Source organism: Ornithodoros turicata, chromosome 2 (genome assembly GCF_037126465.1).
Source record: "Ornithodoros turicata isolate Travis chromosome 2, ASM3712646v1, whole genome shotgun sequence".
NCBI classification, from domain to species: Eukaryota; Metazoa; Arthropoda; class Arachnida; order Ixodida; family Argasidae; genus Ornithodoros; species Ornithodoros turicata.
Window position 1 is genome coordinate 78131478 of NC_088202.1, and position 239827 is coordinate 78371304.

General features: G+C 46.2%; 7 protein-coding genes, 2 long non-coding RNA genes and 1 other non-coding gene across 18 annotated transcripts; 7 read left to right on the plus strand and 3 right to left on the minus strand.

Moving 5' to 3' along the window:
• The first annotated feature begins 12893 nt into the window (after positions 1-12893).
• LOC135384804 (keratin-associated protein 21-1-like) lies at positions 12894-13420 on the plus strand. Its single transcript, XM_064613990.1, has 2 exons — positions 12894-12905; positions 13103-13420. The coding sequence occupies exons 1-2, from the start codon at positions 12894-12896 to the stop codon at positions 13418-13420; spliced, it is 330 nt and encodes a 109-aa protein (XP_064470060.1).
• Positions 13421-17205: 3785 nt separating this feature from the next.
• Positions 17206-21636, minus strand: LOC135384805 (uncharacterized). Its single transcript, XM_064613991.1, has one exon. The coding sequence runs from the start codon at positions 21634-21636 to the stop codon at positions 17206-17208; it is 4431 nt and encodes a 1476-aa protein (XP_064470061.1).
• A 301-nt stretch (positions 21637-21937) lies between these two features.
• LOC135384806 (uncharacterized) lies at positions 21938-30018 on the plus strand. Its single transcript, XM_064613992.1, has 2 exons — positions 21938-22304; positions 25145-30018. Exons 1-2 carry the CDS (start codon positions 21938-21940, stop codon positions 30016-30018), a joined length of 5241 nt encoding a protein of 1746 aa, XP_064470062.1.
• Positions 30019-30405: 387 nt separating this feature from the next.
• On the plus strand, positions 30406-34836 carry LOC135384808 (uncharacterized). The gene has a single exon (XM_064613993.1). The coding sequence runs from the start codon at positions 30406-30408 to the stop codon at positions 34834-34836; it is 4431 nt and encodes a 1476-aa protein (XP_064470063.1).
• A 21289-nt stretch (positions 34837-56125) lies between these two features.
• On the plus strand, positions 56126-56198 carry Trnaa-ggc (transfer RNA alanine (anticodon GGC)). Its single transcript has one exon. It is a non-coding gene; the product is annotated as a tRNA-Ala (tRNA).
• A 3223-nt stretch (positions 56199-59421) lies between these two features.
• On the minus strand, positions 59422-62155 carry LOC135383742 (uncharacterized). Its single transcript, XR_010420041.1, has 3 exons — positions 61754-62155; positions 60579-60652; positions 59422-60498 (listed from the first exon to the last, which is right to left on the minus strand). It is a non-coding gene; the product is annotated as an uncharacterized LOC135383742 (long non-coding RNA).
• A 22728-nt stretch (positions 62156-84883) lies between these two features.
• LOC135384809 (uncharacterized) lies at positions 84884-85984 on the plus strand. The gene is made up of 2 exons (XM_064613994.1): positions 84884-85219; positions 85313-85984. Exons 1-2 carry the CDS (start codon positions 84884-84886, stop codon positions 85982-85984), a joined length of 1008 nt encoding a protein of 335 aa, XP_064470064.1.
• Positions 85985-89935: 3951 nt separating this feature from the next.
• LOC135383743 (uncharacterized) lies at positions 89936-90656 on the plus strand. The gene is made up of 3 exons (XR_010420042.1): positions 89936-90259; positions 90398-90492; positions 90616-90656. It is a non-coding gene; the product is annotated as an uncharacterized LOC135383743 (long non-coding RNA).
• Positions 90657-97655: 6999 nt separating this feature from the next.
• LOC135385591 (uncharacterized) lies at positions 97656-237301 on the plus strand. Of its 9 annotated transcripts, none has more exons than XM_064615002.1 (22): positions 97656-98221; positions 183519-183614; positions 189956-190075; positions 191132-191230; positions 191287-191460; positions 193394-193475; positions 197235-197343; positions 198724-198788; positions 199040-199167; positions 206522-206684; positions 213735-214208; positions 218189-218289; positions 219896-219919; positions 220759-220800; positions 221660-221771; positions 222403-222567; positions 226479-226505; positions 227517-227646; positions 227834-227941; positions 229895-229965; positions 231864-231945; positions 235341-237301. In XM_064615002.1, exons 1-22 carry the CDS (start codon positions 97736-97738, stop codon positions 235384-235386), a joined length of 2904 nt encoding a protein of 967 aa, XP_064471072.1. In that variant the 5' UTR covers positions 97656-97735; the 3' UTR covers positions 235387-237301. The 9 variants fall into 9 exon arrangements, with proteins under 9 accessions (XP_064471072.1, XP_064471073.1, XP_064471074.1 ...); XM_064615003.1 differs by having other exon boundaries at positions 221660-221759; XM_064615004.1 differs by lacking the exon at positions 226479-226505.
• On the minus strand, positions 169925-173419 carry LOC135385592 (uncharacterized). The gene is made up of 4 exons (XM_064615011.1): positions 173271-173419; positions 173057-173133; positions 170155-170308; positions 169925-170032 (listed from the first exon to the last, which is right to left on the minus strand). The coding sequence occupies exons 1-4, from the start codon at positions 173382-173384 to the stop codon at positions 170018-170020; spliced, it is 360 nt and encodes a 119-aa protein (XP_064471081.1). The 5' UTR covers positions 173385-173419; the 3' UTR covers positions 169925-170017.
• Positions 237302-239827: the final 2526 nt, after the last annotated feature.

Consider the following 239827-nt stretch of genomic DNA (forward strand, 5'->3'; position numbering starts at 1 on the left):
CGTTGCACTGCTTCTCAGTGTCTTTCTATCTGACTGTGAATTAATGTTATTGAGGATGAGCTGTGGGAGTCAATACTAGCCTGTGCTAATGACACCCATAATTTCATCCCTAAGCTTTGTATTTAGTCATTTTAATTCCATACTTCAATAAACAAACTTCAAACTACTCAAAAAAAAAAATGCGATGTGGTCTTACTCTGGCAGTACGCAGAATGGGCGAAAGGGCAACGAAAGAAAAACACTTCGTGTTAACAACCTCTAGTCGGTCGATCACTCCCTTCAAGTGAGCCATCTTGCTGTCCCAAATTTTTTTCTTCTTTCCTTTCTTACTTTTTATACTTGACTCCAAATATTCAGCAGTGTAGTGAACATTCTTCGAGAGAAAAAAACGTATGCTGTTCATTTGCGGGGACTTTGCTTTCCACGTACTAGCAGATGTCTCAGCTATTCGAGATCTGTCGCATGTATCGTCTTAAAAACATGGGTAGAACGCACGACAGACACAAGGAACAGCACGGACAGCGTTCAATAGCAACTGGTTCTATAGCAACAGTGCCTTGTGTTTCTCGTGCGTCTACCACGTTTATTGACAAACAACATGCACTCCACATTCTTGCACCATCGTCTTATTGCTTAGCTTTTCTGGGTGTACCCCAGAAGAGGTATATTCCTGATTGTGATCGCTGGGACTGCGGCATACCAGACAATTACTCAGAAAATGCACCAGCCTGCCGTTACCGAAGAAGTTAAGGCGTCATCAGGTGATGGTGATGCGATGAAGGAAAACAAATGACGAAGGAGGTAACGAAGCTTGTCTCCTTCAAAGTACTTCGCGTCGCCGATTATGCACTATTCCCAACTCCTTGGAGGCTTGTTCAGGTCCCTCAGCCAACTCAACTGTGTCTTCGAAGGTGTCATATACGTATTCGTCCTTTCAGCGTGAACAGGAGCCGAGGAAACAGAAGTCAGCATGACTTCTGTTTCCACGGAGGCTGTGAAAGCACTATTGTGTCTATTTTAGTGAGCAATTCACGAACTGGCAGTGATGAAAGCGTTGGCCCATTGTCATGGTGGGGGATCCATGAAAATGGCCCTATAGCTCAGATCTTTTCTTTCTGATACTGTCGTAGTAAAAAACCCATGGAATTGACCTCCGTAGCTCAGATCGTTCTTCTCTGATAGAACTTTGCGCGGTTCGTTGTTGGCCCTCGAGGAACACACTCATAATGAATAACTCCCACGCAGTCAGGCAATGCGATCAACTTCGCCTTCACGTTCCAGCGCACTTGCCACGCTTTCTTGGGCATTGGAGACGTCTTTGATCATACCTAGCGTGGAACCTGCCGCTTTGACTCAACGTCGTACTCGTAATCGCAGGTATCGTCAGCTGTTGCGATAGTTTCAAGTGGACTTCCCCGTTCTCTGAGAATACTTTTGCTGATGAAATATTATTGCTGCTTCTAACAGTCTGTCGTGGTTCTTTCTTTCTTTCTTTCTTCTTCTTCTTTTTTCTGTTTTTTTTTTTTTTTTCAGCGACGCGATGCAGCTTCCTCTTGTCTATTACAATGTCATGACAGAACCCTGCACACATTTGGACACGCGCTTATTTTATGTTAGACCTGGGATGACGACAGTGAAAGTGAGCGTAGTTCATGTGCAGGATACTTGAGAAATGTGTACGACAGAACAGTCTGATGGATGGCGGAGGTTGTGCTCCTAGAGATTTTTATTTAATACGGCTCTTCCACTGTAATGTATAGCTACGACATATGATAACTCTCGTGCACGAATGGCAGTCAGCGGTGGCGTCGTAGCTTTTTTAACCGGAAGCTTGCTTGAGGTAGGCGGGTGTACACCTAGGTAGAGCCCTGCACGGGCCGACTTTTCCGGGCCCGACCCGGCCCGAGCGCATCGAAAAATGGCGCGGGCCGCCCCGGACCTTCATGTTTTTACGTCGCCCGGCCCGGTCCGGTGCGATGGCCCAGTGCATAGAGCTCGGCCCGGCCCGGTGACTCAGGGCGTAGATCCCGGCCTAGTATTTCCAGTCGTGACGTACGCGTTTCAAGCGCTTATCACACAAATTTATAAGAAGAGAAGACACGGCCAGATACATACAAGAACTGTCGGCTTAACACCACAACAGCACGAGACCAAATTAAATCCAGGACGCACGCTGGCAAGCGCGTTATCGTTACACTAACAAGTTTTGTGGATGTAGAGGGTGCTGTCGACAAACTCATCCCAATCCTTACCCCTCTCACAAAGCTTTGCGAACGTGTTTGTGAAATACGTGAGGAGTCAAGAGCAATGTAAAGTGGCTTTGAGAATGTTATAGAGGGTCGAATCAAACGCGTAATGCAGTGTCCCTTTCTTATTTTTGCAAATACTATGCACAGGAATGACGCAAGCACGTGATGATATGAACTACTAGTCCTCCATTGCGTGGAATTAGCTACGTGACTCGGTCGAGCCTGACTCTCGGAAACGTGTTTGTCGGCTCGGCCCGCCGTGCTGGCGTCTTCTGCCCTCCCGGGCCCGACCCGGCCGGCCCGGAGCACACAGCCAATAACAAGCTCGGCCCGGGCCCGTGCAGGGGGGGGGGGGGTATATGTTTATTCACACAAAGGAGATGTCGGCCAGGCAAGTGCCGGCTTGCTACTCCTTAAAAAAAAAGATGGGTTTTATCGCTCGCGTTAAATAAAATATCTGGGCACGTTAGAGCAAACACCCTTTGTACTGTATTTAGGAGTATTTAAAAAGTATTTACAAGAATAAATACCCCAAAATACCCCATTTGTCGAGTCTGTATTTAAATACAAAATATAAATATATGTATTTATATTTTAAATAGTATTTTAATTACAATGTATTTAAATACTGCCCATCTCTGCCAGGTGTCAATAGCGCGTAAATCCCGAACAAGAAGCTAGATTGACTGCGCAGAACTGAAAGACAACCATGTCATCATCACTTCTGCAATTCCACTTCGTCTTCATCCTGGACCTGGACAGCGTCGTGGATCACGTTCCGGCTACTGAGGTAGACAGATCACGCATTGGACACTTCATGACCTCGTTCTATTACTGTGTCTGTGATTTCTGTGATATATTATTCTGGCAGCATTTTCTGGTCTGCAGGAGTCACACATTGCGTGCATAGGTTGGACTCACACATGCGTTTCTTGTCCGCGGAGACGCGAAGCGTTTCCAGCCGCTTTTCGAGAACCGCTCCGTGCTGCAGCTCTCAAGCGCGGATACGCAAACGCTTTCCGGAACGCTCGCGGACGTATGGAATTGGATTCCTTTGACGCCGGCGAGCCTCCCAACACAACAGCAACACCGCACGGGGATCGTTTGTCGTTTTTGTGTGTGTTTGGTGCGACCGTGTATGACTTAATTGGTATACCATACGTTGTTTGTTGTCTAAGCTGTCAATGACGAACTGGGAGCTTACGCGAACTACATAATCAACGAAAACAAATACGATTTGAGTTTGACCATGTGTGTTGGTCGCCGGCAGGTAAAGATGCGTCTCGCTACTTCCGCCTTTCCTTCGCTGCATCTGTATTGTGTCACGATTGATGATGCAAGCAGCAATGCTTCACAATGTAAATTTGGACGAAGAGCGCAAGAAGTGACGGCACAATCTTGACACAGCAACAACAACGAAACGCGTTTGCAGGCCTGCAGCTCGGCTATGTGTAACAGGCTCCTCTCGGCCGCTCCTCTTTTTGAAACGCATCTGTGAATGAGCCGTTTTCCTCGACGCTCTACAAAGCACGACAAGTCACTGCTCTGCTAGCCTTGTCGTCACTGAATTAGTTCATCGTCGGAGATTGGGGTACATCGATAAGAGATTATGAACGTTCCCGCCAGGCTGCTAGGGCAGGTCACGCGCGCAATCTTTCTGACAAAGATTCTGGATCCATAATCATTAATGGAAGCACATTTAGTGGGTCCAATGAACCGTATCATTCATAAGGTATTTGTAAACATGACCAAAATTGATCACGGTTCTCATTCACAGGATCATAGGATTAAACGTACTAATTAAAAATAATTAATTAGGAAGGCCGCGTGGAACGTAATATCCCGCGCGTAATAGGCACGCGTGTGGTGACCCAGGTTTCAATCCCAGCTGTGCTGTCTGTGTGTTTTCCCAGGGTTTCATGACAAGCTCTAACCGTAAATGTCGGTACAGTTTCCCACGAAGTCGGCCGGGGACGCACAATCCCCCGAGCAACACGCCGCCTGTTGGCAGGCAGAGCGCTCGGCAACAAGGCGCTACAAACCAACAAGTCAGTGCGGAAATCTCACGAATTGAAATGTTATGTGCAAAGACAGCTGAGCGCATCAGAGAAGTAAAGGCGAAGCTCAATACGCTGTGCAAGTAGGTCAGCTATCTGCGCAGCTCTCCTGTTCCCTCTCTTCCCTATTACCCGTGGAGCGATCTCATTGGTCTCTCTCCCAAACTAGGAACTACAATTTCAAGGTTGAAGCGTTTCGTATTCACAGCACATTTAAACATGTGTTTTGCAGCTTTACTGCACTGTTCGGAGCAGATAAACAAAGCGTCGTTGCTTTTGGAACAGGAGTACGAAAATATACCAGAAACACAATGAGATATCGCAATAGCCATTCATTGCACTCCAAACGTACCGACAACTTTGCTTTAAGGTGTTGTGCATCAGGGGGAGCATTTCTGGCGAGATAGAATTATACCTAAGCTTACACAGGCTGCCGAACGCCGCCGGATCTAGTTTGAGTTTGAGTTTAGTTAGTTTCTAACATTCCATACGTTACACTATAGGTATATGAGCCACACAAAAATGAATAAGTAATATTATTCTGGAGTCTGTGTATCCCAACATGCTGTGTAGGCCACTTGCTTGGTGGCGCTAAATAGGCGATTACCCTTAATTGGTTGTTGACAGCGTTTGATATGTACAGGAAAACGCTACATGATTTTTTTTTCTCTCTCTAAATGTTTCATTACGGAGGTAATCTCACACGGGTAGGCTCTTCCTGATGAACTCATGCTCCCGGAAAAAGCGTATTAAACGTAGATTTTCGTATAGTCAAACGCTTTGTAAGAGAAGCCGTCGTGAGGAAGGGAAACTGGGGATAGGCAACAACATTAAGTCGTAATTCCTGTGAGAAGTTTTGGTGGAGTGTGCCGACAGCACTACGTTGACTTTGCCGAGAGCAAACATTATGCCATTCGTTTGACCTTTCCGGTCAAACCCAACCGTCACACACGGCACATGTTGGACGGGACATGTTGGACTAAGTTCAACGAGAACCCGCTTGGTTCGCAACGAGCGCATAGCGCCGGAGCTCAGGAGCTTGGCTTCAAAACAGGGGCATCGCGCATTCCATGTATTGAATATGGCGGTAAGCACACCAGTCTTTCTAGCCCACCATACCCTAGTATTTTCCAGGTTTCCCGTGTATTGCACTAAACTCATACCGGGATAACACATAGCACACACAAGAAAAACAAATAAGATTTTACTGGAGCACATTATTGTCAAAATGCACTGCAAATTGTGGAATACACACAACGGATACATGTACAAATTTACTTTTATGGATTTAGACCCGTTAGGGGAGGAGGGGATGGCTGCCAGAGGGCAAGAATATCGGGAATTAAAGGAACGGAGCCGAGCTACATTAAATTAAACATAAATGCACGTGAGACAACAAAGCTTCACGAAACAAGCACAAACTGTATATATGTATAACACATATTGGCTAAGAATACACTAATCAAGGGCTAGCTCGTCCAATCATGATCAAACTCGTCGTGGTGAAGACATAGAGTACATTGTTAACAAAGACAGTTGAACCTTAGGCTACACGAAACGTAATTTCTTCCTTGCCCGTAAAATTCTGAAACTATCACTATATAAAACCCTCGTTAGGCCAAATTAGAATACGTTGCAGCAATTTGAGACCCTCTTCAGTATTTTATGTCATGCGATACGTGTACACAATCGATCTGTACGTTTTATCCTGGGCAAATATGATTGCCCCCACCCGAGAGCGTCACATCAATGAAATCTAACCTTCGCATACCGCTGCTATCGCTACACTTTAAAATTTATCGTCTTTGCTTCCATCGTCCAATGTAATCCAACCAATCATCACCCAATGTATGTGTGTGTGCTTCTCTCGAAAAATTTACTACCAAAATCCCCCTGTACTGAAGTCATCTCTACTCCTTCCTCCTATAGCTAATCGTCAGAAAGTATAGGATTCCATATATGGCTGCCTAACTCAAACCTTTTCTGCACCATCAATGACCTTTCCTGGTATGAGTTGTCTCCGTGTGAGGTGAGTGAGGTATGAGCTGGGTGGTTGTCCTTGCACTTTGGCCGTCTCGTCCCACCTGAACGCCTTTTCTGTGCTGAGGCAGCGATACTGTACATGTAACACATCCTAATTATATAGAGCCTTGTCCACCAGGCCTGCCTAGGGTCCTTCTAGGTGACTGGAGTGGCCGTGCGAGAGGCATAAAGGCTTCTTTCGCTGTCGTGCGAGCTTCGATTTCGCTAGGGCTGACTGGGTCACTTCTAGATTAAATTGATAGCGATTCTTTTTTTTTTTATACCGTTGGGTGGTCTATACCGTACGTACCGGAACCAATGACAGCGTGCGTGTCTCAGAATCTTATCTGTTGATTGGGTGGGGTAGACTCGGTAGCCCACCGGACTCCCGGTAGTGGTATACTAAAACTCTCTAACGTCATGGAAATTACGAATGCTTGGCAAAAATTGGTCCAATAATGCGCCTGTATGACATGTTACTAACCGTGCCGTATTTCAAATCCAATAATACTTGGTGAACAATGAAGTACGTAAACAATGTGCAGAAGGCACTTGCAGGGGCGCAAACACTTATTGAAGAAGCCTTTGTGAGTGCACCGGGAAGTTACTACGCTTGGCATTTGCGTTAAATATAGGTTGGCGGGAATACGGACCTTTCGTCAAGCTCCATTGGAGCTTTTTGTCCCTGTCTCCCCCACAATATCGTCGAAATAAATAATATTATATTATATTATTATATTACTTCGATTTTAAACGTGAGGGGAGTTCGCGACTTTGCGAAAATTATCGCTCGTAAAAACCTAATTACGAACGAGGCAAAGCATATTCAAAGCTGCTTCCTTATGCCGCTGGCAGAACCGTCGGTTACTAATGGCCAGCTTTATTTTCCGGTGAGGAAGTGGCAGGCGCGTAAAAAGGAGGATTACAGCGGGGGCAAAGCAAAGCAAAAAATAACGACAACTTTATTTTAATGACGATTGGGGAGTTTCTTCGCCAGGGGCGATACCCTACCCCAACTCGTCACGATGCCGGAGGTCTTCCGATCTCAGCGCATGAACGTTACCCAAAACGATACACCAACATTTTATTGGGGAGCGAGTTTTATTCAATAAGCAAGTTTTATTCAGAGCGAGTTCCCTGGGCCAAAAAAAAAAAGTCTTGCACAGCTGCATGCTTGCACAACAGCATGCTTCGCTCACCGACAACGCAAGCGAAATGGTTTTCTTAGGTTTTTGGCGAGCAGACTCACTGCGCGGTGCGCCGTGAAGACGGGGCGCACGTGCACGCCGCGATAGACGCAGCCGCTGTGGCCTTTAGTGGGAGTGAGTGGACCTCACGACATATGTTTTGGCCCTCGTGCACAACTGAAAACAGGCGTGAAAGCGAGGCTGTGCGATGCATCCAAAGCGTCGCGTACCCCGCATGCAAGCGCATTTATGAGAAACCTCCGGATCTGCTACAACGGACTTCTTGGTAAATCAGAATAGAGGGCACGGCCCGGGATTGTGTTAAATTTGTGGGCCGCTTCGCGACCCACAGTTTGGGAACCCCTGCACCCCATTGCTGGCGGTAAAGTGGTGAAATATTATAATGAGTCGCTTCACTGAGAGGACCGTAATCCTACGATATATTCAAAAAATTTAGAAGTGCTTTTAGGGCAGAACGTTGGTGGATTGGACTTGGCCATGGACCGAGCAATTTTGACGTAGTGGGAGGGCGAGAGTTCAGCTGAAACAACAAACAATGAAACAATAAGACAAAATTTCTGCGGATGCTAAAATGTGTATGAGGACATCTAGGTTGCAAGGCAGCAACATATTGCAATAGGTGATACTCTCCCCATCTACCTCGCTAGGTAACAAATTGACAAGCCGAAATGGCGGTACATTGACATTGACAAAGTACAATGACAAAATTCGGAATGCAGGATACAAGGGTTGCAAAACACTTTGTTCCCCCTCTCTCCCTCCCTCGTTATTTATTATTATTATTTTATTATTATTATCATTATTATTATATATATATTATTATATGTTTTTTCAAGGAGAAAAAAAAGACGCCCGTTTGTGCGCCGTGTTCAACGTGACATTTTTCACGGTGCGCTTACCTCAAAATCAACTTTGGTGCACAACAGCGCCTGCCAGAACACCGATCTCTGCATATGCGTTCTACTGATTGATTGAAAGAAAGAAAAAAATGGGGAATGCGTTCTACTTCTGGTTCGTTCTTCCGTTCCTTATGCGAACGCACAAGAAGCGCGCCACTTTTATCACGTCATATCCCAAAGATAGACATAAAAAGTATCAGTACAAATATGATCCAGTTGTGCGTAGCAAGCCCTCTAACGAGTGTCCGACAAAAGAGTCGCGGGTTCCGGCTTCGCCTAAATGTGCCCTACAGCAGTTGACTAGTGCGTGGACTTCGAGGGGGGGGGGATATATTTATGAGACGAAATGAAAAAACAAAGGGGGAGAGGTCAGCCAAACGGGACGTCGGCTTGCTATTCCGCAACAAAAAGAAAATTAATGAAGATGAAGAATAAAATAAATAAAATAAAATAATGAAGAAGAAAGAAAAGAAGGAGAATGGAGATGAAGAAAGAAGAATAAAATAAATAAAAAAGAAAAGAACTGGGAAGTAAAGGATAGACCAACAAACGGTGAAAGAAGGATGAGAAAGATTAAAGACAAAGATGACAAAAGTAAAGATGACTAACAAACAGTGAAAGAATGATGGGATGGATTACAGAAGATGACTTTAAAAGAAAAGCAAGAGCTTAATGCGTTGAGGGTGAGAGTGGGGCACAGAAGAGTGAGATTGCACGACTGGAGTTCACAGGCTGTTCATAAGACCTGAATCGCTCAAGAAAGTCAAAACAGCTTTTGTCACAGACCGCTGTGTGTGGTGTCGTACTGAGCCGAGCAGAGTGGCCAGAGAAAAGTATGTGCACCGCAGCTCGAGTAGGCGCCGTGTGAGCGTGGCTCGAGGGGTGTCGAATTTGTGACAGTCGAGGAGAAGATGTTGAATATCAGCCTCAACAGCGGGCGACTGGAGAGGACCCATTTTACACAGAAGCAGAGGTGTCCTGCCGGCATTAAGTCGTAGTCGGTGTATAATGGACGCTTCTTGACGCGAGCAGTTGTGTGTGGCAACGAAATCCATCGACGGGTCGATAGACCGGAGGTGGTATGGACTTCGGAAAGCGGACTTCCCTAACTGGCCCAATGTTTTGGTCGGTTAAGGACACAGAACGTACTTCGCTGTCATGCCGGCAATATCATGAGTATCGACAATGATTTCCACGAAGGCTTATAGCCAGATTAGAGAATACACCTTGAAGTCACGAGGGTTTTCTATAAGGCGCGAGGAATTTACAGACACTAAGTTACCAAGTTGCCGATTTAATCTGACGAAGAATGTGATTAGTAGGGTCCACACCTTCCTTCCGTTCCGTTTCGTTTCAGTTTCTAGGATATCTCCTTTCATGAATGAATTCACTCCATACTTTTGACGGGGCTTTCTCATATATCAGGCTTCTTTCATCGAGACACCCAAGAGGCTATCGTACGTCGTAATTGATCTCCGCGACGGACACCAAACGACGCGATCCATTAGTGGCCAGTTCCGATATCATTCTGGCGCGCATGGGAAGATTCCTTGTCCGCGGGCCACAGCAAGTTCAAGTGTTCGTGCTCCGAGTTACAAGGAGGATCTGATTTGCACCGTGAATGAATTATCCCCTCAAGGGTAATGGCGCAACCGACGAACAGTTTCGTGGTATTCCCGTATGACAGCTTTGGTTTTACTGTCTAATAATTTGTACTCTTGGTTATTACTGCATAGTGTACTGTACTGTATAAATCTGCACCTTGGCATTTAGCAAGCACTCTGGTACAGGACAACAAGAATAATCCTCATTGTCAGGTGGATTCTGTTGCCATCATGCATCGCTTCTCGTAAAAATGAAGGCATGCGCTGCCGATTGGAAAGAGGAGAGTCGAGGGTACGTTTATTAAAAAATGAACAGGAAAGGTTCGAAAAAGGGATGTGTAAGTTTCTACGGAGTATCTAAACCGAGTGGAACTGGCTCCCACAGAACATTGTTGACCTCGCAGATCCCCTAATCTTCCGCTGGCATTTACTTTCCCATTTGTTTCATTAATAACTTTGTTGTCACATAGATTTCCTTGCCAGTCTACTGTGGCCAGTGTATCATCGTTATTGCTTTGAACTACTATTGTTATTATTGTTATAATTCTTGCTTGTTCTCCTTCTAAACTAATAGTGTGCAAAGGCTGTCGTTAGGTTTTCTTTATCGCATACCCATGTAATGACCCTTAGTGGTCCCTTGAGTTGTGGAATAATAAAATAAATAAATAATAGCTTTCCACTGAAGAACGCTTTGGACAAAACACACACAGACACACACACACACACACACATTTCCTATCTTTCTCTTCACTCGAGTTTCTTCTCGAGAGTGTCAGTTTTTACATTTGTGACCTCTCCGTGCAATCGTTTGGGAAATCTACTTGGGAAGGTCGCGAGTTCCTCTTTTTCAGCACCTCAGACGGTGATGACTATTTGTAATGTAAAACTCGATTTTTGACTGCACGTGGGTTAAGAACGTGGCGCGAACAGTTCACTTTTGAAACGAGTATAATAAAATTGAATCTGACAAAGAGGTCTAGCGCGACAGCGGTTTTCTCCGGAAATTCCCCGCGACCAGGAAGTTCGTTTTCTTTCTCGTCCGCAGTGCAGTGAAGGTATCGCTATACTGCGAAACGGCGCGAGAGTACGCCCACTTCATATGCGAATGAGAGTAGCAGACACTTGGACCTCCTTTCGAACTACTTCAAGTTGATCATAAAAATACGGGCACTCTCCTAGCACCCCAATTGTCGAAGGACAGGCACGTGTACAATTTCGTTGATGGTTCTCAATTTTTACTTGTGGTGCTAGTGCGAAATAAACAGATGCAGCTGAAACGTCAGAGGTTCAAGCGACATGAAGCAATATGCGGAAAGCACCAAGAAAGTATACCATATTCGAACTATCCTGTGGAGGCCATGTATATGCTTGAGTTGGAACTTTGTGCCGTGGGCATGGCGAAAGAGGTTAAGATTGCGAGCGACCAGACATGATCGACGTGTTGCAGTGACTCCTTAACCTACATTCGAAATTAAATTGTACTGCTCTGTTTCGGAATATATATATCAGTCCTGAATTCTGCCTTAACAAAAATAAGTGAAGTCAGAAACACGAAAGGACAACAAGGACATGTCAGAACACGAAAGGACAGACACAACACGAAGTCTCAGACTTCGTGTTGTGTCTGTCCTTTCGTGTTCCCTAGTCTCGGAGTTTTACATTATGCATCATCTGCACCAGCTCGCTTGCTTCTTAACCATTTTTTCATTGTCATATCCTCATGCAAGCTTCGTCCCATATACCCCACATCTGCTTCTTGGTTCTTCATAGTCCTCTAGTCTTCATACTCTACGTCTCCAGGCCTTGTTCATTGACACTTCGTGTTGTGTCTGTCCTTTCGTGTTCCCTAGTCTCGGGGTTTTACATTATGCATAGATAATTATGTTAATAAAATATTATGATCAAAAATGGACACATGCAAAGAAAGGTCTTCCGATTCAGGCGATTTTCTATTGCCAAAATGCCTTTTGAATGGGCTTTCAAAACAAAATACGAATTCCTCTTGTATAACATAAAAAAAAATGGCTGCATCTCTGGGCATCGTTTCAAGCGCGTTTAAATGCGGTTGCTTTGTAGGAGCATCGCTGGTTATAATTTTTTATCTCTGTATCCCATAAAAGGCTACAGACGGACCTACAGGGTGGTTTGTACAACTTTAAATGATAAAAACGCTCAAAATTTCAAACTGTACCCGGTACGCCTTGTTTTCCTGGTGTTTATCAAAATACGTAGACAGCTTAATTAATGCAAAGACATATGTACTCCATTTATATAAATCAGTATTAAATGACATGGGCATCTACCTGCTCATCAGCACAGCAGCCACCGAAATTATATTGCACCGAAATTCCCCTTACATTGTCATGAACGATATCTGAAACCTACCACTGCCCGTTAGCACAGCTATTTCGCCTTTTGTAATGCGCAACCACAGGACAGATGACTTGCATGTCCCCAACAGAATTACTTAACCAAGGCCACCAATTACCCCCGAAAAGACCACTATCCGCCGATCGACTTCCGACTGTGGTCGCTGTGGACAGGGCGTTTCCTGAAATGCCCGCGAGCGATGCTGACTGTAGTAGCCGTGATATACGATAGCGGAATCGTTAAGCGTCTACCACAGTCCGCATGACTGGCGACGGAAGAAAGGGAAAGTAATAAACGCGCCTCGTCTGCTACGTGGGGTTGTTGCGTCCGCCATGTCCCACTTCTGCGACCGCCCCCTTGGGCTAGAAGGGGGCTGTCCGAGGACACACGCCCTGCGTGGGATATGCCTATATAAAAGCTGCTGCCATCCAGCACAAACCATCAGTCCGCCAGCTGAGCTGACTAGCACCTCGCAACACCGACCATGAAGGCCATGGTAAGAAACGTTCCGTTGGCAATCTGAATAGAATCACCTGGCAGGCCTACGCCACCAGGCCTTACGTGACCTAATGCAGTTCGTGTTTTGGTTCGCTTCCATACTGTAATTGTATCGACTTGCCAGCGCCTTCCCTGTATCTGCTCTTACAATATGTATGAAAGATCGTCTTATCCCTATGTGACTTCTCCTTATAGTTTGTCGTCGCCGCCCTCGCGGTCCTCTTCGCTGTCGCCAACGCCGGATTCTTCGGCGGCTACGGCGGCTATGGTGGTTACGGCCACGGCTATGGTGGCTACGGCCACGGCCTTGGTTATGGCCTCGGCGGTGGATACGGCCACGGCCTTGGTCACAGCTATGGTGTTGTACTCAAGGGCGGTTACGGCCTCGGACATTATGGTGGTGGCTACGGTGGTGGCTACGGTGGCGGCTACGGTGGCGGCTACGGTGGCGGCTACGGTGGCGGCTACGGTGGCGGCTACGGTTATGGAGGTTACGGCCATGGCTGGTGGTAAAGAGTGCCACGTCTTTGACGAGTCATCTGCCTGAAGCACACTGTGAAGTGAATTGGCATATTTATGTAAATAAAAGTCATTTTTACGTTATATGTTATCTCGACGATGTCCATTGTTGCACATCACAAACACAGCTAACAGCGGTATGTATGAACTGTGAGCGACTAACCAGCAGTCACCTGGCGAAGGCAGTAATATTTTTTGCACGTTATGTGCAAACCATTGCTCAATGCGCCAACCTCCAGATGGAAAACGTGTACATGCAGAAAGTACGAGTTCACCACAATAAGAAAGCTCCGGACATTCCTTATGGCTACGTTTTTTTGTCCACGCGCCACGCAGGAAATAATGGCAATGAGGAAAATACTATCTTCGTGAACAATATGGCAGAGAACTTAAACTTCTTCCGCAAACAGCCGGTATTGTGCGGAACAAGAACGGTCCTGTACAAGGTGCAGAAGTACTGCGATATATACGAAGCAATGATATACAGAGGAGCCCGGGACAGCGAATTGGAGAGGCTCGTTTGAGTGACGGCTCTGCAACTCACGATCCAGCAGAGGTAGTAGAGCAGTTTCAGAAGTCCTACGGAGATCCTGCTGACATCCGACTGCAGAGGAGAGTGGCCTCTGAGTGAGGCAGGAAAATTCTGTAATGGCCTTCAACAAGTGTCAGAAGATCTGAAAGAGATTCTCACTAGTAGAGTAACGTTAGTAGAGGTCCATGAGGCCATAGACGCTATGAAGGTGGGCTCGGCTCCTGGCCCTGACGGGCTCCCATTAGAGTTTTTCAAGGTGTTCTGGCCATTGCTGGGCCATGGACTAGTGTCGTTCTTTAATGAAATACTAATGACAGAGAACACCCTACCTCGTTTAAAAAAGGTCGCATCATATTGCTGCCTCAGGAGAAATCTAGTGATAAGGCGGACCCGAGTAGCTGGAGAACGATAACGCTCTTAAATGCGGACGGGAAGATACAGTCGACCCCCGTTTATCCGGACGGTGCCGTTCCCAGCGAAATCGTCCGGATACCGGGGCATCCGGATAAATGAAACGATCGAATAGAAACGTCCTACAGAGCAAGGTTTAATTAAAACACAGAAATCTCGTCAATAATAGCTGTTACATAGTAGCGTAGGCACTCGATTCCTGCAAACTTTTGCTAATTGCATAGAGTTGAGTCACGCTGTTGCGCTGCTCGAAGAATTTCAGTGCGGATGCAAAGTGTCAGTGTCAGAGCCTTGTTTCTCACTGGCGTCACCGGCACCGTCTTGCTGCACATCATCGAAGGCAACAGCAGCAATCACACCGTCATCAGCCATAGCTGCGCACGCGTCATCATCCTTATCAACGTCGACGTAGTCAGAAACCGCAGCATCATCTACGGCAGTCGCAGTGAGCCTCTGCATCAGGGATCGCAGCTCAGCTAGGGGAACGTCTTCATCGGCCAACGGGCCGTAAGCAGCATGGCCTCGGGTTGGAGTTTTCCCCTCTAGAACCGGACAGTTGCTCGAGATATTTCCAAATGACTCGACTGGTCAACGTGACCCAACGCACACAAATAGAAAAGGGGGTCATCGTGCACGGTTGTCTTCCCTACGGGGGAATGTAGGTCCCTGACGTGTGACGGGAATAACCCCAACACAGCGAAAAGGGTGACGAAGCGGGGTCAGTGTCTCCTCTTACTCACGATAGTCCGGATAACTGAAGCTGGATTACAAGAATTTTCGACTTTCGTTCCCTGGATTTCTTGTCCGAGTCCGGAAGCTGCAGTCCGGATAAACGAGAACAAAATACATGGAGCAAAATCCGTTCCTGTGCCTTTTGTCCGGATACCGCGGGATCCGGATAAATGAAGTCCGGATAAACGGGGGTCGACTGTACTAAGTACCGTTTTGTCTCGTCGTCTGCACAACGTGTTGCCCTATATTATCAGTTGCCCCATATTATATTATCAGTCCATTGCAGACGAGCTCTGTCCCCGGTCGCAGCATCTTCCCGTCCCTGACGTTATTTAAGGATTTGCTGGCGTATGTCCGCACACGGGGCTTATCGGGGGCAGTTTTGTCACTGGACCAATCCAAAGCATTCGACAGGATAGAACATGATTACCTGTTTTTTTTTTCTTTTTTTCATTTGGTGCCTTGGATTTTCGCTACAATTTGTTGACTGGTTCAAATGCCTGTATTGTAACTTAGAATTGGAACTTCCCATCAATGGCTAAATTACACACACTTTCAACGTTTCAAGAGGGGTGAGGCATGGGTGTCCTCTTTCCCCAATGTTGTTTGTGATTGCACTAGAGCCCTTTATTCGGAAAATTGTACATAATGTAAATATTGCTTGTTTTCCTGTTTGGTCCTGGCGATATTACGATTTCAGCGTATGCTGATGACATTGTTCTCTTTTTGCATGGTGCAGAAAGTGAAGCAGCAGCTCTAGACACTTTCAAAACTTATGGTTAGCTTTCTAGAGCTGCTTTGAATATGAACAAATCCAAAGCTTTGCCAGTGAACGGTTTCTCAGAGCAACTCCCACAAGGTATTGGCTACACAGACGTAGTCAATATACGCGGTATAAAGTTCACTCAGGCAAGTGCAGCCCTGGGGGACTGGACAACTGCTGGAACACCAGATGGAAACTGCGAGTAATTTTTAACTCTCTTATCATGACCGTGCGTATCTAATTACATGCGTATCTTGCAGTAAACTGCGGTATGCCGCAAGGATAATAACTCCTCCGGCGAAGATCTTTGCGAAGGTAGTGGTGGTGCTGGTGAAAGGGATCGCCGCTGTCGGCCTCACACAGGTGGGCAACGTCACGACTGACGCCTAGGGGGAATGTGCATCCTGGGCCGACTTCTAATGGAACTGTGCCGACATATGTCTGAAAGCGTCTGAGGAAAACCCAGGAAAAACCCCAGACAGCACAGCCGGCGCCGAGATTCCATCCCGGGTACCTCCCAGTCTCCGCGTGACATGACCAGCGCGCTAACCACTGAGCTACGGGAGCTGGTGTTGCGAAGGTGAACACGTTAGTCTTTAACTTCTTCTGGAAGGACCAGAAACACCTATTATCGCGCGATGTGATGAGGAGGCCAAAAGCAGAGGGTGCTGAGAAGGCCGGGTAGGCGCCGGTAGGCCGAGCCTGAAACGCGTTGCCAATGAGCAGTCCGTAGTTCCTGTAAGTAGTCACTCCGCCACCTTCGCCAAAACCGTTCCAGTAGAGACTCGCGGTACCGCATTGCCCTCTGCAGTCGCTGCTGAGTTCCAGTAGGCAACTGCGCTGAAGTGACGAAGGGTGGCAGTCGCGTCAGCCGTTTTCCAATTAAAAGGTGCGACGGTGTCAATGGCTCCGGCTCCTCTGATTCCGCATAGACGAAAGTAATTGGTCGGGAGTTGATAGTCGCTTCAGTTTCGGTGAGCACTGTGGTGAGTTCAGGAAGTGTTAAACTGCTCCTTCCAAGAACCTTTCGAAGAGATGTCTTGACCGACCGCACAATTCTCTCGTAGAATCCTCCTCACCATGCAGCCTTTTCCACAATGAATTTCCAATGAAGTCGAATGCTGGAGAAATAATTTTTAGCTTCTTCGCTACGAAGTGAGCTCCATAACTGCCGAAGATCTTTAGATGCGCGTTTGAAGGTCAGGGCGTTGTCCGAATAAACTGTATGACAGACACCCCTTCTTGACACGAACCTCCGAAAAGCTAGCAGAAATGTCGCCGTGCTCAGGTCCGTGACGATTTCCAAGTGAACAGCTCTCGTGATGGCGCAGGTAAACACTACTATGTAGGACTTGCACTTGCATCAGTGGTAGCACCCTTGTAGTAGAGAGGCCCGGCAAAATCAACTCCCACCACTGAAAAAGGTTCGTCCTTGGTAACTCGATCCCTCGGGAGTGGTGCCATTGGCTCTTCCGCAGGCTTCGCGCGCCACTTTTGACACGTCAGGCAACGATGAAGCATAGCCTTCACCGCTTGTCTACCATTGATGACCCAGTATGTCTCACGTAGCTCAACAAGCGTGTCTCGTACACCTCCATGAAGCAAACGAAGATGCGTACGCATTATTAACTTCTTTGTGAAGTCGTGATGTTTCGGTAAAATAATCGGTTGCTTCTGCGATGCAGATCCGTCGCTCTCTTGAAGTCTTCCCTTCAAACGAAGGATTCCATCTTGATCCAAGTAGGGGGATAGTTTAAGGAGCGGAGAAGTTGAGGATATCCTTCCACCGTTACTGGCCAGGACTTCGTATTCGTCTGAGAAACATTCACGTTGAACCTGACGAATCCAGTACTTTTCTGCCTGATTTATTTCTTCAGTAAGGAGAGGCCCAGATACTTTTTCATGTGGTCGTTGACAATTCAAATTAAACCGTTTGATCCACGCTGTTATCCGTAGTACACGAAGGAAGGAACTATGCTTGGTGAGGTCGAAGAGAGCACATTGATCCCCCTTTACAACCGCAACTGTAACTTCCACCGCCTTCGTTTCAGTATTGACGATGTCTGTGGGTGTTCCAGGAGCTCTGGGCTCTGGTACCGAGCCGACCATGTCAATGGATGACAACCATTTTGGTCCAGTCCACCAAAATTCATTGTTTTGCAGTTGCCTGGGTAAAACACCTCGCGTGAGTAGGTCGGCAGGATTTTGTTCCCCTGGACAGTAGTGCCATGTAGAGGGATCGCAAAGGCCTTGTATTTCTACTACTCTGTTTGCAACGAAGGGTTTCCATCGACTTGCATTGGCCTTGATCCAGCAGAGCGCTACACTCGAATCGCTCCAAAATATCGCAGGGAAGCGTTCAACGTGGAGTGCACCGACAATGTAGTGAGTTAGCCGCGCTCCGATCAGCGCTGCAAGGAGCTCCAAACGTGGCAACGTAACGCGCTTCAGCGGGGCTACTCTAGCCTTAGCAGCTATAATCTTCACGTTGACAGTGCCGGCATCCGTTTCCGTCCTCAGGTACACAACGGCGCCGTATGCTTGAATACTAGCGTCACAAAAGCAATGCACAGAGTGCTTCGCTGTTGGTCCCTCGGTTATAAGTGCTCTGGGTACGGCTATTTGAGCGACGTCCGGGATCCCTTTCGTCCACCGCAGCCATTCAGACAGGAGATCATCTGGCAGTAGATCATCCCATCCGAGTCCTTGCTCCCATACTCGTTGGAAAAGAATCTTCGCCTTGATAGTGTATGGTGCAAGGAACCCCAAAGGATCAAAAATTCTTGCGGTTGCTTGCAGCAGGCAGCGCTTGGTGTCCGTCTTGTAGGTGATGAATTTCACAAGAGAGTCCATGGAAAGCAGAAGTGTGTCCGTTGCGGTGTTCCAGCTGAGTCCTAAAACCTTTTTTGACTTGTAATGAGAATTAGCCTCCGCGTCTTGTTCGCTGCTTCTCCTGAACTCACTCTGTAGATCCGGCGAGTTCGTCGTCCACTTTCGTAGCTTCATTCCAGCTGTCCTGACGACCTCGTTAGCATCTCTGGAAAACCGCTCCCCTTCATTCCGTGTGGCAACGCTCGTCACCAAATCGTCGACGTAGAAACTCTCGTTCAACGTCTCACACAGGGACTTCAGAGATGGATCTGCCGAAGAAGTACTCTCAAAATGACAACGAAGCGTAGCAGCCATAATGAAGGGACTGGATGAGGCTCCAAATGGGACACGGGTCATCCTCCAGACCTCAATTTCTCGTTCGGTGACATCACGTTTCGGCGTCGCATCATACCAAAAAAACCGAAAGGCGTCACGATCAGTCTTGTTCAAGGAAATCTGGAGAAAAGCCTTCTCAATGTCAGCAACGACTCCAATCCGTTGTTTTCGGAACCTCATTAGTACTGCCAGCAAGTCAGGATTAAGGTTTGGTCCAGAATCCAAAACGTCGTTCAACGAGGGACAACCGGGAGCACTGGAAGAGGCATCGAAAACGATGCGCATTTTGGTGGTTTCCCTTTCGTGCTTGACAACGGCATGGTGGGGCATGTAATATGTTGGCCCATCCACTTCATGAGGGAGAAGAACCTTTTCTGCATGACCATCATCTAAATACTGTCTGATCGCCTTGTCATACTCGGCAGCCATGTGTTCATTCTTGGTAATTTGTTTCGTTAAAGAAAAGAGCCTCTTCCTTGCTACTTCTTCGTTTGACGGTAAATACGGGTGCACAGTCTTCCACGGCAGTGCGACCTGATATCTGCCGCTCACGTTCTTCATGGTCGACTTGAAAGCTTGAAACACGGCGTCCTGATGCGTCGGGTTACTGTCCGTCTGAATCCCGATATGTTCCAAGTCCCAAAATTTCCGTAATTCATTGCACAATTCCGTTTCTTGAGACTCGACGTTTACCCGCATGACTCCTACGTTCGTACATATTGTAGTTGAACTTGAAGACGATGGGCCCTGTACTGTCCATCCAAAAACAGTGTTTGCCGCTACCAGGTCCTCGCTGATGTGCTGTATCTCGCCAGTAACGGTCCGCCAGTAATAGTCGGCGCCTACAAGTATACCGATGCCAGGCTCACAATGAACGTTTCCAACAGAAAGGTCACCCACACGCATTCCGGCCCGATGAAGGTTGGAAACCAAATCCGTGCTTGGTAGTTGCATTACGTCGTTACAAATATCTGGCATTTCCGATGCTTCTATACGTAGCTCACTTCTGTCGTACTGACTTCGGAGCCAAATCTGAACCCGACGACACTTCCTCTGCCTGGCGCATTCCGTTCCAAAGGTGTACAGCGATATTTGTTCCTCCCCTACTGGTTGACAGTTGAGTTTCTTCGAGAGTGATTGCTTGATAAATGATCTTTGGCTTCCGCCATCAAGAAGCACACGAACCAATTGCCGTTCGGTCTCACTTTCCGCCCAGGCTCGAAGGGTTTGGAGCAGTATGGTGACACCAGCAGAACTTGCAGTGCTTAAGCTTGCCGACGTAGCCAAGGCTGAAGACTCCACGGAAGTAGGCTGGTTTATCGGATCACACATAACGGTGAGATGGCGTCTTCCGCATTTAAGACATCGAAGTCTGCTGGCATTCCTACAATCCCTCGAACGATGATACTGTCGGCCGCAGCGAAAACATCGCATTTGGGATTTCAGTTTCTCTTTCTTCTCTTGAATCGAAATTGGAGCGTCACAATTCTCCAAAGTGTGTTCGTTGGATTCACAAAATATGCATTTTGTTGTCTCTGCAGCAACAGTCAATGCAGCCCCGGTCGGAGGAGGCTTCTGTGGCCACTGCCACTGCTTCTCGATCATACCCTTACGTCCTTCGGGTTTTGTGGTCGTGTCGTAAACTCTCTCTCGACTGGATACTTCAATTCTCAGGAACTCTAAATACGAGGTCAAATCCTCTTCCCCATCGAGGTGTTTCCGGTCGTATTCAAGGTTGAGGTCGCTGGGAACAGCCTTCCTTAGCGCAGAAAGTAGGAGAACACCGTAAGACGTTTGCGCAACGTCGAGAGCTTCAAGAGAGCGGACACCAGTCATGACGGCGTCATACAGCTCGCGGAGCTTCATTACTTGACTGGAGTCGCTGACTTTAGTCAGGGTCAACAGGCGTGACATGTGCGCATCGATGATGAGACTTTTCTTGCTGAACCTTTCTTTCAACAAGTCCAAAGCGATGTCATAGTTCTCTGCAGTCAGCGACAGTCCACTCACCGCCGTTGCAGCTTTGTCAGTGAGGTAGCTACGCAGATACTTGAACTTGTCCACCTTTGCAATTGACTGATTGCTGTTTATCGTAGAATCAAACTGGTCCCAAAAACTATTCCAGTTCCGGAGGTCGCCGTTAAATCGTGGGATTTCCAATTTCGGTAGCTTCACTGTAACGGTTCTCGTACCGCTACCTGTAGTCTCCAGTGTGCTGTAATCTCCCCCGCCTTGGCCATGTCTTCTCGATCCGTCAGCAAGTTCTCGGCCGTATTCCATGTTCAGTTTTTGTACAGCTCGGGATTTCGCAACGCATATCCTGTCCTGGTATGTCTGGGAGCCTGCAATCTTTTCGTCGTAGACTTTGTCGTCCAATACCATTTCTTCAATGGCGAGATTCAGCTCCTCCAGCGCAGTTTCTTTTACTTTCAGGAGATCTAGCTTCTCCTGAAGATCACCTCTGAGGCTGGGTGAATGTGGTCCGTCGAGTAGTTGTTGTATTCCGTCAATAAGTATCGTTGCAGCTGCTCGAATCGCACCTCGCTTCCGCTTCAGACGTTCCATTGCAAGGCTGGTCCACGTAGTCGTCTATCACGTTGATTTCGTTGATATGTCGCTGACGTTCGGCTACTCCCAGGTTTCGGCACCAACTTTTCTTTGTAGCAGAACCTTAAAGCGAGATAGACGAACTTCTTCCAAAATCCGTTTATTAGAGGCAGTTGCTCCGAGCCATCCTACTCGTTCTACAACGTCTCCTCCGGCGCCGGCGGCCGGCAAGGTTGGTGCCGAAACCCGGGAGTAGCCGAACGTCAGCGACATATCAACGAAATCAACGTGATAGACGACTACGTGGACCAGCCTTGCAATGGAACGTCTGAAGCGGAAGCGAGGTGCGATTCGAGCAGCTGCAACGATACTTATTGACGGAATACAACAACTACTCGACGGACCACATTCACCCAGCCTCAGAGGTGATCTTCAGGAGAAGCTAGATCTCCTGAAAGTAAAAGAAACTGCGCTGGAGGAGCTGAATCTCGCCATTGAAGAAATGGTATTGGACGACAAAGTCTACGACGAAGAGATTGCAGGCTCCCAGACATACCAGGACAGGATATGCGTTGCGAAATCCCGAGCTGTACAAAAACTGAACATGGAATACGGCCGAGAACTTGCTGACGGATCGAGAAGACATGGCCAAGGCGGGGGAGATTACAGCACACTGGAGACTACAGGTAGCGGGACGAGAACCGTTACAGGCTAGTTCCATCTCAAATCGAACAATCCGGTACACTTGATGTCTCGAATGAACGGGAAAAAAATTTATGTTGAAGCCATCGGTGAGTTAGGAGAAATAAACGCTTTCCGAATTCTCTGCGCCGCGCGGTTCGGGAAGTAGGAGAGGAGGAAAAAACTGCCTCTCATAAGACAATGTCGTCGCGCGCGGGTTTGAGCGTTCGCTACAAGGCTATTTCTTGTCGCATTATAGAAATTTCTTGATCTGGCTTTAGACCACTTAGGGCACAATAGGATCCTGCGTTGGCAGTGCTGTGTCCGTTTTTGTTTGTCTACAAAAAAATATCAAAGTTGACTCAAAGTGCCGAAAAGCACCATATTCACTGCAACTTTGCGGACGATGTACAAAACGGATAAGATTGAGCTTTATGCTGTTTAATTTGTCATTCATGTGGCTATCGAATGATGTATAATTTGTTGCTCTACACTGTCAGGAACGTAAGCGATACCTCTTTCAGTAACACCATACCACCGAAAAACGACGAATTTTGGAAGCCTTTATCTAAAAAACCCCACCAAAAACTTGCCTCGAAAATTTTATATGTTGTAGGTAGTTCCTTAGACTATGCACAGAGGAAAAATCAAAAGTCGGACTTTATCGGTAGGCGCACTGTGAATTTTTTGCCAGCCCTATATGCGGAGCGCGTTCAAGCCATGGCACTGTGTCCCGCGTGTTGCAAAATTGAATTTTCCAAAGGGACTTTCAACTTCTGTCTTCACATAAAAAATAACTGCTATCATTTGAAACCGTTCTGAGAGCTTGCGTTCATAATAGTGTTGTAATCGCTGAATGTAGATTGTGGAGCAACCATATGTGCTCATATTTTTTGCGGGATGACACATATGCATTGCAAGTGCTGGGAGCCCGTGAAGAACAGAATGCTTTAGAATACTTTTGCGTCTTTATAAGAGGTATATTTGTCCTCGGTGATCACATCGAAGCATATTTACAGTACACAGAATAACAAGAACTTGACAGCGAAGACGACAAGGTGACGAAGGTAAGAAGGTAACGTATGAGAGTGCTCGTGCCATGAACTGCTTTAGGCCGCTGTTGAAGCCACTTTCCTTAATGTTACTTTTGATGGCAGGTTCTTGTAAGATTTTCTTTGAAATGTGGGCAACATTGCTGCGTTGTGATTCAGCCACCTTTGCTGTGAAGTACTTGAAGCAGCTTCTGCATAGCTGGCCCATTTCTGTTACGCCTTCGGCTTGATCTGCTGGAACAACAGTCTTTATGGCAGCTACGCTGATCTCCGAAGCAAAGCAAGAATCCTTTGTCTATAGCACTTCTTTCTTGTGTGTAAGGCGGTAGTCAGCGAAATCCACACGATTAGCACTGTACGACGAAGAGGCCATTGAGGTAGGTGTGAAAGCAGGACGACACACTACAGTAATGCAGATGTCGTCGCACACTCTGTATAAGGGCACTCCATGCACTTCTGTAGTCGAGAAGGGAGTGAAGCGTCTTCTGTGTGTAGGCGAAACTTTGCGCAAGGTGTCTTCAGGGAGTAAATGCGATCAGGACCTTCCCATGGTCGCAGCATGTGGAACCGAATAACATATTGGACAGCGGCGCCAGTCGGGCTGTTTCGGCAAGGTTCACAAAAGGCACCATGAATTAGCCTTGAGTGTGTGCGTATGGCACTACACAACAACATTTTCCTCAGTGCAATTTCCCCCGTCCGAGGTCATGGGGCCGTAGGAAAGGAAATGTTTCAAAGAATACTGAAAGTCACTGCGTCCCTGCTGCCATAATGCGTACAGTAAATATGCTTGTTTAGAATAACCCTGAACAGATATGCCTCTTACAAAGATGTAAAATCATTCTGTTCTTCCCGGGCTCCCAGCACTTGCAATGCATGTGTGACATCCCGCAAAAAATGCGAGCACATCTGGTTGCTCCACAATCTAGATTCAGCGATTACATCATTGTTATGAACGCAAACGCTCAGAACCTTGAAAAGGAAACCTTGAAACCTCAGAATGGTCTCAAATGACAGCAATTACTTTTTATATGAAGACAGAAGTTGAAAGTCCCTTTGGAAAATTCGATTTTGCAACACGCGGGACACGATGCCTCCGCTTGAATGCGCTCCGCGTATAGGGCTGGCAAAAAATTCACAGTGCGGCTACCAATCAAGTCCGAATTTTGATTTTGCTTCTGTGCATAGTCTAAGGAACTACCTACAACATATAAAATTTTCGAGGCAAGTTTTCGGTGGGGTTTTTTAGATAATGGCTTCCCAAATTCGTCATTTTTCGGTGGCATGGTGCTATTAAAAGAGGTATCGCTTACGTTCCTAACAGAGTAGAGCAACAAGTTGTACATCATTCGATAGCCCTATGATTGACAAATTAAATGGCATAAAGCTCAGTCTTATCCGTTTTCTACATCGTCCGCAAAGCTGCAGTGAATATGGTGTTTTTCGGCACTTTGAGTCAACTTTGATATTTTTTTGCAGACAGACAAAAACCGGTACAGCACTGCCAACGAAGGATCCTATTGTGTCCAAAGTGGTCTAAAGCCAGATCAAGAAATTATTATAATGCGAGAAGAAATGGCCTTGTAGCGACCGCTCAAACCCGCTCGCGACGACATCTTCTTCTGAGAGGCAGTTTTTCCTCCTCTCCTATTTCTCGAACCGCGCACCGCAGAGAATTCGGAAAGCGTTTATTTCTCCTAACTCACCGATGGCTTCAACATATATTTTTTTCCCGTTCATTCGAGACATCAAGTGTACCGGATTGTTCGATTTGAGATGGAACTAGCCTACAGTGAAGCTACCGAAATTGGAAATCCCACGATTTAACGGCGACCTCCGGAACTGGAATAGTTTTTGGGACCAGTTTGATTCTACGATAAACAGCAATCAGTCAATTGCAAAGGTGGACAAGTTCAAGTATCTGCGTAGCTACCTCACTGACAAAGCTGCAACGGCGGTGAGTGGACTGTCGCTGACTGCAGAGAACTATGACATCGCTTTGGACTTGTTGAAAGAAAGGTTCAGCAAGAAAAGTCTCATCATCGATGCGCACATGTCACGCCTGTTGACCCTGACTAAAGTCAGCGACTCCAGTCAAGTAATGAAGCTCCGCGAGCTGTATGACGCCGTCATGACTGGTGTCCGCTCTCTTGAAGCTCTCGACGTTGCGCAAACGTCTTACGGTGTTCTCCTACTTTCTGCGCTAAGGAAGGCTGTTCCCAGCGACCTCAACCTTGAATACGACCGGAAACACCTCGATGGGGAAGAGGATTTGACCTCGTATTTAGAGTTCCTGAGAATTGAAGTATCCAGTCGAGAGAGAGTTTACGACACGACCACAAAACCCGAAGGACGTAAGGGTATGATCGAGAAGCAGTGGCAGTGGCCACAGAAGCCTCCTCCGACCGGGGCTGCATTGACTGTTGCTGCAGAGACAACAAAATGCATATTTTGTGAATCCAACGAACACACTTTGGAGAATTGTGACGCTCCAATTTCGATTCAAGAGAAGAAAGAGAAACTGAAATCCCAAATGCGATGTTTTCGCTGCGGCCGACAGTATCATCGTTCGAGGGATTGTAGGAATGCCAGCAGACTTCGATGTCTTAAATGCGGAAGACGCCATCTCACCGTTATGTGTGATCCGATAAACCAGCCTACTTCCGTGGAGTCTTCAGCCTTGGCTACGTCGGCAAGCTTAAGCACTGCAAGTTCTGCTGGTGTCACCATACTGCTACAAACCCTTCGAGCCTGGGCGGAAAGTGAGACCGAACGGCAATTGGTTCGTGTGCTTCTTGATGGCGGAAGCCAAAGATCATTTATCAAGCAATCACTCTCGAAGAAACTCAACTGTCAACCAGTAGGGGAGGAACAAATATCGCTGTACACCTTTGGAACGGAATGCGCCAGGCAGAGGAAGTGTCGTCGGGTTCAGATTTGGCTCCGAAGTCAGTACGACAGAAGTGAGCTACGTATAGAAGCATTGGAAATGCCCGATATTTGTAACGACGTAATGCAACTACCAAGCACGGATTTGGTTTCCAACCTTCATCGGGCCGGAATGCGTGTGGGTGACCTTTCTGTTGGAAACGTTCATTGTGAGCCTGGCATCGGTATACTTGTAGGCGCCGACTATTACTGGCGGACCGTTACTGGCGAGATACAGCACATCAGCGAGGACCTGGTAGCGGCAAACACTGTTTTTGGATGGACAGTACAGGGCCCATCGTCTTCAAGTTCAACTACAATATGTACGAACGTAGGAGTCATGCGGGTAAACGTCGAGTCTCAAGAAACGGAATTGTGCAATGAATTACGGAAATTTTGGGACTTGGAACATATCGGGATTCAGACGGACAGTAACCCGACGCATCAGGACGCCGTGTTTCAAGCTTTCAAGTCGACCATGAAGAACGTGAGCGGCAGATATCAGGTCGCACTGCCGTGGAAGACTGTGCACCCGTATTTACCGTCAAACGAAGAAGTAGCAAGGAAGAGGCTCTTTTCTTTAACGAAACAAATTACCAAGAATGAACACATGGCTGCCGAGTATGACAAGGCGATCAGACAGTATTTAGATGATGGTCATGCAGAAAAGGTTCTTCTCCCTCATGAAGTGGATGGGCCAACATATTACATGCCCCACCATGCCGTTGTCAAGCACGAAAGGGAAACCACCAAAATGCGCATCGTTTTCGATGCCTCTTCCAGTGCTCCCGGTTGTCCCTCGTTGAACGACGTTTTGGATTCTGGACCAAACCTTAATCCTGACTTGCTGGCAGTACTAATGAGGTTCCGAAAACAACGGATTGGAGTCGTTGCTGACATTGAGAAGGCTTTTCTCCAGATTTCCTTGAACAAGACTGATCGTGACGCCTTTCGGTTTTTTTGGTATGATGCGACGCCGAAACGTGATGTCACCGAACGAGAAATTGAGGTCTGGAGGATGACCCGTGTCCCATTTGGAGCCTCATCCAGTCCCTTCATTATGGCTGCTACGCTTCGTTGTCATTTTGAGAGTACTTCTTCGGCAGATCCATCTCTGAAGTCCCTGTGTGAGACGTTGAACGAGAGTTTCTACGTCGACGATTTGGTGACGAGCGTTGCCACACGGAATGAAGGGGAGCGGTTTTCCAGAGATGCTAACGAGGTCGTCAGGACAGCTGGAATGAAGCTACGAAAGTGGACGACGAACTCGCCGGATCTACAGAGTGAGTTCAGGAGAAGCAGCGAACAAGACGCGGAGGCTAATTCTCATTACAAGTCAAAAAAGGTTTTAGGACTCAGCTGGAACACCGCAACGGACACACTTCTGCTTTCCATGGACTCTCTTGTGAAATTCATCACCTACAAGACGGACACCAAGCGCTGCCTGCTGCAAGCAACCGCAAGAATTTTTGATCCTTTGGGGTTCCTTGCACCATACACTATCAAGGCGAAGATTCTTTTCCAACGAGTATGGGAGCAAGGACTCGGATGGGATGATCTACTGCCAGATGATCTCCTGTCTGAATGGCTGCGGTGGACGAAAGGGATCCCGGACGTCGCTCAAATAGCCGTACCCAGAGCACTTATAACCGAGGGACCAACAGCGAAGCACTCTGTGCATTGCTTTTGTGACGCTAGTATTCAAGCATACGGCGCCGTTGTGTACCTGAGGACGGAAACGGATGCCGGCACTGTCAACGTGAAGATTATAGCTGCTAAGGCTAGAGTAGCCCCGCTGAAGCGCGTTACGTTGCCACGTTTGGAGCTCCTTGCAGCGCTGATCGGAGCGCGGCTAACTCACTACATTGTCGGTGCACTCCACGTTGAACGCTTCCCTGCGATATTTTGGAGCGATTCGAGTGTAGCGCTCTGCTGGATCAAGGCCAATGCAAGTCGATGGAAACCCTTCGTTGCAAACAGAGTAGTAGAAATACAAGGCCTTTGCGATCCCTCTACATGGCACTACTGTCCAGGGGAACAAAATCCTGCCGACCTACTCACGCGAGGTGTTTTACCCAGGCAACTGCAAAACAATGAATTTTGGTGGACTGGACCAAAATGGTTGTCATCCATTGACATGGTCGGCTCGGTACCAGAGCCCAGAGCTCCTGGAACACCCACAGACATCGTCAATACTGAAACGAAGGCGGTGGAAGTTACAGTTGCGGTTGTAAAGGGGGATCAATGTGCTCTCTTCGACCTCACCAAGCATAGGTCCTTCCTTCGTGTACTATGGATAACAGCGTGGATCAAACGGTTTAATTTGAATTGTCAACGACCACATGAAAAAGTATCTGGGCCTCTCCTTACTGAAGAAATAAATGAGGCAGAAAAGTACTGGATTCGTCAGGTTCAACGTGAATGTTTCTCAGACGAATACGAAGTCCTGGCCAGTAACGGTGGAAGGATATCCTCAACTTCTCCGCTCCTTAAACTATCCCCCTACTTGGATCAAGATGGAATCCTTCGTTTGAAGGGAAGACTTCAAGAGAGCGACGGATCTGCATCGCAGAAGCAACCGATTATTTTACCGAAACATCACGACTTCACAAAGAAGTTAATAATGCGTACGCATCTTCGTTTGCTTCATGGAGGTGTACGAGACACGCTTGTTGAGCTACGTGAGACATACTGGGTCATCAATGGTAGACAAGCGGTGAAGGCTATGCTTCATCGTTGCCTGACGTGTCAAAAGTGGCGCGCGAAGCCTGCGGAAGAGCCAATGGCACCACTCCCGAGGGATCGAGTTACCAAGGACGAACCTTTTTCAGTGGTGGGAGTTGATTTTGCCGGGCCTCTCTACTACAAGGGTGCTACCACTGATTGCAAGTCCTACATAGTAGTGTTTACCTGCGCCATCACGAGAGCTGTTCACTTGGAAATCGTCACGGACCTGAGCACGGCGACATTTCTGCTAGCTTTTCGGAGGTTCGTGTCAAGAAGGGGTGTCTGTCATACAGTTTATTCGGACAACGCCCTGACCTTCAAACGCGCATCTAAAGATCTTCGGCAGTTATGGAGCTCACTTCGTAGCGAAGAAGCTAAAAATTATTTCTCCAGCATTCGACTTCATTGGAAATTCATTGTGGAAAAGGCTGCATGGTGGGGAGGATTCTACGAGAGAATGGTGCGGTCGGTCAAGACATCTCTTCGAAAGGTTCTTGGAAGGAGCAGTTTAACACTTCCTGAACTCACCACCGTGCTCACCGAAACTGAAGCGACTATCAACTCCCGACCGATTACTTTCGTCTATGCGGAATCAGAGGAGCCGGAGCCATTGACACCGTCGCACCTTTTAATTGGAAAACGGCTGACGCGACTGCCACCCTTCGTCACTTCAGCGCAGTTGCCTACTGGAACTCAGCAGCGACTGCAGAGGGCAATGCGGTACCGCGAGTCGCTACTGGAACGGTTTTGGCGAAGGTGGCGGAGTGACTGCTTACAGGAACTACGGACTGCTCATTGGCAACGCGTTTCAGGCTCAACTGACTTACAGACCGACACGTTGGTTCTCCTGAAGGAAGATAGGGTCCCTCGCGGCCTATGGAAGATCTGTCGAATCGTAAAGACGTTTCCAGGTAGAGACGGACATGTCCGTTCATGTGTCGTGCAACTTCCGACCGGTGGAACTTTAAGGCGTGCAATACAGCACTTGTTCCCATTGGAGATCCAAGAATGAGCAAACTCATTGCGGGGGAGTGTGTTGAGAATTGACTATGAATGTGTTGGGGTTTTTGTTTTGGCTTGTACTGTTTTGTTGGCTTATTGGCTGTTGGCTTGTACTGGCGTTGTTTTGGCTTGTGACGAAGGAGGAAGAGGAAGACGCAAGCTCGCTCGAAAGCGCACGGGGAATATCACCCTTTTTTTTGTTGTTCTTAACGTTGTAGAACGAGTAGGATGGCTCGGAGCAACTGCCTCTAATAAACGGATTTTGGAAGAAGTTCGTCTATCTCGCTTTAAGGTTCTGCTACAAAGAAAAGTTGGTGCCGAAACCCGGGAGTAGCCGAACGTCAGCGACATATCAACGACATCAACCTGATAGACGACTACGTGGACCAGCCTTGCAATGGAACGTCTGAAGCGGAAGCGAGGTGCGATTCGAGCAGCTGCAACGATACTTATTGACGGAATACAACAACTACTCGACGGACCACATTCACCCAGCCTCAGAGGTGATCTTCAGGAGAAGCTAGATCTCCTGAAAGTAAAAGAAACTGCCCTGGAGGAGCTGAATCTCGCCATTGAAGAAATGGTATTGGACGACAAAGTCTACGACGAAGAGATTGCAGGCTCCCAGACATACCAGGACAGGATATGCGTAGCGAAATCCCGAGCTGTACAAAAACTGAACATGGAATACGGCCGAGAACTTGCTGACGGATCGAGAAGACATGGCCAAGGCGGGGGAGATTACAGCACACTGGAGACTAGAGGTAGCGGTACGAGAACCGTTACAGTGAAGCTACCGAAATTGGAAATCCCACGATTTAACGGCGACCTCCGGAACTGGAATAGTTTTTGGGACCAATTTGATTCTACGATAAACAGCAATCAGTCAACTGCAAAGGTGGACAAGTTCAAGTATCTGCGTAGCTACCTCACTGACAAAGCTGCAACGGCGGTGAGTGGACTGTCGCTGACTGCAGAGAACTATGACATCGCTTTGGACTTGTTGAAAGAAAGGTTCAGCAAGAAAAGTCTCATCATCGATGCGCACATGTCACGCCTGTTGACTCTGACTAAAGTCAGCGACTCCAGTCAAGTAATGAAGCTCCGCGAGCTGTATGACGCCGTCATGACTGGTGTCCGCTCTCTTGAAGCTCTCGACGTTGCGCAAACGTCTTACGGTGTTCTCCTACTTTCTGCGCTAAGGAAGGCTGTTCCCAGCGACCTCAACCTTGAATACGACCGGAAACACCTCGATGGGGAAGAGGATTTGACCTCGTATTTAGAGTTCCTGAGAATTGAAGTATCCAGTCGAGAGAGAGTTTACGACACGACCACAAAACCCGAAGGACGCAAGGATATGATCGAGAAGCAGTGGCAGTGGCCACAGAAGCCTCCTCCGACCGGGGCTGCATTGACTGTTGCTGCAGAGACGACAAAATGCATATTTTGTGAATCCAACGAACACACTTTGGAGAATTGTGACGCTCCAATTTCGATTCAAGAGAAGAAAGAGAAACTGAAATCCCAAATGCGATGTTTTCGCTGCGGCCGACAGTATCATCGTTCGAGGGATTGTAGGAATGCCAGCAGACTTCGATGTCTTAAATGCGGAAGACGCCATCTCACCGTTATGTGTGATCCGATAAACCAGCCTACTTCCGTGGAGTCTTCAGCCTTGGCTACGTCGGCAAGCTTAAGCACTGCAAGTTCTGCTGGTGTCACCATACTGCTCCAAACCCTTCGAGCCTGGGCGGAAAGTGAGACCGAACGGCAATTGGTTCGTGTGCTTCTTGATGGCGGAAGCCAAAGATCATTTATCAAGCAATCACTCTCGAAGAAACTCAACTGTCAACCAGTAGGGGAGGAACAAATATCGCTGTACACCTTTGGAACGGAATGCGCCAGGCAGAGGAAGTGTCGTCGGGTTCAGATTTGGCTCCGAAGTCAGTACGACAGAAGTGAGCTACGTATAGAAGCATCGGAAATGCCAGATATTTGTAACGACGTAATGCAACTACCAAGCACGGATTTGGTTTCCAACCTTCATCGGGCCGGAATGCGTGTGGGTGACCTTTCTGTTGGAAACGTTCATTGTGAGCCTGGCATCGGTATACTTGTAGGCGCCGACTATTACTGGCGGACCGTTACTGGCGAGATACAGCACATCAGCGAGGACCTGGTAGCGGCAAACACTGTTTTTGGATGGACAGTACAGGGCCCATCGTCTTCAAGTTCAACTACAATATGTACGAACGTAGGAGTCATGCGGGTAAACGTCGAGTCTCAAGAAACGGAATTGTGCAATGAATTACGGAAATTTTGGGACTTGGAACATATCGGGATTCAGACGGACAGTAACCCGACGCATCAGGACGCCGTGTTTCAAGCTTTCAAGTCGACCATGAAGAACGTGAGCGGCAGATATCAGGTCGCACTGCCGTGGAAGACTGTGCACCCGTATTTACCGTCAAACGAAGAAGTAGCAAGGAAGAGGCTCTTTTCTTTAACGAAACAAATTACCAAGAATGAACACATGGCTGCCGAGTATGACAAGGCGATCAGACAGTATTTAGATGATGGTCATGCAGAAAAGGTTCTTCTCCCTCATGAAGTGGATGGGCCAACATATTACATGCCCCACCATGCCGTTGTCAAGCACGAAAGGGAAACCACCAAAATGCGCATCGTTTTCGATGCCTCTTCCAGTGCTCCCGGTTGTCCCTCGTTGAACGACGTTTTGGATTCTGGACCAAACCTTAATCCTGACTTGCTGGCAGTACTAATGAGGTTCCGAAAACAACGGATTGGAGTCGTTGCTGACATTGAGAAGGCTTTTCTCCAGATTTCCTTGAACAAGACTGATCGTGACGCCTTTCGGTTTTTTTGGTATGATGCGACGCCGAAACGTGATGTCACCGAACGAGAAATTGAGGTCTGGAGGATGACCCGTGTCCCATTTGGAGCCTCATCCAGTCCCTTCATTATGGCTGCTACGCTTCGTTGTCATTTTGAGAGTACTTCTTCGGCAGATCCATCTCTGAAGTCCCTGTGTGAGACGTTGAACGAGAGTTTCTACGTCGACGATTTGGTGACGAGCGTTGCCACACGGAATGAAGGGGAGCGGTTTTCCAGAGATGCTAACGAGGTCGTCAGGACAGCTGGAATGAAGCTACGAAAGTGGACGACGAACTCGCCGGATCTACAGAGTGAGTTCAGGAGAAGCAGCGAACAAGACGCGGAGGCTAATTCTCATTACAAGTCAAAAAAGGTTTTAGGACTCAGCTGGAACACCGCAACGGACACACTTCTGCTTTCCATGGACTCTCTTGTGAAATTCATCACCTACAAGACGGACACCAAGCGCTGCCTGCTGCAAGCAACCGCAAGAATTTTTGATCCTTTGGGGTTCCTTGCACCATACACTATCAAGGCGAAGATTCTTTTCCAACGAGTATGGGAGCAAGGACTCGGATGGGATGATCTACTGCCAGATGATCTCCTGTCTGAATGGCTGCGGTGGACGAAAGGGATCCCGGACGTCGCTCAAATAGCCGTACCCAGAGCACTTATAACCGAGGGACCAACAGCGAAGCACTCTGTGCATTGCTTTTGTGACGCTAGTATTCAAGCATACGGCGCCGTTGTGTACCTGAGGACGGAAACGGATGCCGGCACTGTCAACGTGAAGATTATAGCTGCTAAGGCTAGAGTAGCCCCGCTGAAGCGCGTTACGTTGCCACGTTTGGAGCTCCTTGCAGCGCTGATCGGAGCGCGGCTAACTCACTACATTGTCGGTGCACTCCACGTTGAACGCTTCCCTGCGATATTTTGGAGCGATTCGAGTGTAGCGCTCTGCTGGATCAAGGCCAATGCAAGTCGATGGAAACCCTTCGTTGCAAACAGAGTAGTAGAAATACAAGGCCTTTGCGATCCCTCTACATGGCACTACTGTCCAGGGGAACAAAATCCTGCCGACCTACTCACGCGAGGTGTTTTACCCAGGCAACTGCAAAACAATGAATTTTGGTGGACTGGACCAAAATGGTTGTCATCCATTGACATGGTCGGCTCGGTACCAGAGCCCAGAGCTCCTGGAACACCCACAGACATCGTCAATACTGAAACGAAGGCGGTGGAAGTTACAGTTGCGGTTGTAAAGGGGGATCAATGTGCTCTCTTCGACCTCACCAAGCATAGTTCCTTCCTTCGTGTACTACGGATAACAGCGTGGATCAAACGGTTTAATTTGAATTGTCAACGACCACATGAAAAAGTATCTGGGCCTCTCCTTACTGAAGAAATAAATCAGGCAGAAAAGTACTGGATTCGTCAGGTTCAACGTGAATGTTTCTCAGACGAATACGAAGTCCTGGCCAGTAACGGTGGAAGGATATCCTCAACTTCTCCGCTCCTTAAACTATCCCCCTACTTGGATCAAGATGGAATCCTTCGTTTGAAGGGAAGACTTCAAGAGAGCGACGGATCTGCATCGCAGAAGCAACCGATTATTTTACCGAAACATCACGACTTCACAAAGAAGTTAATAATGCGTACGCATCTTCGTTTGCTTCATGGAGGTGTACGAGACACGCTTGTTGAGCTACGTGAGACATACTGGGTCATCAATGGTAGACAAGCGGTGAAGGCTATGCTTCATCGTTGCCTGACGTGTCAAAAGTGGCGCGCGAAGCCTGCGGAAGAGCCAATGGCACCACTCCCGAGGGATCGAGTTACCAAGGACGAACCTTTTTCAGTGGTGGGAGTTGATTTTGCCGGGCCTCTCTACTACAAGGGTGCTACCACTGATGCAAGTGCAAGTCCTACATAGTAGTGTTTACCTGCGCCATCACGAGAGCTGTTCACTTGGAAATCGTCACGGACCTGAGCACGGCGACATTTCTGCTAGCTTTTCGGAGGTTCGTGTCAAGAAGGGGTGTCTGTCATACAGTTTATTCGGACAACGCCCTGACCTTCAAACGCGCATCTAAAGATCTTCGGCAGTTATGGAGCTCACTTCGTAGCGAAGAAGCTAAAAATTATTTCTCCAGCATTCGACTTCATTGGAAATTCATTGTGGAAAAGGCTGCATGGTGGGGAGGATTCTACGAGAGAATGGTGCGGTCGGTCAAGACATCTCTTCGAAAGGTTCTTGGAAGGAGCAGTTTAACACTTCCTGAACTCACCACCGTGCTCACCGAAACTGAAGCGACTATCAACTCCCGACCGATTACTTTCGTCTATGCGGAATCAGAGGAGCCGGAGCCATTGACACTGTCGCACCTTTTAATTGGAAAACGGCTGACGCGACTGCCACCCTTCGTCACTTCAGCGCAGTTGCCTACTGGAACTCAGCAGCGACTGCAGAGGGCAACGCGGTACCGCGAGTCGCTACTGGAACGGTTTTGGCGAAGGTGGCGGAGTGACTACTTACAGGAACTACGGACTGCTCATTGGCAACGCGTTTCAGGCTCAACTGACTTACAGACCGACACGTTGGTTCTCCTGAAGGAAGATAGGGTCCCTCGCGGCCTATGGAAGATCTGTCGAATCGTAAAGACGTTTCCAGGTAGAGACGGACATGTCCGTTCATGTGTCGTGCAACTTCCGACCGGTGGAACTTTAAGGCGTGCAATACAGCACTTGTTCCCATTGGAGATCCAAGAATGAGCAAACTCATTGCGGGGGAGTGTGTTGAGAATTGACTATGAATGTGTTGGGGTTTTTGTTTTGGCTTGTACTGTTTTGTTGGCTTATTGGCTGTTGGCTTGTACTGGCGTTGTTTTGGCTTGTGACGAAGGAGGAAGAGGAAGACGCAAGCTCGCTCGAAAGCGCACGGGGAATATCACCTTTTTTTTGTTGTTCTTAACGTTGTAGAACGAGTAGGATGGCTCGGAGCAACTGCCTCTAATAAACGGATTTTGGAAGAAGTTCGTCTATCTCGCTTTAAGGTTCTGCTACAGAGGGTGAGGGGCCTTCCATGTGTGAAAACGTACAGTTCGTTGTTTGCATTGAGGAACATTTTGGGCATATTAAGTGAAGTCGATTCACCGAGGTGCCCTCTGGAAATGTACTGGTTGGGACAGGGACGCAGGACACTTGTACCCAGCGGTGTTGGCAATACACAGCAGAAAATCCACCAGAGTTTTATAAATGGATTATCAGGCAATATAAGTTTGTACAATATCACCTTCCGGATATAGATGTAGAGAAAATTCAAGCATCCCGAATATGCGAGGCTATGCTCTGAAGAAGCGCCAGTGCTACGTTCTCGCACAGTGGTAGAAGGGACCCGGTTGCACTACCGCAGGAGACCGCGGACTTTCACTGGAAAGGCTGCTGGGGTATATTTCCAACAAAAGATCGGCTTGTCAAATGGGAACTACAAGAAATTCTACATGCCCAAACAATGGTGCAAATGAAACAAATACGCATGTTCTACATGAGCGTGTTGTAGTGTCGACATTGTGGACTTTAGTGCGCCGGCGCTTTGCTGTAAGGCGTAAAGTTGCAGTGAGCACCCGAAGTAATTTTGACCACCTAATCATAATAATTGTGTCATACGTACTCTGGAAGTTCCGATGTAGGGCTGTAGCTCATAATCGCCGTATTGCATCCGAGACTTGCCCTTGTTATGTGTTTGCTCCGTAACTACCTTGAGCACCGCCTCTTTTCGCTGGGGAACCAGGAATTCCTGCGTCAGTGGTCTAATCGTTACATATGCGTGACGTATGGGCGCATTGCTATCAGGAACCTCGTTTTCAAAGAGGGGATTCAGATTATGTAAATAGTGTAAATAATCACAATCAATTTTCCGGCCAAATTTTGCCTGATATGTGTACATACGCATGGTAGATTGTACATATGTGTAGCAGCTTGACATAGTTGTAACGATAGTTTGCACGCAGAACATCTACGTTGTTATTGTGTTACTTAAAAGCAAAGTGTAACCTGTGCAGTTACTTGTGTAATTAGATAATTATGTTAATAAAATATTCTGAACAGGAAAACACATTTTCGTTAGGCGGATTCTAGTTACATATTTCTTTAAACTCTGGCTTGGTTGCCTTACACCATGTTATGGCAGGTGTGCCGTGCTATCAGATATCCAGCACGCGATCGTGGACTGTGTCCTCTTCTTCAGGGGTCAACGGGAAACGTTGCGAAATCGACTGAAACAAATCACCGCTCCGTTCACTTTGGCGACAGTGCCTGGACCCTGGACCGACATCCTACGACACCGTCGTGCCCTGCAGATTTTCCTGAATTTTCTGCATGACACTGGTCCCCTTTATGTCCTTTAATCCTGATGTGCGGCCTTGCTACCGTCTCTCCCCCCTCGTCCCCTCATTGTCATTTTACATGTCATGCAGTCCCACGGCATTGAGGTAGTGGGCCACAACACAGGTGGCGAATTATTTCTCCATTCATCATCATCAGTGTGTTTGTTGTTTTCTAGTTACATAAAATTGTATCAGTTGCATGATGCCTTCTTGTTGCACTGTGTATGATATTTTTCAGGATGGCGAAGCGTTTCACCATACAAAGAAGTTGGAACGAAAAGCAAACACTGTCCCCGAAAGCAGTCTATTTTCGCAAATATTTCACTAACAGAAACATAAACGGATGTTTCATACACATCTGCACGTCTACAAATGTGTCTCGTCGTTAGATTCTGTCGTACAAGTCTGTGGCATCGTCGCTATCTCTCTGTTGGCTTCGGTTGGTGCACGGAACAATACAAAGATTGTGGTGCTCATGGTGAATGTCAGGTTGTCATCTATTACAGTTCAAATAGAGACGAAAGAAAGTAATTAAGGTAATAATTAATATTAAAGGAGCGCAAGCGAAAACTACAGACACGGTAGCATGTCACACATCTAGTCACAGTATATGTCATAGTACATCCACCAACTAGGTGTCTGCCAAAAACTGCACAAACACCTGCAGGACTTCGAAGTGTTCGATCGGGGGCCAAAGGTGCCCGACAAAAAGACCAAGATTATGGGCAGTTAAGGGAGTCTTCCTTCCTATGTCCATGGAGTAGTCATCCGCTGCAGGGCACATTCATGCGAAGCCGGTAGAGCAACGTTGTAAATGTCGTCGGAAACGATGGCGGTAGGATAGGGTGAATTCTGGGGGTGTTGATGGTGATGGTGATGTGATAAAGCAAAAAATGGTAGTGTTGGTGGTGGTACTACTTGCCGCTGTTGCCGTCACAGGTGTGGGCATCGTCACGACCGTGGCTATAGATGATGATGATGTCAAGTAGGTAGCCTTCGGTGGTTGTTCCGCACGTCAACTAGAAGTGCGAGCCGGACCTGGACGGTGCGGGTTGGATCGAGCTCGACCTGGGCCGTTATAGAGGCCTCCAAAGCAGCCTCGTTGCGCAAAGAACGCGTCCTAAATTCTGGACTGCGTTCCTCGCCACTTCTTAGCTTCGCAAGTTCGCATCTGCTCCGCCATCGTGAGCGCTTTCTCATAGGCCGACCAAAGGCCATGGTGGAAGTGAAAAAAAAAGATACGGAACAACTTTATTTTTGAGGTAAGGAAGGGGGAGTTTCATCGCGAGGAGCGGTACTCTACCCCATTGCTGGTGGTGATGTGGGGAATGAAATAATGAGCCCCTTCACAATAAGGATCGAAGTCCGTCTAAGAAGGTCAAAAGAGCTTTGTGCGCAGTGCGTTGGTGGGCTGGATATTCCAGGGACCCAGCAATTTTAATAGAGAGAAGGGTCGAGAGTCCAGTTGACTAAGAAACCCGGACAGTGCGGTTTGGGAAGGTTGGTAGTGTGGGCAATGAAGAAGAATGTGCTCCAGATCTTCTAGAGCAGTGGCTCCGAAACTGTGGGTCGCGACCCCCAGGGGTGCCCCGAAGCGGTCCACCTCTAATAATAATAAAAAAAATGCGACGCCGTGTCCGCTATTCTGCGTTACCAGGAAGCCCGTGGCTGAACGCCCGGAGGTTTCCCATAAATGCGCTTGCATGCGGGGTACACGACGCTTTCGACGCATCACACAGCCTTGCTTTTACGCTTGCTTCCACTTGTGCACGAGGGCCAAAATCTATGTCGTGAGGTCCACTCACTCCAACTAAAGGCCACGGCGTCTGCGTCTATCGCGGCATACACGGACGCCCCCGCCCTCACGGTATATCGCGCAGTGGCGTCTTCTCGAATTAGAGCGGACGCCAAACACCTAAGAAAACCGTTTCGCGTGCGTTGTCGTTGAACGAAGCACTTGTGCAAGAATACTGCTGTGCAGCAGGCCGTTGTGCAGAGCTTTTTGGCCCAGAGAACTCGCTCTGAAGGTAGTTCCAATAAAATGTCAGTGTATCTTTTTGGCTAGCGCTCATGCGCTGAGATCGGAAGACATTGTTACGATCGCATGCAAAACAGATGATCACGTAGACAGATTGGAAGCAGAAGATAATTTTGAGCGTCAAGCCTGGACGACCAAAACCAGACACGCATTGCGGGAAGCAAGCACTCGACTTCCCCTATTGTCCCTTCTGAGGGATTTGTTCTCTCCGTCGTGAGCAACGCCTTTCCCACGGACTCCGGCCACCAAAATAGGACTCGTACGTGGAATCCGACAAGGACGTGGCCCCAATGCAGTCTACAAAAGCGGAGGCCAACGGAGCATCTTCGTCTTCCCCTACTATCCATGCTGCTGGACGGCCACGGCGCCGACCACTTGTATATCTTTTGTACATAATGAAATAATCACTTTCGTTATACTTTGCTCCCTGAGTCGGTTCCCCATTTCTTTCGTTGGTGTCACGCTACCAAAGATGCCAAGACGTAACGACTGGATGCCAGCGCTGGGATGACGGATTCTTTGGCTTTGGACAGCGGCTTGAGTGAGTGAGTAGTTCTTTTCGTACGCACACCAAGTGTTAGTTAGTGATTGGTAGTGCTATCGAAATTTTGTTCGGCTACTGTTAGGAATTTTGTGTTTGCGTAATATTTGGCAGTAGTTGAGCAGGCATAACTGACACTCACAAATCAGTCCGCTATGGATCTAAAGAAGCTATTGAAAGCAGATTTGTTACTACTGTGCGAAGAATTGGGGATTCATACCGAGGGTTTGCGTCTGAAGTCAGCCATCATAGCGGCTATTGTGGAATCGGGTGCCGATGATGACGAGATTACCGAGTGTTGGGAACTAATACAAGCCCAAAAGACGGAGCAGGCCAAAAAGGCAGAAAGTGAAAGTCTCGAACGTCAAAAGGACAAGGAGCTCGAAAGTAGAAAGTTAGAAATAGAGCGGGAGATTCAACTAAAGAAGATTGAACTAGAGTTGAAGCGGCTGGAGGGAAGGCCGGCGTCGGAGGCAGGTTCCGGCGACCTAGATCAAGTAAAGATGACTAAGCTTCTGCAACCATACAAGATGGGGGAAGATATAGGTCTTTTCCTAGTTAACTTTGAAAGGATTTGTGAAAAATTTGGTATAGCAAAGCCTTTGTGGCCACAGCGCTTGCTTACCGTTCTTCCTTGCGAGGCCGCTGACGTTATCGCTCGCCTGAGTAAAGAGGACGCTGACGATTACAGTAAGGTAAAGGACAGCTTACTGCGAAAGTATCGTTTGCCAGCCGAGGCATTCAGAGAGCGTTTTCGAGAATCGGTGTTCAAAAATGGGCAGAGCTATTCAGAGTTCGCGTACGATCTCAGGGCAAACATGACAGAGTGGCTCAAAAGTGCTGAGGCTTTCGGCAAGCACGATAAAGTGTTAGAATGCTTTTGCTTAGAGCAGTTTTATGTGGGTGTATCCGATGACGTGCGGTACTGGATCCAAGATAGGATGGATGTCCAGACACTTGAGAAAGCCGCAGAGCTAGCACAAGAGTATGCCACGCGTAGGGAAGCTAGAGGTCTCCCTAATTCGTACGGTGAGAGTCGCCACTCAGCCCAGAAGTATCCCGAGGAAAAGGCACGGTTTCGAAAAGTGGGGCTGCCTGAAACAAAAGAGCCGACTCCCAGGGAAAAGAAAGTAGAGGAGACCACCCCAAAAGAGTTGCAAGAGAACCGCGGGGAAAGTGAGAGTGGGGGTATGCCGCGTAACAAGGAGTTCGAACGTAGACGACGGTTAATTTGCCACAGGTGCAAAAAAGTAGGCCATATTGCCGCACGTTGTCCGAACCCGCGAGTAGCATTTTCTTACGTTGCCGACGATGAGGAAAATTTAAGGCTACTGCGACCCTACATGTTTGAGTTGGAAGTGAACGGGAAGCCGTGCCGAGTGCTGAGGGACTGTGCCGCTACTATGGATATAGTGCACCCCGCTTATGTCACAAAAGAGCACCTTACGGGGAAGGTGTCTTGGATAAGGCAGGTTGTGGAGGAAGAAAGTGTTTGTCTTCCGATCGCGGAGGTCACTATTAAAGGGCCGTTTGGAGAATTGCGCACTGAAGCCGCCGTGTCAGAAAACTTGTCTGTTAAATACCCCTATTTGTTCTCTAATCGCTCAGATGAACTTCTGAGACAAAAGGGTCTAAGTTTTGAAAACGGTGTGGTGCAAGCTTTAACGCGTTCGAAAGCACGACAGTTGGCCAGTCAGCTTCGATATGATGAGAGCAAACAGGATAGGCACGTGCCCTTCAACAGCGAAAGTGTAGAGAGCCCAGTTAGTGAAAAATCTACCGCTAGCGAAAGTGAAACCGCTGTTAGAGAACAAGAAAGCACAGAGGCAACCCAAATAACACGGTCAGAATCAACAAAAGATGATGACGCGGTAACAGAAACGACGGAAGAGACAGGGCTAAGATTTGGGGACAGCTGCGAAGCGAATGAGGTCAGAGATGACCCAGCCGACAGGGACGACAATGAGCAAGACCTAGAAGATCTTGAGGGAATTCTTTTGTCGCCGGTAAGCCGAAACCTGTCTACCCTTGTTAGGCTAGAAAGGGATAGCTTAGTGGAACAGCAAAGAAATGATCCCACTTTGAAAAACCTCACCAACACTAATGGGAAGGGTGTCGCCAGGAAAAATGTAACTTTCGTCGTGAAAGAAGGTTTGCAGTATCGCAATTACCAAGACAACAATGGCAGATCATACGACCAGTTAGTAGTTCCTGAACCATACCGTGAGGACCTGTTGCATTTATGCCACACTAATGCATGGTCTGGCCATCTAGGAATCACGAAAACGAAAGAAAGGCTCCTCCAGGAGTACTATTGGCCAGGGTGCACTAAAGATGTGGAGAACTACGTTAAATCATGCGACACGTGTCAACGAGTGGGGAAGCCCAATGAGAAATGTAAGGCCCCACTAACCCGTGTTCCGTTAATTGCAGAACCGTTTAGACGGATTGAATTGATCTTGTCGGTCCTCTGCCGGTAACGCAATCTGGCTTCAAGTACATTCTGACGATGCTGTGCCCATCGACGAAATTTCCGGAAGCGGTGCCGTTGAAGCAGGTGAACTCGCCCGAGATTGTGAATGCACTTTTGTCGGTTTTCGCAAGGATAGGTTTCCCAGCCGAAGTACAATCAGACCAGGGCACGGTATTCACTAGCGCGTTGACGACTGAGTTCTTCGAAAGATGTGGCATCCGCATCATTCACAGTTCCGTCTACCATCCACAGTCTAACAGCGTTGAACGGTGGCACTCCGTCTTGAAACGTGTTCTGCGCGCACTATGCTTTGAGCCAGGGACGGATTGGGAGGCGTGCTTGCCAGCTGCACTCTTCGCGCTGAGGACGGCGTCGCATGAAAGTACCGGATTTAGTCCTGCGGAGCTAGTGTACGGTAGAGCACTGCGATCGCCGCTTAGAATGTTGCGAGAAAAGTGGGAAGGCTCAGGAGAAGAGTCCACCGTCGTGGAATATGTACTCGAGTTACTGGAGCGCATGCACGCTACGAGAGAGATAGTAATGCGTCACATGGAAAGCGCCCAGAACCGCGGTAAAGCATATTATGATCGCAACGCCCGGTTGCGAAGCTACAAGGAAGGTGATAAGGTACTCATCCTTAGACCGGCGAGACAAAATAAACTACAAGTTCACTGGGAAGGTCCAGTAGAGGTCGTGAACAAACTGTCTGAAACCAACTACGTTGTCCAAATGAGAGGCCGGAAGAAGGAATTGAGGATATATCACACGAATTTAATGAAACCCTACGTGGAACGGGAGGACGTGGTCAGCTTGACGTTGAATGTGCAGGAGGAGATGCCGCTAGACGTTCCAGAAATTCCGAAAGAGAACAGGCATTACACTGCAGATGAGGTAATCAATATAGCAGTTAAAAACGGCAATCTGACGGGAAAGCAGACGAAAGAGTTAGAAGCGCTGATCAGGGACTTTGGGGAACTGTTTACAGATCGCCCAGGAAGCACGGATCTAGTAACCCATGATATCGAATTGATGACTGAGCAAGTCATTCGATCACAACCTTACAGAAAGAGACAAAAAGAGATAATTGAAGACGAGATCAACAAGATGCTAAAGTACGGAATCATTGAGAGAGCAGAAAGCGAGTTCGCATCCCCGATATTGCTCGTTGAAGTTCCCGGGAAAACCCCGAGACCCTGCGTAGACTACAGGCGTCTAAACGTCATCACTAAAGATCTAACGTATCCTATTCCCAACATTGAGGAAAGAATCGAGCAAGTAAGCAAAGCCAAGTACATCTCGACCATCGACTTAGTGCGAGGTTACTGGCAAGTGCCACTTACCGAAAGGGCGAGCCGCTACGCGGCCTTCATAACACACATGGGGACGTTTCGACCACTGAAACTGACGTTTGGACTCAAAAACGCTCCCTTTTGTTTTTCCAGACTTATGGACAATGTTTTACGGGGGTTAGAAAACTACGCAGTGCCCTACTTAGACGACGTGGCAATATTTTCTAATACTTGGGATGAGCATGTTAGCCACTTGAGAAGCGTGTTTGACCGTTTGAAAGAAGCCGGTCTCACTATAAAAGCTGAGAAATGTCAGCTCGGATGTGCTGAAGTGGAATACTTGGGACACGTTGTAGGACAGGGCAAGCGGAGGCCGGTCGATTTAAAAATCGCAGCCGTCAAGGACTTCCGTAAGCCTTCCACGAAATCTGAGATCAGGTCGTTCCTAGGCCTCACCGGCTACTACTAGAATTATATTCCGAATTATTCGGATACTGCGAGTCCTCTGACCGATGCGCTAAGGAAAGAAGAGCCAACCGAGGTTAAATGGGACGATAAGAAGGAACTCGCCTTTCAGAAGTTGAAGAAAGCACTGACGAGTCGCCCTATTTTACAGACACCGGATTACTCGAAACCCTTTGTCGTACAGTGCGACGCTAGCAATCGTGGGCTGAGAGCCGTTTTGTGCCAACGGGACGCACAAAACAAGGAATTCCCGATTTTGTATATAAGCAGGAAGCTTAGCGTCCGGGAGCAGGCCTACAGCGCTTCCGAAAAAGAATGCGCTTGCTTAGTGTGGGCTGCTCAGAAACTAAATTGTTATCTGTACGGCACTAAGTTCACGTTTGAAACAGATCACTGCCCTCTGCAGTGGTTAGAACGAATGTGCTCTAAAAATGGACGCCTCCTTCGCTGGAGTCTCACTCTCCAGCAATACAATTTCAATGTCGTGTATAAAAAAGGAAATCTCCACGGTAACGCCAACTGTCTCAGTCGATACCATTGAGTCCAGAACGGTCCTGTCATGGTCTGGCTTGGAACTAAATTGTGGGAACCAAATTGTTAGTTGCGTGAATGTTGTACATGGTATGAAGTATTCTTTGTTTCCAACAAGAGTGTCAGATGTGATCTTTATTTGTATAATAATTCCTTTTGATATCGTAGAATTATTGTCTGTTATACTTTACTGATATTTTCACTTGGTGTGTGTTGAAAGGGACTGGCGCTCGCTTGGGTGTTGTTCTTGGCTGGGTATTCGGCCAAACCAGTGTTTGTTGTTTGAAACGAAAAGTGCAACCTGCTTTGTTATGAAAAGTCCGAGCCAGGGAACTGATGTGTGAAACCAGAGGAACCAGGGACCACAGTGCAGTGTGCGAAGTGCCCGTGTCGTCACTCTTCAACAGTGCTGGTGTTAGCTGCGCATGGAGACATCGCACGTCTACGAGACACCTAGATCTCTTCAGGGAAGCCACGTGGGTCCCTTCCCTTCCAAGATCTTCCCCACCGGCGGAGGAGCTGTTACGATCGCATGCAAAACAGATGATCACGTAGACAGATTGGAAGCAGAAGATAATTTTGAGCGTCAAGCCTGGACGACCAAAACCAGACACGCATTGCGGGAAGCAAGCACTCGACTTCCCCTATTGTCCCTTCTGAGGGATTTGTTCTCTCCGTCGTGAGCAACGCCTTTCCCACGGACTCCGGCCACCAAAATAGGACTCGTACGTGGAATCCGACAAGGACGTGGCCCCAATGCAGTCTACAAAAGCGGAGGCCAACGGAGCATCTTCGTCTTCCCCTACTATCCATGCTGCTGGACGGCCGCAGCGCCGACCACTTGTATATCTTTTGTACATAATGAAATAATCACTTTCGTTATACTTTGCTCCCTGAGTCGGTTCCCCATTTATTTCGTTGGTGTCACGCTACCAAAGATGCCAAGACGTAACAACATCCGGCATCGCGATCAGGGAAACCCGGGTGCGGGGAGTCGCGACGGGATCGTCATATTATTATGGGGTGCGCGGGGAACCACCAAATTTGGGAACCACTGCTCTAGAGCACCGCAGTGACAGCATCTGGGAGAGCCAACTGTTTCAAGCGGTAACGCCACTGAGGTGTAAAGGTCACACTGAGTCGCATTCGATGAATTAATGCAGCATCTTGACAAGAAGTGTTTCGTGGCATGCGGAAAGCGAGCGTTGCATCAACTCTGCTCAGCATAGATGGGGGGAGAATGTCGGTTGTCCATTGGCGGGAAGCCAGGGTCGTCACGAGGCGTCGAAGAATGGAACGACGGCCTCCTCTCAGCAGTGCAATACTGGTCCGCTTCCGATACGAGAGAGCTGCTTCTGCGGCGCTGTCGGCCTGCTCATTCCTCACGACACCACGTACAATGGACTGGAACCCAGTGGAGAACCAGCCGGTGGCCTGCTCCGTACACATGGTGGTAAGCCATTAACACATCCGTGACTAGGCGTGCGGATGAGCCTCGTATGCCAGAATTTTCAATAGCTTGCAGTGCAGATTTGCGGTCAGTGAAGCCTGCCCGTTCCCGCTGGGTAAAATCAACGATGTACTGCAGAAAGAAAATGATGGCATAAAGTTCCCCAGCTGTTGATGCGGTTGGATGCGAAAGGCGTCGTCCGTGCACTACGCTTTCGGGTGGTATGATGTTGATGTTGATGAAGAAAAATACTAGAGAGAGGTTGAATTCGTCACACGAGAAAGTCGGCTGCTCCCATAAACAGAACCCCCTCCCCCCAAGGGTGAAAAAAAAATAAAAGAGAACACCCTACCCCACTTTCGCGATAACTATCGACCAAAGGCCAACATCACCGGTTAACGTAGCGCACAATGAATTATATGGTCCTAATAGACTGACTCCAACGCACACCTCTGAATATATGTCACAAGCGCTGACAAGGCAGCATCCCTCTTGTCAGGTGGCCAAGTACCCAGCACTTTTACGAGGTCAAAGCTGCGGTTGTCCAGGCGGATGGTATGACGAATGTCGAGGCTGACTTACTTGAGTGGAACTGCAGCAAGGGACGTGGACAAGCGGGTTAAAACATAAACGACAGGAGACCTGCAGAAAGATTAGCAGGTATCCTGTCGTTTATGTTTTAACCCGCATGTCTGCGTCCCTTGTTGCAGTTCCACTCAAGTATGTACTTCAACCAACTACTCCGCGTCAATCCACTTGAGGCTGACTTGTTGTTTCTAGATGCGCAACCTGCATATGCTGCTGTAGACGTAGGAATCTTCTCGTCAACCAGAGCATAAAATGGGCTCGAAGGACTTAAAGGGAGACTCCGGGACAATCCGAAACTATTATAATGACTATGTAAATAAGCTCGACACATTCTTCCGAAATGAGAAATACAGTTGGTTTGGCAATCGGGGACTCGTTAGTTGCCAAAAGAGCTGGGAAGCTCAAAACGAAACTGAAACTTCTGAAGGTTCCCTCTACTACCTCCTGTACCACGCGTGACGTCACCGGTAGTCTCGTGTGGGCCACTGGCTGTTTTTCGGGCACGCGCGTTGTAACTTCTTCGTGTCGCGTGGATGACCAGTCGTCTGCTTCCTCGATTTCGCTCTAAGATATTCACCAGTGGTAACAGCAAAACCTACAGAAAGCCGCACACGAGGAATACCGGTGAGGTGAAGCACAGTGTTGCTGGACTGCTTTCCCGTGGAGGAGCGCCTAATCACACGAAGGAAAATATTCATTTTCTAATCATCTGGGCCACTTGGGGATGTGAAATTGCGTTCACTGAAATATCATGCGGTACGGATTGATGTCGCACTGTTACCTCAACACGTTTTTGGTGCGGAGTCTCCCTTTGAGGGGAAACCTGATATCTTCTTTCCAGAAGGCTTACGAAGGTCGGTGGTACGGGCACAGAGCACAGATGACATCGTTGAGCAGCACTGGTTTGTAGACCTAATAGTAGAACGCGCCACTGTTAAGGATCCGACAACAGCACGCACCCAACAGGCTAAGATCCGTCAAGCACGGAAGGAACAAGACACAGATCCAGTCTAGCCCATTTTACAGTACTGCTTTTTGAACACGGGGCAATGCTTGATTTGTTTAAATGCTGTTCGACAACAGGAGACAGCTGTGTGGAACTGTTGAAGAATGTGTCAGCAATCAAACTAATATCTCAGTGATATAGTTTTCTGCGTGCCGAATACAAACTGTAGTAGTCTTATTCTTTCTTATTACAAGATCCTTGGCATGGATTACTGACATCTTGACTGGCTTCTGCGAATGGCGGACATTATACGCTACGTGCGAAGGCGTGATAGGATGCATTAAGCAGGCCCTGTGTATCTAGGTGACGTTGCCTAGACTATCTTCACTTGGAAAACCGGCAAACCAGGGAAGTACGAACACGAAAGTGATTTTCGCGCGCGGGCAGACGAAGGGCACACGTTAGGAGCTAGGAGCCGCGTGGCTACCAACGCTGGTGCATGCGCAAGAGAGTCGAGCGAATCTCATTGTAGTTACTGTTACATTTTCTGCACGCGTAGTCTTTAAGACATTGAGAATACTCGCAGTTGCTCCCAAGCCGAAAGATGCACTCGGAGCGTAATGCAGGGCATTGGGGCTACAATTTAACCGCGCGGGACTAAATATCGCACAACTGTCTTTATCTGCACGCCAAGTTACACCAACAAGACATGTCTTTTTCGAATAGCTTTTCCGTTGTAAGTATGGCGTTATACTATATGTTATAACTCCCTAAATGGAGTTGCGCTAAGTTCAACTTCTTCTTGTAGGTTCCTCAAAATGCGTTAAAAAATCACTATAGTCATGCACGATACAACAACAGTTGTCACTGAACGACCACGAAAGTCGCTGAGCTTAACGAAATATTAGCAGCCCCCATTGCTCTAGGAGATAACAGTAGAAGAAATTGGTACTGGTGCTGATAGAGGTGGAAAACAGGTTACTGGAGGGGTGGTGGTCACTATGAGGACACTGCCCCATCACAGCATTTGCAATAAGTGTCGCCAGTGCTTGTAATGCTGGCGCTTGATGGTGGGCTGGTCAGCACCTAAAGATTTTGCATAGGCTAACCGGCCTATTGTCCCGTCTACCAAATTTGATTAAAGGCGTCAACGGTTTGTCTCAAAGCTTGGGCAAACTACTGGAAGTTGCTGTGTGTGACGTCGACAAAGTTGCACTCACTCTAGTTCAGTTATAGTGGCTTCCACGCTCTCTACGGGTTCGCCTTCACACACACACACAGTGACAGACATAGAAATGATGATCATCTGAGGCTATAGCACTGGGCACCGATAGAATCATATTCGAAATGGACAAGCTATTATTGGGAATGACGCAGCGGAGGCTCCGACGCGTGTAGAGCTCGTGCCAACTGCATGCCGACCCCCTTTGTGTCACCATCTGGCTAAGGAACAACGATCCGCTGGCAAGTCTCGGTCCTCACTTCTCCAGTGGGTAAGCCCACACATAGTCTCCTATGTACTACATGCATGCCTAATGATTTCGAAACACGCAGGCGCCGGTCGTCCACAACAGCGGCGCTAGTTTCCTAGGGTGGTGACATTTACCTCGATGCGATATCAGCAGTGTCGGTCGTGACGCCGTCCTCCTACACACAGAGTGTAGATTACAACAGTATTACAGTCGGAAACATGATATGACACCCAAAAGAGACCGTGCCAACGGTAACTGGCGCGGTGTCTTTCGATATCCACGGGCTTATCGAGCGATGACGGAGCCTGGCACAGCTTGCACCCATCCAGGACGCTTATATCCATAAAACGCTGTAGAGCAGGGTATGCACCGAGCATACGGCAGCGTACGCTTACGGGGTAGGCAAATGTTGCCACTGCTCTGACTGACCGTGTTTGCCACCCTAGGAAACTGGAGCCCCCCACGTTGTAGCGTGAACGGCCGATTTTGCCTCATTGGCCAGGCATGTAGTATACAAGAGGCTATGGCCCACAGCTGACACATATCTTACCATAAACACTTGAAACATGAACACCGTCCAGAAAGCCAGATAGGGGGGGACTGGACTCACGCACCTCTCGATTGCTTCATCTGTTGTGTGTTTCAGCCTCAGAACCGTTACTTTCCTTTCCTTACCGCCATCTTTTCAGAGGCTATTCAACACGCCGTTCCACCCGCCACCGACATGTGCCCAAGAGCAGACGAGTTGCATGTAAAAGTAGAACGTGGGCTCCCCTAACTTGTCTGTTCGGGATAGAGAGCATCTCTTGTTCTCTTGCCAGCGATACCATCAGTATCGACATCATCTCCTGGCAGACTAGTCAGACTGGACAGCATACCTTTTGACGTAACAAAAATACTAGGTCTGACCTACGATCAGACATATCGAAACATTGTAGGCGTTTGTGCGGTTTTTTTTACAGACATCAATTAGTGAACCTAGTGTGATTTCTGGGGTTACCGAGTATATTGCTTTTTTTATTGGCCCTTTATTTATTTAGTTCCTCTCGTCTTATATAGTTAGGTAGTTAGGATAAATGAAGCAGCCGGCTCTATTTTATGATGCCATAGTGTCCATCTTATTTTCTTTTCAACGGGATCAAACCAGCGAACGTGGGCATCGCTAACCAGCTGGAACCCTTTCCTTCGGTCTGCGTCATGAATGTTGAGACTCGCAACTCTAACTAATAGCGAATATCAGCTGGTTGTTTTAGTGCAGAGAAAGTTGCACTGGCCCGATCGTGCACGTCACACGGCCGCTTCAATCCACCGTGTGTTGCGTTTCATTTGTCCTTCCGTTCGCTCTTCCTTCATGTCTAGGCTGAACACACATTGGCACACTACACGGCACTGCACCAAAAGGACCAGCTGAATTTGCTATGAAACTAATAATCTGCCCCGTAACAAGTTGTTCCGCGACTCAATGGTGATCTCATGCTAAGGGTTATCTCATGGAAACGTTGCTGGGTAAGAACAATTAGGGTATGGAAACCCTTGCCTGGTAATCGAACAGCACTGCAAAACAGAGATAACTAAGTTCGTATTATTATGAAATAATATCTAAAACGCAAGCGAGCTGGTCAGTAGAATTCATAACAGTAAAGTCCCGAGAGTAGAGATAACGAAAAACAGACAAAGCGAGACGCAGAGACAAAGTCTGAGTTATTTGACAGAGAAATTCGGTAACAGTTCCGCATACAGTCAGATTACCCTTCTTGCATCAAAACGGAAGATCCCATCATGAGCTTTGTCATCACGCTGCAGTATGGTGACAGTGATGAAATTATCATTAGCAGTTCATTGCCTCGTAAAAGAATGCATTTATTCTCTCGATGTGCATGTGGTGACGAGCAGGCGAATGTGGGCCTACAACAAACCTTTTTTCCTTTGTGTGCAACCGGAAGTTCTGCCCTAATTGTCAAGTGAGCGCTTCCGGATGGTGCACTCCTCTTCACGCTGATCGCAACACATTTTGAGTGCCATATAAAAGGAAGGAGGCCATCATTAAGCATTCCGTTTTCAGTCAGATTGCGGATATCATGAACGCTTTGAGCTCGGTGAGTAACGCCTTCTTCCAAAAGTCTGGGCTGTGCCATGAATTTCTTCCTTTCGGTTTCTTGCGAACTGCGGCTCCCCACGGAACATCCATTATAGTAACTGCCCCATGTCTCTGTCGGGCCAGAAGGAAGTAACCGATGGGATAGACTCGCACGATGAACCACGTAACGTACATTTCAATATGAAGTGGTCTCTTTGACATAGTGCTTTTAGTCGTCTTTGTCGACGAAAACTGAGGCGCAGCACCGCACTCTAAGAAAAAAAGGCGCGCATAGGTGGTAACTTCTAAAGTTACCACCTATAGGTCAACATGGCGTCTGATAAAGGGTGTAAAAGGGTGCTAGAAGAAATTATCACATATCCAAATTGCTACAAAGAGGCGTACGCCCTATAACTAAATGGGAGGAGACAACCGGACCTGATGACGCTCAAACGTTTACTGACAACAAACAACAAAACAGAATAACAGGGCGCGCTAATGGCGGCGCACTATATGCGTCTTCATCGTCTTTCCTCAACACGCCCCCTCGCTCTCCAAATCAGAAGCGGCAACCCTATCATTCGTGGCAACGGTTGTTGGACAACGTGCTATGCGGTAAAGTTCTGTTTTGAGAGCCAGCTGGACGGGACAGCACAGTTCCCTTAGAAGTCGGCCCAGGACGCACATTCCTCCAGGGCGTCAGTCGTGACGTTGCCCAAATCTGTGGGGCCTACAACGGCGAGCCCTTTCACCGCCACCACCACCACCATCTGTTTTGAGAGTGAGGTAGCAGGTAGAACTTTGCAACCTTTGAGGCACCAACGTATGCTACAACTATTACCTCCGAAAAGGTGTAACTGCTGCACCCGTTTTTCTAAGAGTGCGCATGTCATTGTCGGTTGAATACTACGTAGTATGCCAACTGAATTTGCATGCGGTGAGACACTTTTTAGTCGGCAATTTTGTTATTTGCTAATCATAGTAACGCGAGATTGTGCAAAATCACGATCCGACAATATTAGTAACCCTTTTTAGGAAAGCATAGTTCAAGGCGGCTATCAGTGTGCCGCCCTCAAACACTGGGTTCTGTGCATCATAGAGGGAGAGAGAGAAATGTAAATATATCGCCTCGGCCGAACTGCAGTTTGCTTTTGAAGATGGGCAGTGTTGTGATTTCTTGTCTGAATCTGATTCTGATCATGCTAAGATTACGAGGTCTTCATCGAGCAAAGGGGCAGAAGTCAGCCCCTAATGATAACAATCCTATATCATCATAATTTCTCTATACGATTTCGGTGCATCACCTTAACGCAGATTGTCACAGTAAATAATTACGTGCACGATATTAGCCTGCCGCTTGCAAGACCATGAATTTGTTGCCTTTGCTACAGGAATTCCGTTTCTTCATCTTACCACAAAACCAAAAAGCACCACCTATAATTTCTAACAGAAAATGTGGTAGTAACGACTTTTGGTAAGTGTTCCCATATTCGAAGGTGAATATTTCCTTTTAAAGGTGCTACGTTTACGAACTGGGCCAATATTTATTGTTCATCACTGCCTCATCATCACCATACTCAAGCCTGATAAAGTTTTTAAATCCTTATCATGACACGTTGAATTTATGTATGATCATCAAATGGCCAACGTTCACTTTGAACTAAAGTGCCTAAACAGGATTTAGGGAAAAAAATCTTTCCAGGAGCAGCACTGTAAGCCTGAGAAGGAACGATGCACTGAGTCGCTACATTCGCGCAGAACATAATGCGGTGAATGCGGCGTTGGAGCTCCTAAATAGAAGGATGAAATTATCTTTTCGCAATAAGCGCGTGTTGAAATATAAAATTATAGGCGTTCAAATGTATGGAAATGCACAGGAGCGATTTTCCCTCTCTGCTCGTGGTCTCTTTTCAGCCACGAAAAAGACACCTTATGCAATCGACGGGTGGTTTTACTTGCACACCGTGAGGCTGAAACAAAGGAAACATCGAAACTAGTGCCCGGAGGTACTTATTCTGGTGTTGCCTTAAAATTAAAATAAAAGGGGCGTTTTCATTTACGAAAACGACAGTCCAAACGGAAGGTCTTCAGTCACCTGCATCCCGTGGTTTCCTTCTTATGCTGTGAGGCAAATGTCCACACAGCTCCCTACGAAGTCAACCAATGATCCCTGCCCCTCGGACGTCACGCAGCCATATCGGCAGGCAGATGGCTAGGCAATAGAACGATACAAGCAAATGACTAACCACACATTACTGGAGCCTCATCACTACCACCTTGAGAATAACCATGACAGATGTTACGACTTCTGACATTCTTCACAAAGGTGCACCCAGTTTTTCAGTAAATGGCATGTCACGTCAAGTATATGAGAGCTTACTTCATTTCAGCTTATACTTTCTCTCACTGTACAACATAACTTTGACGGTATTCCTGCGTCTGCTTACGCAGCCGTGGAAGTACACTGTGGCGGATTCTGATATTATGCAATTATTCCGGGAAAGTTCAGAAACGGTTCAACGCGCGCCCCACCATTTCCTTTCTGGACTTCCGGTACACAATCTGGGCGGGGCTCCCAGAACTATTTCAACGTGCGCGCATATTACCCTTCGCACGCACCCATTTTGCATTACCCCTGTCTGTAATCTAGTTTTGTATCATTTTCACTAGATAAATCAGCGTGTGCCGGCTCCGTATTTGACCACGTAAATAAGGGCGCAATAATTCTGTAAGAAAAAAACAGCGAAGAACCGGTTCTATTTGCATGAGTCGACGTGATCACAAAACACCGCCGCCCGCCTTAATTCGTAAACACGTTAACCATTCACGAGTACGTGAACTTTGGGGTGAGCCATATTCATGGAAAAGCATCGCAATTTGTAGAAGTTACCGGCATCGTTCGCGAACGACTCCTCAAGACCTTGTATCGCCAACTGATCGCTTTATGAACATGTGCCAATGAAGTTTGTTAACAATTTCTCTGCACGACATACAAAATTTCTGGTGTCATTCATCATGAACCCTACTTGTTCCTTTTTTCTTCTTCTATTTTTTCTTTTTTTTGAATGCCTCTTGGTGGTCTTGAGGATGGTTTTTCTACGTTATTTTCTATTCACGAGTTCTGGAGAAGCCTGATCCAACTTTGTCGGTCACATCTCCATATTTTGTAGTTCTCAATCAATCAATACTGTGTCACTTGAAATCGCATAACTTTTGAGTAGCTTGGCTCTCCTTCCCTTCTTCACACGCATAGATTCATACGAAGGCATGTACTTTCACTCTTATTTACTTCCAAGCTGCTTGGAGTGGCGGGTTCGTCGATTTCGGTTGAGCGGGGTCTCCATTATGTTTTCCCTACACCTCGCTTCACCCTTTTGTGTCACTTAACGGAACTCGCCTACAAATAAACATTAAAACGATGGAATGCTTTTTACTTGAACTACTATGCCATTAAGCACGAAACCGTATTCATTTCCTTTTTGTCTTTAACGTTACTGTTCGTTTAATTTTTATTTACTTATTTATTTTGTTTATGTCATATTAGCTACTTTTAGTACTTCGGAAGCACTGTGTTCGAAGAACCGATGGCTCCCGGCCTGAAGCTTTTGCTTCGATCTATACCTTCACCGGATCGCTGGATATTTTAGTCTGTGTACATAAAGGTTTCGTGAAAACCAGGCACCTAGAAGGCTCACGCCTGCAAATTCCGTAACGTTCGAGCTACAGTGCACATGCAAATTAAATTGGGAGAGTTTCAGAAATAATGCGTTCCCGAAACATAGCACTTCAGATATGTACGGGTATATGGAAAGAGGCGGGTTGGTTTTGTCTTTTCTGGGAGCACTATCATATTCCGTAAGAGGGGAACCACATGCCGCGCATACGTTTTCACCTTCATAATAATTTGATACTACGATTAAAGGTCGAATCTGCTCAGCTTACATCTGAGAAACTCAACGTGATACAGAAAAAAAAAAGCAAAGAATAACCACCGGCTTAGCTTGAGCACTGTAACCCGTTCTACAGCTCACAATTCACAACGACCAACTAAGAAAATCAAGTCAGAGGCAAAGTCAGAGGCTACCGAGTAAGTACCGCAGTACCAAACGATAAAAGCAGCAGAAAAAAAGTTTCAGGTTTATTCGTATGTATAGTCAAGTGCTCACAGACCGGTACGCACGAAGAACATTGTCTTAAAGAATTGTTTTTTGCTAGGCTGCTTATTGATGCGATCGTTTCAACGTACCCATGGCTTCAGTCTAAAGTTCTAACAAGACTAGCTGCTTAGACAGTGCAGCTTCATTAAATCTGTGCGGTCGGATACGTTCAAGCCCTGTCAGAAAAAGTGCGCTATAAAAATACACTGAAGGCTCTAGAAAGCTGAAAGAACTGATGTTCTGAGGCTGGAACGACATAGAAGGGACAAACACGTACAAAGCTTGAGGCTTTGTATGTGTTTGTCCCTTCTATGTCGTTCCAGCCACAGAACATCAGTTTCATGTTCAACAGTTGCCGCCTGCGTCGATCCCGTCGTATGAATGTGTGTATGAGTGAGCAAAATGTAAGAGTGAAAGGAGGATGACTGAGAGAGAGTGGCTGGTTTGTCCCTTCAGATGACGCACCCTGGAAGTCGCTGAATAGGCGTGTTAGCTTAGCTCAATTGGTAGAGCCGTGGACCGGCAATCCAGAAGATGTGGGTTCGAGTCCTACAGCCAGCTAACCTTTTCAGTGACTTTCATCTTTCTTCTTAGGCAGATTTGAGGCTTTGTATGTGCTTGTCCCTTCTATTTCGTTCCACCCTCAGAACATCAGTTCTTTCATGTTCAACAGTTGCCGCCTGCGTAGATCCCGTCGTATGAATGTGTGTATGAGTGAACAAAAATGTAAGAGTGAAAGGAGGATGAGTGAGAGAGAGTGGCTGGTTTGTCCCTTCAGATGACGCACCCTGGAAGTCGCTGAATAGGCGTGTTAGCTTAGCTCAATTGGTAGAGCCCTGGACCGGCAATCCAGAAGATGTGGGTTCGAGTCCTACAGCTAGCTAACCTTTTCAGTGACCTTCATCTTTCTTCGTTAATAAAATCACCATCTTGAAGGAATGCCGTTACTTCGTAACAGTCTGCTCTATAAACACTTATTCAGTCTATATTGATCTTAAGTATTTGCTTATTCAATGTGCGTATTTATGAAGGTATTTAGGAGTACTTAAATACTGTATTTATATTTTTTATTTAAATACCGGACGTACAAAGTATTTATGCAAAGTATTTAAATACATATTTAAGCGATGTATTTTGTATCTATATTTAAATACATCTGAAGCGTATCTATGCCCAACCCTGGTTTCAACTGACTGCAGGCTACACTGCCACTAAATTTCTCCCACGAGTATATTTCGGTTCGAAGCTAGAAGACTCGAAGTATTGCATCAGGTTCCGACTGCGCTGCATATTGAAGTTCTGAGCGTCAGTCTCTCCGCTGTTAGTTTCACGGTGATGTTGCGAGTGCTTCAATATTACACTTTGAGGACGCACACCCAGTACAGCATAACCCTGAGATGCCTGCAGAGGTGAAATATCAAATGAACGCTATGCATTTATCATTGCTTGTGCGGGCACTCGTGCGCGTCGCCGTTCGTTTCAAATGTATCTTTTTCTTCGTCTGGCCTCGCCGCCACCACACGTCGTTTGTCTCAATTCGCACGCATGATGAGACCACGGCACGCCAGGAGTCACGCGGGGAATAGCGCTCTATAACCTCCTTATTTTCATCACATCGTATTGAATACCGTCAGAAGGTTAGCGACGGCATGGAAGACGGACTACCGGCCATTTGAAGGAAATTGCATATCACCGCAAAGGCAAGGACGTTCCGTTACACGATACCATGCATTGTTATTATTATTATTATTATTATTTGCTTGCAGCAGTACGTGCACGAGGCCTAAACTGCTCCGTGAAAATCATTATGTCTAAAATACTTGTCAATTGAAGTCTCCAACTGCAATGTCCTTGACTGTCGCATACTCCAAAAATTGCACGTACTCAAATGTTTTACGTATTCCAAACCACGCACGTGATATGTGTTTATTTGTATGGTTCATGTTAAAAATCTCAAGGACAATCGTCGTTACACGCTACCGTCTGCCCGGCTCTGTAGTGGCGCCCTGGATGTGTGACGCGGACACGAAGACGATGACTGCCGTGATTAAAGGGTCTCTGACCAGAACCTGGTCAACGTCGTTGTTTGTATGGATAACGAACCTACATGGTGCCCTCAAGTTACAACTGAAACGTTTCGTCTCTGTGGAGCCGCCAACTATTCCAAACAAGGAGCCGAAAAGCGGTTTCGATTTCTGCCCTCAACTCGTGCGATCAGCGCAAAACTCTAGCTATTATGCAGTGGTTTTCCCATGTGTATGACGTCAAACGCCCGCGACGTTTATTGGTGGAAAGTCCACACCGGAAGTTCGGGAGGTTTCCGCAACTTCCGTATTGCTGGGTGCTTTTTCAATATGGACGCGGAAGCACAGCGGAGTCGACAAGTCAGCTTTTCAGCTACCTTTCAGCAGCTAAGAGGCACCTGCTACGTGCAGCAGAGTTTGGAGGCCTTGCTTTTGAAATGTTGAGCCGCGAATCGACTTCAGCATGAAGAGGAAGTTCCAACGACAGACTGTTAGATGAGCTTTCAGCATCGATCACGATGAAGCACATGAACAGTTTGTGTAAATTTCATGTTTGACGGCGCCGTGTAAAGGGGACGGAGTGGTTCATTGCATAATAATGCCGAAAGAAGTCGAGTGCTTATGTTGCAAGGAGCTGCTCTTAAAGTAGCATATTTAGAACTTCGAGGGCAGCACGAACCTAGCGCTCATATTCACAAGTAAGAAGCGTACGTATCTCGTGCACAATCATGCTGGTTGGTTTCAATACAAAATAGTTTTTCTGAACTTTTCGTTATTGTTCGTCACATATTCAGAAAGAGTGCAGCTGAATTAATACTCGGCGTCCTACTAGCTTTAGCTTTGTTCAAAGCTTGCGTGTCTCATACAGGAAATAGATATGTACACTACATACCAACAGTTCGTGAGATGGATGTTGCACAGACTTGAAAAAAACAAGAGAATCGTTATACCAGTCTGCGCTGTGAACAGGATACGCAAAGCCTTTCCCATAGTGGCTACTACATGCTTTAAATACTCAAGATACTAGGTGGAAGTACCCCCTACAGGGGGTGCCCTTGCAATTTCAGCTGTAGACACATGTCGGTAATGATGCAACTATAATAATGACCCCCCCTCCCCTCGAACTTTTTTCAACACTCCTCCATGCTTGGGATTCTGGATAAACCACTGTGCTGACCCCTGACACAAAGCACCATCTCATCACCCTGCTCCGCCTAGTAAGAATTACATTGGGCTCTCAATTCCACCACAGACACAAATCCAATCCTGTTCTGACGCATCCTTTTGTCCACCCATTCAGTCAATATGTCGTAAGTGTTTGAACTCTTACTGTCTGATAGCACCCAAATAGTATTGTTTAAGCACCTCAAGTATTTTTATGTGGAAGTAAATCAGACTGTTATGCAGGTTACCCTGTGTGTGACCTCGGTTCCTGCTCTCAGTCCTCCAGAAGTGCTCATTACACAAGTTGACTATCGAAAACCTCAATCTTCCATGCATGATGTAAAACCCCAGTTCGCTTGCTTCCTAGCCATTTTTTCATTCTCAATTTTCCTTTTGTGTGCAAAGTGCACACCCAGTTCGAGTAGGATGTAGACCTTGAGGAACCAAGCTTTGTATCTTGGGCTGCTCAAATATTCAAATAGGCATGTTGTGGTCGAAGATGATGTAACATGAAATGTGGTTCATATAGTTTATTGTGGCACTCAGATAATATCTTCATAATATGTCTGCAGAGATTGCTCCAAAATAGCATATGTGATGCAGCGTTATACATTATTGGGCTTCTGGGAAAAATCATGATTCACCTGATACAGACGGCAGCCTTTGTAACGGTGTCTGACACATTTTTAGCAGCCACTGTTTTAAAATATGCATTAAAAATGCTCCAACTATGAAAGTATCACGAAGTTCTTCATTTCATTTGTTTACTTAAACACCCTTGTGAAGGGATTTACATAAATGCGGGAGGTTTTTTATCCAAAAAAGACAAATACCAAAATGATGCAAACAAAATTTGTTCACTCACCACAAAGAAATTCATTCGATCTGAAAACGATCATAGCACTTAAAAATAAATGACGATACATTTTGTTCTGATGCTATGTGGGCAGGAACGTCATTCCAGTTTGACACCATCAGCTGGTGCGGAGAGTAGAGGAATTTTTTTGTTTGTGTAGGTGGAGCAAGTACTTTGTGCGAGTCATCAAGTCTTGGAAGTAACTTGTGAGGGGATTGACAGTAAGTGGGGTGGGGAGGAGTGTGACTGTAATATAACTTATGAAAGAATGCCAGGCGTGATACCTTTCATCTGGTAATCAAAGGAGTAAGAAAGAGTTTGGCTTTAATGGCTGAGACGCTGGAAAAAGGATGATAATCACGAGCAACAAACCGTGCGGTTCTGTACAAATTCTACTTTGTCGATTAAGAGATGTTGGGATGGGTTCCAGATTGCAGAGGCATTTTCCACTTCTTTTGAACATGGCAGTTGACGTTCTGAGACTGGAACACATAGAAAAGGCAAATACATACAAAGCATCAAGTGCCTAAGAAATGAATGATGAAAGAAGGCAGTCACTAGAAAGGTTAGCCGGTAGTAGGACTTGAATCCACATCTTCTGTATTACCGATCCAGGGCCCTTACCAATTGAGCTAAGCTAACACGCCTCTCCAGTGACTTCCAAGGGTGCAGATGTACCCTAGGAATAGGTTTATGGGCAGGAGAACATTAGTCACTGTTATTATACAGGCATAGCTCTCTGTCCAGTATGATCACCACAGAGCACATTTACAAGAACTCACAGGTACAAAACTTGCATAATAAATATGTAATAACCTCAAACAGCTATTATATATAATAACTGGGACATGGAACTCCAACGGCAGATGGTCTGGCAGTACAACACAGGTAATCTTGCCATCACTATATTTTTCCCAAAATGCTGAAAATAAATCTATAGAATTACTGCAGTGAACTGCTCAATTTTTCACCTCAGATATATTTTTAGCACTCTGTCTTTCATGTTTCAAAATATACATGCATCGAACCTGCAGAAGCTTGTGTGTGTAAGTAGAGTCACACATCTCATGTGCAACAGGCAGGTCTAAGTTGTATTGAGATATGTCAATTCCTTACGCATGCTCACCACCTGTAGATTCCTTTAAAGGGAACAAAAAACTTTTGGTTAGTAACAACTTCACGCTATATACCACATTTATAAAAAAAATTGGTCCAGTACCTGACGGACAACTGTCATGACCATTGCCAGATGTCTTCCTCTCCTGTTCCTTCCACTTCCATGAATTCATCACCCTAACATTGTTAAAAAAAAGCCATATAAATGCGATAACTGAGATATTACCACTACGAGCATACAGCAAATCACAACCACATAAATAATATACACAATTGCACCGAGCTGTCCACATTTTCACACACACATACACACACAAAAATACATAACAGAGTGGACTGTCTCTAATAACACTTCAACAAGTTTGTGTAACTCTGTTTTGAAACTGGACACAGGAAGGCCATTTCCAATCAGCTGAAAAAAATTGTTCGGAAGAGGAAAGTTTCTGCTGATTTCTGTAGTTGCAGTAGCAGTGGAACCTTGTAAGGTGGTACAGTGATAGATTTCATACCGTAATGGCAAGTGTTTGGGATGGCGCTAAAAGATCCTGAATTTGCAAGGCAATTTTGTGTAAATGTCTGATTTCCAAGTGAACGCATTGTCTACTGTATTTTACATGTCTTGAAGGAGCTGAGGTGCTGGATGGATGGATTGTAGTGGCACCCCTGCTGGGCCTCTTTACAACGAGGGTCCAGCACATTGCACCTGTAGACAGCCTGTAGACATGGTTGTCGTATACCAGGCATTCTTTCTTTCTTTTTTTGTGCACTGCAATTTTATCGTAGTTGCCCTCTGTGGTGTTTCCCCAGATTAGACAACAATAGTACAGCTTGGGGTAAATTAAGGATTTCAACTGCGTTGGTTTAGAATCCAGAACCCTTCTTTACTATGTGCAGTATGCTGCATATTATAAGGAAAACAAATAGAAGAAAACTTGTACCTGATCCCTGCCTTGTATTTCCAACATTTGGTTCCACATCTTGTCCAAGGAAGTCATGAACTACATTGGTGCACACTGCTGTGACAATTATTATGTTACATCTAGATGCTGAATACACAGCTTCATTTTACGTACTGTGAATGTTGCTTACTGCATTGGCATGGCTGCATTCAACAACACTCAGAATTGTACAGTAATCTTTTGATTTAGTGCGTAAACTTCAATTTTCTTTAATCCGTATTTTTCTTTGTTGCGTAAATGGTCTCCTAACATCTGCATGCCACAACGTAATTCTCACAAGGAGAGTAATCACTGTATAAATTATACAGAAGACACTAACCTCGTCACGTCCAGATGCAACAGTCTTGGAAGATAGATTCAAGGAAAGCACTGCGGACTGCTGTAGGCGGAGGTTCTTTGCACTCAAACTGAGGGGTCCGTCTCATAGTCTGCATTCTTCAAATATGATTGGCAAAATCCGCCGCGGTATTATCCTGCCGCTGCGGTTGAACGCGCAGTATCGTACGGAACTGAATGCCCGCCGAGAAATCTCGCTTTGACGACACAACCGAGGCACGTCAAATGAAGTAAGGGCTGTACCTCGATAAATTGGTCGTTGTTCCAAAAGATATAAATAAAGAAAACTTGGAAATACACACACTACGCTAACGCAGTGAAATTGCGCGCTGGATCCCGAAAGTCGTCGTAGCTCGTAGCCTCGTAGCTCCTCTTTCCACGGAAGTCGCTAATTGGATTATCGCAGTTATAAAACAGGTCGTAGACTTCGAAGTATATACATACTTTTTATTTCCAGACATTGTGACAACAGTATATCGGCGTAAAAATGTTGGTTCTTGCTGAAAGTTGTTGTTGTAGTGCTCGATCACGTGACGGCATTCTGCGCGCTGATTGCATGGGAGATTGACGTCATCCCAGTGGGATGACCAGATGAGTTTTCTATATATGCGTACATTTTCTTGGTTTGACGCTAGGTGTGCCAGCGTCGGCGTGAACCGCGATGTTCAAAATTCGAGTTTACGAAAACTACGAGGTGTTGAGGCATGCATTTTTGTATGTGAAGTTGCTTTTGTGTATTCTATCGGTAGCCACTGCGGTAAAGGTTCTCCAGCTTCTGGTCAGAGACCCTTTAAACTATAGTTGGAACGATTGCTCCGCAATGGTTTCCGACAGAGCAGGCTCAGAACTATGGGCAAATTTGAGACAAGCCTATTTCTATGGAGCCAAGTAGGAAGCTCCAGAAGTAATAAAATAACCGGACTCGGAAATGACTTGCAAGTTGCAACCCATAGAGGTCAGAGCTTTTTTGCATAGTCATCAACACAAAGCAATATATTTCGTGTACCGTGCGATAACTGGAGCCGAGGCTCTCCAGTGTGTGGTGCCCCGTCTACCCCACTATCAGACATAAAGCAGTACATTTCGTGTACCGTGTGATTACTGCAGCCGAAGCACCCCGGTGCGTGGTGACCCGTTTGCGTAATTCCAAAACACTACCCTGTACTGCAGATCGCGCTTTCTCTAGTCTTAGCGGATGATAAATGATGCTCTGGCAACCTATGTTGCCGTGGCGACGCCGAGACGCCACGGCCTTCTGTGTGGTTTCAAATATCGTTGGAGGAAAGAATGCAGGGACCGTTCGTCAGCCTACCCTTCCACTTCTACAGCCGAACTTTCTATAAGTTATGTTAAATTGCAGACACTGGCTGTGCGGTACTTTCCAAATAGTCTGATTGTGTTAAATCAGGACCTGTGATTCACGATGAAAAGAAGGATACTGCTTCTTGGTATGGGGACTGGTCAGCAATTTTAATGGCTTGGTGCTCTTAAGGTAGGATACAAGCCATGCATAGCCGGTCGACGAAGGTAGCCTTTTCATGCTCATCGATATTTCAACCGAACTGAATTGATAAAAATTTGGCGTCCGCTTGGGCCGGACCACAGCTGCTGTGGAGACCCATGGTGGCTGTTTGGTGTCATGGTGGCTGAATCAGAACGCAAAGGAGAAGTTTTTTCTTTAGTTATGAAAATGATTTCATGTCACACAAAAGGCGCATACGTGGCAGTTTTAATTTCCAGTTGAGGATAGTGTAGTTTAAATGTAACAAGAAAAAAATGCAACATCAATCAGCTAGCCGGTTTTCGATGTTTATATTTTCCCAGGTATCACGAAATAGGGCGAAGATACGTGACAAAGAGAAGTTATCCGTTATATCATTAAGTTAAAAGTCAATTCAATCTTGTGCTGCTGTAATTTGGTTTGACATTCATTTTTACTGTGTTTCGAGATATCTCAAAAATTATAAACACCGGAAGCCGGCTGTTCGCGACCATAACAGTTCCGAAGATGTAAGCCAGAAATTGTGGGCCATGGTGCACCATTTTCACGACGCCAGCCACTACGTCTCTTAATACAATGTCTCAGCTGATATCTTGCGTGGTCATTCCTCCTAAGGACATCTTGCGAAACTCCTCTGTTTGGGAAGGAATAGGCACACTGCCACACTCTCAATGCTCACAGTTTAAAGGGACCGAAAAGTGAATATAAACCTATCGAAACTATATGTTCAGCGAAAAGCTTGAACCTTCAAAAGTTCAAATATCAAAGAACTCCGCTGAAATCGTTGTAGTTTTTCTGTAATCGAATTTTCCATAATTGCATGTCCAGGGACATGGTAGGAAACCGAGCAGTCTGTCAACAATTGCATGACCCCGCGCCATCTGTCGAGGACGCATGTAATACGCGCACTTCCGGGCGCTGATCGGGCGAGAACGAAAATGACAGTGGGCATTTGTGACCACTTTGTACGTCAAGAATGTCGAGCCTCTTGAACATGAGTGCGCTGGAATTCTGCATTCGAGAACTGTCGCTCACACAGAAATGTTGTTCGTGCGTTAGCGTGCTGGAAAGTGTGTTCTTCGTAGCAGAAGATTCCTCGTCCAGAGATTAATCGGAGTCACATTCGTCCTCAGCAGTAGCTCACCGTGCCGTGAACATGGACTGCTTTGTGAAATTTCCATGTATCAGGCAGAAGCACTTGTGTAAGCCGAAACAAGCGCTGTTTTTTCGTCATGCAGGTGTTAATGTGTGAAATGCAAACGGACGGATACTACGGATGGATACTACGGTTTTTGTTGCCGAGAGGTAGAGAATGCGTGTGAAAAGCAGACAGACCATTGCATCAGAACTAACGAATATTTCGAAATACTGTGCCTTGACACGAAGTACTGCAAGTGTCTTTTACATACATCCGAGAAACCGAAGAGCATGGCAACATACACGGCAGCGCCGTGTGGTCTTTACGCGCTACTTGAGCGGCAAACTGGACGGAAAACCCTTATTTCTGCAGGAAATTCCGTTATACCACCTGTCGGCCATTCACAAGAAGAATATGGGGTGCTCCGAGAAAATACAATAGAAAGTACTCCACTGGATCTTGATCTGCGTCATGCATGCTATTAGGGATGCTTCCCCATCAGTGCGCTGACCTGTAGAAATGTTGTCAACATATTTTCATTTCTTGTTTGCTGTAAGTTTTTCTCATTGCTTTTTCTTTGCTGTCACAGCATATTATAATTACTAGTTTGTTCCTGGAGGGTTAAGTAACCTGTGGGCATAGATGTATTTGTAAGTTATTCTCATGTCTCATGTGAGGAGTAACTAAGATAATTTTCATCAGTGTCATTCAGCTGAACTGTGTTCATAACCTTTTAGTATACTTCTTAGTGACCACGTTTCCAAATGTCAACTAATAATTGAACCAAGATTGCGATTTAGCACTTAATTAACTCTGTTTTGCTCAACGGAGTACTTGTAACTGATTCATTATCACGTCACCAACTAACATTTGTAAAGAAGGACTTGAGAGCTGACTTCAAGTATTATTAACCCTTGATCTGGGTTCAAAGTTAACCATGCACCATTGGTGTGCATGGTACTCCAAAATGGCTAAATAATTTATGGCATAAGTTCTCTGTTACTGTAATTGAGATGTACTTTTGTAAAGTACTTTTGACAGCCCTGCAAATTGAAACTGGCTTCAGTGTACACTACAAATGCATCGTAACATTTAATTGAAATATAATATAAGGGCATAAGCAACATTTTGTCACAACTCAAACTATATCTTTCTTTTTTATTGTCCAGGGATTTAGGAAACAGAGTAGGACTTCCTGCCCACTGATGTTTTGACGTACTTGATAGAGTTGTAAAACCTGCAACAAAATAAACAAGAGAAGTATAAACAGTTTCGTCTTTCCCTTTTGGATTTAACAAGCTAGTTATATTTTACCATTTGTTCACTTTTGTATTCTCTGTTGGTGAAAAGATTACAGGAACAATAATGCTGCAGATCGAACGACGACCTGTCATCTTGATGAAGATCAGAACATTTCTTCAGGCATGCTAAGTGAGACAAAAGAAATGTACAATGAAGGTTGACAAAAACAGCAAATCTCCGTCGACTAAAACTTTACATATGTGGATGTTACCACATCGTGTAGTTTACATCCAAAAGTAGGACTAGGCAAGGTTGTTTGGTAGGTTGTTGGCATGTTGATGTGATATACCGTTACAGCACATCAATATAGATGAGGGGCAAACACAGTAGACAGCGTGATGGCTGCAAACCCAAGTGAAGATTTATTCGACAGAACAAGAAACTGAAAGCATGAGTATAGAGAAAGGCAGTGCCCATGCAGTGTATGGTGAACCACATTAATTTCTAAGAAGGTAGGATCGGAAGAGCAATAAAGCGAAATGACAGTTGCGTCTGAGATGCGGGAACTCTGCAAATTTAGGACCAATATGATGTGGTAACCTTCAAACTGTAGCTTTGACACACATTGAACAATTCCAGTAGTGGGGCTTCAAAGACCACGAACGTTTGCTGTTTCACTGGGCATTCAAGTGTAGAGGATGCATCTATAGAAAATTAATTAGCGTTCCTTAGTCATAAAGTCATGACTACATCTCAACAGGAAGTATTCTTGCACCCTTCAAACAAGCTAGTAGTTCTCATCGGTTTCTTCCCCCCTTGTTGACGTCATATTAATGTTCTGCACCTGTCCAAAGACTCAAAAAAATGTCACAAAGTCTGCAACACGTAACAAATCTAGTGCTTCAATCTGTGGACTTTGCATACCTGCTTTCAGCTATTTCTGTCATGTCAACTTGAGTGCCTGGATCACAGACACACGAAACAGTTTTGCGCCACTTCAACACGGGAAGGCCCCTAAAATTAAATTTGTTGATGTTGACAATGTTGAGTACGGGACAAGTAGGATAACATAAGTTAAATGGAATACGTCGTCGCTATGTTATAATTTATACATGTGTGACGCCTGTACATACCTAAGACGTTGTGTTGAACTCGTCACCTCGGTGAAGCAAAATCAATGGGTATTGAGCATCAGTGTGCTTCGGACGTCTTCGCAATTCGCCTTCTACAGCATCTTCGTAGTCATCGGCAGCAAAATGAGCTCAGCACACACGACACGACTGCTACATCTAATAACCGAGTGTTTCGAACTACATTCGTTTTCGCGCACTCTCCTGTTGAATCTTGTGGTAGAAAACGCCCGCCGCCGATGGTGAACATGATTTTTGCATCCCCGAACACCAAAACTACACCAGGCATATGCAGGTCTCTCGAATAATTGACATAACAACCACGAACATGTCATTCACTTCTCTTCGCGCGACCAACACGACCACCCACGACGTAAACAATAAACGCGATAACACAGACGGCCTTGCAGATGCTAGCTCGTAGCGGCGAAGTAGCTGAATGCTTTGTTAACGTGAAAGCTATGGAAGTGAGCGTCATTTTTAAAATGGCGTTTAGCTGTAAGATAATGTGCGTCAGCTTTGTTCTCTAAAAAATTAACTCTCACGTGGTAAGGGTTGACCAATCCCTGGGAGCCCTGGACCTGAAACCCAAGTTGCTCTTTTTCGCCGTTCGCTGGCAGCACCGTCCATGTTCCGGCAATCTTCAAAATATTTATACGTAAAAAATATGCGGAATTGAGAAATAATGCTTTCTGTATCTTATCAAACAACGATGTTGTGCACGACAGTGGGCAAAAATATGGGGGTTATTTTTCACTTTTCGGTCCCTTTAACATATCACACAACAGGAAGTCGAGCCATGAATTAGACTCAAAAGGTATCGCTGGAAAAGATATGGGCCTTCTTTTCCTCCATGGATATTTGAAACCAGTGGAAATGCAGTAGCGTCTCGGCGCTGCCATGGTAACGCAGGTTGCCAGACGATCAGCTATCGCCCGCTAGAGCTAGACACAGCGCGATCCGTTGTACAGGGTAGTGTAGCAGAATAATGTTGGACGTTCAACTGGCGACGCTTATTCAGTCTAGCTCGTTCATTCAACAATTCAACTACATCACTTCTTTCTTCTTTCTCCTCGCAGACGGTGTTCACCTTGATATGCACGGTGCTGGCGGCATTGGCATCAGCATCGACATACGGAAGTTATGGTCGGAGCTACGGCTCATATTCGCCCTATGGGTTCGGGCTCGGATATGGGTACCCTGGGTTGGGAGGCCTTGGGGGCTATGGAGGATACGGCTTCGGAGGTTACGGAACCGGCTTTGGGCTTAGTGGCGGCTACGGCGGCGGCGGCTACGGATTTCCCTTCGGTGGTGGCTACAAGTTTTGGGGCTGATCCGCACGGAAGCGCCCGGTGGCAAGTTGCAGTCATTGCATAACATTCACCCGACGGAGTCTGTAATGTTATGGCGTCCATATAAAATGTACATACTAGGCCTAGAAATTCAGGCTGTGCCATATCAATGGGAGTTGCTCTTTATTATAGATATTCACACCCAATAAACAATATTTAGATCAATATGATGTGTCTCGTTCACTTTCTGCTGCAACTGACTCCCCAACAACACATTGCACTTCTATGGATATCCGGGAAATATCCGAGAACGGACATTCGGACGTCCCATGTACATCCGCTTTAGGTCCGTTTTATGTGTGTGAGAAGGGCTGAATGAGACAGAAAAATAGTGCCGTTGTAGCGCCCAGGGATGTCCCGTGCGGACATTGACGGATCAAAATAGGCAGTGTAGGGGACGTATAATAAAGAAACATATATATATAATAAAGAATAAAGAGAATTTGAGTTTACGATCTCGGCAGTGCAAACGAGCGTTTTCTTTGTTTACAGAGTTTCTGACGGCGGTGAGGGAGGGGGGGGCGCTTCAGGTTTACCATGTCCCGGGCGCAAACTCGCCTCGGGACGGCTCTGGCTGAGCCGATAACTCGCGATGCGAAGCGGACCCGCAAGAGGAAACGATTCCCGTCAACCGGTCATCAGGGCATCGCTTTTCTTGCTGAGCTCTCGGTTAATGGAACCCAAAAAAGCGAAGCTTTTAAGGTGAATCCAAGTTGCTTTAATTTTTACCGGCGTATATTTCAATCTTCGGATTTTTCGGATACATCCGATAACATGGGACCCTGAGCCATCGAAAGCACTGAATGTCACAGATACTAGTAGTAAGCACTGACCCCAACTTGAGGGTAACAACCAAAGCCCTCTCGACGCCATTAATTACAAATTAGTGCTAATGAGGACCCCCACCGTAATTAGGATCATTTAGTGAGCCATTGCAGAAATTGGGGAACATCTAACACGTGTTCAGAGTGCTCTGCATATTGCCCGCATGTTGTGGTCATAAAAAATAAATAGAAATAGAGTGGAGAGAAAAATTTAATTTAAAATGACGATACCACCTCAAAAAAAGCAACCCAGAACGGCCGCTGACCATCATTGGCTTGATGGTTGCAGAGACAGGTGACTAGCTAGTTGCAAAGCATCACACCAGGTGGCGCCTCCGTCCTCCTTGTGACCATCAGTTCTCGACATCCTGGGACGCCAGGTGTGACGTCATCATGTCAGATCTGGTTAGGTTAGTGCAGCTCTGGACAAGCAAGGAGAAAACACTTATGATTGAGACAGAGGAATGCAAACTGCTGTGAAAGCAACAACGAAACATGCTAACAAGAGATACCATCAATAGCTAACAACAAAAAGGACTAAGCACACAACAAATCAGCCCACTGTCCATTGCAGCAACAGTCACAAGGAGCGCAGAACGTCACGTCCGTTCCATCCAAGAGCCAGGCAGAGAACTGAATCGTAATGTCTTTTTCTCCTCTATAAACTTATGCATCTGTCCCCCTAGCAGTTACTTTTTGAATTAATCTCATGTCAAAATTATTAAGAATCATTCCAGCGCTACTCTCGTCCCCGAGGCCAATGGAGCTTTCTTGGAACACAGAAAATGGCGAGCATGCATAGACAAGAGTCGCAACAACCAACGTCCAACATGCATAGGCATGTCACTGCTAATCGCAAACAAAACGGGGACAGAGATATCACTAGGAGCGCAGTGCGGCACATCCATTCCATCCAAGAGCCAAGCATTGAGCTGAAGCGTGATGCTTTTTTTCTCCTGAAGAAAGTCACGCATCTGCACCCTAGCAGTTACTTTGTGATCTAATTTAAACGCAAAATTATTAAGAATCATTCCAGCGCTACTCTCATCCAGAGCAAGGGTGTGGCAGCACTATTGTCATCGTCAAGACAAGAATGATATTGCTTCATCAAGAATCTTTCTTGTCAAAAGGAAAAAATACAGATCGACCAGCTAGATGCGTTAACAAAGGGAAGCATGCATCATAAGACAGAACAGGATGGGACAGGTCTGGACACGTTCGGACATTGCTCAACGAGTACAGCCACACAAGAAAAAATATAGCCTCACACTACTGCTAGACAACAAAGGAAAGCAAGCAATGCGAGGAAAAGTACAGCCTCGCACGACTGGTAGACAACATAGGAATGCAAGCACAGAGAAAGCACTGGTAAGTAGAGTAGGCCTAAAGAAAATACACTTGAACAAAATGGAAAAAACACTAACCAGCATCAAAGTATTTCCATCTACACAGCACTCAGTCCTCATCGTAAGTCTGCTCAACACAAAATCCACCAGAATCAACACACATCATCCACCAGTGAGGAGCCACACATCCATACCTGCTGGAGGCAAAGAGAGAACTGAATCCTGCACCCTCTTATTGCTCTCACTCATTTGTCATAGCCACGACCTACTAGATTATAACGACCATGTCACAATCAGCAACCCCTATGAGGAGCCTATCTGCACGATCCGCCAGGGGCGCTACTCATCAGCACGCCATGATTGGACGATGAAAATTTGAATTCTGAATGCGCAGAAGCGTATGTACGACTACCGTAGCAGACGACAGCGATAGTTCCTATGAAAACGCATAGAATGATGATGATAATCAACCTCAGAATGAAACATCTGTGGAACGTCCACCGCTTGTACAGAAATACTAAGGTAAGCTGAAGTACAAAGTATTGTAGAAGTTGAGGAAACAATAACTGGGACGATGGGAAGCGCCACCACTAGCTTCCAAAAATGCGGCGCTGGGAAGGGGTACGCACGACATGGTCGTTATAGTCTAGTAGGTCGTGGTCATGACGTCATCCCATCGTCTCCGGGCTACGCTTTTTTTTTCAACTAACGGTCAGCACAACTGCTATGGACAGAATCAATGCGCACCATCCACGAGTGAGGAGTAATATGTCCGTAGCCGCTAGAGGCAAAGAGAGAACTGAATCCTGCACCCTCTTGTTGCTCTCTCTCATTGGTCGTGACGTCATCCCATTGTCTTGAGGCGACACTGTTTTTTCCACTAACGGTCAATGCAACTGCTACGGACAGGTCCACCTGAAACAATGGACCATTAAAGGGATAGTCGCATCCGGAAGCGTGTTCTGGAACTATTATGGTCATGTTCCCTGTGGTTCATAATGTACGCCGGCAAATTTTCTCCGCACAAATCCACTTGGTTGACCCAGAAACGATTTTTTAATGTTCGCGCTTCCGGCGCGCACGGCAATCCCCGCAAGGCGCCGACACTGGATGACGTCACCCGGATAAACCAACCATCAGGAGGCGCTCCTTCCCGCCGCAGATTCTGTGTGTGTCTGAGCCTGCGTCTGACCCTTTTTCTTGTTGTCTTGTCGCGTTTGCTTTGAAGTACTTTGAACCACAGCATGTGCCCTAGGATTTCACGCCGTTGGCGTGCGATGTCACAGCCAGGAAACCGGTGCTACGTACCTGGGTGCACAAAGACTTATAACGTGAGTCCCGAGCTTACATTTCACCGACCTCGCAATGGCGAAACGAAACGAAAGTGGGAGGCAGCGATCGCCAGCCACTTCTGTGATGTGGCCCAAGGATTGAATGTTTCTGTTGAATTGAATTGAATTGTCTGTTCCTGTCATTTCGCCGACGACGCCTATTTTGATGAAGATGTATTACAAGTTCAGCTCGGGCTACGGCAGAAACAGAAGCAGCTGAAGATTAATGCCGTGCACCTACCATATTCGATCAATAACAAAGGCAGGAACCAGTAACGGAGGTAAGTGACAATCTTGCTTGGTCACAGCTATGCTGCGATGAAAAATATCAGTTGTCACAGTAAACGTCATCGCGAACACGTGGCCTCGCCGCCGATTGTAACGTCACAGTCACACCAGCTACTAATGTACACAAATTATTACAATGATTGCAGCATCCTGGCGCAATAGTACGCGTACTCTCGTGAAAAAAGATTGGTGTGTTGTTGCTGTGCTAATTGTCGCCTGTATTATGCAGGAGTAACGTAACACTTCCACATGACAGCGTTATTCTAATGTTATATTGCAGCTAGTGGATGTTTCTACAGTTCAGAGTGTAAGCCTGATGGCAGCATTCAGGGATGTGAAAACATCGCAATCTGTGTTTGGCTACGTCCGAGACACTTGCATCAGTATGCTACTGCAGCCTTGTTGCTAATTTCTGGCTTTATTTCAGGCGGCAGCAAGCACGTCAACGGAATCAACTGGATTTGGTATGTTTTGTCAAGCCACGAAAATATTGCAATTCTTTTTGCACGTCCAACAAAATAATGGATATGTATGAGCCCTGAAAATTGTCGAGTTCTGTGAAAGGAATCTTGTGTGATGCGGCTGCCAGCGTTTATAACGTAATGTCGACAGGAAAATAACTGTGCCAATGAAATAGGGACCGCAAAGGGGAAGATTTATTTGCATAGTCATTTTTATGCTTGTTATTGTACCCGCTAGGCCCTCAACGTATTATTTTGAGTGTTAACACTCAAGGCCATATTTCAGATGCAGAGGTCATGGCTGAAGCAAGTGCTGGGGACCCACTTCACGGCGCATCTCACAAGGGGGTTGTCATCCCCCGATTCCAGGAAGAGGAAAACAATGGGCACAGACTTGCATAGCGTATTAGTACACCAGATATGGATCTGCCAACATGAACCCTCCTAACATCCCTGTGGCAGCATACCTGTAACCACCCAGACTTCACACCACATTAATTTAGAACCACAGCACAACATAATAAAATAGCTTAGGTTTATTTGCCTCCCATACATAACGGGAGGCGAATAAACCTAAGCTATTTTGTTATTCCCACTTCGTCGTACTCTACTGTACAATAAATCGATACAATTATAGGGTCATTCTTTATTCCCATCACTACACCACATTGACAATCTGCACAGAGTTCAAAATATTCCCACCTCAGCACTAACTTAGCGCAGTACAGTCTGGATTTGATGCCAGAGCTAACACCGCCACGTGTAGTAGTTTTTGCTGTACAGACGGGTAGACAGTCTGTTGACTGCAACTGGAGATACAGAGTGACAAGACAAAACATCACCCACACTGCAATGACGAAAAGTGCTGCAAGACAAAAGTTTTGCTGACATAGGCACACTTCATGTAAGTGAGCCTTTGGTCATCCCCCTTGCCTCCCATCAGAGGTTTTCGAGAATACTATAGGTGTGTGGTGTACGAATAAACCTATCCCTACACCACACACCTATAGTATCCTCGAAAACCTCTGATGGGAGGCAAGGGTGATGACCAAGGGCTCACTTACACGAAGTGTGCCTATGTCAGCAAAATTTTCGTCTTGCCACTACATGTCTCCAGTTCCAGCCATCAGTATGCACCAGCTTGTCTCTCTTGCCAAGACACCCTTGTTTCGATGGTCCTAACGCTGATAGCCTTGATAAGACGTAGACGGGAACTCCCTCCTGATTGCTCGGACAACGCATCCAGGAACCTGTCGTCTGTTCCTTGGGCCAAGGTATCCCCAGACCCATCTTGTGAATGATGAGTATGCCGTGAACCTCAGGCAGCTGGAAAAGACAACATCACATGACATTTCTTTTTGTTTAGCATCATATCTTGTGGGCATTTGCATACCTGCCAAATCTCCAGCAGTGTTGGGAAGACAATGGCCAGAACAGAAGAACAGACACTATCCAACCGTGGAGTTCAAAGCCTGTGCATTCATTCCTTAGTTCCAGGGTCTCCTGCATTTTGAATGTGGAAGGTTGGCAGGTGTGCAACATAGTACAACAGAAAAATGTCCGCCTCTTTGAGGATGAGCCAGATTCCAACTGCTAACTCCCTCCCAAACCGGCTTCCCTCCAATTTCGGCAAAATCCAATTTCTCCCAAAATATGTTACATACTCTTACATTGTTCAGTAACAGGCTTCCCCAAGGGCACCTCAAATGCTTCTGTTTTCAGACTTGTAAGACTTTCCTTCAGAGTTTAAAATTCCCACTGGATTCAATCAGGCTTTTGTGTTGCCAATCAGGGCATGGCTAACTGGCATAATTGAGAGCATGTCGAGACTAGCTGAGGCGGCTGTGTTGCTTCACTTTTCCTAATGGAATTGTTGGACCAGGATTCCCTGGATCGTTCCACGGCTGTCGTCCACGCTTATGATTTACGGGGACAAACTTGTGTAGGCCAAAAAGGTGCTGAGAATAGTCGCCCTTTTGTATACAGCCCTTGTCCACTTTAGGTGCGACAATTTGCATAACCAACAACACCCGACTAGCACTCGAGTTTACCCTTCCGAATCTTGATGGGGGGTCATTTAAACCAAAAAATTTGTAGAGGAGGTGGTCTTCCTCTACATGAGTCCTGGCCGGCGATGATGGAATGTCCCAGCGGGCAGATGGACGTGGCCTCACGCTAGGACGGTGCCGGTAGAACTGCCGTGCCAGCGCCGTAGCACGTGGCAGCAGAGGCGCGTCGTCGTTGTCTTCCACGGGCCGCCACATCACTCCCCCCCTCAGACGCGGAGCGGTGCATGCGGTTGAGGTCCGCGTCGATACCATGAAGAGGAGAATGAGGACGACTCGTGGATGGTGGACGATTGGAGCTACGGCTTGCGATTGTCGCTGTTGATGCAGCAGCGGAATGGCGGGAACAAGGGCGCTGCGGTCCGGGCGGGTTCCAGAGATGAGTTGTGAGTGCTGAGTGGTTGGGTGCTTGAGTGCGTTGTGTGGCGTTGAGTTGCTGTGTTGCTTGTTGCTGAGGGAGTGTGTTGAGTGATCGTTGTTGAGAGCTGTTTGTTGCTGATTGTGTTGAGTTGCTGAGTGGGCGACAGTACCGCGACCGGTACGACAGCGTGAATGCCGGTTGCCGCCAGAGAAGTGCCGGGGAGGACCATCATGAAGCAGGTGGAGGCCGGAAAGCCAGCTTACTGTGGTCTCCCTGCGGGTCCCCGGTGGAACAGTGGTCCCGGTGCGCCTTGCCTGCTAGAGGGTGGTTCGCTGCTGGTTTGCCGACGAAAAATTTAGGATGTTGAGTGGCCGAATTACGCCGAACATGGTGTTCGTTGTTCGGGTCACCCAATGTAGAGGAGGTGGTCTTCCTCTACATGAGTCCTTGCCGGCGATGATGGAATGTCCCAGCGGGCAGATGGACGTGGCCTCACGCTAGGACGCTGCGGGTAGAACTGCCGTGCCAGCGCCGTAGCGCGTGGCAGCAGAGGCGCGTCGTTGTCGTCTTCCACGGGCCGCCACAAATTCATTACGGTCGTAATCATATAGCAAACCAGAGAGTACTGCAGCAGACTTATCTGTGGTCCTGGGGATTGAGTCGCCTAAAATGTTGATCATAGCGGCAGAATTGAAGCGCGTACACCACTAGAATCTCTCTACGGAGGTCCCTGAGTAATGGGTGTTGTGTTATGCACTGCACAGCGGCACTGTTGCACATTTCTACCACCCTGGTAACAGAATGGCAACACAGGCGCTCGTCGGGCTCCTGTGGGTCGCAGACTCCACACAGACACCTGCCGATTTCAACATTCTAAACTGTTACGCAGATCCGACGGCAACCATGCAAAGAGATACGTCACCTAAAAATGTCATCCCGCGGGTTAGCCGCAGCCACATCTCGTGGATGGTCGGCGGGTTCCAGAGGCATTGGGTCCGTAGTGTATGGGTCATCATCCAGCATTAACTCGTCGCCGCTACCACTAACATGTCAGAATCTCCCCCAGACTAAGAAACATCGCTCTCGTTTACCGACTCCATGTTTGCTCCCTTCGCTTCGCGATCGCTAAACAGGCGCGCGGCTCGCATTTGCCCAGGGCGCGCGCTGATTGGCCTTATCCGTGTGACGTTTGCTCCCACTTTTAGAGAGCGAGGGCGCAAGGATTCCGGTTTCTTTTTCATCGGATTGCGCGAAAAGTACGCCGCGGATCGAAATGGTATTTTCGGGCCCACTTCAGTGGTCGGCAAGGAATTAGAATTCGCATTAGTTTCGAAATTGACCTCGGAGAATGCGACTGTCCCTTTAAGCTGCCACTGCATGACGACATCGCATCCTGTCTGCACCTGATGGTTCAGGGATGCGTAGGTCTGCGCTAGAACATGGCAGACAGGCTAGACAGTGACAAGGAGCTTATACAAACCCTCCTATTATTTATTGAATCATTATCACAAGATTGTTTCCTTTATCCTACTATTAATTATATTCACACTTGCATTAAAATTTAGAAAAGCTATTACAGAAGAGCAGCTTCGCCACTTTTATTGAAGACTATAGGACATGCGAGTATATAATTTTAGTAGCTATAAATTATATCCACTCTTTATGGAAAAAATCATGCATGAAAGCTGAGAAAAACTGGCTGTAGCAAGCATTTTTATGGCGCTGGCGCTGCTGATTCTCCACGACATCACAATGGGCGGCAACCGACTGGAGAACCAGCCTGTGGCCTGCTTCGTACAGAGGGTGGTAACCCATTACCACATCCATGACTTGGGGTGCGGATGAGCCGTGACTGGGGTGTGGATGAGCTGAGGGTGAGTCCAAGGGCCCTGTCCTGGTCAAAGTAATCTACCTCGATTACTTGAAATTTCTTCTGTCATTGGTGCACAATCGAAACAGGCGTGAATATTAAAAGTGGTTGACACCTTCTATCAACCAATCGCCCCACGTGTTATCTTGGAAAGCGACCCGCCTTATCGGTGTTTCCTCCCGAGAATCCAAAGACCACACCTGTAATCTGCCTGCCCTGCCTTGTTGCTTCGGTTCTTACTTCTTAGGTGTCGGAAACAGAAAACTCTACCGGCGTAAAACTGAATTTCGTGGAAAATGCGTGGAAAAGCACGCTCGTAATTTCCTTTTTTGCTGTTTGTCATTTTTCTTGACGTACAGGTGGGCAAGACGGCAATGTTTGTGCGACACCGTGATTGTACTTGGCATTTATAATTCGGTATGTACCCGTGAGATGGCGCTGATGGCAGGCAACAAAACCAGGTCCCCCAAACTCACCACGGAAAAGCGTGGAACGAAGAAGGCCGCCACTAGATACCCCACTGTTGCCGTTTCGGATCACTTCAGCGCGCTAAGTTTAGCGGCAAAATGTTTTTGTTGTTTCTGCGAATGAATCTAGTATTTATATGTCCAAATAATACGCGTATAACAACTTTCTGTGTCGTGTTTCACTTTTTGGTCCCGTTTTTAAACGTGTTGAGCGATCGGAAGGATCTAGTGCACGGCTGCGTGCATCGCATAGCGTACCTGTCGTACGAGGCGCCGCAGGCGCAGTCGTCCATTTCTCCTTCGGTGACTTGGCCTGGCTTGGATTGTGCTTCAACTGGATCTTTAGCGCGCTACGATCAAACGCAAGCCAACGTCTGGTAACAATGGGGTATCTAAGGGCGGCCTCCGGCATTGCACGCATCGGGATAGGAACAAATACATGGGAAAATGGCGACCTTGGGGGACCTAACAAAACTGACAAAACGATAAAAGCGCGAAGGATCATTGCAAAGGGTCGAGCGGACAGTGTGGCGCGAGCCGTAAACGTGTTTATGAGAAATCGGTTCGTGCTTTAAATCTTGAGCTTTATTTATGAGCTTTTCTTTATATTTTTCTATGTGTTCGTGGGCTCGATATTGCGAAATAATCGCATTGCAATATGCTTCTTTTGCTCGTGAGCTGTGGGGGTGGTAATGATACCGCAAATGAGCATTGATAGTTTTACTCAAGAAACAGGGAACTTTGATCGATGAGTTTTTTGTGTGCACACCGCCGCTACGTTGCAATAACATTGATTGTACGACGTATGGCTCGGACGACGCTTCGAAAAGCCCGCCGCTTTCACGCATACACTCTTAGAAAAAAGGGAGTATGGGAAACTCCCTTGGGGGTGTTCACGCTCGTCACACATATGACTCCCTTTGGGGTGTTTACGCTACTCCCCTCGACTCCCTTCCTAAGGGTGTTCCCTTGACTGCTCTTCCTGAGGGAGTCCCCTCGGCTCCCCTTTCTGACGGTGTTCCCCTGACGCCTTGCCTGCAGGTGTTCCCTTGACTGTCCTTTATCCAAGCACATTGCAGAGAACACTAAGCACACTGTTTTCCACTCTGTCATTAAGTGATCTTACTTCATTGGTCTTTTTTTTTTTTCTACTGATCTCCGTTGCACCACATAACAAAAAAGAAACAATACTGCCCTCGCCCCAAAACACGAACAGATGCAGTGTCCCTCCGTCTTTGTATTGCTCAAGAAGCTAGGTAGTCCCACAGAACTACCCAAGCGGAACATCCCCTCAGAAACCGTCATTAGGATTGCAGTATTATACGACCCAAAATTTCACAACTCGCTCCTAGAGTACAAAGGAGCGAAACACTTTCGTAACGGTGACGGACATACGCCTCATCAACTCGCAGTGCCTCTGCAGTAACTTCAAAGTACCTTGCATTACAGAACAGATATCCCTTTCTACCGGACATTTTTACTTGACCGTTTACGTCTTTACGTTTCTTTCTTTCTTTCTGGCTTTACGTTTCTTACTTGACATGCCGCTTCCCTTGTCATTAGAGAGTATTTCCACGGACATTTTCCCTCGAATGAAACGACCGATCCAAGTGTTAATTACAATTATAACAAGAAAGACCGCATTGTAGAGGTGGTATCTTAATGAGCACAAGAAAACAAGATGTAGGCACCAGCATGCTTGGAAAGTTGCAGTAGCTGTTCCTCAGTACGTAATGTTGGGAACTTTCCAAGGATATCCGCCACCAACGCCTTTTCTGTACAGCCAAGACTTGTGAAAAGTAAATGTCCTCTGCAGGGATACAACTACTTTGGCCATTTCAGACACAGGCTTGTTCATCTCTCCTTTCATTAGTTGCAGGTGTGTCTCGATAATTTTAACAAAGGAATAAAAGTACGAGGCTTCACTGTTGCATAGTCTGGAAGAACCTCGTCATAAACATTGGGGAGTGAGGCTAACACCCGTCCATGAAGGGAGTGCACGCAACACCCCCCATTAAGTAAGATCATGGAAGGGTGCCGCTGCAACGCCCTCTCCATTCGCCCGAGGGTGTCCGAGAACCATTTCACTCCCTTTTGACTCCTTTTTTTCAAAGAGTGTACGATGCCGCGATCGGCGCAGAGAAACGGTGTTACGCGGTGCTTTTTTCTCATCGTTAAACTCAAAAGAAGAAAGACATACATTTTTTGTTGTGACGAGCACATACAGACTTTATACAACACAATAAACGGAAATGCACATGCGGACCCATCACGAAACCCATCGCCGCTCAAAGTAATCGACCCTCTTTCGCTAGATTACTTTTCAGCTTTGAAACTAATCTTTTACGTCATTGTTACGTCAAAATGACGTAGGGTCACGGTCCGAGATTAGGGCCGAGAGGCTGCGAGGGAAAACTAGGTATAAATTTCAATTGAAACGGGCGGGATTTAAGGGCGGAGTATTCCGTGGCAGCCCCGCCCTACAGCTTGTGATGTAAAGTAATCGAGGTCGATTACTTTTGACGAGGATAGGGCCCCAAGTGAGAAGAACTGGTACCAGTTCAAGCTGGGACCAGATTAAACTGGTTTATTGAACTGGTACCAGAACAAGCTGGGACCAGCTGCAAACTGGTTTTGAACAGGTAACAGTTCGAGCTGGGATTAGCTGCAAACTGCCCAGACAACACGAAACGTTATTCAAACGTCCGAAAAAGATCCCAACGTCCCACGTTCCAGAAGCCGCGTCCCTGGGACGCGCCGCTCGTACAGCGCGGCTCTATTTGTTGTCTGTTTGCTAAGGAATTCGCAGAAATGTCGGTCAGCGTGCGAAGTAGCGATCTCCTCCCACTCTACCAAGTGTGTTGAGAGAAAGAGCAGGTGGCATGAGGCGTTCGCGCGACAGCGGATCCGTGACGCCATTTGATGAGTTTCCATTGCATTTCCAAGTAGAGTATGAAATATTTGGAAGAATACGAAGCACCGCTATGGTTGACATTAATCTTTATCGTGATGTTGATCTTTCTGGTAATAATTAGAGGTGTTTGTGTTCGTGATGAGGATTATGACGAATACAGATGTGTGGCTTGCTGAAACTGATCTCTGAAAGTGGTGGGAAGGCAAATTTCCTTTGACACCTTGTCATCCATGTCGGCTGTGCGTGTGCCTGCTTAGCGTGTGAGGTACAGGCGAGAGCACTGGATGGCGAATAAGGTATGTAGCTGATCCTTATACTTCGAATTACTTAAATGTGACATTGTTTAAATGAGCAATAGTTTGACTTAGATGTGATTCACAACATTTTTTGGCCAACTCAACGCGAGTACTTGCTTACGTGGGACGGCGTTTCGTTGATAGGACAAGATTTTTGGAATATGCAACGGATGAATTGGGTATGCATTGGTAGGTATTTAGTATATTCTTTGCTATGTTTGTTTCCAGGCTATTTGACAGAAAGTTAGGGTGCTTTCTCAATGATGCCACCCTTAAAAGAGCTCAGCAAGCGACAATGTCATGGTTGATCCGCGCCAGTTGCGCCATGCACCACAAGACGTTAGAGGTGGAGTGTAACATACAGTGAATCGGAAGGACAATGATATCTTTTGTGTGCATTGGATATGTTTGTATTATTTCTTGATAGTCATGGAATATTATTCATTGTGTGCATTTAAAGTAGTGATCTGTGGTGAAGTAGCCCAATGGCAAGCTACCACTTGACGCAGCCCTGGTATTATACTCTGCTTAGTGCAGTGAGGATCTGGGGGAGGGGCAGTTGGACCATCACCCCCCAAAAAACGTTAGTTTATACATTGGATTTCCCTCTCTTCCCTCCCCACTACACGCTTTGACAAAGAAACTGTCCCCCCCTAACCAAGGGTCTGGATCCACCAGTGGCTTAGCTATTTAATTTGTCACTGTTATTGTACACGTAAAGTAGTTTGGGGAACTAATAAAAGAGCGTTTATTATGTCGGAGCAAGTGAGCATTTCCTGTTGTTCCATGACACGAATTTGTTCAACAAGACAGTCAAAGCCGCAGAATGTTCTTGTTTTGGTGGGTACGGTTCTCGCACACAAACAGCCCTAGACACGGATGCTCGTTAGATAATTTCTTGACTTCTGATTTTGCGAGAAGCCACGACTGTACGTCGGAACGATCCTTAAACCTTATCAGGATAACTGGCGGCTTAGTTGTTGACTAGTCTGAAGTCGGTGATAAGCCGCTACCGGCGTATTTGAGATAGGCATAACCTTAATCTTTGTGGCGAGCTTATCGATCACTTTGACAAGCTCTTCACCGCGGGTGTACTGTACGCCATGAATTTCAATATTCAGTCGGCGATCGTACTGCTCATTGTAGTTTACAGTCTTTCCTAGGCCAGTAATCTTGTCATCCTTATCTTTCAGAAGTCTCCCAGATCAGCACATGCCCTGATATATGTTGTTTGAAAACCTCTACCATGTTGAATGTGGTAATATCAATAACGCTAGCACCTTTGCAGAGCTGCGATGGTGTGCAAAGAAGCCCGCTTCCAGTGAATACATAACATCCCAATAGAGGTAGCAATGGACGTTCCTATAACATGAACTACTACATCTATCCGAGTTTCATATAGAAGCGTTTTGAACTTCTATTGAACCAAACTCGCACATCGCTCGGACGTCCACAAGATCCGCGAAGGGATGTCGCAGAGACATTCCTTGGATCCTTTTGTGTTATCTGGGTGGTTTCTGAAGTGGGACCAGTTTGTACTGGTCCCAGCTCAATAACACAGTTTGAACTAGTCCCAGTTGGAAAATTTTTCACCTGGGCATGTCACATCCCAGGATGTCCAGAACTGGTGGTCACAAGAAGGATGGTGGTGCCATCTGGTGTGATGCTTTGCAACTAGGTAGTCGCCTGTCTCTGCAACCGTCGACCCAGCAATGGTCAGCGGCCGTTCCGGGCCGTTTTCTTTGAGATGGTGTCGTTCATTTTAAATTAAATTCTCTCCCTCCACTCTATTTCTATCTCTTTCTTCTTTTTTATGACCACGACTTGCGGGCAATTCACACAACCCTCTGGACACAAGTGAGACGCTCCCCAGTTAGTGTGGTGACTCACTGAATAATCCCAATTACTGTGGGGGGTTCTAATGGCTAATTAATTGCAATTTAATGGCGTCCAATTGCTAATTAATTGCAATTTATTGGGTTGGGAGTTGCCTGTAGGTCGTGGTCAGTGCTAACTACTGATACGATGCACGCACACTGTGATGACGCACGAATATAACTGAAAATACACAACATATACATACGGACGTAGCCGAGAACAGCATATCAATACCCTCGAAAAGCTCATTCACTCACACATGCCTAGCACACGCTTGAAACCCCTGGCGCAACTGTCACAGTAAATGTCACTTCCGTTTCAAGTTGCACAAGTAACGCAACTTCCTTTTAGAGCGGATGTGACGTTGCTTGTGGCAGCAGCCATAGCCGAATTGTAACGCTGATGTTCACCTGTTTACGACAAAGTGCATGAGTGTACACAGTTCAAACATTAAACCGCTTCAAACAAGGAAAGTGATCGCGCAAGACCAAAGCTGGCAAAACGGAAAATGGTGTGTTCCTGTGGGGTGCCGTACACGTATCTGCCTGCTGCTGAGGAAATGCTGTGACAGTAACTACATGATTCCCACAAAGAACATAGTAGACTTCTGCGAAGATTGTAGGGGTTTGTCGGGGGGTCCTGGTGCCCAAGGGAGGAAAGAGCTGACTCTAATGAAAGTGGCACCTGGTATTCTTATGATCTCCCACAATTCACTTTGTTCCAGCTAAGCCAATTGCTACCGAACGGAGCAGGCTTTTGCTTCATCAGTTCCGGGTGTTCCGGACACTTTGAGCGTCCAGCAGGTTATATACTTTTGTACATGTACATGTACAATCCCTCAGGAGGACATCATGTTTTTGACTGAGTCTCATATTTCGTTCGTCCTTTTGGCACATCACTGCGCACATAGCTTCGTCCCTGAAATCTACATCGCGTGTACCGCTTTATCCATACGAATAAACACGTGTGGTTGCAACATATTGTCTGAGCTTGTGCTGCAGTTTTTCCAATATCTTCACAAACGATAACGCTAAAGATATCCTCAAAGATACATGTCAAATATGTCAGATAGGTATATGTCAGATAAATGTCAAAGACGACATCATATACAGGGTGTTTCAGTTAAATCCCCGGGCTAAATAATTCGCGAACGGGTGCACCAATCCACGAGCTTTCTTTTTTTACAAGTATCTGTCCGATACCACCTACAAGCTGCACACCGTGTGAATTAGTGGGAGGCGCTCATTATTAAAATAAAAATGAAATGAGTTAAGTAAAACAGCGTAACTTCTAAAGCAGGGCGCTGTCGGCATTAAAATGGGTACTACCCCTTTTGGGACCTTCAGTGGACACCTTTTAGAGAAAAATCTGCCACCGAAGCGGGTCATTTGTTGCAGTAATTAATTGGTTTCGGTTTACGTATTTTTTTCGCGGCTGGTCGCGGCGAAGCGCAAAAGGGCGTATTTCATTGGTGTAATTTATTGGTATAATTCATTGGTGTAAAGACGTAATTCATTGATGGATAATGGAGTGAAAGAGCGTCCTTTTGTGCTTCGCAGCGACAAGCCCCGACAAAAATACGTAAACCGAAACCAATTAATTACTGCAACAAATGACCCGCTTCGGTGGCAGATTTTTCTCTAAAAGGTGTCCACTGAAGGTCCCAAAAGGGGTAGTACCCATTTTAATGCCGACAGCGCCCTGCTTTAGAAGTTACGCTTTTTTACTTAACTCATTTGCATTTTTATTTTAATAATGAGCGCCTCCCACTAATTCACACGGTGTGCAGCTTGTAGGTGGTATCGGACAGATACTTGTAAAAAAGAAAGCTCGTGGATTGGTACACCCGTTCGCGAATTATTTAGCCCGGGGATTTAACTGAAACACCCGGTATATGAGTTTTTACCTCGGCTATCGCCGTGGGCATGCGGCACGACGGTTGTGAAATGGCCGGTGCGTAAACACTAAACTTTTTGGACATCGTAGAACTTCCGTTCTCACTGTGTGACTCATCAAACAAATCGCTGGGAGCAATATCGCCTGTGGGCTCTGGTGATGAAACACCCCAATCATTATCTCTCCAAATAAAGTTGCCGTTTGGTCTGTGCATCAACGGTGGTACAGTATCCAGCGGCGTTTCACCGTCACGAAAGCGGCAACTGCAAATCATTGATCATTTTGCAGGTCCTGATTCAGTTTCATCGGAACTAGAACAAAAGAAATAGGATCCCTGCTGGAAATCATAGGCACTATCTCATTCATTTCTTCCCGAAATTTCAATGAGATTCAATGAGAAATCAGACTGCCAATTCGTTCAACGTGTGAAAGCCGACTCTTACTCATTGACTGAATTGGAAGTTAAGCAGGTGCCTTCGCGAAACCGGACTCCGCCGTGTTGTGCGGCGAAGACCACATCAACGAAGTAAGGAACCAATTCAACGACTTGGTTTAGTGGGCGTCAATGAGAAATGTTGATTTCCAATGTTGATTTAATGAGATCCGACATGTTGTCTATGTGGTGAAGACGAGGACAGCTGATGCTGTCAGCTCGAGCAATAAATCATGAGCTCAGTTCTTCGCTGATGCTTCACCAAACCGGACAGGCTCTCTGTCTCTAAAGTGGTGACCCGAACGATTCGAACTGCAACATGGAAGGTTCACCTACCGCGGCCCGCGTTGGGCATTTCGCTATCCGTCTGCCACCATTTATTCGGTCCCGCCCCGACTTATGGTTTCAACAGGCGGAATCGCAATTCGCATTAGGCAGCATCACTTCCCTATCGACTAGCTACCATCACATCTTGTCTGTCCTTTCCGAGGACGTGCTACTCGAGGTCAGCGACGTCATCAGCTCACCTCCATTAGAAGATCCCTACGACGCCCTTAAGCGTGCTGTCATCAGCAGAGTTCTTCCGTCCGATCGTCAGCGGCTGCACGAGCTCTTCTCAAAGGAGCCCTTGGGGGACCACAAACCTTCACAGCTCGTCAGATACATGTAACAAATCCTTGGAACCGCTCCTTTTGACGACAAGCTCTTTCGTGAGCTCTTCCTCTCAAAACTTCCTCATGCCGTCCAGCTGGCACTGTCTGTTACGGAAGAGACAGATATTGTGTCATTAGCTGCCAGAGCGGATAAGGCAATGGAGCTGTTCTTCGACTCGTGCAACCCGTCTGCGCTGTCAGCGCTTGAAGGCACACATGACTTTTCATCTTCACCAAGCGCTCCTTCCCAGCACCAGTCACAGCAAGCATCCTCTGTGTCGGCAGCGGAAAGCTCTGACCTGGCCTCGCTACGGGAAGAAGTCCGCCACATTGCAGACATACTCGAGCGATCCGGACCCCGCGACCGCACTTCCTCAGGCCCAGACCGTTCTACTCAATGTCGTCGTGCCGCACGTTCCCCAACTCCTCCCACTTCGCCGCAACGCGCCGACGCCACCTTTGTTGGTTCCACAGCCGTTTCGGTCGCAGAGCTCGGCGATGCGAATCCCCGAGTGCATGGCAGGGAAACTACGCCGGGGGTTACTTGCGGCGACCGGAAGCCCCATCACATACGGCAAGGTCGCCTTTTCTTCATCAAGAATCGGTGCGGCAAGCACAATTTCCTTGTCGATACTGGAGCCGAGGTCAGCGTCCTTCCGGGCTCACCATCCGACAGAAGCAGAACGCCCATAATGTATCTCACAGCAGTAAACGGCTCCAAAATTCCTGTTTACTACCGTCGTACATGGCTCAATAACACAGTTTGAACTAGTCCCAGTTGGAAAATTTTTCACCTGGGCATCCTGGGATGTGACATCCCAGGATGTCCAGAACTGGTGGTCACAAGAAGGATGGTGGTGCCATCTGGTGTGATGCTTTGCAACTAGGTAGTCGCCTGGCGCCTTTCCTAGGTAGACGCCGTGGAGACGTTCATTGTCTCTCGACTTCAGATTATGCAGGACATTTCACTGGGTATTTCTCGTTGCTGACACTCGGCACTGTATCCTAGGCTTTCCATATCATCTTTGGTTGGTTTCCGTGTGTCGACCCGAAGCCTTTATCGCCCTTCACCTCCTTTGTACGGTTTTGCAGACTGGCACACCAGAAGAAAGGGAGTCCCCTGTCACTCTGGTTGTCGACTGACATCATTTTTCTGAGCGGGTGTAAGGTGAAAGAAAAAGAAGGGAGAACATGGGAGAAAGGAGCCTTTCAAATATGTTACTGAAGTTTCCGGGTAATAATAAGAAGTCTGTTCTACGACGGAAATTCTGAAAAGTCTTTTGCACCAACGCCTTGTAAATGAATTCAGATATTTGATAATGCTTACTTACCACAAATATACATATCAAAATGTCGTTTTGCACGAATAATAGAGTTATTATCAAGGTAAATTGCATGTAAGCGAGTGCAGAAAAAAAACGAATACCGTTTCGAGCACTAGATTTTCCAGCATGGCATTGTAAGCGCTGTGTGTAGGCAATGTTTATAGCCTAATTTACAGCCGCTTGTAGATCCAGTTGAGAGCCTCCGAGATACCGGCATCCGTACTATCCGATCACACTTTTACGTCGAGCAACTAAAAATTCCATAATCAGTCAGTACAGGCGCCAGTGACTTGTGAAAACAATAATTGTAGCATAAATATATAACAACAAAATAAAAATAAAGTACTCATATAGCAATAGGAGACAAGCAAAGAGACGTGAATGTCTCGAATCGAACTGCGGAGCTTTCGTGGCGAAGTCCGACACTTACCTCTCGACAAACAGCGCAGAGGGCGCGGTCCGCCTTAAACTCACGAGGTCAACCATGCACAATGGGGGTTATTTCGAGAGTCGGAGGCGAACGGCGTGATAAGGACGTAGAGCGTGTCGCCATCTAGAATCGGGAAAATCGTGAATCGGAGTTGCTCCCCGACAGGTACGGCCTCTTAAAGGCTGATTCACATAACTGCGTTTACGGCTGCGTGCAGCGTCTTACGTGTACCTTCGTTCCATCCGGAAGGATGTTCCATTGCATTGATTCGCAATCAGCCGACGTAACACGCAAGGGCGCCATAAACACAGCAGTGTGAATCAGCCTTTAATCTTTATGAGGCTAACGCAACGATACGGAGCAAAACGCAGTAACCCTGTCGCTTCAGTGGAGCATTCGTTCGCATCTGTGGAGCGCGTCTTCAGTATAGGGGGTTATGTGGTTTATAAAAAGAAACAGAGCAGGCTATTGAATGGTAATTTTGAAAAGAAGAAGTTCCTGCGAGCTAATAAAACTTTTTTGCTAATGCCATTTTTAACTTCAAGCTTTTCTTTGATAGGGAATTCCAACTGTGGCGCCAAGGTACCTTGAAAGTAACGAGTTACTATTAAGAGCATTTAATGGTCTATCATAAATACTTTTCAATGTTGGGCATTTACCGTATTTTCACGCGTATTAGCCGCGGCTTATGCGCGATTTATTTTTTTCGCGGACGCTCTGCGGCTTATCCGTGGGTGCGGCTTATCTGGTGAGTATTTTTCCCTGGTACTTTCCCCATACCCCGGGTTAAACGAAAGGGCCGACAGTGCCTCATGTTTTTCGGAACAGGACCGCCCTGCCAGTGCACGAACAATACCGAACAGGGGCGGGTCCACTCCACATTCGAGTGGACTAACCCGTCAATCCACGAAAAACACGCAACGAGGGCACAATCCGATCTTAGTGGAACACTAGAACTGACCTCCTTTGTTATACATCATGCCGACACCGGAATGTGGACAGGGTTTATGGCCTTCCCCACGGTCTCCTTTGTCGGCAGACCCACAGGAAGGGTTCAATACACCTGTCATCGGGATAAAACGTGGTCAGCTAAGCGTCAGTTCTCATTTGACGAGAGCAGCAGCATTCGTGGACACGGGCGCGGCAGTTAGAGGTGAGGCATGGCTGCAACGCTGAGGCACAGCCACGACAGCGGCTTCAAACTAAAAGTCGTCGACTTCGCGGACAAGTACGGGAACAGGGCAGCTGGCAGGGAGTACGGCGCTGACGAGCGTTGAGCGCCTCTGTTGATTTTGTATGTGCATCACTGGTTTAGCGCACAAAGCAGTCGCGTCGTATTACCCGCGGCTTATCTGCGAGTGCTGCTTATCTGCAAAAACATTTTCAAAATGTATCTAAAAACGAGTCCTGCGGCTTATCTGCGGTGCGGCTAATACGCGTGAAAATACGGTAGTTACTCTATTGGGTTACTTTTTTCGCCCGGCGCTCAGTAACCTACCTTAATACTTTTTGTGAATATCTTGTACAAGCCTGCCCACAAATAAGTGATGTGTTCTGCAAGCTATGCCATTATGGCAAGAAAAAGTGCACATGAAAAAAAAAAAGAACGAGAAATTCCACGCTTTTGTCGAACATACTGGGGAAAACAAACCAGTGTTGATGATGTGGCCACCTGAGTCGAAAAGAAAGAAATCACCTTCTAAAAGAAAGCTGAAGACGAAAAGACGCCTGTCGCTCTACAATTCGTGAGTGGATGAGGCAGACGCTTACAGTTTACCATGATGGCGACAGCAGGCAAGACAAACACAACCACACAACATAAGCTTATGCACAGCATTGACCACAACATTAAGGTTATGTTGTGTGGTGTGTTTGTCTTGCTTGCTCTCCCCATCATGGACCTGTACCAATTAGCCCGTCCTTGATTTAATTGCAAATGCAGCAGATATTCCTTCTAGCAGCATGCTTCAATGTATCGGTCGTACAGCTTTGGAGCAATAAACTCATCTCATCATAAACACCGCTATTTCCTAGAACGGCGTTCGGATGAAAATAGAAGTAACAGTTTGTTTACAGTCGTGATGCAGTGATTCCAACTGCTAAGTGGTTGCTTCTTTGACCACTTAGCAGACGGAACCACTGGATAGCCTATAACTGTTCCCACTTGCAAATGGTACATTCCGGGGAATGGTCCTACTTTCAAATGATTCCATCGAGTTACGGGCCTCCATCCAAATTGGGACCTGTCCAATGACTCAATTTCAATGATTCACTTTAAATTTTTGCCGGGAAGTTGAGGGTTGCGCAAAACACCATCTTAGGAAGTTCAAAATAATTTGATGGCAGCTTTCACGGTCCACCTTCAGGTCTTCTTTCAGTTTTCTTACATGCAGACCTCCGTCCATGGGAGATATCACAAAATGTACAACATAATTCACCTACAGCCAAATGTACACCTGTGGTTTGTCCAGAATCGCAGTCACGGGGCGGGGTTGCAAAACAAGGGGGGGGGGGGGGGTTCATTATTACAGCTACATCATGTCAGCTTAAAGGTCAGATATGCCGATTTTGAAGTGCCGCAGAACTGAGCGATACTCGCGCTGTGTGTTCATTACCGAACACTGAATATGTGTGCGAAATATCTTGCTCCAACTGTTCGTAGTTTTTTAGAAAACAGTTTTTTTAGTTCCCACGCCTGGCCGTCAGACCGTCGGCAAACCCTGCGCACGGGCGCACCGACGTCACTGCTCTCGGTTTATCTGTCTTTGGCTTGGCATGGACTCTTGACTTGGCTGCTTGGCTTCTTTCGTTTCCTCCTCTGTGCGTCGTACATAAGCGAACAGCTGTTATGTTGTTGCTAAGCCGGAAACAAAGCATGTGAATGTTTTTTTTTTTTTTTTTTTGGCACAGCGTCGTTGGGAAAGTGCACTTCCTTGTTCTAACCTTGCCTTTTATGGGCTGGAGCGATATGAATCGTAAATATGCCACGGCGAAGTTGTCGAAGATGCGAGAGTGCTACGCTGTTAGAACAATTCATCGGTGCATTCAAGTGTTACCTATTATAAGCTGCCAAAAGACCAAGCAGTGCGAAGCTCTTGGCTGACAGTGGTGCCTGCTAATTTCCACTGCAAGGATTTCGTCCACGAATGTTATCATAGGTTACGCGCGACTCCAGAGGCAATTTGGAATCTCGGCACGAAATCGTCTGATGAAAATCTGAGGTGCCCGACGCATAACATTTTGAACGTGCCACGGAGGATCAAGGCAAAAAACGAGAGCAAAAAATGGTAAGTCGAGGTTCAGATATAAAAAAATAGCAAGCTTAATGAATCGATTGTGCAGCTGTCCTACTGCGCTTACTCTGATATAACCACGATTAACAACACAATAGTACTATTGATAATCTAACTTCTGAATTATCACAGGTGCACGCTGAAGGCGGAAATGAAGCATGATCTGGCTTGCATCTGGTCATGAAGAAATTGCTGACACGTTAGTTGCAGTCCACCTCCACCAACAGGTATGACAATGTGATGTTATAATTTGAGTATTCATCTATGTTCAACTTTTCATGTGCACTCGCATGCAGACATTTTGACACCACTTTTAAATCTGCCCTCAAAGTTACAACCTGTGCTTCCAGGGTGGAAAACAAAGATCGCCATTACGATTAGCTGCTATCTCCCAGTTGAAGCACTTTTGTGTCTGGACACTGGTTCCTGTGGATGGGGTGTTACAAGCTTCACTGTCTGATATAGAAGGTACGTTACATTAGTTCAGTTAATTTGTCTTTTGCACATTTTTGTTACTGTTAGCTGGATTACTGTTGGACATACAATCCTTTGACACACCGAAGCTGATGTCGCCTCTGATAACATTTTAGAATTTTCAGTGTCATCAACGTCCATTGAGGAAGGTGCCTTTACTATCTGTGAATCTTCAACTGAAGAATAGCCCAGAATTCATGTTAACATTGTCTACTCTTATTAATTCACTGTCTGTTTTCTGAGAGCTAAGAAAAAAATGGAAACTATTTATTTGTCACAACTTCACACTGGATACTGGTGTGGTACTGGCTTGACATGTAAGCTAAAATACCTGGATTCTACAATAATTGTGTTCAACTTGGTGCATTACCGTGGGCAATGCCACATTCACTACATTTTTAGTGGGTCCGGTGCACAAATACTGTGTGCATACTGCATACATACATACTGTTCGATAGGCAAAAATACCTGAGCAGTGCTGTGTAGTCTTTTTACCCAAAGTCCATACTCTTACTGCAAAGTCACAGTACGTAGAACAGCAATGTGCAGGTATGCTGCGATAGAGATTCACAACAGAAAGAAGACTGTTGAGAGCATCTAAATTTTAATGAGACGAGACTTTCGTGCACAAGGCTGCTCTTGTCAATGTCTGACATGAAGTTACAAAATCCCAGAATATATAAAACATGTTGTAATGTAGAGAGCGAGAGGTGGTACAGACATAAAGATAATTATATAATCATATATAATAAAATAAAAAGGGGGTACAACTGCCCCCTCAACTCAACTCGACAACTCAATAACTCTACTTATTCTCTACCTTACAACATGCCATATATTCTGGAATTTTGTAACTTGATGTTAGACATCAAGAAGTACAGCCTTCTGTGCAAAAGTATTCTTTCTGTTGTGCACAATCATTATGCAGTAAATGCGACTATCCATTTCTTGTCATTAAATGCTTTTCCTTTCTTTCTTTCTTTTTTTCTGCAGTGATGAGCATCCATAAGGACACATGCCAGAAAGGGAGTCTCTTTGGGATGACAAACCCTCATCACCTCATGAGGATACAATGGTTGACGAATGGTTCTCAAGCAAATCGAAACTTCCAACAAATAATTCATGAAAAAGCCAGTCAGTGCTAGCACCAGGAATTGAACGTGGGCCATCCTGCTACCAGTCAGAGATGTTCAGTGGTGTAGCCACGAGGGGGCTAGGGGGTCTCGAGCCCCCCCTACCTGCCACGGACCGACCCACACAAATCGTGCAAATCCGAGAACATAATATATGGGGGGGGGGGGACCAGTGTGGCTATCGCGAAAGTTATTGCAGTTCATGGCGTCTATCTAAGAAGCATTCTTGAATGGTTTTCAAAGTATGAGCTTTTCAAAATACTTCCAATCTCGTGACACCACTTCATTGGTCATGACAGCCTATACATGTAATCGTACTGTGAACATCTAAATCAACTATTTTCGTTCACTTTTTTAATCCTCAGTTTGAAGTGTGCACAAGTATGTGTGTGTTGTCGACACAGGATCAGCGGGGGGGGGGTATTCGTATCGAGCCCCCCCCCCCCCCACCTTTGAGGTCGGGCTACGCCACTGGAGATGTTACATTTCAGGCGCTCATTGACTTTTGGTGAATTACTTGTTGACTTTGTCCCAAGGTGGAGCTCGCTACAGCTCATTTGCTATCTGTTAATGTTGTGGCGTGTGTTGCGTTTTTTTCTTTGTGTGTTCCAGACTCAGAACGATTAATTTGGATCAGGTCAGGTACGTTTCATTTAGACATGGCAAACATAAAGTGGTGTTTCTCAACACAACTTAGCAGTGGTCTTCATGCATTACTGATACAGGCCATTAAGCGTGAATAGAAACCTAGCCAGAGCAGCTGATACACAGAGAGAACGTAGCCGTGTGTGTTTGTCTTTTCCACCGCAGCCCTTGGGTTTCCTCCCTGATGGCTACACATGTCAGGGATAGGTTTCAGAACCGGTAGTTCCCGCCAAGTGTGAATTGCTTTTCAGGGGATCATCACGCTGGCAGATTAAACATATGGTCTAAATTATTTGCAGGACAGGAATTGCGCAGCTTCACACAAATACTACTACTACGACGTAAGAGTGGTTTAAAATCTATATTTTTTGTGTTCCTGACATTATCACACAAGATGTAGTATCCACTATGATCCTTTATGTGGGGGGTATGTACAGTGCAATCAACAGATGCTATTTACAAATCTGTGTTTTCTACTGTGTTGAAATGGGGTAGTTTGTATCTGAGAGCCATAGTGAAACACAGGCCCTCGAGAAACATTGCAACACATTGCAGGGACTCTGGATGCTGCCTAAATTTCCAGAACACACAGCTCAAGGCAGCGGTTAAATAACAAGTGGTGAGAGAAATCAAAGATAGTTGCATCCGTAAGCAGACCGCTGTTGGATTTGCTTCTGTCAGAGATACGTTATCTCGAAGGGAACGCACGGACACACTCAGAATGATACTAGGGCTGCCTGTGAAATAGAATGAGGAGAGGGGAAGATATATAACCTTTTTCTTGTCTGTTATTCTATTGGTTAAATTGTCATTTTCTTAGCAGCATATGTGTGTATATTCCAGAGTCTGCTAATAAATATATCAGTTTAGAGCTAGCAGTCGCATTGTAGATGTCTCATCCTGTCCTTGGTTGCTTGTGGTTCACTATGGCCATGCTTGCTAATGCAAAAACAGAAAACAAAAAAAGACAATAGAAAAACACGGAAAGAGCGACCTAAAAGGCTGCCTGTTCTAGTGCTCACATGGAGGCAATGCAATGAGGTAACATGTTCCATTCATGAATTGTGCATAGTAGTACATATCACAACGGCAACCGATTAATCAGATTTTTCTTAAGTACTTCGTTTTTTTTAAGCTTTGTTTGCACAGTCTATTATTGGAGCTTTATGTGATTCCCCTCTTCAGATACTTTAAGATTGCTGATGCTGTGCAGTTTGTTAATTTTGAAACTGTACTGTGCTGAGGTACAAAAACAGAATTGTCATATCTGCATTTGAGCACATAGGAATAATTTGTAAGTACTTTACTTGTTGTCATTAATATTTGCACCAGGTCACAACATTGTTGATTTATGGAAAATGTAAATAAATATATTTATTTGCTTGCCAAACAATGCACAAATGTCTTCTTTTCTAGTGAGATATTCCCTGTTCACCAGACATAAATGTGGAAAAGTTAAAGGGGCACAATGATGGTAGAGTCTAGCGTTGCTTTTTGCCACTTCACATATATGCACTGTTATTCGTGTGCACATGTAGGAATAGGAAGGCAGAGGATGCGCATAAAAAATTTCGTATGCAGCCACACATATGGTTCAGAAGATTAATTAGATGATGTCCAAGCATATATAATTGTGCTTCATGTGCAATGGGTATGCTAACGGATTGCTTCCATGAAGCCTTTTTATTTATTTTTTTTATAAATTCTTTCTATAAATGTTATTTTTGATTTTATATAAATTTCATATTACATATTGTATACTTATATTTTTATAAATTTTATACTAAAAACTCAAGTTACACAGCCCCTGTAAGAGTGCCCTTTGCAAATGGTTTGATAACGTGTCTCGAACTGTAAAGGTAAGAGGCAATCGAGAATGCTGCAGACAAGGTTGCAACTTACATATTGCTTATCACGTCCTACATACAAAGTGCTTTGTACAATAATTCCTGAGCACGGAATTAATCCCGAGGCTGGCCAGTGATGTCACCCACGACGACAAGTCACATAACTGCCTTTAATACTTTTACACCCCATGGGCTGAGTTGTGAATTGAAAGAGCACTCTACAGAAGGATAAGGTGCACCTGATTTCTAGGATCTATGCTATGCCCTAACTCTTCAGACACCACATTTCTAAGTGGCAATATGTGCTCTGGTACTTCTTTTGCGTCTGCATAGTGTGCAACCACATGGCTACTGGAGCTTTCGTGTGCATGTTTTTGTGCGACGGTGTTCATTACAAACAATATCCAGATGTTAGACATAAAATGCAGTAGTTTGTAGCGTACCACACAACGCAGCGTGACATGGGAGTGCGTGATTCAAAGAAAGCTTCTGGAAAATGCACAGAATCCCACAAAAAGTTTAAAATGTGATTTGTATTTCGTTTTAAGTCTTTCGTCGTTACATATCATCGTCGACGCTGTTGCACATTGATAAATCGTACGTAAAACTTGTCCCATAGCAGTATGCGGTTTCTCAAATACATAGCACAATTTTCCTGCAGTAATAAAACGCTGTCGAAACGTCAGCCTCTACAATGGGCAAGTGCTGTAAAGGGGCTAACGCAGACGCGACTTGATACAAATTGTACGTGCTCACAAAACACAAACGACGAATTCCAGTCACAACATCGCACAGAGGTTGGTTCGCGAGTGAGTTCGCAGCTGCTGCACTGTTTACTTATCGCGGAACGGTGGAACCCGGCTGTCCGCCATCTTCAAGCACAGATACGTGAAGCCGCGAGAAGCCGTAGCTGAAATCCACTGACAAGTACGAAGGAGCGTACACGTCACAATGCCCGTTCGGGCGCATTTACGTCATAAAAATGGCTGCGCCCATGTGTGTTTCGGAATGAATTACCTATTTTTTTGACATGGTACTGTACCGAACTGAGAGAATGAAGGTGTATTTTGGGGAGAGCTGGATGTGGGCTTTCAGAATATCACAACCGTTTCGACTATTTGGGATATCGGCATAGCTGACCTTTAATGTATCATGATCGACAGGTGTCTGAAGCTGCAATAACAAGGGCCCTCTTGCAGGGGATGTACAGGAAAAATTTGGGGGGCGGGGCCGCCAAACATTTCCCCCTGTATCTCATCAATAGAGAGCGGATTTTCAGGCATATGCCTTTTCGTTGGGAGTCGTACAGATGACGCCTTTTCATGTTCTAAGCACGAATGAGGTCGAAGGGCACCCATTAGTACCCTAATGTTAATGCTTTTTTTGCCTTTTTTTTTTCGATGAGTGCCTTTTTTTAAAATGGATGCCGATAAGTGCCTAAATGGGCACTTTACTTGCTGCTTCGTGTTTATTTAATAGTTTTTGCAACGAAGAACGAGGACACGCTTTGCCGCGCTACGTCACAGGATGCAAGTGTCTTCCCCTGTGGCAGAAAATATATTATTTTTCGCCTGTATTCCTTGTACACGGTGCAACACCACTTCTGCCCTTGCAGCTGTGCTTTGTGGTGACCAGGGCATGGCTGTATAAACTACTCACAAAGTGTAATTAACTGACAGTTACATGACACTAAAAGTAACGAAATTACAGGAAAAGTTACAGAAATGCACCTCAGTTAGTCAGTTACTCGTGAAATTTTACTGAGTTACTTTTCAATGATTTCCAGCTACTCATTTTCAAGGTGGACCATATGTAAAACTTTGACATACAGTGTATCATACGTAATACTTATTGAAAACAAACTTCTGGAACGACCCACAACGTGCTTGGCAGTCGCGCTGATAATGCTGATAAATTTGTTCTTAACACCAGTACATTTTTAAGGTTATCATTGGAATCACGTTCCACGCCAGGACCTAACACACACATGGAAACTCGATCGAAGAAGAAACTTCCCTAAGTGTGCAAGTTACTCGAAAAAGTAATTAAGTTACAGTTACGGATACATGTTTCAGTAAGTATTTGGTTACAATAATTAGTTACGCAAAAAGTAGTTACTTACAGTAACTCAATTACCTGTAGATACTTTACAGCTCTGGTAGTAAGGCTCCGTCTTCTACCGGCGATATCCCTCACGAGTACCCGTGCTGGTACCGGCATGCATCGTCACGGTCGACGTCGCGAGGCCGTTTTAGGCATGTAGGACAATTCGTAGACGGAATTTTAACCCGGAACACGTTGAACTGGTGCTTGTTTTCTACTGTCTTCACGCTTTCAATAAGAAGATGCGTGCACGGTGCTTTCCAAAACAAAGAGTGCCATGCGATCAGAGCGGTTTTCTGGACGCCGAAATCTCCATAATATTTTCCTTCCTATTTCTCTTGTGACGTTTGGAATCTTTGCAGTGCAACCGAAGAATCACATCAAAATTTATAATTGGAGCATACTTTTTTTTTAGCAGCAATTGCCACCGAAGTGCACACGATAGAGTGACATGCAGTGGCGTAGCCAGATCTCAAAGGTAGGGGGGGGGCTCGATACGAAAACTCCCCCCCCCCCCCCGCTGATCCTGTGTCGACAACACACACATACTTGTGCACACTGCAAACTGAGGATTAAAAAAGGGAACGAAAATAGTTGATTTAGACGTTCACAGTACGATTACATGTATAGGCTGTCATGACCAATGAAGTGATGTCATGAGATTGGAAGCATTTTGAAAAGCTCATACTTTGAAACCCATTCAAGAGTGCTTCTTAGATAGACGCCATGAACTGCAAGAACTTTCGCGATAGTCACACTGGTCCCCCCCCCCCCCATATATTATGTTCTCGGATTTGCACGATTTGTGTGGGTCTGTCCGTGGCAGGTAGGGGGGGCTTGGGCCCCCCCTAGCCCCCCCGTGGCTACGCCACTGGTGACATGTTACCGTAAAGCAACCAATGCGCGCGGCATCGCTCGTAGTGCCAGTAGTGCAATATTGATAGTGCCTATTCCGAGAAAATTCACGCCTTTTGGGGACATTTTTAGTGCCTTTTTAGGCGCCTAAAACGCGTCTGTTTAGTGCCTTAAAATCCGCTCTCCGCTCATCACCTAACGTCCACTCCCGCCACCTAACGAGCAAGCGAACGCCTCCACGCTTTTACCTTTGAACGCTCCCAAGCGATGGCACTACGCACCTGGTTACTACGTTGATTTTTCTCTTCACTGGATGGCGCAGCGTCCGCCGGCCTGTTGCCACTCCTCCTTTCACCGTGTAACAGGAGCTGTTGGCCGCTTCGGGCAGGCCTCCCTCTCGAAATTGCCAAAACATGCTTGACATCACGAGCAAGCTAATTTTACACCGCCTCAACGTGACTTGGGCAATGATGGCGGAAAGTGTGGATAAGTTCCTCTACACAGACGAAACGAAAGAGATGGTGGACGTCGTGAATGTGATGCTCGTAGCATGGGTGGTGTTAGGCCTTCTGGTTTACCTCGTCGGGACGTTCGTTGCGAACCGGCTCGCGCGCGGTCGGCCGCCGCAGCTGGTTCCCACGAAGCCCACCGTACCGCAAGCGACGGGTGGCACCGTCGAGAGCTGTGTGACTGCATCGAGCCAAAAGACGACAGCGACAGCGGGTGTTACACCGACTCTCAACGCATCGTACCCGGTTGTTGCATCGGGTTCCGATCCAGATGCAGTGCATTGGACCAACCGGGTCATAGCCTGGTTGTTGCATCGCAGAGAACACCAGTTCATAACGGATCCGTGGTTACTAGCCTTGAATGAAAAGTTGGCAAAAGCGAATTTGAAGGTGAGTTACGCATGCTGCTGTTGTAGTAAATAGTTGTCTCAATATAGTATTGTACGCGAGTCGCCACGATAATTTTGACTATGAACAGCTCCTGAGGACTTGCAAAGGTGTCGCGTGTACCGAGGCACCGCCCTGGTTTGTGTGCATCTTCCCTTATCGGCTTGTCCTCGTTGCACCTGTCTTTCGTGATAACTTTTTGTTGACTCGGACAGGAAAAAAACTCGCGGCTTGCAGTCCGAAACATTTTACGCGCGCAAAAGGAAAAAAAGACAAATGGAAATTGCACTTGCCAACAAATCCTCGTGCATTTATCCACGCAAGTGAAAGGTATACAATAAAGAGGGGCCATTGTTGCGGTACCTCAGCTTCTTGTGAAGCACAAGCCAAACATTACCTGTGTAAACAAAACATTTCAAGTGTGCGATTGACGACAATAGAATAATGCAAATTTCATTTTTCGAACACGCGGTGTCTCGTCCGATATTATGCTGCGTGTTTCATGTATTTATTAACTTCCCGCTCGACTTCCCGCTGCCTCTTGAAGGTGTAATTACAGCTCTGTTGCAACTCCAGCTACAACTGTCAAACTTTTCTTTTTTGTTGTTGTTCTGCACGACATTTTGAAACATACACTGATAACAAGACTGAAAATGCACGCCCTGCAAGAGCCGGTGATTAGTGTGGTACTATTTCTACACTTTACTCTCGCCGTTCCGTCGTATCTATGCGTAGCTCGACCTTGAAGGCTGCTATCAGTATTCCCGAGTTGGACCCGCAAAGCAGACGGTAAAACGATGAGTCCCGTCCAGTTTCTCCAAGCACGCTTGACAGGTGGATTACGTTACGACACTATGACACATACGACGTTATGTTACGTGTTACAACCCTCTTATGTGACCATGTTATGTGACCATGGCCATAGAGATTCAAACCGAAATAATAGCAATTTGGCGTCGGCAACCACAGCTGACAAAAAGCCGTGTAAGAAGTACAAGACTTCAGCTTACTGTACTTTCTTTTTCTTTTTTTTTGTTTGTAGATGGCTCAGAGGATTATCGTGGATGGATTGATCTTGGATAAATTTTGCTAGCGCTCTATCAGATTAGAATTTCAGGTGCCTTGGAGTTTGAGGTACCTTTTTGTTTTAATTATGCGTTAGCGCCGCGAAGCAGCTGTGGCTATGAACGGCGTACAGACGTGGACATATGGTGATAGGAAAGCAGGGAGGTGTGGGGGACAGGGTGGTTAGTATGCGTCCCGGGCCGACTTTACCGGGGAAGTGTGCCGATATCGCTCTGGAAAGTGCCGGAAAGCCCAGGGTAGTCCTCCGAGAGCACAGCCGGTGGTAGGATTCGAACCACCACCTCGCAGCCTTCGACACGATCTTGGACTAACCACCAAGCAGCGAATGCTTCTTTCTATCCACACCGCCATGCCGCTGGTCCTTTATCTTGTGAGTGATCAACGAAGAGAATGATGCATGCTGCAATGAGGTTTTTCTGTCATGCTCTGGGGCGCTGTAGAAATAGTTTCTAAGGCTTGAAAATCAAGCAACTAGAAATAGCTTAAATCTGCCAGCAAAGCATATTTCACGCAAATTGAACAGTTCCTCGCGGCGCTCTACGATCTTACAGATGTATGGACAACTCCACAGAGACGGAAGGGTGTCGCGCTGAGATGAGAGATCACTTTTTTTTTCGATTCTTTTTTCCCGCACTCATTGGACTTCAGCTACAGCGTTTCTGCCTACGATGATGGGACATTTACAGCGTTCTCTGTGGAGCATGAGTCAGAGCGTGCGCGAGCGCGACCCTTACCTTGGCACACTGACATCAATTACGCCTCCTTTGCAAACTTCATTGCCAAACAGTGCGATGGAGTGCCTCGCCATTCTGTAATTTGTGACATCGACAATCAAGTTTCGAACGTGAGAGTGCATACATAATTGAAGGTGACAGCACGGCATTTCCGACACCCACTTCCATGTATTATTAGTTTTACTTTCCTCTGATTTATCCGCGTGCCGTGATGCTCCTCATTTCATGCAACATCGCCCGACGTTCGTCCGAAACTTGAGAAGTTGCTCAAGTGCTCAAGTTCCGAAGTCAGGTGGAAGAGGTGCCGTTGCATCCGAGATAAGGCAAAGACAGGGCAAGAGAAAAAGAAATATACTTCTTGTGCAGGGTGACGATGTGCAATAGTCCGTTTCCATAGACGTGTCGTAAGCCCTTTTTATTGATTCCTTTGTTACGAGCTTCGAGTGACATTGAGGAGTTTCATGACGTAAAGCCACACATATTTGTTAATCCTGACTGAGCCGTCCGCCCAGTGAAGCGAGCGACGTTTATTATTATTGTTATTGTTATTATTATTGTGAGAGTGGTGAGAAACAAACTATACGTCGGTAAAGCTGCGTACCATTATTGGTCGTTTTTTTAGCATTTTCCATAAAGCGTTGCCCCTAGCGGCAGGATGGCGAAGTAATACCATGCCGGACTCACTGGCATTTTATCCGGTTATAAAAACGGAACGTGTTCTTACAGTCGTAATGGAACGCTCCTGCTGCATGCGCAACACATGACGCGTCAGGGCGGCGTCACCAAGTGAACTGGAAAATTGTTAAGGCGTATCCCTGCGACACTGTGCTGTATCCCAGGTGATTGCGACGATGTCCATACGAGCTGGCACGCCGTGTGGCAAAGTATCAAGAAAAGGCACGCATATGAAGTGAAAGAGCGCGCTCGACGACATTCACGAGCAATTTCACATGCACATTAGCCCGCTCGTGTAACGCTGGGAAGGTGCTGATGCCTTGCACATTTCTGTTTGGCAGAATGACGCCGTTTGCCCCCCAAATTAACGTGACGGCTGCCAGCAGGTGATTTCACATACTCATACGCGTACTCAGAAATGCTTCATTCTCCCAGAACTCTTAAACAAATGGCAAGGAAAAAAAAAATGAAGAAACAGAAAACGAAAAATGTCTCTAGGTTGGGGCCGCTGGTGCTCCTACAGGGCGCATACACATTACAAAATGCCGGAAGGGATTAAAAGGTATACAGAATTACGCAGTGATTCTACGCATGTGTGGGAATGCGTTACCTATGCACAGGACCCGCTGTGATGTCGCGAAATCTGTGGTGATATAAAATTGGCCGATGATTATGTCCGCGGCGACCTTTAGACGTACGCCGTACGTACCTTTAGTCGCCGTTTGGGCATGGGATTTGGCGCTGGCTAGCACTATTCATTGCCACATAATTTGCAGGAACCGCGGCAATGTATGGTGGGCTGTGTTGACAACCACAAAGTGGTACGGATTGGTACGGAAGAGGGTAGCGCATGCTTAGCAGCAGCCTGTGTTGCCCTGTGTAGCGGTCGAACGACGGTGGGAATGATGATAATAGTGTACATGTCATTTCCTCTCCCCAATAATGCTATGTGGCGCTTGTAGCGGCCACTATCGTAACTAACTCATGTGCTTGGTCGTGCTCAATAGAAGGTGGTCAGTTCGATTACTTTTGAATTGCGTACTATCTCTGTGCGCTACGTAACGTCTGTCATGAAGTAAAGTGAAGTCCGCCGAAATGTGCCACACTCATGTCTCACCGGCTATGAAATGTAAAGCGTTTCCTTACTGTTCAGCCCATAGAAATCCCGATGGTGTATTGCAGTGAACTGCAGCGCGGAATGCAAATAGCTCTCGAACATGTAAACGGCGTCGTTGCGACGTTTCCGTTATTGACCTAGCAGGAATTCACACTACAAAGGAAAACAAACAAACAAAAACAAGCAAGCAGAAAAACACCCATTTAAAGAAGAAGAAAAAAATATATTTGGAACTACAGGCAGACTGGAAAGTATTCGCTGAGTGGCGGCAATGCGAATGGCCTGCGACGGTATATATACTGGGCGGAAGACCTCGAAAGCAAATAAACGCCGCTTTTACGTTCAGACTAGAAGGAAGCATCAAAAATCGGGCGCGGCGGTCGTCGCGTAAAATGTCTTTGCAATTCCGCGCGTTCCGGTTCGTGCGGATATCGAGCCCTTCGTTCACGATGTATGCTCTAGCAGGCTCGCTCCTATACACGGTGCCGAGAAACAACAATTCTTACTTAGCACTCTAAAAGGAACCGTCTGCTTTCCGGGTTGCGCAGTCACGAGTCGTGTGCGGGACGACGCCTCTGTATACCGCGTTTTCTTTTTTCCTTCTATAGAAGTTAACATTTCGTTTGTGCTCACACTTGACTATAAAAAGAGTGCTGGGTTCTACGAGCGACCCTGTTACGTTCAACGTTCCCGTAGTTGAGCGTCAACTGTCTGCCACGCTTCGTGGCTTCATGATTGGCCGTGGCATTTGTGAAAGATGAAGCTTTCCACGTCGTCGGAACTGTGTGACTTTCGCGTGTCATGCCAGAAAGCGGCGTTGGTTGACGGAATGGAATCCTGCTCGTGAACAGACCTATAAAAATACATTTTAGAAGTAATTTAATTAGAGTTACGGCTACCGAGTTGGCAAGCTGTTGAATACATTCAACGAAGGTAATAGTGGGTGTCTGTCTGTTCTCTTCACGTAACAAACAACGTCCGTTTAACGTAGCCCCTTCTCCACGATAAACAACACATTGTCGCATCCGACCTTGCAAAGTGCATACTTACAACGTAATTAAATTGTAGTTACAATTAAAAAATCATAATTCCAAAATAGATCAAAGGTCGAATGAAATGGCTAGTGGAATATCATGGCTACAAATCGATGCCTAGGAGAAACGTATTAAAATTCATGAATTGACGCTGCAAAAACATTACAGAAATTAGGTGAATGCCTTAAAAATATCAAGTAAAGCCGTGGAAATGGGCCTTTTCGGGTTTAACGTACCCGATGCAAAGCATGCCAAATCGCGTGCAAAGTAATTATTTAACAGTAGCTCCAAGTGCATTACAAATTATTTATAATTGATTTACTACTATTCATTACTTTAGTGGGCAGTATGATGATGACGTGATCATTGCTAGCGCTGCCTGCACACGACACCATTCAGTCCGCCTATGAACCTTCGTAGTGTAACATTGCCGTTCATTTCTGTGAACACTCGTTTCCTATTGAGCTGGTCACTGACCCGAAGAACACGATATCAACAGCGCCATATGTCTTCTCATATACTTCCCTTATGTTGCTTTGCCTCTTTGCAGATCTGATCATGCAACAATAATAAGTTGCAAAATAGGATCGTCTTAAGCATTCGACTCGCATAAAATATGTAACCCGAGCGTTATTGACACAGCTGAGAAGCAGACTGACACGCGTGCGTTGGTAGTTCTTTGCAACACGTCTTCGTTTCGTTTGATTTTTCGTACACAAATCACCTGCCCGAAATAGCACTTCGGTAGCGATTCCTGGGCCACCAGTAAATTCCCATTTGTGTAACGGCTGTTAAGGCATCCGCTCGCTTTACATTTATTTGGAAGCTGGACCGCGTTCGGATCCTTCGCTCATTGAGCTGGAACGGGCTGGACGCTGGTCGGGTCGCTGAGCCGTTCATCGTTCACATCCACCGCGCACGGTATAGGGCTTCCTTGATGACTCCAACTTTTGGAGCGAATTCGTTCCAGGTCACCTCAGCTATAAGCTGACGTACGAAACAGGATTCCTGAAGTGAGTGACATATGCATCAATTGTGCCACAAGACGGAGCACGGGTTAAGCGGACGAGAACGCCATGCAATCCTTCTTTCTTTATTTTGGGTGGACCTCATCATTGTTGGGGCGATGGCGCCCCTTTCCGTATCGCTCTTCTATACCGTCTTTATGTCGCCGTGATTCTCCTGCTTTTCGAGTGTGTTGCTCAAAGTAGCGGGATCGATCGCGATGAGTGCGCGTAGCCTTGACTACCAACTTTTTCCTGTCCCAAACATACACGTTCGGTCTTTATTGGTGCTTTTCTCCCTTTCGCTCGCACAGCGAAATGGTTTCTCGACAACGGCGTATCAACAGGAAACGCGAAACGAGAAAAGTAAGTCTGTCGAAGAGGTCGCGATTCGCGCGCGTGGCTGCTGGGTGAAAATGGGGCTACGTAATAAAGATGAAACGGTCACTGTATTGTTTGGTGGACAACCCAGGCTGGAGAGCTGCGACCCGCTAGGAAGTTCAGAGTCAGCTGAGTTCTTGTGTAATTGGCAGCGATAAACTCTGATGGGCAGCACGGACATTGTGATTCGTTTTTGTGAGATGTAATCAATGCCCATTTTCCACTGCTGTTCATCGTGGCTTCCATTTTTGTAGGAGGTCATTCAGTGCCTCGACAACGCGACGTGCGAATCAAGGTCAAATTTGGGAACGGTGGAACCCGCTACACGAAACAAAAAAACAACAACAACAAAAAAAGATATCCGATACAACGAACTCTTTAATGACAAAAACTAGGTGTGCAATAAATTCTTAGAGGTGGCAACGAGGAAACCAAGGGGATACTTACACAGTGCCCTCTTGTAACAATTTCGTTAAACTCTGCCAGGAGCCGTGCCAACGGGTCACTTATCTTCTTGAAACCAACTGTCGCACGGGGATTGATGAGCTTGAAAAGATTGGTGATCCGGTGGTAAGTCTTCTGAGATTAAAGAAATTGTTACGACAGCGGGTATTGTACACGTTCTTGGGCACTTAATTCTTACAATTAAAGGGTTTGTTGTGCCAGAGATCGTGTAGTGTTTGTTCGTTTTCTCCGTGTCTTGGGTTCCATCCTTCCTAATCATGCACAAGCTCGGTTGCCCCCTTTACCTCGGAAGTCAACAATAAATACTGACTACATGTGAAGATGACCCCGATTTGCTCCAGCACAAGATGAGCATTGTATGTTAATTCCACGAGATCCAATCTGCACGGTTTTCCCCCGCAAACTAAACCAACCAACCAACCAGATTCAAAGTACGATGATACTATTTACAGAACGACGGCTGATAGCGCGGTTTCCGCAGTGGCCAGCCTCTCCTTTCTCGGCGGGGGACTTTGGCCGCATTACATCGTAGGACCGATATACCCGCTGTCTTACATCTGTGCGCTATGGGTGTAACTAAGCATCGCATGCAGTTGCGCGAGATCCTTACAATGTGCCACATTGTTAGTTTTATGCGCATTTTACAGTGCCTTATTCCACATCGCTCGCTGTTCTCGAGGGTGATCCGACAAGTTGTGTACGCCATCACAGTCCTCGAAAGGGACGTCCAGCGAATCTTGTGTGCATTCTCAGGCTCGCCATCACGCAGTATTCCTTCTTTACACTTTTTAGCGTGTAAAAGGGGTGTAACATTGTTGAAAAAAATGTTACGGGGAAACTCATCCGAAACAGTGTTTTGAACAAAATCTGGAAAGTATCAAACGGAACGAGTCGAGGATGATCGCAAGAACCGTGGCTCCATGCAGTGGCCAAGCACCCGCACTGGAAGTTTCGTATCATTTTTCCGATTAAAATTTGAATACGGAGCGAACCGTGCAACTGTTAATCCACGTTTCGTCGGTGGGTGTGGTCAGTTTCGGTCAATGCCCTCATAGTCGCATGATGGATCGTTGCTTTTATTGGTGTTTTTTATTGAGCGATCGATATTGTCAGCCGCATATCACCGAAGTCGCAGTGCAGTTATGGAACCCTGGCGTGATTTCACCCTTCTTTCCCACCTTTCGTTGTGTAGATCAACCGCTGTAGTTGGCCTTTTGACTGATACCACTTCAAGAACGAGGTACTGCAAGAACACGTACCTACATATGTACCTACTGCAAACGCACATGCCTGTATACAGTGCTGGATAAAAATTTAAAGAAACACATATCGGGCGCATTACTTCCTCAGAGTGACAGGCTCTCAGCGATTGGGACTGTACGGTGGTGGTGGTGGTGGTGGTGATGGCGAAAGGGCTTGCCGTTGTCGGCCTCACGTATGTGGGCAACGTCACGACTGACGCCCTGGGGGAATGTGCGTCCTGGGCCGACTTCTAAGGGAACTGTGCCGACATATGTCTGAGAGCATCTGAGGGGACTGCACGGACTTAGACATGTGCCTATAGGTAACCCAATCACATGTTTGTAAGTCCGTACGATACCATTCACTTCTAGCGTGTCACTCTGAGGAAGTATCGCGCCGGAGCGTGTTCCGTGAACTTTTGTCCGGCACTGTACCTTGTCCCATCTGCCAAAACTAGGAATCCAACCTTGATACTCCATAGGAACTAACTATAAGGACAGGTGAAAACTGTTGAGAAGTTGTGCTCGATCTCCTTTTTTTTTTTTTTTTTTTTTTTTAGAAATCAGTCAATCAGAAGTTGTGCTTCTATGCACTTTTTGGATTCCCGTCATCACAAGCTGCGTCAGCTGCACGAATCGGGCAGACTACCCAACTCCTTCGTGTCATGATCATCAGGGATGCCAGCTTTCCGCGGCAAAACGTCCGAATTCGAATTCCGTGCTACAATATTTGAAATTGGGCGTTCTCCTTATACGACAAAAATACGCGTAAAACTGGTCCCGCGCCGGCACCATAATGCCACCCAGTCGCCACCCTCCACGCGGACGGCAACATTGACACGTTACATAGACGTTTCTTGGGAAAAAGTCTGGTTCCAATCTAGTCAAATGTTGTGCTTTTCAGGCTGCACATACTCCGTCCCGAAGTGACACCGTTCTCACGAGTAGAAATATGTTGCCCTCTCGTGTTCTCATGCAGTCTGTATATCGATGAAGGCAACGTTACCTCGAGCTAGAGTCACTAAATAGGGAGCAGAGTAGCGACACTGAGCCATACCGGCGGTAGAGACCGCCATCTTGGGTCCGGCGCGGCTGCGTCGCCTAGCAATGGGACAGCTACCGCCCCCTTCTCCGCCGGTGAACAGCGCGCAGGCGAGCCAGCGCGCAACAGAGGAAACCGGTTTTGGATGGAGGGGACTCAACATGGCGACGGGTTCTTGGAAGGAGAAACCACGTGACACGATCGGGCCCAATCGCGGACACCGAACGGCGGCATCCGCGCGGAAAAGGAATGCGATACTCTGTCCCCTATTTAGTTACTCTACCTTGGGCTTGAGGAATAGTGAATAGTTTGAGAAAGGAGACACACAAACAAGGGAATGTGGCCTTCATCCACAGTTCACCAGCTCGCTTGTTCACTCCTCATGTGTTCCTTCCTGCATATATCGGAGCGTAATTTCACTCCAGTGCAAGACAAAGTAGAGCTACAGATAAGCAAATTAGAATGGTGCAAGCGAGCTGGTGCACTGTAGAAAGTAGCCTCGTGCTGCTTTTTGGCTTCGCCCTGATTGTGTTTTTTCTGTGGAAGTTGCAATAAAGCATTGTTTATCGTTATCGTTTAAAGTGGTAACCTTTGCTTGATTTTGAAGTAAAGTGGTAACCTTTGCTTGATTTTGAAGTACACACAATACGTGTGTTGTCCTCTTCGTATAGTGTGTTCCTCAAACTCGAGGTTATGTTACCTCTTTTCTAGAACTATATGCACCAGTCTACATTTTCCTTCTTGAGGCGCTGTTGTTCAGACTTGAAGCATCGGGATTTGAGAAACCATGGGAGTTTGTTGATCCCTCGAAAAGGTACGGGTTGTTTCGCTTCCGCAGAAGGGTCTCGCGCATATTCGAAGATAAAGGTGGTGTTCCCTTGTGAGACTACGACTGGCTGCTACGAGCCACCTGAATCTGTAGCGAAGGAATGGTCTAAGGATCATGGCAAAGTGTGCTATGCAACGTATGGCAGTGCTGTTTTCGTCCGCAAAGAGAGGCAAAATTCGCGTCGTTCAGCACCCAAGATGTAAAGTATGCGAATGCGAAATGCGAGATCGGGACATTTCCAAACCCGCATTTTCCGCGATAAACGGAATCCTCTAGGGTCCCTGATCCCCATCTGTGCGTTGTTGTTGTCTCTGTTCCTGTTCACTTTTCTAGGCTATACGCTTAAAGTGTTGATTTTCTATAATGTGGAACATCGTTCCAAGGTTCCATTTTCTTCCGTTTATTCTTAATATGTTTACAAACTCCGATACCTGACGTTCCTTCGACGAAAATGGAAAATTTCAATGAAAACAGCATAAAGACTGTAACAGAAATAAAACTAGAAAGAAATATCACCATGACCCGTTATGCACGTGCAGAGACGTGCTCTCTCTTCCTCTGATCGTCCTCAGGTACGCGTGGTCAGGTTCACCCGCAAAAAAGCTTCTGGATCGTCCAGAAATCATTGCTTTCCCATAAAAGTCAGCCGTGGTGCATTTTGGCTCGCAGCTGTTTGTACGAGTATTGGAGGTCTACTGAACATCCCAGCAGTGCGTTAACGAGGTTTTTCAAGACTGTACCTTTTCCATACTTTTCTCGATTCCAATTATGAAACTTTTATTTTGTTTATTGCAACAAAACTATTCTATGTGAACGTAGCGAAGTCCCTCCCTTAAAATAGAAAACCCTGCGTGGGAAAACAAAGTGAATGGAGGCGCCGGTATAAGCCGCGCTGTATACGGCTTTTAAAAAGCGGCCAAGATGATCGGCTTTCCTGACCGGAGGCGGGAAGTAATAAGTGGCCCGTGAAGCATCCCCTCTGAGAAAACAGAACATTACTTATTTTTTCTCTGTTCCGTTATACCACGGCGTTCGTTTTATGCAGCACGACTGGCAATGTCTATACATCGTGTTCGCCACCGTGTTCGCGATCTACTTGTAGGATTAGCGGTCAGTAAACGGGACGAACCTTGGTCCAGAACGCGGTATGATAGAAGTGGGCATTTTGACCTCAACGTTTATGGTGTTATCCACTTCGGGGATGAATGGTATTTGCTGAAATAGAAGCTCCGTGCAAGAGCGATGCCTTGTTCAGTCAGGGCCGTGCCCGTCAAATATATATCTCGAAGAAAATATCACAAGGAACCCTAACAACAAATACTTGCTGGCGATGACGTGAGATGTTAAACCGAAGGGATTGCGGTACAACAACTTGTTATTGCAGATGTTGGATCAGGCCACCGTGAGCAGTATCGAGTATAATAGTCCGTATTTTTTCTTAGACTGTTCGCAAGTTAAATGTTCTCTTAAAGCTCAATGTAAATGTAAAGGTACATGTTCATTTACCTTGCGGTTCCTCTCCGCCGCTGCACATTACACTCCGGCCATGTCGCGCGAACTTTTAGAGATTTCTTTTCTTTATTTTGAGACATCATAAGAGCTTTGATATCTTTACATTTGCGCAAACTGTCTCAAGTCTACTTCTTTATTCTTGCGAACACGCACATCTCCGAGCTTTTGTTCTATTGCTGCTAGTTTTTACGTCGTCTCAACATTGATACCCCGGAAGTTTCTTCGCACTGGAGGCGGTGCGTACGACAATAACACGAATAATTTCTGATTCAGGAAGGCCTGTATTGTAAAGCATTCTAGCAGAAGCATGAACAATCGATTTTTAACGAGAGGCTCATTACGTTGGATCACATTAGTAGCCAGGTTTTGGTGATTAGTAGCTATTTTGGTAGTCTCTTTTGCTTTCCGTTTATGTTCCCTTTGACTCCGCCCAGTGGAGTGCAAGTACGGTTAGGAAGGAGGGAAGGGACGACGCACGGGGCTCCTGAACCTAAAAGTAGTTAGAAGTCGTTTGAATCGACTCGTGATACACGAAGCCCTATACTGACATAGACTAAGAGAAGGTCGCGTATGGACAACACGGCACAGGCCTTCTTGCAGTGCCATATGTTCTACAGGGTAGATCAGTAAAGCGTACGGTTACGAGAAGATTTGAGAAAGACATCATCGGTGTTAATGTTCCTGCATCACGTCGAGAACTATAGGCTCCAACTTTCTTTAACCAAACTTTCGACGCTGACGCCGATGCGATTCAGGTCTTATGAACAGCCTGTGAACTCCAGTCATGCAATCTCATTCTTCAGTGCCCCACTCTCACCCTCAATGCATTACCCTCAAGCTTTTCTTTTAAAGTAAGCTTCTGTAGTCCATCTCATGAATCTTTCACCGTGTGTTAGTTTATCCTTTATTTCCAGATTTCCTTTTATTTTATTTTGATTTTTATGTATTTTATTCTTTTTCATTTTTTTTTTCTTTGCGGAATAAGCCGACGTCCCGTTTGGCCGACCTTCCCCCCCGTTTTTTTTCCCATTGGTGTAATAAATATATCCTCCCCGCTAAAAATAAAATAATTTATTCCAAGTGTGCCTTTCATCTCCGTGCCTGGGCAAGTGATCTTGATGGTAACGGGACCATCACCTCCCCATCATTACGCTACACTTATCACCACGCGAGAAATCAGCGGATCGCATCCGGCCCACTGACAGACGCTAGAACACCTCAGTAAAGTCCCGTAACGTTACATGTTGTGCGAAACAGCAACAACTAGATAATGATGATGACTTGTTGCGCGGCAATGGCTACTGCATATTGTTTCTGTGAACGTCAGCGCTCCTGTGAACATTACTGAACACCAGAGGCAGGCCGCGTTAATCACTCACTGCCCTTCCTGTTCTGATTCCTCATTGAAAGGTGATAATGTACCTTCGGTTTCAGCTAATGCTCCCAGTAGGATGATGTTTGCGCGTGCACGACATCAGAGCACTCTCTTTACTGCAGGGTGGGGGCATGGCGTTTTTCGTGGCACTTCCTCGCCGGCAGCATCGAGTATTTAAGGTCATTTTTGTCGCTTCGTGCGGCTGAATGTCTCATTTCCCTGGCAGTACGTAACGCCATTCGCAACGTTGAACTGACGTTCCACCTGCGGGGTGCGATGCAACAAACCTAGTGGAGTTCTCGTTGTCTGCGGGTGTAACACCCGCTAAGCGCTTCCCAGCGGTGATCACTCAGCGCCGCAATTGTGGATTCGGAGTCCAACAGCGGTATCCAGCTTCGATGCCTCAGCAGTTTACATGTGTCCAGTTGCAGTGTCCATGCTTTAATATAATTTAACCTGCTACTTCAGCAATCAATCATTTCACCTGCCCATTGTCATGAGCGAGCGGTCAGACCTGGTCACTACTCTCTCTCTCTCTCTTTCTCTCTCTCTTTTTTTTCTTTATCGCTGTGTAACTCCGGCTAAGCAATCTACTACTTCTTGTAAGACGCTAGTATGGTCATGAAATGTACACCCGGCTTGGTGTACATTTTACTGGCGAATACCGTGGAGCCCCTTGCGACATGCACTTCCGACGCTTCTGCCAGAAGCGGCTCTCTCGCGCAAAACGCTGCCGAAAAATCCACTCTGCTGGGGAGGCTAGAGCCATTCGTAACTCCCACAGGCGCCCGACCCCTGGACTTGGTACCTCGCGTCGCGTGGCATCTATCCACTCACAACCACACGGCTGTCGAACGGTCCCCCACATATCCCCATAGCCCTTTGCGTGTACTCCTGCTGCCGTCATGTGTGTTACGAAAGGTTCCTACTGGTTCGTTCGTGATGTATAGCATTGCGTGTTCGTTATCAGTCTTGTTGAGGGTGACGTCGATCGCAAAGTGCTCCTCAACGAGTCATCTGTTATTCCGCCTCTCCTCCACTCGGTTGCTTTTGGGGGTGGACTTAGTGAAGGTGACTTAGTGGACTTAGTGAAACAACATTCCGTGGCTTCGGTTTCTTTAATGGGGGTGAAATACCGTGCGAAAAGCAGATCGCCTCTTCGCATTATGACGCGCTGAAAAATGTATTAAATGTGCATGGGCGCCGTGCTATGCCCTCGCCAGATCGGAACGCAATTCCGCTCTATATAGGAACCGGCCTCATAATCGCCTTCTATTCGAAGTAAGCGTTCTCTCACCTTGCCGTCAAATCGCATTCTTGATTTAGGATGTTATCTTGATTTACAGCCTAGTTCGTTTTACTTCAGCATACCGGGGCTCACATAGGGGCTGTTAGGTATGCTTTTTTTTTTTTACTGCATAGAAGGGACTCAATAGCGTGTGCGTTCGAAAATAACGTGATTAAGGCTCGCAGGCCTTTGGCCTTATTGATTTATTATACGGTAAGGACCCCTTCCTGAGGGTATTACATAACGGAGTGGGAAATAGTGAATACACTGTGATATGACAGAGCAGTCACTGTAAAGGAAGAAATGAAATAGAGAAAATAGTCACACTAGATAACCAGGGGGACTTGCAGTAATCCTACAAGAAAAACACTACTTCCATAAGGCTTCCTTGAACTTGGCAGCATCAGCCGTTGAGACCAAGTTTTCTGGAAGGTCATTCCAATCTCCAATGGCGCACGAAAAAAAAAAACGAAAAATAATTCTAGGACAGTTCTAGACAGACAATTCTAGTGAGGAGGCATAGTCGGGAAACATACCACTAGGTCTTCAAAATCAGCATTGCTCTTTAACTGTGGCACAATAGTAAAGCGGGAGAAATTGACAAAGATCAAATATGGTACACGGTTCTGGACGGGCTCAATTCGATCAATCGATCAAATGTTTGGGATGCGTGTCCCAAATCGATTACGCATACTCCAGTTTATGACCGGCGTATGTGATGTACGAAACGTGTTTTATATTCAGTGGAGCAAGGCAAAGGTTGCGCCGAAGGTAACCGAGGTACCTTGTCTTCTCTATTGAGATTGAATAAATGAAGCTTGGAACGTTGAGCACGTTGGAACGATCTCTATGGGGCGAGTAGGAGCCCACCGTAGTTATTCAATGTGCGCGTCGATAAAAGTGCATGCTCTTAGCCTGCATGTAAGTTTTCGTTGACGGTTTCGTTCACAGAGAGGGCTGCAAGATACTGAACATAAACACAGTGTTTCTAGCGCTTGTGATATCAACATCTTTAGCATTAGATTACTCACTTCGGATACGATCCTTCCTTATATCTAACTTTTAAGGCCTTAAGTCGTGCCGTCTAACCGGGGTATAGCACAGCTGCTTGTTTTCTTTTTTTCCCTTTCATCCTCCACGGCAGTACGGACATCAAAAGACAAAAGAAACCGGCCTTAAAGAGGCGATTTTCGTTCCACACGTTTCCAATTGTGTAGTAAATCCATTCGTGTTATACGTTTAATACGATAACTCTGGTTGTAAACATTAAGATTGTGTTCGTTTATTGGGCTCGAGCAACTCGAGAGCCGAGAGGGTCGACTCTTGCTGGGTGAAAATGCCCTGATGCGGCTCTCGTGACGTCATCGTTCTGGCAGTGACTCCCGTTCTAAAATTCGAGGAATCAACACTAAAGTTGCTCGAGAGTTTCCCCCAGCGACTCTCTTCTCGGTGCGAGTCGCTAGAGTCGATGACGTACGATGACTCTCATACGTCACGACTCCGAGTCGCGAGAGCTGAATAAACGAACACAACATAAATGAGCTGCTGCGCGCGCGAACGTCTAAAGTCTGGGGCATCCAAGATCAGCCGGGATCAGCCAAGTGTTGGGACGAAACACAGCCCAAAGGTGAAACGATGTGCGCCATTGACCAAGCTGCGTTATGATGCTCTTTTGAGCTCACAGAAGTCCCAGCCTTGAAACGTAAACACACTCTTGGTTCGAAACCAGGATTTGACGGTTCACTCAAACCTACACAAGTTATAGTTGTGCTGATAACAATAGCGAGTTTTAGTATATCGTACGCTGTCGCCTTTGCGTACGTAAGGGATCGCGGGGTGGTTCTGCGCAATGCGCAAAGCTCTCTATGTTCTGCGTGTGCGCAGAACCACCAACGCTATCCCTTACGTACGCCAACGGCGATAGCGTACGATACACTAAAACTCACTAATGTCGTTACGTTACGAGCCGTTGACCAGTTGGCTGCATCGGGGACCTTTTGAGGTACCTTCATGGGAAATTGTCCTGCTCATAACTCATATGCATCAGGGTCTCTGTCACTTTGGGGAGTTTTTGTCATCAACCGGACTCTCCACCATGCTTTGATCACCTGAACTGCTGAACCTGAACCATACTTTGATCACCATATCTATCATCATCTTTCATTCTCTACAGTTAGCACTGGGGCAGCGCTTAGCCTGCTTGCCGGAATCAGCCTCAGCATCTCATAATCGTCTCTTTATGTGTGTGTGTGTGTACAAAGCAGGCTGGCCGCACCATTTCCTCAAACATCACCACGCGTCCTCCCCATATGGGATTTTGTGTCGACGTTAATCTGTCCCAGCAGAGAGAAAAAAAAGATCGTTATCCAAAATATTGTCGCTCCAGTTTTGAGGCCTCCCCTTAATCCCTTAATTTACTCTTATCGGGTCCCTAAATTTTCCACGTTTGGATTATTAATGAGCATGGTTTCCGACCTTCATCGTATCCACCCAGTTCTTCTTGAAAGGCTTTCTATTTTCCTTTTCCGGGCTGCCATCTGCACACACCACACTCCGCATGCAAAATTCACATCGGGGCGGTAAGCTCCTTTCAACCCCACGCGAGGCCTATGGCAGTAAACTCATTTTTCTGCAAAAAATGTCACTTCTTATGCCGCTAGCGTTTCTGCTTTCGATCGATTGCTCCGCGGTCCTTTTTATCGCCCACATACGTGAGGCCGACAACGGCGAGCCCTTTCACCATCACCACCACCACCACCACCACCACCACCGCACTGAACCTGGAAGCAAGGGTACCTTGTTGTGAATCTGAACAGACAAACAGACAAACGAAAAGTAATTGGAGTACTTAGTGTAGCAGACACCCAAACAAATATTTTCAATACAGTACAAATACCTTTTGGAAGAGTACTGTGTAAGGCGCTAAAACATTAAAAAAGAATGTCAAATACAGTATCTTGAGTACGATATACTCAAGATACGTACAAGTCTGAGTGACCTTCGCATGTGTCGTTGGCACTGTAATATGCTGCTATAGAATCATGAAAGGAATTCTGGAACGTGCGTCAGCTTAATTTTTAAAACCGATCAATATCAAAGGGGCACAGGCCTCGCAAGACGATCCTTCAGTTTAATTAATTAGGCATGCATGATCACACGGCATTAGTCAACGGCCCGAAGAGATTGTGAAAAGGTAATTCAGCGACGACGACGATGACGATGTCCCATCTTTGAGACGGACCATGCCTGACTAAGATAGATTTTGCCTTCAGTTATTGCACATGCTTTAGTATGCACACGAGGCGTCTAGACACCGGGAGCCACGTGTGCATACGAAAGCATGTGCAATAACTGAAGGCAAAATCTGTTTTAGTCAGGCTTGGTCCGTCTAAAAGGGGGGACATGAATGAATCACAATCCGTCGTTTTGGCTGTCCGTGGCTCACACTGGGGGCCTCGCGTGCTGCGAAGCAATTGGTGGGTCCTCGGACCCAACGGTATTAGGAATCCAATCTTCCAACGATATTAGGAAATTGAGAAGCGATAAGCGCATTCGGGGGGAGACGTGGGACTACTGTCGACGCCAGCTGATTTCCGCAATTGCACGTATCAGTTACGTTCGACAGTTCCTTCCGAGTAATATGGTTGCCGCTGAACGACAGCTATACAGTGGCAACGTTGCTTTGGTTGCAGCACGTCAGGCTCATCCATCCAGCATCTGCTTTCTCAAACGGGTCGTAAAGAAGACCCTTCAAATGTTCAACCTTCTCACTTGTGTGGTTGTTCTCAATAGCACCCTTTCTTAGGGTTCCCTTGTCGAGCTCCTCCAGAGCTGAATAGAATATTTATTTCACTTGTTTACGAAATGCTGACAACATGACTCAACCTGACCGAACACGAACCACATCCATGGGCCCGAGACAGCCTCGGACACCGCTGAAAAATCTCGGACGCGAGTCGCGCAAGGTCACGTGCTAATGAGAATCTCCATTTAGGCGGTGGAACCTCCAGCGCTAGCCTACCCGTATTGTGAGCGAAAGAGACGGCGCATACTTCGTGCGGGTAGCCGCCAAAAGGCCGCGAAACACAACTGGACCGCATGGGACCACGTCTCAACAACCGTGTCATTCCACGAAACTCGGCTCACTGCCACAACGTGAACGACAACAAAATAACCATATGATGACCTGGTAAATAAGGCATCATTCACGCATATCAAATCTGGACACATGCGGTGTGAATTCCCTACACCGAGGCAACATGGCCATTATGTGTCCCGTAATCGACCCGTAATCGACCCGTCATTCTTCCCAGTGTCCTCCCAGAATAACTGCACCGTAAAAAGCTTTCACAGCACTTCCGCAACGCCGAGAAAGCCGGTTAGCCTCGATATATGGGAAACCTTGACCTACAGCGAAAGCTACACACAGCTGCACGCCACGGCAGGAACTGGAACTCATAACGCCACCAGCTGAAAACCAAACATCTAAAAGGGGGACCCTGTGACACTTTAATGTATGTGGCTCATTACATCACGCACGCTAGATTACTGAGGAAAATGAACGAGCAGTTTTCGTATGTCTCGTAGCTGACGATATAAAAACCTCTGAACAAGAAAATAATCCGGTGTCATAAGGCGAGCGACGGCCTCAGTCCTTTCTTATAGCTTATCTTAAGGGGACTGCCGCATCCGTCCCGGTCGATTCCGAAAATATTTTGCCATTTTACTCCTCGTTATCACCGACAACAACGCCGAATATCTGACGCGAATTAGTGGAGTAGTTTCTGTGCAATTTGATGTAATGCATGGCATGAGCAGAAGACGCATGTTGAGAGCATAGATTGAGAAGTTGCCCTTCAAAAAGAACTCGTTACGAGTTAAGTTACCGTGTGAAAAATGTAACTAAGTTAATAACGAAGTTCTTTAGCCTGGAATGTAACTCGCAGTTACGGAGTTACTTAAAAAAAGAACGAGTTACTTCCAAGCTACTTCGGACACAAAATAGCACTACACGGGTGCAGCGCGCGTGAGCAGTGGAGTTAGACCTTGTGTTGCCTGCGAAGGAGTGCAACACACTTAGACAGTTATCGTTTATGTCCAACAATTGGAACGCTTTGCATCTTACTCCCTGTGGGCGCACAATGGTTCAGCTTCATTTCAATTGCAGCGGTTCTTACTTCCTGAATAGAATACTGCCATTGATTGAATATTACGTTCTGTGACATAAAATGCCATGAAAGAACCGGAGAGAAAGCAAGAAAATAAGTGGACGTGAGTGAAAAGCAAATTAAAAGTAACTTGGAACTTAGCTCAATTTACTTTGGCAAATTTACCTGAAAAAGAAACCAGTTCCTCTGAAAGTTACCACGGCGCAAAAATACCGAGTTAAGTTACAAGTTAGCAAAAAATAAAAAGGAACTTAGTTACAGTAACGAGTTACCTCGCACTCTGTTTGAGAGTACGCCGGAATTCCCTCTCTTGAAATCGGAGAAAACGTCACTCTGACTAGGCCAATAAGGGAGCAGCCGGTGGGCCTCTGGCGACCGACCCACCGACCGGCGGGCGGATAGGACGGCGTCTGCAGGTCGCGGAGAGTCTGTGATCGGCTTGTAGAATGTCACGACGTCACTTCTCGGTTAGCGTCGGACGTGTTCGTACAGCCATGAGCGTAACAGCATGTTCCACGCGACATCGTCGCATCAGAACTCACCACTGGTAAGCGAAAGTTGGCGTAATTACCGAGGATCTTTCACTTGGTATATTGCGGTGTGGAGGCGAAGGAGTCCAACTCGGGGACAATCGCCTGCGGTTCGCTCCCATTCGTGTGCCCGGCTTATGTCATCGTGATGTTGCTATCGCTGGGGCTTCCTTAGCTGCAGAGGGAGCGCAAATATATTCAAAACTAATTTATTTAATGTGTAAGCTGTCTGCGGAAGAGAAACTTGGCTAAGTAGACTGGTGAAGCGGTGCCGAACATTACCGTATCGGTCTCGTACACACGTTTCCGGATGCGATAGTCTCTTTGACTACGCACACGGATGTCTCAGTGGCAGATATCACTGCCGTCATGTCACACCCTGATAAGTTCCGGTATTCACGATGCCAATTTTCTTCGTGTGCATTACCCTGTCTGGGTGGCGGCGGTCGCAGCGTGCTATATCCGAGCGCTCTGCCTGCCTGGCGGCACGTTGCTTGGGGGGGGGGGGGATCGTGCGTCCTGGGCAGACTTCAGAGGGAACTGTGCCGGCATTTGCCTTGAAACGTTTGAGAAAAACACAGGGGAAACATCGAGACTCCCGGCCCAAACAGCCGGCTTACGGGTTTGAACTCGGGTCAGCTCTCAGTCTCGGCGTGGAATGGCATCACCGTGGCCACTAAGCCACTGGGGCTGGTACCCTCTCTGCTGTAAAACTTGGAATGCACATTCACGTCAATGCGGGGAATCGTTTTCTACATTTATCCGTCACAACTTGAATTGCTCCAATCCTTTTAAACGGATTGCGCATGCCCAGCTATATACCTTTATTGAACATTTTGGCCTGCGGACGAACGGGTGCGTCTTTGCATGAACGAAGACTGAATGTTTGCATTTGCATACTGCTCCCGAACAAACGTGCAGACAGGTGCGTTTTGCCTACGGGCCTCGTGTAACAAAAGGAGGCTGCTTCGATCGTGCAACAAGGTATACAGGATACGAGCAGACATGCATGCTGCTGTATTGCGCTGGGTGAGCGGTCGACGCGATCGGATCGCTCGTCACTCCTGATTGACAGGAGAAAGGACGTGCGAATCTCCGTGGATCGAGCAGCTGCTGTTGCTGCGCGGAAGCAACGGACACTTCTTCCTTTTCATATTTCTCGAGGTTCTTCTAGCACAGAGTTCTCTCTCTCTCTCTCTCTCTCTCTCTCTCTCTCTCTCTCTCTACCGTCCTCGGTAGCTCAGTCGGTAACGTGTTGGCATGCTGAGCTCAAGATCGCGGGTTCAATCCCCGCCGAGGACGGTAGCAATGTGGGGGAATTAAACATTGCTTCCAGCACCGTGTCCTACCCTACCGCAGTACTGTCCTGCGGTACGTGCAACATGTCGCCATGCTGTGCAGACATACCCTACGTGTAACAGCGTGTAAGCTCTTGCGCGTGGGTCAATCCGGTGACGTTTATTTCGCGGCTTACCAAAACGGTTTTCACGCGCCGTCGTGGCGAAGCGCGCATGTGGCGAATTTCCCCATTCATCATCCTCAATTTATCTGTCGGTGCTGTTGTTGAAGTGCGCAGACTTCAAAATAACGATAACTCTTTCTATGGAAGAGTTCGAGATCGGAGACCAGGTTCGTGTGCTCATTGTAATCTTGCGTTTTTAAGCGCAGCTTCTTCTTCTTTTTTTTTTTTTTTTTTGCAATTAGAGAACATTACCACCGAATGTTACTATCAAATAAACAATGTCAGTTGAAGGAAAGGCACAGACAGTGGACAGCCTTTTCATCAACCATTCTATAATCGAAGTATGTAACTTTGTGTGGTGAGGATTCAGAAAACAGTGACATTTCACGTGTTTGAAGCCCTGTTTCATTCATCGAGAAGTATATCAAGAGCCAGCACGCGCAGCGTTATCGCTGCGCAATTGTATTATCACTCCACAGTCAAATTTACAAAAACGCCCGGAGAAAGCAGGCATCGGACCGGCCAAATCTCCCTGGGTGACGTCAGCAAACGTGATTGTCATCAGGCCTGCGTGGGGAGCAGCCGTAAGCTCTCATAGATCACCGAAAATTCGTATCCTATACTGCTACGACTGTGCCCGGCTACATCCTGAAGCGGTAACCGCATACGGCGATTTCTCGACGGGAAACCGGCTAACATTTTCACCGGCACGACAACTCGACGGTGAAACGGCGGGGCGAACCGCATGCACATATTTCCACTGCGACGGACGGTGGCACCCTAGCGGGCGTTTCGTTGGTGTGTGTTAAATATTGACTTCAATTTAACTGATAAATATTTTGCTACAGATAGAAAAGTTGTAATGGCACACAGAAGAAGTTATTGTGGTCAAAGCATATTCGCAAAGCAAGCGCTACAAAAACACCCTCAGACAGCAGCCGGCGTGCGACAGCATGCTTCCCCGTTGGTCACGAGCGACGAAGGCCATAAGGCGCCAAGACAAAGTCACTTGGAAAAGCCGACTCATCGACTTGTTCGGTTTGTGCAACAGTGTAGGATAGTGAGCATATTATAATGCACTGCACTTGGTATGCGTTTCAAAGAGCTACACTAAAAGCTACACTTGCTCGACTAGACAGCAGGGTCTTCAAGATAGTGAAGGTGTTGGGACTTTGGGCACTGAACACGAGGGATGCTGCCTTGGCGGCACTTTTGAAATTTGTTCAGAGCTGTGGGATAGACCACCTTTTATGGTCCTCTGGTGAGGATCTGGAGAATGATCTTGTGATAATTGTGACTAGTGGGCTTCTAGTGAACATTTGAATAGTGGATAATTGTGAATAGTGGACTGCTAGTGAACATGTGAATAGTGGACTTCTTAGTAGCGAACATGTGCATAGTGAATAGCGAACTTGCGAGTAGAGCACGTGAGAAGTATTTTGGGGGAGGGGGGTGGGGCTGAGAATTTATGTTAGGAGTAGCAGAACAAGTCGGGAGACGAGTTCAACTTCTCTTTTTTTTCCGTTACAAACAAACAAAGTCACTGGTCCGAGTTACTAGCGATAAAGTATAACTTCACTGGACGGACTTTTTCTCCGAGGACCTTTCTGCTGGGGGCGTTTTTTCCGGGGACCTTTTCGCCGGTTCCCGTTGGGCATACGGGCATCCGAAATGCCCGCCACGTCAGCACGTGGAGCGGTCCTATTGGCTGCCGTCAAGCGGCCGCTTCCGCCTTTCGACTGATATTTCTGTCCACCGCTATCGTCGCGAAATCGGTGACGTTCCCATTGTTCGTGGCGGCTCAGCGGAAAACCTGTGACGGTGGCCGGTTTCCCGTCGAAAATTCGTCGTTTGCGGTTACCGCTTGAGTCTGCCGATCGACCCTGCCGTCGGGACTGCGAACGTCATGAAGGGCGTCGACTTCACTCGTTCACTTACGCGCTCTCTGGGGTAACATCTCATTACGGCCGAAGTCTCGTTACGGCCAAATCTCATTACGGCCGAAGGTAGTCTCATTTCGGCCGATGATGTTTCATCACGGCCAAAAAGAAAAAAGAAGCATCCACCATATTAGCAATCGCTGTGTTTTACGCTTCCCAAAGTGTGTCCGTGGCGGTGTGCCCCCACGGCTTGTGTCACACACAATGGTTCATACACACAATATTGCGACAGTGTTTCATGCATCCCTCGTGAAAAATGTTTTTATTGTCATACTGTGTCACACGATATTTGTATGTGTTACGCCATTTTCTCTCGGTATTCGAGCAACATCCTACTCGTTGGTTCTGTGAGCAAACTGTGTGTGTGTGTTCTGAAAAGTTACTCCACAAGGGAGCCCACTGGGAGCTCCAGGAGCCACATGACTTATGACCATGATCTTTTCCCCCACTAGCTGCCTTCTACAATTTACGTGTACCTGAAATTTAAAAAAAGTACACAAGGCGCTGAACAAAACGACATATGCTGTCAAGCAGACTTTTTTTTTTCATATATTCAAAACATATTCAAGAATTATGAACAACAATGACAATTGCATCATAATGATGCAGCTGCATAGCCAGGAAAATATTTCAGGAGGTGTTTTATGAGGCTTAACATGGGGTGGAGGAGTCCCCCTCGTCAGTGCTTTATCCAGACCCCCCTACACCCCCAAATGTTCAGTGACACCCTCCTAACTTTTTTGCCTGTGCACCCTCTACAGGGGGTGCCCTTGCGATTTCAGCTTCAGGCACGTCTGTAATGATATGTTAAGCTGTAATGACGTAACTATAATGATGACGTCCCCCCACAATTTTTTCCAACACTCCTCTCATGCTTGAGATTCTGAATAAACCACTGCCCCTCGTTCATTTTCGTGAGGCACTACATTAGTGCTTATGCCACTGCACTGATGTCACAATGTTATAAGCGTGTGTCACTCTGGGCATTCGGAATTCCTCTAAGCTACAATATGTAAATTCAGAATCGGTGCATCCGAAGGGTAAGCATCAGATGTTACCTGCAGGCTTCATGCTGAAACACGTGTGCGCAAAACACCGCCGTGGTGGGCGACGTCGTTAGTGTAATCGTACACGCAGGACAATTGCGGGCACATGGAGTAGTTGCAGCAACATGAAAACGATACATTTTCTCGTTATATATGAGTAATCAAAAATATACCTTCCCACATGTTTCGTTTTGTCGTTTGTAAGAAGCGCTCGTAAGGGAACATCACTTGGTTGGTCACATGCAAGCCACAACACGAGAGGTGCCGATATTCCGATTACGCGATCAAAAATTAAAAGTCTAGAACCATGCACATTTCCCCATGCAACGACTTCCCCAGCATCGTGAGACATGACACCCATGTATTCACGTACAGTGTAATGTGAAATGATATGCAGGAATGAAAAAGATGCCAACATACCTGTAATCAAGTGTCTCATAAGTTTGCTTCGTTTCTGGCAGCTACCATGAAGTGCAATCCACGATTTACAAGTTTCGTTCCGCCATATGCTCATGGCACATTGCTGTACATTTCGCAAGCGTCACGCAATCCCACGTGACCTCTTTTTGATCAGTGAAAATAACTCTCGTCATGGACATGTATGTTCATCTCAGCGTTAATCACGTTTTGCATGCTATAGGAGGAGGGGGATCAATACTCTTCCTTTCGTGTTTTGATATCTTATTATTTTGCTACTCTCACGCTCTCACTTCGGATGGTGTCTAGCAACGTTGGATATCTCGTTTCTTGTGTTGGCGAGCAGTTGTAGTTTACGACGCCATAATATTATCTATCGACTTGTCGTGCAAATTAGCGGACTTAAGCGGCTCTTTATTTTCCGTCGTTGTCTTTCGAGCAGCGCGTATTGTTCCGGTGAAAATTGAGTTGAATGAATCGTCACAGTCCCAGCGTATATCGCGCTGTGTTGACCAAGACCGAGAACCAAGAATCCTGGTGAGTTATGTTTCGTAGACTGTCTGGCTTAGCAGTGTGTTATCCACACATAGTTGCATTCTCATACGAGTAATTTGACTGAATCAAAACAGCCGAAGTGCCTGTAATAGATGTAGCTCGGTATGTGTTAGTAGATTTGCACCGTTTGTAGTTCGTTGCGCGTTTATAGGAACAACAAATTCATTCGAAGTTAAGACACCGATAATGCCGCACCATGCACCATTTATCATTGTGAGCCATATTTCATTTGTTAAAATTAACTTTTAGACTAAAAATTAACTTTTAGATTAAAATTAGTCGTCATATTTGTTCAAACATAAAAGCACAAGTCGGCATACTTGAATTGATCTCCACGAATTGCCTACCGCGAACTTCTGCAAATGTTGCGCAGGCTTTGACATCGTACTAAGCGCAAAAGCATATCTGATTAGAATAAATATTCCAAGAGGAAGTCATTTAAGTACATTGTTATTTATAGCTATTTTCCATTCCAGTCATGTTATGTGGCTACGCGAAGGATTCCGAAAAAAAAAAAAAAACATGGCTAATAGGATGTTTCTGCCCTGGGAGTCTTGGCTGAAGAGGTGAGCTGTTAAGATTACCAATGTATGATACGGCTCTGTTGTGAAGTGAAAAATTGTGTAGTAGTGCACGAGTGTTAATTCGTGCACTACTTTTATAAGAAGAAACGAGAAAAGAAAGTCATGCATGCATCATTTCATGAATTGTAATGTATCACTGTTTCATATTCACATGTTTCCATTAAGTGAATGAACTAATGCAACTAAATTCATCTCACGGTTATGCATTGTGTTTACCTGGAAGTCACATTTCGAAGGCTTGTAATTTTTTTGTCTAGATGAAGGTTTATGTTAGCCTTGTATGAAATAACGGACACATATAAACATGTATGCAGCTTGTGCACATTAAAACCAGCCATGTAGAGTCACATTCTTGTTTTCTTTTTTTTTTCTTTTTTTAGTATTCTAGTCTATCCACGGTTGCGCTGTGCTTCTTGCAGGTCTACTCATTCCAGAAGCAAGAATTGTACCATTGTAAAGCGAATGGAAATAAACTGACGTCGACTGAGATAGGTGTTCCTTCTTGGCCAGTGACTGTAGGATGACTCCAAAAAACGTCACAAGAAAGCCTATGTTCATCTAGCTCTCCACAAGTAGCTAACTCCACATAGTAGCCTGCTGCTTCACAGCAACATTAACACTACCTTTGGGGTGTACACATTACACAATATTCTGCATTGTGCTGTGGTATGATAACATGCTGATTGTCTCACAATATGTTTATATATATGATAAGGGCCCTAAGGGTACACTGCATGGCTTATACCCTCTGGAATGTATATCCGTACCTGGCTGCAACATTACATGTGAATGCACGTTACAATACACATTTTGACTTTTGGCCGTTATGAGACATCTTCGACCGTAATGAGACTACCTTCGGCCGTATTGAGACTTTGGCCGTAATGGGACACTTGGGGATTAAATGATTATCGGCCGTATTGAGACTTTCGGCCGTATTGAGACATTGGCCGTAATGAGATACAATCCTCTGAAGGGGTAGGTGGTAGATGGTGTGCGAATCAGAAGTGCAACATGTTGGCTGCGCTCGTCATTCCTTCGCAAGAGCCCATGTTATTTGTTGCAGAACACGCCACAGCCAAAAAATAAAGGATTATGGGCGGGCATTTTATTGCTCCTTCATGTGTTGTGTTTGTCCTTTTGTGTGTCTTTGACTCATGTACTACTATTGTACTACCAGCCTCGGTGGATCAATCTGTCACAACCCCCCCCCCCACACACACACATATTCTATCCCCAATGTTACGGATTCCAAGCACTGCCGAGGACGCAGAAATTTGACGTCATGTTACATGCTACTTAGACACGCTAAAGGAACGTTAAACCTCTTCCCTCATGGGCGCTAAATGCCATAAGAACGAACGAAGCTATGCGAGCTACTATCCGTTAACGTGAGACACACCGTCGGTTTTCTTTTGCGAAATTCCACCTGCCCTTGTCCACGTTGTCCACCTTGTCCACGTCCATTGTCCTCCACGTTCATTCTGTATGAAAAGCTCGAGTTGCATCCAAGATAGCCATCATGTTAGTAACAAGGCCCGAGAGGTTTCTTCCCTCCTCGCAGCTTGTGTCTAAAATCAGAGGCTCTTTTTTGACACGTGTTCCCTTATTTTTGAGACTATATTGTACATCTCTATAACTCCCCATTAGCGCAACTGAAAGGGTGTCATAACCCGTTAGTGCACCTAAATTCTCGCGTGCATCGTCTCTGATAAGCATCTGCTTTGTCCCCGTAAGGCCAGCACTCGTCGTTAATCAGAGACGTGCGGGCTGCGGTGGTAGAAGGGTTCGCCATTGTGTCCCTCTCGCGCGACACAGACCTGCGCGTCGCAGATAGCAGTGTTTGCCGCTCTCTGAGGCTGACGAAAAGTACTCAGATCAGTGGAGTGAAAATATTTACTTAACCCAATGCCCTCGCTCTTCCGCACAGCATACAAGCATCTTTTTCTGGACTACACCTCCAGCCAGCTGTGCAGCTAGAATGCACTGCAATTTAAAAGGGGCCAACGAGGAGCACTCAGCGGAAGGCCGCTGTGAAATATGACTACCTGCTTGCGGCGCTCACGCTGGATACTACACAGAGCTTTACTCGACAGCTGCAGAAGACGCAACTATGCTGTCAGGGCTAAACATAGCGGTGCCTCCCTTCGGCCTCCAGACCGGTGTGGGCGGAGGTGGGAAATACGGAGCAATAAAGGTCGCCGCTCTCCCACACTCGAATAACTTTTGGGTGCCTCCACAATGGAGCAGCCAGCGCTGCTCAAAGGTCGGGTAAATTACTTCGAAATCATGCGTAGGAAGGAGAGGATACCACCGATGAGGGGCGTCACGACTCAAGTCATTACACGTACTTCGTCTCTAAATATACGCTTACGCATCGTGCATAATTTGCCCATAACCTGATAAGCGATGATTTAAGTTACCAGGCTCAGCTCATTACGTAATGTCAAAGAACCTATTTTTACGACATAGTGTGTTAGCAATCCCCGCCGAGGGCGCTAGCAACTTGGTTGCAGAGTACAAGTTGTTTAGACACGCAGTATTCCGCGATGGAGGTTAAATACGGTGTGCCGTTTGCTGATCTCTGTGCACGTTAACGAACTCAGGTGGGCAAAAGTAATCCACGGACCGACCACTATGGCGTCGATCATGGTCATAGTCGTCTCGCGATCTAGAGCCACGAATTATTGCAGCGTTAGTTGAGTGTTGATAACGTGGCTTCCGAAGTACCGTATCTATATCGGTATCACTGGTGTCACATTGTGATAGTGTGTACGGGATCTGAAACAACACTCAAGACGAAAGCACAGCTGCGTATATTGCGCTGTTACTATCCGTCACTGCTGTGGTGCATACAATTACACTAATACCTCAGTTACATGGGCAGTCTTCAACGACAGTTGAAACCAACTGCCTTGAAAAACGCGCGTAGCCAGCAAGCGTGTAATGTGTCAACCTGTCAAGCAGCATTGTATTCAATGCCTTTTTAGTAGTTGACACATTACACGCTTGCTGGAGTTAAGCGCGTTTTTCAAGGCAATTGGTTTCAACGGTCGTTGAAGACTGCCCGTGTAATAGGTGTATTAGGTACTAAACGTTCCAAGTTTTACAAATGTTTATTTCGTTCCCATCTACCTGACTGTATCACGAATTTTTAAACTTCACATCCAACTACGCATCTGATCACGTGTGAATTGTACAAATGTACGCTTGCATGTTTATGAATTTCGTGGCGCTGGGTCATTTGCAGTATTTATTTATATGCGTTCTCGGTACGAGAAACAAGAACTCAACTGCATGAACAGTATCTGCATTCCGTCGGAGTACCTTGTGAAGCTCCTTCCCTCAAATCCTGGTTTATGTAACAAAGAAATTAAACCGTTCTATTCATACAACAACAAATGAATCGTGACTATGACCTGGGGTGATTCACCACTGGAGAGCACTACGGTTCTATTCGTAGGTACTCGGACATGTTTGGGAAACATGGGTTGGGTGATTACGTAGAAGATATTATGCAGAAAGGTCGGTGGCAAAACATTTGGACATGTTACTCTACGCGGGTTTTCTAGGAACTTGAGGCGCAATGCAGCAGCAGGATCTATGTGTGATCGCGCCTAATCATAGTAGCAATAATACAGACAACGAAAACATATTTCGAGGTGTGTCATCCTCACTCTTACGTTCGCTGAAATATCTGCACGGTATAGACACATGCAGGCGAGATGCCTCCCACCCAGATCCTTTCCGTATATGGTCATGAATAGCCCGACAACTTGTCATTAATAAACCATTGGAAAGGACAGTCGGATGCTGACCATTGCGTCGGCAGAAAAGGCATTTGCGCGACAACAGTCTCTGAAGAATCGCTTTAGCTTCCGTGCACAACCGTCCCCGTTTCCGAGTCTTGCGCTGCAGTGGTAAGGAAAAGGAGCGTGCGGTCGGAGAAGGAAAAGTGGTACCGCAAATTGAGTGCTTCCACGCTTCACTGATTGGAGCTGCGTGGGAAAATAATTGTTTTCCCGCGACGAAAGCATGTCTAATATCGAGTGGACGAGCGAAGCAGTCGCATCTCATTTCTAGTTCATCGTTGCGGAAACAAACGGACCTCGTGGTGGAACAGATGAAGTCCGAGATGTTGCAGGACAAATTGATTAGTAAAAAAGAAAAAAACCAGGAGTGGAGAAAACCAGCAGAAAATGTGTATGACTGGGCGTTCCAAATGGAAGCGATCACCAACAGCGGGTGCTTATAATTATGGATACTTATTGGGATATCTATGTTCGTTATAATTATCACTTACTATCAAGTAGAAAATGTGCGTTCTAAGGGTTGGAGAACGAAAATTCAGGACACGTATCGGCATACTAGTGAGTTTTAGATATCGTACGCTGTAGCCTTTGCGTACGTAAGGGATAGCGTGGTAGTTTTCCGCAATGCGCAAAGCTCTTTTTATGATCTGCGCACGCGCAAAACCACCAACGCTATCCCTTACGTACGATATACTAAAATTCACTACTATATCGTCGGTCATCTTGTAGCGTGTCGTTTGCTAGAACAGAACGAAAGTGAAAGAACGGCGGCGAACATTTACAATGGGCGAAATTCTATCGTATATTCCTGTACCGTCGCGGTGAAACAATCCATCTCATCGTCAGTGCTTAGTTGTTGCTTATGTTGCTGTTGCACATGTAACCAATTTAGGTACGTATCTTGACTACTAAGTTGCACATTTGGTGCATGTGTTCCTTCCGGGTGTCGTTGCGTGGCAAAAACAAGCTGTAATGACTGAAAAAAAGTATTCACAATAGATTTATATTTTTAGAAGGTAAAGCGCTAACCAATTTTAAACCTCGTCACCACTCAGTCACCTTCGGAAACGACACAATTTAGCCCAGCTGTGTTTCCACTGTCCGAAAGCGTTTTCAAATACTTGGGAAACAGCGAAGGACTGTTTCGCCATATTCGTCTGAATCGCCCTAACATTCCGAAATGATATTACCTTGCAACAGCATTTTTATTGTTTGGAAAAAGTCCGAGATGTGTCGGCCCGTGGCTAAAAAAGAAAGAAGAAAGAAAAGAAAGCTAAAAAAATCGACATGCAGATGAAACAAAAACGATTTCAGGATGTTCGAAAGGTTTAAACGAATGTGACGGGGCAGCTCTTCGCTGGTTCTAAAGATTTCCAAAAATTGTGCAGAAAAGGACAGCAAATAGATAGCGAAATGACAGTGGCATGGGGTGCTTCGGAACCAGCTTCGGATAGTGGAAACACAATATTCGGAACCAGCTTCGGGCAGTATAGAACCAGCGCTGTGACTATATATGGGGTTTCCGAATGGGACTACTTCGATGTTGACTAGGTTTAAAATTTCTAAGTACTTTTATCTTTCCAAGTATAAGTCAGTTTTGGATACTTTCTGATTAGTTAGCATGTACAGAAGAATAGTCAGTCGAGCAGAGCAACAGATAAACAAAACAAGAAGTTTATGAAGGAAATATTTCACCTGGCAATGATCATTTTTGTGAGCATCGTGGCTGTGACCTGTCGTGAAGAGGAGTTACGGTAAATTCGGAAGTTACTAGGGAGTTTTAGGAAATCGTAATCCCCCTCCGATTCCGTCTCCGTATCGCTGTCACTTAATCAGTTATCAGTAACCTGATGTCGGACACTGCTAAAGAATCAGGCGATTGGCTTATCAGGCTTTCGGAAACGTTACTGTCAAACTTCTATACGTTCTCCTAGTACTCCCTATTTGTGCTACCACCGAAACGTGCTGCAGAAGCCGACGCTTTCACAATATCGGACGGACATTGTCCGTACATGCCCGTATCCACAAGCCGTGGCGTCCAATAAAAAATGCTCACCCTGACCACCTCGCCCTATGACCACTCTACAGCTGTGCATTCAAAGCACGTCGGGGCGTTCCAGCTGGTGGCAGACGGCCACTGCAACGCACGTTTAATTCAATCCTGTGTATATAGCAATCTTCCGACTGGCGGCCGTTACTATTCGAATATTCGGCAACTTCGCCGTGGGTGTGTCTAGCAGTAAGCGCAAGAAGGAAGCTGAATGGCGAATAACGCGCTGAGAAAGCATTTAGATGATGTCGTAGCCCAGTATAGCCATGGTGATTCGGCCTCGACGCGCTGACTGGGAATACGAATAAGGCAATATCGTGCTTTCGCGGTTGACCTCATCCGTTGCGCAGCTAACGGGGGGCGAAAACCTGCCTTTATAGGTTAATCCGGTTACGGCAGAACCGCTGCGCTTGAGGAATCAGTGTGAGGAACTAGAATTCTCCACGACACTGCTTTTTGCATACTAGTTTCGCAACCACGAGATAGAACCACGAATCGTTAATTCAGCCGAATACTCTATGCAGTGTCGAGCATATGCAAATATGGTTCTTGTACGACGGTATTTCCCCTAACAAAAAGCTCGCACAGCAGGGGAAACAGACCGAAGTGGCGATAGCGTTGGGCTACTGACACTAATTTGAAGTCACCGAGGCTGCACCAGGACTATCATAACAACAAGAACAGCTCTATTTGAATGTTGACTTTATTGACTTGATGATGATACACTTGGTGAATTTGAATGGTTACTTTATTCAATGGGAGTTTCATCGCCAGGGGTTATAGCCTAGGAAATAGCATGTGATGGTGTGGGGCATTACTTAGAAAACTAAAAATCTGGTGCTGTACGGATGTGTTATAAGATTTGTTTTATGCAGCTCACGACAAATATAACTCTTGAAATGCTCAAGCGCAAAAAGAACGGATATCGCTCACAGCGTTGCTTTCCACATTTGGTCTGTCAGGCTTTTCCATCAAAAAGACATGGGTGGAATGTGTTCTCACGTTGAACAGGGCTTCGAACATCATTAGAGGAGGGTTACGCAAGCGCAGAGGTTATCGCAACAGCTGCTAATTGATAAATAAATCTGCGTTGCTGCACCTTTGGCACATATGTTGAATTGCCAGACGCTTCGCATAACTTAGGTAATGTACTCAACTGTTTTTGCGGAGGGAGGAGGGGTCAACCGCGCCGTCAGTGTCCGGCGACTGCTGCACCTGTGGCGGGGAAATAAATGGAGCGAAGAGCGCTTAACCCGCATTGTTTGCGCGTTAATCGACTCGCTGAAGTAGGGGGGCGGCGTAGCACGACACATTAGTCATTTTTGTCATAAACCTACGGACATGAATACTTTAGAAAGCTGCACGTCGCTATAGAAGTATGTAACCGTTTAACCGAATCAGCTCTTCTCGGCTTAACGGGGCTCTGATGTTTGTGGGTCTCATGGGCTACTGGAAGCAGGTGTATTCTGTACTCAATTGCTCATTGTCGCGAATGCACTGACAATGCAACGCAGGAAGAATAACAAGTGCGCGCTATTTTGCGATGCGCGCTGATCGTGGGGTGTGTGTAATGAGGGGTTGCACGTCAAAATGACGAATGACAAACGTCAAATGACGAATGAACACGTCGTAATGACGAAATGTCCCACCTGCCAATGAAGATAACGTGTGGACTTTTTTGAATAATTGTCCCATAAGAAACCGTTCTTTTCTTCTTTTTTTGTCAGGAATAACATTGTGGAACGTACAATACCTACAATACTTGAGATGGAGTTCGTAATCATGTAACGGCGCTATTATAACCGTCCTAGCACTGCTCCAGCTTCTATTGCGCATGCATTTGGAATCTGATCCATACGGCTCTGCTCGCTGTTGGCACGGCTTCTCGCAGTGTCTGCGTAGCCTCCGTTTCGTAAAGTGTCGTTTTTCGAGCGTCTGCTATAATTTGTGTGCCCTAATAATAATAATACCCTTGCACAGATAGAGGTGGTGGAGTAATCAGTCCGACACTGTCGCGAATTTGTTTTTTCATCGTCATCATCCTCATCCTCACGCCTGTAGCTGGTTAGTAAGGAATATTTCTCTGTGGTTATGCATACAAATCAATGCAGATGCATCAATTTTCACGTACCCCGGAATGAAATTAGCATTATTCTTTATGCAAACACTCGAACTGCAGCGGTGTACACTGTATAAGCGTATATCTTCGTATACAGTATTTTGCAGCTGTGCATTTTCTTAATTTTATTCTATCAATTATCTCTGTGATGTTGTACTTTTCTGTAATGTATGTTTGCGCCAATATCATGGCCCATCGCGATTGCTCTTGAACACGAATTAATACATTATTTTTATTATAAAAATATCATTACCAACTAACGAGAAAGATTAGCTGATTCCATTTATATTTGCAGTATTTGGATTACCCAATGTCTCGACTGATTTCAGGGGAATCTTTTTAATCGACAACAGATGCCTCAAAACAGTGCGACAATTTAATTTCGATGTCAAGTTTCATGACGTCCGCGTGTACTGGCGAGCACACCACCTTTACTACAGCTACACCCTGATGCGACGTGCCCCACCTCTGTGACATTATAGAGAACAAGCTCTCTTAAAGTAGATGGGTAGAAATCCAGCGAACCGGTAGAGATGTAGGAAGGGAGTTGCCTCAGGACAGAAGCTGCCGATATTTCGAACAGTCCTGTTCGAAATATCGGCGGCTTCTGTCCTGAGGCAACTCCCTTCCTACAAGCTCTCTTAAAGGGACCATGAAGAGATCCCCCCCACAAAAATCTGAGTTGCCGATGGAGAATGGCTTTCAAAGCATCGAGGAGTGCCCCCCCCCCCCCCCCCCCACCCTACAAGCAGCCTTGCGCCTGATGTTACTTGCATCATTTGCTCATTCCAAGGTTACAATGGTTGCTCCAAGTCAGCTCGCCAGCGGAGAGAGTCACCTGCTTGCGACGTCACATCCAGTTTCTCCGTGGCATCGGCAAATGTCGGGTCGCAGCAGTCGCCTCTTTGGCCGTAGTTGTTAGTTGTTTTTCTAACCAATGCTTGGTTCGTACTCGTACTCCTCTGGTGCATATCTTTGTTTGTTTCTTTGTTTTATTGTGTCCAGGAATGCATTACATATGCATACAAATGTTTCGCGGATCCCTTCATGGTCCCATTAATAGGAATTTTGTTGATTACGAGTCTGGGAAAGTGCGACGGCGGAGTTCGTCGGAGTAAAAGGAACGCCAGGGTGAGCACTAGTACACACCAGAACGCGCGCCCTGTAGTGGTGCAGAAGACGCCTTGCTACCAGGGTTGCCAAGTTTGGCTATATGTAGCCCACTTTTACAACATTCGGTCGCGTGTGGCGTCTTGTTATCGGAGTTGACTACCTGGGAACTGTGTCTACTTTTGGCTACTTTTCTGAACAGCTACAGCGGAACGCCGCGAAACAGAAGAAAACGAGATGTGCACAATTTTACAAGTATGCCTTCAACTTATGGTCGATAATTTCGTCTATACTCCCATTGCCAAAATTAGCCGATATGCACATCGGCGTGCAATTCATCCCGGCCATGCACCAGCGATTCATCAGCATTCAGCAGCGATTCATCAGCAATTCATCCCGGCCATGTACCGAGTGGGCTAAGTCGTCCGCTCGTTGGTGGTAACCAAAGTCGTGCCGAAGACTGGGAGGTTGTGGGTTCGAATCCTACCGCCTTCTGTGCTGTCTGAGGTTTTCTCTGGGTTTTCCGAAAACTTTCCAGACGAATGTTGGCACAGTTCCCCCTGAAGTCCGCCCAGGACCACACTAATCCCTCTGTCCCCCACTCCTTCCTGCTGTCCTCTCTCCGTCTGTCCGCATCTGTACGCCGCTCATAGCCACAGTTGCTCCGCGGCGCTAACACGCAATAAAAAAAAATCCGGGCCATGCGTGACGCGCTACCGGAGGAAGAAAGGGCGAAGTCGTGGTAAGTCATACTGATAATGCGGTAATAACGCGCTTGTCTTTGTTTAGGGACCTATAGAGGGACCTTTGAGGACCTATAGAGGGAGAGTCTTCCTGACTTGGCTACATGGGGTGCGCAGTTGACCACGTGCGACTTTTTCCATCTGCAGTGACTGCGGCTGAAGCCGGCAGGCTTTCCAGCACGTAGTGGCCTTTGTGTTTAGCTGTTGTTGCTATCGTTCAACGACTACGTTGGAAGGGGAATGATGAGTGTTTTATTCCAAGCTAGTTCCCGAAAAAGGCCTTAATCTGTTACCCCCCTTGTCCGTTCTGGTGCATGAAAGCGACCCCTACGTTAAGCTGCTCCTCTTGCGTTCCCCGAGGCTGCACGCGACATCATAATTGGCCTAGAATTGCACTGGTATTTTATTGAGGGGTGTAGCCACACAAAAGGAAAATATGCAGGCGTTTGTAGTGCCACTACTGCGTGCACTAGTGCTACTACGTTTGTAGTAAAGTCCCGAATTGGGAAAAGTACCGGCATCCTTTGATCTTGCCGCTTCGACCTTGGACCTTTCATGGTGTTCGTGCCATGCAAACCTATGCTATGGCCGTTTGTAGTTCTAGGGCTAGTGAGTGTTCGTGAAAGCAAAATAGAGCTAATCGGAAATTATCTGAACTCCCATTTGTTTCCGGTGCTATTTGTGTACCGTCTGCGGCAATTGTGACCCATCTCTCAACGACAAAAAATTTTCGGGTCTCGCGTCATCGTCGCATGTACACAAGGAAGGGGAAGGCCTCCTCGTCCTAGGATTTCCTTCCTTGTGTGTTTGTACTCCCTTGCGGCGAGAGCTATTTTCGTGCTCTGCCGCAAAAAGATAAGCCTTCCAAAACTGAACGTGGCTTCAGGTCTCTTTCAGATTTCTTTTTGTCTCATGGCTTGTTCGCCCCCACGGAAAGGGTTCACATCTGAAGCTTGGATGCAGAGTAAACATTTTAAGCCCTTATAATGGTATTTCCTCGCATGACGCCTTAATCGATGTTGAGTGTAGTTATGATTTGTCTTACAGCCGTGGTAAGCACACACTCTCTCTTGGTTTCTTTACAAGTTATGTAAACATTCTGTCAACGGTTCTGTCAATTTCGTTGGGACAAATTACTTTTCTATGAAATATGTGTACGTATCTGTCTAACTGTCGTGAGGCAATAAATCATGAGGCAATGAGGCAAGTAAATCAACATATTCGTCGCAGTTAGAAAGCACGGTGGCTCGTGATCAACGGAGTCAGTCAGAGTTCGAAGTATTTTTTTAAATTATTGTTCAAAGTGACTTTTCCTCAACAGTGTACCCGGTATTGAAGCTGTAAGTAAGGCGCAAGAGCTAGCAAATGAAGGCAACGATACCTTCCCTCCTATTTTCCCGCTATTATGCCCTAGCCTTTCAGACATGTCGCTGTCCAAGTGCAGCAGGATTTCACAAGTCGCGGTGATCTTTTTTTGGTTTTTGGTCTTTTGGTCTTTGGCCGATATTTATCGCGAAAGCGGCGGGCTTTTCTTTTCTATTTATTTCCCCCTTGGAGAGGGGGGGGGGGTCTGTTTATGGGAGTAGCCGAATCTGTCGTGTGACGAATTCAATCTCCCTATTTTTTTTTTTTTTTTCGTCAGCATTCATTGTGTAGATAATATGTGGAACTTCATTGATTTGAAGCACGTAAAATATCGAAATATGGCTGTCGTCGAAAAAGCCAGACAGCAGCAGGTATGATATGAACCGAGCCATGCACCTCTTGATTTGGCAGTGAAGTGTGGCTGTTTGTGTGTTTCTCACAGCAGCCTCAGAAGAGTTACTTCCCATCATGTAAAATCAGACGCACAGCAAGTAAAAAGCGTAAAGCATGCAAGCTGGTCACATGGCCTAGCCGCGCACCTTGATTATCAAATGAAAAGTGTAATTTAGGTTATATTAGCGAATTTGAAAAGTTGTAATACTATGCACGATGTTGATCTGTGAAGAAGGCTTCGGCACCAGCGGCGTAGCTTGTACGGGGTTTCGAACTGCGATTCAACTACAGTCACTCCTGCACTCACCAACAGAAGCTCCACTTGTCCATTCAGCCACGAAGGTAGTTGTTATTGAACACTGTGCTGTAGCAACTCACGACATGCTTATCCTCTCCGGCATTCATATCTCCAATTACACTACGGCAGCGCTCGCCATCTTCAAAAGTGTACACAGAATCCAAGTCACTGACATAGAAAATCACACAACAGGTCAAAGCACTTTACCTCGTTGGTGGTAACCAAGGTCGTGCTGTAGACTGGGAGGTGGTGGGTTCGAATCCTACCACCGGCTGTGCTCTCTGAGGTTTTCCCTGGGTTTTCCGAAGAGTATCCAGACGAATGTCGGTACAGTTCCCCCTGAAGTCGGCCCAGGACTCACACTAATCCCCCTGTCCCCCACTCCTTCCTGCTGTCCTCTCTCCGTCTGTCCACATCTGTACGCCGCTCATAGCCACAGTTGCTTCGCGGCGCTAACACGCAATAAAAAAAAAAGCACTTTACCTCACAGCTACGCCGGTCACCTCACTACTATATCCCACGCCAACTGAAATAGCGATAAGAAACCGCAAATCCCCGACAGCGTCTTTCGACGTTATTCTCTTTCGACGTCCTCTGCTCCTGTCCCGGCGGTTCTGCATACACACGAGTCATTTATCGCTGCACTGAGCGTGTGTACTTATCAGTCAGCACCATGAGATAGTAAAGTTATAACCACGGTGAAGAAGGACAGGCAGAGAGACACGGCCAATGCATCCAGAATCTGGTATGAGATAACATCAGAGAACTTGTCATCCTATGTCGTCAAATGATATCGAAACCGATTTCACAGTGAGTTTCCCTTTCTCTCCTTCTTTTTTTTTTCTTTTGCTGAAAATGTCTGCGAACGTGCGTCTCGAAATGCGATTTTGATAGCTAACGTTCAAAATAATGCCTGTATGGGCCCAACGAACTCTACACGTTGTGCAACCAACTGCGAATGTGTGATAGTCAATATGCAGCGTCGCCGATACCTATTGAACAGGAGAAAGCGCCACGATTATGCGGCACCTCCACTTGTCATTGGCCTGCCTGCAGACGCCCAATAAGTCTGAATCCTGTTATACGTATCACCGATGCGGATGTACATTGCACCATGGATAGTTGCTACACACGCCGTCTTCAGCAAAGGTCGCTAAAAATGTTCTGCCGTGTGATGAGATTTTGGCGAGAGCCCTCCTCAATAACCCGTCTCGACCACATCTAGTGGTGGAAGGAATAAGAAGCACGCTTCCAGTTGAGGAAACTTTGGGCTTCATCAAAACATTGGCTCTACCGAGTGGTACTGTGTAGGAAAGTGCGAAGGATCTCTTCCGCTCGGGCGCCGTTACCTGTCAAGGTCGATTTTTGGAGCAAACAGTCTATCTCGGGTGCTTGCTTGAGTGGAGGGTTGAGTGGAGGATCGTTCAAAAATACGGCCCTCAGACCTCAAGATACAGTGCCGTCAATCGGCATTTCTCGCCTCCACTAATCTTTCAAGGAACCCTCAAAATTTCATACGTACCGATTCTCCAAGAGTTTTTCACATTTGTCCGGTGTCTCGTGGCTGCGTTTTTGATTTATTATGTCACTGCCTCACTTTTTCCCGGAAAGTAAGGGCGAAAAGAAACGCGCTACTCAGTAAAGTAACCAATACGGGCGGTACAACCCTACTCCTTTTTGATGTACACGAACAGGTGTGCAAGGTGGCGCACATATCTGTGTTGTGTGTTTTTATTTTATGTGTTGTGTGTGTTTCCTTTTCTTTTGTCTGTTGTTTGGGAAACTTGCCGCTCTCTCCGGCAGGCAGACCGCCCTTTTCCGCAAACGCCACATCACCCCAGGAACGGGTAATTTTGTTGGTAATTACAAACAAAGTATCGAAGATTCCTGGTGGGATTCGGTGTGTGACCGAGATAAAGCTTATTGAGGACTGTTTTGAGATATAGTATAACATAATTAGCAATTTTCATCCCAAATAGGTGACTCGATTGCTTGGCAGGGCAGAAACAAGGGCTTTTGCTAACGGATGTGAAATTGCTGCCTATGATATTAGATTATATATAATTGGCTGCGGATTTAATTCAAGCATTTTGCTCGGTGACTCCATTAATGTCATAAGAAGGCATTGCGACAGCGTTTGTTCGTATTTGGATTGCTTTCGGACTTCCGGCTTGAACGATATTTAGCGTTCTAAATAGGGTACCTGAATGCTACCTCCCTCTGGGAGCTAGTAATGAGGCACCCTAGTTCTAAACTGATTGTAACGCCATCTGCGAAAGCAACCAAAATTTTAAGGCTACCTTCTAGAAGCTGGCTTGTCTATGTTGAGCGCGCTTCTACACTCTTTTCCGAGTCTATTTCTTTTCTGCGCATTTACATAAAGTATTATTTTCCTGGTGCTTCTGAATAAAGAAAAATTGTCTTCCTGGTCACGCGGTAAGCTCGTCATATGCCCTTGGCTGCTCATAACAATAAAGACATCCTTGGAAGCACGTTCTGAGTTATTGATTCAGCTACTTTGACGGAATTTTCCTTTCCAAGCCGCGCATCGCCAGCGGTTGGCGTTGAAGCGAGCAAACCACTTCCGAGACGTCTTTATTCGCTCATTCATTCGTCCCTTACGTTCTGAAGGCTTTGCACGCCTTTTGCGGAGTTTTGACCACGAAGTTTTTTACTCTTTCTTTTTTTCCAAGGTTTTTCACAAAGTGCACTTCTTTTGACGAAGCTTGTTATTGAGGCACATTTTCGTAATCTCTTACCGTACGTTGTGAGAAATGGGCTGCAGAAATTTAATAATAATTGGGGGAGGGGGGTGTAGTGGCCGAGGAGACTGAGTGCACGTGTATTCGCTTTCGCTGTAACTTTAAAGATGGCCGATGGGATGTTCCATTGGTCCAAACTTCGTATGTTGTTTTCGTTTCGTTTGTTTTTCGCAAGGATTCGAATCTGGGAGGTGGCCCGGGATCCAATTCGGACGCAGGCTGTGCTGTCTGCTGATTATTCCCGTGTTTTCCTCAGACGTCTTAAGACAAATGTCGCCACACTTCCCTGTGAAGTCGGCCCAGGACGCACGATAACTTTCCGATAGTCGTGACGTTGCACGCCACAGCGTGGCCGTTTACGGCAAAGTAGTTCCATCGCCACCAGCACCACCACCATCACCTTTGTTAAGTGTCACGTTTCCCATTTGCTTCATGTTTATTATCACGGGAATTGCAAATACAAATTAGAAATTACAACAACAACAACAATAAATGAAGAAGTGATGATGACATGGGATGTTTCCCCGTGGTAGCCACTGGACCCTACCCCACTTCACAGTGGTTAATATGAGAGGATGAATTATGGTGAGAGTGAAGCGACGACAGGTCGGAGTTCTGTTTAGAGCTCTTCGAGGAGTCCAGTGGCTTGCATGAAAGCAAACAGGGAGCGAAGAGCCCGGCACTGATGCGCAGGGGAGCTCCATGGGCCAAGTACTTTGGACAGGCTGAATGGTCTATGGTCGAGGAGTTCAAGTTGGCGTCGAAGTACCCGGCGTTCACACGTGTACCGCTCACAGTCATCGTAGCTGGGGTGCGGCAAGCTAGGCAAAAATTACAAATTGGAGTAGAATGGCCTCTAAAGTAGAGCAAAATTCACCAATAACACCTTTTCTTTCTAAATAGCAAATCCAGTCCAAATTTGGCACTGATATCTTGTCCCTTACCGATTGAATGTCTGCTAACGCTTCTTTCAGAAAATGCATAGCCAAGTGACGTGAGCATCACAGCTTATACTCGTGATTTCCAACAACAACAACAGAGAAATTAATGATGATGAATGGGGAACTTCGACACATGAGGTGCAGCCCACAACCTTTTGTACGTAAAAAAAAAGAAGAAAAATGCCGCGAAAATATAGGTAAACGCCTCGTGCAGTGTTAATGAAGCCATTATCGTATCAGTTCCTATTTATATATTTCTATCCATATTTTTAGTTGTTAATTCTATTTTGCCTCTTCCCCCTTCTGTTATAGTTCGTCTCTCAAGGCTTCGCTAGTGCTCTGACGACGAGTTGTTCCTCAAAAAAGGTTAGAGCATGAGAAGCGTCTTCTTCAAGATGCACGAGTTGTCGTTCTCGCATGTCCTCAGGTGGTAGGAGATCCCATCTCAGTGCATGTAGACATACACCTGCCGCGGACAACATCTTGGCATAGCTTCAGCACAGCTGGGCAGCGGGCCTTTCGATATAACGAAAATCATAGGACACCAATGCATGTGCGCGCAATGCAATCAGTTGTGCTGTAACTTCAAGGCTGGCCGATGGGTTGCGCATTTCGTAGTTACTTCGTATGTCGTTTCGTTCGCTTACGTTCCTTCAAGTCTTCCTCAAGATGTAGTCTTCAAGAGGTGTTGACACTCTTATAGATGTGGTCCATTGCATCATGTATACTTGCAGTGCATACTAGAGTATTGAGGGAAAAAAAAAAGAAACAATTATTTTCCTACGTGTCGTAGTTGGCCAGAGATAAACGCTTGAACACACGTACTTGCCAAACTCTGACATCGGAGCCCCGGCCATTCCCATTGGTAGTCGTACGCACGTGACCCCTCTTGCGCTTCCCCGCTGGCGGAGTCGCCGGCAGTGACATCAGAGCTGCATGAGTTTCGGAACTGGCTTCGGTAGCTCAGTCGGTAACGTGTTGGTTTGCTGAGCTGAAGATCGCTGGTTCGATCTCGGCCGATGAACGCAGCAATGTGGGATGGGAGAGGTAGCCATTGCTTCCTGCACCGTGTGCCGGAGATTTCCGGCGCGCGTGAAAAGAAACCCACGTGGTCGAAATTATCCGCTGCCTTACCCTGCGGCACGTGCAGCGTGTCGCTACCCAGATATAGGCTGACACACCATACGTAAATCTCCAACTGCATGAGTTTCGGGTATTCGCGGTACCGGTTTTATCCGCGTCTATCCCCCCCCCCCCCCTTGCTCTAAGATATGTTACAACAGGTTCACCTCGATGCAAATAACTACGCTTTACATTTACCCGGAATAACTTGAGACGATGTGTCGCAGCTCCTTCAAGTCAAGAGTCTAGTCTTCAAGGTCTACGAGCACCTATTGTCGCATGTCTGCATCTGATAACAGGTGCGCTCTCATGTACCTCCAACCCACGTGACATATACAGCTCACCCTCCAGAGGACTTGACAACGTACAATAAGCCGCGTCATTAAAGTAAATGACGCCAACAGTAAATGGACGCGTAACGCGGTCCAATGATTTCAGTTACGAATAACGCTGGAGAATCTACAGGTGACCGTTTTTCACTTGATATTGCTCTCGTTGCCAATAACTGTATTTCTATGGCTTATACGAAGCGCCGATAACGCTGCTCTGGATGGTCGTCTCATTAAAACGAACGTGAGAACGCGGAACGTCGATTTCTTCACATGAAAATAGAGAGCCTTTCAAACCCAACTATACTGTTGCAGAAACACCCTTTGAATGCTGTGCTTAGAACTCCTTGAGCATTTGGGGAAACGCGTAGGAGTTACCAAGGCGCCTGCGTGCTCTCGCCACTGAAGAAGGCGCGATCTAAGCGTAAAGCGTACTGTTACGGAAGGAGGAAAGGGTATCTAGTGTGCATCCTTCCTCCAAGGAACGTACTTGGTCTGTAACACGAGAAAAAAAGAAAGGAAATTTTCCGGAGCGTTTTACCATTCGCGTCTACCTGTTTCTGTCGTCATGTTGAAAGGGCTCATGCACAGCTATAGCTTGACAAGCCGCCAACTGATTGTACTTCCGTTTGTGGTACGGTCCTGCGTATCGCGCATCCTTTTCTAATAGATTGGCCGCGCTTTAAAGACTGTAATGATATTCCATGGCTTTGCGTCGGGAGACGACCATAATCCTGTAAAGCCTGTATATGAGAGCGCGCTGTACTTTGTTTGTGAACTGTACGACGATGCCACTTACCGTGCATATTCACACCAGCGACATTCCCCAGAATACTCCAGCGCAAGATGCGGAAAACGTCATAGCTTTCTGCTGTAACGTGGTCGCGAGAGCTCAACGTCGTGTTTTCACCTACACTGCTAACAGTGGGGAATATCCTAAGACACAGCCACGAGATATTCCCTATAGCAGACGACAGGAAAAGACGCTGACGGTGTCATCTGCTAAGTGCGCAATACGCCACTCGTGATATTCCGGCATCGTGTGAATGCTCAACATAACACGGGACGGAATCGGCTCTGTAAGCAATGTTTTCGCTTTTTCTTACGCTAGAATATTCCGCGAGGATGTCGTTCGTGTGAATACATGGTTAGGGAGCTAACGATTAACACAGCGACATTCAATTTAACCAATATTACTATAGAATGATTTTTCTCCGTTGTTGTATAGGTCCGGACATGTGATGTGAATTCACCTGCACAAAAGACAGTGCCGCTTCCAGACGCGAGTGGCGATGTCAGCCTTCTTAAAAACTTCTCTCAAACCATGATTATGTAATCTCAATCAAATGAAAATTCGGGAAAAGCGCTTGTATATTTTACGTCCCCTTTATTGATTCCGTTGCGTGTTGCTCAGGATAAAAAGTAATTTCTCATCGCAACATCGAACAAGCACTGTATGAACTCTCCATCGAAGGGCCGTCTTCACACGATGGAAAGCAGTTCCATTCGCAGTGGTCATTTCTTTTCATGCACCATTTCCACAAATGGATACTGTGGAGGTATAGAACATTCTCTTTCTTTCTTTCTTTTTTTCCAGTGGCTATACTCTTGCAAATTTAAAACTCTCCAACGTGCGAGACCCGGGGAACGTCTTTCAAGTTGAACGTTCAGTTCCAACTATTCAAATCCGTCATCTATCGTCAAAAATACATAAGTATGGAGCAAATCCGTACCCTATGATATATCTTGTTCCTCCCACATATGTCTCTCATCTCACTAGTCATCGTCAAAAAGTACAAATTGCAACTGGGTTTACTGTGTGATTAGTTGATTCCTTTCTTCCATGACCTTCTGATTGGAACCACCTTCCGTTATGTTTGACATCGATTGCATCCACTAAAGCTCCATTTTTGGTTATTTTACGGTGTTTATATTTTGTAGCTTCATATTCGTTTTTGCTACTTCCATTACCTTTGAACTATTTTTCTACTTAATGATTATCCACCCCCCCCCTCTGATACATACATAAATAAATGATTTGCGGCTGTTGATATTATTACTACGGCGCGCTCGTAATATTATGATAATTAATTAGTGTAAGGCTGAGTTTGCTGTGCATCACTACGCCTTCAGTAGCTAAGAAAACCAGAGACCCTTTCGTATTAACCTCCAAATAAGCCTTCTAAGGAAAACAAAAGCGCGATTATGTCGACGACAGAAGCGGGTTCAACTTCGGCGTCTTCGAGTCGAAAATAGTTGTGTGCGTGTGAGCGAGAGAGAAGAAAAAAATCTGTTTATTTGCAAACATTGGGGCTGGGTGACACCCGTCAGGGGTCCGCTCCTCCATGTCTTGAAAGCGTTTCAATTACGCATGAATAAAATAATAGACATACTGAACAGAAGACACATGCACCAACACACACACAAAAAAAAATACATATGTACATGACTTGGGATGTGAGATACCTCCCGATGCTGATGTGATTTAATTTACGTACGTTGTAGTAACGGGTGATGATAGTATAGTGAGAATTGCTGCCAAAAAGCACTGTCCGTGTCCTCTGCAGCGATCCTTGTTTAGTCGGGCTTCCTTATACCAAACTGTGGTTAGTGGCTGTCTATCCTACACGCCTATCGTATACGCTCACGTACGAGGACACTCCGCTGTGTCTTGGCTGGCTCGGCTAGCTAGCTAGCTGGCTGGCTGGCTCGAACGAGAATGGCCCGAATACGCTTCCCATTTGATAAATATATGTCCCCTTGTTGAATCCGTTCAGCGAGAGCGAGTTGGATAATCGGCTACGGCCCATTAATGACTTGCATACTTCCGTGTCCCAGAGAGAGATTCCAGTACTTGCGACGTGAACGTTCTTGGCTGCCCCTGTGGAGCGCGACGCACGGAACCCTCTAAGCTCAGTGGTGCGCCACTTTTGTTATTGGAGGGAATCCGAAATCGAGCCAGCAAGACTTCGAGGAACCTTCTACAATAATGGCGGACGCAACTGTGTATTAGTGGGTCAGACGAGCTGGATGTCGTACGAGTAGCGAGTTTTGTTATTTATGTTTGAGCTTGGATCGTCGGTTGATAGGTGCTGGCTCTATAGTGTCTACGACGACAGTCAGCTGCGACGTCTGGTGATCGATATATAGGGAGTGACCTTTTCGGGAGTGACCGATTCCGCCCTGTTGTCCCCCCCCCCCCCCCCCGAACTGGTCTCCGACCAATTTGGGTTAAACCCGATTTCTCCTCGAATTCCAGTGACTATAAAATCCTCAAGTGACATTTCCACTGAAGACAAACGAAGGTCGTCACGTGTAACGCATATAAGAATGGGGCACTTACGTTCCCTGCAATACACCCATGTGTGTCAACACTGTCTATGCATTCGGGGATATACCGGTGGAAGGTCACGGTCCCCCAAAAAAGACAACAAAAAACAAAAAAGGAGAGATTTGGAAAGGACATAATAGACAAGAGGAGAAACAAAAACACCCGATAACACCCGAAGGCACAATTATAGTCCGATTTCTCCCCGAATTACATATTTAAAAATAGCGCTCGATTTTTACCCCCGAATTTGAGAAAGGCATTTAACCCGAAAAAGTCACTCCCTATGTATGCCTGTTCCCGCGCCAACGACGAGATGTCGTTCATGGTTGGATACCATGGCCGAAGACAAGCCTTGGTACGCACTCAAGTTAAGCTACCGATAGTATCATGTTCGCGGAGCCCCATTTTGAGATTTTTTTTATTCCGTGTTAGCAGCGCGAAGCAACTGTGGCTATAAGCGGCGTAGAAACGTGGAGAGATAGAGATTATACAACAGGAAGGAGTAGGGGACAGGGGGTTAGTCTGCGTCCTGGGCATTCGTCTGGAAAGCCTACCGGAAGCCCAAGGAAAACCTTAGACAGTACAGCCGGTGGTAGGATTATAACCAATCAGCTCCCAGTCTTCAGCACGGCCTTGGCGCTACCGCCAACGATCGTACGCTTGAGAAGAACTGCTGTAACTAAAGGGACCAGAACGGAGGATGCTTGAGGAGGATTGTTAAATATGGCGCGAATAAAACGAATCATAAAGTCGGTAATATTCACGCAGCTGTTCGTTCTCTGCGCAGAAGAACAATCCATACGTGCAGAGCGGACCGTAACGGCTGAACGTGACACGATTCACTTCGCAGTTTCTTCCGCGCTTCGAAACACGATTACGTACGCTGAGTATAGCGTCGCGATTTCCTCGCGACAGAGTAATTGCGTTTTCCGTCGTCCGTTGTGTATTGTCTCTCGTCGCTAAAAGAGAAATAATCCAGGGCCTTTTCAGGGCGCTCTTCTTTGTGAAGTAATCGTTAGAGTGCCGTCGTATGTTACTCCAGTTAATTAAACTGACGCTTTCTAATGAACATGTATTCGAACTATGCAAACGAAATAAAGGGAACAATTGCGGGAACGAATGGGGAAAATACAGATATAAAGTACTTACAGAAGCAGTAATGCAACACCCAGACGAGTCCACCTATTCAGGACAGTGAGTGAATGCCAAGTGACGGAACGGCAATTTCGAGGGAACTATATCTGCCGTTTTCTCTCGCTGTTGGCATTCCAGACTATAGTTCCATCCGAAGTTATTAGAGCGTTCCTTTCATCTGCCCTTTACATGAGCGACCTTTACATGCGCGGCGAAGGCATGCATCTCTTTCACTTTGAAGAGCAGCCCGACGACAAGAGGCTCAACTTTATATGTGCGTCGCATACAGCCTCATTGGGGGTGGGGGGTGGGGGGGTATATATAAGTTTAATAAACAGGAGGTGGCGCCCACGCAAGGAGAGGTCAGCCAGACCTATGTCGGGGAACGAATACGAGACTTCAGGAATTACTCAGGTGTAGGAATGGTAAGAGGCAGTGCCGCGCGAATTGTCATTTCAAAGCAGAACCAAATACGAAGCGAACAGATGCGTGCCCGAAGCACATACGCAGCGCATAGTACGTATATAATTAATGAAGCAATATGCCGCATATGCGTGTGTTATGCGCATAAGAATCTCAATCTTCGTGCGAGGCGCCACTCACATCTGTTGTGGCGTTTTCGGGCTTACGCGCGCAAGGGTGCTTGGGAACAATTCGAACACAGAATTCCATATTCGCATCGACTACACAATGGTTCGCTTCGGTATTCGAAAAATTCGCACGGCCTATAGTAAGGGAGAATGACGTATTCGACAATATTGTAATGTGTTGTATAAATGAACTTCTCGTGATATTGGACTTCTTGCGATTTAACGCACGTTACCGTTAAAAATACTGATAATCCAGCGATCCGGCGAAAGTAAAGTAAGCCGAAAGGCATCGGTATTTCGAACACTGTTATTCTATACGGTAAAGTTCAGGAAAACAGTAGCTTGCGTTCATACGCTGTTCGGACTACAAATATATGTTGCAGAACGTCTAAAAGATCAATAACTTGGTACCTTGGCTGTGAGACTACATAATGAAGTTTCGTCTTTAGTTGGGGTCTCTCATTGGTTTCACTTGGTTTAATTCGTTCGCTCATAGTCATACTAGCACCTAAAATGTCGTTCATAGAAGTGGACATTTGCAGCAAAAATAAAATTTGTGAACTAAAGTCAATTCTTCGACCACTATAGAGTGCTCCAGCTGTGTAATGCATGTGGAATGTTCTGCATTGGGCAAAACTACCAGACCACTTTTGTCTTATTCTTATCACTATCATGCCGAGCACGCAGTGGGTCATTGATCACGTAATGCCAGAGTTTACCGCCATTAGACGACATACTTGGTGCTACCTACTAATTACATTCCATTGTTTATTGACACGTACCTCAGCCATTTATAAACTGTACGAGAATCTCCGCAGCCCCCATTCGTCTCTCAGCTGCAGTTTTTTTTTCTTTTCTTTTTTCCCTTATCGTGTCATTTGAATACTTTTCGTAGCTTCTCAGCAACAAAGTGAGCTATATTCCCTTGTTTCGTTCTGTCTTTATACTGCTCATGATTCATCGCCATCCCTGGAGGAAAAGGTTCACCTGGTAATGTGGACGCGTGCTCTGATTACGTGCGGCGGTCGATTCATCATTGACTTTGGCCGACACACAGAATGGAAGCCACCGCGGCAGTGGCCGAATAAAATCGGCCGTTTTGTCGCAGTGAGGACAAACGTAAAACACCGCAGTATTTCTCGTGTGTTAAACGCGGACTGAAGTTCCACCAAACTGAGGGTGTTGTAACGGCTACAATCCGAACTATAGTTGGAACATTTTATTTTTCAACAATGCACTGGAAACATTCATCCGTTGTCTTGTATACCGTGCATGGGCAGAAGAAACTATAACATTGGGGGGGGGGGGTGGGGGGGGACAGCGCAATCATCTTGATTTTTTTTATTGTTTTGTTGGGCCTGTCCAGTGGCATTGTCGATCGAATTTACTAAATGCGAGAGCGTTCCTTTGACGCACGTTTGAAGCCTCGGTGAAGCCGCGCCGTGTGACGTTTGAGAGAGAGGGGCATCGGATAGGGGCCCCCTCACTCTCGCGAGCAACCTCTCCCCTTCGTACATCGCGACAACACAGCTGAGGCTTAGTCGAATAGCATGGAGCGTTTTCCCGACGACGACGCGCACGCTAGGCGTGCGTGTGACATCGGGAAAACCAGCTTTCGAACGCGCGCGGAGTACACCGGAGTCTGTCGGCTAGAGCAGGCGCCCACAGCTCCCCATAGAGTCCATAGTTTGAGATAATTCAGGCAACACTGGACATACGACCAATGAAAATGCGTCGTGATGCCTAGCAGCCAACCAATCAGCAACCTCTCAGTTTGGCTCGGCTTTCGGCCGGCCCTGGCTGCCATTGACTTCTACTGGTTTTCATACCTGGCGCCCGTTATTCCAAAATAACTAAGACATTATTGATAGGCGAAATACATATTTATGGATGCAACGTATAAACTCAAATGTTTGACTCATATATTCACCGTGTGTACAGGACGTTTCGTTCCTTGAATAGACAGCAACCAAACCAAGTTCGAACTTGCAAAGCACACATACAGTCTACTTCTGGAGGCGAGCGAAGTCCACGAGTGCGTGCGTTTCATAGATGAGCATCTTCTCATTCTGGCGATGCACCGTAGGTCACACAGTCACGGGCAATACTTTTGTCGTTACGAACACTCTCTTCTTAGTCACTGTATTTGAAAATGCGACAGCGCTCGAAAGTGTTCCTCAGGCGTCAGCTCACCAAGCATTCCAGTTCCGACCGGCAAGAATGTCCGTAGGTTGACACTTTATCGGAGATCAGTACATGGCCAGAGTCACTATAGCTCACGAACAAACCCCCCGTCCTCAAACACTTTCTCTTTGGTCGTTTTGGTCAACCGACATCGGCGAGCCGCGGAGACGCAGCGACCTTGCTTGGAGCTGCCCGCCTGGCCGACTGCCCAGTCTGCCCGCGAAAAGGGAGCTGTCAGATAGTTCGAAACTTTATCAACCAATCCCGGAGCGCGCATACTCCTTTGGCCAATGGGCATCCGTCATGATGCCTGACGATGTAATACCACGTGACTGTGACGTGATTTTATTTTTCTACTGCCGCAAATGCGGGGAGCTGTGGAGGCCTGGTCTAGAGAGCCCGGGCGCATATTTCGAGGAGTGGATAGAGCGATGGCCGCCGTGTGGCAGACAGAGTTGCGTATGAATTGCTCGCGCAAATTTTGTGGGCAGTATCCACCACGCTAACTTTACTTCTACATTTCAACGGTATCTGAAACGAATGCACGCAGAAACCGTAGAAAACAACAGCATCGGCACATTCCAAAAACGCTTGTGCTCGACAAATATGGCAACATTGCCGCGCTTCACTCGCACTGTACGTGTCGCATGCGTTTCGGGTGATCGTCTCGCGGGCGTTCCTTTGCTGCGCGTGCAGGGCCACGGTGTGCACGCGACGTTTTCACGCTGAGAAAACGTTGATTCGTTTCGTGCTGAAACCTGCGGCTTGCGCTCTCGCTCAGTGTCTGCACAGCGCGTCTCGCGTGATGTCATCCACATCGTCTGGCAACACGGATGCAGCGGAGTTGTAGCGTTGAAATTGTGCTGCGTAGCATTCGCATGGGTATAGTTGGCAGATGTGCCGCCATTGCTGCGGGAGATCCAGACGAGACGTGATAGCCGAAAATGGGGAGCATAACAAAGCGTGGCGCCATTACACTTGGCGAGATGTTCATGCCCTTGCAGTCTCATATATACTGTTTCTCTTTACCCAGATGATCAATAAATATTGACTGATTGATTGATTGATTAATTCAGCAATGCGCACCAAAGAGTACGATGACTTCAACAGGAAGTGAACGCGTTTGCAGCTACACCTGTATTTCTGCAATAGTCCCATGGCAGCCTAGGGTGGGCTTTGCCGTTGCGCCGCATGCAAATCATGTACGGTCACAGTGCAGGCACTATCCTTCGTCTGCTGCAATGCTCTCGCGTTGGCACGCTTTTGGCAGCCGAAGGTATAGCGAATTTTTATCAAGCTGCCTCCTTCAGCGGAAAGGCATCTTTTTCTTTGTTCACAACTCCTGACTTGGAGGGGTCGGTCTGTAACCCAGTTTATATTCCAGTATACTCCAGAGAGGTTCTACGAAGACTTCAGCACATCCTATAAGCATATCGCCGTATATCTCCTGTCTTAGATCACGTGTCGCTGAAGAACGTTCAGAGCTGTAACCGCACGCTCATCATTCGTGATAGCAAAATTAGTTGCATTCAGCGCGAAGCCCCCCCCCCCCCTCACACACACACACACACACACACACACACGCACGCACACACAGAAGCACACGAAAAAAAAAAAACGATGCATCTATGCATGAAGGGTATAAACAGAGTAAATTGCCTGCTGCCGATAAATGCTAAGGCGTGTTCCATCCTTTGGCTTAGAGCCAAAGTTAATTTTTCCTCTCCAGCACAATCTATACTTAGTATTTTAGCCACTTCCTCTTCTCGATGTCCTCTGTCTACTTCTCGGTCCAAGATAGAGGGACGGACGCGCACGTGTTCGCATCCAGGCAGCTGCCGCGTAACCTATTATAATTAGGTTTGAAATTGTAATTATAATGAATACTCCGCATAAAATTGTTCCTTTGCACACACTTTCAATATTCTGAATTTCTTCTGTTTACTCGCGAAGTTTGTTAGTGTGACAAACCATATGCAACACATAGTGATGATCAAAGTATCCAAAATTGTACTTAAAGTAAACTACAAAGTATTTGGCGTCAATGGTACTTGAAGTACAGTACAAGGCACCATATTGTAGATGTGTTTAAAGTAAAGTACAAAGTACTGGGGAAGTATTTTAAAGTAGTTAAGTACATTACAACGTTTACACAGCGCCGCATGTCACCGTTTGGTGGTGACAAATTTTGATCTAGTGATTGTTTTGATTGGTTAAATGCCAATGCAAGCAACTGGTTGTTCTGAAGCCCAGTTAGTTGGTGCTTATCAGTATGAAGTGTAACAGATGGGATAATTTCCGTTTACATCGGCAGAGTCGACCAGCGGTGCTAATGAAAGTATTCTTTGTTCCCGATTTATTCATCCGTGCATCTCTTGGTATACTATGAAAAGGGACAGCGATCCATTTTGTTCGAAAATACTGCTTCTACAGATAACGAAACTTGCTGGATATTTTATTTTCTGTGTTTTCCTCTTTGCATATCCAGTTGTGTGCTTAAGCACTTGATAGGAAAGTACTAAAGAGAATTACTTGAAGTACAGTACAAAGTGCACAATTGGAAATGTACTCGAAGTAAAATACAAATACTAAGAGATTTACTTGAATGTAGTACTTGAGAACTCGGTTCCTGAAGTCCTCCCCATCACTGAACCTATTAAATGTCTGCCTCTGTCTGTCTCCTCAATGTCTGCCTCGTACGTTGTAGTTCATAGCGCTCGCAAAGGCCCATTCCTCAATTGAACGTTTTTTTTGTTTGTTTTTTGTTTTTTACTACAGATACGAAATAAACGGGACCGGTTGCCGTAGTCAGTCAGGCTTTTTAACTGCTGGGTTTTTAAAACTACGGTTCTTTCAAGCCACCGTTGACGGTGGCGCCGAAAACTTCAATGATGGCAGCTGAAGAAAGTTGAAGAACAGCGCAGGACAAGCGCCACACGTCGGCAGACAAACGGGAAGTGACGTTTCATCGGTCCTATCCGTTTCTTTCAAGCGGGTGACATCACATTGCTGAACTTAGGTTTGATAACTTCCTTTTTCGTATCGTTTGTTTTCAGAGCGTTCTTCCCATGTGCTAAAACTCGCAGTCCACCTTAGAGTACTGATAAGCTCAATGATTCGGTGAACCAGGACTATCGGTCGTCGCATATGGTACAACAAAAACGAAAGTTTGATTGTTCATCATTCATCGGCCGGAATAAAGTTGTTGTTGCATTGTTCGCCATTAAGAAAAAGAAAATTCCACGTACTCTTGCGGAATGAAAACAGCGTTCAGACTTTCCGCTTCCTCCTCGCTTCAACGTATGGGTCATGATGCACAATAAGTGGCTTCACGGAAGAATGCCTTGATCTTGATCTCGTACGTGCTGAAGACTTCTGCTCGTCGTTGCTCAAGGGTTCCCCGACGCTCAGACTTGCGTTTCATTCCTTGTAGGTAGGTCAGTGTTGGAACAGCAGCGTTTTATAGTTTTTGTTTAGTCTACTAGCTGCGAAAAAATGCAAAAGAAAAGCATGGGTACGCCTCACCTTGCTCCATTGCAGCGTGAGTCGCCGCTATCAGGTCAAATCGCATCACGCGTTTGCACCTAACGTTGAAACGATTCTGAGCTACAAGTGAACTACAGTACGTAGCATTAAGAAATAGAGAGGTATGGTAACAGGAACAAGCTCATTAGGCTCTATTATGAAATCAAGTCGAGTCTTTTCGATAGAGGATTTCCTTAGATGAACCAGATACTCTCGGTTTCCTTTCAAACTCGAGTGCTTTATGCACTGTCCATGGATTCAGGAAGCGCGCGCGTCCTAAGATCTTCGTATCTTACAGAATCTTTCGAAAGACATCGAGCTCTCGTAAGCAGAGTTCGAGGTAACTCGTTACTGTAACTAAGTTCCTTTTTTAGGTAACCTGTAACTTAACTCGGTACTTCAGCGCCGTGGTAACTTTCAGAGGAACTCGTTCCTTTTTCAGGTAACTTTGCCACAGTAACTTAAATTAAGTTCCAAGTTACTTTTAACTCGCTTTTCACTAACGTCCACATATTTTTTTTTTCTTTCTCTCCGGTTCCTTCATGGCATTTTTGCCATAAAACGAGATATTCAATCAGTGACAGTATTTTATTCAGAAAGAAAAAAAAAACGCTGCTATTGAAATGAAGCTGAACCATTTTGCGCCCACATGGAGTAAGGTGCAAAGCGTTCGAATAGACCTCTACCAGAGAACGTCATCATGACATTGGTAAATACACTGAAACCGAAACGAATCCGAAGGAGAGTGCTGGGTGCCACGAACGTGCACTTGTTTGCTGCCTCCCATTGAAAGAAAAGTAGGACCGAGGGTCGCGTCCCTTTAAGGGACCATATCGTAATCCCCTCAAGATCGTGGCTTTCGGGCGCGACCTTGTTCACCTCTAGCTTCGAGCGTAGTTCAATTCTACCAAATTTTGGCGCTGTCGAACCCTATGACGTCATTTGTTTACAAACAGGGAAAGGTCTATTGTTGGACATAAACGAAAACGGTCTAAGCATGTTGCACTCCTCCGCAGGCAACTCAAGGTCTAACACAACTGCTCACGCGCGCTGCACCTGCGTAATGCTATTTTGTGTCTGAAGTAACTTGGAAGTAACTCGTTCTTTTTTAAGTAACTCAGTAACTGCGAGTTACATTTCAGACAGAAGAACTTCGTTATTAACTTAAGTTACCGTGTGCAAAATGTAACTAACTTGTAACGAGTTCCTCTTGACGGGTAACTTCTCAAGCTATGCTCGTAAATCGCCCTACGATCATCATGGCCGTGTACTTTGTGTACTACACGTTATTCGTCATCGTTGATATAGCAAGAATTTACTCACACCTTGTGGATCCTGCGTCCGGTCCGAGCATTACTTGACATGAAATACGACCGACTCTTTCCTTCGTCATATCGTGGACGCCTCTCTCCATTATGATTGCTTCATGGACTCGGTTTAGGACACCGACGTATGCACGTTGCAGGCTGCGACGTCTTGGCGACAGTTTGGTATCTTTTGTGAACGAAACCCCAGAAATCAAGGGGAAAAAACGAAAAAATAAAAATAAATAAAAACGGCCATCCAATCAAGTATACATGTGCAAGCCTTACAAGGCAAGGGTGGTGCATCAGTGTTTGTTAATCTTTGCTTCCGGTCTGTCCATGAATGTAATTAATTTCTGCCAACAGTAAATCGAACGACAATGTGCTTATGCACATTTCAAAATTGGGGTTGCAACCATGTTTTCGGCAATGGCGCGAAAAGGTGCACTATTCTTGATAGAGTGGGCATGCTTTCTTAGCCTATAGTACTTAAATACCGACCCGTCTTTCCTATGCATGCTGGACCGGAAGTAAGTCAAATTGTGTATACCACTCCCTGGCAGCAATCAACGCAAATATTTCTGTTGTTCATCTGGCAGTAAAATGTTATAATCTGGCAAACTTTGTCTTTCGCTAACTCGTTCACCTTTGGGCACTGCAACACAAGCTTGATCGAAGGAGTTAATAAACGCAGTGACCGCATGTGTTTCTCTTATGTTATTAAAGAAAAATACTGGCAATCCTATATGTACATGCGGTATATACCCACCAGCATTCCACCTGGTATAGATCGAAGGTTGCAGGTCACGCCTTGTGCCTTGGTCAAGATACTCTCTGCCACTAGGAGTATCTCGGCGTATGCTGATCGGGCCTGATCCGCACAGTCTGTCTACATGCTCTCTGTTATTTGGACCACGGTTATATTATACGGATTGCGATTTCCTATATGCTGTACAACTGTTGCCGCCATTTCAGATTGGTGTCAGCAACCAACACCAATGCGTCACAATTTCTGAACTCGTGGCAGTTGCACATGCAGCAGCTGCCATGTAGGTCAAGGCAATAACCACTGACTGTCATCTTCACAGACTTGCGCGGCGCACTCCGAATGGTGAATGAATCCCACGTGCAATAACAATTGAGCACGCTGTATCAGCAGAACATTGTGCGCCCAACCTAAATCAACCGGTGGAGACATTTCCCTGCAATGGATGCCCTCCTACACGGCATGAGTGAAAACGAAAAAGTGGACCATCTATAGCACCTGCAGCCCACCCGGGCAGTATAGATCCAGATTGACAACCCAGGGACACAGCGACAGACAGTTTGTTCTTAATGAGCTAATACAACACAGCACCCTGGGATCACGGAAATCCTGGAGACTGTTCGCCCAAATCTCCGGCTGACAGGACTTCCCCGGATTACGGAAAGCCTGCTCCTTAGCGTACGAACAGGATGCCCTTTTGCCAAATTACAATTACACAAGATCGGCTCTCTGGATAACGCAAATGGCAGACGCTGTCAGCACACCGACACTATGGGACACATCCTGATTTTTTCATGTAATTTTCTAGTGGATGGGGCAATTAAACATACAAGGTGGTGGTGGTGCATGGTGGCGCCGGTGAAAGGGCTCGCCGTTGTTGGCCTCACAGAGGTGGGCAACGTCACGACTAACGCCCTGGGGGAATGTGCGTCCTGGGCTGACTTCTAAGGGAACTGTGCAGACGGAAACACTGTGCACTGTGGACATACAAACACAACACAGTCCTCACTGACCGGTAGCATCTCTGACCGGCAATCAGAGGGTGTGGGTTTGAATCCCACTGGTGCATTTTCTTCAACTGACATCAGTCAGCTGATTGATTGTCGTGCATACGCTGAGGTGCGGGGATATACCGACCTACGTCCCCGAAGCCTTTTCACCTGAAGGATACTCCTGAACTCGCAGCCTTGTCTGCTTCCTCCAGGAAAGGGGCTCGCCCGAATACTCTCACTCAGAGTTTACGTGCTCACTGGACTTCGCCCTAATCCTAACGGTGACTTTCATTCTTTCTCCTCATCTCATCTGGCAAACTTTGTCTTTCGCTAGCTCCTTCACCTTTGGGCACTGCAACACAAGCTTGATTGCAGGAGTTAATAAACGCAGGGACCGCATGTGTTTCTCTTATGTTGTTAAAGAAAAAAATACTGGCAATCCTATATGTACATGCGGTATATACCCACCAGCATTCCACCTGGTATAGATCGAAGGTTGCAGGTCACACCTTGTGCCTTGGTCAAGATGCTCTCTGCCACTAGGACTATCTCGGCGTATGCTCATTCGCACAGTCTATCTACATGCTCTCTGAAACTGGATTCCACAGGATGTGTGCGGGATTTTTCCCAGAGCTGCAGTTATGACGTCCAAGGCAATACCCCTTTTAACAAATTTGGTTGTGGGCCCAATGAAAGACCCGGCTTGTAAGATTTTGTCATACTTGATTGGTTGGCTTGTTTTTTTGTTTTTTGTTTTTTTGGCCAACCAATCAAGTCGTGATGATGTCAACATGAGTGGGGCCACAACAACGGCCAGCCGGAATCGTCGCCACTGCCACCACCTCCACCACCATCACCATTAAAAGGAGATGACTGTAGACGCCGTTTCTAGACTTTAAATTTCGCATATTGTGTTTTGAGGACACATTTATTTCGACAGATACAGACTTCAATCAAAGTGTGGCCATTTTTGTCCGCAGCGCTTTCCCCTCCACAAGAAGACGACGTGCACAACACAACATCCTGGTTGTGGATAGCACTAGCGCACTAGGTTACCATAATAGCACCTGCCCCTTTGTTTAAATCGCGACCTCCTTCTCTTCATTATGTCCTTCAAGCATACTTCCCGCTCGAATAATCGACGTGCTTGGACATCAGTTCTTCCCTCGCCTTATTTATGGCTCGCTTCCTACATTGGTGTAATACAAGAGCCCCCAATTATCTGAAGTCCATGGACCCGAAAGCAATAAAGACTATTCCTGGTCCCGGTATCGTGTTTTTCTCTTCCTGCTTGTCGCTGCAGAGCTATAGCCAGTGATTATTGTAAAATATGAGCTGTACACTTGGTTCCTTTTGAATTAACTTGCAAAGAAAAATATATTTGCGTGTGAGGGGCATGTTCATTCGAGTTCCTTCTTTTAATTTCACCAATTGCTCGAGTTCATTTTTCCGACGTGGTTTGAAATTCATCATTTATGCCTGTCCCAAACGCGCATATAACTTCAACCAATAAATCAGTTGATAGACCAAATCAACGTGGGCTCAAGAGTCGTTTATCAAGCATGTCTGCGTCGACAGTAACAATAGCGCTACAGCTGCTACATGCTACTGCGCTTTATCTCGTTTCAGCGCATGCACTTCAAAACTGCTGATGGATGGATGACGAAATGCTGTTTACACTGAAATTTCCACAAAGCGGCTGCCTACATTGTAAGAGAAATACGTCTTCTCTGACCTGTCAAATGTGTCAAAACCAAAGGCGTGTAATAGCTCCACTTTTCCAATACGCACGTTCTGTAGGTTCGTGGACATTTCATCGAACGCCGTTTTATCGAAAAATTCGCAGCTGTCAGGATGTGAGCTCGCAGCATCGCAGCTGTCAGGATTCCGCATTCGTGCGTTGTTGCAGTAAAACGTTGTAGAACACAGGTGACGCTGTTAGGCAGCGCGTAATGCAATGAAGCTTTCCAAATGCTACTTTTGTGTTTTCACATTCCTGTCTCTACGCTCGAATGACCTTCAAGCTGTACATTTGAAGTACACTTGTGGTTTTGAAGCAGTTCCCCTTTCTCTTTCTCATCGTCCTCCCCCTCCCCCATTTTTGTTTCGTTTTCTTCTGTACAGCCAGCGTTCTTGTCATGCGTGCATTTACGTACCTACCGTCTACAAACTTGACGTTTTCCTTTGTGTAAAACAAAATCCATTTGGATACAAGTACGGCCCCACAAACGGGGAGAAAAATGCTACAGGTAGGTGGCAGCATCAGCGTGTGTCGTCAAAGGTGGCACGCGTCAGTGGCTGCGGTGGACGAGCAGTCTCGCATCATCGGCACTTGGAACTCGACCTTCTGCATCGTTTGAAGGGCACCGTCACCCGGAACAATGGTGGTCGAGTAACAATGTCGGAAGAACAATTAGAGTTACAACGCGTGGGGCACGCGTTACGTAGCACGAGGAAACACGACGAGGTAGAATGGTCGTTGCTCCCCTCGGTCGTTGCGTCTTGTCTCTGAAGTCTGAAGGAAAGTCGGGTGTGACAACAACCTCGAGGGCATGATCGTGTCTCGTTTCAGGAAGGAGAGGACGTTTCGGAAACGAAAGTGCATTTCCCGTGTTAGTCCTTTTTTTTTTTGGGGGGGGGGGGGGGGAGAAGTTTTGCCACAATTGTTAATCCCTTGTGGGACAAAATGAATTGGCGAAGTTCACGAACTACGATTTTCACGAAGTTCACGAAGTTTGCAGTACTTTCGAGTAAATTCCAGGGTCATTAAACTAAAATGAGGAGTAATTGCAATCTAGGGAACTAGAAGATTTACTCCTTTACTTCGTTTATTTTATTTATTTTTGTGTGTGTGGACTATGTTGACACGACTGAGCACTTGCACATTTATTGATTGAGCACGCAGGCTGTGCAGCTGTACGTTACATGTTTGCACTTATTGTACCACGATATGTCCTATTCGGTGTATTCGTTGTGAACGGAATATGAAACATGTACAGTAATGCAAGGGGGACGGGGATATATTTATTGGAACAGACAAGAAAGGAGGAAATGTCAGCCAAACGGTATGTCTGATTGCTATTCCGCAAAAAAAAAAAAAAAAAAAAAAGAGCGCAAAATAAAATAAATGCGAGGCAACGTAGTACAACCTCGCTATAATAGAATTTTCCGTCATGCCAGTAGTTAGAGAGTCCGTCGCAAGTAGTCATTATGGCAATGGAGACTACCTGTACCGTAAACATGGCTCCCGCGTTTTAACCCCGATCTGAATTCGACGGCCAATTTTAGGTGAAACTCATCTGTGCCCTGTTCGCATTTATTCCACATCTATACGAACGCCGAGTGCAGTAAAGGAGTGTATTAAAGGAGTCCGGAAATAATTTCATACGGAGAATAATGCTTGTGCTCACATGAGACGTATATTCCACCGAGGCTCCCATTACCAGGGGCAACCCTTCAAAATATTTCATGCGTCGCTTCCCAGGAGACCGTTATTTTGTTCAAGGCTCCGTGCTTAAATTTCGGCCGTACAGCGCAATGAAGACTAGGAGTAACTTTGCGCGCACCATGTGATATATGGTTTGGAAAGATGCTCGACTCAGCGTTGTGCGCCCTGTAATATTCGTCAAAACATGGAGTTTGGTTTCTTGGCAAGACATCATAAGAAATAAGAGCGAGGTTAGAAAACAGGAGAACGAAGAGACGACGAATGCTATGTTCGCCTTGCCAATCTGTCAGCCTGGCTCGCTTACTTAGTATCATCTTATTAAGGCAGTAATTAGTAATAACCTTACGTAATGCGTTAATTGACTCGCTACTTCGTATAGACATGGAATCTTGGGTTCACTAGGAAATGCGCGCACACCGTCCGATGTGCTTGCCTAAAAGGAGCTGAGATCTGTGTACGTAGTGTGATATTGTCGACCAAATATCTACCTTTGGTCCTTCTAGTGCTTGGTGTGCAAGTACTTGTATCCTACAGTTGGCAATACAAGTACATGCGTGGTGGTGTGCGGGGAAGTATCGCTTGCAGTTCTGCTCCTGGAAAGGTTTTTTTTTCTTCTAATCTTGTTCAGGAGTTGGTATTCTAGTCTTGTTCGTTTGAATGTTGGAGAATTACTTCTTGTCCCACGACTTGTCTTGTCACAAATGTTAGAGGGAGCCAGTCCGTGTGATTTCACTTGCAATTTGATGCCCATACATGTGTGCGTATGGTTAGTGGAGGGACAGCTATATGATTGAAAACGAAAATAGGCATGAACTCACATTTTTCGTAACACAACAACAACAATCAGTCAACAATACAAAACAAGGTAGCACTGACGCGAGCGAGTTGATTGGGATCAAATTAACGTAGGCATCTGTGTTAGTTATCTGTTGTAGTGTTAGTTATCTGTGTAGGTCCGTCCCGTCCTCTTTCCGCGTCATGCTTACGTTTGATAGAAAAGAATACAAAAACTATAGTTATTGCAATGCATATATGAACAGGAAAAAAAAAAGATCAATACAACATTTCGAGCACTTCGTTGTGTTCTTGTAGTTAAAAAAAAGGAGTGCACGCACGCACGTGTACACACACAGGGAGACAGACAGGTATACGATGAGTTGGGACTGATGCCGGCCAGCAGGCTAGACCCAGTGCCAGTCAGCCTGTTCAGAAAGAGCTGGCGCCACCGCGCGGCTAACTGACGAAATGGAGTGTTTGTAAATAAACCACTACCCGAGAAACGTCATCATGACGTTGGTAGACACGCCGAAACCAAAACGGATCGGAAGGTGTGAGCTGGGTTCCACGAATGGGCAATTGTTCGCTGCCTCCTATTGAAAGAAAAGTAGGACCGAAGGTCGCGTCCTTTTCAGGGACCATCGTAAACCCCTCAAGACCGTGGCTTTCGGGGTCGACCTTGTTCGCCACTAGATTTGAACGTAGTTCAACTCTACCAAACTCGTGGCGCTGTGGAACATTATGACGTCATTTCTTTACAAACAGGTAGAGGTCTAACTAAAACCATGTGCTTGCTGTCTCCGTTTGCCATAAACAGTTCATTGGACAAGTGTATTGGCATCGAATTGGAAGGTAAAACAAGAGTGAGTGTTCACTTCAAGCTTTAGCAGCCTTTGATCTCGGTTCAAAGTTAACCAGCATTGGTGAAACCGGGCATTGACCGTGTAAATCAATGTCGGGTGCTTAATGTACGACGAACGAGCCAATGAAAAATGTAGCCGTGCCCCGAAATTCTACATCCCTGTGGCGCTGTATAGAACACATACGATATCCATGCATTAGTCATTTTTAGAAGCATGATGTTATAGCTGTTTAAAATTCATTTTCTGAATCCGATCACGCATCCATCATTGAGGGAGGCCTGAGGGAAAATAAACTAGCACTAGTTTATTTTTCCCTCAGGCCATCAGCAACACCACAATAAAATGGCATTCCCGACTATCAACTGTTTGCCTCTCAAATTTTCTCATTCGGCCTACGTTACCCATTGCAATAGTACAGGTCCCGACAGAAGTGCGCGGGTAGCGACGGAGCGCGGTAGTTTCGGTATGGCTTGAATGTGCTGGAAAGGTGCTTTGAATTGGTGTCGACGCCGGCGCACTTTTTTACCCCTCTGAACGAGTGAACAAGCCCGCTTCCGCTTGCCGCTAGGGTGACGCACCGAGAAGAAAATACAGCGCTTGTGTGTTCCGTAAACTTTTGTCGGGGCCTATACCATAGAATGTTTGGTATCATATCTCGAAATCTGTTTGATTGATTATTCGATGTACTAGCATGCCATGTCGTGTGGTAACTGAACGTCCATGCGGCGCAGTCAGCGGACGACAGCCCGGATACTGACTTTTCTTCTTCTTTTATTCTTATTATATTTTTATGGCTGAATTTAACATCGGAGCAAAACGTTGCATCGTAAAGACGTCGCTAAGCTTAGCAGCCAGAAGGATACAAAATCATGCTCGATCACTGAAAAGGAAAGGATCCTATGAAATCCGGGGATTGATTTGTTCTCAATCCGGGCAGCGCATGATCTCTTCCTCCATTAACCTCCCCGTATCATCCGAACATAATTCAGCCAATTAGTTCCTTCGAGGGAGACGGTGACGTCAAAGCGCTGCTATTTTAAACTTTCCTCCTAGGGAATTCCGGGTGCACGCGGTACGTACTCCACTCTTCTTTAAAGTGAACGGGGCCATAACAAGAAAGGGTGGCGACGTCCATATAATGCTTCGGGATTGCTTCGACGGAAGTTCTGATTTTTTTTAATTTTATTTGGATGGCAAGCATGACGTGCGCGCCATGCTAAACCTATTTCGGTTACGTAAAAGCCCACATACGGTTCCTCGGCATATTTAAAGGTGGTGTCCGGACGAAAAGCGACCTGAATAGTGGGTGCCTGAAAACGTGTAACTGCAATATTTCGTTTTGAAGCAGTCGGAAACATTAGCAAATTAATTTAATCGGATTTTGCGCCCGCTGCGCGCTCCCGGCTGAAAGACAACTGTGTGCGGACCGACGTCACTGGAGACGGTGATGAAGGCAGGCTGTCCGTCACAAAATGCGGTCTTCCGACTTGCAATCTGCTGCTGAACAGTCGCTCGTTCAGCGACGCGATGCGACCGATGCGTTCATGCTTTCGTAGGTATCGGATTGGCGACGCCGTCAGCTGAGTGATTGGGAATCTCGCTGGCAATGGCCAATTACGTCACCGGAGGAGGAGAAGCAGGGAAGTGCCGTTTCAACCGGAAGCTGGCAGTCGGTTTCGAATTCGGTGTTTTTGATGTTTCATGAAAAAAAAAAAAAAAACAGGAACGAACTTTGCGAAACTTTTTTTGTGTTTTCTTCTTGGAATGCATGTCCAAGTGGATGTCACATTCACTTCAGAATTCCAGATTCCTCGCGGACATTAAATAAAGATGATGATGATCGTAAGAAAAGAAAGGTGGAGATGTATGCCCCCACTTAGCGGAGGGACCAGCTACTTGAGTGATCAATTGAGAGTGCATATGTCTCAGTAAAATCCTAAAACGAAATCTCTACGACCTTACGAAGTATTGTGAATGAACGCCGACGTGTGAAGTCCGCCGACTTACGGCAGGTCTGTCTCGCAACACTTTCACGGCGCAAACAACTCAGGGAAAAGAGGTGCTGACGCCAGGAATCGAACCTGGGTCTTCTGATTTCCGGTCAGATATGCTAACCGCTTACTTGTCTGTGTCGTCCCTAATTGTTGGCCTGCCTCGGCCAAATTTCGTTGTTTACTTTCACGGCGTCAAAAAGTCTGCTATCGATTATTTGTGCGCCGCGTCTGTCTACTCGCATGAAACCGATCGCACTCTGTCAGAATATGCGTTGTCTTCTACATATACACATATTCGCACACGCCACAGACCGGTGGTGGTGCTGATGAAAGGGCTCGCCGTTGTCTGCCTCACATAGGTGGGCAACGTCACGACTGATGCCCTTGGGGAATATGCGTCCTGGGCCGACTTCTAGGGGAACTGTGCCCACATATGTCTGAAAGCGTCTGAGGAAAACCCAGGAAAAGCCCCAGACAGCACAGCCGGCACCGGGATAGCCACAGACTGAGCACAGTAGTTGCAGCTCAAATCTTATCAAGAAACACATTGCCGAATGGGACCTCCATGACGATAACCGATGAAGTTGGGCCTCTCGACAGCCCTATCCGGAGTGAAACCAGAGTATATGCTGGCGGCAGGGATGGGCATAAATACATTTTTTGAGTATTTAAATATAAATACAACATACTTTGTTGAAAGAGGTATTTAAATACTTGGTATAAATACTTTTCAAGTTGAGTATTTAAATACAAAATATAAATACAGTATTCAAATGCCATAACTACTATACCATAAACACTGTGAGGAATATGTCAACTGGAATTAGATAAATAATGATCATAACAGCAAATCAGCAAGAAACAATAACATTTATTTGTTAGATCACGGCGATTTTAATATTAGAAGCTTCTCGAAGGCTGCATCTTCAAGGTATCTTCTGTTAGGCACGTAGAATCGGATTCGCAAAGCGATTCGGAGAACACACCTCCACAAGTGCCGATGAAGAAAGGCTCGTATTAAATTTGGCGAAGATGCTTCGTACTACAAGGTAGTCGGGTTGTCCCGACCGTTGTTTGCAAAAACAGTGAAAAACGCCATCTAAAATCGTTTGTGGCATGTGCGTGTTTGCGAAAACACTGCATGACCGCGCGGCTCTCCAAACATTGCTTTGCCCATCTTACAGAAAGGTAAAATGCAGGGAAACTTATGCGTATCTTGCGTATTTATAAGTATTTATAAAGTATTTACAATAATAAATACTCAAAATTAGTATTTAAATATAATTATAACTCCATTTTTCGGGTCTGTATTTCAATATAAATACATGTATTTATATTTTAAATACTATTTTAATTAAAATGTATTTAAATACTGCCCATCCCTGGCTGGCGGATCCTGCATGTGATGTTCTCATCCGTACAGAATTCGGTCTCCTCTTGTTTTTTGTTTTCGCTTTTCTTTTTTTTTTTTTTTTTTCAAAAGTGACGATTTCGGCGCAGCCTCGCATGACAATTTGCTTGTTGTAAGGCCTTGCCGCGTCTTCCAAAGCATACACTTTGCATCCGCACTTGTGACACCCGTCACTTGCGTGGATATGCACTGCTGAGCAGGGAGCGCTTCTCCTTCAGCTGCACTCTACCCCTCCCCCCCCCCCCCCACACACAAATGCCGATATGCCCGAGCAGCTGGTACCCTTTTGCACTGGCTGCGCTGCACTCGTCGATAATGTCCTGTGCAATATGCGCAGGGCCACCTGCGTCTTGAGCTGCACTAAGTGCCTTAAAGGAGCAGTGAGGTGGCCTCCCACCTTTCTTTTTTGCAGCGACATGTTCGGCAACAAATCAAATGGCTTCTTGCAAAAGAACGAGGAGCAAGGCCTTTGTTCTGCACACCTTTCCAAAGTCCTTGGGGGGGGGGGGGGTACCGTTGTGTAGACGAGCGGTCTGCCTGCCTAGGCTGGCGGCTGACTGGAGGACCGTTAAATTATTTGCTGGTAAGCAGCTAGCATGTGTTCCTATAGCCGTCCTTGGGGTCGACGACCTTCAAAAAGTTCAGAAGAGCTCTGGACAGGCTTCCGACGATGGAGGTTGCAACGAGGATGGACAATCTCCTCGAGTTCAGGTGTGCGAGTGGGCTGCACAGCTCGCTGCAGCCTGCGTCTTGCACCCGATGTGGCTGGGCAGCCCATAATAACGTGCCCCTTCGTTTTTGTTTCCCCACAGTGTGGGCATCCAGTGCTCGGGGTACGGCCCCGCTTGAAGACGTGGGCGTGTGTAGGCACTGCGGGAATGGAAGCGAAGGAGGAGGGAAGCCTCGGTCCTGGAGAAACCACCAGTTGCACAGAGTGGTGGTGCAGATCCATCTGTCGTGTGCTTGTCGGGGTGTAGCATCCACACATACCCCGTAATTGGTTTCGAGCAGCAGAAATTGCTTGGGGGAGCTTTGACTTAAGGTCTGGTTCTCGCAGCTGTTTTAGCCAGAGCGTCAGCGTGGTCATTGCCTCCTATGGCCTTGTGGGAAGGTATCCACTGTAGCGGTACCATAGTGCACTGGGATTCGAGCCGTGCTATGTGCAGCAGGGCCTTTCGTGCGAAGCAACATCTTTCTAGTCGTATTTGATACGAGAAATAGCGCCCCGTGAGTCCGTGATGATGACAATGTCGATTTCTGCAGCCTTCAGCGCTTCTATTATTGCCAGCAATTCCACGTCTGTCGATGTTAGCTCCCCGAGTAGACTTTCTGCCCAGTTGAACCTGAGCGAGGGAATGCAGTATGCGGTGGCATTTATTCCTGCGTGTTTGTCTAAACTGGCATCTGTGTAAATGTGCGTGGCTTGATTATGGTTGCCGTGGAGGCACTCCGTAGCGAGGCGTTGGACGACCGTGTCAGAAAGCTGGACTTTCTTCTTGGCACCAGCTAAGCACAGTTCGCCGCGGATTTCATTGTAGATCCAGGGAGGTTCCTTGCGAAGCATTGGAGGGGGTGTGGGCACCACCTCTGTGAAGGTGCGGATGGTGGCCGCAAAGCGGTAGTGTGTGCGGCTCTGCACTCTGGCGATAAGGGATTTGCCGATGGTCTTGTGGAGGCGTGTGAGCTGCTTGAGGAGCTAAGTGACCAGCGGTTGAAGGCGGAAGGCTGGGGCCTCCGCGTACACAGCCTTGTTTCGTACAAAGATTGGGATGTGGAGCTGTTCCAAGCGTTGTAGTGCGGAGGCGTTCGGGGCGTGCGAGTGGGAGTTCATAGAGTATCTTGGCGACGGTTGTGGCCTGGTGAATATGGCTAGGACTATGCGTTATGGGATCCTCCACTCTTATCTCAACCTTCGAAGAGCGGGTGCAAGTGAAGAAGGGAAGCAGGAGTGTTCTTCCGGACGTGGACAATCCCCCTGGCTGATACTATCGTGTGATTCGTGACGTATACCGGCGCAGCGGAAGTGGGCACGTTTTTTTATTACCGTGTATCTGTCGAGAAATAGAACGTGAAATTCATAACATATAGGCGCGTAGCTTACATTCCAAGTGGATCGGACGTATTGAGCCTTTAGTCATTTGCGACAGAAGTTTGGACTCTTCGTATCTCCCGTTTTGAATGCTTGCAATTATACATTAGAGCCATGTCGTGCCTGTGCTGCACTAACTGTTTCTTTCTTTTTCCTTCCTTTTTTGTTTATTTTGAGTTTATTGTGTTTTTTTTTTTGAATACCAAGCCGGCATTAGCCTGGCTGACATTTCCATTTTTCTTTCTTTTCATTCTATTCAACTTATCCCCCCACCCTTCTGGGCATCAATTTGTAGATATCTGTTTCCACGGGTCAGGTGTTCCCTGATTAACCGAATCCCTGCTTCATTTTTCGCCAACACGAGCTCTGCTATCGGCACTATAAATAATTGCACTCCATTCAGTTTAAGGTTCGCGCGCAGAAAGACGTATGCGCCGCGACGTCAGGACGGGCAAATGTGGGTACTGCAGTCACGCGTGAGGAGGAGTGGGAGAGGTCACTGACATGTCACTGTAAAGTCTCGCCAGCCGATCAGAAGATTCTCCGGATGCTCCGTAAGGTGCGGGTCCGTTGCCGACTCTGCGTCAAAAAAAACGAATAACTACGAAAATATGTCGATTTGGAGCGAAAGCGCTCGCAGGAGAGTTGTTTGGAGTCAAATACTCGTACCAGACATATTTATTTCAACGATGTCAGAGAGCGAACTTTCCCTTTAACTTATCTGTTAGGTATCTACGACCGCTCAAGCATGTCGAGACAAGACAGCTCATACCGTCTGTACCCTTCCTCTCTTACACGTGTCCCCTCTCACTTCCCCATCTTCACATACGAGACAGGCGACACCTAATGTTGATACTAGGAAGGGAAAATGGCTGAGGCAAGCAGAAACAAAACAGACAGCGAGAGTCTCAAACTTTTTCGTAAAACGGATTCATTTCATTGATTTTGGGGCGCTTGGAGCCGCCATGTGTTTGTGTTTACTTTAGGCAGCGCTCATCTCAGCACTTTGTTTCCTTGCAGCTCTATTGAACCATATTTGGCTTCAACTGAGGGAGCGACCAAGTATTACACTTCAGCAGGATATATTCGTTCGTATACCACACATCTGAGTCGTATACATAAATAAAGTACCAAAAAGACGTTACAAGGCCAAGTCCACCTTAAACATAAACGGCCTCCCATATATATATATATATATATATATATATATATATATATATATATATAAATAGTGACAACCTCAGGGGACATGAAGAGTGCACCACATGTATCGACTGCATTAGGAAGTCGATCTTTATGAACAGTTAGGTGCATATGAAACCGCGATACACAGAACAAACAGCGATGCGTGGTATGGCAAAGCGACCACGTGTCCGTTATTGGTTGGTTGGTATAAAGAAGAAAAATATGGAGATGTTGGCCCAACTCTGCATTGGGCCGACTACTCCGGTACGCTTATGGTAGCGAGGTCTGGCTACCAAAGAGCCTAAAAGGATGTTTGTTCGGATTCACGTGGCCATTGCACCTGCTCAGCAGTTCACGTTCTGCATTGACAGTGAGTTGACTTTCACAAATTCAGCGGAAAATGTCCCCGCAAAATATATTATATATACAGGGTGTCCCAGAAAACGTGTCATTGAATTATAAAAAAAAACTACGCCACCTAGAATCATGCGGTCAACAGCATTTGTTCTTATTAGGTTTTTGCCACCTCCTAATGTGAATGTCATGTACTCCAAACTTAATTATGTAAATATTTGCGAAGTGAACTAGGAAATTTGCCAAGTTAAGGTCACTTTTTTTACCCCACCAATATGAAGAACGTGCCGAATTCACTCAAATTCATGATAATTCACAGTGGAGCATGACGTTCGGCTATTTTTGCCGATGGGATAGCTCCTGAATATCCCTGTCAATTATCATTAATTTCACTAAATTAGACACGCTCTTCACATTGGTGGGGTAAAAAAGTCACCTTTACTAGGCAAATTTCCGACTTAAGCTCGCAAAAATTTACATAATTAAACTTACGTTACACGACATTCACATGAGGAGGTGGCAAAAACCCAGTAAGAACAGATGCCATTGACCGCATGACTCTAGGTGGTGTAGTTTTTTAAATATAATTCAATGACACGTTTTCTGGGACACCCTGTATATATGCTTGAGCATAATATATCTAACTTTGTCATGTAGTCCACTGTCCTCCCACAAAAATGTACGCCATTTAGTTCTTTTGGTCATTATAAATTTAATAGACCCAGCGGCGGAATTTTGGGACCGTTTGTGCAGCGGTACATGCAAAAGATTCACGCGGGTCTGCGGTCGGCCCGAGAGATGCTTTTTGTGGGAGGCTAACAGTCGCGGTTTGGCAAAATCAGTCAGAGCGTGCAACGTCGACGTAAAGCGTGACGTTACATATTCATTATACTAAGAACGAACAACAACAAAAAGTAGTTTTGTATAATCCGCACGCCTTTGCCATTTATGATACGATGGGCCTTTACAGCATCCGAGTGCGGGAGTGCTGTTTTAAGCCTGTAGAAGCAATGTTTTCGCTCGCGATTATCGGAACACTCTATATTTTCTCCTTACGTCAATATTTGAGTCGTTTGCGTCGACAGACCCGTTAAATAAAGCGTTATCGAACAAAAATGTGTGCGCGCTAAACAGCCTGCGTGTTCGTAATGCAGTTGGCATATATATGAGGCGCTGAATTGCGGGCGTCACTTCCCAGCATGAGTCACTTTGAATTGATTGCGCCGCTTCCAAGAGTGTGATTACATATTCAGAGCTTTATGTGGTACAAGGACAAGTCGTGATGGAAGTCATTATGGAAACGTTCAACAGTATTGCGCAATATTTGGACGTCTCGTTAGTCTTCAGCTGTGCTCGAGCTTGGCAGGTGTTGATATTATGTTCAAATTGTTTATTGTTAAATTGAATACATTAAATGCAATTATTTGGAATACGGAGTGGTAGCCTCTTCGTGAAATATTTTCTAAAGAAGCTAAATTTGGTACATTTGGTGGTACTCTTTCTAGGTTAAGAAATTTGGGGTTATCTCGGAGTCAATAGTTCGACAAGCCATTGAGCTAACGAATATCACAAGGAAACAAGCAATCCAGGATGACACAATCGGACTTCGATCGTTGTTACGAAGGGGCTCATCTCATTCCCCACATCACTACCATGCAGCAATGGGGTAGAGTATCGCCTCTGGCGATGAAACTCCCCATTCTTCATCATAAAATAAAGTTGTAGTTGTTGACAATCCAGGATTATACTCAGTTCACAGCTCGAATTCGCAGTATCATGTTTTGTTATTATAAGTTAAATTACTCTTCCTTCGTTGCTAAAGCAACACGAATGGTTACGTGCGTGATTTAGCAGCAAGAGATCATTAATGGAACGTTTACGCTTGATATTGCATCTCCTTTTCTTTTCTTTTTCGTTTCCCTTTCGCAACAAAATTTTCTGGCCTACTTGTAACTGTTGTTACTGGCGTACCATGTTTTCGATGGCCATTTTTTGGCTATGGTTGTCTTTTTACAAGTGAGTCGACTACGAATAAAAGAAAGACAATCTTTTTTTTTTTCTTCTTCTTCTAACCATGAGTCCCGGCTACGCATTAAGTAATTACGGCTGAGCTGCTCGCTTTACTGACTGGTGGATCTGTTGGAAACATGTTTCGCTGGTGGCTCCTAGGTGTCGTATTTGAACCATGCAGAGTAGCAGGTCCTAACTTATTGTGACCAACCCCCCTGCATAATCTCTTTTACACGTACGGTGCTGGTGGTGCTGGCGAAAGGGCTCGCCGTTGTCGGCCTCACAGAAATGGGCAACGTCACAACAGGCGCCCTCGGGGAATGTGCGTCCTGGGCCGACTTCTGAGGTAACTGTGCCGATATATGCCTGAGGGCGTTTGAGGAAAACCCAGGAAAAACCCCAGACAGCACAGCCGGCACCTGGTTTTGAACCCGGGTACCTTCGAATCTCGACGTGACATGGCCAGCACGCTAACCACTGAGCCACGCGAGCTGGTCTCTTTCTTTTACACGCAGTGGTTTATCCAGAGTCCCAAGCATGGAGGGGTGTTGGAAAAAAATTGGGGTGGGGGGTCATTATTATAGTTACGTCATTACAGCTTAACGTATCATTACCAACATGTGTCTAAAGCTGAAATCGCAAGGGCACCCCCCTGTAGGGTTTACACAGGTGAAAAAGTTAGGGGGTGTCACTGAACATTTGGTTGTGTGTTAGGGGGTGTAGAGGGGGTCTGGATAACTCACTGTTTACACGTACCCTAACCTCCAGGCCGCGTGCACCACCAATTCTGTGCGGCGAAGGTGCGGGACCGTGTCTCGTTGCATGTGGGTTATTGTGTAAGATATGATTCAAGTGAATCGAGCATGGTAGGTGAGACATACACAGCAGGCGAACGCCACTGTCAACCACGAAATGTAGAATCAACGTTGAAATACCATCGTAGAATCTGCGATAGCATGCAACGTATCAAAATAATTTTATAATGCTATTTCTACGTTGACGTTTGCTTGTTCTACGTTGATATAACATTCATCAAATGTTGTGAATTATTGTTTATTCTACGTTGTCTATTGTTACCTCTTCCTAGTATGTTAAGGTTCCTCCTCTGCTGGCGCAAAAGCGCAGGCATCATGAAATGTAAATGTGTCCAAATACAATACTACAAGTGTGTAATAATGAATATTAAAGAAGACAATGAGGGGCATGTCCTTTATGTGCATGTTTATTACAATCTTAAACCAATTAGTCAAACGTGTACAAAAATATAATCACTGATAATGGCCATAATAATAATAATGCGTTGCTACGTCTCTTCAGGACGGCCATCCCTGAAAGATAACCAATAACATACTTCACTCCATCTATTGGGGTAGCAGCTCAAACAATGCCATAAATAGGCGTAGGGAACGGCAACAAGTGCAACAACACTGCAACAAGTGTGAACAAATACCTGACACTGAATATAGATGGTAAGATGCGGAAGCAGCTTAATCGCTGACAGACCCAAGAGACGCCTTCTGGTTTGTGCCTTGCTCTTCGTCGTTGTGGAGACACCAGGTACTTTACACATGCGTGAGGCCGTATACATGGGTGTGGTGTGCATGCTGTAAAACAGTCATGTTTTATCAATCTAGAGTCACATCGCATCCATGTCACAAAAACACACGCCGTTCAAGCTTTCGGGCAACTAGCTGTTACTGAAGCTATATGTTAGTAAACAACACTCTTAAAAATGAACTTCACCGCATAGCACGCTCCTAGCCAACCATTATTTCGAATATCATTATCTGCTATCTGCCCTGATTTGTTGAGAACGGGAAAGTTTTTTTTTCCCCGACATATCAGGAATATAGCGAAATCATTCGAGATTATGGTTGGCTAGGAGCGTGCTATGCGGTGAAGCTAAGTTCTTAGAGTGAATGAAAATAGCGCAACCAGCTCACTCTACAGGAAGATTTGCGGTTATACACAAGACAAGGAACTTTGGAGCGCAGTCAGATTTGACAAGGTATCCGCTTTCCGGATGTAGTTCGTTACCGGGACCACTCGTTTTTTTGTTTTTTTTTAAAGAGCGCTTTACCGTTAAACAAAGGAAACTCAAGAACAAAATACAGCAAAAATTGAATTCTGAAGTCCTATCAAACATGTATAAAGAAATTTTTATCGCTAATTTCTTCAAGACGATCCGCCATGTTTAATCTGGTGGCAGAAACACCGGAACTGTCATTCTGGAAGCGCGACAGCGCCCTCTTTAGTACATTGTTCCGAAATATCACATGACATGCAAAAATAGCACAGACGACGCAGACGCAACTTCAAACTCGAGTCGACATGACGAACATAACGAACATGATGCTTGGGATTTTGCTCCAAACATAAGAGAGCTCCCTGGAGTGGCTCCACACACACGGACTTGTGCCGAGGACGAGGAAATGCCGTTTCTGCGACAGTGTTCTCACTACACTATAAAGGTAACGGAAAACAAAATTGGCAGGTTCAGGTGCCGCAAAAATCATGGGGATAATGGACCTTTCCAACAATCAGCGTCAGCGAACACCTGGCTTGAAGGCACTCATCTGTCAGCGAAACAGGTGGTCGCATTAACTTACGCGTTCAGTAGAGACTGCCACTATGACTTGGCTATCATCGAGTCTTCGTTTGAGAAGCAAACATCCAGGGGAACTGCTGATTGGTATAATTATTGCAGGGAGGTATGCGAGAAAAAAAAAGTATTATTTCTAAGTATTCGAGCATGGGCAAAATTTGGAGGGATGTCGATGTTGTAGAAGTCGAGAAGTCCAACATTGGGAAGCAAAAATACAATAAGGAGAGGGCTGTAGAAGGGACTTGGGTGATTGGTATGATTGATACCCAGACAGATCAGCTACGATTGGAAGTTTACAGGGATAACAAGTGCGACGCGATAACTGTACTATCGCAGACTAAAAACAACGTAGAAGACGTGATCATCACTGATTGCTGGAAAGGATACATGGGGCTTGATCAGAACGGATTCGAGCATTTAACTGTGAACCATAGCTTAAAGTATGTTGATCCGGGAACAGGGGCCAACACAAACCAACTTGAATTCCAGTGGAGGTCCCTGAGACAAGAATGGGCAAGGCGGAGTGTCAAAACAGAGAGCACGAGGAGCTATTTGTTAGTCTCTCTGGCGCCGAGATTGCAGGGGCCACAACCAGGACCCATTAGACAAAACTGTAAATGACATTAAGGACACATATCCAGTTTTGGACTAAACCAGCTTAGACATGACCTTGAGAATCTGCCCATTTCATTTTCCGATACCAATAGCATCAATGCATGCATCAATAGCACACCATAAACCATCAGGTGCCACACTGACAATATTTTTCTTTTGCAGTCTTAAAAAACCATTGACGAAGCCTGTAGGCAAGGATATACAGATGCACATCCTATATGAACTCACTCACACTGACTCATATTCTACATGAACTGGCTGACCCTCCAGCATGTGAAATGTGTAAAAATTCAACCTGACCGAACCTTGGTGTGTCCCGACGTGCGCACATTCTGCATAAACTGAATCACCATCCAGCATGTGAAATACGTAAAAACCTAACCTGACCCAGCCTTGGTCAGCCTCTATATCGCATATTCTACGCATTCTACAGTCCATGCTCTATATATCAACCTGCATTCACATCACGCACCATGGTAATTCGCCTTCGACACTACGGCGCAAGTCCTGTGTGTGAGTCCTGTTTTCCAATGTGTGAGTTTTCTTATTTATTTTTCAAATACTAAATGAATAAAATATATCGCATATCATCTACCAATTTAGAATATGTTTCCTCATATCGCTTCATTGAGTTGCAGACGATATCATGTTTGACCTCACAGGTGGCTCACAGTGCCTCACCCTTTCGCAAGATGGCGGCCTCCATGCCTGTTAGGCTTAGGAAGACCGTCGCTACTGTAGCAGAAGTGCGGGATAGGGTGTAGCATAAATTGACACAGAAAACGTTCTGTGCCACCAAATTTCACAACTCTTACATTTTTCTATTCGGAAAACGATACTCTCTCACTTAATGTAATATCTGCGTTTCAAACGCTTCACAAATTCTAAAAAGTCAGTGGTCCCGGTAACGAACTACACCCAGCTTTCCTTTATATCAAAGACAACTCTGGCTGAGCCAAGCTTATCTACTATAGCAGGCTGCTCATAGTTCATAGAATAGGCCACCGTTGCTTTCATCACCCCCAGTGCAAGATATAACAAGAACCTATCAAATAGTACCTGGATCAAAGAGAGTGGAGAAATATACCGGCATTTTGCAATGTGCGACATCTGAAATAACTGTGCTACGTACCGTTTGAACGTACGCCAAAGGATACACACGCACGGTCCCACAGCTTGCATGAATTCGTCAGTGATACGCACCAGACTCTGCAGGTCCAGAAAACGATACCCGTTTATTTCGGATACTAAGCTGTCATTGCTCCAGACCACCACCACATGTGATTGTTGAAAAAAATCATACACACTGAATCTTACGTGAGGCAAATGGAAGAACCTAAACTAACCTCAACTCCAAAGCTGGAGAACAAAGGAACGCTACATCTCACACATTCGCTGTTATGCTCAACGTAGTTGTTCACCGTATTGGCCAGCCAGAGATTCCAGTACAAGACACGCATGATACTGAAGTTCTAAAGGCCCTTCCATGTCACAAACTGTCATATCCTACCGAACCGCGACGACGACGCGCCTCGCCACATGGCAGCCTCGCCCATACTTGATGAAACGGCGGTTGGAGAATGTCGATGGTTATGAGGCAGACAGACTTCGTTACGCTTCGGCTCGTGCTTGTTGGGAAATTCATTTCTTGTTATATCCGTCAACCTACGTGACCGGTCATTATAATTTCTGTGGAAAATGTAAAATGTTTTTTTTTAATCTTTGTTTATTGACTATCGCGCGATACGTCATAAGTCGTTTACAAATATGGCTAAAAAAGGCATGGCTATGAGGGCATAAAATAAATATTATTATTAATGGAGGCATGCGTGAGATAAATACCTCACCAAACAGGTCTTACTTGACATGAAAACGGCACATTAGAAAATACAGTGCGAACAAATTGGGTGGCGTGTTGACTGAAGACGCAACGACTTTTCCATTCGTCATAAAGGTTTCTTTCATAAAGGTTGACAATATGTGAAGGTACAACGTAGAATCAACGCGAATATTTGCTGCGTATATCTACAGTTGTGTGGCTCGTGGAAAATCCACCTTTTTCTTTGCGTTCACAATCCACCATTGACCAGGTATAGTTGAAACAGCGTTGATTCAGCGCTATCATTCTACATACCACATTGTTCAACGTTAGTCAACATTAGACAACGTAGATTCCACGTCATACCAACAGTCGGTGTGTAATGGGATCGAGTGGGTACAAAGCATAAAGCTGCTGACAACCACGTGCTCAGTTTAGGCGACAAGCCCAGTGTAGCGGGAACTGAGTCCTGGTACTGGACGTTTCCCATATGTTCATCTACGAGGGGTGTTCAAGTGAAACCGGGACTTTGTCTCCTGAGTGTACAAATAGCCCGCGCTACTTCTTTTTCGTCATTTTCGCACGCGACAGACCTCCGTGTCCACCACGTGGTGGTCCAAAGTTTGTGCAAAACAGAAGACACGTGCTGGACAAGATGGCCGACAACGAGGTGAGCGCACACATGGAACAGCGAATTGTCATGAAGTTTCTCGTGAATTAAGGCGTAAAGTGATCTGAAATTTACAGAAGACTTCAGGCTCAGTATGGCCACGATACACTTAGCCGCAGCAAAGCATTTGAGTGGTGCAAACGTTTCCGAGACGGCCGTACATCAGTGCAGGACGATCCCGGCCGGGGCGGCACAGAGCCCAGTGTCAGAGTTCCTGAGAACATCCAACCTGTGGAGCGTCTCATCCTTAAGGACCGACGGATAACATGTTTCGAACTGGATCGAAAGACGGACCTTTCTGTGGGAATGTTGAACACTATCATTCATGAACACCTCCAGTTTCGGAAAGTTAGTGCCCATTGGGTCCCCCTTGGCTCTCCGTGTTTGACCGGCAGAGAAGACTGGAAATCTCCTAAGGTACCGTTTCGACACTGAAGGACAGCCGTTCCTTGATCGGATCATCACGTGCGATGAAACGTGGGTGCACCATTTCACTCCTGGGTTTAAGCGCGCACCAAAGGATCACCAAAGGAGTCCTCCTCCTACAGCACAATGCACGCTCGCATACCGCGCATCTCACGACACGCACCTTACAGGAACTTGGCTGGGAGTTGCAGCCACATCCCCCTTACTGTCCAGACCTCGCCCCCAGCGATTTCCATCTCTTCAAGCCACTCAAGGCGTTCCTTGGGGGCCGCCACTACAGCTGCGACGACGAGGTCAAGAATGCGGTCCGATCATGGCTGCTGCGCGTCGGTAAGGGTTTCTACGCTGCTGGCATCCAAGCCCTCGTGAAACGCTGGGACAAGTGCATTAGTGCAGCTGAAGATTACGTCGAAAAATAAAACTAATTTATCGCCTGTAAGTTCATTTTACTTTTGCGAAATATGAAACGTCCTGGTTTGACTTGAACACCCCTCGTAGTAAAAGAAAGTCGAGTCCCGAGGATCGCAATAAATCAGTATCACAACGTCTTTAGCATCTGAAACAAGGGAGTGGTTGCAAAGAACTTCATAAATGATTGAAGACCTTCACATCGTTTCAGAAGGTCACGCCGGTGTTGCTTTACTGCAGAGCGCCGAAATCTGCTCTCCATTTATCGCCGCTGCCTGTGTCCGAATCTGGAGATTGCTCAAGACCCTTCAGTTGTAACGGGGCTCAACAGACACGTGTCGAAGCATGCCTTCCCATATCTCATAGGGCTCAACATTGATAGCTGACCGATTGGCACTGATCCCGCAGCTGCTGTTGTGCATCTTACCGAACATCTTACAAACTGATTGGGTTCACTGCCTTTCGAGAGAGAATGCCGAATGTGCAAGGTGTGACGTGCGAGGTGTTATAGCAAGACATCAGAACGACTATCCATTTTCACCACGCTGTGCAAAGCGAAGCGTACGCCAAAGTACTCTCCAGACTTAATGAAACCGTGACGGCAGTGCTTCGAAAGTTTCGGCAGCGAAAGTTGCTTCGGCAGTTTGTGTAACAGGAACTTCGAGGAACGCTCCTTGGAGCATGTATTTTTTTTACCGCGTGATGTGAACTTCCTACCTTCAGTAGCCTTTAGCAAAATATTTAGTTAGCTAGAGGGTGCGTAGCGGTGGCTATCTCTCCCAGCTACTGTGACATCATATCATCTGAGCACTTTTATTGGCTGCCGAGAAAGGCGCGGGAGCAAAAAGCGACTTGTCGACTGCTCTGCTTCAGAGGCGGGACAGGCGCCGCCGCATACAATAACAAAAAGGAAGGGAGAAAAAATGTGTTAGCATTAAGACTTGAAAACCTTTTGGGAACTCCACTTGGGAGCACGTCGATATTCCCAGTTGCGAAATCCCCAATCGTGAAGTTCACGTTCTGGAAACAATGAAAATGAAGGATAATGCTCGGTTGCTTAGCAATATAATACGCCGTGTTTAAAGTGTCACTACGGACTGAATCTCGTGTCTTCAGAATCCTACCAAAGTAATGTTACTGAAATCTTCTTGTCTGACTTCACATTCCTGCAAAATATTTTGGCTCTACGTGACGCGAAAGCTAGAGAAAATTAATTTTTATTTGTGAGAGCTGTGACGTCATGTTAGGTTCCGAAGGAGCGCCCGGCTCTCATCTTGCAACGTTGTTACCCTTCGCGTCTTCCGGGGGGCTCACTTTTTACACTCCGTTAGCGGAGCCCTACGCGACATATCATCCTACCGCTCGGGCCTTGGAGAAAACACAAAGGATATCTCCCATTTTCCCCTCTTTCGCTTAGCGACGACGTCGGAGACGATCTCCTGAGCTGCGCTTCCATTCGTCTGCCTGCCTGATGTCATCATGGTGTTACTATCGCTGGTGCTTCCCTAGCAGCAGAGGGAGTGCGAATCTTTAAAACTCGTTTATTTAATATGTAGGGTGTTTTCGGAAGAGAAACTTGACCAACTTGGCTGTGAAGCGGTGACGAACATTACCGTATCGGTCTCATTCACACGTTTCCGGATGAGGTGAGCCTCGAAATAAAGTTACTGAAATCCCCATTGCAAAATAAACTACTGTAATCCGTTCTCTGTACTGTTACCTGACTATAAAATACACAGTCGCGCGCGGGAACTTTCAACTTTCACACCTTAGACTAACCTGGACATAGAAATGCGAACGCTGAACTTGTACTAACCTAATAATGAACTAACCAACATGCTGCTGTGTCGTGGCCGCCCTGCTAAGCCTGTAACCGCTGCTAAAATGTGGCTTTCATTCGCTAAACGACTTGGACATGCAGACATCGAAAACCCGTGAATGTGAGTGGTTAAATAGTGATGTCGTGTTTTTAAGCAGAGTCCGAGCTCGACGACTTTGCTCGATTTTAAATCGAGCATTCACATTAATTTTCCTGGTTTTGAGAACGTGAATTTCGAGATTAGGGATTTCGCAACCGGGAATATCGAGGTCCTCCCTTCCGGATGCGATTGTCCCGTTAATGCAGACATCTTCACGCCATACAGCCATCTTTACAGTAAACAGCTCCAATGGTGTCTGCTACGAATTCCCATTTTTTTTTGCATTTCATTCGCTGGTACAGCTTCGGTCAACCTTAATAACACTGGGAAAAATGTCTCGTTCCCGAGCGCGATTACAGCAACCCTTGGAAATCGTAATTCAATAAAATTATTCGGTTAGTTTAACGCAAGGATTTTGTTCACTTAACATTCCCCCAGTGCGCCAAGAATGGCCGTTATTGCGCTGGGAAATGGGACAGATTTTTTCCAGTGTTATTATTTATGGTTGGCCGGAGCTGTACAAGGAAAAGTCTTCACAACCGCGGCCGTCTCTTCCAACGTTGCTATAGGTTCAAACTAAGCCAACGTGTACTCCGTTTGTGCGCTGCATGAGCAGACAACAGGAAGCGCCATCAGCGAGCGAGCAGGGTTAGCCTCCAATGTTAGTTTTTGCTGCGTCTAGTGGCCGCTCTGGATGTCTCATACTCCCGATTTGAGTGCTCCAAAAGAGGGGCGCCTACTTAACGCGTCCATTGAAAGTGATCGAAAGCGCTCTCGCGCACCAGGACTGCTCGTTGCGCTTGTACTTATTCCGCGACATGTAATCCATGCAAGCTTGGACTACTGCTGATTTTTCTTCTTCGAGCCCTTCTAAGCTCCTTTAAAACGCGTCACAGGGTTCTGTTCAGCCGCGTTTTGCACCGTACCGCGGCCGTTGAGGAGACAAAACGCCTACGTTTTTTCTCTCTCTCTCTCTCTCTTTCCTAGTTTTTACCTCTTGTGATGAAAATGCTCGTACATATCTAACCGTGACATCTCTACGCGCCCACAGAGAAACTGTAGACAATTTCAACTTCCTTCTGATACCACGTCGGCCCTGACTCGTTACGGGAACGGATGCGACACATCGAACCCGGATACCTATAACGATGACGACGTGTGGCTTTCGATGAGAATTTCTTCTGCGGAACCGTGAAGGGTATGTCCGTCTGGTTAGTCTCTCATCGTGAGAACACGGAGAGGTTTCTGCATGCGGTCAGATAATCTCGCGGGGTTTTATTCATTCATCATCTGGTTCTCATTGTCTCTTCCGTTGTCCGATATACATAATGGACACAATGGGAATTACGGGCGAACGAACTGTGTATACACAATGTATACCGTCAAAGCAATGTGGACATGCCTTGTTTGAGAAATGCTTAGTGTTGGTGTTAATGTCCGTAGCTGCTATACCGTTAGGCTTCCGAAAATCTCGAGTAATTTGGATTGAGAACTTCTTGAAACTTCCGCATGCGCAGTGCTTTTGTTTGAGGTGGTAGCAATGATAATCAAGCGGAATAATTCGTACCTATTTCTTCCGATATGCTGTAAGAAAAAATACTCAACAAGAACTAGCTATGCAGTCACTCATGTGCGCTAAAAAATGCGGAAAAGTAGGCTTGCAATAATATACGACCTGTAATATACGACATGTAATAACGACCAAAAGAAACAATACATCGATTATAAACGTGTTCGGCGTCTGATCCTGAGGTTATGGGTTTGAACCTTGTCAGAGATGCCAGTAAATTCGTGGCACTGTGTGAATTACTGAGACGCGTTGTCTTTCGAAAATACGTTGAATACAGCACGATATGTGTTGAAATCTGAGCTCACGTTAAAGGAGCAATGAGGTGACACATAACGTGGCTCGATACCCTGTCTCATTCGTCAAGCTGTCCATCAGGAGAAACCATGCAAAATATATTCGCTGTGTGGTGTATTATAACTGCGCAATCAAATTTACAACAACAACAAAAAAAAGAAAAGAAAAAAAAGTCTGAGGTTGCAGCCGCGGACGGCCCACACGATCCTCGCATGACGTAGGGAAGTCCCTGTGTCTTTTTTTATTTGCTTCTTTCTTCTCGGCTCACGCGCCGCTTATACCTGCTAGAGTTATGCCACTCTACGTCTCGACTCACGTGTCCGGGGACCACGTTACGTCACGACGTTCCTTCATTCTCCGATACGCTGTTTTCACGAGTGGAGGATTTTTGAAAGGTGCGCGGAACAGAGTCCTCGCGCGCGCTCTGTAGCTCACGTGCGCTCGTCGTTCATTCGCAAGAGCCCATTTCACGCGTTGTAGAACACGCGGCAGCGAAAAAAAAAAAGAAAAGAGAAAGCTGGGGAACACCTCAGTGCTCCTTTAAGAAGACCTCAGGCGAAGAAAAGTTACCTGCGGACCGAACACCGTCGCGTCGTTCATGATCCTAATCCCCCCCCCCCCCCCGATATAAGACGTTCATTCATTAAGTGCACAACTCTGAAGATCATGCTAATGAGACCGTGCAGCGCGGTGCTCACTAAATCCTGTCTGAAAACGCCGTGGTTCAAAACCATGCGTTGAGAATGCGAAGAGAAGATCAGTATGACAGTATACGTCGAACCAGCGTTCTTTTTTTTTTCTTTGCACTGTTGAGCTGAACGCAGCAGAAAAAATAGCCTGTTCTAACTGACTTGTTATTACTGGAATGGTGAGAAAAGCTGGTGGCAATGTGGCCCTCTTTATTACTCTTGCTGCGCGTACATTTCTCGTCATCGTATTAAACGTACCACTGTGTTTGAGACCTTGTTTGTGTGTGTTCCTTCTACCTGACCATTATATAACCTCGGAGTTTTTCCTTTATTTGTTCCGTCATGGGGGGGGGGGGGATTTATTGGCAGAAAAAAAGGAAAAGGAAAGATAAAAGGGGAAAACTGTTTCATTATGGATCGTTACTGATACTCGTTGTTTTACGAAACACGCTTCTTGAATTGAAAAGAACAAATGGTTTATTTCTTCTAATCTGCTACTCTTTTATTTATTTTTGTTACTTGCGGCAGTAAGTTTTTAAGAGCATAAGCCAACGACGTCGAGGTACTGTACTTTGTGATCTTGTTGTCATAGATAAATTGGTCGATTCTTTCCCGTTTCTCGTTCCGACACTGTATTTTCTGTATCGAAAGCTGTTCCAAGGAGCCGTTCCAACTCTAGCAGATTTTTCTTTTTTTTTTCAACGGTGTACTAGTGATGTCACGAACTTTTTGCTTTCGAACGTGCTGGTTTGCGTGGTTTCACGCACTTTCGAATTTCTAGTCATGTTCGCAAAAGTTCGCAGGTCGACTTCACACTTCTAATCAAAAGTTTAAGAAAGAACTGGTGTGGATATTGCTTTTATAATGAAAACATGAGTTTGAAGTTCAAGTATTATGAATGCACGAGAGGCGTAAGAAAACATCAATGTTTGTATGTTCAACGTCGTTTTTGCGGCGCTCCAGCAGATCTCGCTAGGTTGTATCAGGGCGTCAACGGCAGGTGCTTTCTGTTTTCAGAGGGTTCCTTTTGGCTAGCAAAATCTCTTTGTAGAAGCTCAAATAAACATGAAGATAGCACGACTCACAGTATCTTAATCCAAAACAACGGCAATAATAAGTGTGTGTGTGTGGGGGGGGGGGGTGGCGCTTCTCGAGTCAAGCGTGTGCTTCCGCATCCATGGATGAAATACACGCAGATATGCAGTCAAACCACGGCGAAGTATCCGGAAAAACTTTAACCGTATCATATACCCTTTATTTAATAGTATTATTTAATAATATACTTTAACCTCATCATATCTCCTTTACATGTCCCCCCCCCCCCCGGGAAAAAGTCCGAATTTCGCGTGTTTATCATTTTTTTATTACGACATCATCATTCTTGACATCACTAAATACGAGGACGATTCAACACATGGCCTTCAAACTTAAATTAAAATACCGGGGTCTATCTCATTGCTCTATTCTTCCTGCGGGTGATAGTGCGGGGGGGATTATATTAGAACAAAGAAAAAAGGGGAGGAAAGGTCAGCAAAACGACATGTTGGCTTGCTGTTCCGCAAAAAACAAACGAAGAAAGAAATGAACAAAAGAAAATTAAATAAAAGTAAAATGAAAATGAAAGAATTGGGAAATAAAGGACAAACTAAAAAAGGCGAAAGCAAGATGAAGTAGATTAAAGACAACGATGACTTAAAAAAAAAAAAAGATGAGGGTAATGCGTATGAGGGTGAGAGGTGTGAGGGTCGGACACTGAAGAATGAGGACTTGAGTTCACAGACTGTTCATGAGACCTGTGTCGCCGAGGAACGTCAAAACTGCTTTTGTCACAGACCGCTGCGTGGGATGTCGTACTGGGCCGAGCAGAGTGGCCAGAGAAACGTCTGTGCACCACAGCTCGAGTAGGCGTTGTCTGAGCGTCTGAGGGGTGTCCAATCTGCGGCAGTCGACGAAAAGATTGTGGAATATCAGCTTCAACAGCGCAAGTGGGGCATTTGGAGTGGAAGAGACTCATTTTATAGAAAAGCCGAGGTGACCTGGCGACATTAGGTTGTAGTCGTAGTCGTGATAGTGCGGGTCTTCTCTTCTGTATGGTGTGTTTTGCGACCTCCCCGTGCTACACGTGCAAGCTCGCGATAACTGATTAAAAATTGTTCCCTTGTGAGCGAAGGTGTGAAACCCATTGACATCCAGCTGACACGAAGGCAGCCACCTAGTAGTAGCTGCATACCACTGCAGCAAGTATATGAATACACGCATAAGATCGCAGGACGAAACACAAATGTGTTGGAATCGTCACGACCACGTAGTCCGCGCACTGCTTTAGCCTCCTTTTTTGGGATATTATCAGGGTACGATTGTTGAACATTGAATGCCTGGAGGACAAACAGCGAACAATGAAAATACTTGTTGAACAGCTTGTTGAACAGTGAAAATCTCGTGTCGGCATTGTGGAGCCCGGCATCAGAACAAAACGTCGTGGACTGTTCTCAAAGAGTGTATCGCTCGAACATGACGTCTCTCGGTCACATACGTCACGTATGACCAGGGGCGGATCTAGAAAGGGGGGGAGTCCGGATGTCCTGACCCCCTCCTCAATTTCTGTCTTCACATAATGTTTAATTTGCCCTAGATCGCGTGTATAGCATGCTGTCCATGGCTGGACCCCTCCTCAGAAAAATCCTTGATCTGCCTCTGCATATGACTATACTTCAACCGTCCGTGATCCGGATTTGAAGTTCTTCCACGTTCGACATATTCGCCTGATGACGCGTCGTCGGACTATCCTGTCACATATTCGGTGGTGTCAAGGAGGATATTCGTCGCCAAAAGGTCCGTTCCGACAAAGACGTCAAGAAAGCGCCGCATAAATGGCATGGCTACGCTGGCGTCCCAAAAACCTCTTCTGTCGGAATACAGGTGGTTCCCAAACGGTGACTCACCTGCATTGGAAAAGCAGTGTGACTACGTAGAAAAAAGTTACATTGTTCTCCAGAACATCCATTTTCATTGTTTCTCAATAAATTATTAAAGGTTTTTTATTGAACCACGCTCGTATTATTAAGCCCATCTAATCAAGCTAATCGTGTACCGATATATAAGACACGTTCGCTTCTCGTGCGCCCAAAATTTAACGTGAGCATCCAAAGGGGCCTGCGGTGTTTAGCGCTATTGTGTTCCCGGCCAACGGAACGCGTTGATGAACGACGTCTGGTTAGTTTCAGGTTCTGGTTAAATGGGAAAAAAGGCCCCGCTAATTATGGGGAGCCTCGAAGGAAGGCGATGCTTTGTGATGGTCTGATGTGTAAGGTAGAAAGAAAGAGAGCTAAAAGCACGTTTTACTTTCCTTTTCGCGCCTCGTTAGCAAATAACGACCATTGTTCAGAACACAGTGTAATTTGCAAATTGTTATCGAGTGTAACCTTTGCCACGCAGGTGAACGTTGTGCAAACTGAATTTTGTGGTTTGCTTCGTTACTTGATCTCAGTCATGAACATATTGCATTTAGGTTGGTAGGTTGTGATTTCCTTGTAGTGTGCATCGTGCAATGTTCTTAAACCATAATGTGGGACCTTTTGCGGGCATATCCGAAGTCTGTGCAACACCACGTGTGCCTTTGCTATCATCTTTTCATCTATCAGTGCCTATCAGTACCAAAGTATCGGCATTTGTACATACATTCGTACATAGAGAGCTAATAAGCATGAAATGAATGTGTGACCCTTTCCCGAAATATGTTTTCCTGAAAATATTTTGTCTTTCGTACAGCAACTATAAGAACGGCGACTTGTCATTTCAGGATGGCTTGCATATCGAGCTAGAAGCCATCCATCCCGAAAGCCAGAGGCCAAAGTTGCACGACGTCCACGTCGTCCTCGAATCGAAAGAAAGCATGGTGAGTTTCCACGTACTTCTACACAGACTGTCAGACTTAGTCAGAATTTCCCGCCGTAAAAAGGACGTAATTCATTGGTGGAAAAGGGAGTGGAAGAGCGTCCTTTTGCGCTTCACCGCGACCAGCCGCGACAAAAATATGTAAACCGAAACCAATTTATCACTGCAACAAATGACCCGCTTCGGTTGCAGATTTTTCTCTAAAAGGTACCTACTGAAGGTCCCAGAAGGGGTAGTACCCATTTTAATGCCAACGGCGCCCTGCTTTTGAACTTAGCTTTTTTCACGAAACTCATTTGAATTTTTATTTAAATAATGAGCGCCCCCCCGCTCATTCACGCGTTGCGCATCTTGTAGGCGGTATTGGACAGATACTTGTAAAAAAGAAAGTCATTCGATTGGTGCACCGGTTCGCGAATTATTTAGCCCGGGGATTTAACTGAAGCACCCGGTAGAAGCTATTTTTTTGGTGACTTTCAACTTAACTCGTTGCATTTGAACCCCAGTAACTACTTGAGGACCTCGTCCCTTGTTTAGGTAACTTTTTCGAAGTAACTTCGGGGTAAGTTCCAAGATCCTTTTGTGCGATTCTGGGGCCCGATCGTCAACTTTTCGTACTGTGTAGCAAGAATAAAACTTGGTGCGGCTTTACGAAATGCGCGCAGATGACAACTCGTATGGAACCTAAACTTTCAGTGTCTGCGTTGGGCGCCGTTCAAGACCCCCTAATATTAAGATTAGGATATCAAAATGATCAGATGCCTTCCGAAAGGAGTACATAAAGGCACACTTGTTTCGTCGAGTCAGATATTGGTATAGTTTTCGTATATCAAAACCATTATAAATACTCTTGCACAGCCCATTGTGAGATCAAGATCTGAACGAATTATAGGGAGGTCAAGAACTAAAAAGTGTATGTTAGGTAAGGTAACTTGAAAGTAACTCCTTACCTTTCCAATGTACCTTAGGAACTTCAAGTTCATTTTCATTACCTGCAACTTCGTTAGTAACTCAGTTACATTTTTTTGCACAGTAACTTAACTGGTAACGAGTTCCTTTTCTCGAGTAAGTACCTCATCTCTGCTTGTGACTCAGCCTCACTCATGCTCGCTCATTTCCCGCTCAGCTCCTTGCTTGCTCACTCACTCGCTGGTCAGCTCTCTCTTTGCTCACCCATGCTCACCTCACTCGCCACCCTTAGCATGAGCGAGCATGCTCATTAGTGAAAGTCTTGTAGCATCACGTTCCCCCGTGTAGCAGTTGCAGGTGCCTTGACCATGAGACTGCCATTCGGCCATGGTCTTCTGCTACCATGGTAACTGCATGTTCACGTTGTCAAGAAGGATTTAATGGGCTACTATGATGGTTAGACTAATAGTGGGAGAGGGATCCACTTAGTGGTACTCGTCTGAGGGTTCGTGACAAGGGGACCTTACAATAGATTAGCGATTTTGTGTGGTGAAAATTTGCCGAACAATCTGTGCAGGGTTTTATGTGGCTGCAAAGCGCTGAAACGTTTTTGAAAAAAATTATTTTTATGTTGTTGGCGTGCTCCCGTAACGTATCGTTGAGGCAGCGGCCAGTTTCGCCAATGTAGGAACCGCGGGAGATATCATCTAGACACAAACGTTATAACACTCTACAAACTTTCTTGTATGTATGTATGTGTGTGGGGGGGGTGAGAGGGAGGTTGTGGCTCCACTGTATGGTGCTATAGATAACTTGTTAGCCTCATAAATGGGCTGTATTGCACAAGAAGAGGGAAAAGCTATTTTTCTTCCGGTCGAAACACGTTGCAATGTCGTCCTTTAGCGATCCTGCTTTTTAGGGCACGTCGTTTACACCAATATTGTCCATTTGAAATGTCCCTCAAGCGAAGTGAACATCTCAGTTACAGGTACACCCGAAATTGTTGTTGTAATAACGCTATACTGAGTAGTTTGCCTATGCCAACGTAGCGGCATGGTATAGTCGGTATGTCAGCCGTGCGTACTGTGCGGACGCTTGTGTGGAACTGCCCGAAGAAGCCCCAGGTAAAAAACAAGCAGACAGCTGATGCTGGGATTTGAGCAACATTACGTCTTCATAAACTTCACTATGACAGGACACAAATTGTTCTTGAAGTAGAGTGTGGGGCGCATCTAATGTATTTGGTCTGTGTTTGATATTGAGGCTATTCATTGCGGGTGCTTCCTCTTTACTTCCTTATTTTATTCTGCTCCTTTCTTGTCTTAACTTTTCTCTCTCTGTGTGTGCGGTGCGCACGTCCATCCGTTCGTCCGCTAAGTGTACGACTCTCAAGCTATGCATTGTGCTAAAGTTTTGTCCGCTGCCTCTAGTGTTTTATTCTAGCATTTTCGGGCTTCACAGCCGAACGGTGGCGCTAGCAGCTCCTTTCCTTTTCATCTTTTTTTTCCCCCTTCGTGCCGCGCAAAGCTTTTTGCACGCGCAGTTCTTAGTTCCCTAGCTCCTTCCTTTCTGCCTTCAATCGCAGAGATTTCTCCATTTTACTTATCGTTTATAGGTGTACATTGACTGCGCGACTGATAGATCTGGCTTCCATCTGCAAGGTCAACTGACATCACCTCTAATAGCGCAGCACGTAATTTAGATCATTACATATGGAGAAGGAATGTCTGTGAAACTGTTTTCTGGGCAAGGTCTACAGCGCGAGCGGTATTGCCATGCGACTTGGTAATACGAAAAGCGTGACTGGCGAAAGTATATCTGCGAGACTGGACCATCCTGAACCGGTTGACCTACGATACAGTTCGACAGGACGAATAAGTATCACACAAATACGCTGTTCCCGGTACCGTGCCCATCCGGTCGTTCCAAGCATAGTCCGTGGTCACAGGGCGACAAATAGCAGGAAAATACCACTTTCTGTTTCTCTCTCTTTTTTACCTTATCGAGCTTTTCCTCTGTAGACCTCCCATCGTTTTCAATGTGGTGAGCGGATAAATTATTGGTTTCGGCATGGTTTGTGATGTTTTTTTCTGAACTTCACCACCAACACCACCTCCAAGAGCGTGCGCTCATGGAAATTTCTATGCAACGTGTTGACAAGCGGCCGTTCAACGTCGCGAAGATTATTGGTCCGTGGTCGAACACTGCCCACCAGATGCAAGGCCTTCGTCTACTTGTAGAGTTCCTGCGCTCCACCGGTCTAGCGACGGATGTCTGGTATAGTGCCACCCTGTCACCCACTCTTGCCTGCTGTCCTCTCTCCGTCTGTCCACATCTGTACGCCGCGCATAATCACAGTTGCTTAGCGGCGCTAACACGCAATAAAAAAAAGTGTGTGTTTGTGTGTTCTGAGCTTCCTTCAGTCGTTCTAAGGAAAATCTCGGGACAGTTCCCTATGAAGTCTACCTAGGACGAGCGATCCCCCCCCCCCTCTGAGCTGCATAATATAATAATTATAATCAGTAATAAATAAGTTGGAGCACATTGCAGGTAACGTTTAGCATGCTCTTCTCTTCTTTCTTTTTCATTCCTTTCCTCGAAAACACCGGCAGGAGATTAAACGATCGAAGACACCTACCGCAATTTGTAACGAACAAAATATTTCCGCTGGTCCTGTAACTGAGGAGCTGTCCAGGTATCGAGAAAAGCGACAAATGGTAGTAAGCAAGAACAGTTCCATCGGTGTTGAATTATTGATTTTAACAAATCTAAGTGTGAGTCCTAACAATAAGGTCTGCACTCTGCACAACTATGCCTGCAAAGGTTCTGTCGCAGCGTCCCTCGCTTCTAGTAGGCATTTGTGTGCATGTCGTTTCATCTTCTCGTTCAAAGTAGCAGCAGTAGAGTTGAGCGAGAACGAAATAACCTGTGGGATGTAATATTTGCGTTGCCATCCGGTCGATCAGTTTGCCTACCTTATCTTATACGCGGGCTCGGCAGACATTTATTCTGGGCGCAATCAAAACGGAGTGGATATCCATAGTGGTTGTGCTACCTCAAGATGAAATAGAGATGATATATTGAGGGAGACGACAAAGCTGTTGAAATAAATCCCTGAAGACATCGTCCTGAACGAGGCTCCCGAACATCTCCGACCAGCAGGACAGAAATCGAAGCAACGGGCACCGCACGGACGAAACAACTGTCATCTCCAAGCAGTTCATGCGCTCGAAATTTATTACCAGGGAACGAGTTACAGCGCGGCCTCACGATAAACTATTGAAGGAATGAAATGTCACGAATTTCCCCAATCATCATCATCGGTGTGTTTATTGTCGCTGTGTCGCGATCAAACAAAGTAAAAAAAATGAAAAAACGAAATGACTACAGTTTGTTGGAGGAAACGCCAACAACATGAAGGCCCTCGTTATAGACCAATTTCATTAAGCGAACACAACATCAGCATCACCCAACTGTATACCTCGTGCTTTCTGTTTGTCTGTCATCTGACGCATTCCTGAAGTTATTAGTTCTACCGGATATCAGCAAGAGTCAAGATTTACGGGACAGGTCGACGAGATCACATCATGGCGCTCAAAAGCGTGCATGTTTTTTTTTCTTTTTTTTTACTCCACGAAACCAAAATAAAACAAGTTAGGTCGACCAACGTAGGCACTCGGACATATTCCCCAAGTGGGTAGCCGAATAGGTTATGACATCATTGCGAGTGCCATTTGCTATTCGCCCGTCGTCCCCGTCCTCTGGCAAGCGATTTGCCTGCGCCCCCAGGAGAAAGGTGTGCACCCTCTGTTCTTTTTTGTAGCCGAGTTGTTGTTTTCGTATAAAGTTAAGAGGGAAGGGGGCTTAACTTTATGATATTGCCCAACGCAACTCTGCTACCAGCGCATATACCCATAAGCATATGCCCTCCCAGAAGTCGACTGTTCTGGTTCAGACGTGAGACGGGCGTCGCCATATATGAATGAATGAATGAAAAGCCTTTATTTAGTCTGAAAGTAGATGTGGAGTTGAGAGAAAAAGCTGTTTACAGCTTGACAGGCTGTCAGCCCCAATAACGGCAATAAGAGAACAAGAAGGAAAAAAGGCTTCACTATTGGGAGACTGACATGACGTCACAGGCTGTTAGCCGAGAGAAACGTCATTTTTGACCCGCCAGATTGAAAGCTCTCTTGCGCAATAGGATTGCACGCTGCACTCACTCGTTCGTTTCGTGTGAACATGTAGCCCGGGGCTTGTAATCCTAATTTCTACTCCTTCTGACGCATTTTCTTTTACGCGCCTTTTCGTGTTCCCAAAATGCACGCCAACTGCAGCTGACTGCACCGGCGCGGCCGACGTCTCCACTTTTTTACCTTCTCTACGTCTCTCTCGGTTTCTCGTCATGTGTGCAAATAGAAATGTACGCGGCGTTGTTGCGAGTATTTCCTTTCCCAATGGATGTTGCTTTCGAAAGTTGTTCGTGGGTTGAACCAATTTCTTTCTTTAGGAAAACAGGTCGTCTGCTGTCATAGTTCGGGAAATTCAGGTGTTTCCAGTTGGTGCTGTGACAATTAAACGTCCGTTATTATGCACATCGCCGAAATGACACTTTCGTTGTACTAATTTCTCTTTTAAACGCTCTAAGTGTTGCCATTTAGATGCTGGTATTTCTATGAGGTGAGACGTAACCATAATATGGGTATAGTTTCAAATATCTTTTCATCTGTTTGTAGTTGCGAGAGAAAAACCTTCTGACAACTATACCGATAGCCTATAGTTTGAGTGTCACGTGATACAGTCCGATCACATGATCTGCGGAGCATGAAAAGGAAAGCACACTTGTTGTGCGGGCGCGCTGCTGAATAAACTGGCAAATGTTGAATAGAGTAATAAGAAATTAATACCCCTACATCATCACACAACGGAGGGAAGAAGTGACGCAATAAACATACAAGTTGTCCATCTGAAAATGAAACTCAGCCCAGAAACCTAAAGACATCTGTGATTGGCATAGCCGGGCGCATGACGCCTCCGCGTCACAACGTAGTGTGCCCGCATGTTTCAAACTGCTGCTTGTGCAGCGGCCATGTTTCGGAAACATTTATCGGAGACGACGTGCCCAGAGGACATTTGCACGCTTTTAAAGCAAACAGGAAAAATATTCGCGTTAACATAGCGTGTGAATTGGCTTCCCATTCCGCGTGGCGTCCGCCATCCTCTCGTATACTCCACTTTCAATGTGCGGACTACATTATCCGCTGGCGGAGATGTACTTCTGTGGCTGTAGTTCTTACGCTGTCTGGGAGTATAGAGTGGTGTGTTTCCGCTGAAAGAGGTTGTTGTGCAACATTTGGTTAATGTTTATGTGTTTATCTAATACACTGAACAAGCTTTGGTTTCTGACATTGGTTTGTTCTTTCGTATCCGTTTCAGACGATTACGGCTGGTGTAACTGCTGAACGAATAGTGCTCGTTGCCAAGGTTACAAAAGACGGCAGTGCGGACGCCCCAGTCACTCGGTACAATATTCATTTGAATAACCTTAAGGGAAAGGTAAGTCAATAAGCAGTTAGTCGTGTACTTCGCCCGCAGTGCACATTGAATCATTGTTTACAAGCAGCTCAAAACGCATACAGCCTCCCCGCTCTCATACTGATGCGCATCGCGTTAGCTCCCACGCAAACGCCACTGCTTTAAAAAAAAGCAAAGTAAAATTAAAAGTATCCCATAATCGCAGTTTTGTGTAGCGACAAGGAAATGTAAGGGACGAGAAGAATGACGTGTTTATAATTTAGCTTATTGCACACACTATAGGAAATAGAGTACCCGTACTGTCACGGGAGGCCATATTGCACCGCCCACGGAAGGCTCGCGGGCGTAGCCATCGGGCTGCTTTGAACGTGAATGTGCTGAGGAATGCCAGCGGCACGTACGTGCCGCAAATAATTGCTGCACAAATGTTGTTTGCAAGGAATTCGCCGGTTCGAGACGTGCCTTTGAGTATGAAGCCCTTGTAGGACGCATCCATTCATGATGTAAGGCTGGTCAATGGTTTAACAGCACTGGAGTTGGGCGCAGGCTGAGCCACATGCCGCGAAGCGCGTAGTGTTCTTCTGTAGCGTCAATATTGTAGGGCGAAATAGTAACGCAGCTTATGGAAGGCCAGAACTCTTTACTAGCCAAGTTGACTTGTCGCCCAAGGAATCCCCGACTTGGACCAGCCGCCCACATCTGACACTTCAAAGTATCTAATAGACAGCTATTTCATGCACATAGTCGATGATTCGCTGTGCTTCGTGATCAGATAGCAGTTCACGAAAGTTCCTGGAGCGATCATCGTGTCGTCGAGTTTCCTAAATCTCCACTCCGCAACAGCGTCATCAAAACATGGGTGTATGGCAATATAGGGCTAAGTTTAATTTGTGGTGAAACGTGATGTGGTAACTTTATCTTTTATAAATCATATGGTGTGCAACGCTTAATTTTGAATAGGGTAGGGCTAATATATGTACTGTCGTCAATATTGACATTTCATTATGCCAAAGTCAGGCACAGCCAATATCCTGCAGAAAGTATACGATGCACTGTCTTATTTGTACATCTTTTTAGGTCAAAATCTGCTGCATCAGCCCTGAGCAACTTTTCGTGGTACGGTTTGTACAGAGACCAGAGGTCAAGGTTTCTCTTCACCCTGCCACTGGTGAAAGCGTAAGAACGTCATGACGACCGTCGTATATGGTATAAATACATATCGATGTTTCCAGAAACCCCGCTCAGTTGACCAACATGCAACTGACGACATTCTGTTGGAGGCTGTCATGGATTCCTTGGCGTATTCTGTGGCAGACCTGTCTTTCTCCGGCCAAAAAGACTTCCCGAACTACCTACATAAAGAAGCCGTCTCGGAGATTATTCAGAGGACGCAACTTAACCAAGTGGTAAGTGTGAAGTGCCATTGTCGCTTTACTAGCCGGGTGTTCGAAGCACCGCCTAAACTTCCGTTGTCCTTCGTTATTGTCAGTGTTGAATGCGGAGTAAAACGGCGCTATAGTTTCGGAATCGACCGGGACGGACGCGATAGTTCCTTTAAAATCGCAAGAGGAGTTGATATATCTGTGCTTTGATACATGTTTATTAATGATTGTCCTCAATGACACACATAAGCTGCCCAAGCCCTCGTGCCCTCTCAGCACCTTGCCTAAGGTTCCATTTGTTTGTCCTGAGCTGCGAAAAACGCTCTTTTTTTCTCAAAGTCTATGGCTTCACCATGGTAAAGGTCAGTGGCATCGCACGCTGACGATGCATTAGATTAACTCTGCGAATGCAACGCTATCTCAAACAACTTGCATAAATCAGCATCCATTGTTATCACTGCCACTTTACAACACCTCAGCAAGATCATGCTTGCTCCCTAAGCGAACCGGGAAAGACATTTTGCTCGGTTGCTTCTCCTGCATACATTAGGCTCTGTAGGGATAGCACGCTTTACAGGAGACTACCACGGACGGACTCACTCACGCTTCGTCAGACCACATTCGCCATTTGTAGGATGTATCCTGCATTAAAATTGTTATTGATTTAATTGCGTCGGTCTTGGCGTGTGTGCAGGTGGGAACCAATGCAGGAACACTTACCGATACAGTACATGTTCCACAACCACATCTAGAATTTTGGCATCATTTTAACTTTACGAGCTCCCGTGGACATGTAGGTGTGTTGCTTTTTCGTAGCCCTAGCTACAGCCAGTAACTGGCCACTTACGAGCTGGTACAGCTTGGGACAAAAGTTTACGGAACACGCGAGCCACGTACCTTTTCTTCGATGCGACACCCTGGCGGCTGCCGGAATCGGGTGAGTCCACTGTTTCGAAGGGGTGGACGGATGCGCTGTGAGCGACACACAGTGGTGGTTCCAGGTTCCAGTGTCGCTTATGCGTGCCTGGGAAGTACAAGTTACCGCTGTGTGTCGCTAACAGCGCACCCTTCCACCTCTCCGAAACAGTGAACTCACCCGCTTCCGGCAGCCGCTAGGGTGTCGCACCGGAGAAAGAGTACGTCGCTCGCGCGTTCCGTAAACTTTTGTCCCAACCTGTACTGTGATATGCACGCCACATCATCAGCGGGCGGAGTAGAAATACGCCGACTCAGCGCAATGGAGTTGAGCGGCTCTGTTCGCCTACGTTACGCCAGTCCCTTAGAAAAACAACACGAACGCGGAATAGTCCTGCGGAATACGTCGCAATGAAAATACGCAGGGACAAGTTACGTGAGCACATAGCCGTTGTGCTGAATGCATTGACGTAAAATAAGTTTGTGCTATAGGGTCGGAGCTACGTCCCTACGCCAGTGCGTGATACGTTCTTTTCCTTCCCCTATGGGCCTGTTTCACGATCGACGTTTGGGGGCACTCCGAACCGTATTCTGCAGCGCCATTTGTGGTCGTGTAGCCGGAGGTTTTTCCGTACATAGGCATGTATAACCTACACTGCAGCTCTGAAAAATCGTGGCGCAAGGATTTCCACAAAAGAGATGACGTTCCCGGTACGGCGGTAAGGCAGGGAACGCGCCGGACACGACCGTGTAGTAAGGGCGCTCTACACAGGGCAGTTGGCGCTGCGGTCGCCGGACGAAACTTTAGTGGAACAGGCCTCATAAAATAGCGACTGAAAATAGAGAGCTTGAGTAGATTGAAAGGCGATGACGGTATCGGTTCCGAAAACATGTTAAGCCCATCTCCGGATTCCTTTGAACTGGCGCACATCGCGTTGCTAGTCTTTGGATTGACAGCCGCCTTTATCTTGTCGTTTTCGTACAGTTCTTGCGATATACTAATCTCACTAATGATATTCCCGCTTTCCTCTCTCTGTGCCAGAGTACAGCCCCAACGCTGACCAAGCACGACCAAAGGCTGCTCATTAAAGTCATCAAAGGCTCAAGTATCGGCGGCACTAAAGGTGAGTCATCATCCTTCACAATATTTTGTTGTCCAGTGAAAGGAGCAAGGACGGGATCGAAAAAAACTTACCAGAAGGAGAAGAAATTAGGATTATAAGACCTTGCAATAGAAGTAGTCAAGAGAGGTTTTTATCTCGCGGGTAAGAAAGCAGGCAAGAAGCACGCTGTCTCCCTTTTGTTCTTCTTTGGTTGTATCTAGCGCCGCCTGTCCGGACGTTGAGCAGTTCTGCTTGGCACAGCCCGTTCAGCGAATGATGAACAAAAGGCAGTTGATGCAATGTATCGGAGGACTCTCTATTTCAGCAGACTTCCTGCATGGCTACTATTGCTGATAGCACGCGGAGACTCACATGTACAGGACGTCCCACGAAAAAGGGCCAGGGGTAAAAAAAAGACGGAGTGCTGGACACAAATGGAACCAATTGTACGTGTTTAGCAGTTGTGTGGTCTATTCAAAAATATTTTTTTCATCGCCCCTTGTTAATTAATTAGCGGTAATTAATTTTCTAACTTTTCAATTATAAAAGCTACGAAGTTGTCTCAATGAGAACATCTGATCTCTTCGGTCGCCTGATACCAAAGCCGTTTTCAGAACAAAAATCCGTTCGATAGATCGTTCACAAAAAATTCGTGAAGGAACACCATTTTTTTTCTTTATTTTTGTTCGTTGCGCGTCTCTAGAGGCGCGTCTTTCCTTCACTCCCAAAACGAGACGACGAAAGAGCACACTATCGCCTCTTGCGTCCTGGAAAAAGATTAAAAGAAAACAGAAATAGCAACCCAAGATAAGGGCAGTTGCGATAGAGTCACAGCATACATTTCTTTTTGTTTTGTTTCCGCAAGTTAAAACTCATCTTCGACGCATGAGGCGGCACTGTGCTCTTTCACTCTCTCACATTGGGAATGAAGGAAATACGCGTCTTCGAGGATGCGCAATGAACAAAATAAAGAAAGAAATGGTGTTCCTTCACGAATTTTTTGTGAACGATCTATCGAACGGATTTTTGTTCTGAAAACGGCTTTGGTATCAGGCGACCGAAGAGATCAGATGTTCTCATTGAGACAACTTCGTAGCTTTTATAATTGAAAAGTTAGAAAATTAATTACCGCTAATTAATTAACAAGGGGCGATGAAAAAAATATTTTTGGATAGACCACACAACTGCTAAACACGTACAATTGGTTCCATTTGTGTCCAGCACTCCGTCTTTTTTTTAGCTCCTGGCCCTTTTTCGGTGGGACACCCTGTATGTGTTGGCCACATAGTACTCGACATGTGACACGCTAATCTGGCTTCTTGCCACCGACGAACCGTTTCGTAGAATGTCTCTACCTACCGAGATATGAGGGGTTCATGCTTGGGGACTGAACCTGTGGCCACAATAGTGTATTCGTTCGCCAATGGGGCCAAACAGGCACAGACAGGTACCTTCTCACACTTGCCATGCGACAGTGTGATAAAGAGTACTGAACAGCATGCCCATAAACATCTCCATCGTACATCGAAGTTGCTGTGTTCTGTCCCTCAACCGGAAGAATGTACAGCAACGTAACAAACATGAAGTGAAGGAAGAAACTACCATTTTAAATTTAGTGAGCCGTTTATGCTAAATTTATTTTACTTTCAGCATCGAAATCTTGAGATCAGAGACAGAACGAAGGTGAATAGCAAGCCTACCTTAAAGTAGCACAGAAGTCATTTTTAACACCCAGTTTTCTTCCTATCAAACTGTTAAGTAGGCCAGTAACATGCACCACAAAGTCATAATGATCGCAGAAATTGAATTTAAAATATGCCGTAAAAAGCGCCCGTGCGCAACGGTGGTGAAGAGCAGTACCAGCCTGTGATCTGCCTGGAACCTCGCGCTGACGCTATAAGGAGAACGCTCGCTGATTGGCCTAGAGAAATGTTGTCTGCTACTCCGCTGTCGTCTGCTACTCGGCTGTTCGGGGTTCTGATAAAGCCTTTCTCCCTGCTCGGTAATGCTTCGGCAGCTCCTTCTATCCCCAATTATCCGGGAGAACTGGCAAAACAGGTTTACGGCGGCAAAGGGACAAGGCGCTGACCCCACAGACCGGCGAACCAGAACGAGTTCTCCTTGTACCGTCATCGGTGACGTGGCAGCATACTTCCTCATCCTCGTTATAGCTGGAGTGGCGAGTTAAGGGAAGTCGCGGAGATATGTTTCTGTGAGTTTTTTCCTGGAACACAAGTTGCGCACATCAAAACCTTTCGCGCTATTCGGTATAATGACGCACACACTTTCATCAGATGTCTTAAAGGAGCATGGAAATGATCGGAATAAAATATGACGGAAGAAGTAGAAATTACGATTCGGAGCCCAGTGATACATATTCTCACAAAAAGTTTGAGGGTAGCGCACAATCTTGGAGCGCGAGAGAGCTTTGAATCTCGCGGCAGAAATGTCCCCTCACTCGACTGCCAGCCGCTGATGTCATATGGCTGCACCGTCTTTCTCTTTCTTTTTTGCGATTTCGAAGCACGACCGAGCAAGCCGACCGAGCAGGAAGCGTTGTTGTTCATCGGACGTCGTGGAAAAAACAGGTGGTGAACTGAACACTCTTTAGGCGACACGTTTGCTCTTCTTGACGAAACGTTTTATGGAGTTGGAGCCTAAACTCCGCCAGCTTCGATTTCGCCACACGAATGTACCGGAGGCTGGTAAGTGGTGCTGCTAAGTGTGAACGAACATTCGGATTGAAATATAGTGCTTCTTCTTGGTTACAAATGCATAGTCATGAAGACGCGGCGCAGTGACCAGTGTTTTCACTTGAAGAGGTCGTCGACCATCATGACTTCTCCGTGTTGTGTTCAACACTATGGGCTCTGAACAGCATGGACACTGGCATCTCTGAGGCGGAAGAGCGGACCGATGAATGCATAGCTGTGTAACATTGCGCTTACCATATCTTACTGATACCAGGAGCGCAACGTCTACACAAGCACAATAACATGGATACCAAAATAAAGTCAGTAGCGTTCATCTGCTAGCGATCTGTGGGAAACCCCAAAACACATGGCCAAATAAGCATTTTCTTTTTTGAATGGTCATACGCAGCATACAACAGTGGCACATGGAATACTGACAGGGATGAATTTAGTCGTATCATATATATATGCCGCACACACAGGCACAATACTGTTCGCTAATTAACGACACCTCAGCACAATCGGAACAGAAGCCACAACCGCGTACGATCCACCTCAACCCGGGCCGTCACGGCAACACAGAGGCCTAGCCACCCCTTTTACACTGCCCGCAGTCTTGTCTATGTAAAACGTACGAGACAAATCATGTAAGAACGCAAATAAATAACAATGTTCAGCCGTCTCAGTCGGTAAGTCGCCACGATTCCGGAGCTAGCAGACGATTCTGGCGGGGAGCGGACGCTTCCGGCAGCTAATGAAGTGGTCGGCCGCCTGACGTCATCACACGCAGACTCTGCTTGGGGGAGACTGTCGCCGCGGAGCGCATTCATGCAAACTAATTTTCTCAGGAAATTCGCGCTTTTCGAAGGAAATATTTTGCGTGACAGTTTATGAAGGTAGTATGTCCATATCAAGCGGTGAAAAAATATATGTTCCAAATGATTTCCATGCTGCTTTAATCTGAAATTTTTTTGGATGGCCCTCTGTACTCCTTTAAGCCAGCGCACCACCTCTTCAGCACGGTTATAAGCGTGCTGAAGTTTTGATTATCAGCCTGTTCCAACAGTTTGCTGTTTTTGAACATCAGGGTCCAAAGAGGCCTACTGCACAGTGGAAGTGGACGAACCGCCGCACAGATACACTACTGCCACGGTGAAGGAGACGACCAATCCCTTCTGGGACGAACACTTTCTCTTGTAAGTACGTCGACGCCGTCTCAGAGCCTGCCTTTTAGTTTACTGTTGTGTACACATTCCAAAGGACGAATTATTTGCATTGAAGCGGCATGAACCATACTGTAAACAACATTCTACACCGCATGGACAGAGTGTTACGCAAACGTCTTCCGTTATCTCGTAAAATGTTCTCTTGTTCATGAAAGAAGAAGATCGCTCGATAGAAGCTTATCGACTCCCGTGTGCCAGACACGTGACAAGGATTGTGTATTTTCCTAAGTGCCGCGTGCAATCAAAGTGGATTTTTGCGCCCGTTCCCGTACTAAATATGAGGCAGCCTTGTTGTTGTTGTTCTGATAATTTTTCATGCGACTGTGACACAGTAGGATCGCATTGATTGCCCCCTCGAATCTTCTTTTCCAAACACGAAAGAAAGGATGAAGAATATTCATGCGCCGTGGCACAAAGACTGCTTTACACGCGCACACAAAGACGAAAATTGACACATACTCACTCTTGGGTTGCTGTTCAGTGGATAAAAACAAAGTGATAAAAAGATAAGACCATTGAAACTGTGTTTTCTTTAGCTTATTTACTTCTTTAATTATCTTTTTATCACTTGTGTTGACCGTACAGGTTGGGACAAAAGTTTGCGGAACACGCCAGCGACGTACTTTTTCTTCGGTGCGACACCCTAGCGGCTGCCGGAAGCGGGTGAGTTCACTGTTTCGGAGGGGTGGACGGATGCGCTGTTAGCGACACGCACTAGTCGCTCCAGTGTCGCTTGGGTGTGCCTGGGAAGTACGAGTTACCGCTGTGTGTCGCTCACAGCGCACCCTTCCATCCCTCCGAAACATTGAACTCACCCGCTTCCGGCTGCCGCTAGGGTGTCGCACCGAAGAAAAAGTACGTCGCTGGCATGTTCCGCAAACTTTTGTCCCAACCTGTACTTGACTCAGTTTCGATATTCGATATCGATTGAATAAAATTAGAAGGAAACAAGACCGTTCGTCTTGTTTGCTTCTAATTGTATTCAATCGATATCGAATATCGAAACTCAGTCATTCCTTCATTATAAAAAACATCTACTTTGCCCATGCAGAATATGTTGAGGGTCACTTTAAATTTCTAGGGCTCTTCATTAAATTCTGCCTTCGCAGCGTTCTGTAGTTGCGGAGAGTTGTTTGGACAAAACTTCGTACAGCTAAGTCAGGTTCCAATGTACAATAAGGAAACATGATAGACAAGCGACATAGGTATGAGTGTATCTTCACATTAATTTTGTTCTACAAAATACGGTATGAACAGTTGGCGCCCACCTTTGCTGGTTTGTGCCGAGCATTCGAATTTCCTTTATTTACCGACGACCATTTCTTTACTCTACTGACACTTCTGTTTCAGCGACCTCAGCCCAAACTCGACAGAAGTCCTCTTTGAACTCTACGACAAGAGTAGACCAACTGGAGGTAACTATAATGGCCGCACCCGTTATTTAGCACCCAGGCCGATAAGCGTGTCTGGCCTTATCACACATTCCACATATTACCAGTTGCGCTATGACGCACTATAGTATGTTTGTCGACATCGCAGGGCTAAGTATCTCAGCAAAGATAAAAGGAAGACAATTCCAGGGCAGAAACAGCTTATCGTCAGCAATAAGAGAATGTGCAGCTTATCGACCTTCAAGAACTGGCTAATGTTCCACCTTTTCCCGCAGATAACTTCATGGGCCTGGGCATCGTTAGCATCGATGAATTGAAGCGCGTCCCTAGCCAGCGTCAGATCATCTCGTTACAGTCACGTCCACTGGAATACGACGACGTTTCTGGGTCTCTCACTGTAGAGGTTGGTGACGCCTTTTATGACATGACATACTCCTTGCTATTCTTCTACCGTACTCTCCATACTGTCGCCCACACTGACATTGCGTCTCCGCGATTGGTGTCGTGCGTTTCCGACGCCCACGGCATACGCCCTCATGACATAGCACCCCAGGATCTCGTCGTTCATGTTGGGTGGTGATGACAGCGTGTTCGTGATTTCTTCAGTCCGTGTATTCCAGGGGCCGTAGCTCTTTGTCTTCTCAGGCACTCATTACATGCATGCCACATAACGAGGGTGACAATATGCCGTGCCGTCATTGTACTAATTAAAGTATGGATTCCTCCAGACGGACGGTCAGAGCGAGCTGTGTGTTTTAGCGTCCTAATTTCGCTTACGTCGTTTTGGAAACGATGTAAGAAAGATTCGGTTCGATACTACTGACTAGTGCACAGTCCCTATAATCTTGTGGGCTTGACTGAACAATAACAAAATATACGTTGCGATGATGCCACGATGTTGAACAGGATGGAATTCGCATTCAATGCGAAGCTTCAGTACAGATATTATAGCCGTTTGTTTTTTTCTCAGGGTGAATGGGTATTTTGTACATGTGTGCTGGAGTGTATTTGGAGGGGGTGGCGATAACAAATGCATTGCCCTGTCACTCCGTCACCACCGTTTGTATAGTGATCGACACTTCATTGCCTGGTTAAATGGGTATAGTGACACTTCGATAGATATACGAGCTCGTGGCTTACTGGTTAGGCTGAACATCACCTACCACGCTGAGACTGGGAGGCGAAGCACGTTCGAACCCCGGAACCAGCTGTGCCGTCTGACGTTTTTCCTGAGTTGTAAGACAGATTTTCCAGACGAATGTCGGCACAGTTTCCCCAGAAGTCTGTCCAGGACGCATACTACCCCCCCCCCCCCCGCCGTTCCTCACTCCTCCTTGCCGTCCTCTCTCCAACTGTCCACGTCTGTACGCCGCTCATAGCCGCAGCTGCTTAGCGGCGCTACTAACATGAGGTTTTAAAAAAAAGCTTTGATAGATATGGTTATTACATCACGCACACATTGTATTGCACACTAGAGTACTGAGCAAAAAATATGTATATATATATATATATTTTGTTTTTTCATGTTGACGAACTTGGCGAGAGGGAAACCCTTGAACACACGTACTCGTCAAGCTCTGACATCACAGCTTTGGACTTTCCCAGTTGGCAGTTGTAAACACGTGACCTCTCTCCCGCTTCCTCACTGGCGGAGACGAATGCCGTGACGTCAGAGACGCATGAGTTTCGGAATTCGCGGTGACGCTCTTCTGCGCGTCTATTTATTATGCGCACCCCATTTGCTGTAAAGCTTGGAATGCAGGTTCACGTCCATGCAAGTCATTGCGTTTTACATTTATCTGAATAATTTGAGCGGAAGCGTCCCAACCTCACCCGCAGCGTGCCAGCTCGTAAATCCTGCATCTCTCTTGTCGGCTGCTATTATTAGAGTTATGATGCTGACCTTTCAGTATATATAAAAAGCGATAGGGTAGTGTATTAGTCAAGCCCCGGTTTTCTCGAGGTGGTTGACTGCAATCGCAACTATTATCTGTTTACCTCAACCAGCAGTTAACGTTGAACATGCCCGTCGCTATGAGACGTCTGGAGTGCGCCTTAACGCGAACCGCCATAATTTGCTTTCTCTCAGTGCTTTCCTGGCAGGAGCATCTAAGAATATATTCGGTTAGGCTTTTGAACCCTTTGTTTGCAGAAGCGATTCCGCTCGAGGCGTGTGTGCTCGTTGTCGAGCAACAGTCTATTGTTTTAGCCTTCAATGAGGTCTTTATATACTCCGCGTAATCTGGGATTTTGCTCGATGCATTCGTAACGTGGATTTAGCGCTATTTCGCCACTTCAGCTATTTCGCTACTTCAGCTATTTCAGGCAGCTCTTCTTCCTAGCGTGTGCTTCGTCAGGAATGACGAGCGTCCATGGTCTTTGACGCACTCTTCCTAAGCCGGTTCGATTCCAAATTTAGCCAGAGTTTCCTTTTAACAGCCCTTCCATATATGATCGTTTATTTGGTAAATACTGTGCGCGGGAATATGCGCTAATCCACCCATGGGCGTTACGGTCGGAACGGAAACGTAGGCCGCGAATGACAGGATAAGTGCGTAGCATTATGCAGAATTGTGCGTAAGCACACAAGGCTGCAGATTCGTTTAATGCGAGAAAGTTTCAGTGATTCCGTTCGTTGGTGTAAGTTGTTCTGACAGCTTAGAAATGATCAGCATTGTTTGTTATGTGGGATATGGTCGAACCTTGTTTTCTTGACAACCTATCTGCATATTTCCTCTTTACACATCACCCCTTTTAATGCAGACGGAAGTTACACAAAACAAGTGCGGCTCGCTGTAACCCTTTCGAAACAAAATATCTTAAATAATCAAAGCATAGCGAAGTCAGCAGGTAGTGTATTTATCTTCGTACTTTTTTTCTTCTTTTTAGGTTTATTCAAGTTTATTCAGGTTGTCGTAGTGTTAATATAATAAACATGAGGAGGAGCCAGAGGGAAGAGATCCCGGATTTTACTTATTATTATTTCACTTTCCATTTTACTTATCATTTCTGCGGGTCGTTACTCTCCAAGCGTTGCTTACACACAATCAAACGCACAGTTTTGCCGAGCTGTACGCAAGCCGCACCATCATGTTCGCCTATTTCTTAACTACGTTTCACGAATGTTGTAACTGCGTAATAGCATGCTGTGAACCAGCGGTCTCATTGCACCTATTTGCATGACCCTATTCAGTGTTCTGGTCCATTCAGCGTGAGAGAGAAACCCATTATGTGTACCCTTCTTCAAGGAGCCCAGAACATTAAGGCAACCCACACCTCTCTGACTGTCGGTCATGTACCAATTACACTACGCCACACAGCACATGGCAACATTGGTAGCATAAGTTGCGGAGTACGTCGTCTAGCAATGCTGACACCCCTCGTAGCGCGGTCTATTGCGAACGAACTCTGGAACGCCAACCACCTCGCCTGAGACGACTTTTCTTTTCGCGCATTGTCCCTTGCAATTTCGTGGCACAAGACGTCGAAGATGCACTGTTGGCGCGTCCCGCAACTAGGGTTGCCACCTGTCTGGATTTCACCCGAACAGTTCGGAAATTCAAAGCGTGCTTTCGGTGTCCGGGCGAAGCTGTAATCCGGACATAAAATGTTCGCGGATTGGGCCAGTCGTAGTAAAAACGTTGCTACTTCGAGGTTTTTCGTTGGCGTCATCGTTACCAAAGATTGCGCGGTAGCTAAAATGAGCAATCTAAGCTACGCTGATCCACCTGATGATACTGTAGAGCAGCGTTTCCCAAACTTTTGGCGGTGACGGACCCCCGGAGGCGATGAGAACCAATTCACGGACCCCCCCATCCCCCCCCCCCCACCCAACACACACACACAAATATACCGGGATACGCGCTGTGTACACTGCATTGCAGACCGCGTTTAATATGCGCGACAGGGTATAACAAGGAACGAAATTACATTTGTGCAAGCATAAGCATGGTCAAGTGACTGTCTAGACAGAAGCGAAGTTTACTTCCAACGCCGCGTTCAGTGCGAAGGATGGTGCTGCTTGCTGGATGCTACAAGGGCACTGATGTCAGGTTCGATTGAAGACAGGCGGAGTCGTAAGTCCGGCTCGAACTCGATTCTATTCCGCGACTTGAACTTGATGTGCGCGAGTGCGGAGAATGCAACTTCACATAGATATGTTGTCGGAAAAGGGAGCAGCAGCTTCAGGGCTCTCTCTGACAAGGCAGGATGCGCTAAATATAAAATGCGCTAAACACAGGAACACTCTCAGTCAGTTCGAACTCGAAGCAAAACTGTATGACGCACTGTATTTCCCATGCTAGCCAGTGCATAACCAGCAACCTCGTCAGCTGCTGCGTGCTTTCGATACAGCTTCAGAAACGATTCCGGACTGGTTTCTTCTTCTTGTTTGTATGTGTATGGCGCGGACAAAGGTGCATTGCAGGACTTTTCTATCAGAAATTAGAAGCTAGCCGTTGAAGCATGCTTGTAGCAATTTTGGAAGTTCTGGGTGTTTGGAAATCCGGCAGCATGTACGAGCGCGTGTTTGTGGGGACGAAAATCCTCACTGAAATGTGAGAGACCGTCGCGGGCCCCCACGGACACTCTCGCGGACCCCCAGGGGTCCGCGGGCCACACTTTAGGAAACACTGCTGTAGAGAACCTATTATTAGAACCCTCTGTGCCCAGTGCTCAGCTTTTAAGACTCAAGAATTTGATACGGTCTTTCTCAATCCACTTCGTCCAATCCAAGATGGCTGGAGGGCGACGTGGCAGTAACAGCTTCCCATAGAACGCATAGTTTGAGATAGTTCACACAGCATTGTGCACAATGCAAATTAAATTCACAGGACCAATCAAAATGCAACGTTATGCATTCCAGACGGCCAATCAGGGGTCTTCCTGCTTGTCCCGCCTTTGAGCGTGACCGTGCTGGCATCGACGGCTACTGGTTTTCCGTCTGACGCCCAGTTATTTGTAGTCTGAAATAACTGAAGCAACGTTTGGTTGTAAAAAAAAAGTTTTCATACATCGTATTCATTTAAAGGTCTATGTACATAAAGCCCACTGCGTTGCCCTCGCAGCCTCCCCCCCCCCCCCCCCCTCCCGGTGTTCGGTATTGGCCGACGGAAAAGGTGTCGACCCTACCCGGAACACTACAACATAGACGCGGCATTCGTGCGAATAGGATAGAAATACAGCTTTTGCACGCAAGCGGCTACAGGAAAGCGACGGTTACTTTCTGGTCGTATACATCACGCCGGATCGAAACAATGGCTAATGGCTGCCGGGAGCAGATGGCGCAAAAGAGAGAGGCAAACACAGTATTTATGCCAAACTGCGCAAGAGTCGTCGTCATTGTTCAAAAAAGGTGTAATAGTGATTAGTTGTCTGCATCAAATGTATGACGTATAGCTCACTGTCACGTGGGAGTTGTTCGCCAATACGGGGCGGTCTCCCTCTGCCTCTCATAGCAGATGTCTGTGGTCGCCATGATTGACAAGCTATCGATCTTAAAAATTCATCAATATGAAAAGTATGAATATAAAAAATTGAGAGCTTACGCCTTCATATGTGTCATCGATTCTACACGGTGATGCATAAAAACATGGTGGTTGTATTTCACTTTGCCGTCCCTTAATTCCCGCCAAACGCTTGAAGACTGCTCTCGTATTACACATTTTTATTTGAGTTTGTATTAAGTTTTAGCCTAAAGGAGCATTGAAGTGGCCCCTCATATTTGTGCGATAAGATGTAAAGCGTGTTGCTGAGTAACATGGAAACAAACGCGAAGAAACACGGACGGACGCAGGACGCGTTTTTGACGTGCTCTTCTCCAAAACGCGTCCTGTGTCGGTCCGTGTTTTTCGCGTTTGTTACCATGTTCTCATTGTGCGTGCATACATGCGTGTGTGTGTATTTTTCCTGTGGCGTATTCTGCAACAAATACACTGAGCACCCGCGAAAGAACGACCGGAATCGCGGAAGGGCTCTGTTCCACACACCTTTCAAGAATGCTCCGCTCTCGGAAGCGGCTTGTCAAAGAAAGAGGGAAGGAAAGAGCACGTCAAGACATCACCGATCCCCCTAGCAGCGCCGATCATGTGTCACTCGTGACGTAGGCCGATACAGCTCAAGCGGGTGTAGGATAGACCGCGTGTGAGCTGCGAACAAAGAACCAATAAAGAATGGAACTGGGACTTTCCGACGTCACGCGAACTTTCTTTGTGTGTTTTTCTAAATTTGGTTTTACAGTGACAAATACAAACCGCACAGCGAAAATATTGTACACGGTGACTCCTGATGGATAGCTTGACGAATGAAAGAGGGGTTCGAGCCCTTTTAAATGTTAGCTCACTACGACAGATTAAAAATTATTTTTTTGTGTTGACCTGCTATGACCCAGTCATCTCTCGAGGATATCCACGTGGGCAATCCGTGAAGCTCTGAAAAAAAACAGCGGCAGGGCAGATATTGATCTTAATCGAGAGCCGTTACAATTCATTTTGGCCTCAAAATACATGCAGATTGGATTCTGTTATTAAAGGAGCCCAGAAAGCTACCCGAAAGCTTTTCAGTTTCTGGCGAATTACGAAGGGATGTAACGTGACGTGACAACTAACAGACACCAAAAAAAATCTGTGGGGAGCTATCCTCGTCAAAATAATCGACCTCGATTACTTCGTGTCTCGCCTGTCATTGGTCGTTACGCGAAGAAGGCGTGAAGAACAGAGGTGAATGCCACGCGTCCTCAACCAATAGTCGAGCCCTTGATCCTGCAATCTTCGCGCTTTGTCGGAGTGCCCATATTACAGCGAGGCCGCCCTTCCGCGTGTTCTCGCCGGAAGCGGAAGGTTGTAGGTTGTATCGTGAAAGAGAAATTTTTGCCGACGTGCGATATGTGCGAGTGGAGTGCATATAGCCTACAGTGTGGTGCCACTTGACTCCCAACGTGGCGAAATGCGCAATGTTTCGCAATCTATGCACATGAAGATTATTCCACCGTGAACGGAATATCACCACATCGCATTAATTGTAATACGCGTTTACACCTATGCGCCACGCTTTTCCCGCCTTTCCCCCTTGTCGTTTATATCAGTATAGCACATAGCGCCCCCATGTCGTAGGAAAGCGCGACCTTCCTACTGTTCATGCGCTAGAGACACCGGTGGACGACGGCTAGGGATAAATAAGGGCGGAGTCTACGAGCGGAGCGTGTTCTGGTAGCTCTGCCCAACAGTTCGTGACGTAAAGTAATCGAGCTCTATTACTTTTGACGAGAATAGCTCCCCTGTACGCAGTATTTTCGTTGGAATAAAAGGCCTCGAACATCGACGCGCGGGTTCCCGGCCGACTCGCTCTGCAGGCCGAATCGAGGAGGAGGATTGTGATGTCATCAGGGTCACAAGAGAGACCGCGCTCCAACCGGGGCCGGCGCTTTTCGCACGATTTTTATTTATTTATTTTTCTTTCTACTCCCGGTTTTCTTTCTGTGTAGCAGACGACGCTTCTCCAGACAAGTAAACCAGTTAGCGGGTCGCACCGCGATGACGTCAAAACGACTCTGGCGGCTAGTTGCGGACATTGCCACCGTTGCGCGCGGTCGCGATTTTCAAAATCAAATTCCGCGATATGTATGCATCTGTCAAGTGTGTCATTTCGCATGGTGCGTTTTAGCAGTCAGGTTAACGGCTTGGTTTGAGGAAAATGGTCGTGACTGAAGCGCTTTCTATGCTGCTTTTAATCGATAAATCATTCTCATTTCCCTCCCCCAGTTCCTGTACATGGAAGGTTCCCAGATTCCCGTGTCCGGCGACTCTCCCACGACGACAGAGTTCTCTCAGCATTCGCCACGCCTGGTCGAGAAGAACAGTCGGGTGACACCCGCTGGCACCCTCATCACAACCACCACTATCAAGCGGTCACCCACAGCGGAAAGTGAGATGGCATTCTTTACGGAGACGGCGATTAGTTAGTGGGTGGGGATCGACGCTCACGCGAACTAGGACAAAGACGAGACGCCGGCAACGCTGGGCTCTCAACTAATATTTATTGCCGCATACAGGGTTTTACTGGTCAAATACTTGCCCACTTGAGCCATGTACAGCCGCGGTGACATGGATGCGATAGAAGCGCATCGTTTCGAGTTATCGTACCTCCTCACACCTATCTCTACCAGTGGATTGGTCTAGTCCTGTTGGAAATTATTTGTTGCGATAAGTCGATAGGATACGCTTTTCTAGCAGCTTATGTCCCTTCCCTACCAGTGTTGAAGCGTGCGCACACCTACTGTCATCACTCGCAAATAATATAATCTCTTCTGGAATAGTCCGCTCACCCATCTTTCCCTCTCTAGTTCGCAGATAAGGAATATTTCCAATATCTCTTTCACGTTGCTACCTCTTCGTAGGCATGACTTCCTGGTTAGGGCAATTCCAAAGTTGAGCGATGCTGATGCGGATATGACGATGAGTGTGATGATGAATGTGTTTCCTGCTCTGCCGTACTGGAGCGGGGATCTGCGCCCTATTGCGGGAACAGAAACCAAACCAAACAGGCGCTCGAACATCGTGGAGGCTGAGAAGGGCGTACTTGATCGCCAATTGTCTTCACGGTCGCCCACCTACATAGTCGTCTTCTCATGTTGTCTTCGATATATCGTAGTCAGTTCTGCAGGACTAAGGCATCAATGAACAGATCGCCATCGTTATTGAGCGACAGCCACGGGTCGCGATGCCCGTTGCTACCTGTAAGATAGCCATAGCAGGCGTGTCGCTGCACCTCCATCAGCATTGAGACGCTGGGATGAACACTACGATGGAACTTATTTCTTCGTGCATGAGCGATAGACACGTGTCTTCGTCCTCGTTACAAGGTTCTTAGGAATAGGTAAAAGTAGGTGATTGAGAAGGGACCCACCGCATGAGGCGTTTTTCGAGCGGCAGAAAGCCGAGCTTTTCTCAGCAGTAAGCGACTCTGTGGAGGTACGCCCAAAGTTATAACCGCATCCAGCAGTGGATGGACGGAGTCTCATGCGAGTGTTTCCGTACTCTCTTTAAGCAAAATTTTCAGCGCACGTTAAAGTACCTCAAGGGGGCACAATTAGTCCGACCGCTGTGGCGTCGCTCATGACCATAGTTGTCTAGCGACGTAAAACCACGAATTATTATCAAGCAAAGAAACCCCACATGGCTCGATATACACTTTTATTGCGAGTGAAAAAGTCTCAAGCACAGGTGCTTTGATCGTTAACATATTGCAACGAACAAGATACTGCAGCAATTGGCATGCACTGAGCATTTGTTGTGAATGCCGGTCCGTTGTCGAACGCTGCCCACCATGCGCAGGGCCTTCGTCTTCTGGCGGAGTACTTGTGCTCCACCGGTCTGGCGACGGCTCTTTGAAAACCCCATCATCATCCCTTCATCCTCCCCCAACGCGAAATAGGGCAGTGTACCGCCTCAGCGGCGGTGAATCGCCCACCCCATCACCCATGTGTGTGTGTGTTGTGAATGCCGGTCCCGCTATTCACAAGGCACGTGCCCAAGTACTTGAAACGACCGCAGCATTCCATTTGGCATCTTCATCAATCTGTTACACACACTTCTCTTTGGGTTTTGCATGTTGCTCATACTAAATTACGTTTTTAACATCCGGAACAATCTTCTGCCGAACCGCATTTAAAACCACATTGTTTTTAACCTAATTTGTTACATTCACTCTCACAGTCTTGGCGCTCTATGGCCCTTGTTGCTTTTGTGCCAGAAAAATCCAACCATCATCATCGTCTTCTGACGAACCCGATCCGCCCGAGCCAATCTGAGCAATTCCGCGTGTCGCCATCTTTAGGGGCTCCCGAAAACTGGCGCGACCGGATGGACCTAACCTGAGGCTAATCTCTGATTGGCCACTTGTGCACGCCGCTTCCGTCGCTTGCCGTCGAGATCTGCTCGTCTCGAGCGGTAACCGCATTCGACGAATTCTGAACGGAAACGCGGCCACCGTCACGGTTTTTCCGGTGAGCCGACGCGAGCAATGGGAACATGAACGATTTCTCGACGACAGCGGTGGACAGAAAAAATATGGCGAACAGCGGAAGTGGCCGCTCGACGGCAGTCAATAGGACAGTTCAACGTGCAATCTTTCCACGAGCGCACGTGGCGGACCTTTCGAATGCCCGTATGAGCAACCTCGGAATTAGGAAGCGTGCCGTCACCCGCCCGCTGCTGTCTGAGGGCGCCTTTGTAGCGCTTGCTTCGCGAATATGCTTCGACCGCAAGAACTTCTTCTGTGTGCCACAATAGCGTTTCTATGTGTAGCAAAATATTCATCAGTTAACTTCAAGTCAAAATTTAACACGGACTAACGAAACGCCCGCAGTGGAAATCTGTCTGTGCATGCGGTTCGTTCCGCCGTCTTTCCGTCGAGTTGTCGTGCCGGTGGGAAAGGTGGCGTTTTTCCGTCGAGAATTCGTCGTATGCTGTGACCGCTTCGGACTTCAAGGACGCCGACGCTGTGGCTTGCCGCTCGACAATCGCGACAGCCCAGCGCTGAGAAGACGGCTCATGCGGTTGGGTCTTTATTTGGCTTTACGTCGCGAGACGGCTAGATTAGAGTGGGTGGAAGCTCGCTCGGCCGCTCGTGGGGAATGATCATAGATAGCTCAAGTGGGCAAGTAATATGTAAAGGCCCCTCTATGTGGCAATAAAGCTTTGATGGAAGTTCAACGGTGTCCATGTTTCGTCTTCGGCCTAAGTCGAAGTTTGCGCTGTAAATGATCAACTGTTACCAATTGCCCCATTTCCCTTTTCTTTTTTTAAGTTCTTAATACATCCGAAACATTTTCTCTTACTGAAGATTGGCCGTATGTGTGTAATTTAGTCACTAGGATTTAGTTGAATAACTAGAGGCTAACCTTTTCAGGTTACTTCGAGTACTCCTCTCACTCTGTTGCCCTTTATTTTCTCGTTGTCACGTCCTATGCCTCATGTTCTACAACAAACCAGTTTTACATCGAAGTGTCAGATTATTCCGGGCGTGTTGTCCTACACGGGAATGGCGTGGTGGAAAAACGTAGGAAGAGATTGGAGTTGTCGGGATACTGTAGATGGCCACGTTAAACGACACGCTCATAACACTCTAGCTATATTTATGGAGTGAACTGTTTACTTAGTGCCCTCATTGTCACCTTAAGTAGCGCATTTAGTGTACATTTACGCGCATGAAAATGTCATCCTCTAAATACCTCATTATTTGTAGAAAATGATCCAGTGAAAACTCTAACCTCAGCTTTCTGATCTATTCTTTCTGCGTATTGTGCATGGGAGTGGGGCTCTTCCGATAAATAACTTTATCCTTGCATGTTCTCAGCATCTTCAGGTAACTAGTGCATAAATGACTGCAACTGGTGCGGAAGTATCTTTCTTTTGGATTACATTCTGTTTCGCTGCATCAGGTTTGATGCAAACCAACTGGAACCTCGTTAATCACGGCCTGTGATAGTCGTCTCATGGCGACATATTTGAATAGTTGAGAGATTATGCCTCTTTGAGAATATCGATATTTTTATTTTATAATCCATGCAACATAAAAAAGCGTCCCCGCGAGACCGCGCAGGAACTGTATAGTCCACATCCCGTCATTTACGTTCCCCGGACGCACTTTATCCCTTTTGCATGAGAAGTACTTTTGTGCCATGTGGCAAAACAGATGCGAAAACGTGAAAACGGCGCCCAAACGAAGAAATACTGTATGTCTTGCGGATTGCTTGCTTAGACTACAATGCCGCTCAAGCTGTCAATAGAGAGTTTTAGTGTACCGTACGCTATCGCCTTTGCGTACCTAAGGGATAGCGCGGTGGTTCTGCGCACTGCGCGAAGCTCTTTTTATGGTTTGCGCATGCGCAGAAGCACCAACGGTATCCCTTACGTACGCAAAGGCGATAGCGTACGGTACACTAAAACTCTAATAATTGTTAGGTGGTTTTGAACTTCAGCATTTTCCTTGTGCGTATATACAGGGTGTCCCAGAAAACGTGTCATTGAATTTTAATAAAAAACCTACGCCACATAGAATAATACGGTCAACGGCATTTGTTCTTACCAGGTTTTTGCCAGCTCCTGATGTGCATGTCACGTAACCTAAGTCTAATTATGTAAATTTTGGCGAACTGAACTCGGAAATTTGCCAAGTAAAGGTCACCTTTTTACCGCACCAATGTAAAGAGCGTGCCGAATTTACTCAAATTAATGATAATTGACAGGAATATTGAGGGGCTATCGTATCGGAAAAAATAGCCGAAAATCATGCTCTACGGAGCTCGCGCAGGATAGCGCGCGACGAATTTTCCAGCGAAATGATTGTCAGTCCGATGAAAGGAGGTTGGAAACCCAGCAAACAGAAGGAGATAACACAGGCATGCCTTATCGCGTTCGACTTTCGCTGGGATAATGCTTTCCCTCTCCCAATTTTAGGAGCTGTTATTTTTTCTACTATCACTCTGTGGACTGGCTTTGGAACCTCCTTTAGTCGGACTGAGAGCAATTGCGCTCAAAGAGTCATCGCGCGTTACGGTCCGGTGCTCAAAAACGCATGATGTTCGGCTATTTTTCCCGATGGGATAGCTTGTGAATATTACTGTCAATTATCATGAATTTGAGTAAATTCCGCACGCTCTTGATGTTGGTGAGGCAAAAAAGCCACCTTTACTTGGCAAATTTCCGAGTTCAGTCCCCCAAAATTTACATAATTAAACTTAGGTTACATGACATGCACATCAGGAGGTGACAAAAACCTAGTAAGAGCAAATGCCATTGCCCGCGTGATTCCAGGTGGCGTAGTTTTTTTTTTTTTTATTAGAATTCAATTACACGTTTTCTGGGACACCCTGTATATGTATATATATATAAACGTTGAAAAAGTTGAGTAAATGGCACATAGACAAAATATTTCCGAAAGTCTCACTACTCACTTCGGGCACGGAACCTTGTGAAGTTGCTCTCAGAAGCTTTTTGTCCATATGTTGCCGCGCTGTATCAGTGAAGTAAAGTCACCAAGGATAATAATAATATGTGGCGAAAACGTGCTTGGACATCAAAAGAAGAAAGTTTGGCAGCCGTATCTGTACGCGCATTCGGCGCGCCAAGTGGCGGGTATATCCACGCTTTGAAATACAGGACACACATTTGAAGGGTACTAATCGGTCTCGATAGCTGGTACAGAAGATGAAGTTTCACTTATTTGCGCGCTGTAATCGTAACTGGTGCTGACTTGGCATGCTGAATTTACAAATATATATATATATATATATATATATATATATATAAAGAAGAAAAACGTTGCACGCCAACAAATCTCCTGCATTTTTCTGTCCAGTTTGCTGAAAGATATGCATAATTGCTATTTCTACCGCAGCAAAATCATACGCTCTTTGTTCTATCTTCAATCAATGTTCGCATAATATTGCGACCGATCGTCGTTTTTTGTTACGTGATTGAGTTTTGCCTCTCTATAGGGACTGTGCGACAAACTGGTGGCGCCGTGATGCGGCCTCCGGAGAAAGTACCTTGCGTGATAGCCGCCGGGTAGCCAGGTTTGTTTATATGTGAAGTGCGGGCGTCATTTTTTGCCACGCTGGAACTGTTGCATCGCTAACTGTGCCAACACCTAAAAGAACTCTTCATTAGGGACCAGATGTTTCATTTCTCGTGATTTCTATGCTTCCAATACCACCGAGGGCACTAGACTCGCAGCGAATAGCGTTTGTGACGCGCGTTCGGCCATTGCATGAGGTGTGCACAACATGAGCGAATATATTATATTTCTTTTGTTCTAGTTTCAATGAAACTGAATGAGGACCTGCAAAATGATCAATGATTTACAGTTGCCACTTTCGTGACGGTGAAACGCCGCAGGATACTGTATCACCGTCAAATGCACCGACCAAACGGCAACCTATTTCGAGATAATGATTGAGGCGTTTCATCGCCAGTGTCCAAAGCCGATATTGCTCCCGGTAATCTGGTTGACGAGTCTCACAGTGAGAGCGGAAGTTCTACATTGTCCAAAAGGTTTAGTATTTACGCACCGACCATTTCACAGCTGTCGTGCCGCAAGCCTACGGCGGTAGTCGAGGTAAAAATTCATATAATTTCTTCTTTGAGGATCTCTTTAGCGTTATTGTATCTAAAGATACTGGAAAAAACTGCAGTACAAGTTCAGACAATAAGTTGTGACCTTACGTGTTTATTTGTATGGATAAAACGGACGCACGATGTAGATTTCAGTGACGAAGCTATGTGTGTGCAAAGAGGACGAGAGGAATACAAGACTCAGTCAAAAACATGATATTACAAATGGCTGGAGTCAGAGAAATACACGTATATAGCTTTCGCTAGCAAGCCAGGATTTTGTGAGGCGTCAAATAACCATCCTTTCGACGTATCACTTACAGGTGTTTTGACCAGACACACGCGAGTGGCTGTTCTCCTTCCGCACTGTTACATACATTATAAATACGGTGGTTGCTTATGTGCAGTTTGCCTCCATTCTCTTCGTTCGACCCCAGAAAGGCTCCACATTATTTGCACTTCGAAAATTAGCCCTTCTAATTACGGCGGTCGCCACGCAAGCTACGGTTCCACTTGAAAATGCATAGAACGGGCGCCGATGTATCACGTCGGATACTTCCAAGACCGCCACTGGCGGCGTTGTCGCAACGGAGCAGCGCCCCCCCCCCCCCTTGAGGTGTCGCATGGTCCCTATTGCATGCTTGTTAATTTCGCTCGACTGTGATTTGATTTCCTCGTGATTACTGCCACAGCCCTCAGTGCACGCGTACATTGTCCTTGTTAACCGTCCGTCGCTGATAAAAACGCTACTGGTATTGAAATGCAGCTGTGCCCATGATTTCAGGACACCCTAAGGTATTAACGAGGTTCCTCTGCATGCCTGTGCCTTGATGCATGTCGTTGTAATCTGCATATTTAGCGAAAACCCGGGACTTGGAGACCGAGGCCATCCTCGCTATCGAAGAAAAACTAAGGATACTGGAGGGCTCTCCCATGAAGGCGCTTGATGAATCCATGGTAGAATTTGTACGGAGCCAGATTCCAGAGCCTCGCGTCTCCCGGAAGGACTCGACATGCTCGGACGTCGTACCACCGCCGCTTCCGTCTTCGCCGCCACCTGATTTACCAGTGTCGCAAACGAGCGAAGAAGAGTCCAACTTAAGTGAAGGGGATGAAAGTCCGCTACCTCCCAAGGAAGACCTAGAGCAGCAAGCCGAGCAGCAACTGCTCAACCATGAATCTGTAGAGAAGACGACAGTTATTGTAGTTATGAAGCCAACCGCTCCCGCCAACTCAGACTGGACGAAAGACGTTGTTGCAGAGCAGCCTTCTGATGAACTGCCGGAAGAAAGAAATTCGACGGCAGACCAAAACGGCAACATTCCCCGTGATGGTGAGAGCTCCTGGTGTTCTTCAGGATCAGAAAGAGACATTCCAGAAGTGTCATAGCTGGCGTGTCTTTAGCGGCCTCTCTCCTGGTGGTCTGACATTCAGCTTCCTGTCGCTCTGTGGTATCTTCAGCATGAGATTTTCCTCCTGGTTCTCTTCTGGCAGTGCATGCTGCATGCGGACACTGTGTCGTCTTGTTGTGTGCATAGGAAATGCCCGTTGCTTCTAGTCGGTTTCTGTAGACTGTGTATTCGTGTCTTATAAGCTTATTTTGTGAACATGTGTTAGGCAGAACTGTGCTTCCAGGTGATGTCGCTCTGTCAAGGCCTTTCAGATTTTTTCATACTGCTTCTAACAACGCATGTGTTTCATACTAACAGTTCACAAAGGCGCATTGCAGGGATGCCTTCCTCCTCCGTGAAAGTGTTTTTACATCTTTCCTTGATGACATATGTATCTTAAAGGAGCACGAAAGCGCTAAAATGTCTTCTCGCGAATTGAAAGATGCCGTTACCTTAACTGCAATACAAAAGGAACGGGATTTGTCCGTTGCATCGTTCCCAAGACGCGCGACACGGCGGTACGAACAGGGCGTCCAATCATCGCGAGAAATCGTTTGCGGAGACAAATGGGAGACCGCACAGTGAGTACCCTCGTACCCTTTGTGTTGTAGCTAATGTAACGGTATCTTTTCCGCGCGGAAAAGTTATTGCACTTCGGTGCCCCTTTAAGGTGATTTTCAATCAGCTACAGCCATTGTGGATTTAATAACTGTTTGTATCTGTGCGCGTCTCTAGGCGCTTGATCGATATCGCTACAGAAAACAAGATCCCTCTAGAATGACAATTCGAACAAAAACACGCAAATTGGCAAGCATAACAAGTTGTGTAGTGCACAGGAGTCAAATAGTCGATAGTCAAATGAACAAAAGCTAATCCTCCCACGTGTCGAAGTTTATTACGGAAAGCCACATTCCAAATTCATTCTGTGCGGACGAATTTCAAACTAGTGTTCAAACCAGTGTTCAAACCAGTGTTCAAACCAGCAGATTTGGTACCCGCCAATTTACACGTCTGCGGTGCGAACTCGTCAGGTCCGAAAAATGAGGTTTATGTTCACGGCGTTTCTAACCTTGACTTTTTTGCTTAATGTTCTCGGTGATCGTAGCAATACATATCGAAGAGTACCAGCGCTAGAGCGAAGCTCGTATCACTATGCTGCATTTGCAACAATCTCGCTCTCTTCCTGTAGGTTCCCAGTCGCCATGCTGTCACTCATGTTGTCTGTCCTTGGTTGGTGCCCTGTTTCTGTTGCGGTCCACGTAGACTTTACGTGTGTCCATCTCTTTGACATTAATGGGCAACAAATCAAATTAATCAATCAATCAACCGTGTGTGATGTATGATTTTGCAGCGTCCCATTAAAATTTGGTCGCGCGCCGTTCGTTTCTCTACCTATACAGGGTGTCCCAGAAAACGTGTCATTGAATTATAAGAAAAAAAAACTACGCCACCTAGAATCATGCGGTCAAGGGCATTTGTTCTTATTAGGTTTTTGCCACCTCGTTATGTGAATGTCATGTACTCCAAGTTTAATTATGTAAATATTTGCGAACTGAACTCGAAAATTTGCCAAGTAAAGGTCACTTTTTTACCCCACCAATATGAAGAGCGTGCCGAATTCACTCAAATTCATAATAATTCACAGTGATATTCACGAGCTATCCCATCGGAAAAAATAGCCGAATATCATGCTTTTCGGAGCATCAGACCATAGCACGCAATGACTTTTTGAGCGCAATCGCTTTCAGTGCGACGAAAGAAGGTTCCGAAGCCAGCCCACAGAGTGATAGTAGAAAAAGTAACAGTTCATAAAATTGGGAGAGGGAAAGCATTATCCCAGCGAAAGTCGGACGTGATAAGCCGTGCCTGTTTTATCTCTTTCTGCGATGTTGGGGAGGGCTGGGTTGCCAACCTCCTTTCGTCGGACTGACAAAGATTGCGCTGAAAAATTCATCGTGCGCTATTCTGTGCGACCTCCGTAGAGCATGATGTTCGGCTATTTTTTCCGGTGGGATAGCTCCTGAATATCCCTGTCAATTATCATTAATTTGACCAGATTAGACACGCTCTTCACATTGGTGGGGTAAGAAAGTGACCTTTACTTTGCAAATTTCCGACTTAAGCTCGCAAAAATTTACATAATTAAACTTACGTCACACGACATTCACATGAGGAGGTGGCAAAAACCCAGTAAGAACAAATGCCATTGACCGCATGACCCTAAGTGGTGTAGTTTTTTTGTTATAATTCAATGACACGTTTTCTGGGACACCCTGCATATTGTGTATATATATAAGGAGGGGAAAGCCATTAAAGAAACAAATAAATGACACTAGACGTGTTTGAAATTCAAAACTACAGATTAAGATGGCCTCTATAGCTGCACGCAGAGAAACAGATACTCATGGAACGATGCGACAGCACCAGAGGACACGTATTCACTGGCTTGCACTGTGGCATTCAGGAGTGCTCAGTCACCCTCTCAGGTGTATATCACTCGCATAGCGACCCTGGTTTGCCAATTCCGAACGATGCGCAGCTACCCAGAGCTGACGAGCCGCAAACACGGCGAAACACGTGTCCTCTGGTGCTGTCGCATCGGTTCATGAGTATCTGTTTCTATACGTGCAGCCATAGAAGCCATCTTAATCTGTAAGTTTGAATTTCAAACACGTCTAGTGTCATTTACTTTTTTTTAATGGCTTTTTTTTCCTCTTTATATATATATATATATATATATATATAAAGAGGAAAAAAAAGCCAGCCATATATATATATATATATATATATATATATATATATATAGGGTTAGTCTAGCAAACGTTACACATTTCGATCGCATCGTAGAAATAGAAGACTGAGTTTAGCCTACCCCAAACTTTCAGGACTGATAGCCATTTGTCTCAAGTTATCTTGTAATTTTTTGTAAGTACTATGCTCATGTAGAAAGAAAATTAAAAATCAAGCAAAAACGCGCCTCGTGCATTTTCAATGGCCTATCTCACGCGAAAACCGCCATTTTTCCTTGTGTCTGCTGCAGATTCACATCACCTCACACAAGCGGTGCTGCCTACAGCGATGTGACATGCCCATTCTGTACCACGATTCTGACCTTATGCACTAATCCTCTCCTTCTCTATGGTGGTGCCACCTGTGTGCGGTGAAATGAAAATGAGGCGCACACAGGAGAAAGTGGCTGCTATTGAGTCGATAGGCCATATGAAATGCACAGAGTGAGATTTTGCTTGATTTTTAATTTTTCTTCTACAGGACCGTAGTGCCCACAAAGAATTCCAACAAAACTTGAGAGCAATGGCTACCAGTCTGCGAAGTTTGGGGTTGGCTAAACCCCGTTTTCTATTTTAACGATCCAGTCCAAATGTGTAACGCTTGCTAGACTAACCCTGTATATAGTATATATCCTTCGGACACGATTTTCTTGGTTCCTGTCTTTTGCAACAGGCGCAAGGCGATCAGTCCTTTAAGTGTCGTGCTATCCGAAAAAGTGCTTGAAAAACAGCAGGAATCAACCGTAAGAACACTCCCTGTTTAAAGAGTTTCGGAAAAACTTGGTCGCGTTTGTATCCCCCTCGCTAATCAGGAGCTCCTTCCAGCCTCGGGGTCTTATTTATGAACCTCTTCGATTAGGGAACCCGAGAACTTCGAGGGACATCGATAATCTAGGTCGCATGTTGACTTTCTTTATGTATGTGTATCTGCCTGTGTGTGCGTGTGTGTGTGTGTGCGTGTGTGTATGTATAGTTCGATACACGTTAATTCCGCGCGCCAAATTACAGTTACAGAATGATCAAAAACGAGTTGTCATGACCCCAACTCTATGGAGTCAGTGTGTAGGGGCCGCTGTTGATACATGCATGGAGCATTTTCGAATACCAGTGACTGTACATGTTGTTTGTCACAGATGGAGGATCTCTGACGGAAGCAGCATTGAAAGAACTGGAGGCGAAAGGCCGGAGCCCAACTGCTACAAAGAGTACCCTCATTATTCACAGTGTGCAGCGAGTGAGTACCGTTTTCATTCGTGGGACATCTTATAGCAGTTACAGCGTGTGTATTGTCATCAAGCAGGAGAGCTACCTATGGAGGTAGGCTCCTTTACACTAGACGCGCACTATGCTGAAAGGCAGGATAACAACGCTCCTTGGGGAGATTGCTGTTTGTACGGGCCATACCATGCGAACAATCCATGATATACGGGAGAGTCGCGACGGAGGACAGTACAGGTCTAGCAAACTGGCTAGAACAGAATGTGCCACTCACCCTGACCATAGCGTAAGATGCGAGTGGAGCAGAGCCACGGAGCAGACGGGAGCACTCGACTGAGCCGAGCACTGCCAGTTCCCTGGTGACCAGCGCCCGTAGTCCAGCACGAACTGCCTGAAACAAACCTAAGCTGCCGCAGTAGGGGCCACCGAAGGCCAACCGGCACCAAATTTGGAAATTTATTTCCGCAATCAAACACGCCAAATGTTTCCGATCCCTTGCTGCAACCGGCAACGGTTCCATGAACCTTACAGTGGCCCATTCGACTCTTGGAAGGTCAAAAACAACAGCCGCTCTGCTACACAGGAGCAGCGGAATCTGGCACTGAAGGAAGCAGTGCTGTGGTGACTCCGAGATGCCACAAGACGGGCAGTGATCCGTGCGACAAATATGGAAGCGGTGTAAACGTTCACGAAGCGGGAGGACACCATGAGCCAGCTTCCACTGGAGACTCGCTCGACGAGCGTCCAACCAGCCACTGTCCAACCAGCCACTGATACGTCGCCAGGCGCTCCCGGAAGGACTACCCACGACGCCAGGCAGGGAGGGAATCAGCACCGCCTGCATGAGCACGGCGTAGAAATCCCTGGCTTCCCAAAGAGAGACGTCAGCGTCTGGGGACATATCGCATACGCGTCTGACGGCAGCTATGCAAGCTGTGAAAAGAGGGGAGAGAACTTCTGCTCTGGGACGGCTGTCAGTGATATCGGTGAACCACCGGACGGCATGACCAAGGAAATAGTGCACCAAAGCGCACGCTTGATGATCAGGATTGTGAAGCGTTTCATTTTGAGGACCGCGTGTGGCGCATTGGTTCTTGCTCTGCTTCCAAAAGCTCGAGTATATCGAATCGAATGAGCCCCTACAATTGCCGGTGCGATCGCATTGAAAGTGAAAAATGCGCCGACGATTTCTGGCGACGAAAGCGTATTCTACGCATAAGAATATTGTCGAGCATTGATTACAGTCACTCGCGATTTTTTGTTGGTTACTTTGTGAAGGTTATGTAAGGAGCAGCTTTTCTGTCTTTTGTATTAGCTTCTGTCCGAATTCCGTGAACGCCACCTTTGCTATGCAGTAGAGCAATGTTATGCGCAAAGAGCTGTTCCAATGGGCGTAGACCATAACTTTCGCGTCCTTATTGCAGAGCCAACAGTGGGACAGGCTTATGAGCTGGTGCACGAATACCGTATTCCGAAGGCAAAAATATGATGAACGAAGGCCTTTGTTTTGTACGAGTGCAATATCTGTGCAAACTTACAACCTGCTGCATTACCTACATGTGCATGTGTAGTTGTTTTCCTCCACTGATACCCAGCTTACCCTTTTGCATGCTCCCGTGCAGGAAGACGCTTGTCCAAGTCTAAAGGTACGTCCTTTCTAACTTACTCACAATGCACCTCGCGATATAATAGTCCATACTAACTCTTATCGCATGGCAAACGCAAATTACGCACCTGTCCACATGTATGTAGCCTGGAATGACCTGTGTTGCCGGGTTGTTCTTGTTCCTCCTCTTGTTCTCACGGGAGAATCAGCACAGTAGCAGAAGCGACATGTTCGCAATGGAGCGTCGACGCTGCATAACGCAATATGTTCGGAAAGTGGTTTCTGGTATGGAAATGATTAGTTCGACTGGTGCCAAACAAGGGTACATCTTCGACCGCTACATTCCTCCCGCTGGTAACACCGAAAGCGTCTGCCTTCTTCGTGGGGTCCTCTTAGCTTCGCGGCCCGACCGAATACCCCAGTACATACTACGCTTCTTTTTTTCGTCACGACCAACAGAACCGCGGGTTTCCATCATTTCCCGTCGCCCTGGTCCCGGCGTGAAAGTCCCACAATCTCCTACGCAAATTATTGGTGTAGTAGCCGCGTGTACAATATTGGTACCGTTAAAGAGGAAAAGTTTTAACCGTACGATTAACATTCTTTTTCGGTAATATCCTCCTCCCGTGGAAAAATCCTATGCTCAGACTGCTAGAGGTGTAATGGCTTACCATTATTTACTTTTCCGTACTCCACGGATGCATAAACAGTTTGACTTTGCTGGAGCCCTCATGACGTCGAACCCTTATAGAGCAACTCTGATCCAGCTATATATTATTTAGTTGTTATTGTCTATTGACTTGACGTTGTCAGCATTGGACTCTGCTATTCTTTCTTACTGTGTTCGTCTTTCTTACCGTTTTTACCGAAAATCTGTAGGTGAAAATGGACAAGGAAGGACATTGGCATGAGGTGTCTCAGGTACTGACTCACTGGTGTCTGTGCATGAATGAAAACGCTTGCGGTTGCGCTGTGTTGTGCTTCATAATGCTTCATTACTCAGAATAACCTGTTTTTCCAAGAGCTTCTAGCATGTACACACTCAAACGTAGTACTACTGTCTCCCTTACGACCAAGAAATGTGAACCAGTCCTACCTCTAATTCAGAGCACAACTAGATCACTCGCCGACAAATAGGATTAACCACCTCTAAGTGTGGGCATAGTTGCATCCATAGATATCTTCACATCGCCCCAGCAGCTGTACAATTACCGTGAAGCATTATGGGGGTGGTTGACGCAAATTTTACTCAAACGTCAGACCGTCTGATCATGAACACGCTTTGGTTATTGCTATAAATGTGCCTTTATTTCAGCTTATTCCTGCTAGTTCAAATTATTCCTGGCACTCGCTGTACCGGTTATCGCCGGCACTCTTTTGTGTCAGCATTCGGCGTGCTGCATCCAACTGTCAACACACGAACGTCCAACCCGTTATAGTAGCTATGCATGGTATCTCACTAACTACACAATTTGGAAAGGAAATAAGTGTTACATAGCCCAAAGTCATTATGCTTGGTAAGAAAATTTCCTGCTAGCTTCATATAGGTAATCTCATTACGGTAAATGTTGCAAACTGCCTTGTCATGTGCTCTAATTCCGCCACTGGGACCAAGAAAGACCACAGCATAAAGACCTTAGCGTGCAGCATCTTTCTGGACGTACCATTTCGGCACGCATAACTCGTCCTCGCATGTAGCTTTGCCTCATGATGCTAGCAAATGTATTTTACTGAAACACGTCTCTGGCTACATGTATGTCTTTTTTTTTTCTATTTATAGTTGGACGACACATCGCTTTCCATCTCTCCAAGTAGCCTTCGAAGGCAACCTAACAACTCCATACCAGCATCATTATCCTGTAGCGAGGCCGAAGGAGATGGTAAGCATCTGAGCAAGTTTGCAAGCGATGTATCACTGCGTTTGTTCTGCAATACGTGTGCTTAATGTGCGCGGTTTTCCAAATTAGCATTTTACGCTTTCAGGACAATGGGATAGTGTAAGTAGGGCCACCCTCAGTTTTAGCTCCGCTTGGAAAAATAACGCCCTCTTCAGCCGCTGTTTTAGTAGTGCTTTTGTTTGGGTGAGGCTTTGGCGCGGCACCTTCGTCGATCCGCGTTGTTTTTGTAGCTGAGTGTGAGATACAGGAACATAATTCGGGTTCGAACGCAGACACGACAAGGGATCACACGCTGTCGCGAAAATTGATTTGCAGAGAATGATTCCGAAATTCAAGTAAAAACGTACAGGAGCCCTTGCCAACACTTGCCCAATTTCACTTCCAAGAATAAATGCGAATAACAACATTGGCCGTCACGTGAGATCTGCCACGCCAAGTACATGCACCACCTGGCATCCATACTGTCAAGTTATGAGTCTGAGCGTAAGTGGTTCCAGGAATATCTTTGCCTTGGATTTACGTGCCATTAAATCACGCGGTTGGCCGTCTTTAGTACCCCTGCGTTGTAAAGCAGGAGCAATCGAGGCCTGTCCGCCTGCAGTACTGTGTGTGTGGTCTTACGCAGACGGTCCAGCCGACCGGGGCAAAGCAAAAAAGAGGGGCCTCCTGGGCACCCTCCGCAAGAGGCTCAGCTTCAAGAAGAACCGATCCAAGTCCGCGGAAAGGCGCGCGGACAACGATTCTCTGAGCAGCCGTTCCACGGACAGAGCAAAGTCCGTACCTCTGGGAAGTAGGTGGCCACCTCAGGTGTCATACTTTCTTGCATGCTCACACTCACATAAGAGACGCACGGCATCCGTTTACACTAACATGGGATTTGCACGCAGTGGTAAGAAAATCTCACAGACAAGGTGTCGGTTTTTAACTGTGTCATGTATGGTGGTTGAAGAATATGTTTCAAGAGGTGTTTCTATACCCCGTAACTAAAGAAATGGTGATCCCGTGAAACTCGTAAACCGCTATACTCACTCCGTGGCGGAATTCTATTTCGATGGCCGTCAAGAAGCATATGTAACCTTGCCATAAAGTGCGTGCCTAGGAAGGCAGTTCTTCGGTGTCGTATAAGGCTGTAACCGCTAAGCGATTGGTAGTATGCGCTAGTAGCTCCCGCCGGTAGAAGTGGCTACATCGTGTGAACGTGCTCATAATGATGCTATTGAAAGTTGACGCACTCTGTGTTTTACGTCCGGCAGACACCGGCACACTTGTATGTACAATCTGCACAGGACACCACCATCCATCCCTTGTTATTACTTATTTTGCACTCTACAATCAACGAAGACTGCATATACAACAACTGTAACTTAGGAAAACTAAGTCTGGATCGAGCATTGCGCTTTGTCTCATCCTCCAGTATTCAATAGATAGCTAATTTTTGGTCGGCATGACTAGGAATACGGTGGACATGATTGTCTACCTTAGCGAGACACACACATGCGTACTGCTAACACACTGCCACAGCCTGTCGCAAGGCGCTTGTATCACCCGCTTTTTTTCGGCATATGGCGTGTTCGTGTCACGTCTAGTACATCTTCTGTCTTGATCGGTCTCCCAGTGCAAGACGCTTGCCCACAAGCAGGCCGGGTTTTCATGCATCACTAGTTTACTTTCTTCTTCACTCACGTTACGTGACGCCACATGTCAAGAGTGCGCGTGTGATTTCAATAGGGTACTGATCGAAAGATAGATACGGAAATGTCTGCCTGTACGTCTAAGGGCTGGCTACTTCAGATCTCTCTAGATGATATTCACCTAGAATATATGTCGAGGAACAACTTGATGACTGTACTGCGGAGCAGCATGTGCGCTATACTATACTTTCCAAATATGAGGCAATCTGGCGCGTGGACAGCAGATCGGGTATGCCAAACTGCATAGCTGAGAGGAATGTGCTTTCTGTTTAGAGCATATTTAATGAACAGTTCAAAACAACATATGGTTCAAAAACAACATATGGTTCAAAAACAACTTAGTTCAAAAGCGTCTATGGACGTTAATTCTTCATACTCTGATAGATAGATTGGTGGGTTTTGTGAAAAGGTGAAACAGTACATTCGTCGTAACAATACGAGAGCTTCAATGAAAACACAAGTCCTAAATGTAGTCTCGAAAATTGTTATTATTTTTTAATCGTTACCCTTGGACAAGCAAAAACACTTGCGAACCCAAAGTGTGAACGTAGAGCTCCCCACGGATCATTAATGCATTCGTATAGGGAAGGGCTTGCTTGCACTACACCATTATTGTCACCTCAGCCCTGCGAAGAAATATTGTCACCGCCAAATGTCGCTACTAGATTTCTGTCATGCATGTGGACACACTATCTATTGTTACGTCCCTCTCTCTCACACACACTCTCTCTCTCTGTTGAGCAGCATGGTCTGTCTTCACTGAAGTGCTGTCTGCAACTGTACTGGTACCGTCAAACCTGCATGTGCCCTTGCACGCTTTCATTCACTTTTTGTTAGTCAGTATTTAGAATTTTAGAATGACAGGCGATTTAACTGATAATGAAATGTTCTATGCTGTAATCATATGTACAAGGTACTTTTTAATTCGATACATATTTTTTAAATAAAAAGCTACGAGAGCAACGTAGACGCCGTTTCTGAGGTGGGTTATACGGCCAGGCGAACACCCTATCGAAGAGGGTATGCAGGTACTATATAGATGTCTAATCATCTAAAATTCATTAAATATATTTTCAAGCAGAGGTTGTTGAGGAATTGTGAAATAGCAGAATTGGAGCCAGTCATTATATATATATATATAAAGCCACCCTCGATTTTAAAAATTCCGAAATGACCCTGTGCTTTGAGACATCCATCGCCAAATATCGCTATACAGATGAGCCGAAACCAAGCGCATCAAGAGCGGAGGAAAGACATGCCCTTCGGCGTCGATGGTCGATTTGGGCCGCAAAGGGGTTTATCTGGCCCACTCCAATCGGCTCTATCGCTTCACAGCACTTGACCCTCCGACGTGGAATGGGCGTTTTTCCCGCGCTCGCGACGCGCTTGTTTGGGTTTCGGCTCATTTCCACAGCAGCATTTAGTGATAGATACCCCAAGGTACGTGCCCGTTTCAGGGTTTTTAAAAAGGGTGGTTTTGATTAACGACTTCCTCCAATTGCAATTAATTTAAGGTAATCGGTAGTTACATACTCTGTTCGAGAGAATATTCCCGGTCGTATAACCCACCAGCAAGACTACATATATGCTGCTCTCATAAGAATATGTCCCGAAAAAGGTCCTTGTATGAAGGCTTGTGAAGATTTGATACATGCCATTCCCCGGCATTGCTGTTGGCATGTAAAGTAATGAACTCTTTCCCTTTGTTCCCCATGCATTTCTGAGATGTTGTTGCATAAAAGGTAAGCTCAGTCCTTGATGCATGCAACCTGCTCGATTACCTTTACACGCCCTTATGAATTGTGTGGTGGTGGTAATCATGAAACCGGTAACGAATGGTAGGTATCTTTAAATGAGTTTAACTCACTGATAACTGTAAACCAGATTTGATAGGTCACGGTGAGTTGTGCCAATGGGAAAGAAATATCTCAGTAATGTCAGCTGAGAATTAAAACTGCCATGGAGAAATGGTAATCTTCTGCTCAGATATTAGGCACATTACATCTTAGCAATGATAGTGATGGAATTTTTATAACACTGCCTCCCATTAGCGTGATGGTAGGCTATATGGCCCCAGTCTCTCTTCGTATATCCCCAATATTTATTCGATGCTAGTGACCATCTGTTCAAATCACGCACTGAGAAATGGTTCCTATTTTGCGCTAGGTAATTCCATCATATGATGCTTATGTCTGCTAGAAGGAATTACAGATGCAAGCGTTTGCCAAGGGTCAAAGTGCTTGAACGAACAGTGCAATAACCACAACAACACCAACATAAAGATCGTGACTATGACATGGCTTGATTCACCGCTGGAGAGCAGTACACTACCCCATCAACAGTGCAAGCCCCTCATATTTTCGGTAGCGACGGATCGTAGGAGAAATATCGTGTTTCTACACAAGAGCACTGAGCGTGGGAAATTCCCTGGCACGTGTCAGTACACGTATTTGTTGTTGTAGCTGACCTGTATCGTGCGCAATAGTCTGAGCACACGCACTCCTTTCGAGGACCCCCGTAAAGACGCGTCAGGTTAACATTACTCCCTGACGACGGTTGCCCTGACTTTGCTGGAGGCGTGACGTCAACGTAGCTCTTTACCCGTATAGTCGAATAACCAGTGACAAATGGGTGCTCGTCTCCCCATGACGTCAATGGAGCAGGATCGTCCGTGCCTCCGATATTTCCCCTGCATTTTCCTAAACTGAATTTCGCAGCACAAAGGCACCGTTCGGCGGAAATATTAACACACTTCTTCTGACACACTGTAAGATGAATTACACACGGTTTCGAGCAACCCTATATGCCCTTTCGTTGCTTCTTTAAGCTTACGAGGCAAAAACGTGGATGTTAGAAACGACTGATACGTCTTTTGTCATTCGACCGTGGGACGATTTGTCTCGCATTTTGTTGTCGTGTATTACAAGTCGTCCACGTACGTATGTCTCTTTCGTACACGGTACAATATTTCCTACTAACTACGATTCCTATCTGTCCTTTTCGCTTGCAGGAAATGCGTCTCACTTAACTGTTCCAGGTAAGGACAGTCCAAATATGTTACTTTAACAAAATAGTATTTGTGCAACGTAGAACACAGTAACAGCATGCAAGCTAGCTGGTGTAATTGCGACGATGGTACCATTTCCTTGAATTTGAGGAGTTCAAATTTGAAATGGAGCGAAGAAAGAGCTAAGAACAGGACAAGATCGTCTGGTCCTCTTCTGCAGTTTCTTCTTCCCATTTGTCCTGGTTCTAAACTCCCCAAGCCCATGGAGATGTTACTGCTGTCGCAGTATTTGTGTACACTATCACTTTGGCCATTCTGCCTAGCAACTTCTCACAACTTCATTAAATGGTAAACTCATATACCTCATTATCTGAATGTGCTGAGGGAGGTTATATGAAGATGCGAATGCATAATTGGCTATTGCTATAAGGAAATTGTACTTAAAATTATTTGCAAGTCGTTGCATCATATCGCAGTTCATGATACACACGGCACGCGACTCTGGTTTGGCGCGATCCAGTAGAATTACGACGGCCTCGGTGATTCGCGCACGCGAGTTACTGTATCCTGGAGACACTCAGACTTCATTAGGTGAACGATTCGTGTTCTACTCTTCAGTATACTCTTGCGTCTGGGGTAATACACACAAGTATCCGAGGTTGCCCTGAAATGTCGCAGTCACGGTGACGCCGTAGTTTCAATAACGCCGTATTACTGCTGATTCTCGAAGAACCGCAGTCAATTCTGAGTTTTTAGCGTCGTATCTGTCTCGAGCACATCGAAATGAGTAAGTCGTAATAATAATCATTGAACCTCGCGTAAAAATTGTTCGCTTGTGCATCGGAAGAACATTCTTTGATCCTACGCGTGGAAATTTGGCACCTAAGGAAGGACAAAGGAACGTATTGCACCTTATAATTTCATGTCATAAAATGTTTCTTTACAATCAATGTACAGATATGCTAGAAGCTAGAAAAAGACCTATGTGGTGGCTGTGATTCGGATACATTGTTAGTGACTGCTAACTGTTATGGTTATTAGGTGCAAGGAATGGCGGCAGTACTCGTAGCAGCATCAGCGAAGGTTCTGGAATAAGTGCTGCTTCCAGCCGAACGTTCGTCAGTGACAAGTCTCTCTTGGTGATAGAGGCTAAGGAGAACAACGTCCTCAGGTGAGATCACGAATGCGTCCCTCTATGCCCTTGCGTGTCTTGGCTGTTGAGAGAGCCTCGGATTAGATTTCCCAATAGCCTTTGCAGCCGCCTTCCTAACTCTAAATCCAAGAATAACCGCCACACTTAAAAGGAGCTAGAAAAAAGTGCAATGAATTGCGTTACTAAGCAGAGTTCTCTTCCATAGGCACTACCTCATCCCAACAAGCCTCGCACATCGCAATAAATGGAGGAAGAAAGGCGCAAAACTACACATTTATAACGATCACGTCTTCATAGCCAAGCACATACAAGGGTGGGTTCACAATTTTTCATCGAACAGTGACACGAGTGGAAAAAAAAAAATTGAGCATTGTAACAAGGGATGATACTTTGACACGAAGTGTCCGTTTTGCTTTCGTCACCACTTTTCAGGTGATAACTGTCGTTAAGAAGTAGGAGACCCGAAGGTTAGATAAACAATCACAACCGTTTATTCGGGTCATCAAGGCTAGAATGCTTAAAAAGGATAGGTGCATGAGGCCCGTGCTCATGTTTTCTCATGGGTCACTTCCTCCTTCTGTATTCAACAGATTCAACAAGTCGTGTCCGTCTGAACGTTTCGAAAATCAGAGCCGAGTTAAGGATGTCTCGCGAAGATCCACTTCTTCGATCAATCTCTCTTCATGCAAAAATCGCCCCCTGCAGGTATTCAGGTCGCGACAACATGACGGTGCTCAGTTCACAAAATTGGGCAGTCAGACTATTATCCACCGTGTTTACTACCGGCAGCACACACGTAGTTCAGATTGTTCGCCGGTGCTGTCTGGTTCCTTCAAGCATTCTAACAGACCGACGTAAAATTTCAGGAACGTCTCAACAGCTTTGCGAAGATTTCCCTGATGATAAGGACAAGAAAAAAATGGGGACTTAAAAAAAAAACGTTAGCATGACCTGCCTGGCTTGCCATAATTTGCTTTGGAATATTACTTCTCCCAATTTAAATAGGCCAACATTACGAAATTGGCCCATTGGAGAGTTTTAGTAGATTGTCGAAGGTGTCGAAGACAAAGGTTACGAAAACATGATAGGCCAATAGCGCTACTACTTCACTGACTAATTCACTGACATCATATGACTGATCGTGATTTTTACCAGCGTTCTTCATCGTATCGGAGCAGTTGATAGGGAGTAGATGCACTGGGGTGTAGCCAGTTCGACCTTGTCACGACTCACGTTTCTGTTTTCTTCGCGACCCCTATCGTTATTATAATCGTCATCATCATCATCAATTACAACAACATCATCATCATCGAGCATAATATGAGAAAATATCGGCTATTGACGTAGCTTTTTAATATTACCATCTACATTAGTACGACGCTTGTTTATCCTTAGTCCCCATATCTGTTCACGTCCCTGGCCACAGACACCAAGCAAGGAAGGAAGGAAACTTGTAACGGCTGTGTCTACCTTTAGCTTTGACGAAAAAGAATATGGCGTTGTTAGTCCCGACAGTGTCGGAATTGGTTACTCCGATACTTGTATCCTGGCAAACTACACACTGACAACCTCAAAGGGCCATGGAAGGGCTAGCAAAAAATATGTCAGGAAAGAGTAGAAGCTAGGATCACAAGCCCCCGGGCGCATATTTGCGCAAAAGGTACGAGTACAGCGCGCAATCTTGCTGCGCACGAGACCTTTCAATTTCGCGGGTCAGGAACGCTCCTTCCCCCGGCTGCCAGTCTGTGACGACACGTCATCCGCCCAATAATGAGGCGCGCTCCTCCTCCTCCTCCTCCTTTCTTTGTCCGGTTGTATCTGATGGCACGCGTCCTGCGTCCGACAATAAGCAGTTGACCAGTCACCTTGCTCTTGCGGTGTTGCAGACGATTCTCGACAGCCAATAAAAGTGCGCGAATCATCTGACGTCACAACACACAGAAGGAGCTGGGAGAGTTCGTTGCCGTTGCGCGCGTTCTTGGAAGCTCGTTTTCTCAGGAAACGCGCGCTTCCCAAGAGAAATATTTTCTGTGACAGTTCTTGAAGGTGGTATATTCATATCACGGAGTAAAAAAAATGCGTGTTCGAGATGCTTTCTATTGTCCTTTAACAACTGGGTGCACCTTAACAACGTGCGTTTTGTGATTGTTGTCCGTATTCAGTGTAGCTGTGTTGTAATGAGGCTTGTAGTTGTAGCTGTGTACCTTCATGTTTCCATTCACTATTGTTATGTGTGAGTGGGTACCTCATTTTCTTATTTGCTCAGTGGTGTCCAGTGCCATATCTGCGGAAATCTCATAGCAAGGCGACTAGGAAAGCAAGGTTACGTATGCAGAGGTAAGCATTTTACCGAAGTTACATTTTCCGAGAGTTACTTACGCGCAGGGTGTCGAACCGAACCCGAACCGAAAACCGTACCCGAACCGTTATTTTTGCCGGAACCGAACCCGAACCGAAATTTTCATGACACTGTTGAACCCAAACCGGAGCAGAACCGTAAAAAATAATAGCGGTAACCGGTTCGCAACAAAACGGTTCGGACATAAAAGAAGTCAGCATAAGAGTTCCTCTCTATCCCCGAACGAAGACACATTGGTATCATCATCACGCGCCTATATCATAAATTTCAGAAATGTTCACCTAGCAGTCAGACGACGACGTATAGTAAGTATACTTTCAGCGCCTTTTAACATGTTGAAACGCAGTTGTCCTTGTGAGTGCCGCGGCTAGCGCCCCACGCACGCGGTGCGGCGTCTACTCTTCAGAGACCAGGTGCCACGCGGACGAATGAAACACGAATGGAGTAGGCCAGTTATATAGCTCTACAGGACGAATATGTGATCAAATAAGCGCCCAAGATTTCCCTTTACACGTGAGCAGCACAAATTAAACAAGTCAGAAACATGAGAACTGGAGAAGGAGCGTACGCAGAACGGTGCCTGTTTGATTGGTCGTGCTTTGAAAAGTAAATGTGGTTCTGCTTATTGGTAGCGCAGTTGTGTCGTCGTGACACATTGCCGTTGTGTTGTGGATTAACAAGTACACTGCTGTGAGCTCGGACAGAGTAAGGCTTGCAGGCTTATTTTTGACATGCTTCAGTACGGTTTCAGATCGATTCACGCTGCGAAGGCAGTGTGCCGGCAAGTACTGTCGTCTATGTTACGCTGTCCATCTTATTAGGCTTCCTTTAAGTGTATCTTGCTGGCACTGTGCGTGTGAAAAAAGATATTTTGGGAACAGAAAGTAGCAGGACTACACCGCTTCAACAGCGTGAACTCTAGTTGCAATAAGTGTTCATCAATTTCTCATTTCTCTCACTAAAGGGCTACCTCACCGCTAGAGACGTCAACGCAGACAACAGCAGTATGCTATTAGCCACGCATTTCCTGATAAAAGCAGTTTTATGGAACATATATAACGGAAGCGTTGGGGCTGCGAACCGGTTTGCGAACCGGTTCGATTTCTGGCCTGGCCGAACCGGAACTGAACCGGAACGAAATCAAAACAACGCGAACCCGAACCCGAACCCGAACCGAACCCGTATTTTTTGCGGTTCGACACCCTGCTTACGCGTAAACATATTTTGCAAAGGAAAGTTGAAAGCTACGTCAGTGATGAACCTAAGGGATGTCTGCAGCTGTTCCAATCATGATGATTGTAGAAAAAGTATGCAGACATATTCCTATGGTGTAATTCCAAAAGACCCATTAGAGACACTGCAGTTAACAGAACTGTCATCAGACCCCAGATGTTACCGTGAGAGTTACGCGTGCAATTACGTTTGACGATTCCAACTTCCGAGACGATTCCGATCTCGAAGATGATTACCGCAAGAGATGCAGCTAGGACCGTATGAACTATGAACACTTCGTCTTCGGATTTCTTTCCATTTAAAATGTCGCGGAGAGCCCTGCAATTGAGAACATAGTAACAGCATGTAAGGTAGCTGATGTAATTGCGATCACGGTAGCATCTCATTGAGTTTGAGGAGTTCAGGACAAGGACAATTTGGTCGAAGAAACGGCGTCTCGTCTTGTTCTTCGCCATTTCTTCTTTCCAAATTGTCGTTGTCCTGAGCTCCTCAAACTCTAGGAGGTGCTACTCTCCCTGCAATTTATTTGACATAAAATGCCGGGCGTACTAAATATTTGGCTAGCCTTTTTGTTCTTCGTGTTATTACGTGCCAAAAATATCTATTTTATCGCCTTCTGTCATTAAAACTGTCCCCCTTGCAGGATGTAGCCTCCTATGTCACAAGTCTTGTCACATCAAAGCAGAGAGCATCTGTGCGAACAGTTCTGTCAGCAAGATGCAGTTGTGAGTACCATACTTCATCACACCAGGCTGCTTTCAGTATTGATGTAGAATGTGTTACTGGGGCTGGACATACCAGTTTCCAACCCGCGTGCGAGCGTCCGTTATGGGCAGTGTTACAGGAAGGGGAAAGGAGGCATCGTGTGTCTCTGCCGATCTTAGCAACATGCGCGTCAAAACCTGCACGTTCCCGTCGGCGACGATGCCATTCTCCATTTCTGGGAACACCTGCTCGGCGGCGCATGCGCGTGGGGGATGGGGGCATACTACCGTCCACCCTCCCAATGCTAGGGACCTCTGCCCCCCCCCCCCTCCCGTTTTCCTTTAGACTGTGCAGATGACTTATTATTGAGGGACGTCACTTATTTACAGCTTGGTGTCACTGACAAGACTTGCGAATTGCAAATATACAATAGTGAAACTTTCCCCCATTCTTAGGTCCGGTTTCACCAACGCTGGTTAACTTTGAACCGAGGTCGAGGGTTGGTAAAACTTGAAGTTAACACTCAATTCTTTTTTACAAACGTTAGTCGGTGACGCGATGCATGTTTCAGTGATAATAACTCCCTTTCATGAACCAGAGTTAAGTAAGCGTTAAACTCAGGTTAAAGTGCCATTACGGACTAAATCTCGTGTTTTCAGAATTCTACCAAAGTTATGTTACTGAAATCTGCTTGTCTCACTTTACATTCCTGCAAAATATTTTGGCTCTACGTGACGCGAAAGCTAGAGAAAATTTTTATTTTTGAGAACTGTGACTTCATGTTAGGCTCCGACGAAGCGCCCGGCTCTCATCTGGCAACGTTGATGGCTTTCGCGTCTTCCGGGGGGCTCACTTTTTGCACTCCGTTAGCGGAGCCCCACGTCACGTATCATCCGACCGCTCCGCCATTCGAGAAAACACAAAGCAGGGAGAAGACATCTCTACCATTTTCCCCTCTTTCGATCAGCGCCACGTGACTTCTCCACCACGTGACTTCTCCACCACGTGACCCTCCCCGGACGCCGGCGTCGTTGCTGGGAGACGAGTGCCCTCTCCAGAACATGACATCATTGCAATTTGTGGGCTTATGGTTACGTCACCCGCTGTTCACGTCATCGAAACTTGTGGAGACGCAGCAGATCTTCAAATATTGACAGAAATGCACAGCGTTCGTAAACAGGATTGAAATTTCGCGTATAGAATCCTTGAGGCGCCTTCTTTTCATGGTCTAAATAAAATAAACGCTGTTTTCCGAGTCCGGAGTGGCCTTTTAAGGGAACACTGATATCGGTTCAAATGTTAATCGGCTTTGGTGAAACCGTGCCTTAGTTAAGTTACCAATAAGTAGCTATAGTACGATGGTCCCAAACGGATATCGTCGCACATACCCTAGATAAACATACCATTTTTCTTTGCGATTGCTGCTTCTAGGTTGCTTCGAAAAAAATGTAAGGTTTTCTTACATTATTAAATATTGTGTTGATGTGTGTACTTCACCCCTTGATACTTAACACATATTCACGAAAGTTGTTTTCCAGTCCCAGCCCGCAAACACAGGGCGTTCGTTTTGATCGAAAGTGGATATAGGAGTAATTACCAGTACATACGTAATATCATCATCCATAGTCTGAACTCCATGAAAACATTATCTAGGCATCGCTGTAAGGCTAATTTATGATATTATAGTATTATCCGCTAGATATGGAAATAGCCAGTGTCGTAATGTGACATAGAGTCGAACTCCTTTTTGAAGTCTGGGTCAATACAATTAGCTTGGATACCGCTGTCAACACAAATGTGGTGGTGCACTAGATTAGCTGTTGTCGTGCAAGGAATCCCGGTAGGTACCCTGTTGGAACTTTGAAAACGGAATGTTTAATGTTCGGTAATCCAATTACCGAACATTAAAAAGTTCAAAGTTTTAAAAAAAGTTACGGGAACATAGATGTTCCCGTAACTTTGAGCACAGTATCATCGTGATGTGCCTCTTATTTTGAAACTAGTTTTTTGTCATCACACTTAAAAATTATGTAGCGAATTTCCATTGGAGTGAGGGGGATCCCTACGGCAGAGATCGTCTGAAATAACATAGCATGCTATCAACATAACCGCGGCGATTCCTCCTGGGCCTTTACTCTTCCTCGTGTCCGTAATTTCGCGGTTCCCTTTTCTGTAGCACACAAAGAGATTAAATACACGGGGAACTTCAACAATTTCTGCATATTTTGCACAGAGCTAAATGAAATGATTTTTTGGAACAGTTATTAAAAGGCATCGCCTTTCTCAGTCATCGGCAATCACATGTGTGTTGACAATGAAAGACGGTATACCCATTGGAGTTGTTGTTGTATGTTGGTATACAGTTTTTTTTTATTCGTTACAGAATTTTTATTTAAAAAACTAGCAGAGCAAAATACGAGTAGATGCCGTTTTAGCACGTGAGTTATACGGCCAGCAAGAACATCCTGTAGGACAGCGTATGCAACAACTGGACGACTAATTAGATAAAATTCATTAACTTATTAATTAGATGTTTTCTGGGAAATACGAGATACCAGAATTGGAGCCAGTCATTATTCAAATCCACAGTCCTTAATAAACGCCTTGTGAAGCGAACGTACTTTGAGATATAAATTGTAAAATTTCGCTACAAATGAGCCGAAACAAGAACTGCACGCTTTTCGACGGCAGAAACGACGCGACCTTTGCCTTATCTGAGTCGGATAGCGCTCTATCTGGCCTACTCCAATCAGCTCCATCGCTTCAAAGCACGTGACCGTCTCACATGGATTGCCTGTCGCTCTTTCTGCGCTCGAGTGGTGCGTAGTTCTGACTTTGGCTCATTTGCATAGCGAAATTTGGCAATTTATATCTCGAAACAGTTCGCTTTCCAGGGTGTAATAAGGACGATGGATTTGAATAATGACTGGCTCTAATTCTGCTATCTCGCATTTCACAGAAAACATAAGTTAATTAATGAATTTTAGCTAATTTGTGGTCCACTAGTTGCGTACGCTGTCCTACAGGATGTTCACCTAGCCGTATAACCGATCTGCTAAAACGGCATATATTTTGTTCTGCTACTTTTTTTATAAAAATTCTGTAACGAATAAAAAAAAACACCCTGTATATCTCTTAGTAATGATTGAGTGCATTTTTCGTTATTGGACACGTTGCCCAAATGATGTGGTTCCTGCAAACTGATATCTGTTTCCAAACTGGTAGTTTTCTAGACAACTTGTGATAACTGTTTTTCTGTAAGGTCACAGTGGGTTGCTAATCTTTCCGCGCAGAACCTGTACAAAATATATGTCAGAATATCTCCAGAGCGTGGCCTACTCACCCGTGTGCTGCGTGTGTAAACTCAGCATATTTACACATAGTCTCACATTTTCACGTGTGCTGTGTCTTTCAGGGAACCAGTCGCCGACCCACGTGACACGAGAATCAAATCAAGTTGATGATCTCCTCGGCTCACTCGTGATGTTGGTCAACATAGTATGAACTGCTGCCGAACGCTGTACAGTGCTTTCATTTTTATTTCAGACGTGACCGGTGTAAAACGAGCTGCATATTGCAAGAGTGCATAAGTTATGACACATTCGCTCTGTCGGATAAGAATCTTAACGTTACTATTGATATCGACGGCTTTACCAGGACAGCCCTGCTGCTGAAAGAACGCAGTGTAGAGTTTTATTTCTCACGCTATAAGTTTGACCTGCCGCAGCCAGCATGTGAATATAGTGCCAGGCAGTCGCGTGTTCTAAGGGAATTATTAATGCTGTAGTTATGTTAAGTGGAAGTAATGCTGCAATTGTTCGTGTTGCCTGCGATCATTTTTGTCGAAGTGAGCTTGGTTTCCGACTACCAGGCGTTGTTGACTTCCCATGCATGAAGTAATATATTATTGTTATCTACAAATTTGAAAGAAATGCAGATAACTCTTATTGAAGTTTGGCATACTTATTGTGCAGAGTATATTACATATTATGGGCGTACCTTATCGTGCCCGATATATCTTAGGAGCAAATTTCGGAAATGTGCTAGCTCGAAGGCTGCGCGCATTAATAAGACTATACCATCTGAAGAATATACTTAAAACGGGACAGTGCCTATGCTTAGATGCGACGAGTGTGGAACGGAGAGTGTTCATTCATTGAGTCAGTTTCTATTTTGTATGCCAGGACAGCCACAAGGTTAGCTACGCTTTCTGTCACGATAGCGTGCTTAAAATGGTGTGTAGGTGCTTTGCTGTTTGCTGTTACATGTCTTGGCACTGAGGGCATTTTCACAGAAATCATCCTCTGAAAATGCCATACTTACATTGAAAAAACACTGATCGTGACGAGTGATCGTGAATGGATTTCTGACTGCCAGGTAGATATTTTCCGTCCTGGGTGCCTGTGAATGGAGTAAGAGCGTAGCTTGCAGGGCTCCCCACTCTTTGCGTGTTGATGTATAAACAGCGTTTGTTCTGACTGTTACGGCGCCGATTATGATCCGTGTGAACTTGCTTCGATGTTTTACTCGAACTCGCTTCTAACACATGAACTTTTACTTTTCATTCCATCTCTATTAAAACCGAGAAGTAACATTTGCTGTGTATAAAATTTAAGATAAGCGGAGGTAGGTCAGGTTGCGTGGAAGAACGTCCACGAATACAACTCAATCGCAAGCTTGAAACTATAGATGTGTGCCCGCCATACTACACGTACGAAGAGACGATAGGAGATTTGCGAATATTACTTCGTGTCGATTCGTGTCGTGTTGCTGCGGCTTATTAACGTCCTCTAGAAAATAGCATTATGAGGAAGAAACATACACAAGTCGTGGCATGACATAAGGTTCTAATTCGTTGCTTAAAGTGAAGGTGCTGGCTGTGATGCTGCAACAGCCGTACATGTACAAATAACGTTGCTGTGTATATTTCAGGCGCTGCAATAATGGCTGGTTACAATCATAACATATGCCCCATACCACAAGGGGAAAATTGACAACTGTTGTGTTACTGAATGGACTAGTCAGGTATACTAACGTATGTGTACATGCTAAAGAGAACTATCTCCAAAATACAGTCGCTTTTAGTACTTCAGAAACGCAAGCTGCAGTGAAAATTGTTGAAATTGACGTTGTATTTGTATTAGTTGTGCTGTTATTCCTGCTGCGGGATGCCTCTGCTTCTGGTATGTCCTCATGCATGTTGATACAGAGGCAATTAACCACGGATTCTAAAATTGGTTTTATATTCTCTATTGTGCAGAAACAAACCTTTGTTCTGCTGTTCTTCCACAGCAGTAGCGATGTTTCTAGGTGATAGCAATATATGATACATGAATTTGAGGCCAATGGTAATAAAAGCTGCATTTCACGACTTTACATTATTGTATTACAGATATATGACACGTTCCAAAACATGCCGACCACTTTGCCACTGGAAGAAAAGAAGGTCCACCTTTGGCTGGCTCTGTAGTCAAACTAACTGCGTTGCTGTGCAGATTTTCTGCTAATGTGGATTAGTAACTGAGAGAGAGACAGTTTAATGGTTTCTAGTAGACTTGATTTTGCTAACTAACCTTCCTCGAAGTATTTCGCGGAAATCTGGCCACCATTTGATATCAATCTGCTAATTAATGCCGCTCCATGTTCTCTTAGCGCAGATAATCACACAATACACTCAAGGTGCACAGTAAAAATGCTAGTCAAGTCTCAGCTATAGCCAGAGCAATGTGAGTGAAGATGTACCGCGCGCTTACCAACATTCGAGAACAAACCGAGTAGAAACGTACCAAGCCACGCTGTAGGAAACACAGGGACACGCGGTCACCCTCAACACATTCTTGTTGCCATTCTTTCTTACATTGTTGCCAGTCACTCCCACATTCACGTAGACGAACACACCCGTGGCGTGCAATTGCCTCATACACTACAACGAAACCGTCAAAGCTGCTCAATGCGTGATTACTGATTAGTACCTGTGGTAACCGACCACACAAGATGCACAGTAACAAAAGCACGGGCATAAAAATTGCAAACCAGCAAGAGCAACAGAACGGTAAGTAAACATTATGGAAAGCGAATGAAGCAAGTAGCGCACATTTATTCACATTGAAATGTAACTTGCGAATTAACGTCGCTGAATGCTGAATTAGCACACACGATAATTAATCATGATGTACAGTAACAAGCACTAGTAAATCTGCCAGTCAGCCACAGCAATTTAACTTTAAGGAACTAATAAAAGCAAGATTTAGTACCGTGCGTTTACCAACGTGAAATGACCTCATGATCCGGTGAAATCAACAAGGAGAAAAAGTTTTCCTGAAGAAACCTCCTCAGGACTTACTCGAGAATTTTTCTTTCTTCTTTGAAGCACCACACCTTCTTTTTCTTTTCATAGAGAGTCAGAGTACTAGCGTCCCAATAGTTTCCCCTTTCCTTCCCAACCTATATTCCTTGCTGTGAACTTCCCAGACAAAAGGCGATTTTGGAACGGAAAAAGTTATGCTATCGCAATTGTAACAAATCAGCGAGCACCACACAGGAAAAACCAGCTCGCGTGGGGTACCATTCAGGGTAATCGCCTTCCACGCCGAGACTGAGAAGTGACGCGGGTTCGAAACCCGGCACCGGCTGTGCTGTCTCAGGTCTTTGCTTGACGTGACTTCCCTCGACGTTAAAGGAATATGAAGGTTTCTCCACACGATGTCGCTATCACATGCATTCCGAGAAGTCACCGATATTTCATGCAGTTGCACTATATGTGCACCTGCATCCATCTGCCGGGACTTGACCCTCAACCGCTACAATCGAATGCCCTTCTGCATGTAACCCATCACCATTCATCCCTTCGGCGCAGTTCGGTAACGCCTTGTGCCTGGGGACTGAGGCTGCGGCGGCGCTCCTCATCAAAGCCGATCGCGCCCGTGGTTGTAGCATAAGAAAACTGCCGTAATCGTAATGTCTAAATCGTTGTTTTGGATGTAGCGAGGAATCCAAGCCTGCGACTGCAGCAGAGTCGTGAACTGTGATGCCAGTCCCCTGATTTTGTCAATATCGGAGGTTGCTTGCTCGGTATGGTATATTGGTATCCCAGAAGACTCGGTAGGTACGTGATTATTGCCACGCATCTCGACTGGACGTCCTGTAAAGTAAGGAGCAGCGTGCAAAGTGAGGAGACGTCATGTAGCATGACGTAGCTTTCCAAGAAGAAATGTTAGCAGGGAACAAGCTAGGTGCGAATGACTCGCTCTGCCTCGCAATTTACTTACTGCGATGGCAAGAAAAGTCGCATCAGTCCATGATGCTAACTGTTGTGCTCTTTCGAGTTTTTTAATCCAACGGCGAGTCGGCATTTGTTAATTTAGAGTCTTCGAACGTCGGAAGCATAAGGTCGGGTAGCGTTGTCACTTGTAATTGGCGAGACGAAATAGAAACGTCCATTGGGGCCAGCGGGTCTGTATTTTGTTGCAGACCCTTCGCCATTAGACCAAGAGTGTCCGCATCTGATGTCGAGGGATGCTCCACGTTGTGTTGCGTATTGATGTGCGTAGCGGCGTCGAGATGGTCGTGTTCCACAATGTCTTTGAGCAACTTGTCTATTCGTCTTTTGTACAGGTGTAGTCGAGTTTACGGCGTTGTAGCCCGCTGCGAAGGAAGTCATCTTTGAAACCCGTGAGGTCTTTAGACCACGGCCACGGCCACGGCCAGAGACCTCTAAGAGGCATGTTGACAGTCGCTAAGCCGAGGCGTGGTCTACGTAGTCTTCAAAGAATACTTGCGAGTTGTTGCGTGACGGGGTGGGAGGCAAAGGTTTACGAATGTCGACTGTGCAACTTGTAAGGGCGGGAGCATGGCAAGAAGAAACGGCGAAGACTAGGATAACTTTATTGCGTACTTGCGCAC

Bases quoted from the DNA above. Each gene is read 5' to 3' on its own strand.
- LOC135384805 (XM_064613991.1), bottom strand. From the start codon at position 21,636: ATGGAACGTCTGAAGCGGAAGCGAGGTGCGATTCGAGCAGCTGCAACG.
- LOC135384806 (XM_064613992.1), top strand. From the start codon at position 21,938: ATGGAACGTCTGAAGCGGAAGCGAGGTGCGATTCGAGCAGCTGCAACG. The intron at 22,305-25,144 runs GTAGCGGGACGA...ACTAGCCTACAG, and splicing joins CAGCACACTGGAGACTACAG to TGAAGCTACCGAAATTGGAA.
- LOC135384808 (XM_064613993.1), top strand. From the start codon at position 30,406: ATGGAACGTCTGAAGCGGAAGCGAGGTGCGATTCGAGCAGCTGCAACG.
- LOC135384809 (XM_064613994.1), top strand. From the start codon at position 84,884: ATGGAAGGTTCACCTACCGCGGCCCGCGTTGGGCATTTCGCTATCCGT. The intron at 85,220-85,312 runs GTCAGATACATG...CATGCCGTCCAG, and splicing joins ACCACAAACCTTCACAGCTC to CTGGCACTGTCTGTTACGGA.
- LOC135385591 (XM_064615002.1), top strand. From the start codon at position 97,736: ATGCTTGACATCACGAGCAAGCTAATTTTACACCGCCTCAACGTGACT. The intron at 190,076-191,131 runs GTAAGTCAATAA...ACATCTTTTTAG, and splicing joins TGAATAACCTTAAGGGAAAG to GTCAAAATCTGCTGCATCAG. The intron at 221,772-222,402 runs GCAAGTTTGCAA...GGTCTTACGCAG, and splicing joins AGGAGATGGTAAGCATCTGA to ACGGTCCAGCCGACCGGGGC.
- LOC135385592 (XM_064615011.1), bottom strand. From the start codon at position 173,384: ATGCGTGTCTTGTACTGGAATCTCTGGCTGGCCAATACGGTGAACAAC. The intron at 173,134-173,270 runs GTTAGTTTAGGT...CTGGACCTGCAG, and splicing joins TCTCCAGCTTTGGAGTTGAG to AGTCTGGTGCGTATCACTGA. The intron at 170,309-173,056 runs GTACGTAGCACA...ACTGTTTTACAG, and splicing joins CTTTGGCGTACGTTCAAACG to CATGCACACCACACCCATGT.